General features: G+C 38.8%; 3 protein-coding genes and 1 pseudogene across 7 annotated transcripts in view; 3 read left to right on the top strand and 1 right to left on the bottom strand.

Moving 5' to 3' along the window:
- Window positions 1-22,603, bottom strand: part of LOC133991715 (core histone macro-H2A.2) — a 73,860-nt gene extending 51,257 nt beyond the window's left edge. Inside the window, exon 1 of the mRNA XM_062430226.1 lies at window positions 22,599-22,603. The gene's annotated coding sequence lies outside the window, so the exon portion shown is untranslated. The remainder of the gene's footprint in view (window positions 1-22,598) is intronic.
- Window positions 22,604-98,097: 75,494 nt separating this feature from the next.
- LOC133992254 (general transcription factor II-I repeat domain-containing protein 2-like) lies at window positions 98,098-99,239 on the top strand (annotated as a pseudogene).
- A 12,074-nt stretch (window positions 99,240-111,313) lies between these two features.
- col13a1 (collagen, type XIII, alpha 1) lies at window positions 111,314-241,375 on the top strand. 5 transcript variants are annotated; one of them, XM_062429866.1, is made up of 37 exons: window positions 111,314-112,030; window positions 122,251-122,320; window positions 176,004-176,047; window positions 193,003-193,053; window positions 195,148-195,183; window positions 195,862-195,888; window positions 196,181-196,207; window positions 198,146-198,172; window positions 198,284-198,310; window positions 199,563-199,589; window positions 201,968-202,009; window positions 205,803-205,883; window positions 207,181-207,222; window positions 207,333-207,350; window positions 207,976-208,002; window positions 208,444-208,488; window positions 211,942-211,968; window positions 220,848-220,934; window positions 221,065-221,091; window positions 221,732-221,767; window positions 221,872-221,928; window positions 222,023-222,046; window positions 222,134-222,187; window positions 222,590-222,634; window positions 222,855-222,989; window positions 224,284-224,355; window positions 224,538-224,579; window positions 224,703-224,753; window positions 225,467-225,493; window positions 225,599-225,685; window positions 228,086-228,121; window positions 230,372-230,425; window positions 230,517-230,570; window positions 231,725-231,760; window positions 235,830-235,916; window positions 238,758-238,796; window positions 238,918-241,375. In XM_062429866.1, the coding sequence occupies exons 1-37, from the start codon at window positions 111,731-111,733 to the stop codon at window positions 238,918-238,920; spliced, it is 1,971 nt and encodes a 656-aa protein (XP_062285850.1). In that variant the 5' UTR covers window positions 111,314-111,730; the 3' UTR covers window positions 238,921-241,375. The 5 variants fall into 5 exon arrangements, with proteins under 5 accessions (XP_062285850.1, XP_062285848.1, XP_062285847.1 ...); XM_062429864.1 differs by having other exon boundaries at window positions 205,800-205,883; XM_062429863.1 differs by lacking the exon at window positions 201,968-202,009 and adding an exon at window positions 200,743-200,814.
- Window positions 241,376-249,640: 8,265 nt separating this feature from the next.
- LOC133991454 (cGMP-dependent protein kinase 2) lies at window positions 249,641-286,336 on the top strand. The gene is made up of 20 exons (XM_062429862.1): window positions 249,641-249,746; window positions 250,037-250,265; window positions 253,269-253,634; window positions 256,338-256,504; window positions 257,409-257,522; window positions 261,449-261,554; window positions 263,785-263,848; window positions 263,967-264,044; window positions 265,413-265,507; window positions 266,599-266,667; window positions 267,363-267,461; window positions 267,709-267,856; window positions 269,805-269,941; window positions 270,756-270,845; window positions 280,504-280,645; window positions 281,858-282,021; window positions 283,695-283,817; window positions 284,234-284,296; window positions 284,461-284,527; window positions 286,221-286,336. Exons 2-20 carry the CDS (start codon window positions 250,144-250,146, stop codon window positions 286,314-286,316), a joined length of 2,310 nt encoding a protein of 769 aa, XP_062285846.1. The 5' UTR covers window positions 249,641-249,746; window positions 250,037-250,143; the 3' UTR covers window positions 286,317-286,336.
- The last annotated feature ends 2,022 nt before the right edge of the window (window positions 286,337-288,358 follow it).

Below are 288,358 nucleotides of genomic sequence, written 5' to 3'. Positions count from 1 at the left end.
GCAAATCTGCAGTAGAACTTAAAGGATTAGCTGTCAACTGTTTAAATGTATTGTCAACTATTTTAATAATCAATTATTTTGAATCATTTTCTAGGAAGAAAAAGTCAAATTTTTTCTGAATCCAGTTTCTTAAATATGAATATCTTTGGGTTGTGGACATCAACACATGTCACAGTCTTCTGACATTTTATGGAATAAACAACAGTAGATTCATTGAGAAAATATCAACAGATTAATTGATAATGAAAATAATCATTAGTTTCATCCCCACTTTGTAGCAGTAAAGTATTTATACCAGGCTTTAAGAGTCTTACAATTATGCTTTCTTTCTATTTCCTCACACCAATAATTCTCCATTTCTTTAAACCAATAAATCAAACACTGAATATCAGCTTTCAAAACGTATATTTGGCGAAGAAAACAAAACATTTGAAGTCACTGTGCTTTTTGACATTTGTGAGAAAATTGTCAATGAGAGAGTGATCATCAAGATAGGATTATTATTTAAGACAACTGGCAGAAAACTTAAAATAAGACCACTTTGACATCAGCCTTCATCATACAGCAGCAGAACAATAAAACAATGACTGTATGTCATAAAATGTGTTTCCCAAAGCTCAAACAGTTCTGTACATGTGGTTTAAATAATGACTGGACTGTAATATGATTGCACTGCTAATTGAGTGCACATGAACATAAGCAGTATACACATGTACTGAAATGATTATCGAAGTAGGCTGAACATCTGTAATCCAAACACCTAATATCCTAATTTACAGTGATATTAACTATTATTGAAATAAAAATACGTTTTATTGAAGCTGCCGAGAGAGCACATCTAAAAAGACAACAACCATTCATTAGTTGTAGATAAAGACACGTGCCTTTACATAAGCTGCAAACACACACACACACACACACACACACACACACACACACACACACACACACACACACACACACACACACACACACACACTCATGCCTGCTCTCTCATTGCCTCAAGTGGAAATTTACAGGGATTAAAACCAGATGCAGTATTTATCCAACAGCAGGTGGCTGCAAAGTTAGTACACATCTGACACATTAATCACACACTCCGCAATCTCCTCTGATTCGACACATTTGGTTAATAGTCTAGCGTACGGTGGCTGAGTTTCTCCTCTTCTCATGCGTTCGCCTATTTCAGGGCGCATGTTTATGAGTGTGTCAGGATGATGGACAGTCACCCCAACAACATCACATAACAGTGTTGGGTTTCAAAGGCTCTGCCTGGCATGCGAGCCTCTTATGTGAGCGTTCCTTTGAAGCCCATATCTGGTGTACTGGATATCAAAACAATACCAGGTAAATATAGAGGCTGTGCAGCAGGTATTAGAGACCCCATCCTGAGTCAGAACGTTTTTTTTTAAGCTGAAGAAACATCTTGAATATTTCTATCTAGCTTTCAAAAAGCCAATCAAATGATGTGTTGAATTTGAATTCACTTATCTTTTCCGTGCTTCAGAGCATAAGAGGTGAAAGAAGTAGCTATGATTACAGGACATGCTAAAACGCTTCAATTTGAATCCTATGCTGGTGAATTAAATGATACTAGTGCAGTGCCAACATCCCGACCTGCAAAAAGTCATTGGTGTGATTGGTCTAATTGGTCTAATAAGCAGCAACACAGAGCTATCAGGATGCTCTGCTCTCACACACGCTGCATTGATAGTCACACACACACACGCCCAGTCACTCTCTACAGCGCACTCTTGAGATTGTGTCTCATTTGCGGGCGTCAAGGAGCCGCTATCAATACGCGGGAGACTCACGGGACTTCCGGGAGAGTTGGGATTTCTGCGTGTGTTTTCACTACAAAGTAGCCTGGGCTATTCCAAGTGTTTTGAGTTTCATCCATTTCTTGAGGGTCTGAAGTGTATTTCACATTTTAGCTGCCAAAGCTCTGCTGCCTTATAGCCTCTCTAACTCTGGTCCTGTGCTGTGCTCAGTGTGCTGTGTGAGAGGGGGAGTGGCCAGCGGCTAGAGAGCCAACAGCAAATGTGTGCTTCTTTTACCCATATATTTATCTATATCTTTTACATTTCTTATCCAAACAACGTCAAACTTGGCATTGCACTTACTCGTGCCCGTAGCAAGACACCTGTCACGTTTGAAATCAATCGGATGAACGGTTCGAGAGATATGTGAATAACAGACAGACACAGACGTTCCTGTCATTTATAGATAGATTGAGAGTAACTGTAGTTAAAAAAGGATGCACTCAAAAAACACTTTTCAATAGCTATATTACACACACACACACACACACACACACACACACACACACACACACACACACACACACACACACACACACCTATATGAGCAGAAGCAATGTGGATGTTATGATTACAAGTCTTTATTATTTATGAGGCTTGATCAGGACAATAAACTTGAATGAACTGGATACCTGGGACAACTGGAGGGTGATGAGATAATAGGAAACCAAAGCAAACACAACCATCATCAGTAAGGGGTAGAGGTGATTAGGAAACAACATAACAAACAGCAGGTGTGTCAGCTGAATGTCTCACTGCTGGGACATCAAACTTCATGAAGAAGCTTTTGGTATTAGTAAATGTAGATGCAATAAACTTTATGTAGAAAATGTTTCTCTCTTCTTCTCACACAGCTGTTGATTGAACAACATAGAGCTAGTTTATCATTAGCTGATTTGTCTGGCTCTCACTTTGGAGCACAGGATATTTAGTAATACTGTATTATTGTTTGCTGTGAATGCACAGGAGAAGATAGAAGACAGCATTGGACAATGAAAACCATCTCCATTCAAAGTACTCTGGGTTGTTTAAAAAAACAAAAAAAACACTTTATTTGTAATTTTCCAATTATCATATAAAACAATCATATTTTCTGTTTCACAAATAGCCATAGAAAAACAATCCCAACAAAAAAACAAAGACAAACCAAACCCAAAATCAACCTGACAAACTTGTCACAGACAACGGACAGTAAAATAAAAACAAAAAACACAAAAAACAAGTGAACCTTACATTCCTTATCACAGGACTTTCCAAGGGCAGGTGTAAACGTTCAAAGGTTCCAGTTCCAGACCACGTAAATTGTTCACATAAGTTGTTAGAGGGTCCCAGGTTTTGTAGAATCTGTTGATGGAACCGTTGAGGGTACATCTGATCTTTTCCAGCTTAACGTTCTGCATAACGTTCCTAATCCAGTGGTGGTGAGATGGAGGAGTAACAGCCTTCCATTTAAATAAAATGAAGCGTCTAACTAATAAGGAGGAAAAGGCAATGACCCTCTGTAAATGAACAGGGGGAACAGATCCTGTTGGATCAGAAAAACAATCAAAAACAGCAACCAAGGGAGAAGGTGGGATGTTATAAGCATAAGCATTAGAGATGACTTCAAAAAAGGATGAACAGAAAGGAACAAGTTTTGGACAAGATCAGATAAGAGGTAGTCAGGGTCTGTTTACATCTGTCGCATAATGGATCTACGTTCGGAAATATTCTTGCTAATTTAGCTTTTGAGAAGTGTAACCTATGTAACACTTTAAACTGTATTAAAGCATGTCTGGAACATATGGAATAAGAGTGGACTCAAGTAAGAGCCATATCCCATTCCTCATCGGACAGCTGGACCACCAAGTCATTTTTCCACTGTTCTCGAATATGTGAAATAGAGAGGTTGCAGCTATCCATGATATGGGAATAAATAAATAATATTCTACTCTTATTCAGCATATTGAGCCTTAATAGGGAATCCAAACAGGAAAAAGAGGGAAGAGTAGGAAAATTAGCCACCTTTTTACAAGTAAAATATCTAATTTGCAAGTATCGCAAAAAATGATTATTGGTCAGACCGAATTTTCTGGATAGTTGTTCAAAGCTAGCAAAAGTATCATTGACATACAGGTCCTCAATACTAGGAATGCCCTTGTCATACCACATTTTGAAGCCATTGTCCAATAAAGATGGTTGAAAAAGATGATTATGTATTATTGGTGAGTGAATAAAAAGATTCAATATTCTAAGGATTTCAGGGATAGATGTGATAGGGTTAGTGACATATAGTAATAAATCATCTGCATAAAGCGAGACAGTGTGAGTTAAGCCACCACGTGAAATACCTTGTATATTATTATTGTATCTAAGAGCTATGGCAAGTGGCTCTATAGCTAAAACGAAAAGCAAAGGACTCACTGGATCCCCTTGTTTCGTCCCTCTGTGAAGAAAAAAGTACTCAGATGAGATATTGTTGGTATAAAGTGAAGCAGTTGGATCAGTGTAAATGAGCTTGATAAATTGAATGATGTTAGGGCCAAAACCAAACCTGCCAAGTGTATGAAAAAGATAATCCCACTCGACCCGATCAAACACCTTTTCGGCATCAAGCGATATTACTGCTTCTGGGGATGGAGTTTTAGATTCAGTATAGATGATATTAAACAATTGTCTCAGGTTAAAATATGATTGTCTGCCCTGGATAAACCCAGTCTGCTCCTCCGAAATGGTATGGGGAAGAATTGTTTCAAACCGGACTGCAATGGCCTTTGAGAACACTTTACCGTCACAGTTTGTCAAGCTGATTGGTCTGTAAAATGAGCAATCTTGAGGGTCCTTATTCTTCTTTAATAACAGTGTAATAGATGCGTGGCAGAGCTTATTCGGAAAAATGTTATTTTCCAGTGCTTCTGCATAAACAGATTCAGAATTCAGAGAAGAAGAGGGGCAAGTTTATCTTTGAATTTTTTTTATAAAAATCAGTTGGAAACCCATCCTGGCTAGGGGTTTTTCCACTCTGAAGGGACATTATTGCATTGTTAATTTCCTCCAGCATCATGGTTTGTTCCAATCATTCTTTAGAGTCAGAGTCAATTGTAGGAATGTTCAGATTTTTTTTTTAAAGCGTCAAATTGGTTGTGATCTGGTGTTGAATCTGAATAATATAATTTAGAATAAACTCTTTAAAGCAGTCGTTAATAGCCTGATGATCCTATGTTGAGGAGCCATCAGGTAGCATAATTTGCAAAATAATACAGGCCCCATATACCTATGGGCTGCTGAAGGGCTGCCCATAGGTTCAGAGATGAACTGAGGGGCTGCCCTTTAGACACACACACACACACACACACACACACACACACACACACACACACACACACACACACACACACACACATCGCATTCGTCAAACGGGGTGTTTAATTATTGAAAAATTGTTTTATTTTGAAATGCTTTATTAAAAAAATCGACCGGATTCTCTCGTTGTTGCTTTGTTTGACTTCCTGTCCGGCTTGACACAATCGGCCACGGCACGCAGAGAAAATAAACCAGATGCCGAGACTATCGCACGCGCCGACAGCGGGGGCAGAGTGCCACAGCACTTCCTATGTGAACAACACCATTGGTTAACATGGGCGCCGAAACGCAAATGGCTCTGCTCCCGGGCGCTTCGCAGCTAAACGCGGCGCTTCCGCGTCAGGTCTCAACCTGGCCTAATACTCACCGGGGCATGATCAGAAATAATAATTGGGTCATATTTACAATCTGTAATAACACTCAAATAGGGGTCAACCAAAAAAAAATCTATTCTGGAAAATGACGTGTACATTAGAGTAATACGAATACTCCCTTTTGGTGGGATGTGTAAATCTCCATGGGTCTATAAGTTTATGTATATCTATGAACGACTGGATTGTTTGCACAGATTTAGAGGGTGTTGGTACAGACTGAGAAGAGCGATCCCAGATAGGATCCATCACCAGGTTGTAATCCCCAGACATAATCAAGTGATGACTTTTCAGATTAGGGATGGAGTTTAGCATCTTTTTAAAAAAAAAATCATCATCAAAGTTTTGGGTAAATATTGACCAATACTAAGCGGAGTTGAAACAGCTCTCCCACTACCATCATGTATCTGCCATTTGGGTCCAAGATAGTGTCTGATACAATGAAAGGAATCTTTTTATGAATGAGTATAGCTACTCCTCTACCTTTACAGTTAAATTTTGAATGGAACATTTGCCCTACCCATTCTTTATGAATTTTAGACTGGTCTCGATTTTGAAGGTGGGTTTCCTGTAGGAAAGCAATACCAACCCCAAGATGTTGTAAGTGAGAGAGAACATCAAAACTACTACATATAACACATAAACAAGTCTTAAGAAGGCTATCCCCCCCCTGAAAACGTCAAACTACTGCAAACCTGCATTTGCATGCTTCCCGCAATGTTGGATATCTTTTTCAATCATTGATGAACCTCTCCCAACAGTGTATTAAATGACCTGTGACATCATTTCACATTATTGAAACCATGATACCCATAGGAAGAAAATATGACAGAATAACCATATCTAATGATATCGCCGTCTCTTTTAAGTGATTATTGACATCATTGACCCGATCATTAACGTTACCTCAATCACCATTTTCTGTAGCGTGTAAAGCGGGGCGTCCGTCATCAACAGTAACATTGTTATTAACGTAGGTCAGCGCCTCCGCAGGGTCGGTGAACTTCATGCGTTTCCCGTTGTGTGTGAACTGCAGAGTGGCTGGGTAGTAGAGGCCCAACTGGATCTTTGCGGCGTGAAGCTTCTTTTTTCGAGTTGCCCCGTGTTGTGGCTCTCCCACTCTGTTCTTTGGCCGGTTTGGGAGGTATTTATCCACTCATAAGGTATTAAAGTCACTTAGTGTGTGTTTCCAACGAAGTTTGAACAGTTACGAGGTCCATAATTTATACATTTGATAGATTTCTGCGGGAGCTGTGGAAGACACGTCTACTCACTAGTCATGCTCAAGCGCGCCCCTACTCTGGGTTTTTTTGCTGCCCAATATCAACAGTCTTGTCTATAGTCAGAAGTGGAAAATAACATAGTACATTTCATTTACTGAAGTACTATACTGAAGTATAGTAAGAGCTAGAGTATAGTAAGCAGGAGCAATGTGGATGTTACGATTACAAGTTTTTATTATTTATGAGGCTTGTTCAAGACAATGCACAAACCCGGTTCTGCTTGCGGTTTCTTCATATAAAAGGGAGTTTTTCCTTGCTGTTGTCACCAAGTGCTGCTCATGTGGGAATGTTGGGTCTCTTTAAATTACATTAAAGAGTACGGTCTACACCTGCTCTATGTGAGAAGTGCTTTGTGTGATTTGGGGCTATATAAATAAAGATGAATAAATAGATTGATTAATTACAATTCAGAGGTACGTATACTTTACTCCAAGCTTACATGGTAATGCATCTTTGTTACTACAGTATATACAGTATATATGTGTGATTCTGAAATGGGACGTTCTGCATAATGACTACTTTTACTTCTACTATTTTGAGTGTATTCAGATGTTAATATGCACAGTAACAGTCAAAGTTTCATTTCAAGACATCTTCCTATTCCCTTGAATAAGAATATATGACCTTTGACTGGTGTACAGTATGTTCTTTTACATAAGTCAAATTTTAAATGCAGTGCAATGCCTCATAGTTATTTTTACCCAATCCTGTGGCTCTATCTTGGAGATTGACCCTGTACCAACATATAGTGTAATACCTTTAATATATTGGTTAATATTATGTTTACGTAGGCCATAATCAAGTTATCGTGAGCTGGTGAGGGAAGTTAAACGTAAAAAAAAAAAAAAGTTAAAGTCGAGCAGCAGCCTGATGCAAACACACCGTCCACCCCTCAGCTGAGACTGGACTCTAGTCCTTGACCAGGAGGGAAGGAAGGGAACACACAGCCCCTCCACTCAGCCAATCCAGGATCAGCTGTGTCACGTCTCTCCTCTCTGGGCTCTGAAGCATAAAGAAAGAGCCCAGAGTACTACAGCAGGTCCAGTTGGATCATTCTGTCTCCAGAAAATAGATGTCTGTGGAAAACCTGACATTTCTTCCATAAACATTGACACTTTTACGTACTTGCAGCTACAGACTTGCTTTAGTGAGGTCAGTGCATTCACAACAGTAATGTTTTGTCAGAGAATCTGATAACATACCACTGTATCCCAACAATAGTTCAACCACAACACAGCACCCACATAGTCCTGGATATTAACAAAATGCTTGGCACAAGTACAGATCAAAACACAAAAAGGGCTGCCTTGAAGTGTGTTTCCGCCTGGTTCCCTCTAAGCCCCCTGTCCTCAGCCTGATCATGTTCCCCTCTCTCCATGGCTGTGATCAAGTGCCAGTAGGTATTGCGGTTTTGCAGAACGTGGCATGACACATCATATGCTGCCATCCGTATGCCTAAGCCCCGGCCTTAGAAACGTTCAACCTTTGGTGCTGCTCTAAAAACAGTCTTGCCACCTCACTGCGGTACTTCTGGTTGCTATGGGGCCTTAGTAGTTTTTGATTTATGGATACAGCTGTGTGCTGGTGATAAAGACACCTGTCCCGTCCTCCATCAGCACTTCCTTCCCAAACTGAAGAACCCTTGTGCTAACCTGGGCTGGAATGTCACCTTTGCAACCTCGGGGTCAAGAGAGCGCTGTTCTATCGACAGTCCCCTGAAGTCTGCACTCACTTCCTCTGCTCTGTGACAAGGTTGACCAGATCAGAGTCACAACTTTACTGAGGAGCAGCAACTGACAAGATCAGATAAAACTTTAATGATTTCGATGAGACAAAAAGCAAAGCAAAGCAGAGAGTAAACAGTATATGCTGGTGATATAAAGAACCATTCCACCACTATGTAATAAAGTTAAACATGTGATTATCAATATTTTCTAAAATCAATAGAACAAATGAATATGTGTGATGATAAAGTAACTCGCAGTGACAAACCCACAGAGAATTATCATCAATTCTTCAGTTGTCATTAGCTCTGCAGAGCTTTTGACACGATTTCAGGTCAACAACTGTGTTGTTTTAGCAAAGTGCCACAGCTCTCATCATCCCAGTTTGATTGTTTAACCCACTGGATAACAGCCCATATATAATCCATGGATAACTCAAAGGAAACATGTTGTATTCGTTCTTTTTTTTTTTTTTCTTTTTTTTTAAATTTCAGCAGTGGGATGTGGAAAAGCTGACATTTTTCCATAAACTTCTGCAACAGTGTTTATGTCGTATCCCAAAAGGTCCCAAAACATACATAAATGTAAAAAGAAAAGGAAAAAGAAATTCTGTATGATTTGAAACAGCAAACACACACCACACAGAGCTTTGCAATCAGTAAATGAACAATTAGCACACATTAATTACTTACTTAAGACTTGTGTCATCTGATAGAGGTCACATGACCTATATGTGGAGCTTTCTGGTGGGTCTTTCCTTAAAGAAGAGAATAAGACAGTATAATCTGTGCAGATGATAAATCTTTTCCGACAATGTGTCCTCTTGTAATACCACATGACACAGCAGTGTCCTGTCGCTCTTTCTGGCTGGAGCTTTTGGTGATACTCCAAGTACATTTTTATAAATATATATCACCATATTTAAAACCACTTGAAATCTGAAACGTGAACCTGAATATGCTGGTCTAAAAAGGAAGTTGCCTCAGTCAATATAGATGAAAGCCAGCATGTACAGTCTTTTTTTAAGATGATACATCTGATATACCAATGAGCAGAATGTGTTTGTAGATTGATTATGACAGTTTTAATTTAAATTCACAGAAGCTTAGTTTAGATCTATAACAAAGTTCACAATTTTTCAAGTTTGTCTGAAATGACAGTATGAAGCCAAAATGAACATTGAAACAGCTTTTTTCTTTTTTCCATAATCATTCCTCCTGTTCATCCTGGCTATTAGCAGATTCCTTCATAATGCACTTACGATGTAAATTATGGGGAACAAAATCAACAGTCCTCATTCATACATAAATGTAGTTTATCTGAATCCTAATGAAGCTTCAGCTGTCCAAATGAGTCAAATCTTCTATATTTCAATGTTACAGTGTTTTTAGTGGCAGAGTCCCTCTTTTTGTTACTATACTTCCACCACAGCTCAACAGGAAACACTAAGAGGGAATTTGATGCTAAAAAGACTGTAAATGTGTCAGATATCACTTGATATGACTAACTCAGGCTGTTGAAGCTGAATAGAAGCTTCACATCTTTTAAATGACTGTGTGGACACACTGTGGATTTTGTCCTCCATCACTTCTATTGAAATCACATTTGAAGGAGAAACAAAGTTCTCTACACCTCCTAAAAATAAGGATTCCTCATCATATTTTACAGACTTAAGAAAACATCTTTTTATATTATAGATTATTGGAACAGAAACAAATCTAAACAAATTTCTAAATAATAGTTATTTTGATCAACTAAGCACAGTGAGCTGAAGCGTTCCATTAAGACATTAGTAATGCTACTGGCTTCTCTTTAAGAATACTAGTGCATTTTTTCTATCAGTTGATCTCAATTGGTGGATCACCTTGTGTGGTTCTTATTTATGGTTTAGTCACATTAGGTTCCCTTTCAGGTTGTTGGTAGTTAAGAGTTTATTTTTAGTACATCCTGCATTTTATTATTTTGTGTAATTATCCTATTATGGTTGTTATTATTGCTTTTTCCTTTCTTTTTCTGTGTTAGTAGTTGTAGTTTTTCCTGGTTGTTGTGCATTTCATTTGGTCAGCTGTGTGTGTGTGTTTGTGGGGTGTGTATTTGCATTTTAAGTAGCGTTTATACTGACTACCATTTTTTTTTTTTTTAATTGTTGAATTAAATAAGTGTTTTTATTGTTGAAATCATATATACGTGAGTTTTTGGAGCCTGCGCTACCTTTCTTTTTTTGGATCCCAAAGTGGTTTCCTGTCCTTGTTGTGAAATTCCCTGAGGTGGCGTAGTTAACATTATTAAAAACTCTACCCGCTCTTGTCACACATGCAAAGGAATAGAAAGGTAGGTACAAAAATTACGAATTTTTTGAAATATTTGCATTGGCTGTAAAGAAAATATTACTGATTGTCTGGCACGCTCAAATTATTATGAAATATGGAGACAGTCTACCCAAGAGAACAACAGCACGTTCAACTGAAAAAGCCCTCTAGTGGCCATTCTAGGTATAAGAAGATATCAGGGGATTTCATTTTTTTAAAAATATTTATTTTTGGGCTTTTTTGCCTTTATTTTGCTCTCTCCTGGTTCCAGTCTTACCTCTCCAACCGTAAACAATACATCACTCTGCAAGGCTCCTACTCCACCACTGCAACAGTTAACCATGGTGTCCCCCAGGGATCTGTCCTTGGCCCCCTCCTCTTTACCATCTACTTGCTCCCCCTCGGTCAGATCATCTGCAACCATGGACTCAGTTTCCACTGTTACGCAGACGACACCCAACTGTACGTCAGCACCAAGCCCTCCTCACAATTCCCACCAATACAACTCAACAACTGTCTGCACGATATCAAATCCTGGATGACCAACAACCTTCTGAAACTCAACACCAACAAGACAGAGCTCATGGTGGTGGCCCCAGCACCACTGCTCAGGAAGGTTGGAGACCTCACCCTGGTCATCGACGGCTGTCCCACCTCCCCATCTCCCAAAGTGCGGAACCTGGGCGTCATCCTGGACCCCACACTCTCATTCAGTTTCCACATCCAGAGCATCTCCAATTCTGCCTTCTTTCACCTCCTTAACATTTCAAGACTCCGGCCGTCACTCACCGACTCAGTCACCGAAACACTCATTCATGCATTTGTCACCTCCCGTCTGGACTACTGCAATGGTGTCCTGTCTGGGCTGCCCAACAAAGCCCTAGACAGATTGCAGTATGTCCAGAACTCAGCTGCCAGGGTGTTAACCCACACCAAGCCCTGGCAGCACATCACCCCCATCCTCAAGAAACTCCACTGGCTGCCAATCAAACAACGCATCAGCTACAAAATCCTCCTCCTCACCTACAAATCACTTCACTCACTGGCACCAAAGTACATCACTGACCTCCTCCACCCGTACACCCAGTCACGGTCCCTGCGCTCCACCAGCAAGGACTTACTCTCCACTCCCCGCACCAGACTCAAGACCTTTGGTGACAGGGCTTTCTGTGCAATTGCCCCTACCCTTTGGAACACCCTGCCCCCTCCTATCCGTTCCACTACTTCTCTGTCACAGTTCCAAAAGCACCTCAAAACACACCTCTTCTCTCTTGCCTACCCTCCCTAAACCCCCACCCTGCCCCTACCCCCCTACTCCCACTCTTGTAAAGCGACCTTGGGTATCTTGAAAGGCGCTATATAAATCGAAGTTATTATTATTATTATTATTATTTATTTGACAGTGGGTGGCATAGAGGCTGACAGGAAACAGGGAGAGAAGGAAGGGAATGACCTGCAGCAGAAGCCAAAGCCTTTTGCCAGAATCAAACCAGGGACACTGCCTTTATACAGCATGCGCCTTAATTCCCCAACCCTAACCCTACCAAGGTGCTCCATCAGGGGACATTTTTAATAGAGCAATTAAGACAAAGCATCAGGCTTTAACGCAAGAGATCACTGTCCACTTCCTGTTTCCAACTGCAAGTCAACCATATTTTTCAGCAGTGGTATTTAATCGTTTTGGAAGGCACAGGCAAATTATGTTATCCTGATAGGGGTCAGATCATTTGGAGGACTTCATGGAAATATGAAAGTGACTCATTTCTCTCATCAGATCAGATTTGAAGACTGAGCATCTTGAACAATAGTTCTAATAAATCTTGTACCTTGAGTTGTGAACTTAACTATTCAAAAGAAAGACTTGTCGTCATACCTAATGCCTCCTAATGGGTTTAACTGTAGTCTTGTAATTGCCACTTTGACCTGTCAATCTGGATCTCATTTAACTTTATTTGCCTCAATTTGTGTGTTCCTCCTTGCTCTGAAATTACTCCACCAGACACATGGGCTTTGGAAATCCTGCGTGCAACTAAGAAAACAGCTCAGTGGTCACAGATGTTAAAGGGGTTGTGGATGAATGCTTGCAGATGACTAATTTGAGCCACTGTTTTCAAGGGAACTGGAGAAAAGAATTGTATTTTTTTGCACTCACCTCAGATTTTTGTCATCCTGCTCAACCGACCTCAGTAGCAGCTTCCGCCATCAGCATCCGACACCCTAAACAACCTTTGCAATAAATCATATTATGTCGCTCAGGAGGAGCAAGGAAAGCATGAAATGTCAAAATGCAAAAAACAAGCTGACCCGGAACAGAGAAAATACCTTGTTATATCCTCATTTTCTCTCTTTCCTGTTGGCTGTCTTTTTTCCTGTTGCCTTCCTTGCCTCCCAATAGCCCAAAACATCTCAACCACAAAAGTGACCCACTGCAGATCTCCAACCCGTCTGCCATCCCCCAGCACTGTAATTATGTCTTGCTAACGTTTCAAGGGATGTGCACCCTTGAAAGCTTTTTTTTTTTCTTTTTGAAATGAAATGTGATCTGTGTTGTGGCACTCCTCTTTAAAATCCAGATGAAAGTCAAAAGCCAAGAAAGGGCTTCTTGTCAGCGGAGATGCAGAGCCAGGGTTAAACTCAGAGACAGGCTATCTGAACTATTAGAGCCATGGTGGGCTCCAGTCTCAATGATGTTGCTGATTTAAAAAAAGAGTTGGACATTTTCCTATGCATTCGTATTTTAACAACAAACGTTTCTTGGAGAGCATTTTGACATTAGCGAAGAGTTAAGTTAGGAGCTGAAGATGAAAAAAAGCTAAACTATGTATTGCCACAGTCTAAAATGTTGTCATAGCAGATTTGCATTCTAAGAATTGGAATTTCCAGGCTGGGGCACAGTCTCAGGAAGGGTGGCACATATAAAGAACATGAAAAAGGTAAAAAATAAAAATAAAAAAAGGTTAAAAAAAATACAGATCTAGACTCTAAATAATAATACATGATAGAGTGTCAATGCTAAAACTGTTTATTTCCATGTCACAGTAATTTCACAGTATGACATAGTGTTCAAAAGTTGTGGAAAAAAATATAGTAACAATCTTCAATCCTGCCTGATATTAGTGCTTACAGTGTATCTTAAGTCCTGAATGGGTGATGTAAATACATATTTATATTACACTAAAAGATTAAACAGTTTTGTACAGACATTGTACAAACCCTCAATCTTGTCTTACATCAGTGTCTAGAACGTCTCCTATTTTAATCCAACTGGATTGTCATTAATGTTTGCTGAGGCTTTCCTTGTTAATCTTAAAAGAATGACGAGGTTAAATACCCTGCTGTTGGCACAGTGTGGAGCCTCTTCTTTGTCACTGCTACTACACCTTTGGGCCGACTCCTGTTGGTCCACATCTTCATGATCTGACTGGTCACCAGGTGCAGTGTCTGGAAAGTACATAGACATTTTAAACCAAATACTTTTATGACCCAGTATAAACATTTTCTGTATCCCTGGATATTAAAGAAAAATGGCTGCCAACAGACATTAACAGTACAGTTTTCTCTCTTAGTATAGGGTGACTGGACAAATATATCAGTCCTCCTGTAGGTACTATATTATTCCCCTAGTAGGTGTCTACTGCCAATTGCCCTGAAGATATAATTCATATGTTTCAGTTCATCAAACCACTATCTTGACACAGTTGTTGCATTTGGTTAGCACACATTACATTTACTGTATACAGTTAAACAAAATGAAGAAAAACACAAGAGGCTTCCCGCCAGTCAGACAGCCACACCTCCAGTATTAGCCACGAGCTAACGGTGAATTAGCTAACAAAGCTACGCTGTAACCTGTATGGCAACTTGCTCCACAAACATTTCAACCAGCCGACATCATCACAGAACATTAGTTAGTGTTGTTAGGAGTTTATTTCCACATACTATATGGCAAATAAAACACATTTTACGTTTAAAAGGGAAAGTATTTTAGCAGAGCTTAGCTCAGATCTACTTGCTATGAATCCAGAGACTGTAGCATACACAGGCGTCCCCTCAGATGTCGCGTTCAAGTGCACAGAAGAAAATCAGAAATCCCTGCGATAACTAATACATCACAATATAATTATAAAATAAGACAATAACTTAAATTAAAATTTAATTCAGTGTACCTTGAGTAATGACAGTGAGGCAGCAAATATCAAATCACAGTAAAATGTTCATTTTGGATAAGAAAACAATTCTACTAGTATAAAATGAATATCAACCAAGTACATTGAACAGTGGTGGGGGGGCACCTGGGGTGGCCAATCAGATTCCAGGGGGGGCAGGTGCCACTCCCAGCCACCACGCTGACTCCGCCCCTGGACATGGGCAGCTGCCAGGGTCAGCACGGGGCAGCTTATTTTCACGTCACATCTTTTTCTGTCGCTTATTTGCACGTCACATCTTGTTTGAGTTGGCGCACTCGTTCTAATTTGTTAACTAGCAGGGTTCGCCCATGCTAGAACTGCCACTGCATTTATCTCTGCAGAATAACAAGTGTATCAGCTGCTGGCTAGCTATCCTGATTGTAGCACAATGAGAGATTCAGTGGGCAGAACAGGGGGAACTTTCTTTTTTAACATGAAGTTTTATTGCTTCAAACACCGTATGAGCCAGTCTGCAGCCTTAGATCCTCAGGTGGCTGTTCCAAAGTTGAGGCTGAACTCTAAAGGCGACTTTGCCATTAGGGCCCCTCGGCTTTGGAATGACCTGCCTGAGGAAATAAGACTCACAGAATAGGTAACTTCTTTTAACTCATTTTAACTCATTTTCTACATAAAGTCAGAATGCCTTTATAATAGTAAGAATAATAATAAATACTTTTTTTTTGGATATGGACAATGCACATTGATGATATTTAAACATCTCTGTAAACATGCCGGATTATAGCAAAGATGCTAATTTGCATCCGTAGTCCCTAGTAAATAAAAAAAAAAGAATGCAAATAAATAGATAAAATACAAATAGAAGAGACAACACACACAGCACAATACAATACACAATCAAAAGGATACCAGATCCAGACATGATATAACAATGTAATAAGAAGTAATGTTCAGTCATGTTAGTCTCAGGTCTAGTTAGTGGTCACACTTTTGATTAGAATTAAGCCAATTGTTTTAGTTTTCCTTTAAAAGAAGAGTATGTGGGGCATTCCCTTATTGTGGAGGGAAGACTATTCCAGATGCCCCCCCCCCCCCCCCCCCCCCCCCCCCACAACAGACAACACGTTCCTCCCATACGTAGTGCACCTGTGGGGAATCTCAGTCTCCTCTATCACACTCTACTTTTGCCTTGTTGTTGGTGGTATCACTGCTTTCTTTGTTGTATGTACTGCCTCTGCTTTGTCTGTCAAAGCACTCTGTTTTTAAAAGATGCTATATAAAAAAATGTATTATTATTATAGTAATTTGAATTGTACAATATGCAGGGTTTTTTTTTGTATAATTGATTTCTGAGCAAGCATGACTGAGGATGTCCAGCAAGTGAGAGGCACAACGACAGTCACTGCTGCTGAGTGTGGAGGGGGTCGAGGAGATTCTCTATGGATGCTTAAGCAAAAGATATATGGGCCCCCTACTAATACTATAAAGTTGACTAGAAGCCCCCCCCCCAAAAAAAAACAACGTATTGACTTGACTGAATTAGACGATAAACTTGCATAGGAAGACGAAATTAACATGGACTAAAGGAAATGTTTTGAACTTAATTGTAACACTACCTGGGTATTAACAGAAACTGAGGAGTGGACAATTTAATTTTTTATGTATATAATTTGTATACACTTCAAGGTCAAATTTCACCCATTTTTACATTTGACAGCTGTAAAAAAAACAAAAAAAACCACCTATACACATTTCTTTTTTAGGTGGACATTTCCTAATGTGACCCTGAATGTACAAAACAAAATGCACAAAATCACATTTTGTATATCCAAATTTGCCCTGTGTTTATTTAAAGAAAAAATCACCATGTTCTCCTAGACCATAATATTTGATTATCAATTTAATTTTTTCCCATAGGATAAGACTATCTAACAGCTTCATTAAGGATTAATTAAACATTTATCAATGACTGATGGGGAATTAATGAATGTGAATTAATGTAGAGACTAATTATGAGTCAGAATATGAACAGTATGTAAGGGTTAAGTTGGTTGTTTTATTTTTTGAGGTTTTTTTTTTCCCCATTTAACCAATATAAAGAAAACGTGAAAAGTTTTTTTAAATGTACTTTTAATACATTTATTCTACCAATTTCTATAGTGATTTGGTGCTATATAAATAAAGATTGATTGATTGAATTTCCACAAAGTAGTATTGTCTTACTTATTATCCTCCTTACAGGCCTAGACTTAAGACTTAAAGATATTTCACTATATTTAGTGTACAATTCATGACAATATTAGCAACTACGCCAACCTTCTATTAACTCCAATGCTAACCAGACCACAGCAGACAGACCATTTCAGTATCGGTCCCGTCGGAGAACGGAGGATTTCCTTATTGTCCATTCCCATGTTAAGATATTATTTTAATGATATCCTCAACATTTCTCAACACAAAAACACAAGAGTCTCCTTAATAATTCAACAATGTGATTAATGTTATGGCCATCAGTTTGAATTATTTCTTCTTTCCTCTGAGGAATACAGTTTTTTTCCACCTCCGTTTGGCCATTGCTATAGAAATGAAGACAGTTGGCTTTGCATTACCTGTTACGAAACTGTAATTACAGACTTCATTCCAAACTTATTAAGATTCTTCTACACACACACACACACACACACACACACACACACACACACACACACACACACACACACACACACACACACACACACACACACACACACACACACACACGTGTTGGAATACTTTATTGGATGAGGCTCAATACTGATTCAACAATAAACAAATACTAACACATCAAATCAGCTTTTTAAAACACACAAATGTTAAACTCAGCTTTTTTAAAATCAATTATTGCCACAACATTCAAACATTTGAAAGTTTTTAACCATTGAAGCACTGAAATAACTTTATGAAACCGTTTTTAAAACACTGACAGTGCAATTTAACAGACATATTGATTCTGTAATGCAGGGTTTTTTTCCCACTGTGTGTGTGGGTGTGTGTTAACGCATGTGTCGTGCGTTTACTAATGGATGCACATCTGTCTAATAGCACATACCGCCAAAATCACACATTGGCCCATGGCTACTAGACGCAAAGGATATCAGTTGTCCAGCTGCTTTCGTATGTTGACTGTCTGGCACGCTTAGAGGTCAGCCAGCGGTCTGCTGCAGGAGTGGGATCGAAGTCCTCAACAAAAAGCCCCTATAGGCTCATCTTCATCAGGACTTCAGTCGTGGAGACCCCAAGATGAATTCTTAATGTGGCTCTGGACAGAGAAGCCTTGCTTACATTGGGCTACTAAAATGGAGAGCACCAGCATAACTGCACCAACTTCAGTATGTTCTAGTAAAATATGACACTTTTCAGTTTTATTTAAACTCTTCCCATTAACCCTCCTATGTGGAACCTTCACATATGAATTAATGTCTTAAGCCCTCGCCAAACAAGTTCACACAATGCCATTTAAACCTGTCACCTGTCACTGCCAGATAGATCTCTCTGTATTTCACAGTATACAGAGTTATTTTCTGGTGTCGGGTTTGATTCCTGTGCTAGCTGGATAAATGCATACTGCACATGCTCTCTGGGCAAATCATGCTCACTGGAGACTTTTGCTGGCCAGGCCTGCTAACTTCCGGTTACCCCTCTTACTTAGGGGGATAAAATATTTTAATCATGCAGCTCTTCTAGACTTTTCCAAATGTTATTAGATCAAATTCTGATCATTCTGTGGGGGATGTGTGACTCTCAAAACAAATTATCCACCGTTTTACAGCTGCAACAGTAGGTACAGTGCAGCCTGTGATATAAGCATGTGTCGACAATGTTTTTGTAATTACTCTCACTGCCAGAAGGGGGAGACATAAGTCCCACACTCCACCTTTAAGCAAAATCCTTGATCAAATAATTGTATATTAAGTCGCATTTTGTGTGCTTTTCGGAGATGTGGCTGGAGAGCTGCATACCAGACAGTATCACCATTGGATAGTCAGAGTTGGGTTTCTATGTGATGTTATGTCTCTTAAGTGTGGATGTAGCTGCTGTAAACAAAGCAATTTCTTGTGAAGGATCAAGGTCGACCACCTACCTACCTACCTACCTACCTACCTACCTACCTACCTACCTACCTACCTACCTACTTACCTACCTACCTACCTACCTACCTACCTACCTACCTACCTACCTACCAACCAACTACCTACCTACCTACCTACCTACCTACCTACCTACCTACCTACCTACCTACCTACCTATCTACCTACCTACCTACCTACCTACCTACCTACCTACCTACCTACCTACCTACCTACCTACTTACCTACCTACCTACCTACCTACCTACCTACCTACCTACCTACCTACCTACATGAAAATAAAAATAATATTAGTAAATTACAATAAGAATGTTTAGTATGCAGTATTCACTCAATAACCAAGCCTCTTCTGGTTATGTTAGGGCACTGCATGCTCAGAAGCTCTTTTGATCCTCCGACTCTGGTGACCTCTCAGAGCACACAGCCTATAAACAAGAAATTACAAACAGCTTAACTGGCTGCCATCACGTCATTAGCTGAGGACCTTCAGTTTTGGGGTACAACTTTATTTTGAAACACAATATGTGCAATTAAGATACAAATGTACCTCTTAAATCTTGTTTCATTAGCAACACATGAGGATTCACAGCCTTATATTTAAACATGATTTCTTCTCTGTGTAACTGAGAATTGTGTGCAAATGAACAAAAGCAAGAACAATAAAACGGGGGGTCTGGGGGTCCTACCTCAGAGCCAAAATTGCAATTTAGTCCCATTTCCTGCATTTCTACATACACTTGGGAATATGGTAACCGATACAAAATCTGGGAAATAATTATGTCATTAAGCTCAATTCTGCCAGTGTTGTACTAAAGGGCTGAACGGCGCTGCTCAGTAATTAGGGCACAGATGAACCACTGAATGGGTCAGCAGACAGGAGCGGGTCACTAGAGCAGGTCACTAGAAAACCAAATCTGCCACAATTGCCTTCTGAATTTATGGCAGCGCTATTGTATTAGATATCAATGAGTGTATGTAACTTTTATTTCATCAGACAATCATTGAGGTCGAGATCTCTTTTACAACACCTGAGTACAGTAGATGAGAAACACATCATAGACAAATTTAAAAATGTCAGTAATTAAAATATAATTCATCCAACATGGTAACTTTAATAATACAGTTAATATTTCAGTTGTGAGAATATGTTAATGTTTAACCCTTACATACTGTTCAGGTCAAATTTAACAGCTGTAAAAAACCCAAAATACACAAATATGTTATACTTTTGTATAGGTGCTACACATTTTAGTCCATTGATGCCTTTCTGGGTCATATTTGATCTGTATCCATTGACATGTGTTTTAGGTAAATGAATAGTTGATAGTTTTAATAAGATAGTAGTTATGAGGATTTCTTTTTATGATGTAGCAGTGAAGACTGATGGCTCTAATGGTTCTACAATAAACCCCACACTTCCATAAAGTTCTTGTTATTTTCACTTTACATAAAATACATTTACATCATTATTGCTATGTTATATTTTCATGTCTTAGGTAAAATAGGACATGATATTGTGTGATAGGAGATGTTTAGTGGTGTAAAAGCTAAAAAATACACTCTCTCTGCTCTCTGAAACATGAATCAAGGTTTAATCACATTTATTGATCAGTCAGATCCACTATTGATGCTTTCTAAACACATCTGTGGTTCAAACAGAGGTATAGACACTTTTTATGAGGGGATTCTTAGACCGGGTCAAAACTGAGCCAGAACATACTGGGAGGGTGCAGAATAAGAACAGTATATAAGGGTTAAGACGTTTAAAATGGATCATCCTGAGTTCCGTACATCTAGTGTCTTTTAGTTTTTAATGGTGAAAATAGTTGTACTAACACTGATACACTGTTTTAGGATGATGGTGGGATGCTGTTGCTTATTTTATAGTCCAAGGAAAATATTTATAACTGTGGGGAGTTTACCACCCTAATAACGTTCATACAGTCCCTAAGGACCATGAGGTAATACAGATATATGTCAGCTCTCACAGAAGTTTATTCTTCTAAAAATGAAAAAAAACATTTTTAGACTGCTCTATAGACTTTAATATACCTTTAACTGTAAACTGTGTAGGTGAGGACATCTCTTTGGAAGTGTTTGCAGCAGTTTTCAACAGTTACATACCGCAAGCAAGTCCAACCCTATCATTATCAAAGTAGTATGGAATGGTTGAGCGTGGCATTTGGTTTTAAAGCTACTGTAGCAGTGAGGTCAGTAAGGGAAGCACAGAAGGACAAACCAGGCCTTTGCTCCAAATGAAAAAAAGCAGCAGACATTTAGCTGGAGGACTGTAAAATAAGCCCAGAGGAGCAGGCAGGGACATCGACTGGCCCCCTCCTCGCAAGATATGGGCCATGACGACAGACAGAATGTAGAAGCTCCACCCAAAGCACTTTGAAGACTCTACGTGTCTGACATACTGCACATTAAAGACAAGCCCTTGAAGAGGGTGTGAATAACTGGTCAAATGAAGAGATGAGAAAAGCAGACCTCAACTGTCCACTTGTAGATCTTATCCAGTAAAGTGACTCAACCTGCTTTAGTAAAAAACTCTTCAGTAAACTTGGGGACATTTTTAGTTCGGGTACATACTAATCCACAGTTGCATGCCAGTAAGTGATACAGGGAGGTTATGTGATGCCTTGGCACCAGTGTTATACAAATACTGTATAATGTATGAGTGACAAGATACACAAACAGTAAATGTACAAAACCTCTAATGCTGTTGTTGTTTTTGTTCCAAATATGAGTCTCAGGATGTGATTTCTCATTTCATTGAGATTCATAGTTTTGATATATAAGAATACAACAGCAGGTATAGGTAAGAAACATGATTTTAAATAAAAATGACTAAATGTTTAAAGTGTTTATGACATGCAATCTTTGGGTTCAGGATTCAGATTCTACAGCTATGCTAGGGGCTTGGTGAGTCTGATTTTAGGCCACCTTCAGAATATGGCTTGAGAGTGTGGCTTGAATGTAGAAGACCCTTAAAGTGCAATGACACCACTCGCCACTGGATGCTCCAACTGACCTCCGTTCAAAGAGCCTCAACTTGTCTTTAGAAATATTAAGTCATATTTGGTCAATGAGTCATTATGGTCTCAATTCAGGCCCTCTAATAAGTGTGCTGTTGGTCATTTTGTAGATTAGATGTCTGCTGTGTGGGCGTTGATTGACAGCTGTGATTGACAGTTGGCTCACCTGCAGCTCTCTCCAACTTTGGGTATATTATTATTAATATAACTTAATTTATTTGTGTAAGTTTAAAGTTACATGATAATGATACCTGCCCTGGTAGAACAATTTAGCTAAAGTTGGCGTTCCTGGTAAGCTAGCGTTAGCTACAGTCCAAGGTAGCGGGGTGTCCAGAGTGTTATCTATGAGCAGTGTTATGGAACGTTACTTTTAAAAGTAACTAATTACATTACAAAGGTATTGCCATTAAAAAGTAACTAGTTACATTACAGTATTACTTTCTGAGAAAAGTAACTAGTTAGAGTACTTTTGGGTGAAAACCCCTTTGTGATTCCTCATGTAGTTTTAGTCCAGACCTCCTTTAAATATAATGACTGTACCATCATCACACAGCCAAGTCTGACCCATAATCTGTAAATCTTTACACTAATAGCAGGAATGACAGACACAATGTCCCATTTACAGTCTTTATTGTACAGCCTTACATAAAAACTGTAAAAGTGGCTTCTCAAACATATGCCCACAAACACACAAATACAAATACATTCATGTGAGTCAGTGTGGAGGCGCAGCAGGAGTGCCAGTGCAGGGTTATCTGGCAAAAAAAACAGCAACCAGGCTCATATTTAGCCAAAACACAACATGCCGTCATCACACAATGTGCCGTTTTTGCTCCAGTGCTCTCTGTGAGGAGTAAAGTACAGAGGATACAGCAGACACTCATTTATCAAACAAGAAAGTCCAATCAGTTAACTGCCACATCCTGCATATCTGCCATTCCTTGTAAATTGAAAACACTGAATCATGTTTGTTCTACGTCCCAATCTAATTCTGCTTTTAATTTTATTGATTTGTTTTTAACAGCTATGAATATGCATATCATATTATAACATGTAGCCTATAATATAATAACATGTCGACTTCTAACACTCTAGAAGGGCCACATGAATAATTAAGTATAACCGCACCTGTCAGAAGACAACATGCATCACAACTCATCATTTCCCCAATGGTTTAAACTATTCACCCACATGCTTCACACATTCAATAAAGGTCAATGTGCAAATATGCTACGTGCAAACTGCTAATAAAGTGCAACTATCACAATGAAAGTGCCATGTGCCATTATTAAAGTGCCTAATTATGTAGTTTGTTTAAAAGTGACATTAATACACAGACCCAGTTGTGCCATATTTACAAGGCCAAAGCCATCAGTCACTAGTAACGAAGAGCTCTTCGTTACAATATCTCTGTGCATTTGCTTTAGTGAACATTTGAATGCAGGACTACAGTGATATTGCAACTTTAAACCTTAAAAGATCTGTACTTCTTTCAATACCTCTTTAGGCATTCAGCATCTTGCTTCACCCACTCTTATCTCTCTCCGTTTTCATGAATACTTTCATGGGGAAAAGTGGGGCATTGGTACAAACATTGAAAAAGTAAGTTGATGAGTTAGGAAAATATTACCAGTTTGGCCTCTGCTAATGGACTCAAGGGGTCCAGCAAAAAAGGCGGGTTACCTTGTTTTTTTTCCATCTGGAATGAATGGCCAGTCTAGTGATGGCTATTTATGTCAGTCCCATAATGACAATGATAAAAGACCTTTGAGGGTAAGAACACAGGAACAACATCTTATATCTATAAACATCATTTGTATCTGTGGAGGACCCCAGATGCCTACATACACCTGTTCCTGCATGGAGAGTAAAATTATGTTTTTATTACCATAAAATCACCTAAGTGTAGACTGCAAATGACCTTAACTGTTACTAAAATTAACCATAATTCCTAATGATAAGCAAAATGTGGCATGTCTGTTATTACTAAGAAATATAAACATTTGTTATACATAAAACAATATAAGAGAATATTTTGCTTAACCGTTACATACTGTTCATATTCTGACTCATAATTAGTCTCTACACCAATTCACATTTCTTTTCCTTTCTCCCTCCCTCCTACCTTCCTTCCTGCCTTCTTTCCTCTGTCCTTCTTTCCTTCCTCCCTCCTTCCCTCCTTCCTCCCTTCCTTCTTTCCTCCCTCCCTCCTTCTTTCTTTCATTCCTCCCCCCTCCCTTCCTCCCTTCCTTCATTCCCTCCTTCCTCCCTTCTTTCCTTCCTTCCTCCCTTCCTCTTTTCCTTTCTCCCTCCCTCCGTCCTTCTTTCTTCCCTCCCTCCTACCTTCCTTCCTTATTTTCCATCCTCCCTTCCTTCTTTCCTTTCCTCCCTCCCTTCCTTCCCTCCTTTCCTTCCTTCTTCCTCCCTTCCTTCCTTCTTCTTCCCTTCTTCCTTCCTTCTTCCTCCTTTCCTTCCTTCTTCCTCCCTTCTTCCTCCCTTCCTTCCTTGACTCGAGGACAACAGGAGGGTTGATGCTGATTTTTGATATTTTTTTTCATCAACAGGTAAAATTTGTACATTTACAAAAATGTGTATCAGCTGCGATTAAAAACATTTTATTTTCATTTTTGTATACCGTGGGTCACATTAGGAAAAGTCCCTCTAAAGACATGTGTAGTATATGGTGTTTTTACAGCTCTCAAATGTAAAAATGGGCCAAATTTAACCACGAACAATATGTAAGGGTTAAACATTTCAATAGCAACTGAAGGTACTGTGGAATGGTAAATAGTAAATGGACTGTACTTATATAGCGCTTTTCTAGTCGTTATGAACACTCAAAGTGCTTTTACATTACGTCACATTCACCCATTCACACACATTCATACACTGATGACAGGAGCTACCACACAGGGTGCCAACCTGCTCATCAGGAGGAAACTAACCATTCATACACCGTTGGGGCAGCCATCAGGAGCAATTTGGGGTTAAGTATCTTGCCCAAGGGCACATAGACCTGTGGACTGGAGGAGCCGGGAATCAAACCACTGATCATCCAATTAGTGGAGGACCCGCTCTACCTCCCCATGGGAATGAATCATTATCAATTTAGTTGCAATGGCCTGATGTAATTATGGGAAAACAAACAAACAGGCTGTAGTCAATGAAAATAAATACAACCATACACCAAAATGAGAACAGTTCCTGCATAGGAGCACCTGCAGCATAGCATGAAATAAACATCCAGTTCTATATCAGATGAAAAATGCTTTAAAGAAGGTCAAGTGAAATTAGTGCTAATCATGCAAAACACCATTATAATATACTTGTTGGGAATTGAACATGGTTAGTTCTGCTCAAAGCACTAATAAAACGTATTTGGAAAACTCAACAGAAACGTGTGTTTCCAGAAATAAAGTCAAAAAGTACAGTTTTATTGCAACTACTTTCTCTTAGTGAAATAGTGGAAAGATGTGTGTGGATTATTATTCTGACAGATGTTGCTATTGGTAAACACATACAGTGTAATGTAGCTCTTTTATTGCATTTTTTCCTGGTCAGCTCCTCACTTTGGAATTCACTGCCAGATGACAAAATGTAATGTTTACGTAGTTCAGTACATGCTCTACTTGTAGGTTGTGCTTACATTATTTCTTTTACACTGAATATGTCAAATGTTGAATCCCCAAATACTCATAGTGATATTTTAAGTTTTTTATTTGTATTTAATGAGTGTTGCTTTGTTAGGGACAACAAAGCACAACTACACATTCTGGACTCGCTCCAGTTCCTGGTTCTGTATGAGCTTCCAATCAAACCATAGTTTAATGCATCCATCTGTGGATAAAATACTTTCCATTGAATTTGAGTTAAAACTGTCATCAGATGGCTGCAAAATTCAACTTCTTCCTAAGTAGATTTTACAACACTTTTACGACAGACACCCATCTGTTTTTTGTAATATTACTCTGATGATGCAAAAAAAAAATGTTGCTATTAACTTTCCCCCAAAGTAAAAACAAACTCAAAAGGAAATATGGGCAATTTAACTATGCTCTCCCTCTGACAACATCAGGACCAAAAAACCCCCCCAGTGCCCAAACCCTTCTGAGATTTATTCTCCCGCTGTCAGTTTTATGCTGGGAGGCATTTATGTGGTTTTTGACTAATAGATTTAAACAATTTAGGTACTTTTTTTTAACAGTCCTGAATAATGAAACTTCATTACTTGGGCAGTGGTTTGGGGGTAAAGAGGCTTGTAGGTAAAAGGGGGGCTGTGTATCACAAGTGGTTTAGCAGATTTCCTTTAATCACTTCACAGACAGTCTGAGACAGAAACATGGATGTTTGGCCAGATGTTGTGTGTGTTAGCCTCCAGGACTGGGAATACAAGCAATATGTTACCTTTATCATCATACACATTTGATGGAATTCTTATAAAATCATTGCATTTTATGCTAAAAGCATAAAGTAGCAATGTTTCAACTGTAGTCTGAAACATTTTCAGTTTATAAACCATAAACAAGTTCACATTACAGTCTTATGTAGTCCCACAGTGAAAAAACAATAAACATTAATAACTGGAGCATTAGCAAGTATAACCTTCATAACATATGTCACCACATAAACAACTATTTGCTTCATTTTAACTAGTGATATATGTGTTTTTTCTCTGTTTTTCTCACAGCAGACATCTTGACATGTCAAAGTAGGAAAAGCTCCCTCCTGATGAGCAGGTTGGCACCCTGTGTGGTAACCCATGTCATCAGTATATGAATGTGTGTGAATGTGACATGTAGTGTAAAAGAGCTTTGAGTGGTCAAAAATACTAGAAAAGTGTTATATAAGTACAGTCCATTTACCATTTACCATGAATCCCATTTACCTGGTGTAGTGCATTGATGGTTCACCATAAAGGCTTCCTTGAACACATGAATTGAATAATAACCTTATGATCCATTTGGCAAATAATTCGTCACTCATAAAAATTAACTTAACTCATTTACATAAGTATTATAATAAATTATAAATATAAATTGTGTGGCTGTATAGATTTTGGATTCAGAAGCACACTGGGCTTCATCACTGTGAAATCTGGAACCACCAGGACTCTTCCTAGAACTGTCTGTCACCCAACCCACAGGACAAGAAGGACCTAAAGGGAGGTCAGGGAGATAGACATGGATGTAAAGTCCACTATCAGAGAGCTTTATTAGTCCTCTGCAGAGATTGGGTGGACCTGCTGCACAGAACCACCAACTCAAAAGCACTTCAGACTTTTGGTAGCTGACAGAGCCACTATTGAACATGCATATGACTACACACCTGGGGCCACAGACAGACTGCTGTACAGGTTATCTTATTGTAAAACTTTGTTTAGGTTGTCGATTTCACCGATTGTGCAATTAAGATTACACGCCTCACATTTTTCATCTCCTCCTTATCATATCACTTTTGAAAAACTTGCATATGATGGTCTACAGTATAATGGTGTGCTCATTCTTCTTTTATAAAAGACCAGTTTTGGTGTGGGGAAATGATACATGCATGCTTTTTTTGTGCTTATGCAACATTTACACATTTGTTTAAACAGGCTCTTAGAGACTGGTGGTCCCACTTGATGAAAGTAAAACAATAGCTAAGTGTGGAAGTGTAATGAACACTGATTGCAGTCTCTGAAGGTGCATAGTTCAGCTTCAGGCTTTTAAAGGAAACGAAATACAGCCTATAGACTTCTTACTCATCTGGTCTTTCCAAACCCAGGACCCAGATCCTGTCCATCAGAATGCAGCCGGGGTGTAAAAGTTAATAGTTAGGTACACTTTTAAAGTAACAGATTTGCTTGACTTTATGTACATTTAAATAACTGAACAATGCATATCTGTAGAAAGGGTTTATTTTACTTTACCATATAGTTATGAATTCAGTTTGAACTCAATTTAACTTTGAACTTACTGTACCTATATTTTCCAAACTGAACACAATAAATATTTTCTTCATAATTATGGACAAATATAAAACAAGTATGCTAAAAGTAATATTGATGGTAAAAACATGTCTGACACAGAACCGTTTAACATTGTCCCTGTGCAATAAAACCATGAGAACGTCATGCCTCTGTGCCCTGAATCTGATACCCAAAACAGATACTGAGACTGAGATACAGTAAATCATGACCTCAAGCTCCTCGACATGTTATGTAAAGACAAACAGATGAACTTTGTGAGTTCTCCATTCTGTCTGTCTGTCTCTCTCTCTCTCTCTCTTTCTCTCTCTCTCTCTCTCTCTTACCATACCGGGGAGTTCATTACTACGTATATATGACAAATTGGAATTATAGGCAAAAACTCCAGATGTGGTCGCGTCTTTTGGTGTCTTGAAATAGAAACATTATTGTGCTTCAACAGGAAGGATTGGAAGTTGATTGGAATGACTTTGCTTCAGGGGGAAATGACTTAGTTAGTTAGTGACCTCCTTCATAGTGGAATGTTAAGTGTATTGAACATTAGTTTCAATTAGTTTGCTTATTATTTTTTAATTTTTCCGCTATGAAATTGAACACAAGCAAATGTTTGTAGGAACATGGTGTTCAGAGGTAGCAGTTTAGTTTTTAATTAAAAAAAACCCTGAAATAAACAGTTTTTGTTAAAATGGTTCCACCTCTGTGACAAAAGATAGAACCCTGTACCTTGTTTAGAACAGTGGGCATATTGCTCCCACAGTGTGGGTGGGCCTAAAGTCCTTCTTTAGGTCTGGGCTCAGCTCAAACATAATATTGCCCAGAGCCTGGGAACCATCTATCATAGTCCACATAGCACACCATGGGGTGGACTTGTGTTTGTGTTGAATGTCCAGATTCAGGACAAGTGTTTCCTGATTTTCTCTGTGAAGCTACACATGACACAGCTTGTAGTTTCCTCTATAGACAGTGTAAATAGTAGTACATGTGAGGTGCAAGGATGCATGGTCAGTTTCTTCTTGTTGTTGTCATGAAGTAGCAGATTGGCAGATTGCCCTCGCTCCTGAGTAACAGCTTATTCTCCAGCATTGTTCAGTAAGAGTCGTACAGTTCAGTTCAGAGCTTTATTGTCCCTCGAGGGGAAATTTGGTTTTTAATGAAAGTAAAAAAAAACAACTAACACAATAATAATAAACAAACAGTGACATAGTACATCATCACAGCATATAGCACGACTAAACTTGATAAGAAACAATCACGATCAGAGTTAAAAGTAGAAGTATCAAAACAGTATAAAAGACTAAACTGTCATCCATTAAAGTTGACATGCAGTAGCTCGACTGTTTCACTCACACTTCTGTTCATGAAGTCGTTCTGATGTATTTGATGTACTCTTTGTACCTGTACTGATCCTCTCACATGAGCAGGTATTTTTTGGTACAGAGTGACGACATCCAGGCTGTAATTTGATGAGTGTGATATGTGTAGGTGAGCACTAAAAGTAGCCCGGTGTATCATTTAAAATACCAAAAGCCTAAAAGAAAGTGAACCAGCTGGGGAGGCTGATATCAGGGTGCCATTGTTGAGTCCACTCTGAGTGTGTGAATCTGTACAAAACTGTGGGTGACGTTTGATATTAAAAAAAAAAAACATGTGATAGAGACCAATTTCACATGTTACTTCAGTTTCAAATTTAAAAGTCTCTTTGTGTACAAATGGAAAACTTATCTGGACCTTCCTGGTGGGTCGGTGGATGGTTCATACTCAGCATGTTGATACCAGAAGACAGTTTGTAGTTTATAGGAATTGTTCTCTGACATAAATCACTACTGTAAACACAGCTGTGAATTTTTATTTCTTTGAATGGAATTTATGATTTACAAATGATAAACGTATACATATTATCAGCATTTGAACATTGAAGTTCTTTCGTGACATTGGGAACTGAAGGTGCTATTACTAGCTTTTACTGGAGCTTTCTCATGTTATGGTTCCATCCCAGTCTGGCTCTGTGTCCCTCCAACAGTCCACCAGTTGCCATCAGGTTTTTTTTCCCTATTTAAGACTAGAATGAGTGGGAAGAAGGACAGATAACAGAGGTTGCAGCTTATATTTAAGGATCACTTGTCAGTGCTTGCCACATTGACTCTCATAGGAGCTATGCACCAAAGTGAACTGAAACACTAGTTATGTTATGTTTAGTTATCTTAAAAATACAAAAACTACTGTTTAATAAACATATTCTACCCTCCAAATTGTGCTATTATAGCTGCATCTCATCTTTTTATCCTATGTCATCTTTTTTAGTTGCGTGTGCGTCATTTTTTATCTGGTTGTCATGTTTTTGTTTTTTAAAATTTGTTTTTAAAGCACAAATATATAATGACAATAAAGCTTTCTATTCTATTCTGTTTTACTGTTGTGTATTAAATTCATGGAGAAGTAAGTAAATAAGTAAAGCTTCCAGTCGTATAACAAATCAGTGCTGATATCCAGTCATTTAAATCTTCTGCACATAGCGTCAGAATGACACTACCAGCCTAGATATCTGTTTCTTCCACTTTACTCAGCCTCCTCTCTGCAAACGTAGAATTCCGTGTGTGTGTGTGTCTTCTCTGATGTCTTGGCCCGGCGTAATATGACAGAGCAGGGTTGCACTGCTAAAGCCATCAACCTGTGCAGGTCTGAGCCCGATAAATCACCTCATAATAACACACGTCAGCAGGTAAGTGGAGGCAGCTACTGTAAATCTCTGTCCAGCCACTGTCCACAGACTTGCCCGACCACCCCCTGCTTTGACACTGTGAGAAAATTTTCAGGGGCTCCCACACAATTTCCTCCCGTCTCGAGAGCGGGGCAATTTATTGAGGTGCTCTGTTAAATGTCACTTCAATTTGGATTCTTCACATCCTCATACTGAGCTTCATTACATTGCACAGTCCATAAAAGTATATGACTGAATGCACATCATCAACCTGTTTATTGCCATAAAAAATTCAAAGACTGGATCATGTTTCAACATCAGCATTTATCATCACTGTCAAATGAATGGTGTTACCATATTAACCATAATACAGAGACCACATAACTCTCACAGCAGTGCTATATGTGTTTCTTAAAATTAAGATCACAGTTTCAGTAAAAAACACTTTTCCAGTGACACCAATAATGTGACTTAATGCTCCCCTTCTCCTGGACAAGCATACTGGAGGGGATTTATTTTTATTTTTATTGTTACTATTCACAATTTCAAGAAAAACTAACTATACAACTCATCTCAGAATCGAAGTAAATTTCAGCACCATGGTTACTTAATTCATCTAAATTCTGTTAACATCAAAATAATAATTCTGTGATTCTTGGGTGTTTCTTGCCAAAATTAGACATCTTGAGATAAGTTACATTTTTATATATTACAGTACCTTCGAATTTATATCAAATAACCACATATTTTCTAACTCACTTCTGGTCATTCAACCAGGACAGTTTCGTGCCAATCTGAGCTGCAACAGAGCTCGGACTGTGAGTCATGTAACATTTTCAATGGGAAAAGATGAAGAGGGCTTTCACCTCTGGAACCAGGGGTGCCAGAAATAGTAGCTCTCACATCTCAACACTTTACCTTCATCCCCATCGCTTTCTTCTTTGAGAATCATGTTTCAAGACTTCCTACGCACCACAAGCACATCTTTTTGACAATGATACAATGAAACATTTGTACCTCATTTACACCTGGTGTTAACATGATCTGTATCTGGAGATGTTATCTGGATGACAAGAAATATACTTGTTAATACGAGTGTAAATGCACTCAGAATGCATGGTGATTGCATCTCAGCAGGTGCAATTGCAAACCACATTCATAACAAAAAGAGATGATTTAGAATAGAATGAACTCAGTTTACTTGACCTAGGGTGTGCTAAGTTTGCTGTCACGTCCGCAAGCTCCAACCCAACTAATTTGTGTATCGTGATCTGATCACACAGTGGAAATGAGAATACAGTTTAATACCAGGTGTAAATGTGAGGACCCACAGGTCGGATGTCATCATTCAGATAGACATCACATTAATACACAGTGTAAATAGGGTCAAACACTAATGAAGTCGTGTTGTGTCTCAGAACAGTAAGTAGATGACCCATAGTGACAGGCACAAGTCTTGAATCTTGAGTCTTGAATAGTGACAGGCACAAGTCCAGATTCCAGATGCTCACTTTGTTCTCAAAAAATATTGTAGGAGCAGCATCATGGTAGATGTTGTGTAATCTGCACTACATTTAACCAAAGCCCCCAGCGCAAGAGTTAACCTCAGATTATACTCAACGCATTTATGTAGTCAGAAAGGTCTTGGATAGTTCATTTTGGACAACTGAAAATTTCCTTTGGTTGAATGTTCACAGCGTCTGCCAACTCCAGTGCCAATCTTTGATAGACTGTTCATAAGTCTTTACAAGTTTGAGTCATATCTTTAATGTAGCTGCAAATCAAGCTCAGTCACCCATCTCTAGTTTCAGTGTCACTTGAGGGAACATTTATGGTACTTCCACCACTGCTTACACTGTTCCACTGTAAACTTGACAGCAGCCAATGCTGACATTGCCGTCCCCAAGTCTGCTGCTAGCAGCACTACAAAAACAGTACTGGGGTGACACTATACATTATATAAATGTTATTTGGTCTAAGTCTATGACAATGTTCATATCAACAGTTGCTATATATCCATATGGTGAAGCACACCACTTTCTGTCAAATCACAGGTGTGCAAATATAAGATTATGAGATTTTAAGTGTAATGTCAATGGGTGGGATAGAGCCCATGTCAGTGGGGGTCATGAGCCCTGTTGATGAGGCCGGCTGCAGATCGGAAGAAACTGTTCCTGTGGTTGAAAATGAATTATAAAAAACATACAAACATTTTTTGGGATAGGGACAGTTGAGAGGTGACAGGATATTATGGGAGAGAGAGACAGGGACATGCAACAAGGGGCTGCTGCTGGATCCAAACCTCGGACATTACAGTTTTGTGACATGCATCTTAACCAGTGGCGAAACCATGCCATGAGGTTTTAGTCCTGATAGACCTCAGCCTCTTGCCAGAGGGGAGCATTTCAATAAGTTTGTGTCCGGGGTGGAAGTGGTCGGCCATAATCTTTCCCGCTTGCTTCAGTGATCTGGAGGCGTCCAGATCCTGGAGGGACGGCAGGTTGCAGCCTATCATCTTCTCAGCAGATCAGATGGTTAACGGAGGAGGTGAAGATGGACTGATGGTGGTGTAGACGTGCACCATCATTCACTTTGGCAGGTTGAACTTCTTCAACTGCTGAGGGAAGTACTTCCTCTGCTGCTTGGTGAGGCTACTCCCACTTGAGGTCCTGGGTAATGATGGTTCCCAGGAAGTAGAAGGACTCCACAGCGTCGACTGGCGAGTCATACATGGTGATGGGGGTGGGTGAGGCTGCATTCCTTCTGAAATCCACAACCATCTCCAGTGTTTGTAGAGTGTTAGAAGTTGTTTTGTCCTGTGAGTTGGATCGGGTGTAGCCGAAGTCACTAGGTGGTGAGGGCTCGCTGTCTTTGCCTTTAATAACAATGTAGCTGGCTATGTTTACCCACTTTATAGTTAGAACTAAACTATATAGCCTATTAATTCCTGAACACTACAAATCATTGGGTTAAAATTCAAATGTGACCCAGTTTGGGTCAATACAGCATCAACACAACACTGGGTTATTACTACTCAGAAAACCACTCAAGACAAAGGATTTTTTTGTGTTATTTACCCAAACTAAAGCTTGTTATATTCTATAGTCTGTTATAGAATATTTAATAACGTGTACATTTTTAATGTCATATGCACATTGTTTTGTACAAGTGAGAATACATTTGTGACAGTTTTTAGCTAACGCTTGGTGTGTGTAACACTGGGTTAAAATAATAGGTTGCTGCAGGGTTTACCCAATGTTGTGTTGGTGCTATATCGACCTAAACTGGGTACAATTTGAACCCAGTAATTTGTATTGTGTCCAAATTCCAAAAAATCTTCTGCTTATGCTTTATTATATAAAACATCCACCCCTGCATTGGTTCTGTTGATTTGCTGCTCTGTAGCCATTTTAATTATATGTATTTAATGTTGCTGCACACTATCCAGTTATGAGTACCATGCTACACTGCAACCACTACAACCTAAAATAGCTAGAACCATTATTACACAGGCCTCATCGTTTTTATCCTAATACCCTAAATACATCACTTCCTGTGTGTGGTGGTCTACTGACACTAGTTCCACAGCAGCTGGAGGTTTGCTTCATGCTTAGCTGCATGCACAATGCAAACATTGAGAATGCAGTTTAATGCCAGAACCTATGAAAACATTTCAGTAATTCATATATATGAACAGGTGATATTCAATACACAAGATGCAGAATTAACTGGAGCAAGAGACTGCTATACAAAAAAATATAGATTTAACTGACATGGAATAAAAGACTTGTCTCCATTCAACTAGGTGGCAGCAAAGCAGATTCAACAGAAGGCCTATAAGCAGGTCATAATAAGGGAGGGATGGACTACATTGCACAATTAATACATAATACAATAATGAAAGTACAAACAAAGAAAATGATCAGTGTTCAGCAAGATTGCACTATCAGGGAGGTGAGTGTGGAGTTATGCATAAAAAGAGGAAACTGTCCCAATATATGTAGGCAAATAATGAATAAAGCACCACTACACACAAACCAATTTGAACCAAATCAAAACTGTTCTACAACACTCACATCTACCCATTCACACAAAGCTAAGGTGACTCAAGCCACATAATAAAGCACACATGCAAGACGGCTAAAAGAGAAAATGGCCCATTCAAATGATTCATTAAAGACACACTTAAACTTAAAAGTGGTTGGCTCCTCTACCAGTGTCTTTGTTTAAAAACTAAAGAGACTGGAACACAATCCCCTTCCCCAGCTGGAGACATGCAGGTGACTAGAATCTATATTAATAAAGAACCATTTTAATATTGTATGGAGGGGACTCAAACCTGTTTAACAACATCTCTGTTATGCTCGAACATGCCTTAATTCTTGGCAGTCACTCTAAGTTTTAGTCCTTCACCAAACCACCAACGAATCTCACAAATAACAATTATTTAACAATATTTAATTTAATACTATGAGCTAAAATACATGTTTAGTCATTTTAATCATTGTTAAAATCATGCTTTTAAAAAAAAAAGGGAATCCACCAAACCAAACACCAAACTAAGTCTGGCCTCAGCTGCTGTCTCAGGTGTGTCCATGGCTGGATCTACCATGTGGGCAATCTGGGCACGTGGCCAGGGGCTCTCTGGTGTGTGATTTTTTTGTTTGTTTGTTTTGTTTTGTTTTTTTTGTTTTTTTTTGTCAGACTCTACAGAAATATGACACAAGGTTTGACCCATTCTCTTGATGTTGATAATTATTATACAATATGGAGTTACACTGACAACAGTGTTATCCAATCAGGATAAATTAAAAGTTCTTTGGTGGACATGAGCTTCAGCACCCAGGGGCCCATAAGGGTACTAATGCAGCCTTGGGTGTGTCTCAGTATAAGAAGAAAGGCCCAGGTGAGCTTCCCGTCCCTTTTTTATAAACTCTGCCTCTTGCCTGGGTCTTAGTGCTAGACTTCCTGTTAAGTTCCCTTCCACATATAATTTATGATGTCATCCACAAATGGCCTCTTGCTTCCAGTGAAGCAGGATGAGGAACCAGAGTGAAAGCCCTGTAATATTTTAGCCCTCCACTGTGGAGGGATGATAGATGAGTCAGACAGCCGTCTTGGATCTTCTGACTGAGGCTGGCTTCCAGGCCTGGGTCACCCAGAGTGCTTCCCCCCAAAGGGCCAGCTGTACCTTCCCCTGGTCTGGCCTTCTATTTAAGACCATGAAGGCTGGAAGTCTGAGAAAGACAGTGCAGCTCAGCATGCATATTTCTTCATATGTCTTTTCATTCAACAACGTTACAGTACCAATGCCTTTTGGCCTATCCATGTCATGTAAAGCTGATAATGGTCACTGTCTCTATTTTCATAAAGACTGCTAAATAATTGCATATTGAGTATACACTGACAATCTTTTAATCAAGTTTTCTACTGTCTTACTCACGTCCAAACACCACTTTGCCTCATGTATGTTTTTTTACATGTAAAACAGTAAATGCTACACATTGCAAATACATTGAACTTTTCTGCAGTCCTCCACATTTTCTTCGCCAAATGTTTTGGGCTATCTTGTCATAATCAGGGTGGCACCTGAGGTAACATCGAGAAAATCAATTTTTTTCAAGCCATCAATCAGTAACATGAATCAGTTCTTTATCCAAACCAGAATTTCAAGGCACAATCTATTTACACAATTTTATTTTTTTTAAAAACATGTACAAAGTTCATCTGAACATTCAAGTCAATTCATCCATTTAAAAACGTGACATATGGATTTACATTGAAGCTTAACCTGGCTTAACATAGCTGGAGGAACATGTTTTGAGTATGGGGCAGTGTACTCTCCACTGGAGGATATTGACAATATATAAAATATTACAAAACACCATCAGAAACGCTGTGTCGGAGATTATATACAAAAACAATTCTGATTCATTTTTGAAAAGATTTAAATCAAATTATATACAAATCACAACAAAAAATGAATGTGCAAGGAAAACAAAGAAAAACATGAAAGGGCTTGTTGATGATCTCTAAATATAATTTAAAAAACACACTGTTAAAAATATGACATATGACTACGATATAACATCAATGGTTTCTCTTCTCACTTTGCTGCTATGACGCATACTCCAAGACATCCAGAACACCTCTGATCACAACAGATTTGAATCAAGTTACTCCTTAATTTAGAGCTGGACAAGCTGTTAAGTATACTTACAATCTTTAGAATATAGAATATCTGATGATAGAAAATAAACATTTAGGACATCCCTCAGCTCACTGAAGTCTGATATTATATCGGTCAGGACAGAAATAACAGAGACTAATGTGTGTGATGTTGAGGAGTAATGTCTGCACAGGTGATGCATTGATGTTATTCACTTTGATGGCAATTTCAATAAGGAGGGAGCAATTGGAAGTGTATAACAATATTTATTGATTAGACTTCACTGGCTTCATTGAGTGTAAGTCCATTTGAAGACAGGAAATAGGACTGGACCCTGCTGGAGTCTAGACCAGTGCTAACCAAACTTGTTGCCACCCAACATCTAATATAACATAATCTGACCTTTTGAGATATTTCAATTGAACATTTGAAACATAAAGAAATAATGAATGAAAAAAATGGAAATTAATGTTTTTGTCAAAAATAATAATAATAATAAGAAGTCAAAAGATTGATGCAAAAGAATAATGAAAAGAAACAGTGAACCCCATGTTGCTGTTGTAGCAATACATAGAATGTCGGGATGTGTAGCTATGAATTCTAACAGCAGTGTATGCATGGAGTCTTCACTTTGTAAAATGGATGATGGGAAATTAATGACAAAGTGGAGTAATTGATCTTCGGCATCTGAACAGTGCACGGGCCGTTTCATTGCTCTATGTCAGCACTCAGTAGAAAATGTGCTTCTTCAAAAACTGCTGTTGCTGTTTTGTACAAATCACAAGATTTATTTTTTTTGGTTTTATTATTGCTCTTCCACAATGTTGGGGAGCTTGCAAGAGCCAGAGTAAAAAAAAAGTAATCGAAACAGCAGAAGGCCCGATTTCCTGACAATAAGCCCCCAAGTGTGGCTCAAGTTTAAAAAAAAACACTGGTTCCTACACTACCCATAATGCAACTTGACATTATCAGGTTTATTTTCTCAGACTTTAGAAAGCTCACAGAAGACACAATAAAACTGTTTTTACAGGCTGAAGAGTAGACTGATCTTAACGAGTAAAACTGGTGGAGGATTCCTTTAATTTCCATTCCTTATTTATTGACATGACTTCATGTTATATAGCCTATCTATGTTTGTAGAATACCTCCCGAACAGCAGAGTAGGTCCCACACAATAGCTGCTGTCATTTGTTCTGAGTCTACCCAGAACAACAAAGTTCTCACAGCACTTCCTCATAAAAACACAACAGCTTTTATATCAAATATTCAGATGTCCTATAAAAGAAACCTGTGTCCAACTCCAACATCTGGTGTGCATGTGTGGGATGAAAGCTGCTTTATGTTTCAGGTGGCAGATGTGTTAACGCACACTGTAAACAATGTAACATTAGAGACGGCTGCAGGTGTAAAATGCTGCTGCAGTGAAACAGCACTGCACGGAAGGCTTTTATGATCTACTCAACTCCACACGTTGGAAAGTCACACACATACTTTTAGATGAGGCTTTCATTGGTTGTTTTCACACACAACGGCCATTTGTTTAATGTTTGTATGCGACTGAAAATTAAGCCACATGCCCATATGGTAAACAGTATGTGTTTAAGTACATAAACTGTGATAATGTATAAGTTTTATAAGCTGAAATGATTAAAACAGGCTGTGTGGACATAAATGTAAGGATATTACTGAGTCTGAGAGAACCTTCTGAATGCAGAAAAATAGCTCAGAAACCAGCAACACCTAATGTTTGAATCTATTTATTGTTATTAATGAAAATTAAAAAAAATGAATATTAAAATTAAATCTCTGTAATGTATCATAATGGGAGGATCGCTATTATTACCTGTTACAAATGGTGTAATAATAAGATGGGGAAACATTCTTAGAATTACAATACAACATACAATAATCTTGATAATGTTATGTTTATTTTATTTATACAAGGACAGTCCTCAATAAAACATTAATAATGATAATGATGTGCTTCACTAGGATTATTAGATAATGAAATCATAATTACATGAAATCATTATGACATAGATTCCTTTATCTTGTTATTACGAGATACTTACAGATTAATTAGCTACAAGATAACTAATTATCTGTAATTATGAAATGCTGAGTTTGACTTACTGTAAGTCATAACTGTGAGAAAATTCATGCTTTAAAAAAATCAATGCACAAATTAGTGATTAAGATTATTACTTTTACTTTTTACTTTTACTATTACTTACTTAGTTACTCAAATCGCTACATTCACTGTGAAAATGCTTTGACACAGGAAGTAACGTGTCCATTATTTGTACAGATAGAATAAGCAATGAAAATAGAATATAAGCAGTTAAAACATCAAAACATCACAGCAGTGTTTGTAGCCAATGGGAAGTGTTTTGGATCAGGATGTTTACATGGATTCATGTAAAGTGCATTCTGTACAAAAGACAGGTGTCAAAAATGAAATAAACAATAAATATCTAGAATTTGAATGAATTTGAATTGTGTGAAGGTTATCCATATTTAATATGTTTAAGATTTAAACTGTAAACACCAAGGTTCAAAACCAGCTTAAAAGATGAGAGGATATGTAGCACAGCACATACTGTAGTGCATTGTCTCAGTGAGCTGAGAAATACCCCAACATGCCTTCATTGTTTCAGTCTGAAATAAACTTAACCACAGACTGAATTATATCCTGGCCCATGTCCAACAATAACATTAGCTATTTTTAGCATTCATGACAGACACAGAAAAACAAAAGAGAAGCAGGCATCTATCATATGAGTACTGCTTTTAATTGCTTTTGATGAAAAACTTACATATAAGATGCTCTTGCATGGTTTTTCATAACAACATATAACATTACATTACACTGAGGATCTGGCTGCCAGGGCAGTGATGATGTCATGATGCAGAAGGGGTGATTTTAATGTATTAAAGCTTAACAGAGGTAAGTGTAAGTCTGACACCAGTGCCAGAAGATTCTTTAATGATAAGATTCTAACTATTAGACCCAAAATTCATCACCTCCAACCCTCAGCAGGCATAAATGTATCTATAAACACAGGAATCTTAGAAACAGCTGTAAAACCCAAAAATATATTTTAAAGCTGTTTTTCTCCAATCATTCTTCCTGAACTAACTTTAATTATTTCTTCATCTACACCATCAACCTGTCAACCTGTCTCTCATCAACCCCATTCCAACTAGGCTACTTAAGGAAGTCTTTCCCCTCCCCCCCCTTTCTTCTCACCTTCAAAGCCTTTAATGGTCAGGCTCCATCACATCTTAAATAGCTCATAGTACCCTCTCTTGCTCCTTTCTCTCTCAACCCAACTGTTCAGGCAGGTGGTCGTCCACCTAGAGCCCGGTTCTGCCTGAGGTTAATTCCTATTAAAGGGGAGTTTTTCCTTGCTGCTGTCACCAAGTGCTGCTCATGTTGGAATGTTGGGTCTCTTTAAATTAAATTAAAGAGTACAGTCTAGACCTGCTCTATGTGTAAAGTGAATTGAGATAACTTTTATTGTGATTTGGCGCTATGTAAATAAAAACTGAATTGAATTGAACTGAATTGCATTGAACTGAATTGCATTGCATATCAGGAAAAACATTTCAGTGTAGAAACACCAAGAAAGCTGTTGGGCTGGATGAATGCAATGCTTTTCTTTCTTCTTTCTTTCTTTTTTTTTTTTCTCTCGCAATTTTGCAACTGAACTGGAACCCAGTGTGTCAGGGTTGCATAAACACACTCACTGTCCCTCTGTCGTGGAAAAAACCTCACACATAAAACCATGACCCAAAATTCCATGTCCAGAAAAACAGGCCAACAGAGACCAATAGACCAATAGCCCTGACCTCAGTGATTACATCATCTCTAGAAAAAAAGTTTGCTTTAATATCTTGTCAGTACAACAAAAGACAAACTCTGTCCATACCAATGTGCTTTTAAGTAGGATTGTACTGAAAATGTTCTTACCACCCTGGTTGATATCATTTCCAAACATTTAGAAAAATCCAACACATTATGAAAGAGTCCCTGTTTCTAGATGTTTTACTCAACAAAATAAAAGCAGACATTTTGGTGTTTTAATTCTGCAAGAGCCCTCACAAGTTGGGCCCCCCCCCCCCGGAGTTGTGGGGGGCTCCAACATACCAACAATTGCCATACTTCACCAATTTACATTCTAAAGTACTCTGATGATACAGCTCTAATATATCTGGGACTGTCAGTAACTGAGGCGGTCCTGGGTTGAACACAGGACAATGAACAATGGGGAATACAACGGTACATGCAGTATGTTATTTAATAATATTTATGTTGTTTTTTAAGGAGAGGGGATACAAGGGAATGTGCAATATATTAATTATTTACTTATATTTGCAATTTGAACTGGACCTTTCTGCATGTGTCATGATTTTTTTTTTTTTTTTTTTAATTTCTGCTTGAACTGTGATGGCGTTGCGATGTTGCTGCTGTGGATGATATGGATTGTTTGTTTGTCATGTGTTTTTTTTAATGTCTCCGTGTTGTACAACAAACTGCCTCTTGGAGGACATTAAAGTTTAAACTCTTGAGATTATCATGAAGAAAATGTAAGAAATTGTATTTGGGTCACCATCCCACTCTCTTAATGTTCCTATTGTTTTCCATCATGAAAAGATCAAACAGTTATTTTAAATACTTGGGTTTAATGATAGACCATCTGTGATCCTGGAAAGAGCACAATGAATTAATCCTCAAAAAGACAACACAATGAATTTATTTGTTCCACTGCCTTAGGTCTTTTGGGATGAGTACACACATTCTCACAAAAATGCTCAAATGAAAATCTGCTCAAAGGATTCTATCTGAATCCTGGGTAAATATATGTTAAAGAGCCTTAAATATTGTCTTCTGTGATTTTAATGTTATGTTATATGTGTCTCTATTTCTTCATTTTCATTTTTGTTTTTGTTATGTTGCAAATGAATCTGCTGTGATGCCAAAGTAGAATCATCAATCATCACCATCATCATCATCATCATCATCATCATCATCAAGAAATGTTCATTTAGCTAAACGTGCTGATATTTGTTTGTTTGAATCCTGACCGCTCCTCTCAGCAAAGCACCATATATAGTATTTTACACATTTTTGAAAACATCTCATTGGTTAATGCTCTGAATACATTCTTCACTCTGTGAGCCTTTCAAGAGGTATGCCTCAGGTTTTCCTTTCTGTCCATAACTTTTGACATCTCCACACATGCAAGCTGTTTTCACTTTCACTACAAAGTTTTTTTTGTAGTACCCTGACATCCAGCTTTCAAGCTGTGATGTCTGTTGTAGCCTGCAGTGGAAAGCTTTTTATCCAGGGCATTCCAAAGCTCTCACTGTTGAGTTATTCTGCATTTATCTTCACAGAAATACCTACAGAAAAGATGTGATCATGAATGAGGAAGTGTTTGTGAAAAATACCGTTGTAGTGGCTAAGAGGTCTGTTTCTATTATATTCCCAATAGCACAAGCATCAGCTTACAATAGAGTTGCTGCTTTGAGAGCTGTGTTGGTCCACTGCGGCGGCGCACAGCTGATACACATCATAACAACACGGCAAGAGTGCGGGTGTTTACCTCAAAGTCACTGATTGGCTGCCTCTTGCTTATTTTAATAGAGCTGGTTCTCATCAAACACAGTGTTCTCTGTGAGTCAGCGCCAGTAACTAAACCCACAATTAGCCAGCAGTCCACTAACATGGGCTGCATGAGGAAAAGATTAGTCTAGAGTGTATTTAAAAACAGGTGCATGTTCAAATGGGCGTCACATAGACGCAACTACCACTTATGTAAGTGTGAGCCCTGCAGTGATGTAGATACTGCATTTTCTTAGGGAGTCATTATAATGCCTGTCCTGTGACCCACAAGCATATGTTGTGCTGCATCTAATGAAGGGTTGTAATGTATTAATCTACACATTATTTTTTATTGTTATCATTTTTTCTGAAAACAAGATTAACCCTCCTGTTGTCCTCGAGTCAAGGAAAGAAGGGAGGAAAGATGGAAGGATGAAATGAAATATGGAAAGATGGAAGGATGGAAGGAAGGAAGGAAGGATGGAAGGAAAGATGGAAGGATGGAAGGAAGGAAGGATGGAAGGAAGGAAGGATTGAAGGAAGGAAGGAAGGAATGATGGAATGGAAGAAGAAAGAAGGAAAGGAGGGAGGAAGAAGGAAGGAAGAAAAGATGGAAGGAAGGAAAGAAAGAAGGAAGGAAGGAAGGAAGGAAGGAAGGAAGGAAGGAAGGAAAGAAAGATGGAAGGAAGGATGGAAAGATGGAAGGAAGGGAGGAAGGAAAGATGGAAGGGAGGCAGAAGGAAGGAAGGAGGGAGGAAGGAAGGAAGGGAAGGAAGGAAGGAGGGAGGAAGGAAGGGAAGGAAGGAAGGAGGGAGGAAGGAAGGGAGGAAAGAAGGAACAGTCAAAACAGACGGGGTCAATTTGACCCGGGAGGACGACACAAGTGTTAAAGACAAATGGTCATTCCAGGTTTTGTAAGATGTTACGTACATGAGTCAAAACGTCTCAGCAGGACTCACTTCACTATTATATGAAACAGACAAAAGCAGCAAATCTGAGAGGTGGAACAGAACATTTCATGTATTTATATAATGTATATATATATAATTTCATAACATAAAACATTGATAGTTCATGAAAATTGTTGATTCATTTTGGATTAAGTGTCTCTGCACTAAACTTACTTTTTTTCATTAATGTCAGTTAAATCCTTTTACCAGGATTTACAGGTGTTGCTTTTAACTTGAAAATCATGCCACTTGTGAGTTTACTTTGAAAGGGTTCATAAGCAAACACTTTTATCTTTAAAGCTGTACTCATCAAAGTTTTGATAACAGTGGATCAAATACTATACAACTGTACCGTTTTGGTTGAGTCTCACGGCTCTCATCAGCCTTGTTTCCAGAAGCAGCAGTTAGCTGTTTAAGTGGAACAGCTCCGATGAATCTACTGTAAACTACCTGCCAATACTAAACAGCAGACTGACACAGTTAGCGACTAGCTGGTGAACATAGTGGAGCATCTAGCAGCTAAAGAGACACATGTTTTTCTAAAGAGGTGTAGCAGACCAAACCAGAGCTAAAAGGAGAGCGTAATATGTAATGTGTGGAAATTACATTCATCAGTAGAACACAAACACAACTGCAAATGAACAGTAAAGTTGCTCAGATGTGTAAATAAGCAATTGTTCTGTTACACATAACCATAGACTGTATATAAGAAACATAACATTTCTGTGTTGTGTTTACTGCTGTCTCTGCTGCCCCTAAGTGGCCGAAAAGACAATCAAATGCTACTTCACTGTAAGTTATAGTGAATCAGACCTTTGGACTGAATCAGTTTTTTTTTTACAACCTGGGATATTTTCAACATTTTGGTGTAACCGGCGGTGGCTGACGTTTCGTTTGCGTTGTCAAAGATACAGCAGATGCAGAAACTCAAGCAGGATTTCTTTGGAGGTGAGTCAGGTGACCTCCATTTATTCTGATGACAGAAAATCAACAACAAAATCCTCTGGTCAATCATGAGCAAACACACGAGCCCCTCTCCCATGGAGTACAGCGACAAAAGGTGAGAGGCAGGAAACTTAACTCATAAGGGGGGGGGGGGGGGGGGCCCACAGAAATAAACATTGGGGTACAAAGATAAGCACTCACATGTTCCACTTGACTGAAGGATCAGCAAGTCAGGCATACAACCATTTTGTGTAATTATATCATAACTACTATATACAATAATATTTAACTCATACAATATATTCTATTACTACATAATTAACTCTGTTACATTGGCCATGATGACAAACCAACTTAATTGCTGAGATTTGGAAACGAGAGTCAGATGATCAGACAGGATTCACATTATCTAAACTATACGTAAACATACCGAAAGTGAGAACAATTGAATTGTTGGTAATAATCCCTCATTGGACAGGAAAACTGTGTGCGCTCAACTATGGCAAGTACAATAGGTTACATTTAAACAAAGTACTTGGTCTGTAAACTGTGATGGTTATTTTTTAGTATTGAGCAATAATTTTAGTGTTCACTTTTGTTTTTTCTATTCTAAATATGTTTGGCTAACATGGGGGACTGTTTCCAACTTAAATATATCTGATGTGATATATTTTTAATTTGAAGAATGCAATGCTATCATTACAGCTTAGATTGATGGTCACCACTATAAAAAAATAAGACTCAAGTTGTAATAAACTGTAATTATCTTGTCACCATGGTGAGGATGATGTCTTTCCTACCTTCTGACATGTGCTCTCAGTCAAATGGAAAAAAACAGCCACCACTGCTTTGACTTTTGACTTTGTCATGAGCCAATCGTGGTAGCGAGGGGAGGTCAAGGAGGGTCGAGGTTCAGCAATGTTGTTAGGGTCACAGCCCGACTCAACAAAGACCGTTAAGCATCAGACCTCTGCTGTTGTCACAGGAACAACTGCCATGATGGATGTGTCCACACCAAGAACAACTGAACAGAAGGGTCAAGGTAGAGCAGCACTGTGCCTGGTAAACTACTAGACTATCCTGGGATCTTGTGTTGTGAAGTTAGAGGTGCATGTTCAGGATAAGCAAGGCTGTCAACATCCAAACAACTGTGAAAAGTGTCACCATGTCTCTTTCCTACTGAGAGGCCTTTGAGCTAAATTAAAAGGAGAGGTCAGCACTGCCTCTTCATAACACAGTGTGTCTTTGACTGAAGTACAGGCTGCAGGAGTACTAAAGAATGCAATGACCATGTGTAAATCTTAACATCCAAAAAAAAATTTGGCCAATCGGTATGAAAATTCGGAGGAATGTAAAAGCTTATTCAAATGGCTGCAATCATATAATATTCTATAAATGTCCATCAGTCATTCAATAAAGACACTCATGCTTTTACAAATATACTGTTTTAAATAGTTAGAATATACAATAGTAGAGGTTAAGGTTCCAAATGTATAATCTTCTATCTCTTCTTCTTCCCTGTATCTTTAGCATTCCCTCACAATTTACCTTGACCTTGACCTTGCCTTACAAATATTTTTGGAATTCCCTTTGACACAATATTAATACCATTATGTTCTCTAAAGTATTAGAACGAATTCTATTGGACAGGCTTCAAGAATACATGATAACCACTGAAAATCAATTAGGTTTTTTAAAATAAACACGGCACAGATATGTGTATATATAATAATAATAATAATAATAATAATAATAATAATAATAATAAATCAAACTTATATAGCGCTTTATGCGGTGCTCAAAGACGCTTTACAATTTCCCTATTTCCCTATTTAAAGCTATGAAACTAATGTTTATAAGTTATAAAAGGTTAAAAAACAAACAAAAGAAGACAAAAACAAAGGTTAAAACATGACGAGTCCAGTGGGAGCTAGGAGTTGAAGGCTAGTATGAAAAGGTGTGTTTTTAGTGCAGATTTGAAAGAGGAGAGGGTTGGGGAGATTTTGATGTGAGGGGGGAGTGAATTCCATAGGGTGGGGGCAGCAACAGAGAAGGCCCGATCACCCCAGGTCCGGCGCTTAGTCCGGGGGACTTGTAGCAGGTTGGCAGAGACGGACCTGAGGGATCGGAAGGGGGCGTGGTGATGAAGGAGGTCAGCAAGGTAGGGGGGTGCTAAGTTGTTGAGGGCCTTGTAGGTGGTGAGGAGGATTTTAAAGTTGATTCTGTGTTTGATTGGAAGCCAGTGAAGTTCACGGAGGACAGTGCACTAAAGGAAGTTGTAAGTAAGTATAGAAGACATAATACCTCAATATTGATGTGTTTTCTTGACGCATCCAAAGCATTTGATCGAATCAATCATAGTAAACTGTTCAATAAACTAAAAGAGCGCAGGGTCCCCCCATATCTAATCAGGATCTTATATTTTTGGTATTCACATATCTGCGCCCATTTTTAGTGACCAATGGGGTTCGACAAGGTAGAATCCTGTCACCCATGTTATTCAATATGTACATGGAGGATCTTTAAAAACAGCTAAAAGAGTGCAGGACTGGCTGTATAGTGGGAAGTAATCCTATAAATCATTTGGTGTATGCTGATGATTTAGTCATCATATCTCTTTACAGTGCTGGATTACAACAATTGATCAGAATCTGCTCAAATGATGGTGTGCAGTGTGACATCAAAGCAGAGGAAAATATTTGGGACACATAATCAGGGATGATCTGTGTGATGATGATGATGATGTGCAGCGTAAATGTTACAAAATGTATGCGGGTCAATGACGTATAAGGATTTTCAACAACTCAATTTTAGAATAAAAAAACAAGCATATCTAATGCAGTAGTTCAAACATTCAGAATGTTGTGTACCTGAAAATTCATATTACAATTTGAAAGTGATTTTAGTGGGTTTGTCAAGATTAATTGGCACTGGCCTGAAAAAAAAGTCATTTGGTGCGACCATGATTCATCTTGAAATATCTTATCTAAATAAAAGATCATCATTTACAAACATTTAAAAAAAATTCAAATACTTTGTTTCCAAACACTTTATATTACTGAAAACTTGTAAAAAAAGATGTGAAGCGTGTTAAGTAAATTGATTTATTTCAAGATGAATCATGGTCGCACCACATGACTTTTTTTAAAGGCCAGTGCCAATTAATCTTGACAAACCCACTAAAATCACTTAATTTCAAATGTATAATATGGATCTTCAGTTACACAACATTCTGAATGTTTGAACTACTGCATTAGATATGCTTGTTTTTATTATTCTACAATTGAATTGTTGCAAATCCTTATACGTCATTGACCCATGCACAAGCAAATATGCTGGCATGCAAGTTTCACATGTGTATGGATGATGTATAGACAGCTCTTTATAAAGCATATTGTACTCCACTCTATACAGCCCATCTTTGGTGCAATAACAGCAAAGCAAAAAATGAAGAAGCTTCAGGTTGCATACAATGATGCATTTAGATTTAGGCTTAAACTTCCAAGATGGACGAGCGCTAGACACATGTTTGTTTTTAACAATGTCCCTACCTTTCATGTTAAGGAAGTTAATGTACAGATTCAGATGTATGGGCAAAAATCATATACATTTGCGTTGTGAGTTAGCTGTGCTATGCCGGCTAACATTAGCTTACAACAAAGGCTAACGTAACCATCTCAATACTGTGGAGCAGCACAAATACGTTGTATCTGCCATGTTTGGATGCCAATGAAGCCTCGTTGAGCCAGGAGCAACAGCTGTACAAACGCATAGTCTGTCATCGTTGTTGTTGCTTCTTCTTCTTCTTTGTGTTATTGTATATAAGTCTTTATGGGAAAGCAGCGACGTAACTGACTTATATGGTGACGTAATGACGTGGCTCCCTAAACACCTCGAACCGTGGAAAAGCAAATTGGTTCTCAGCTGGTTCGCTGTTGAAGCAACTGTGAACCAGCACCAGCACCAGCACCAGCCCAGCACCAGCACTGGAACTGCTTTGGTGGAAAAGGGGTGAAATAAACTTGTTAAAGAACAAAAAGGTATGTGGTGGAAGGTTAAGGACATTAGGTTAATTAGGATACAACTTTACATTTTAACTCATGAAGGTAACTTTTGCTAAATTCACTGGGTTCACTAGGGCACCAACTTCCCCCACTGTAATCGTTTTTTTTACTGAAGTCCGACAAGACACAAATTAGGTCTTTTGTTTGGGTTTTTGTTTTCAGATAGAATGAGAGTCAGGCCATACAGTAGTTAGATAGTTAGTTTTACAACCTTTGTGTAACACAAAGGTATCACAGTTTTCCCCAGGTCCACCAAAGGGAAAGCACTAAGCAATTATGTAATTGCTGTAATGTATCAATGTCGATAATTTTCTTACACAGTTTTAGCAGCCCCTATCACATTTTCCTTCACTGATGTGAAGTTAGTATTACATATGTGGCTCTAGTGGAGCAGGTCATATCTATTTACATGTCTGTCTGTCCTGGAAGAGGGATCCGTCCTCTGTTGCACCTTCCAAGGTTTCTTCCATTTATTTTCAGTTTTTTTGGGGGAGTTTTTCCTCATCTAAATTGAGGGTCTGAGGGTGGAGGATTTTGTAATCATATACAAGTTGTAAAGCCCCCCTGAGGCAAATTTGTGATACTGGGCCATACAAATCAAATACACTTGACCTTAATATGTTGGGAGATTTCAGGGAGTTTTGCCTTAAAGGGGACATATTACCCTTTTTGTGGTTTTCTGATATGTATTTACTGTCATTATATCAGATGTTAAACATGGTCAAAATTCTGGAAAATTAGGTTGATGTATGTAGAAATGCTCCAAAATCAAATACTGCAAGTCAAAAGCTTCAACCTGCTCTAATAATAAATGCTTTATTTGCAACAGTTTTTTTTTTAACCTGGCTAACATTGGTTGTTGTTTGTCCATGTGCATTCATTTCATTGTAGAGTCTTGCTGTTGTCCAGCTGATTACTGCTGTTAGGGTCACCACATTAGAAAACACTCCTATGTGTTGTTCGGGAGTCACATGACTAGTAGTTGTTATGCTGCTGGACACAGAGACCAAGGTTTCTTCCTCTCTGTTGATCTCTTAATGAGGCTTATTATGAGTTATTTGTTTGCATTGATCTTTAATTTGGACAAAATGAGACTTCGATTGTTCACCCAGGTGTGGAGGAAAAGTTCATTTTTCCCAGGCTGGATGTATGCAAGGCAGATTTAGGGATAAGTGTGACAATTTCCGCCACCTTTATCTATAAAATGCACAGGAAGTCCTTTCTCAAGGAGGGACTGAGCGTACCTCAGGAATCACCCCCACCTCTCCTGTCTTTTATGGCGGCATCCAGGCTCTTCAGATTAAGTTCCCTGCTCCTGAGCAGCTGTCTCTCTTTTGTTCAGGTGGATTGTTTTTCAGGGGCTGTGGTATGTGTGTGACTGTCTTCCCTCCTCTCAGGTCCTGATGGACTTTGCAGGTTGGGGAATCAGGGGGAGATAATAACTGGTGGGAGACAGAGAAGAAAGTAAAGGAAGGACAGTGGCCCTGATGCTGTAACTGGGAATCTTATCAAGTTTCTCTTGAGAAGGTTTAATGGACATGTCTGCCTTTTTTTGTGTTTCCTTTCCTCCAGTTTCTCTTTTACTTCTCATGAAACAATTCATTACTTGAACTACAGCTCTTTGTTTGTCTGTAGCCAGTTATCTCTGTCACTCTATTTCTTTGTTTCACATCAGTATCCATGTCGGAGGAAATTCACAAAAACAATGCTGTTGTCACACTAAATACATATTGTTGCTTATGCTATCATACTCTATTATCATTTACATTAGCTATTGTCTATGTTGTTAATGGCTGTAATTGGTCTATTTAAGGTACTCATTTTGTAATGACATATCCATCAACACCTATAGACAGAATCAGACACAGGGAATGTAATGAGAGTCGTGTATAATATTACTCAACACCAATTATTACTCTTGTACATAATGTCATGATTTTGTTATTATATGTATATTTTTACTACTATTGTTTTTTATTGCTTTTGTACTTATTATTTATTGTTCTTTATTCTTTTTTATTGATGCTCTTCTATTTTACTGTCCACTTTGCTGCTGCAATAATGCAAATTTCCCAATTGTGGGACTAATAAAGGAATATTGTATCTTATTTTGTCTTATCTTATGTTATCTTATCTTATGTTATCTGACCTCCGTGTCTGAGACCATGGTACTCTGCTGGGAAATGGCAGATTGCTCACTTCATAGTGACGTACTTTCCACAAGGAGTTCAGGAATCTATGGGTTTTGTTCACATTGGTGTTCTGCCATGTCATAGTGAAAAGGGAGCTGACCCTTATGAGGTCCAGCATCAAGCAATTGAAATGTTTTTTCTTCACAGGGTGGTTGGGCTATTTTTGAGCTGCTGTAGCAATGAATTTTCCCCACTGCTCTTTCCCCAAGAGCATTTCTTCAGAAATTAGTGCTACACATCCACAATATGCAATTCAGCACATGACCAGTTGGGGCAGTATCACAAATAAGGTCAGCATCATTCCCCAGTCACAACAACAATGGTGGAAAGTTTCAAACAGAAACTCATAATTTGTCTGCCGTCACCATGATTTCAACATCGACAATAGCCTACTGTAACTTCTTCATGAGTCACCATGGTTTCTGTTTATATTGACAAAAATGGAAACTCAAGGAAGAATTAAATTATTTCAAATCCCTGCAACACTCCATTAATTCAACAGGTTTGGGGTTCATTTGTTAGTTGTCTAAGTGGTGGTTCGATGGAAGGTTGACATCAGTTTGGTCTCTGCATTCAGTGGACAGACTAGTCCAGTAGGCTACATGCTAGCTTCATTCAGTCACGAGTAACGAGTAACTACAGTAACTAATGAGTAATGTAACTAATTCCCAATTGGCAAAATAATGTTTCTACTTTTTTTACAAAGTAATACAAAATTAATAAGTTACTACATTTTTCAACCTGCCCAAAACTGGTGATAATAGTATCTAACTAGTGTTGTCTTAACAGAGAGTTTAAGTATTCTGCATCCTATAGCAAATTGTAATAAACCTTAATGTCATGCATATGCAGTACAGTATATGCAGTATATAGTCTGGAACGAACATGGTAGCTAACACACAAAATCTACATCAGCTTTGGAAACTGTTTGTGGAAATATGTCTGTAGTTTACTTCTTTGAATGGTCAGAGACTGCGTTGCTATAAGCCTGACAGTCACACAATAAGAGCAGCATTGGAGTCAATGATGTAAGATTTTGGTAGCTACTGTATGTGCCTACCCATATCAATATCTGTACAATACTGTGTATCAAAAGCTTAGTGTGTCCTCTAAAGTGTGTTTAGTTTTGAAACTGTCTGACCCTTACATGACCCTCTTTGTTCCGGTCTTTAGTTATACTGTGTTTATACTGAGTTATGGTCTTCGCTGTATCCTGTTACTATTCTGGAACAATGCAGTTTGTCCATAGGGATGAGTTTCATCTTACTACTAGGGATGGACACTGTGATTGTGTGTGTGTCTGTGTGCGGCTAGGGGTTGGGGGGGGTGAAGGTACAGGTGGTGGGCGGTGGGTATGGTTTGTATTATCTCTACCGGAGGAAGTGGATCTCTGTGTTGGATCCCAGGATGCATAAAGCTGTCAAAACCCAATTGATGGTGATGAATAACCCTACGTGATGAGCGAGTGCAATGACTTGACTCACCGCCGCTATCTGCCCACCCCCCAGTATGTACTGTAGCAGAGGGGTGGAATGGACCAGGATGTATGGGGAACAAATGGTCACTGGGGCAGGTTGAAAATTCAAAATTTACACTAAACACAATTCATATTAAAATCTGATGAGAATGGGATTTGTTGATATTGATGGATGCGCAGTTCTGATTTGAATGATACACATCTTTTCCTCCAGCTCGAGCCTAGACTCTATCCACATGACCCAACACTTGAGTACTGAGCAGTGTAATGAACACTGCAGCCGCTCTGTCTGATCTGACTCTTGTCGGACAGTCAGTGAGGTGTTTGGACAGTATCTCAAATGACATGACAGGTGATTCAGCTGTGCATCTGTCATGGATGGATTAACATAACCACAGGTCCTGCACCTTTACCTATACATAGTGGATTTTGGACACCATGAAAAGATATCACATTGGGCCACCACTACCACACACACCAACCATTCACAATTACTGTAACCACACTTCTACCTGTGAAGGTTTGAAACTCTATTGTAGTCCAATACTAACTGAACAATATCTACTGTCATTGAGCTGTGATCATATAACACTGTGTAGACATTAATTCAACATTCTGCATACAGTGGCATTCACTAAATGATGCAAGAATGATACTAAACATTAACCTGTTTTAATATGGACAAAAGTTGGCAAACAGGTTCATTTCCACCACTCATAGACTAAATAAATGTGTGACATATTGTGGGCCTTTCATTTCTTTCTTGTCGGTCTTTTCTTTGCTTTCATTTTAAGAACCATGGGTGTATTTTGTGAAGCTGTTGGGACATTATGCTCATGCTGCACTTCTCTTCAGTTGACTGAACCATTTCATGTAAATAGAGGGGAGGTTGTTTTGGCAATACAGAGGCTTTGTATGGTTAATCTTTGCCAGGAACAAGAAAAATAAAGTGTTACTTTACTGAGCACATTCTAAGTAAAATATCCTATGAATGTCTATTAATGATTATTAAAAATAATGAACTAATGTTCTAATATTTTTAGGACCCCTGTCAGTAATTGGCCCTCTGAATCATCCTAACTTTTCACCCCTTTACTACACCCCTGCCTATACACACATAAACAAACACTGTGCCTACCCCCAATAGCACAGAGCCATGTCACTTATACATGTAACCTACACACAGTGTAATGCATCTATGCTTATATGCATACCCTGCACAACACGCAATACGTATGTTTAAAGGTATCACACTTTCATAAGTTGTTGGACTGACTTTATAAAAGACTGATTTAAAAAAAGAAAGAATGGCCCAGACTGAAGAAGCTGAAGCTGATATTTCCTGACTGTTAGTCCCTAGTATGGATCAAGCTCCAAAAACACTGGATCCTACATTTCCTGTGATGTTACTTTGTGCGTTTAGATCTGAAGTGTATAAAGTCTTTAGAGACTTTAGAGTCTCCAAATCAGAGATATCAGATGAACAAGTGTTTTCTATGTCAGTGAATCTGTCTCTAGCCTATTTCATTTTTAATTTGAGTTTTTTAAGTCGGTTTTTCCATGTTGAAATCACAGTTAGCATTACTTCATATCTGCTCACCAACTAATAGTCCACTACATTATTGTTACTCATTACTATTAATGTATCATATGTAATTAACCAGATACAGCATGTCTTTCTGCTCCTCTCTCCTTCTTTCTCTCCCTAGATTCTCTTCGTTGTTTCTAAAGTGAGAGGGGTTCCATGAAAAGATGCCAGTCAGGTAAATGTGGAGGTGATGGCAGGGGATATTGAGATTACCTGTTTACTTGTCCTTTCTGTCCTTTCCAACATGGTAAAATAAAGATTGAATGAGACTGAGCAGCTCTGCGGTGTTTAAAATGTACCTACGTCTCCACTTATCTTCACATATTCCATAACTGTCTTCTGAGTGTATCACCAGGATGAGATCAAAATGCAAACCTCTCCAAATCCTTCAGCGTCGTATGTCTCTATTATACAAAAGTTTATCTGCGACTTCTGGGAGGCATCAAGGTACTTGTGGCTTGTTTACTTCACTTTGAGCCTCTTTCCGTCTTTAATGGCGCAGGGCTCATTACAACCATATGCTCTTTGACTGCCAAATGCTTCAAAAAAACTCTTTGTTGTGTCTTGTTTCATAGTGCACCTATTATCCGTTCAAACAGCCAGTCATTGACGGCGGTCCGCTTGCTTTGTCCTGCTCTCAGGAAAGGTCAAAGATGACACAGGAGAGTGTATAGGCAGAGCTTGTATGGTGGATGGAAGAAAGGGAGATTTGGTGAATGAAAGCTTTTTCCCTCTCCTGTCCTCCCTCCCCCCCCCCCCCCCCCCCCCCCCCCCCAGTCCTTTCTCTTCTGCAGCCCCTGCATTTAAACCCTTGAGGAGACCAGTCTCTGACCTCTTTAAATCTAGCTTCCTGTTCCTGCACTTTAGGTTTTGTTCTTAGTTGTACCGGACAGTGGAGAAACAAATATACTATACACACACACATGAACGCACGCACACACACACACACACACACGCACACACTGCAGTACTCAGAGCATTTGGTATTCTGATTTTTTTCTGATAAATGCCAGATGATGAATAAGGCAGGGGCCCCCACTGACCGATGGCCTGACTGACTGACTGACTGATAGACTGATAGACCTGCTCACTGTGCCACATTTAGCAGGGGACAGGAAGTAGGTTGTTCTGCCAGAATAGCATGGGGGGTCAGGGAGTTGGAGGGTTCTCTATAGAATAATTTCCTGATTTCCTGGCAAGAAAACTTCACTTCCCACATCATGGGAGCTTCAGTGTCCCTGACCAATCACGTACAGTCCTGCATCTGATGGTCCTCAGAAGTGTTGTTGAAAAGTTAGAGGAGAAGCAGAAGTTGAAGGTCAATGTAAGGTTAAGTTAAGTAACTGAAATGTTGGGAAAGAAAAGTTTGGTAAAACATTTAATTCTAGTCGGGTAAATGCTTCTGAAACTATCATTATTTGATGTTATAACTCATTGTATTATCATTAAATCAGATTCATAATAAGTAATAAATACAACAATTTGTGGTGTTATTTTAACCCTTACATACTGTTCATATTCTACACCCTCACAGTTTGTTCAATTTTACCCCGGTCTAAGAATCCCCACGTAAAAAGTGTTTATACCACATTTTGAACAGATGTGTTTAGAAAGCATCAATAGTTGATCTGACTGATCAATACATGTGTGATTAAACCTGTGTGAGAGTGTATTTTTTTAGCTTTTACACCATTCATTTTTTGGAGAAAAAACATCTCCTATCACACAATATCATGTCCTATTTTACCTAAGACATGAAAATATAACATAGCAATAATGATGTAAATGTATTTTATGTAAAGTGAAAAGGGTTAAAAGTAGAACTCCCAAATCCTCACTCTTAATGTTTTAACTCTGCTACTAACTGTGTTAAGATTCAAAACAAGCAAAACAAACTGAATTAAAGGGGCATTTACAGTAGTAATCTGTGACCTTAGATCATTCTATTTTTGGTGACTAGTCACACTGCATCCACATAAATAAAACCTAAATAAATAATTTTCACTTTGTGCAGAGTCACTAAATTCTTGTTCATGCTGCTTCTTTAAACTGTAGCCAGACTTCTACTTTACACATGCTGTCTGTGTACTCTCTTGAGGTCTCAGTTTAAAAGCATAAAATGATGCATGTCTGATTTTCTCCATGAGTGATGGCTATAATGCAGCCGCCTGTGTCAGTGATGATCATTTGAACCATGACCATGACCGGGAAGCAATTTGTTAGGCTTAAAAAGCCATGAAGAAAACGGGAGGCCCTCAGGTCAACAGCACACATATTTCCACTTAGTTCTGTCTGTGAGGTGAAAAGTCTCCCTGTCTCTGTTTCACTGTAGACTCAGATGCTGTCTTTAGCTCCACCGATGAACTGAACACACTTTATGAACAGGTACACAAGGTTACAAGTTCGTGAACCTTGAATAGACCCTAACCCTAACCCTAACCCTAACCCTAACCCTAACCCTAACCCAAGTTAAATGTTACCCCCAATAAAACTCATCACTGAAGCATTTGTCGTGGTCGGCTCTGCACAGTATTACAGAAAATTGTTAAAAATGTAAAATAACACAAATAACGGTTAAGTGTCCCAGCAACACTAACTGAGACATGATTTTTACTGGTTCACATGATTTCTATGGTAAGTGAGAAATCAAATATTATAGATTCAGTAGGCAAGGCAAGGCAGCTTTATCTATATAGCGCAATTCATACACAGGGGCAACTCAAGTAATTTAGATAAAAACAAAATATTAAACAGTAAAAATTGGGAACATTAAAGTACAGAGTAAATAGAAAGAGAGAAAGAAAACAAAACGATTTGTTTGGTAGTTTGAAAGTAAATGAAACAAAACAAACACTCATTTTCAATTCTGAGCTGTAATCTTGTGTTCCTACGTGAACAGTTCTCTTGTTATCTACAAGTATAATAAACATTTTTGAGTAGCAAATCCAATAATCAAGTCATTTCATACCTACCATTCTACTGCTCTCCTTTTAACATAGGCCGGTTTTATTTAATGTGACTTAAACTGACAGAATTTACCATAGACTGTGAAGATGGACGACATGAGAGCTCCCCAAAAGTGAAGCCGAAAAGTATAAAGTATCTCAATCGCCCCTCTGTGGCATTAACCTCACCCCGTCCATGTTAGCAGATAGGACATGGGCCAAACTAAAAAATCAAAGTGCATGTCAAATAAGTTCTTCAGATATGGTTTCTGTCATTTTAGGTTGTTCTTATCAATCAATCAATCAATCAATCAATCAATCAATCAATCAATCAATCAATCAATCAATCAATCAATCAATCAATCAATCAATCAATCAATCAACCAATCAATCACTCAGTCAGTCAATCAATCAATCAATCAATCAACCAATCTTTATTTATATAGCACTAAATTACAACTAAAGTCATTTCAAGGCACTTTACACATAGAGCAGGTCTAGACTGTACTCTTCCAACATGAGCAGCACTTGGTGACAGCAGCAAGGAAAAACTCCCCTTTAACAGGAAGTAACCTCAGGCAGAACCAGACTCTAGGTAGGCAACCATCTGCCTTGACTGGTTGGGTTGAGAGAGAAAGAGAGAGAAGAGGAAAGGGAGAGAAGGAGAAGAAGGAGAAAGGATAAATAAAGAGGAGAGGGAGGGAGGAGAGAGAGGCACGCTGGTATATATTCAAATGCTCATTTTTTGGATACATTTTTTAAATAGTTATTTAATATAAAAAAATAAAAAAAAAGGTGGTGAGACATTATGATTGACAGCTGTGATTGAGTGCAGCGGTTTCTGAATGAAGACGCTAAACGTATGTTTTCAGCTGTAGCTGCTAGATGCAGCTACTACTAGCCTGGTTTTGGCTGGTTTACCTCCATCACAGTTCCCTGTGATTACTCAGCTCTCTGCTGTGGGACAGCTGTCAGTCAAGTTGAGGGGGCGCGTCCCATGGACTGTTATTTGCTACAAGAGTCTGCTTGGTAAAGGCAGGATGGCACAAGCAGGATGGCAGCTCCTATGAGAGTTATATTTTGGCCTGGGGTAAAAAGTGGAGACGTGTTGTCCATACAATTTATAGATTTACTCAAAGCAGACTCAGGAAGCTATTATTCAGGTTTGAAAGGATATTTTAACATGCTGGAGGACGGTTGAGACTAATGATTAACAGGTAAGTCGCTGGACCAGCAGAGGGGATTAAAGTTTAGAGATTTTGATCTTTGTCAATGATTTGCATGAAACATCTTCATCAACGTTTCATCACAAAGAACATTTCCATTTTTCCCTTTATTACACAGTTTATATCCTTAAATTCAGCCACGTGTCTCAAAGCGTTTGGGTGGCTGTTTCATACCATCAGCCATCAGACAGGGAAGACTCATACTAAAATAAAAAAATATGTCTCAAAAAACAGTATGTGAGCATGTTTCCAACACAGACCTGTTTTTTTCTCTCTGCCACTATTACAGACTCATCACTCAGTGCTGTAGAAGGCTACATATTTCAGACAAAACTAATATTTTTGAAACCAAAACAGCTAAACCATGAGTACGCCTGGACGCCTACAAGCTGCAGGAGATCATCTCAGAGCCACTTCACTGCCCTGACAAAGACTATGACTGGAAGGTCTAGGTGGACATGAGCTGAGCAGCCCACTAAATACTTCAAACAAGTTTTACAACACTTCACAGAGGAGACATTGTAAATTTAACAGTGATTACAAAGTGCTCTATAGCAGAGAATGTGAAATAATATTTGAAGAGTCAGTTCCAGATTTTTGGCTGTCGAGCAGTAGTTTTACTACACCCTTGATGGTCAACAATAGGACCTGATTTACGCTTTCCCCTGGATATGCTGAAGGTGTGCAATACATTAAAGGCTTTTTATTTACTGTAAAACAAGCACCATACAAGTGCTTTTTTTAAAAAATGTTGTTTTAGATTTTCTTAGCCTTGGGGAATACATTCCTCCCTTTATTTGTATTTATTTCCTCCAGTAATGCATACATACATAACAATGATAATTGTCTTCCTATTGCTTACTATTGCTTTAGAGTGGTTATGCTAAAACTTACAACTCACAGAGTCGGGCAGTGAGATGTGGATGAAAGCTCTGGAAAAAGCTAGTAAGTAAGTAATAGTAAGTAATGATCTTGAATGAATGATTGGTGCTTCAGTTCATTCAAGGACGTTCTCTAATTTCTCCATGAAACTTTCACTTTCTTGACAAGCAAAAAGAAAAATTATCTCAAAACCTCTTAGGTATGTCAAAGTGGATGGTTGGCTGCACAAAGCAGTAGACACTTACAGTTCACATCCCAGGTCCTACCGCTGACATTTGTTTCTTTTGACAATGACCAAGATCTTTCCATAACTTTATACAGGTAGTTTTTTGTTGCCTAATCTTCACTAAATATCAGCCAAAGTGATCAAAACCAATCATGAAATACATTTTTGTTATGTCAAATGGATGGTGACACATGACCAAACTTGGGTCATGTGATGATAACAGAGTCACCTCAATAACAGGTGCACCAGCTCCATTCACTGATGAAAACTGCAAGATGCAAGTGAAAGCTCTTCCGTATTGGCCCAAACATAAGACAGTTCTGATTGTTGATCTGCCTGAAATAGTGGTCCTAGAGAAAAAAAAAATGTCAGGACATCACCCAATACAATATTTATCCTCTGGGGACCATGAATTTCACAGCAGATTTCATGGAAAAGTGGTGGTGAAGAGGAAATACTCATCAGATAATGTCTCTGGATATAAGGTCAGTCAATGAGAATCATCCTCTCAGGAAACAAAAAATGAATTTCAGGAGACAGGTTGACATCTGTAGGCTTCACAGAGAGGACAAAAGACAATAACAGATGTATATTGAATGTGATACATACAACTCTTTGTAGAGCCATGTACTGTGTGAATTCCTACAGTGCTACATCGACTCATTATAATGCACCATCAAACATCCCAACTGTTGGCCAAGACATTCTCAGAGGAACCAGACCGGTTTCAGACCATTTGAAAGCAGGAACTTGGAAGTATTGGTACAGCTCTCACCCACTTGGACAAAACAAACCAAAAGCCAGACACACCAGGGACACATCTGGGGTTTAAGCCTCTCCAGTCATCTCACCTGTCTTTGTCTTAGCCTCAGAAATTCAGAAAGTGAGAAAAGTCATGTCTTAGTGAAATAAAACACCTGTCTGATGTCTGATGGTCCAGGTTGTTACAATGTATAGCAGCATCACAAGTAGAAGGACTTTCAGTTGGCCTCAAAGAAAATCTGGCAAACTGTCAAAAGACCCAACTGGGGACACTGTTGGGCAGTGGAAGGAACACTTTGAGGATCTCCTAAACCTAACACTATGGAGGAGGTAGAGTTGGATGACTCTGGGGAAGTCTCAACCATATCCCTGGCAGAGGTCTCTAAGGTAGTCAAAAAGCTCCTCGTTGGCAAGGCACCGAGTATGGATGAGATGCTGAAGGCTCTGGACATTGTTGGGCTGTCATGGCTGGCATGCCTCCTCAGTGTCGAGAAGATTTTCAAAAAAGAGGGCCAGGCGATGTGCTCCAACTATTGGGGTATGCCTTGCAGGGATACTTAAGGGGTCATGGTAGTTCACACATCCACTCTACATGTTCTTTGTGGACTTGGAGTAGACTTATGACCGTGTCCTTCGGGGCACCTTGGGGGCCATGCTGCAGGAGTATGGGGTACCGGTGCTGTTGCTGTTAGCCATTCGGCCCTTATACAACCACTGTGAGAGCTGTGTTCGTATTCTCGGCAGTAAGTCAGACTCATTCTCAGTGGGTGTTGTGCTCCCCCAGGGCTGTCCTTTCTCAATTATTCTGTCTGTGATTTTCATGGACAGAATCTCAAGGCACAGCTGGGGGGAGGAGAGTGTCCAACTTGGGGACCTCAGGATTGTTTCTCTGCTTTTTGCAGATGTTGTGGTCGTGTTGGCTTCAACACACCATGGCCTCCCACACTGGAACAGTTTGCAGCCGAATGCGAAGCTGCTGGGATGAGAGTCAGCACCTCCACATCTGAGCCCATAGTGCTCTGCCATAAAAAGGTGGGCTGCACCCTTTGGGTTGGGAGTGAGTTGCTTCCCCAAGTAAAGTGGAGTGGAGTGACCATAAACTGCAACTCTGTGCTTCAAACCAGCATAAATGAATGTAATCTTTAGATTGATGCAGACAGTCTATCACTACTAGAATTATTGAGAAACCATATAGCATCTAAAGAAAACACAATTAATGTTGATTGTGAAAATTAAGTTTTGATTTTGGAAAGTGTAATAAATAGTTTGACAACGTTTATTTTTACTGAAGGTCCACCAAATAGCTTTTTCTTGAGTTTTCAGGAGCTGGGGTCATGTCAAAACTATTTTTTCATCAGTGTGGTGCCTACAAATGTATGATTGCAAATGTTAGGTTGTAATTGCTATTTTATGCATTATTTTCAGTGAAAAAGGCAAATTTTTAAAAAAAATAATGGGTTTAAGCTTTATTTTGTAAAGTGTGCTTCTTCTGCTCAGTCACAAATGAAAGTCTCCACTAAAGTGAACACTGTAGGCTGTGTTCTGTATTAAATAGGTCAGTAAGTTGTGAGTTAATTTATCACAACTTATTCCTAAGAACACTTTGAGCCATTCTTATGTGGTTTTACACCAAATTTAAGATAGAGAATTGTCTGATAGAAACTTTTAGTGTTAGCAGCTTTTAGCTTGGTCATCCACCAATCGTAAAATTGGCAGTTTGACTCCCATGTCGATGTGCCCTTGGGCAAGATACTTAACCCCAAATTGTTCCCATTGCTGTGCCAACGGTGTATGAATATGTGTGAATGATTATTTTCCACCTGATGAGCAGGTTGGCACCCTGTATGGTAGCTCCTGTCTTCAGTGTATGAATGTGTGTGAATGAGTGAATGGGATATGTAACGTAAAAGTGCTTTGAGTAGTCGAAAAGAATAGAAAAGGGCTATATAAGTAGAGTCCATTTACCATTTAGAATTCAAATAAAGCAAAATAGAGTTTTGCTAGCTCCTGTAAGAAAACATTGATACAAAAAGACAGCCTTAATGTTTGTGTTTCTAAATGTTAGTACTGTAGCTCCGGGACATCTGCCTTAAAACAACAGTTTAGCCAAGAGTTTAGTGTAAAGATTAATGAAATGAATACTTTGATGAATTCCAGGCACGTCCAACTGGGAGGAGACCTCGGGGTAGACCCAGAAAACGCTGGAGGGATTATGTATCCCTTCTGGCCTGGGAACGCCTCAGAATCCCCCAGGAGAAGCTGACGAACGTTGCTGGGAAGAAGGATGTCTGGGTCACATTGCATAGCCTGATGCCACCGCGACCCGGCCCTGGATAAGCGGCAGATAATGGACAGATGGAAATGAATACTGTAGATTTAAAAAATATATATACTGTACTAGTCCAGTGCCAGTGCAAAATCTGTTTTTGCGTCTGTTTTTACTATATTGTTGGTTTGATGTGTTTGAATGCATTGAAGTTCATGTTCTGTTTGCCACTTTTTGTCTGTAGCTGGTTGTGCTTTGCATGTGTGAGATTCTGAAACGTCCTTAAATTCGGGACCATTAGGCCTATCACTTGTTTCAATTTGAGATCTCGCAGCTGGAATTGTTGTTTGTTTATTCAAAGTCTAAAGACAGTCCAAAGTAGCCTGGGCTATTTGAAGTGTTTTCAGTTTCATCCATTTTTTTGAGGGTCTGAAGTGTATTTCACATTGTAGCTGCCAAAGCTCCGCTGCCTTATATCCTCTGGTCCTGTGCTGTGCTCAGTGTGCTGTGTGAGAGGGGGAGTGGCCAGCGGCTAGAGAGCCAACAGCAAATGTGTGCTTCTTTTACCCATATATTTATCTATATCTTTTACATTTCTTATCCAAACAACGTCAAACTTGGCACTGCATTTACTCGTGTCTGTAGCAAGACACCTGTCACGTTTGAAATCAATCGGATGAACGGTTCGAGAGATATGCGAATAACAGACAAACAGACAACCGGACAAACAGACAGACAGACAGATGTTCCTGTCATTTATAGATAGATATTTTGGGCTTTTTTGCCTTTATTTAGACAGTATATGGCACAGAGGCCGACAGGAAACAGGGCGATGGAGGGGAATGACCTGTAGTGAAGGTCCTTTGCCAGATTCAAACCAGGGACGCTGCGATTATGTGGCATGTGCACTAACCACTCGACCACCAGGGCACAAAACTGTAGATTTTGAGGGAGTGAGCTTCATGGTATTTAAATATTAATAATAAATCACTTACTCAGGTCAATGCACTATGTCAGTGTTTTCTACACAGGTACTTGGGTTATTTTTGTAATGTTAAATGACCAAGATTGTTGATAATGTATGTATGTATTATTTGTATTTAGTGGAAGTGTTCATGTAGGCAGTAAAACAGAAAAGGCAAAACAAAACAAGCTTAAAAACAGTGTTAAAGTTACTGATAAAGAATATCTTAGAAGCTTGTTACAACAGCAGTAAAAGAATGAGCGTTTTAAGTACAAAAAGATTTCACAGCAGCATTTGGAATTTTAACAATGACTGATAAATAACGTATATGTATGTACATGTATGTATATTGTAGCATTAACTAGCATTAACATTAGCATTTTTTATTGTGAATTGGTGATTTTTAGAATCTGTTATGAAAATGATTGTGAATGAGAAATATAGGCCTATGGTTTAAGTTTAAAAGAGAAAAGGTCTGCTGAAACAACACAACTACTGTCTCTGCTTCTCCTGTATAAAACAGGACCCATCATCTGTTCACAGGTAACTCATGCCTGAGGCCTATAAGATTAAACTATTTTCTGTTACATAATGCAGTTTTTTTTTACAGAACCTTCAGCTGTATACTTGTTGATGATTAAACATGGACGTCTATTAGCTCTGCTTTATTTCAAATGTTTCTGCCTATTTCCAATTCTGCCTATTTCCAATTTGTCAGGTTATATTCTACTCCTGGCACTCACTGCTTACCATCACTACAAGCTAGTATTTCACTCTGTATGACGTTGTCTGCCAAGTTTAGTCTGCTGCTAGATGCTAATTCCTGTTGGTCATTATTTGAGAAACAGTGTCAGGTTAAGGCCTCCAAAGTTGGAGGTCCCATCACCACACAGATACAGTAATATATACACATACAGTAAATATAAATTTTTCAACTTCATATGCCTGTATGATATCAAATTAACATAAAAATTATTTTGGTATTTGGCCTGATTTTTGTTTGTTTCACTGTATCTGTGTGCTGATGACTTGTAATAGCCTGCTGTTCTAATGCTAAGGTCAAAGGTGATTGTGTTCCAGATTGTAGAGGACCTTTGCGGGCCATGGTCATGTTGAACTCCTCTACTTTGATATTGAACTTCATCAAAAGCAAAGCCACCAATGATTAGTCAGGAAGTAGACAAGAACACAAGAGAATTACCTAAGTAGGAACACAGGCCTATAGAGTCATTAGAGAGTGCATCAAGGCCTAATGCTTTCCCCATGTGCTTAAAACGGTTAGATACATGAAAAACAAATTGGGAGTTTACCTTGAAATAATGCAGTGAGCTATCATCACCACAAACCTTTCCCCCCATGAACAGATTTCCATCCATTAACAAGTCTACTAAATACTGTATGTATCCACGTCAATAACTAAAGAGCTGGATGAAAGCTATAGCTCCAAAGCAGGTAGAAGGTGGCTGATTACACTTAAACGATCTCATAATCGTATTGATAGTGATCTAAGAATGATTAAAGGTATCCTGTGTACATCTGTTTCTCCCTTGATTTAGGTAACTATCTCACATGTTGATCCATTACCTCTGGCCAATTATTCTAAATATATATCAGCTACTTTTAGCTATTTCGACTTCACTGTCAGTTTTATAACTAGGTTTTATGCACTCTCAGTGGAGGAGTTAAAACTGACTCCGTCGACAAGTGTGTCCAAATTCTTGTCATGAGAGACCACAGAGAGACCTCTGGGTGCACCTGTGGCCACTGAGCTCTTGCTCACAGAAATAAGAGCAAATATTTCCCAAAATATTCCTTTAAGATGACAATCAAAATGAATTTCCCATACTGGCAGAATGTAGGTTTTTAAATGGGGATACGCTGAAAGGAATTATATGACTTCATAGGAGACAATTAACATCAAGCAATAACAGTACAAATAGGTACTGGTCTTTATACCCCTCATGACTTTTAACTTACTTCAGGATTCAGGGTGTGTGAGGATGACAGAATGGAGCCACATTTACTGAAAGCTGTCAGGAATAAATATGTATTTTTTGTTTGAAAGGAAATGCTATAGCTCACAGCTGCTGACTCCACCTCTGGACGGTTGATAGTGGACTTAAATAGAACGTGGTCTGACCTTGAGTGAAAAGTGCTTATGGTATCTATATCGGCAGGATATCCACATTATCAACACAATCACTGAGGAAATCCAATGTTTGTCCACTGCTTTTGTAATACCAAGGATTATATTGTCTACCAGTGCGTCACGTGCAATTTTTCATGGATTCTTCTCCGGCACTGAGTTATCAGCCTCAGTCCACTGTCGTGATATTGTGACAATTTGGAGACACAAGGTGTTCTGTGACCACAAAAGGCGGCAGCCGGCGGCCTGTTTGAGGACAATAAGAAGATTACTTTGCATGGTCAGTTCAAGGACGGCACGGGAGGCGTTGGTCAGCTCTCAGGCTGGATGTATACACTGAACACAAATACAGTGTCATTTTTTATAGCTTTTGGGCTTTTTTTCACCATGATGAAGGCTATGTGTGTGTGTGCCAACATTATGTAACTGATACAAAGTGGTTATTTTTCATATGTTATCATTGTCAGATGTAAAGAGGAACCCTAGAATCCAAACAGAAGCATATATATATGAATGAGAACCGCAACAAAGAGTAGGTGCACAAAGTACTTAATATACACATATATTGGTATGCACTACATACTGTAAATATCTGAACATATGATCATTTTTAACCATTGTGCCATCCAAGATCAGAGATGTGGGACTGTGCAGCTGGATCTTGGACTTCATGAGGCCAGGTTGTGCAAACAGGCTCCACCACCTCCTCTGCATTGACCCTGGACACTAGAGCTGCTCAGGGATGTGTACTCAACCTCCTTCTAATCCCTTTTCACATATGATTGTGTGGCCATGCTCTACTCAAACACTATCATTAAGTTTACTAAGGATACCACTGTCATTGGCTTGATCCCAGTAAAGGAAAACATGGCCTACAGAAAGGATAGAGCCTTGACCTCATGGTGACATTTTGACTCACCAAAGCAGGATAAGCACTGGTAGAATTAATAACAGTAATAATGACTGCATTCCCATAAAGGTGAGCCAGCTCCAGGGCTCTGGTATTGTACATGCTTGACATTATTTGAGTGATTTGACAGTTTGACATTATTTTCTCTTCTAAATGAATCTGAATAATCTGTCGGTTTAATTTCCAACCTCTCTTAATATCTGACTGCTTGCATTTCTTGACCTGTTGGACTTCTTTTTAATGAGGGCACTGAATACTCCCAGATCTCAGTTATTAACTTAAGAGCAATGTAATTATTACTGATCAGTGTCGGGGAACGTTACTTTTAAAAGTAACTAATTGCATTACTAAAATTATTGCCATTAAAAAGTAACTAGTTACATTACAGCATTACCTTGTGAGAACAGTAACTTGTTGGAGTACTTTAGTGTTCCTTTGTTATTCCTCATGTAGTTTTAGTCCAGACCTCCTTTAAATACAATGACTGTACCATCATCACACAGCCAAGTCTGATCCATCATCTGTAAATCTTTACACTAATAGCAGGAATGACAGACACAATGTCCCATTTACAGCTCTTTATTGGACTAAAGTAGCTTCTCAAACATATGCCCACATACAGTACAAGTTATAAACTACATACAGGCTTTTAAACACATCCCTACATCACTGCAACAGGGCAACAGGCTCTTGTTTGTAACTGTAATGTTCTTGTCCTTATTTCCTCCCACAAATTCAAAATAATGCACATTTTTCCACAAAGTGAAAGCTGTCCCTTCTGAGCTGCCGTACATGTGCACAGTGATATAACTGTAGCATGTAGCCAGGTGCCTGCCTGCCAAAAAAGTAGTAATGGTGCAAATTCGTGGCATATTTTCTTTTCTTGTGGTAAAAAGGTAGCTACAGGAATAGTTGGTTAAAAAATAACAGATTGCCTTTTGGAAAATATAACTAAACCACTGAGTTAGACTACTTGTTAGATCAAAAAAGTAATTCAGCTATTCAAACGTATTACAAGGTAACACGTTACCCCCCAATACTGTTGCTGATAAAACCACAAAAAGTTTTAAAACTATAGAAAAAGTACGAAGAGAAGATTGTATGAAAGCTTTTAAATTCATGTGTATTACTATATATTGGCCCTTGGTTATGATAAAACAAAGCTTTTTTCCCCATCAAATCAGTCAACAATGAAACAGCTAAATGCTACTGCACAGCTGTTAATGGTTTTCACGTTGTGTGCTTTGGCTCGGTCCACCAGTGTCCCGCTGTATTGTCTTCGAGTTCCACTGACCCATGTTGGTGGTACTGTATTATCATTTTACTGGCTCATTAGGCCATCACATGTCACTCCTCCTCAGAGTTGCTGCCATTATAAACAACACGGTGGCAGTAGATCAAGCTAGACTCACACTGAGATGAATTTATGTGGAAGAAATGGTTCCCTGTATACCTGTCCACAGCAGAGGACACGGTCTGTTTCCCAGGACTGCTGCAGGGAAGAGGCCAGGAGAGAAATGTTCTCACTAAAACAAACCATTCACACCAATCAAAGCGCTATTACTATTCAATTTGAAAGGTCACTGAAAGACAGTGGAAAAAAGAATAGCGAACTTTGTATTGCACGGTATTCATCGCTTGATTTTGGATGACATTGGGCTAATAACTTTACCTTTAAAAGAGCCTTGTTTGTGTGAGATGCACTTAAGCTGTCATTCACATAGACAAATTAATTGAGCTGCCTCAGACAAAATTGCCACCCACAAACTCCTGCAATGGTCATTAATGGAACGAACAGCACCTGAGTCAACAGAGTGACTGCAGGCTGTAATGAGAGGCTTTCAGAGTGTCCACTTAGCTCTAGCATGGATGCAATTACTTGCCATTGACATTCATTTAATACACCAGTGTACAGACTCAAGAGGACCTGAGCATTTCTGCTGGTTAGTCCCCTCAGGCCACTGGAGCCAGTCCTAAGACCACATCACTTCTTAAATCCTTTTTCCTACTGCAGGAGGAGAGCTTCAAAAAAAACATCTGAAACCTGAGTTGAAATAACACCAGCAGCAGGTTTTCTGTTATATTTATATTTGTATTTGATACATATTGTGTAAACCTTGAGTGTCAACAGTGTATTTCTTTAACCCTTTCTTAACCCTATTGTTCATTTTCTACACACTCGCAGTATGTTTTGGATCAATTTTGACCCGGTCTAAGAATCTCCTCATAAAAAGTGTCTCTACCAAATGTTGAACCACAGATGTGTTTAGAAAGCATCAATAGTGGATCTGACTGATCAATAAATGTGATTAAACCTTGATTCATGTTTCAGAGAGCAGAGAGAGTGTATTTTTTAGCTTTTACACCACTAAACATCTCCTATCACACAATATCATGTCCTATTTTACCTCAGACATGAAAATATAACATAGCAATAATGATTGAAATGTATTTTATTGGAACTTAAAATGATAAAAACTTTAAGTGAATCTGGATCATTAAAAGAAATCCTCATAATTACTATCTTATTCAAAATAATAACTTTGACCCAGAACAGCCTCAATGGAGAAAAATGTGTAGCATCTATACAAAAGTATAACATTTTTAAATATTTTCGGGCCACTTTCAGAGTAAAAGACATTTGGGGTGTTTTTACAAGCTGTCAAATATCAAAACGGGTCAAATTTGACCCACACAGTATGTAAGGGTTAATACTAAGATCTGTTTGGCATTAGGAATAAAGTTTGGGGACTTTAGATTAATGACAGTGGCACATAGCAACAGATGAAAAACAGAGTGGCTCATTGTTATGTCCCTGATCTAGAAGAGCCCTTGTCATCACAGGTTGGGACTCTTCCCACTCACAAGAATGGCCTGTCATCCACAAGAGTTGTGATTGACAGAATTATCTACTACCTTGGGTCATATCCCCTGTCCCCCTGCGTGTTCTGTTTGGTGGACGTGGAGCATGAAGTTTGGGCGTCATTTTCTAATCCGAGTGTCTTTGTCTACAAATCATTTTCAACATCCTTGTTCCTTATAGTTATCCATTTTCCAACATGTTCATGGAAGTACAGCATAAAATATCCATCCAGATAATTCAAAGAATAAAGTTCAAGGAAACACCGAGGTTATCATAGCTGGAGCACTGTTACATTCTTAATCAGTTCTTCCCACCATAAATAGAAAAAACCAAGAAACCAAGAAATGCTGCTGTGCAAAGAGGAAGGTTGACAAATGATCAATCATTCTTCCTGTTGTTGGCTGCACACACTTTTAATAATGAAATATAATAAAGACTATAATTCTAAGCCCTAAATGTCAGATGTTGGTGAAATACATTTTTATTGGCTAAATACATTTTGTATAAATATTGACACTTACTGTACATCCTGGGTGTTTGGATGTCTTCAAGAAGTGATGCTTTGCTTCATAAATGTTTCTAAAGTTTCAGTTCATGATGAATAACTCAGATTATATAAGTGAGATGACTGATGATGTTCAACAAATCATATTAATCATTATTAAAGTGTTAGGTTAGGACATAGGTGTCATCATATCACCTCATTAACCCTGTATCGCCAAGTGAATCATACTTGGATGGGTGAGTTTTAGAGACCTCTACATCAGGGGTATCAAACATACGGCCCGTGGGCCACAACCGGACAGCCAAGGGGTCTAATCCGGCCAACTTTATAAGTTTACGAAGACATACATTTTGTGGTCATAATTAATATATTGAACACTGTGCAGAATGTTGACAATCAGCAGCTTCTGTGCAAAATAATCTGAAAAAAACTGAGACATAATATTGTTGAAATTCCACTGATTTCTCTAAAGACATCTCAGACTGTTCATCTATTTGTAAATAGATGATTTATTATAGTAATGTTATCATTCATAGGTTAATATACAATGTTTTTACTGGTCCGACCCACTTACGATCAAATTGAGCTGTTTGTGGCCCTTGAACTAAAATGTGTTTAACACCCCTGCTCTACATCATCAGTGTGATCATTTCCCCCCCCCCCTGAAAAACCTGATGTATAAAATCAGATACATGTAGTGCACATATAAATCAATGCAATGTTGAATGAACTTATTTTATGGTATATTTTTGTGTTGAGAATGTGTGCATCAAATGAGATACAGCAGGTATAGAAGGTCATTTATCTGTAAATCTGTCAATTGTCATTTTATTGCATTTCATGCATTATGTATCATCAACATGCTTAGAAATGTTGTAGGTGGTGATATGAGCTTTATACAAGACCTATAATATCTTAAAAAAATGTTGTATTCAATATTTATGTCAAAAAACATGCCATGACAAATACATTGCAAAAAATTACCAATGTATCAAATATGATACAAAACAAAACTCATACATGTAAAGTGTTGTCAGAAGATCCAATAAACTCCAGTTTCAAAGTAATAGAATTTTCAAAAATGTAAACGCAACACTTTTGTTTTTGCTCCCATTTTTCATGAGCTGAACTCAAAGATCTAAAACATTGTCTGGTGTGACCAACATTTGCCTAACCCTAACCCTACTAACCCAACTCCTTCGCATAGAGCTGATCAGGTTGTTGATTGTGGCCTGACCACTCCTCTTCAATGGCTGTGCGAAGTTGCTGGATATTGTTAACTGGCCACAATCAACAACCTGATCAACTCTATGCGAAGGAGATGGGTTAGTAGGGTTAGGCAAATGGTGGTCACACCAGATACTGACTGGTTTTGAGAGAAATAGGTCTTTTGTGTATATAGACAATGTTTTAGATATTTGAGTTCAGCTCGTGAAAAATGGGAGCAAAAACAAAAGTGTTGCGTTTAAATTTTTTTTCAGTGTATTTGATGGTTCAGACTTTACAGACTGAAGGAACTTTGGTCATGTGATAAGCGGCTGTTGTATTTTAGGGGAAATGGTTACCCCTGTTAAGTAAAGGGGTCAAAGGGGTTTACAGGTTATTAGTGAGTGGAAGGCTGGAGAAGGAGGACATGAACATCTGATGCCAAAGACCATCCTTGACCAGACTATAACAAAAACATACAGAAAACATATTTGTGCAGCTGAGGCTCAGTGTCAGAACTTTGGCCGTAGAGATGTATGGACAATTAAAAAAAAATCTGATAATGAGATCAGAGGAAAAGTCCAAAGATCACCAAAGTTATTACAATTCATCCTGAGGGTGACATGAATGTGTGCACCAAATGTCAACCAATCTAGTAGTTGAGATTCTCAAAGTATCCATGGGATTCATCCTCTGGTCACCATGGATGTCTGTATAAAGTTTCATGGTAGGCCATCTAACATTCGTAGAGCAATAACTGAAAGATACAGTCATTAAAATAAGCTGAACTGAAATAATTGGTAACAGTATCTATCTTCGTCCATTTAGGAAAAACTAAGTCAATATGTCACAATATTCACTGTAGTCTTGCCCATTGGCTTTAATTCAAAGCATAATTTCATTTAATCAGTGGTTTGAAAGAAAGTGCTATTGCAATTTCACACTTACTCAGACTATTGACAATTCCAATTTAAGAAATACTACATATCCTTAATAGAAAGCTTCCATCTGCAGATCATCATTCTTTTTGATGATGTAAAACTCCATAATGAGACTGTCTTCTCTGGAATGGCGAGCTGGAGTAATGAGTCATCATTTAACAATAGATCACCATAGAGAAAGGGATATAAGAACTAAAGATCAACCACTCTCACAGTATCACTTCTTATAATCTTGAAAAAGTTGATAATACGATTAATTTGAAAGTTATTGCACATTACATTCTGTTTATTCTTCTTCAAATTCATCTTAAATTTGTTAAAGTGTGCATTGAAAATTGCATGTAGTATATTCATTTAAAAATGTGTTAGATGGCACTTTATTTTACTGCTTTGATTTCAGCCTGACAATAGAGATTGGCTTGATGTCAGGAATGTTTGTGATCATGATGAAGTCCATTGTCCTGTCAGCAGTATGAAGAAACTGTGAGCATGTAATATTGTTTTCTTTCATTCTTCCGGCAGAAACGCGGTGTAGGAACATCTGCAGTGACCGTAACGATGAGCTGACAGATGGAGATTAAGAAATGCTACGGCTGATTATGAGCTCAGACCTTACAGCGTGTTAGCTCCCAATGGTGGAACACAGAGGGAGGCAGTCTCTGATACAGCACATACCTGCACCAGCGACCACTGAGGGAGAAAATATGGGCCAAACCATAAAACGACCCAGCAGGTTGGGTTTCGCAGTAAACCTACACCACAGCTCCATCTTTTAGCCTGCAGCACTAAATATAAACATGGACAGCTGAGGAGGGCAGGACCCAACACTTCCTGGGGTTAAACTTGTGATTTATGCCAAAGAAACACCAGCAAAGCCTTTAATTGGGGGGGTCGTTGCTGGTGTTAGGACTTTATAGAGCACCTGTTCCCACACAAACTTTATTAACACACAGATACAGCTTTGCTATTTATGGGACATTACTCTTTCTTATCTTAACAATATAAATTAGCAGTGATATAACATGTTTTATATTTACTGGTTAGGTAACATGAAAGTGACACAACGAAAAACACGCAGTAGTTGATAATGTAATAGTAAAGTTAACAGTGAGTAATGTTGTGCTTTGAATGCAAATGCTGTGAGAACCTCAGAATTCCCAGGCTGAAAGTGACTCATCACTCAGTCACAGAGTTACACAAACAATCAAACAAGCTAAACTGTGAGCGATGTATCACCTGAATGGGGTTCATTATAGATCTAAAGTCCAGCTGTTCCCTCAAATGCATCTGTCAGTTGATCTGTTGTGCCTGTCTTGTATAAATAAGCACAAGCTGTAGTCTTCCAGGAATCATGTCATGACCCCAGCTGTCACTCTCACCACTGATGGTTGTAAAACTTAAAAACAAAGTGATTCTGAGCGTAAAGTGTTGAACAGAATATGAAAAGCTCAAACTGCACTGCTGGTTTTAAACAAATTTAAGAAAATCAAATATATTTGATACATTTGTAATATGCTAAGATCGTCTTAACCCTTTCATACATGAATTATGAAAACCTCATCTAATTAGGTTCAAGGTTCAAGGTGTCTTTATTATCCCTAAGGGGTAATCTGGTTTACAGCCAGCAGTCATACATGAACAACACAACAAATAAATAATTACAACAAAAATCAATACAATTTAAATCTTAAGAGTCATTTAAAAGGCTGATAGCAGCAGGAATGAATGACTTCTTGAACCTATTCGTTTTGCATCGGGGATGATGGCCTTTGAACTTTGAATTACATTACATTACATTATAATAACATAAATCAACTGATTTACAACCAAAAAAGTTACTGCACATTAAGTTGTAGTTTATGGGATGACGCACCGATGTCCACTGCAGTGGCTGAAGTGCAACTATGCCATCAAAATCCATGAATCCATGCATGTAAGAAAACAGCTTTTGAATAGCTGTCCACTGTAGTGACCACTATGCGTGAAAGGGTTAACTAATTTATAGGGTTTTTAGACAATTGAGAATATGCAGGTTTAATTTAAAACAATGGTCACTGATTCACTTCACAAAAATGGGAATTTCTGGGATTTTTTTATCCTCTGTTTTACTTAAAACATACTGCACAGTGAGTCCAAACAGAGGTATGTACCATACTGGGCATTCTGTTTACCATTCCACATCCATTGTATTGGGTTGGAGGAAGAAATCTGAGACACCGATATCTCATAAAACTGCCTGCATGACTAGATTCTAACTGTTTTAATATTAATATTTATAATTTGGGTGAACTGACTCTTGAACAAAGAACTTGAACCAGTATATATAAACATGATCCTGGGAGTCCAGTGTAGTTCTTCAAGGTGGTGATGGAGGAAATGTGCGATCTGAAGTGATGGTGCGGATGGTGAAAGTGAGGCGGAGGCATTAGGCTGGTATTTCACTGATCCCTGCCAGGCTAAACTGTTACTGTGGGCGTCTGATTAGCCTTTCAATTGCAGCGATTACAGGAGTTGCTTTCATGTTTCCTCAGCTGACAGTTAGCTGCAGGCTATCATTTAGACCTGTGTATGTTTTAATAGCTAAAGTATTTACTGGCATAAGATGGCTGGGAGAGTCAGTGACTTGGCTGAGCTCAGGGAAGAAAAATGTTAATGAACTGCTCGGATGTATTCTGTTCATTAACATTAGATGAGAGCTTAGAATGACTTCAATAGCTCTGACAGAATCTTCCTGATTTTTTTTTTTTTTTTTTTGCATTCAGCGTTCCACATCAGCTAGACACAACAGCAGCTTCTGGAGCCTAAAGACAGACAAGGAGGAGTGAAGTTCAAAGCCAGCTAAGAACTAATGTCACCACTCTGCACAGATACAAAGGGCAGGGAAGTGACAAAGGGATGCAACAAAACTACAAATCTCCTTTCATGTGTTTAAAAAAAAAACCTTTCTAGGGTCCAGGAGTCATTAAAGGCTCAGACATGTTCTTTAAGAAAAGCTTTCCAAAAGGTGAGTATGTCTGAACATGTAATCAGGACAGATGATGGGAGTATGTTGAGGCTAGAATCATGCACATAGAGTTTGAACATTTACCCTCTGAGTTTTATTCTTGATGGAAGGAGATAGATCCTTCCTGTTGCCATGCGTGGACATGATGCCACAACTAGTATTCAGCATGGGCTGTAAACTGAACCTAACCATGCTGACGGCGGTTTGCAACTGAGAGCCAGCTGGAGGCAGAGAGAACACGTGTTACCCCCTGCTGGGCTAGCTTAAACACCTGTTGCTGGGCAGGTTTACTGGACTCACTGATCCTGCCACAGGGATGGCTTTCCATTTATCCAACAAATTTAACTCTGTACACTACAATTAGTCTTTAAGATTTTGGAGTGTAACTTCATCAGTAAACAGTCTGTGGAAGTGTTCTCCATAGGGCACACTGAAAGGAGTGGCTCCTGGCTCCATCTATTTCAATACACACCAGTATACAGTCACACCAGGTTGTTGAAGCATTTATATGATCCCTGATCAGTTCTATCATGATCTGTACAGGTGAGGGAGCAAATGAGCGTGTGAAGATGATGTGACTTTTGTCTCGTTTTTTCATCCAGCCATGAATTAATAGCAAGCTGCATTATCACCACTGTCTGGACTGGAGTGGCACCAAACTGCGTTGGTGCATGTATACTGGGAAACTAAAAGGAACTGTAATCAGATTTGTAATGTTGCCAATGCAAATACATATATATGGCTGTAGTGTGAATGAAAGTGTATTAAGCCTTATATAGCTTACTGTTCATATTCTGCACCCTCACAGTAAGTTCTGAGTCAATTTTGATCCGGTCTAAGAATCCCTGCATAAAAAGTGTTTCTACCAAATGTTGAACCACATATGTGTTTAGAAAGCATCAATAGTGGATCTGACTGATCAATAAATGTGATTAAACCTGGATTCATGTTTCAGAGAGCAGAGAGAGTGTATTTTTTTAGCTTTTACACCACTAAACATCTCCTATCACACAATATCATGTCCTATTTTACCTAAGACATGAAAATATAACATAGCAATAATGATGGAAATGTATTTTATGTAAAGGTTAAATGAGCAGAACTTTATGGAAGTGTGGGGTTTATTGTATAACCATTAGAGCCATCAGTCTTCACTGCTACATCATAAAAAGAAATCCTCATAACTACTATCTTATTAAAACTATCAACTATTCATTTACCTAAAACACATGTCAATAGATACGGATCAAATATGACCCAGAACAGCCTCAATGGACAAAAAATTGTAGCACCTATACAAAAGTATAACATTTTTGTGCATTTTGGGCCACTTTAGGAAAAGTCATCAAATGTCAGGGTAAAAGACATTTTATCAAAATTGGTCAAATTTGAGTGCATCAGTACATATCTAAACATATCCAAAAATAAGACAGTCAGTCAATGTTGTAAAATAAGGACAACAATAATGTCTACCCTCAAAGCCCTACCTTAAATACCCAATCAGCCAATAGCAGGCCTCAAGAGGTGATTTGTCAGGGTTGCATCACATTTAGACTACCCATTACTCATTCATAGCATAATGAACTGACTTGCATTTTTTACCAACTTACAATACACTTGTTATATATTTCCAAAATATGGAAAGTGTGTAGGTGGTGCCTTTGCTGGTGATGTATTCTAAGAACATGAGCAATATTGTGTCATAATCAAAATTTTGACTTACGAACATCATGCTTCACCTTTGCTATCAACCCAAACCAGACCAGTCCACTAACACTGACAAATCCACAACAATCTATGAATTCAGGAAACATTTTTTCTTGGCAAACAACAGTCAAGTCGCCAGGTTTGTACCATCCTGTCTGAGAAATTGCACTATTCAGCGACTGGATAAATAGTTCCAGCATGTAATGCCCAATTACATTATTGTTTGTGCACAGGATCATGAGGAAATGTTTAAATGTTATGTCTGGGGAGTTTTACTATAATGACCAGACTATAATGGCATCTACACTGGAAAAACAAACAAAACAAAACAACTGAATGGTAAGAAGACAGATCACATTAACTTTTATTATCATCTCTTAAAATGTGTATAATATCGAACATACATCACACTGTCACAGACTGTTCATGTGAGACCTGTCCTGTGCTTGAGAAAGCAGATATAATCCTTTTCGAGTAGTCGCCGCCTCACATGAGCTGTATCAGCAGATGAAGGAGTAGAGATAGGGAGGAGGGAGGGGCTGATGAGATGGAGAGCACCCACAGGACCATCTTCTTCAGAAGGATACTTTGGCGGGGGATCCCAGGGAGGCAGCTGTCACACTGCTGGGAGCAGGAGCAGACAGTTTCCTGCATGAACTTCACAGGTTCCTGACTGATGACTGAGGTGGAACATTGATTGCTATGCTCGAAAACTCCATCAGACCCGCTGCCTGGCAGTTCTGTTTCCTCTTTTTCTCATGTTACAGAGAATATCTTTTCTACCAAAGACATCTCAACATCACAGGACTTAGTGTAAGATAAAACTAGTGTGAGGTCTGACATAAGAGTTTAGCAACATTGCCATTCGACAAAAGTCAGGGGAGGAGCCGAACACTCCAAATATGAAAACCTCTTTAGAGGTGAAGAGCCTGACCTGGAACATGAGTTAAAAAAGGACCAAACAATGCAGTTTTACTTAGCTTCCACCACAGGAACCTTTCCAGGAACCCATGAACCATTGAATGATCTCGGGAACTCTACCTGTACTTCAACCAGCAGAGTCAGGGTCTAAACTTGTACCTCTGCCAATGTTCCTGGTACAAAAAAAAAAGTTAACAAAAACACCCCAAAACAATAGGCTTCACCAGTAAGCCCATTTCAAAAATTACTGTTACCATCGAAAATCACATTTCAATCAGGAGAGACCAGAGGTGAAGTAAAATAATGTTTATTATGCAGATGATATTAATGATTAGGTATTGTCATGGTCTTTGGCGCTTGGACTCTGCAGGTAGAATTTTTGAATCGAAGGACGTAAGTCCTGAGCATCAGCATGATAGATCCCCCCATGGAGTCCAGACACTGGTGGTGGTGCTGATGACTTCGTTCAATCAATCTCGGGCCAAATCACAACAAGCCATCTTAAGGCTGAAACTGATCGGGCTGATGAGGTTGAAGTGTTGCATTGAGGAATCTGAAGACTGTTGAAGGTGTGTCACCGTGCTATTGGTTAGACTTGACCAGGTGATGTGAACAGCTGATGTGTCAACTGATGCTCCAGAAATAACAGCAAGGAAAATATGAGCTTTGACAGAGATCAGTATGAGCTATGAGAAGGATCAGGATGACTAAAGAATGAGAAATAAAACTATGACGTGAGCATACAAAAAGATGGTCTTCCTGTCTGAACTTTCGCTAAGCTTCATTAGTATGACTTACATGTTTGTCAGCAAACTATAAAGGAATAATTTAAGTGACATACCACACTATCATAATCTGAAACTAATTAAAAGTGTGCTTACACGTGTCAGCAGACTATAGTAGTAATGTACTACAGGATTTTAGGTTAGAGGAGATGAAAGGTTCCAGGCTTTGGCTGGAGAGGTCGGTACTGGGTTAGAGGGGCTCAAAGTTGGTCCTGAGGCTGTGGCTTGAGCAGTTGGTTTTGGGTTAGGGGTTAGGAGGATGGGGGAACATTGGCGTCCAAGTTGTCCAACAGCTCTTTACTGACTGCCATGTTTGTCTGTCTGGCTTCTTAAAAACTTGTTCAGAACTTTGTTTTGACACCTTCGCATTCTTAATTAAATATCTAGGTCTAACGCCAGCTAGCTTGACGTGATCTGTTACTGATTATCAATTGTATAGCATAAAGGCAGAGATGATGCCACTCCATGCTCATTTCAACTTTGAACTTTCATTACAAGTGATATGAAGTCTCTCTGTCTATTAGCAACTACAATTGCCATGGACAAAGACACATTAGGTTTTCATGGAGTGCTGATGTGTTACTACAATACAAATATAACCTTGTTATAACATTACTTTACTTTAGGTACGCATAACAATGTTGAGCATACATAGCCTTCAGATGAAACTAGCTGTTGGCCAACACAATACAAAAATATGAAAGCAGCAAAGCCATTGTTAAAGGCCTACTGGCGTGACATGCTGTAAACCAATCAGAGTGTCATCTCCCATTCTCTTTAAAAGCAAGGAGCACTGTCACTTTGGCGGATTGCTATTATAACTGCATTTGTCAAGCAATGTCTTTCAAGAATAAAACACAAGTTACATTTGCTGAAAAGAAAGTTGGCTGATGAGCTGCTAACCCAACATTTAATTCATAAAAATGAAGAATATGGAGTTATAACCAATCAGTGTGATGAGTGTAGAGGTGTGTGTGGTTATACTGCAGCAGTCTGGTGTAATTCGGCTGATTTAATGAACAGTGAACGACAGTTTGTAATGGCACTGCGCTCTGTGCAGCATCTCAGAGGCTGCAGACTTATCAACACATCAGTCCTACAGTATAAACAGCTGTGGATAATAGACTCTGTAACTCACATTCATTAACAGATCAATACAGATGTTTTAACCACAGATGTTCAGATGCTTTTCTTGATGATAAAATCACTAAGTGGCAGCGGAGCGTCTTTCCTCCAGAAGCAGACGTGGTTCTGAGACCCAGTCTCCTCCCGTCAGGTCACCGTGCACACATCTGCACACCACACAGACATTGAGGCCCTTTGTTTTTATTTGTTTATCTTTTAGTTCTCTTTAGAATCATTTTGTTCACTCATGGAGTAAGAGGTAAACTCAGCATGAGCTTGAAAGTATGGAAACCTGATCAATGACATCTCTAGCATATGTGTTCAAATTTTAATTATGTTATAACCCCTGATACAGTTGTTAGGACTGTCCTTAGCAGCACTCTCCAAGGTGCTGCCTTCAAAATAGCAACGCGCCACCAATGCGCCTGCAAGTGCATTTGCTATTTAGACAACGCGGGCGCAGGAGGAGAAAACTGCATCGGTCTGAAACTAACAAAGATACATGCGTTCCCGCCATCCGCTGTGCGCCAAGTGCAAGATAGATGGGGCCCAATGTGTGCAGTGTTGGGGAACGTTATTTTTAAAAGTAACTAATTACATTACTAAATTAATGCCATTAAAAAGTAACTATTTACATTACAGCAAAGTAACTGGTTAGAGTACTTTAGTGGTACGTTGTGATTCCTCATGTAGTTTTAGTCCAGACCTCCTTTAAATATAATGACTGTACCATCATCACACAGCCAAGTCTGACCCATAATCTGTAAATCTTTACATTAATAGCAGGAATGACAGACACAATGTCCCATTTACAGCTCTTCATTGTACAGCCTTACATAAAAACTGTAAAAGTGCAATATATATATATATAATATATAATAGTCACTTTCAAGTTAAAGTGATATGCTTTCTAAACACATACCACATACCTTTCTAAAAACATGCTTCTTCAAGTTTGAAGTAGAGTTCCTCACAGTTGACAGACTCTTGTTACCCAGGCACAACTTCCATGTTATTTTAGTTTTCTTTCCCTTATTTATTCCTACAAATTCAAAATAATATGAATGTTTCCATGAAGTGAATGCTGGCTCTTCTGCCATCTTCCTTACCAAGGTGCCGACACACAAACACAGTGATACAACCGTAGCATGTAGCCAGGTGCCTGCCTGCCAAAAAAAGTAGTGAGTAGTGGTAAAAAATTAATAAATAACGGATTACGTTTTTGAAAATGCAACTAAACAACTGAGTACTTAAATTGCGGTCCTAAATCGTTACATCAAAAAAGTAACATGTTACCCCCAACACTGGTTATATAAATGTATACTTGATAGGTTTTTTTTATTAGGTGATTGACAACAGGAGGGTGTGCCAGTGTGTATGTTGGACTGACAGCAGCTGGCTCTTAGAGTACCAGACCAGGAATGAGGGAATGAGACACAGAGCACTGTGCTGTAGCTACAAGTATGGGCAGCGTGTTGTTAACGGTGATATCAAGGAGTAAGAACCAAACCAGCATCTAACAGGACCAAAGTGACATTTCCAGGTACATTTTCATGCTGTTTAATGTGCTGCAGCTGTCTGACTCAGTGTTAAAGTCCTCTCTGCATACAATAGAACACAGACGTTACTGCTTTATGTAAGATGTGCTAGGCTGTATACGCAGCCAGATTTCCATCTACGTACACAGAACGGTATTCAATCAAATTAAAACAAAAGTAGGCAGCCAAAAACTTGGTTCAACAACAATAACATAGACAAAAACTACATTATTAATACTGCTATTGAAAAGAATGATGTTCTGATTTCAGACAGAAAGGAGTCTAAATTAGTATCAAATGTTGATCGATGAAGACTTGACTAAACTCCATTACACTCATTACACATATTTCCAAATATAGCCTTCTCCAGTCATTACTTATGCACACCTTTTAGACTCTCCATAAACAATAACAGCTTGTCAAAACTCTAATTGTATGGGCTGGGTTTTGTTTTACTGCTATTAGTCCTCCATCACTCAATAAATCACAAATCCTGGATTAGAATCCAAACCAGAAAGGAACTTCAGTCAGGGACTGAAAAGGGACTTGCTCAGGAACTCTGCTGAAAACAAATTCCCCCCAAAGGTCTCTTAGTTAAAGTTAAACTGTCCTTTCAAATATCTATAAATATCCTGCTAAATGTTCAGGCCATAGATCTGACACCAGAGCCTCCAGGTTTTACTTATTGGTTAATTTATAGTGTTGCAACCAAAGTGTATGTTATTTGGCAACTGTCTTCTCTCTGGGCAAATAAAGGAAAATCCTAAACCGGTTTAAATCAGTTGCAGGGCAATAAAAATACATCATCTGGATCATATCACATCCAAGTTATGTCTTGCAGCTCCAGTTAAATGTGATGTTTTGGTGTCAAATCCTCAGAATGAGACGTGTTCTAAAGAAACAAAAAAAGTAACTTACCACACATTCCACCACCACTGGTGTAGTTTTGAATGTGCCTTTGGATAATTTTGGATGAATAGCGTGTTCTCTTTATATTTAAATGAACAATGTCTGAATATTCAGAGATACCTACATTGCAGGTGACTTGCATCTCACGCCAGAGCTGAGTCTGAGTCCAGACTACTGGGAGGAAAAACAGAATGAAACAGACTCCACTGGGAGGTATCCATGTCATCTCTGCTGGACTACTGAGCAGCATATTTAGCGAGTCAGAGGAGATGAGGGGTTTCGCCTGGTTTCATTTATCTCCCACAGTGAGGGATTTGCCCTCCCTGCTCCCCTTGAGCAGCCAGCAGGCAGCTGGTACAGAGGGCAGTGGTGTAGGGTGCGGCTGCCCAATTTCTCTGGCGTCATCTCAAGAAGGCAAAATGTTCTGCTGCTCTCACATTCCCGGGACGCTTTAACAGGCTCTCGCTCAAAAGCGGTAAAATCCAGGCTGACATGGAAGCAATATACTCTGCTACAGTACTGACAATGTCACTTGAAGGTACAGGTGGAGATGAGTTTGCAAAAGGGAACAGGTGTGCTTCTAATGCCCTGAATATCAGTCAGGTGCTCTTCCTCAAAAAAAAATTCAATGTGATGTTTCCCCCAAAGGTTATTCAGGAAAAAGATCAGCATACTCCTTTTAAATAACGTATGTTGTAGGTCTTTACTGACGGTTTCTGGACATTGTTATTTTAGATCCAGCCAGTCCATTGAAAAATCTTGACAAATATTAGACGGAATGACATGAAATTAATGGTGCTCAGCTCAATCCTAACTGCTTCTGTCATTCTCTCACTTAATTTGTGGCGCCACCATGATTGATATTTTTAGTTTTCAATGAAATGTATCTAACTATCGGATGGATTTCCATTCCTGTTGCCCAGACGATAAATTGTAATGTTGTTGATTGCTTTACTTTTCATCTAGCACCATCATCATGTCAAATGTGAAATTTGTTCAGTACTTTTGTTTATCACTAAATATCTACTTATTGCCACATGCAGTACAGGGGGGAGTTATTACTGTCTTCAGAGAGTTGGTGTTAACTGTGCACACACTCACTCTTCACTCACTTTCTCTCTCTGTCTCTTCAAATCTTCAAGCTTGTGAGGCTTATCTCAGACTTTCAGCTATTTCGAAATAAAAATGTCCTGACAGCTCTGATGGAGCTCAGAGTTCATCTATAAGTTCTGCTTCATTACAAACAATCCCAGCATATAAACCTGAATGTGGTTGTAACAGCTGACCCGTGTAGATGTGCAGCAGAACACTGAACATGAATTACTTTCAGATCCTGACTGATCCATTGTTAATGAAGTTACTGCTGCTGCAGAAATGCACACAGCCTCTTTCTAAGTTTGGAGACACACTTATCATTTCAGCTGCTGAATGATGCTGCAGCCAGCTGTGACACTCAGCCAGCTGTGACCAACAAACAGACCATCAGTACTGATGTTTCTCCAAAGTCCCTGATACATTCAGTGACATCTGAAGAACATTATTGTAAGAGTCAGACATTAATCTAACATGTTTCAGACCTGCCTGAGTCACATTATTAGCTGTATTCTGACATTTGACATTTTAGTAGATTGTGTTATACAGTACATGTGACCCACTCAAGTAAAAGATGCAAAATAAATGAAAGTTGGTTTGTGATTGTGGAGAGCTCAGTGTGTGTGCATCTCTGTTCATTAAAGACTTGCAATTTGAGGTTTTGTGCTCTGCAACTTTCATTAGTTTCCAGTCTGTGTGCTGAAATGTGGAGAAAAGCCTGAAACACTTGAAACAGCTGCAAAACTTTATTAGCGTGTTTACACCGTTGTATCATTAGTACAAAATCTTTTGAGGACAGGACCTTAAAACGGGGCAGTGGGTACAAATGCTGCGTAATTCAGTGTTATTAGTGGACACAATCCATTCTTTTTGGATTTGGCCCTTCATGTTTGATCTTATTCTTATTGTTAGCCTTGTGGATCTTCTTTTTTTCTGGCAGGTGCACAGGAATGGGCTTATTGTTTTCATGCTGATTTTGGATTGCATGGTCCGTGTCCATTTAGAAGCCACCTTTTTCCTTAGAAAGGTGTATATATCTATTTTGATATGAAAAGGTAGATACATTCTCTGCAATATCTACAATACTGTCATGGTTGTAAACAAAATACTGCAGAATTTCATTTTTGTTAAATTGTTGCCATGACTGTGTGGTATTGGCTGTGTTGTCATGTTCAAAGTTTTGGTAGTTATTTTGGTTTAAGTGTGTGGACAAAGGATTACAGCCCACACAGTCTTTTTTATGATTTTTATAGTTATGGCATGATGACATCTTCTTTACTATGAAAAGCACAGTGTCCTGTGTGATCAGGCTCAACACACACCCTGTATGCTCTATATTTAATCACTATGTGGCTTTAGAAGCATGGATCATTTCCATCAAATGAGCTTTTTTCAGTTCAGTTCAGCAATGTTTCAACAGCCATTCACAGGACACTGTTGAATTGATGTGACTTTCTCTAGAGCTTTCTCGACCATTGCCATAATAATAATAATAATAATAATACATTTTATTTAGATGGCGCATTTCACGTCACCCAAGGTCACCTTACGAAGAATAAAACAACATCAAGAAATATAAAAAATAAAAAACATCAAACATTAATTAAAACCAGACATCAACCTTAAAACAAGTGTGGTGCACAGTGTCAGAGTGAGTATGCCAGTTTGAACAGGTGTGTTTTGAGTTTGGATTTGAATGTTGTGATGGAGTCTGACTGTCTTATGTGTGTGTGTGTGTGTGTGTGTGTGTGTGAGGGGGGGGGGGGGGGGGGGGGGGAGTTCCATAGTTTGGGTGCCGAGCAGCTGAAGGCTCGGGCACCCATGGTGCTGAGGCGTGATGTGGGGATGGTTAGTAGACCAGCAGAGGTTGAGCGGAGGGTGCGGGAGGGGCTGTAGTCCGCAGAGGTAAGAAGGGGCTAGGTGGTGGAGCGCTTTGTATGTGAGGAGGAGGTTTTTGTAGTGGATGCGGATTGTACTCGGAGCCAGTGAAGTTGTGTGAGAATAGGGGTGATGTGGTCAGATGATTTGGTGCGGGTGGTGATCCGGGCGCCGGAGTTTTGAATAATTTGCAGTCTGTTGATGAGTTTGGCGGGGAGTCCGTTGAGGAGGGCATTGCAGTAGTCAAGGCGGGAAGTGACAAATGAATGAACCAGGATTTCGGTGCTGGATTGGGACAGTGATGGGTGGAGTCTGGAGATGTTTCTGAGGTGGAAGAAGGCAGTCCGGGTGATGTTTTGAATATGAGGTGCAAATGAGAGGGTGCTGTCCAGAGTGACACCAAGGCTCTTGACTTGGGGGGAGAAGGGTACAGGGAATCCGTCGATGATGATGATGGTTGTGGCTGTGGTGTGTTGTGATTTTGTGAGGGTTGCTTTGGACCCGATAAGCAGGGCCTCGGTTTTGTTGCCGTTGAGCTTGAGGAAGTTCCTGCTCATCCAGCTCTGGATGTCTTCAAGGCAGGTAATGAGGAGGTGGGAGGGATGGCAGTGGTGGGTTTGGAGGAAATGTAAACCTGAGTGTCATCGGTGTAGTAGTGAAAATGGACCCCATGATGACGGAGGATTGTGCCCAGGGGGAGGAGGTAGATGATGAAGAGGAGTGGACCCAAGACTGACCCCTGGGGGACACCCAGTGAAACACCCAAACACCCAGACTTATGGTCCCTTATTTGCACGAATTGTTGGCGGTCAGTGAGGTATGAAGTAAAACAGCAAAGTGCAGCACCAGTGATCCCGATGCCAGCCAGGCGGTCCAGGAGTAGTGTGTGGGAGATGGTGTCAAATGCTGCACTGAGGTCGAGGAGGATGAGAATGGTGAGTAGTCCAGAGTCAGCTGCTCAGAGGAGGTCGTTAGTGATTTTGACCAGGGCTGTTTCAGTGCTGTGCTTTGGACGGAAACGGGATTGAAAGGGTTCATGGAGGTTTTTTGTGTCAAGGTGGGACTGTAGTTGTGTGGCAACCACCCTTTCAAGTGTTTTGGAGATGTAGGGAAGGTTGGAGATGGGCCGGTAAAGGTTAAGGTCTGTTGGGTCAGTACTGGGTTTTTTCAGGAAGGGTGTGATAGCAGCCGCTTTGAGAGTGGAGGGTACAGTGCCAGTGGTGAAGGAGTTGATTATGTTGGTGATCAAGGGAGAAATGGATGGCAGACATGCTTTGACGAGGGAGGTGGGAAGAGGATCAAGCTGACAGGTGGTGGCTTTGGCTTTGCGGATGAGTTCAGAGATAGTGTGTTCTGAAACTGGGGTGAAGTTGGAGAGGGAGCAGATGGGAGGTTGGCCGGTGGTGATCATCCAGGTTGGATCGTTGGAGGAGGTGCAGGATGAGGCCAGTTGTTGGTGAATGGTGTTCATTTTAGAGTTGAAGAAGTCCAGGAAGGCAGTGCACTGATCGGTGGAAGTGTCTGGTGGGAAGGTTCTAGGAGTCTGAAGTAGGTGGCTGACTGTTGAGAAGAGGACTCTGTTGTTACCTGTGCCAGTGTTGATGAGGTTGAAGTAGTATGAGGATTTGGCAGTGTTAAGGGCGTTCTTGTAGTGATGTAGGTGGTCCGAGTACATTTGGTTGTGTACAGTGAGTCCAGTCTTTTTGTACAGTCGCTCCAGTCGGCGGCTTGTGGCTTTGAGCTGGCGTAGGTCAGGGGTAAACTAAGGAGCAGTGTGAGTGAATGATACTGAGCGGGATTTCAGGGGAGCCAGGGTCATGAAGGAAGAGGAGAGACAGTTATTGTAGTGAGTCACCAGGTCAGCAGGGGAGGATGCTGGGGGAGGGCTGGGGTAGGAGCTGATCAGGGTGGAGAGATCTGTGGTGTTGATATGTTTGATGTTTCTGAAGGAGATGGTCCGTTGTACTTTGACTTTGTGTAGTTGGGTGTGAATGTCAAAAAGTACAGCTTTGTGGTCAGAGATGGGGAAATCAGTGATATCAAGATTGGTGGGAGTGATGTCAGTGCAGCAGATTAAGTCCAGTATGTGGCCTTTGTTATGGGTTGGGAGGTTGACATGTTGTGTGATACGGAGACAGTCCAGGAGTGATATGAAGTCATTGGCAAGGATACTGTTACTATACTTCCACCACAGCTCAACAGGAAACACTAAGATAAATTTGATGCTAAAAAGACTGTAAATGTGTCAGATATCACTTGATATGACTAACTCTAACTTGGTGCATCTGTAGGGACATTCTACCTTTAAATAATAAATAGATATAAATGATTAATTAAAAAAAAACATTACTGTAAAAATAGACTAGTTTTGCTTGTTTAAGATAAAACCTTATTTGACAAGAATGCCCCATGCAAGATCTACAGGGATCAGTGAATTGTGTTTAAGGAACAGTTGCAAGGAAAACAAACAATGACTTGCATTCCCATGCAGAACATCTTTGTCTGTTTCAAGGCCATCTTGACCATCCACAAACCAAGTATGTGTGGTTGCTCAGGATTATCTTAGCTGTGCTGGTTCAGGCCCTTGTCTGGAGCAGGCCAAACCCCAGTTTCTAAATCAGTCCACTGACTAGGGTCTGAGCATGTAGTCTTCAGCCAGCGGGCATGACCAAACAAAAGTGGTTGCAAACCCCAGTGAGCAGGACCTGGTGCTGAAGCAGCACTTTTCATCATGACTCCAAAAATAAACTTCCATCCAATGAGCTCACTCACCGTTGTGGTTGACCTAATTAAACCGTGCAATTGTGGATTATTTAGAAATCCAACTCCTGCTTTGCAGGGAGACCAGAAATATCATCTGCAGTAACTTCTCATTAATGACAGTAATAGATATATGATAGGTGGGTGGGGATGTTTCCAATTTATTTCCCTTAGTGGGTTTGTTACATAAATCTTAATTATCCATGCTAGATTAAAGCTTGGACTGTCACTAGTGCCTGAACACATCATAGAGAATGAGACTGGATTACAGGATATTAATATTCCTCCAAACAATAATGGAGAATATGTGACGTGAATATATCTATGTGTATGTATGTACCTACAAACCTGGCCTGCGCTTGACAAGAATGATGATACTGGAAGATTCTACATTCAACTTTTTCTTTTGATCCAGAGCATTTACATTTATATTGTAATTCTTGCCTTCTGCAATGTTTGCGCATGGTCACTATGGTATGGTTTCAGTCAAGGAAACACAGTGTTTATAGAATCTATAATTAAAGCAATAGTTTGACACTCTTAGAAGTGATATTATAGGGGGTTGTGAGACAGGCTACCTTTTCATTGCCTTGTCTTGCTTACATGGTTACATATACTGAATAGTGGATATTCTTGCTGTATTATTGTACTGCTTGTTTTTGTTTTTTCTTGAGGATGCTTACTTTGTTACTATTGTCTTCATGTGTAATGTGGGGCAGAGCAGGTGATCCTAAATGCAGACACACATAGGCCATTTCCATGCTCATGTGCTGGCTTGGCTTGACTCAGTGTGATTTGGCACGTCAGCCCAGCATAGCATCTCCATTACAACAAGGCTACCTTCTTGAAGGTGTGTATTTTAACTGATGATGTGCTTGTTTTAAGTTCAAATGCAGCTGACTGTATACATAATAGCTGTGACTATTAGTCAAAGTTGTAGCTGCAAAATGCTGGATAAACTCATTGCATTTCCTATAAATTATTCACAATAAAATACTTTCTTTGTTTGTCATTGGAACGTTTTTAATATGAAGCAGCAAAAGTACTGAGAGATGAGCCCCAGACTTGAGTTGAGTTGAGACATGAGTTGAGTCTTGCAACACACACTCGTCATAGGTTATTGACTGGAGTTGTTTCGGGTTCGCTTTGTCTTGACTCTAAATGGTCTATATCAGGTGTGGCACAGCTGCTCGAAACTAAAGGACTTATTTTACTTGCCTTACCTTACCTTATCTTGAAATCATGTGTGGAATCAACCAATATGGATGTAATGTAAGTTTGGTAAAGCATTATATTGGCCTTTGTAATGACCAGTAATGGTAGAACATCTATGAACCCAAGTAGGAGCCATGGATCTAATCTAATCTATAATCTAGAGAAATTATACTGTTGTACTATATGCAACGATAAAATGTGTAATTCACTGATACACTGAGCACAAAATAAGGCGCCTGGCTAGTAGGGATGAAAGGCGATGGCATCCGATTAGTGCCCTAGATATCGCCACCTCAGCAGGGGCCACACCGAACAATGCGATTTCAGGAGCAAGGCTTATCTCTTTGTTGCAGATATATGAGAATGTGTCACAAATTGAGGACCAAAACTGTACCAACTTAGGGCATGCCCAAAACATGTGATAGAGGGTGGCCGGAGCCTGGGAGCATCGGGAGCAAGTCGGATCCACCTCTGGATATATCCTGGCCAGTTTACTTTTAGACAAATGGAGTCTGTGGAGCACTTTGAACTGGAGCAAACCATGTCTGATACAAATTGAACTTGAGTGTACTCTCCTAATTGCACTTTCCCAGGAATCATCTGAAACTTCAAATCCCAGTTCCTCCTCCCACGCTGCCCTAATATTATTAAGTGAAGGAGAGGCTATCATTTGAATTCTCTCATAAAGTCTGCTCACTCCCCCTCTTTGGTCCGGATCTCCACCCAAACACTCATCCATCCAGTCATTTGGTGGGAGTGATGGAAAGGAAGGAAAGTGCTTACGAAAAAAGCCACGCACCTGCAGATATCTTAATGACTGTGATCTGGGAATATTTTACTCGCCTACAAGCTGCTCAAAAGAAATGAACAAACCGTCCTTGAAAAGATCCTTCACCCGTTTCAGACCATTCCTGAACCATAACTTAAAGGCTGTGTCCATGAGTGAGGGTGGGAAGAGTACATTAGCCGAGATTGGGAGAGAGGACATAGCTTTTCTATGTTTGAAGTGAGTCCTAAATTGAGACCATATTCGTAGTGAGCCACTCACAACAACTGATCAGACTCTTCAATATAGCTCCAAATGGTTCTGTTAGAATTTCAGCTGATTCAGTTTTTAGATTTGCTCATCAAGGGATGCAACACTATGATGTACAAGGAATTTGATACAGAATTATTATTTTCATGATTAGTTATTACCTTTATTTAATCATGTAGTCTCATTGACATCAAAATCTGCTTCTAAAGAGAGACTTGAGTAGCAGAAGAAATAAGAAAGAGAGAGATAAGACACACAAACAGCATCAGAAACAATAACACACATCTCTAAAAGGTCCAAAATGTAACGTTTAAATTCACCTAAGGGGATGAGATGTTCAACTTTCAAATTCCTTTGCAATTCATTCCACTTATATGATGCAAAGTAATGGGAGGCAGTCTCTTTGTGTTCAGTTGGCCTATTTATGGTGGAGCATCAACAGTTAGCCAGTTGTGCCAGACATTTCAGTTTTAATATGGAATAAGCAGCATGAGAAGATAAGATATTTCCACTATCAAGCACAGACATCATGGTTGATTTCCTGTCCTCATGCTGTGTCCACAGTCAGTATTGCAGGTCTAATGACTGTCTTATGTTTTTCCATGAACATCCATAAAAAATAAAACAGCTATAAAACTAACAAGGTGCAACCACTGATCATGTTTCACCTTTGTTTTTAGTCAATTATCGAAAGTGTAGGTTAACCAACAGCAAACACCGGCAGACTGTCTGTTCCTCTTTTTGTTTTCAGGACTGCTTGGGATGTTAGGAATGAAAAAAAGGGAAAGAAAATGCTGTGAAACACTTTCTGTTTGCAGACGACGCACTGGGCAGATATGGATTTGGTGTAAGCTGCCCTGGTCTGGCAGCTGTCTCTATCTGCAGGATGTGGAGCTGAAAGGGGCAAGTGTCCAGCTCACTGAGAGGCTAAATGACCTGACCAAAAGTGCAGATGAGAGCCTGTAATTTTTTTTGATGAGCATGTCAGCAATACTTTAATATATGAAAAGAAAGTAACATTAAGGGTGGAGCGTGCAACTAATTATAGAAGAGTGAGAAAACCACACAAACCACCAGAGGACTGGGGTGAGGACCACTAAGGCCCAGTATGTTACATGGATCAGGCTCACTTTGTGTCGTTGGAAACAGTTTAGGGTGTCTATGTGTTTTTCCACTTTAGAGGAGGCTGAGAGCGAGTAAGGAGCAAACAGAATTATAGCTCAAGCAGCAGAATGGCGACCACACGCCAATCTAGCAATTTAGTCATGAAGGGAAGATGAATTCTAAATTTCAGCATGTTAAAAATTCATTGTGAGGGATGTAAGGGAATTCAGCAGGAGTTCAACATTTTTGGAACCACTCATTCACTTTCTTTCTGATTGAGATGTTCTGCTACAGACTGGGAGAGTTGTTCAAACAGCTAGCCTTGTTCTGTACACAAAAATGACACACCAACCATCTCTAAAGCTCACTTATTAACACATAGTATTGCTTTGCTAAATGTAAAATAATAATTTGTAGTTTTAGGGGGGAGTTACATGTTGGAACTATACATGTATTTTGACCAGAATAGTATAATACTTCTTATGTCACCATCATCTTATGAAAAGGGTTTCCGCAATTAAGTCTACATCGGATTTGTTGGGACTGAACCGCTCTCTAAACTGGATTCCATCCATCCATCCATTTTCTGCAGTTTATCCATGTCCAGGTTGAGGTGGCATTAGGTTGAACAATGGAACCCAAACATCCTTCTCCCCAGCAACACCCATCAGCTCCTCCTCGAGGATCTCAAGGCGTTCCCAGGCCAGGAGAGATATGTAATCCCTCCAGCATATTCTGGGTCTACCCCGGAGTCTCCTCCCAGTCGGATGTGTGTGCAAAAGTGGATTCCAGAAAAAGAAATAACAGCATAATAATTATCAGTAAATAAGAAAAAGCAAGATGATTTATCAATAGTCCTATTGGAGACACAATGGGACACAAAGGTCTCAGACTGTGTGTGTATGTGTGTAAATGACTGTGTGGTCTTTTAAAATTTTATTTGGAAATGTGCACCACCACAATTATAATGTTTGTATGTATGTATGAATATTGTCAGTAACAAAATCTAGTTAACATTTCAGTTGATATTATGCTTACATGGCGCAAGTCCTTCAATACATTTGCCAAAAGTCAAAAGTTAAAGTCAGAGTCAACTTTAATATCCCAAAGATGGAAATTCAGGTGGTGAAAGTGCAGATACAGACATTAAAAACAAAGAAATAGATACACATATGTCCATCAAGTCTTTGTTTTGAACTGTTTTCCATTTAAACGTCTAATTGCTGAGTGGACAAACGACTTGCTAAACCTGCTGGTTTTTATTTTCCTTTGGAGCATCCTTCCCCTGCCCCGGTGGCTTTGTTGGAGTCTATTGTGTAAAGGATGAGTAAGGTCACTTAGGATGCACTCAGTCTTGCTCAAAATAAGATATGATGATGATGATGTTGTGTTTTATCACAAACTAACTGACATACTCCATTAACCCATGCTGCTAATATGGCTAAAACAGAAAAAAAGAGAGAAAAAACAGTGGAGAAGGTGAAGAACCAGTTAAGTTATGGCGTCTAAGCCTGGAAAACAAGCCCTGAGAGAGGAACCTCATTAGAGTCCATGCAGGGCTGTGTGCCTCTTTGAACAAGTGTAGTCTGTGCCTGCTCTACTGTGTAATAACACAGCACACACAGAGAGAGGTTGTAATTTTGATATTTAAAAGCCACAGCTGCTTGATATTGTGGTTACAGAGAAGAAGATCAAAACCCACTTGAAGTTTGCTGGAAGGTTCCTTGTGTTCTCCGAGCCCTTGAACTGTTCATCTCATTTGGTTTTTACTGAAGCTGATTACAGACAAATTAATGAGAAAGAGACTGATGCTCTTTGTGGCCTGTTCAGCACTTGTTTAATTTAAAGACAAGCATGCTTGCTGCCTCTTATATTTCTTTTCATGTCTGCTGCTGGGAATACTAAACAAAGTTTTGTTGTTTCTTATTATAATTGGGTTTTTTTTTTAATTGTATGTTTTTATGCTTCCAATTCTTACACTTAAATTAGCTGATATTTTGTTTTTATGTAAAAAAATAAAATATAACAAAATATATGGAAATGCTTATATGTAGTTTTATAACTTGTACGTGGGCATATGTTTGCCCCTATGTATGAAACGCGCTATATAAATAAATCTGCCTTGCCTTATGTGCTATGACAATAAAGTATCTATCTATCTATCTATCTATCTATCTATCTATCTATCTATCTATCTATCTATCTATCTATCTATCTATCTATCTATCTATCTATCTATCTATCTATCTATCTACTGTATCTATCTAAAATATAATTTTTTATATTAATATATAACTACTATATATAACTGTGTATAAGTCAAATTTGTGCAACCAGCAGTGGGTCAAATTAAAGTTTTAGGAGACTTTAATGCCATTTGCACATGCATTGGAATTCTTGTGTGATGAACTGTCCGTGTCTGGCATTAGAAAAATATATAGTAAAAAGCAAAGCTGAAGAGTTCTATTAGATGTGGGCGCCTTTTCTGCAATTTATAAATAACTTGACTGTAAGAGTTTAACATGCATGAACTGATGAAGCCCCTTGGATAAGAGGCGAAGCGTCTTCACAGATATATAACAAGTCCAGTTGCTTTCATTTCAATTGCCCAGAGATGTTAACAAGACAACAAGATCTGCCACTGATGCTCTCAGAAGGTAATGCTGTAATGTAACTAGTAACTTTTTAATGGCGATAATTTAGTAATGTAATTAGTTACTTTTAAAAGTAACGTTCCCCGACACTGCAGACAGGATAGGTGCCAACTCAAAAATACAACTTTTTGAATAATTTACTGTGCTGCAGTCATGGTGGTCCAATCAGAGACAAATGATGTGTTGACTCCCTTTCATTTTTCATGTCCTTTAATGGACACTGAGCCTGGCATGGACACATGTGTCCACTTTAAGAGGACAGGGCTCAGCAGGTGATTAGTGGTGTTTTGCCTCCAGGCCTCTGAATATCCTTCTGACCCTTCCCTTATTTCTAAAAGCTCAAGACAGATTGCAGCAGTTGTGCTTTTGCTGCAGCTAAACAACCTCGGCCAGTCAGTCAGTGCCAATGTGACAGCGTCATCTACACCTCCAGTCTTCACGCTGAGTCCAAAAGGAGAAAAGAGAACATTGTAAAGAGCTCATAGAATTATTTATAACACATCTAATTTTGTAAACACTTTTGAGACTTTTTCTAACTACTGTTTTTACTACTGCTGGTGGTATCTGCTTTGAGAAAACAGTGGCTGCTACTGGTCTCACTGCAGCCCACACACACATTATTTAGGTTATTACAACTTGTTCTCAGCCCGTTTTCATCCCAGGTGGTGAAATATTGATGCTTTGTCACACCCTTCTGGTGTCTCATGCAGACACACAACAAAGCACCCTTTGGCGTCTATATAGCGACACACTGGGCTTTCAACCAAATCCAATGTAGAACTATCTGTGGCAATATTACACACTCAGAGCAACTAGTGTGGTCTGGTTAGATTCAGGCACAAAAACCTCTCGGTTAGGTTTAGGGAAAGCTTGTGGTTTGGGTTAAAATGATCACTTGAAACGTTATCATGGCAATAGTAAACACCTCAACAAAAAACTGTCCTGAATCGTGGTTGGAAATGTGACACTTGCGGTTGGAAGTGGAAGGGGAACATCAGCCTCCTGCAGGAAAGTCCACTTTTTTCTAACTATCTAGCCATCCACCCAACCTCCTAAGAGGGAAAATGTCCCTTTATAAAGACATAATTGGTCTCATGACATCTAATAATGAAGTGAATGGGTTTACATTGGAGTGAGTTAAAAGCCCATTGCGTCTCCCATAAAAAATCCTTTTTTCCCCCTTTACTGCACCTGAAAATGTATTGCAATGCAAAATGAACGTTTGGTTTACAAATGAATTGATCTTTTATATAACAACTTTTAGATTTTTTCAGTGTTGTTTTCTTCTGAAACTAACAGTAACCTGCTCCTGGACAGGACTCAGCTTTTATTAGGGAGGTGTACACACACAGGCGCACACACACACACACACACACACGCACACAAAAATGCATTTTGACTAAACTTTAAGTTTCCCCTACCATACCTATTAGTCATTCTCCCCTTATCATATAGAGTCAAACAGTGAATGATGAGACACAGTTTAATCAGATTTCAAAAATAGCTGCATTGTGTAAAATTTGCAAAGTGAACCTCTTGACCAAAAGTGGGTCCACTGCAAACCTACATAGACATTCAAGAATTGATCAGTTTTGCTGTGTTTTGAAACAGGCAACAGACCAACCTTTAAGCGTTACAAGGGAGTGGAGCATTGCAGATTAAGTTTCTGACTGTCTTTCTGACAATGTTGTAAAAGCCTTCCATGCCCACACCCTGAACCTAATTGTACATGGCAGCATTTGTGCCATTAAATCTATAGTGGGCAAAGTAAAGGCAATAGTTGAATAGCTGCCTCTGAGAAACTGAGGGTCACTCAAAACCGGTTGGGGTTGCCAGAGTTGCATCTCAAGAAGGACTGCCCAACCTAGTGGAATTCAACTTATTACATGCTGACAAGGACATTGGAAAACCGAGATGCAGTAACCAGAACCCTGGCCTTAACAAATCCAAAGCTAGTCACCCTATCTCCAGACGAGTGGGAGGAAAAGCAGGCCTGCAACGCGCAGAGGCCCTTTGAAGAGGTCAACATTGACATTAATGGTGAAGGGTATTTTGTGTTTTTTTATTATTATTAAATTATTATAATACTGTGGTTTTGAAGGCGTAATTTTCACTTGCACTGTCATGTCAACACTAAGCCATAACCCTGTCAATCAACCTGTAGGCTACTGCTTGTCTGTCTTGACCTATGCAAATACTATGGGAACTTGACTTCAGATGACCTTCAAAGGCTATAGCTTACTGGTTCCTAGCTAAGATGTGATATCTGTGTTACTGTAATCAAAAGGAACTACCTAAAACTTCTGCATTGCTATTTTTCAAATTAATGCTTATGAATATGCTTATTGTATAACTATTACTACTTGTAATTACTCTTTGTATCAGTTATGTGACTGCTGTAAAGGTGATTCTTCTGGCAAGAGGTCTGAGAAAGTTAACTGCAAACCTCCAACGAGCTGCTTTGAAATTCCTTTAAAATCAACTCAATTGTAGGAAAGGATGCCACTGGGTCAGTCACATATACCAAAAGGTCATCTGCGTACAGTGACACACAATGGTTTTTTTGTCCCACCTAGTTGTATTCCCTGTAAAAATTGAGATGTTTTCAATGCAATGGATAGTGCTTCTATTGCTATAACAAAGAGTAATCATTACAGTTTTTCATAATTTGTTTAGTCTCTTGACTTTATATTTGTTTTCCACTAAAGTTAGGTTATTTGTTTTATTGTGGATGTTCTTGTTGATATTGTTCTTATTTGCATGCAAAGTACTTTGTATATTTGCTAAACTTATTAGAGTAAAGTTCTCACTGAGGAAACACCATCACCTTACACTCGTGATTATTTCTCCCTGTTTTAAGGGGCGAAACACAGAAATGTTATCAACAGTTAGTCATTGACCTTTGGCATTTTTAATATTTGTTTTCATTACCAGGTGTTTTATTAGAGTGCATTGATATATCTGAATGTCACCATGCATCCAAACACTTTTCACTCATACCAGTTGTTCCACTAACAGTTTAGTTTAGTAGCTTTATTGTCATTATATTGAGGGTCAGACAACAATATAATGAAATTTAGACAGCACTGTATTTTCACTGAGAGAAATGCTATACATCCTTAGGTAATTAAGATTATCAATATCTACTGTTGATTAAAATGTTTTTCCTTTTTTATTTATTTTTTGTGGTTTCTTTGTCTAGCCTACATACTTAGACCTACGCCATTGATGTCAGGAGAGAGTGCATCATCAAAGCCCTGTGTGTGTACCTGAACGAAGAGCCCGAGAATCTTGTTAAAGAATACATGGTATGTAATTTAGTTTTTATTCTCTAGTCCTTATTCTGACATCTGTAAACAAACCAGTTATTTACTTAGAAAAAGACAAAGTAATTATAGAATCTTTCACCACGGAAATTAAATAAATGATAGCAGTAATGTTTATATGACTTAAAATGGGAGTCGTATAACATATCTCTATATACATTCTCTAGCCCCCCCCCCCTTTTTATTTTTTCTCCTGTGAAGGACACAGATGGTGAAAGCAGTGAAGCTGCAGTGATGGAGAGAATGTGTGAAATCTTTGCCATTCGCAAAGAAGGTGCAGAGCCAGATGATGAACCAGAAGATGTAGGTGTCATTCTGGAGGGTGTGAAAGTTCTGGATGAGTTGGGAAATATACCACTTGCTGTGGTCATGTTGTTCGCACTTGTATACGCTCTGAACCTCAGCTACCCTCCAGAGCTGAGATACACCTTTGAAGCTTTGCAGAAGATCATCATGGAGCTTGATAGAAACAGACTCTCAAAAAAAAATCAAGCACTGAAAACTCTACTTGCACGTTATAGTCATCGTCATCGTCAATAGTGACCTAGGGGGTTACTCTTACTGGAAGGCAGTTGAAGCCATTTGATGAGTAGTTTGCTTTTTAAAAAATGGCATGCTGTTTTTATGTCTTTTACTACTTCCAACTGTTGCTATTTTGGGGTTAGAAAATAGAATGTTGTGAAATATCTCTTTAAAAAAGTTGAGGAAAAAAATGTGTGAAAAGTGTTTTGAAAAAGTTTTTTGACACTTGAAATATAAGGATGTACAATACTGTATTTTCAGTTTGTCATCAAAATTGTATCTTTGCACTCAGTTGCCAGGACCACGTTCTGCACATAACTTCGTAACCAGCTTTGATTTGTATTTTGGTAATCAGAGAGCTCTAAATTTAGATACCTAATGTTTAATTGTTAAATGGTTTACACTTGAAATCTGTCAACATGTATAGGAATGTATGTTGCAGACTTATTTTTCAAAAGCCACTTTAGCTTTTGTGGCTACATAGTCAGAATAGATTAACATATGTGTTTTAATTCCTGACTATATAAACACTGTGTCAAAAATGACTTTTCTTAATAATAATTATGTAAATTTTCTTATGATTAAAAGGCTAATATCTTAGCCCTAAGCATATGTGTCAAACGCAAGGCCCGCGAGCCAAATGTGGCCAGCCACGTCATTTTATGTAGGCCGGGAGAATTTGAAAGGTCTGATTGTATTAAAAATTAATAAGTCAAAAGCATGCATTGACCATAAACTACATTTCCCACAATTCATGCTGATCATGTTACCCGCGAAGTGACGGCATCCTGCCACTAGATTGCAGTGTATCCACATCAATGCGATTTTCAACAAGTGGAATTGAGAAATAATAATGATCCCAAAATGTCCAGGAAGAGAAAAGTTGATGCAGATGGAAGGCTGTTTCAAGAAAGATGGGAAGGCGAATACATGTTTGTGCTTCAAGGAGAAAAACTGGTGTGTCTTTTGTGTTATGAGGAGGGAGTGTCGGTTATCAAAGAGTACAATCTACGTCGGCATTTTGTCACCAAACACGGAGCTAAGTATGCCAAAGTTGGCCTTCCAGAAAAACAACAAATTGTTCAAGAATTAAAAGGCAAACTACGATTGGAGCAGAATGTGTTCACGAAAACCACAACCAAAAACACTGTGGCAGTGAAAGCTAGCTTTATTGTGGCTGAAGAAATCGCCCAAACTTCAAATGCTTTTGCAGATGGTGCCTTTTTGAAGCAGTGCATGCTAAAGGTCTGTGTGCAGGTGTGTCCCGACCAGATACAGACTTTTAAAAATGTCAGTTTATCAAGAAAAACCATTGCGGACCGAGTTATGGAACTAGCAGGAAACCTGGCAACACAGCTGGCCGAAGAGACAGGCAGCTACATAGCTTTTTCATTAGCTGTTGATGAAAGCACAGACAACAAGGATACAGCGCAGCTATCCATTTTTATTAGAGGCGTTAAGTCGGACCTCTCTGTCACCGAGGAGCTGTTGAATCTAGCTGCCATGCATGGGACCACAACGGGACGGGACATTTTTAATGTAGTGGAGAAGTCCATAAATAAAAATGCATTGCCCTGGGAAAAGTTGGCGTGATTAACTACAGACGGTGCACCTGCAATGTTTGGAGGAAAAGCGGGCTTGGTTGGACTAATGAAGGAGAAAATGGAAAAAAGTAACTGTCACACGCCTCTGATAACGTATCATTGCATTATCCATCAAGAAGCTTTGTGTGGGAAGGTGCTGGGCATGGATATTATCGTGACCACGGTAATGAAAACAGTGAACTTCATTCGGGCGCGTGGCCTGAATCACCGTCAGTTCCAGCTGTTTTTGCAGGAGATGGGCTTGGAGCATGGAGACGTACCGTATCAATCAATCTTTATTTGTATAGCGCCAAATCACAACAAAGTCATCTCAAGAGACTTTACACATAGAGCAGGTTCTAAACCGTACACTTCAGGTTTTATTATTAAAGGCCCAACATTCCCACATGAGCAAGCACTTAGCGACAGTAGCAAGAAAAAACTCTCTTTAAAAGTGAAGAAACCTCAGACAGAACCAGGCTCAAAGTGGGAGAACATCTGCCTCGACCGGTTGGGGTAGAGAGGAGAGAGAGGAAGAATAGGAGAGAGAGAGAAGCACACTGAAAATCAACATTGAAGCTAGAAGGTCCGGGACTGGAATCTGTCACCCGGACGTCTACAGGCCCAGATTACCTGTGAGACGAGAAAGCACAGACAACTCCGGGGATTATTATTGAATGCATTAATAGTACATGAATGTTATTGGATATAGATGGATGGATAGAGAGAGAGAGAGAGGAGGAGAGAGGAGCTCAGTGCATCATGGAGGTAGGAGTCCCCCGGCAGTCTAAGCCTATAGCAGCATAAACTAGGAGCTGGCTAACTATAAGCTTTATCAAAAAGGAAAGTTTTAAGCCTACTCTTAAATGTAGAGAGGGTGTCTGCCCTCCGGACCGAATCTGGGAGATGGTTCCACAGGAGAGGAGCCTGATAACTGAAGGCTCTGCCTCCCATTCTACTTTTAGAGATACTAGGTACCACAAGTAGGCCTGCGTTCTGGGAGCGCAGTGTTCTGGTAGGTACATAAGGTACTATAAGTTCTTTAAGATATGATGGAGCCTGACCATTAAGAGCTTTAAAAGTGAGGAGAAGGATCTTAAATTCAATTCTACATTTTACAGGAAGCCAATGTAAGCCAATGAGTAATGTGATCTCTCTTTCTAGTTTTTGTCCGAACGCGTGCAGCTGCATTCTGGACCAGTTGGAGAGTCTTTAGAGACTTGTTAGGGCAGCCTGATAATAATGAATTACAATAATCCAGCCTTGAAGTAACAAATGCATGGATTAGTTTTTCAGCATCATTTTGAGACAGGATGTGTCTGATTTTTAAAATGTTACGCAGATGAAAATAGGCAGTCCTTGAAATGTGTTTTATATGGGATTTAAAGGACAGATCCTGGTCAAATATAACTCCTAGGTTCCTTACAGTAGTACTGGAGGCCAAAGTAATGCCATCCAGAGTAGTTATATCATTGGATAATGTGTTTCTGAGGTGTTTAGGGCCAAGCACAATAACTTCAGTTTGTTCTGAGTTTAATAACAGGAAGTTACAGGTCATCCAGGTCTTTATATCCTTAATACATGTTTGTAGTTTAGTTAACTGGTTGATTACATTAGGCTTTATTGATAGATATAATTGAGTATCGTCTGCATAACAATGAACATTTATTGAGTGTTTCCGAATAATGTTTCCTAAAGGAAGCATATATAAGGAGAATAGTATTGGTCCAAGCACTGAACCCTGAGGAACACTGTGTCTAACTTTTGTTTGCATAGAGGATTTATCATTAACATTTACAAACTGAAATCTATCTGACAGATAGGATTTAAACCAGTTTAATGCTGTTCCTTTAATACCAATTAAATGTTCAAGTCTCTTTAACAGGATTTGATGATCAATAGTATCGAAGGCAGCACTAAGATCTAACAAGACGAGGACAGAGAGGAGTCCATTTAAGTTAAGTTAAGAGGTCATTTGTAACTTTTACCAGTGCAGTTTCTGTACTATGATGAGCTCTAAATCCAGACTGAAAATCCTCAAATAAGCTGTTATTATTTAGAAAGTTGCACAGCTGATTAGCAACTGCTTTCTCGAGGATCTTAGAGAGAAAGGGGAGGTTCGATATGGGCCTATAGTTGGCTAGAACCTCTGAATCAAGAGTAGGCTTCTTAAGAAGTGGTTTAATGACAGCTACTTTAAAAGACTGTGGTACATATCCTGTCACTAATGACAGATTGATCATATCTAATAAGGAAGTGCTAACAGAGGGAAAGACTTCCTCAAGCAGCCTAGTTGGAATCGGGTCTAAGAGACAGGTTGATGGTTTAGAGGAAGTGATCATTGAGGTTAGTTCTATAAGGTCGACTGGAGAGAAACAGTCTAGATAAATATCAGGTTTAACAGCAGTTTCTAAGTTTCCTATGTTAAAGGATGAATCAGTGCTTATTGAGGGCAGGAGGTGATTAATTGTGTCCCTAATAGTTAAGATTTTATCATTAAAGAAACTCAAGAAGTCATCACTACTGAGAGTTAAAGGAATACATGGATCAGTAGTGTTATGACTCTTTGTCAGTTTAGCCAAAGTACTGAAAAGAAACCTTGGACTATTTTTATTCTCCTCTATTAGAGATGAGTAGTAGGCAGCTCTGGTGTTACAGAGGGCCTTCTTATATGTTTTAAAACTGTCTTGCCGGGTTAGGTGAGATTCTTCTGATTTAGTGGAACGCCATATTCTTTATGCATCATAGATTGCATTAACAAAATTGCCTCATAAACTCTGCACTTATTAGATTTTGAATACATTTAAAATGAGCGATGTTACATTTGACCATTCCTGATTTTAAATGACAACAACCTACCAACCTTCATAGTTCACATTCAATATGCAATACGAAAAGGTGAGTGGCTTTCACTGCAAGGGATTGTATGTTCAGTGATGTACTTTGAGACTTCATGTTTTGAAGTAGGAAGTCCTACCAAATATTGTATTTAATGATTAGGTATTATCCTAATATAGGTGCTGTACATAATATGGTAGGAATTCATTATAGCAGCTTTCAGTTTGCAAATGGTCTCTTTATCAACTAAATTCTCAGTTCAATCAACGTTTCAGTTCAGTGAGTGTGACCATGCAGTCAGAGCGCTGGTCAAGCACTGAGCGATATGCTTAATGGATCTTTTCAATTAATCTTTTTGATGAACGGATCCTAATTATTCAGTTCACTCAAAAAAAACAAAAACATGATGTAACAGTAAATAATATGGTAGTCCTCATAAATGAAAATCCACTCACCTGAAGAGGCAGAGAGAACTTTTCCTGTAGATGCTTGGAAAGGATCCAGGTTACATGAGAATATTCCTTAGAATCTGTGCTGACATGCTCAAGTCAATGATGTTGGACATGAGACTTTAAGCCTCGCACCTTAAGCCTTGCACTATCCAGACTGGGGCTGGAGCTTGTCACAGTTTTCACTAACAGATGTGTTTGGAGCCTGTGCAATCCTGTGAGAAGCCAATCTATGAAACCACTCTCCTGCATTGTCCTTTGCCTCGATGGTGGATTTGAATAGTAGGGTGCTATTCTCAGCGAAATCACCTGGTCTTCTGGTATGAGCAAGCATGCAAGCATACAAGCTTAATGGCCATAGGTGTCACTAATAAGAAGGAATTTATGATTTCGAAATACAGAACCTTTAACTACTTTCTGTTTCATGTGCCATTGCAACAATCAGAAAACAATAGACTGGGGGATAAAAACAGAGTAACCAGAAAAACAATGGGCTTGAACATTTGAGACAGATATCAGAAAAGATGCTTCACTCCCTTCTTTTACCTTGTAAATTCTCATGTTCAGCTGTTGTAATATTTGGCTTGTAGCATGTGCCTTACTCGTGTGTACCCTCTTGAAGTCAGTTGTTTTTATTGGTAAAAATACAGTAGTGTGACAGTATAGTGCTATTGTCAAAACATACTGTACCTCTGAGAAAAGAAGTGAAAAGAGTAGGCCTATTTCCACATGAACAGCACAGCGTTTTTATTCAAAACAGATGCCCCATAGAACAAAGTGTAATTTATTAGCTTTTGTGACAGATAATGAATTACATTTGAATGCAACAGGCAAATATTTTCTCCAAGCTCACACACAAGTCTTGTTTACATTGAATAAATATAGACCATATCATTTTTTTAAGACCATGAGACGTTTATGATTTGTGTATACGTATGTTCTAAGGCTCTTCTACATGTGCTTGCCGGTAAGAACAAATTCAGGTTAGAACATTTAGATGAATCCCACATTTTTACAAAAAATATTTGTACACACGTTTTATAGTGACTGCTGTGCTATTGGTGTGTGAATGTGTGCATGAATGATTAGAAACTCCTGATGATCAGGTACCTTGTGTGCATGTAAGCAACATCAGGATATGAGTAACTGATGTTTGAGTTAACGTTTCATTTAAGTTCACTTTCAACTTCACTAAAGACTTTAAGATCCTCTTACTAACTTGCTTTGGAGTTTTCTACCATGTCACAGTATCTTCATCAGCAAGTAGTTTGCTCAATTGGAGCTACAGATGACATCTAGCCTTTCCTCCAGGACAACTGACAGTGTTGGGGAGTTACTAGTTCCATGTAACAACATTATGTAATTTAATTACAAAATAAATGTAAGTGTAATCTGTTCCAGTTACTGAGAAAAAACGTGTCATTAAATTACAGTTACTGATGAAAATGTTGATGATTATAAAGGAGGTTTCATCTGAAGTCACACCTTTAAGATTTTACTCAGGAGGGTTTTTTCCTCATGTTTTAATATTCAACATGAATACATATATTTCTGTTTTTAATTCTTTGAAATTAATATATATATTTTTTTATTTTGTAAATAAATCATGACGTGGACTTAAATGGTCACAGTACCAATTAAGCCCATCCCAGACTTTTGACTTTTTCAATAAAATATTTATTTTATATTTTTTAAATCTACATGAACTAATGAATACATTTTCAAATGAGAGATAAATGTTGCTTTATAAGAAATGATCTCTCTTATAAATCATGTCAGTATCCATGAAAAACAGCTGGACTTAGATGTTGGTGTTTAATGGGAACACTTACCCTAACAGCTGGAAACATTGGTTAGAAAAAATTATCACATGTAATAAATTACATTACATTTCCAAAATAACCTTCACAACCCTGACAACTGAGCATGCCACATTTGCTGATGAAAACCATGTGATACAGTTGAAGGCTTCAGGACAAGCAAATAAGTAGAGATTGTTTTGTCAGCCATTGTTTCCAAGATCTAGAATGAACTGTCAACTCCAGTTGTTAAACAACATGGATGAAAAGTCCAAGAGATGCTCATAATCATAGAAGTGTATGGAAGGCTGCTGTAGCCTAATATAGCCTAATCACACAGTTAAACAGAGCGGTTTGTTTCCTAAAATACAGAAATAAGCAATATGACATGATTTACATAATACCACATTCAGCTAACTGATATCATAAATGTAATCAGCCCAGACTGTATAATCAGACTTTGAAGATGATGACTGTTTCTCCCCATTGTTGTGTTGATCTGGAACAGAACTACCAGTAAAATGAACTGCTGTATCATTTCACTTTCTGTACTTTCTCCGGTTGCCATGGTCACACGGCGAGTTTCACTGGCAAGTCGGAAAAATAGTCCAACTATAATTTATCGAGTCTGACGGCAACGGCAGCTGGGCACGTTCACAAGAGAGGCCTCTCCTCGCTGCTGACGTGTTTAAATGGAAAACAATAGAGGTGGTGCTATTAATCTCAGTTTTAGACAAACTATGGTCCCCGCTTTTGTGCAGAAATATCCCAACAAGCGTTGAATGGAAAGCCATAACATTTCATACAGACATTCATGTCAGTCTCCTTGTGACATGTAGAATTTTCAAAGTCATTGTATAATTTTTTGTGATGAATTAGTCATTGATTTTTTTTTCATGTAACAGCCAAACACAAGAGGAAGAACAGTAACAATATAACGAGAGAAGCCACATTCGCCCATTGACACACAAATTCACAAAATCTGCTCATCAGGAGGATCTAATCGTGAACACACAAATTCACAATTTGGGATTCAGTATCTTGCCGAGCAGACTTCAACATGTGGAATGGTGGAGCTGGGATTCCAACCACCGATCTCCTGGTTAGTAGACTCTGTTATACTACGACGCTCTACCTCCTGGGCAACAGATACTATATTGACAACTCTGGAATAGGCCCTTGAATGCAGTCAGACTGAAACATCTATCCGCATCAATTTGCATGAAAACAAGTGGTAGACTCATTGTTGAGTCATTTTACTACTACAATCTTTATAACAGCTGTTATAACAGAAGGATGAGTCATTTTTAATTTGAAAGAATCCCATGACCTTTCATTTTGAGGATAATTTTCAAAGTGTGTTTTTCAGCCCGGAGAATCACAAAGCCAGCTGGCCACACCGAGCCATGTTGTAATTACAAGGGCTCGCAGCACATGGCATCATTACGCAGGGATTCAGGCTCATCAAGCCGTTGTCATAAACCTCTGCGCCTGCAGAGCTTTATGACATCCTAAGATGTGGTTGACAGTCGGAGGGACATCTTTTGGTCTTGACTACAATTACAGTGCAAAGACACAAGACAGGAAATTATTTTGTGAATTCTTTTTATGAAGCCTTATTTTTTGACCTGAGACCGTAATGCCAAACCACCCATGTGCTTTTTTTTTATACATGTAATTAAATGAACCATTGCAAGAGGTCCAATGTCTGTTGAATTATTCTATGTTAAGCTGCAGCAGAACAGCACACTGCAGCATTATTAAAGGTCTTGCACCCTTCAATTTCAGGGATTAACCCACATGGTGTTATGAGGAAGCCACCACATAAAAAACGGAAAGGTTATAAAATTTTAATTCTGCTTTTTAATGGTCAGTGGATCAAACCCTTATGTGAAGAGGGCCCTGCAGACCTCAACACATGCTCAAACTATCAACTAGCTGTAAATTCTCCACAGCAATGGACACTTTAAAACAGTGACCTCTTCTGTTTTGCATCAGGAATGGAAAGGATGATGGATCTCTGTAACATGAAGCATTTTAGGAATCTGTCCAAATTACAGTAGTGTTAAATAGGTGAACTGAATGTGTTGAGCCTATTGAGTCCAAGAATTGACTACTGTATGTTTTATTAAGGATGATGTCATCCATTATCATAGAGTATAGTAGTGAGTCAATATGACCACCTCCATATAAAATAATAAAATCCAGGACTCCATGCTTTTTCTTGGAAAGACAACAGGAGTGAAAATAGTGTTTTCCCAGCAAATTCAGGCTGCTCGAAATGAATAAAAGCACTGACAGTGGAATTTATTTCAGAAAAGCCAGACAAAAACCTGTTTTCTTCATATTTGTCCGGTTTTGTTCCTACTGTAAAAAAACAGGGCTTTGCGGAGCTTCTCACAAGAAAAGAGCCTTTCTACTTCCATAGTTGTTTAAAAAAAAAAAAAAAAGCCTTCTCTCATTAATTTCTAGTCAAAATCAACGAAAGCTGCAATAATTGAATGTATTCAACAATAGTCAGGCAAAAATCAATTTCATTATATATACATATAAATATGTATATGTGTGTATATATATGTATATATATGTATGTGTGTGTATATCTATCTATCTATCTATCTATCTATCTATCTATCTATCTATCTATCTATCTATCTATCTATCTATCTATCTATCTATCTATCTATCTATCTATCTATCTATCTATCTATCTATATATGAAAAGATATCACATTGGGCCCCACCACCACACACAGGTCACACCAATACTTCACATTACTGTAACCACACCTCTACCTGTGAAGGCTTTACATCTCTTGTAGTCCAATACTAACTGTACAATATTTACTGACATTGAGCTGTGAAAATAGGAGACAGGACTGAACCATTTCATGTAAATAAAGGGGGGTTTAAAGGCAATACAGAGGCTTTGGATGGTTGATTTTTGCCAGAAACAAGACAAATAAAGTGTTCGTCTGATGAGTACATTGTAAAACATTGTATTAATGTCTTTTAATGATTTTAAGTTTATTTGAAATAAAACAGAGAAAAAACACCCCTCGTGTTTTTTAGGGCCCCTGTCAATCATTGGCCCCTTAGAATCCACCCTAATTTTTCACCCCCTTACAGCGCCCCTGCAGGTGATAGATGCTTGTCAGTCATTAGATGCATATACATGTACACAAAAATATCTTTCTATAAAACAGTTAAAGCAAGGATGTAGATGTCTATTGGTAAACTAGCCTCACAGCAAATGAACTGATAAAAAGCCTAAATGAGTGCAGCTGGACTATCTGCAGCACTGCTAGTGGTGGATCCAGAGGTGCTTCACACCTTCAGGACATGCTAGAGCATCTGTCATCAGCTTCCCTACAGCTGCCACTATTAATTCATCAAGTTTCTGTATCAACTGTATGCATGTGTAATCATGAAAACAGCACCAACTCTCCAATACAGCATTAGGTCTGCAGTTATAAATGTTACGCTAACACTTTATTTGACCTACCCCTATTTTATATTCATAAGAAGTATATGAAAATGTAATGCATGTTCATAACACACTATAAAGCAGACATGATAAGTGTATATTAATGCATTTGTTAACAAGTGTAACTCATAAATGGAAGCTGCCGTATAAACATAACAAATCATAAAAGTGAGTTTCATTTGTGTTTAATGGAGTGCTAGTTGGCACACTGCTACCTGCACTGACACTGAATGTTGACACTGGACATTCATTATGAGCCGCAGGTTCATCCAATATGTGTGTAACTCCTGTAGGGATCAGGGGTTGATCTAGGAGTTGACGAGATTCGAGGCTAAGCCCAGAGCAGGGCCGAAGTGCAGAATTTTACTGCATTATATGACTACTACAAGGCATTGGATCAAAAGGATAACAAAAAAGTATTGCATACATTTTTAGTTGACATTTTACTCAGTAACACTGTCTCAACTGAAATGTTTTCAGAAGTTTCATTCTTAATCACAATTGTTGTAAACTCACTCAGATTCAGTCAGCAGGTGGTTGAAGTCACTGTTTAAAAAAAAAAAAAGAAGTGACTTCAACAGATTAAAAAAAAAGATGATCTGGGGCCCTTGAGAAAACATTCAGCCATGGTATGAACACTGGACCAGTTCAGTAACACAGTTGGAAGTTGTATATTTGTTCAGGACCATGTCTGATCATTTTCACAACTAATACTGACAGTATTTAACACTGAGACCCAAAGAGAGACTAAAAGAAACATCTTGGGAGAATAGATTGAGGTGAAAGGCTTCCACAATAAACATCAAAGTGCATCAGATTTAATGAGTAGATCGCTGTACTGATATGATGTGTAATGCTATCTGCTGCATATATACAACACAAGCACACACACACACACACACATACACACACACACACACACACAAACACACACACACACACACACACACACACACACACACGCACACACACACAGCTCAGTCACAGTTAGTTAGAGAGTCAGTCACAGAGGTACTAACAGAGTCCAGTCTAGCAGGCTGCGTTCAGCCTCTGCTTTAATGGGCCGAGGACGAGGACTTCAAAGGCCAGCCGAGCTGACCTGAACACTGTTATTTATTTGACTGTGGGTGAAAAAGCAGCAGCAAACTAATCAGAGTGGGAGGACTGTTTGTCTTCACCTCCTGACCAGCCTGTAGCCTCTGAGGACCAGCAACCAGGAAGAGAAGGAATTCATCTCCACACTGAAGACAGCAGCACAGACGGAGCAGCTCCTTCCAGCAGCTGTTCCAATAAATTTCAAAATCAGTGATGGAGCGCTCTGGTGTGAATGTAGCAGACCATTTTCAGAGCCGTGCTCTTCCTTGGATTCATTTGGGAAGATCTGAACGAAGCAATCATACTCGGGTGCGAACTAAAACAACTGCACACCTGGATTTAGCTATAAACTACTTTTATCACTTTGTTATCATGTAATCTTAGATCCACTTTGCTAATTTACTGGCCACAGGGGACTCATATGTTCTAACTTCATGGTTGGTATTTCATCTGAGTGTCAATGTTATGTGAAAATGTAACTTTTATTACCTTCTTATCAGCTGTAAAAGTAATGGCCCAACAGTTAATTTATGAGTGGTGCTTTATGTAGGACTGACCTCCATGGTTCAATAAATTCACATGTATCTTGACATTCAACATGTTTGTTTCAAGTTTCTGGAAAGTTTCAATTCAAGCATTACTGATCTCATTTTTTAAAATCTCAATTAAGTATGATACGTGCAAATATCCTGATCAGTTTGTATGGGTGTAATGGGAAAAGATAACACCTCTGATTTATAAGCCACACTGCTATGTGTTCAATTCAGTAGAAATATTAATGAACAGTATATATACAGTATAATGTCATAAATGGAGATAGGTGAAAGTCCTCCTTAACTGGTGTGAATCTTGACCCAGTAGATCTTCATATCTGCTCTCTGAATGGGAGAAGCAGAGGTTTATGTTGGCAGCGTGCAGGCTACATTCCTTCATATGTATTTTATACAGTGTCTGAGATAAGCAGGTCATAAAAGTTAAACCTGGTAAACACAGTGCAACATGGAGTTCAAAAGTGACTGTTAATGATCAGGGCTCGGGCTAGATGTAGTGGAGATAAAGCAGCTGGACTCACCTCAGACACACTCAACAAAACAAAACAGTATTTAAGGCTGATATACAGCATGCAAGCTGGTCATTAGATTGAAATTGTTAAATTGTTGACAGTAGTCACGGTATTCAGAGTGGCTTTAAATGTCAGATCATGAATGTTTGAACGTCTCTAAAAGGGCAAGTGCAAATGTTTTTAGTAGCAAATGTTATTTTATTGCCTAGGAGGAAAAGGAGGAAAAGAAGGAAGGAAGGAAGGAAAGGGGTAAGGAGGAAAAGAGGAAGGGAGGAAGGAGAGAAGGAAGGAAAGAAAGGAGTAAGGAGGGAGGGAGGAAAAGAGGAAAGGAGGAAGGAGAGAAGGAAGGAAGGAGGAAGAAAGGAAGGAAGGAAGGAAGGAAGGAAGGAAGGAAGGAAGGTAAGGAGGGAGGGAGGAAAAGGAGAAGGAAGGAAGGAGGAAGGAAGGAAGGAAGGAAGGAAGGAATGAAGGAAGGAAGGATGGGGAGAATGAAGGAAAAATTAAAGAAAGAGTGAGGAAAGAAGGAAAGAAGGAACAATCAAAATAGATGGGGTCAATTTGCCCGGGAGGACGAGAGGAGGGTTAAATGAAGGTCAAGATGTAAATGTAAATTCCACTGATCTAAAACATAAAGAACATTTTACCTAATCATTGGGTAAAATAAGCACTACACAGATAAAGTCAATGTTGTATAATATCTTCTCCTACTCTGAGACAACAGAGTAGCTGTGAGATGTATAATGTAGAACTGAAAGCTTTTGTTAGAAAACGTAACATAAAACATAAAATAACAGACCAACTCAATATGGTGAGGCCTATAAATCTGATAACTTTACTGGGGCCCAAGAGCTCTGTCCATGGCCGGATCTACCTTACAGGCAATCTGGGCAAGTGCCCATCTGCCCTTGAGTAGAAAGGGGCCCTCAATGATGGGAGAAAAAGTGTGTGGGTTTTTTTGTTTGTTTTGTTTTTTGGTCAGGCTCTACAGAAATACAACACAAGGTTTGAGCCATTCTCTTCATGTTGATCATTATTATCACTGTCAGAAACCTGACGTGTCCAGAACTAAATATGTGAGTTACAATGATTCCAGTGCCCAGGGGCCCCTAGGATACTGATGCAGCTTTGGCCCCATCGACCCCAAAACTCTCAAATTCACAATGGAGTTTATTGGCTTGGTCATTTGTTCAATTTCCAATTGCAATAATTGCAGGTGTGATGTGGAAACGTGAAACCTTCATTGCACATACACTGAGAATGGACATACAGTGAAGTAGGAGACAATGTGTGTCGTTAAACTCTTTTTAAAACAAGCCTGCAGAGAATCTTATACCTCCAGGTTTCCATATTTACTTTAAAACACTGCTTTTTACTTACTTTACATTATCATTATAATGTGAAAGACAACCTGTTCCAGTTCCTAGCACAAAATAGTCTTTAAAAAGTGCATATGTTGGTGTTAGCACAGGTAACAACACTGGCTCTAGTCTGGTGGAAATTATGTGCTCCATGAATTTTTGCACTCAAGTTTAGTGAATCCAGCAGATCTGGACTGAGGAAGGCAGAGTGCTGTGTTGTTTTGGTCCAGAGCTGAGCAGTACTGTCAGCAGGCCTTTACTATACCGGCGTTGTGACTGTGCGTCCTGGCTTTGCGCACCCTAAAAATATCTCTCGCCAAGTGCGCGGATCAAAGGGGGCAGCATCACCGCCACGAATCCCGCCCTGGCATTTAACCTAAAGCCACTCAGAGGAGGAGCATGCAGTGTGAGCAAAGGGCCCGCGGCATCCAGTGCTGTGCAGAGGAGAGAGGGGCTGGCTCGGGTTTCAGAGACGCACGCTGACGGCTGACTTGTGGGGATCGCTCAGAAGAGAAGCAGCTAATGGGACAAGCAGAGCGGGACACAGAGAAGTAAGAGAGTGAAGCGGGAACATCACTGACTGACTCATGACAAACTGCAGAATGTCTAGATTTCTAACTTTGATATAGTTGCTCATCTTGAGGGCAGTAAAGTAGTTTGGAGACAGTCTGAAGAAGAAAAGGGACATCTGCAAAACTGTCCCCCCTTACAGAGAGAGAGCGACAACCTCTCACAAGCTCCCAAAGTTGCAGGTCGCCAGGATTTCTCTTCACCTGATGAATATAGGAATCTCTGAGTGGATAAAACCAGAATTAGATATCTAAAATGGAAGAGGAGCAGAAGTGGGGTGTCGCTGGGAGACCGAGTGAGAACGAGCAACAGCACCCTTCAAAAAAGACGCAGTGGAGAAATTGGAGAGATTTGTCTGGCGTAACGATTTGCATGGCATTATCTCTACTGTGCCTTGGAGTTTGCATTGTGGTTTTTGTCCGGACGTCGGAATTGCAGTCCAGGATAGTAAGTCTGGAGCAGCTGCACCGGGACGCACAGATCTCCGCGCGGATGTTGACTCTGGAGCAGGTGGAGCCCGTTATCTTGGGCCGACTGGACCAGATCCTGGAAGAGGTGAGCGCTTACAATCACTCCTATATAAACTATTCCTGATGGGTATGATGATGGGGAATGTGTTTCAATTATCCTGCTAGAACTTATTTGGTTTATTAAAGGAGAGCAAAGCTTTGGCTCTGTCATCACTGAACTATAAATTGTCTGGAATTTCTTCAGTTTAGAAGAAAACTTATTATATTAGTAACCCACTGCTGCCAAAGTGACGTTTTCATTCCACAAGTGTTCTGTTCACCATGAAACAACAAATCCCTTCAAATACCCTCACTTCATCATTCATATACCCCGGGAAACACGTTTATTATGGTATCCATTTACATTGTGCATTCATTAATTAATGATCAGTCTAAGGTGTTTGAGATATTTTCAGGTGCAAACTTTTAATTTAAGATTTTTCTTATTCAGTATTCAGGCGTTTAATTAAGGTGATGGATTCTAATACGTCAAAGAGTTTAAAGGGATAATTGCATGGTTTGAGTTTTTTTTTTGAAGAGTAAAAACGACTCACCAACTCAGCCAACTCTGAATGTTTCCCTTCGTGTTACAGGTATAAATTATAGGATGACTTTTATGTTTAAAAAAAAAAAAAAAGTAACTCATTAAAAAGTCATTAAACTGATCAGACAGCATCCATTTATTACAATCTTATAATTATCGCTGTCAAATCTCATTAAAAGTCTTAATAACATCATTATTAATGAATATATGAATGTCTCTTCTTTGCTGTTTTAGTCATTTATTTTGAGCTTGGAACTGACTCCCAGCCATAATTAAGGCTGGGAGTCAGTTCCATAGTGGTTTTGTTGTTTGCAGTTCCAGTTCATACCACTTTCAGTTTTTGGTCTTCATTCAATAAGAAGTTAAAAATAAAGCACATGTAATTAATAAAGAAAAAGTACCTGAAATAAACCTCAAAGTACCTGTTAAAGTTTAATTAGTTGTCTCCTTTGGTTTTATGGGGAATGACCTGTTAGTCAAATCTCTTCAATAAATATGATATAAGTGGAAAAAGTCATCAGTAGTACAGCTGATGCGCCGACAGAAAAAAAAGTCGGTTGTATAGGTCAGACTTTTTTGTCAAATCACTGATTAGGCAAGATAGACGCATCATCTGTGACTCTGTGGTGAGATGTGAGGAGTTAGTATCCCAGCCTTTCACATCTGTTACTCCTAAAGACGCCCTCTGTGCTGCCCTTTCATTGACCACTTCCACAGCTACACTAACAAGCTCTTCCAAAGTGATTGAAGTCCTGCAGGACCCTGTTTTCTCTTCCTCCATTTGCTTCGGCCTAACTAAAGCAACCCCCCCACCCCCCCAATCCCAACCCCTTTCACCAGAGCCAGTGTAATGCATTTACCAGGGGAGGAAAGGAGCACAGGACGCCTACTGGGGACGGAGGTGTTGCGCTCTCCATATGTTAGTCTGAATCTAAATTTGACTAAAGAAAATATTCAGAGAAGAAGCTGATAGCTTGAAGAGCTGAATAATGATTCACCACACTGACTGAATGATAATATTTAGATAGTTTTCAGTTGTGTTAAATAGTCTCAGTGGTTCATAAACCTCTTTGCACATTATAATGTCTCCTTCCCATCACAGGTCATTTTCACACATACACAGATACAAAAATGCAGCAATCCAATCACAAATGACACACCTGGTGCCTCATTATAGTTATATTGTAGAGAATCGGACAGGGGAACTTGATTTTACACATCAAAGTCTGTTTTCCAAAAAGTTGTATAAAGACTTTAGTGTCTCCAGAGGGAGCTGTGTAAAATGTTATGAACAGCCTGAAGTGATGTCAATGCAGTCAGTATCGGTTGGCGCTGGAGAATCATTCTGAAAAATGAAAAAAAAAGAAGAAGTGAGGGTGTGGAGTTAGAAAGAAGTAAGGTTATCAGATCTCTGTAGTGCGTTCCTTATCTCTGCTGCAGGCTACATTAGTCGCTACTTGCATATCACAACCGAATCGCTAACCAACCATCGGCGGTTGACTCATGTCATGCCAGGTTTTGACAAGAAGGAAGAATCTGTGAGACGATAAAAGATGATATCTCTGTTTCTGCTGCAGTGCAAACTGTCTATCACGAGACTGATAATATAGTATGAGTGCCATGCTGAATTGGTGGAGTGCCATTTTAATGTACTTTCACATATTTAAGTGGAGGAAAAAAATTCTTATTGGTTTCCTTCAGGTTGATACTGAAAATGTAACCTTTCTTAGCCCTTACATACTGTTCATATTCTGACTCATAATTATCTCTCCATTGATTATTAATAAATGTTTGATTAATCCTTAATGAAGCTGTAGGAGAGTGAACAGAGTGTTTATCTATGGAAAAATGACATTCACAACCACTATATTATGGTCCTGGAGAACATTTGATAGGATATAATGATTTTTTGGGGATTTTTTTAAAATAAGCACAGGTCAAATATGTACATTTGCATATATAACAATGTGTATCAGTTGCACAAAAAAATAAAAAAAATATGATCATTTTTGTTCATGTTTTTACAGCTCTCAAATGTAAAAATGGGTCAAATTTGACCCTGAACAGTATGTGAGGGTTAATTTAACATCTAAGCCTTTTGAATTGCAGATAGGCCTGTATATAAATGACACTGACTATTATAGTTAAATTAATGAGGAACATATAAAGTGTATAAATATAACTTTATGTCTGTGTATGTTTTGGGATGTAGCCGAAACTTGAGTCTTTATATTTGAGGGTATATGTAGACATGAGCTGTGAGCAGTTCAACCATTTGTACAGGTGAAACTATTCAGTATATTAGTGAGTGAGAATTTCAAAATAAAACTGCTTAAAAATAGGAATAATAATGACTTAGTCCCAACCCACAGGTTATAAAGTGCTGCTCCTTAGGGTTCAATGAATCAACTCATCAGTGTTAAATTCTCTGAGTGTAAAGATCAACACTAAATGTACCAGTGTTTCCATCACACTCTGGATTGGCCAACCACAGTCATGTCAGCTATGAGTGGAGTCAGCCATTATAAATACCTGTCAGTGAAACAACAGCAGTGAACAGTGAAAAGCAAGTACAGTCAGATAAACACATCAGACAGTGAGTGTATTTGAGCAAGATAACATAGTGGGGTTAGTGAAGCCAAAAGAAACATTTATATCCCATTATAACCTATTGAAGATGCCACAGAGTCCAGCTTCAGTGCCTGGCTGTGGAGCTCCTCTGAGGGGCCCAGTGAGGAAGATCCCTCCATCTTTATCTCCAAACAAACCTGGGGCAATGCAGCCTGCCTCTTTGTTTAGCTCTGCATGTATATATAGCCATTATTAATGGGATACAACTGCAGATGTGGCCTTTTGTAGAGAGAGAGAGAGAGAGAGAGAGAGAGAGAGAGAGAGAGAGAGAGAGAGAGAGAGAGAGAGAGAGAGAGAGAGAGACGTCTGTGGTACTTTCACCCAACACTGTCCAGAATCCATCTCCCTGTCTCCTTCAATGATGGCCAGTTTCCTCTGTTATGGAAAATGTGCCCATTTCCAGCAGCACAGACGGGGCCTTTATTATTATTTCAATTACATTTTTATCATGGCAAAATCTTTTAGTACGTATGTTGAGTAATGTTTCTAGTGATTTTGCTTTGCATACTCAATCCAGACAGCCATTAGTTTCCATTCATTTCCACATGGTATACAAGTCTATTCTCTTGAAAGGAAGGGTGTGGGTGATATTTCATTATTTTTCACGTCATCACCACGAACACACACTGTAGTTTATTTTGACTTAAACCCACACACACTGTCCTGCTGCCAGACATACATACTCACTGAATACCAAATGTGGATTCATCTGCCACTGAAAATATCCTCCTATTTGAGTAATGTTTGGAATAAAAGAAAAAGTACAGTAAGCAACTGTTTCAGGAATTTACTCTGCCTTCAAACCTTATGAAACGATATACTTTTTAATTGTATTTAAATGTGTGTGTTTTATATAGTACTGAGAAACACATTTGTAGTTTGGGTATTTTCATGAAATGAGTTGACAATATGAAACATAAAAGAAAGCTTATTATATTAGTGTTGCTTTAATGGATGTTTTAAATAAATGAGATACATGCTGTGAATTAGTAAGTTTTACTAAATGATCCCAACTGGGTGCATCTGCAACACGTTCCTGCTCTAACTGGCCACCAGTGCTGATCGCTTCCACTCTATCAATACTTGTGATGCCACCAGACGAGCTGCAGAACATTTCAAAAAAAATCTCCGATCTGATAAACTTACCAGTGTATTTTTGATGGACACCATGTCAAAGCTGTGTTAAGCAGATAGTCAGACACAGAAACAGCATAGAGCATCCGATCAGTTTTCAAAAATAAAACACTCCGGTCAGACTTCCAATTAAATATCAGAAATAAACACAATTACAAAAGACAAGAAAAAACAACAACGTTGAAACCTACTTACCATAGTAGAAGGACACAAAATACATACACATAATATTTGCAGTAGCACAAAAAAGTGTCTGGCTTGACTGCAGTCAAAATGCTCTGCTTCTGAAACACACACAGTATGGGGTATGATGCATCCCGTTAGGAGGATAGAACAAAATCATGTTGCAGCCAGGACATGACGCAGCTGCGCCTGGTGGGACCTGGTGTTAGAGGTGTTGGGAGGAGTATTTTTAAATATTGGACAGAGACAGACTAGCTCTTTCCCCCCTGCTTCTAGTCTTGATGCTGAACTGAGATCACCATGTCATAACTCTAGAAATAAATGAATTTCCCAAAATGTTGAAGTATATCATTTCAATTATTTTCTATAAATATATATATATATATATATATATATATATATAGAGGGAGAGACATCATATATATACATAATTCTGAAAGACCATTGTCTACCACCACTCTTTAAAATACAGTAACTGATGTCATTGCTAAACAATATTCTCAGGTCACAGCCCCTTAAACTACAAGGCTAAATTCTCAACAGGTGTCCAAGTTAAGAATAAGCCCAGTGAGGTTGTTATATTTAGTCATCCCAAATAACTGCCATACTCTTAAAAACACCCCTGAAAACACCCTGACCCCCGACCTCCCCCTGACTCTGCTGTTATCTGGCCCTAAACATGGCCCCCTTTTAACATTCACAATTAACCACAAAGTGCTCTCTGCAGACCTGGCATAAACCTGGTGCACACAACGAGTGCAGAGACCCGATGAGAGCTGCAGGCCACATTCTGAGGTGTAGAAAAGTGAAAAATTACAGTCTCTCCTGCGTTGGTTTCCTCACTTAGCTCCCCACAGACCTGTCACCCAATTCACCGTGTTGTGTGTGTAGGTATGACTGCAGCTCAGCCCTGTGTAGCCCTCACAAACACAAATACATGCATATATATTTCTATGATTTGTGTGTGTGTGTGTGTGTGTGTGTGTGTGTGTATCTGGGATTATTAATGACCCACGTGCTAATCAGACAGCCTAATGCAAACAGCACACTCAAGCAGAAGTGCTAGAGGCACCTCTGCACTTCGTCAGAGCACGGTTAGCGATGGCGGCACACACAAACATAAACACACACTAAGAGTCGCTACTTTCACCCACCTGAACGACACATTACAGTTGAGCTTGAGTTTACACAGGCTACGCCGACGGTTGTAGATATAGTAAAGATATACAGCAGCAGATAGACGTGAGTTCTCCCGATGAAAACACTAGATCGCTGTCGAGAAGAAAAGAAAAGAATCAATGAGACGTTTAACGACGCGGTATTAAATGCTTTAGGACTTTGTGACTGATGACACCCAAGTGCTAATAGTGTGCCTGCTAGATACATTCAGAGAATTCACACTACTGCCAGAGGCCTCAATATCTTAGCATAGCATGAAGTTCTGACATCACATTCATGCTTGCCACTGTTCCACTACATTTGTTCACTGTGCAATCTCTTATTTAGTGTTTCTTTCATTAATCTTCTGAGATCTATAAAAAACAATCGTTACTAAATAATAAGATTTGAACATTTTGATAAAGGTTAAATAACTATTACTATTACAACTGTTTCCATCTTTTCCATGATCGCCACATTTCCTCCTCATGTCATCTGTCCAACTTGTTAGCTGTAATCTATGCTGTGTAAAAACACACATTCACTTCAGCCCTATCTGACACCATTCATCTGGCATCTATGGAGGCCTGTGGCTGTCAATATTGAAATGACATGATCTAATAACAATAACACAGTAAAAATGATGCTAATAAAAAAAAAACGGTATCATCTATTAATGGTTGCATACTGAAAAAATGTAATTTACTTTTAAACATATTTTTAGTGTTCTCCTAAACTTAATATTTTCATATTGTTAATGGTACTGAATGTACAATGGAATTCAGTTTAAAAAAAGAACTTAAATGATGTGCTGATTTTAGTTTTTTCTAGTGAAAATGACATGGAAATCAGTTATATATATATATATATATATATATATATATAAATGATGTCATGTAACACGTAATCTAACGTTGGCAAGAACTTGACTAATGCTATCTTGCTCGCTAATTATCTTGAGATCATATGATATTTATTAAAATCGAATGTACACTAAAAATAAGGAAGCTTTAAGCTTTGTGTGAAACTGATATAAAATATATATGAATATTAAAGAATAGTTCTCGGCTCCATGCAAAGTAGAATAATCCCATGGACACATGGGCATGGACAGCTGCAGACACCATGGAAGCAAAGTAGTTCTGTTTACAACTTTCTGAATGATGCTTTCAACACATGTCCAGTATAAGTACAAGTGGTCCTTGTAGTGTAAGCGGCCACACGGACTACAAAAAATGTGTTCAAAAAAAAAAGTTCATGTCCTCACAGAGTCCATGAGGACACCTCCTAATGGCCAAATTTAGGTCATGTGGTCTCTATCGGACCCTTGTGTAGTCTACTCATAACACCATGACAAGAAGTGTACTGGACAGCAGATTATTGTTAATCAGACTACAGGATATTAAAAAGGTTTTGTCATCACTTTAAAATAGAATGTTAAAACCACATCAAAAACTCTGGCATCAGGTTACCATTTTTAAGAGGGGGAGGCAAAGAGGCACGCACATACACAGCCCCCCCCACCCCCCCACCCCCATTAGACTGAGCGCTTCAGCTGCTCTACATGTATGCATCACAAGTAGGCTGTGGGATATCACGGGTATGACCTTGCTAACACACACAACGTCCCTATTAGGATGCAGAGCTGTGAGCTACAGAGAGAAGTAATATCATTGGCTGAGTTAAGACTCACCTGTTACTGATCTATACTTACATATAGGTTTAAGTGTTTGGAAACAGGGCAAAAAATAATAAATGAATCATATTCTGTGATGGTCAGCATGGACACATTCAAGAATATATATATATTATATTTGTATTACCTCACAATGCAATATACAAGAATTTGAGGAACTACACACAGTTGGAATAAAAGCTTTAAAATGGAAAATATCAATATATATTGCATTGTGGAACAGTCATCACCACATTTAAGACTTGGAACCTTGCTTAAAACTTACTACTCAGATTAATAACCTCGGTCCAATCCAAACAGACATCACACACAGTGTTCTGGAAGCAATTAGCTTTTCCAGTAATTGCAGGATGTCCAATAATGTGCTCATATGCTCCTCACTCCCTCTTGCTTTAGATATCACCTTATAATCTTCATGTTGAATCTTAGTGCCACAATTCAGAATACATCTCTCTATAAAATTAGACATACAATCTTACAACTCAAACCATTTGAGAAACATGCAATGCCAAAAAACCTGTCAATAAAGGCGGCAAAAGGGTTAAACATTTTTCTAACTTTGCGTATTTGCAAGCATTTCTCAGTATATATTCATTTAGTCAGGATTCCACCAGAGTACGTACAAATCAATTAACCAATCAGTACCCTTTATTTGTGCCCCAAGGCCCAATTGCTTGATCATAAGTCCAACTGTATCCAGAGTTCCGTCTTTGCTCTGATTACATAAATGCTTCTTCTTTGGCTCTGCTCATTGAAGTTTATCTCAATTTAGTAGATTATTGTTGCCTACAGAGCAAAATCAAGGGTATAATTTGCTATCACAGTCATTAGACAGAGGAGAATGTATATGTGAAGACATGAGTAAAAGGCTAATGACAGTCTTTGAAGTGCCGTCATTACATTTCTGTCCCTCTGGCAGACTCTTCTACTATGTCAGTTGTGACCTTTGATGTGGTTAGAGGTGCAGGCTCTTTTTGTTGTAACCGACTGCTGCAGTTTAAACAGGATCTCCACTCAACATTATCTCCATTATCTTGGAAGAATGCGTCTTTCAGTAATGTTCAGGCTGGACGATAGAGAGCTCTGGACTGCAAAGCTCTCTGCGTCACTCTCGCTAAAGACTTCTCCAGTTGCGAGCGGGGTCTGCCAGTATCAACCAAATAAATTCCCGGAAGTATTCATGAATAATAGAAAGTGGGTTAAGGGAAATTTGTGTCTGAGAGAGCAGTCGTACAATTGATTCCGCATGAGACTTCTGAATGACGAGAGTACTTACCTTTGGAATCCTTATTTTGAGCCAGTCGTAGATTTTTAAGAGTGTTTTTTTTATAGCTAAATCCATTCTAAAGGAATAAAATACTCACGGAAGGCTTGTAAGACCCACATTTTTTTTGTTATTCCTACAGTTTTATCAACAGTTGGTTTTAGGGACCTGCAACCTTTTTAGAAGTGTGGAATTGTGTTCAGGCAATCCCATAATCATGCCCATTGTATTCGTGATTTACCAGGATTTGAAGCTTGTCCACACATGTCATTATTTGTGTGTTTTCATGAGTTCCCCCAGTGGGATCAAGCAGTGAAACTTACTCATCCACAGCATGTAGCCTCATCTCATTTGTTTAAACCATACATTAAAGCAACACTTGCAACACTGATGGTTAAAGAGAGTTTATATTCCAACAAATGGCTCGACTGAATCCTGAAATATTTTGGTGGTCTGATGAGCAAAAAAGTGGAATGTCTATTTCATTTTGATGTATTTAAGCTACAAGTTTTGTGGCAAAAGCCTGGAAAAGAAGTCAAGATCAATTCATCAAGTTCAATTAATACTTTATCTTCTTTTTTTTAAAAGTTATTTTATTTTATTTTATCTTTACACTTTTTGTGTCTCTATTGCTTATTTATGCTGGCATAAACCTGCTATGATCTGATTATGAAGGAAGCTTCTGTCACGTTATTTAATTATTTAAATTCTTTTTAGGAGGGATTATTTTCAAGTGAACGTCATTATCCCCATTTGTCTGAGTCATCATGCTCTGTCCCTCTTAATGACAGCGAGCATATTGTCCAGTCATCGAGTGTCATGTTACAGAATAAACCCTTTCACCTTTAGTCATCGTCAGATGACACTTTGTATGAACAACTTTTGTATGAATCACGCAAGAATAACGGCCAAGTGTAATGTTTCACATTTTTTTCTTAATGACCCGCTGTTCGGGTTCCTGGCTGTCATCCTGCAACCTGGGATTACAGGTGCGCTGAGGTAACAGGCAGTACCCAGAACGCTGCAGCAGTGTTCAGAATGACAGTGCCTTCATAACATCCCCTTCAGCACCTGTTGCAGGCCTCTAAACAGCCTGTGCTGGCATTCCTCTGCTAGTAACCACCACCAGTGGGACTGACTGCTATGCTGTGGAGAATGCACTTGGATGGTTTTGTATTCTGGTCAGGGTCAAATCACGCGCAGGCTTTTGTAGATCTAATGAGGTGAACTGTCACACTTTTTAATACCTAAAGAAAGACTAATAATGTGCCCTGTGTTGAAGAATAACAGACAAGACTTTCTGTTTGAACTTTTCTAAAAATAAGTTTAAAATACTGTCGGGGATTAAGGTGGTTGGGCACTTTCAAACCATGAATGTGAATATGAATTGAAGAATTCAAAGACATTGTTGACCAGCTTATATGGAAACCTCAGAGAGTGAATATCAGCATTATCCACCCCACGATATTAAGTCTTTAAAAGTTGAAAATTCCAATGTCAATCACATCTACAGTAAGACATCTGATAGCTCCAATGTCAAAGGCCTCAATGGATACATTTCAAAATGTGTGGTTTTTGACGTATTGGGTGTAGAAGGATGTTAAAATGTCAGTAAGTTAACAGCTGACACGATGTTCTTGTTCTTCTCTCACACAGAAGCTTGCAGCGCGACTACCGAAGACGCGGGAGGCGAGGGAAGTTCCCCACACCTGCCTGTGTCCCCCAGGTATGTTTCTCAACCCTCAATCCATCTCCACATGTTTCTCACTTTTCACTGACTCACTGATGACACTTCACACACATATGATACATGAGACCTGAGACTTCCTTTACTGGTCATCTAATGAGAAGTTGTTTCTTTATCATATTCAAGCATGTTTGGGCTGAGCAGGTGGTGGGTCTGTGATAATGACGTCTTCATCCATCAAAAACCTGCCTACAGCTGTGTTGCACTGTTGAGTTTGGATGTGTTTCCATGTGATGGGTTTCATTCTTTTCTTTACTGATGTAATGCTGATAACTGTTTCTGTTCCTCATTCTTTGTCAATCAGTGGAAACAGCTGCAGTAGAATTAGTGGGTGATGAGGTATTTACAGCAGGTTATCAACACATTGCCTTTTTATGATATTGCTGGAGTGTAATGACAATTTTATGAGTGAAAGCTAGCTGGGTGTGGTGACAGGTTATCACTGGGTGTGTGATGCTTTTGCTTGTTTGACCACGTAGAGAAAAAAAAAACTGATACAACAAATACAATGTCACAGAAAGGGGAGGGCTTTAATGGTTATGTTTAATTAACAATCAATAATATACAAAGATATTAACAATTATGAGAATGAGAGATTGTTTTACTGCTGTACAACTATGTGTTGTATTTTATAGCGTACATGCCCACAGGTGCCCTTGCCCTGCATTTGTGCCCTTCGGCTTGCTCAAACATGATGACAAGCAGAGGTGTATTTCCAGCTCAGCTGGCAGTGAGGGCCATTTTGTGTCATATTAGGTCATGATGCAAGCTTGTGTGAAGAGGTGGCATCATCGAGGCAATCCTAGATAAGCAGCCTCATCACTCTGTGTTCGTGGCCTGTGGCAGTGCACCACCTACCTCTGAAGGCCTGAGGGTTTTTTTTCAAAGCACTAAAATTCAATTGCCCCAGGAATCCCAGGTGACCTATGCTCAATAATTGCATCAGACTTGCATATCAAAGCTAAAGCAGTTGAATTGCTGAAACTGTCAGAGTAACTCCATCACTGTCTGAAGCCACCTGTTTCCCTGCTGCAGCCCCCAGGTGGTGGTCATTAAGTCATCAGAAGGGGTGTGTCTATGTGTGTGTGTCATCTGTTGCACTTATGCTGTGTTCACTTCATATGGGATGGATGGTTTAGATTGGAAAGATTCCCGTGCTTATGACTTGTATAATAGAGAGTCCATTATTAAAACAGAATACTGGATTTATGTCCCCCTTTTTTTGCAGTGTCAGCAAGACAGTACACTTATTAGGCTACTAGTTTTATAGAGTCTTCAGTCTAATGGTCCACATTGGAAACATACTAACAGGTGTTTCTGTCCACTTTCAAACTTGTGTATCTACATCTGTAATTGATGGTAAAATTTGAAAATAAAACATTATATATAAAGGTGCATCGTCTATTTTAACATTGGTAGAATGCCGAACTGCTTTGCTCAACATAAAAATCCACCCTACACAAATTGCAAAAAGTATAGTTTCCTAACTTTTGCTTTGCTTTTTTTGTTAAATTGTATGGTGTTCATTACAGTAATTGTGGACAAATAACACACAGTGGGTAGCAGCAGGGTAGCAGTCAGGCTATCTAAACTATAAAGCTACATTAAAGGTGCAGTGTGTAGGATTTAATGGCATCCAGAGGTGAGATTGCACAGTGCAATAAACTGAATCCTTCCCACTCCAAGCATGTAGGATAACCTACGGTGGCCATGAAACTCATGAAAAATAGTGAAAGGCCCTCTCTAGAGCCGGGTTTTTGGTTTGTCTGCTCTAGGCTACTGTAGAAACATGGTGGAAGACAACACCCTTTATATTCATGGCAGGAGAGGGGGGGTGAAAACATGGGACCAACCTGGGAACAAAAAAAAAAAAGAGATGACAGGTCTGATCTGTCTGCCTCCCATCCTCACACAGCCCTGTGAGAACAGGGGGAGGTGCCCGTCACCACACATTAGTGCTAATTGATCTTGTCAATAGGATATTAGTGTTTTAACATAAGCGGTAAGTGTCTGTGGGACGGCCCGTGAACGCCTGTTTTGATGGCAGTCTGCTCGCAACATCAGAGGAGATTCTCCAGTCGCTACAGGTGTGGAAGCCTTTCAACTCACAGTCTTCCAGATGGTCTGAACCTTTTACAGCTTCTTGAGATTTTTCCGTGTCCCCCGACTGGTGTAAGAGGTATAATAGAGTCTGGGAGAAAAGACACTTTTGTGTTGCCAAGTAAGTAGTCAGCCAAAAGTGACAGACCACATAAAAGCACTATTGTCTACTTTATTTTCATTTCTCTGTGGTGTTTTAACAGGAAAGGTCATGTCTGTCAGGCTTTCACAGATGTAATCTTACACCATTCACAATGGTAGCACAATGATAGTGTTATGTGTGAATTGGGAGGTATTTCCACATCATCAGTAAATAAATTATAGCAATTGACACCTCAAGACACTGATAGACCAACATAACCGCTCAAGCCCCAGAATACCTGACACAAGAATGTAACTTAATACAAAATACTCTTTAATATTTCTATTATCAGATATTTCACTTTTCCAGTTAAATGTTTAGTTAGGCTAAAGTTAGTTTAGTTAGTTAGTTTATTTTTTATTTCCCCATATGAAGGTCTAAATGCGGTTTCTAAGCCTAGAAATACTGCATTGAGCCTAAAAGAGTACCCACCAGTACCCACAAATGCTTCAAGCCCAAGTGTGACTCTGGTAATTTGCATCCTTTGACCAACCAGGCAATAAAAACCCTTTGACATATTGAGCTGAATTTTAATTATTATTCACAAACTTTTGGATTGATGCCGTACAAGTCCAGCATTGTCCCTGTGTATCAGTTTAAAAATAATCACTTATATTCTAATATTCCCATACCGCAACTCATCTCTGGCTGTTAATTGTAGCTGTTGTCAGTTCGGCAGGCTCTGTTGTGCTGCAGTGAATTGTGGGAGATGTCGTGCCCACCTGGCGCCTGCCAGTCAGAACTGACCGCACACTCTGTTCACATGGCTGCCATGCTTTTGATTATTTACAGTGCCAGGTGACTAAGAGGGTAGAACTATGATGCCTTAATGGAGACTATAGACAACAGACTACAGACTGAAGTTTATGTTGTTAAATCAATGTGATATTAATTAAATATAAGACATCCTATAATATAAATGGATTTATGGAAAATGGACTTTGCATTTTAATGACTCAACCTTTCTTCTATAGAGAATATATCATCTCTGTGTAATTAACAGAACATAGCTATTGTAAACATGGGTCCGTTGCATGTCAGAGTGTCGTGGATGTGTGTGTTTCAGTTGAAGGACAGTCGGTATTATTCTGAGCTTGACATGTTGGTGACCAGCCTGTGAAAAATGAACTTTGTAAGTACTAAATGTAGAGCAGCAGAATGTGAGACACTCTCAGGTGCCACACAGTCTGTTGTCTTTCAAATGTTTATCATGACCACGAAACTGAGCAAGGGGCCTAAAAATATGTATAACATACATGCTGCCCTAAGTGGAGTGAAATGAATCACCAGACACATTGCTTATGGCTGAGAGGGCCTCATATCAACAGTCTGGGTATGTTGTGTATGTGCAATCACCACATTGCCCTATTAGGGTTCGGGCTTTTAACGAACAATGAAAATGGAGCAAAGCCTATGAGCCAATTCAAGCAGACAACTGGAGTGCAGTATGCAGAGAGTGCACTCTGCATGTTTCAATTTCTGCATCATATATTAACACACCTGCTGCAACAAAATGTTCTGTCCTGTTCAAGCTCTTTTGGTTCAAGCATCCCCACAGGCATCACTACTGCTGCTCTCTTAGAGTGCATTGGAGTATATTTAAAATATGATTGCAAATCCACACTTCCTGTTTTCTCACAAAGCTCTGGTTTTGGCATCTTTGAATATCAAAACTAGTAACTGTGTCCACAAGAAGCAATTACAGCCATAAGTGGTGGGGGCAGTGCATCTGGGTGTGAAGTAAGGTCAGCAGCATACACTGAATGAACCACGGCAACAATGATGAAGAGTTTTCAAGAGAAAGTAATACAGCTAGTCAATAGTTACCTGAATCTACTACATAATAATCCATAGCGTATTCCCCTACATTTACATATAGACTTGACAAAAGCAAACAAACTTCAATTTACACTGTGTTAAATTGGATGTTTACAGGTGTATAATTTCCAAATAATTTGTAAGACATTTCCTTATATTTCTATTTTTTTTTTTTTACATCTTTTTACATCATTTGATACTAATTGTAATATAATAATTGTATTATTTATAATAAGAAATTTAAAGTGTAAGTCATAGTCTTATTTACATGCCACTGAACTATAATATGAAAGTTAATTGCTTTAACACTCACATACTGTTCAGTGTCAAATTTGACCCAATTTTACATTTGAGAGCTGTTAAAACACCACATACACATTTCTTCTGTGTGGACTTTTCCTAATGTGACCCACAGTTTACAAAAACTGAAATAAAATGCATATTTTTTTAAATTTTTTTTTATGCACATTTTTGTGCATGCAAATGTACAAGTTTGACCTGTGTTTATTTAAAAAAAATTAAAAAATCAGCATTCAAACATGTTCAAATGTTCTCCTGGACCATAAAATAGTGATTGTGAATGTCTTTTTTCCATAAGTAAATTAGTAATTATGAGTCGAACAATATGAAAAGTATGTAAGGGATAAGATATATTAAGATATGCATTTGTATTTGTATTAATAATATCAATGGACTGAAACATGTCTGAATGTGACTTTTGCATGGTATATTATAAAATCCTCCCATACACCTGTCTCACCCATGCCCTACAGCGTGGCCTGGTTGACTGGACCATTAAAACTATGTTCTCTATGTGTCACCTCTCACTCAGTATCACATGCTGGCCTGCCATACTGCCAAGAATAAAGATTCTTCCCTGAGGATAAGCGTATTCCACAGAGCCTTTGTTTTCATTGGCAGCCAAAGCATGATTTGTCAGATTTGTTGGTTATAATGACCCACATAACTTTAGGTCTCAACGAGTTCAAAATAACATTTTGGGATGAATTTGGTAGTCCTCGTACTTTTGCTTCCTGTGGGGCCTGGTGACACTTCTCTCTTCAGGGCTAAATCATTTACAGCATGGTTTTTGTTGACCTGTATTGGTGACCAGTAAATGCAATGTGTAGTCAGTTATAATACGACATTGTACTCCCAACAAGAACAAACCCCAAAAAACAGTGGTTTCCAAATGCAAACCACAGTAACACAGGGAGAGAATCACATGCAGGACTGATATTGACCAATCACTTATATTCTTGTTTGTTTACGAATGAAAGTTGATTTTTGTTAACAAAATAATCTGGGCTCAAATGTCCACTTAGTAGCTTTCAGAACTTAAAGAAGAAAAGCTCAGAAAGGTAAGTGTACCTTTGGGCTTTGAATATGTTGTTACATAGAGAGAGAGAGAGCTACGTTTTTATGGCAATATTACAGATTCCACTGTGTCATTGTTTATTCTATTTAATGTTTATTTGCATAGAGACTAGGGTTGGGTATCGTTTAAAAAATGATGATACCAGCACCAATCCAACTACCCTTAAAGTGATACCGATACCAATTGAGTAGGCATACCCATTGATACCTATCATGTGAATAAGAGCTTTATATTTCATAAAATGCCACCACTCCTCCACATCTAAGTGATTTGATTTGTACACAAATGCATGTAGAAAGTCTTCAAATTATTAACACTACAAAATGTCATTGATTGGCTGTTAGCTAGTCCATACAAATAATCATATTTTCTAGCTCTGGGTGCAAGAAGAATCAATCGCAGGTATCGTTTGACAGTAGACATTTCGATACAACTTGGTATCGATTTATTTTTGGTCGATACCTTAAATCTAGTGTCGAGTATCAAGTGGTCATATTTACCTTCACTTGTACATTCTAGATTATGTACTACAGAGCAGCTTGAAAGATCAAACAGCAGCTAATCTTTTACATTTTTTCTAGCAGAATGGAGAACCTATGTGTACTGAATTTTGTGCAACAGGACGGCAAAGACTTGTTTAGAAATATATTGGCATCCTAAGACCTGTTTCTGTAGCTGACAGAGGAAGTGTACCTCCTGGTCACATAAACAGAGCCTGGGCATTGTTGTGATTCAGGAAAGAGGATACATGTGTATACATTACTCAGTGATTTATTGTGTGTGAAAATACATGCATTGCATCTTTATTTAGCATATTGTACCATACCACACAAATAGAGAGAAAGCCAAATGATGAGAACACAAGTACAAGTTAGCAGTTCATCAGGTCAAGCTATAGAAGAGAAGAACTTGGCAAGAATGTGATTGCAGTCTTGGATTCAAGCCCAAAGGCTAAGAACTGACTTGATTCCTCAAATTGTTGTCAGGGAGAGGCTGAGTGGCACCTCTTCTTAGATGAGAGGGAAGAGAAAGAGAAGAAAGAAAGGATTGTGAGACAGCAATACCCCTCCTCCCTCCCCTGTCCATGTCGCATTTCCGCCTCAGAAAAGAAGCCCTGACTCACAGGATTTAGTTTGCTTTGTACCTTAGCATCACAATGCCAAATGACTCCAAGCTATGGGGGAGGGTTTGGAGTATCGGTCTATATGAGGAGCCGCATTCAAGTCTGGAAATATGTGACCTTCTGAGGATAGCTAGCTAACAGTCACAGTTTAGGATTGATGATTGATTGATGTATTTTGTGTTGTTTGACAAGTATGCATTATGAAATGTAGGATTCTAGTGTTTTCCTAATTGCAGAGCTACTAAATTGGGTCATCATATTGCTACTAATAACTTTGTACTCACAACTTAAATGCTAAGATCTCAGGCAACACAGTTGCATCACTAAAATGCAGTCTGACTGATGATCTGACAGGTTGTACACAAACTTCCAGGTTAGAGCCCGACCGATATATCAGTCCGCCGTTATTATCAGCCAATATTGGCCTATCACAGATAAATCGGTATCGGTATCTGTGAATATGTCCGATATTTTTAAAAGTTGTATAGGCAGTATTTTATGTATATTTGATCCTTTTTCTTAATTCAAGTTTAATAGATATGTTTTTATAAAATGCATAGCTTTTAAGAATCAACAAATTCTCAGCAGCGTTTTTACTGTTTCATTGCACTGATGTCATTTTGCACAATAAAAGCTATTGTTAGAAAATATCATTCCTCGATAACATATGTTTGTCACAAGTGTTTTGATAACTACATTTGAGGGAACATTACAAAAACATGTGTGTTAATGTATATGTTCTGTACATATAACATTATCGGCCAATTTATCAATTTCAGATTTTTTCTCACTAATATCGGCATCGGACCTCTAAATCGGTCGGGCCTTACCTCAGGTTAGCTATTAGGGAGAGAAAATAATAAATAAAATAAATAAAATAATATCCAAACTGTTCATTGTAACCATCTATCACAGTTTATACACCAACTTTTTGGTTCAACCCTGTCACCCTTGATTTCACAAGATTCTGTGAACCTCAGAACCTCAATGACAATATTTTCTAACATGCAGTTAACCTTTTAATAACAATTACACCTGTCTAATCATGAGATACAGTAGCTGGCTTGTGTACCTTTGGTTTTTGGGGTTGGTTTTTTAGCAGGGTTTGGTATAGTTTGTTTACAAGGGTTGCAGTTAGTCAGCCCTCCTGTGCGGTGTTGCCTTTCACAGTCTGCAATGCTAATGCTAGCCTACAGGGAACACTGAACACTGCACGCTTTGGGCTAATGTTAACTACTTAAGCTAAATTATGCTAATGGGGCAGGTGTCATAATCAAGTTACATTAAACTTAGTGAAATATGCAACAATAGCCTGATTCAGTGTGAGTCCTGGAGTCGGGAAGAGCAGCAGGTAAACCAACTGTTAATCACAGCTGTCAATCAACGTCCATACAGCATACAGCAATATACTATAAGTCTTCAAATCTTATTAATGGAGTAATCAATTCCTAAATGACCACCAGCACACTTATTAGAGGGCCTGAATTTAAAGACAGAGACCAGAATGACTGAATCCAAAAAATTACTGACTTAGTATTTCTATAGGCCTTTTGAATGGGAGTCAGTTGGAGCACTTTGAGCACTGGATATTAATAGTTTCCATTCAAACCTGGACTAATGAAAATCTACTTCTGTTTGTTTTTCCTTGCATATTCTTATGATCATTACAACACTTCTATCTTGGTACAAGCTAGTCATTTCCGCTGTCGGTGTACCAATAATGTGACCCCATCAGCCGTACTGGCTTGGAACATGGCAGGACTGTGAGGTTGGATTTGTCCTGGGGGTAAAAACAGGGGGAGATGTGGGGTCAGCAGGAAAGAGGTAGGGAGGGTTGGGGTTTAAGGCCCTTTAAAGCCTGCCACCTCTGAGGGAGGAAGTGGGCTTTGACAGTTTACCTGGCTGGTATCCCAGGGAAAGCCATGAGTGGAGAACAGAGGCATGTAATCTTACCCCTTCACTCTGACCCCCACCCCCCCTGCACTCCACTCCCTGCCAACCGCACAGCTTGGCAGCCTGGCATGATTGGCATAGTTCAGCCCTCACCCCATTCAGACCTGTTACCCACCCACGCACACACAGACACACACAGCTTGCATTTGGTCATGTAGATGATATACAGCATGGCAGGACAGAATTCTACCCTTATGATCTATGTGGCATAAAGTGGGCATTGTTAATTGAGGTTATATTTCTATTTATTTAACCGAAATTGAGCTTGATGTGAAATAAATGTATCAGTTCTGTTTGTGCAGTTTGAATTCTGTCAGCGTAGATACTTAAGTGCCAAAAATAAAAGACTTTAAGCGCATAATTTAACATGAAAAAAGCCTAATTTAATATTTTGTGTCTCACTGGGTCGATCAACAGGACACATATTACTGACCTGTGGGTATTGAGTTTATTAAGTAGCTCCCAGCTCTGTAATACTGAGCTGACCAACACTGGAGGCTTCCTAGTCTAACATTTAAGGAAATCATTTTTCAAATAATGCTGATCACGAGAAATTGGAACTTGTTACTGTCATTATAGAAATGAATGTCATTAGTAGATTTTCTTGATCTTGATGTTTTGTTCAGTCTATTGTAAGACTGGAAAACTGTCTTTATTACAGTGACTCATTTTGTTCTTTTTGGCCATCTATGGTGCTGATTGGGCTGTTAGCTGAAGAGTTTTTTGTCAGTTATTCCAATTATTTTGTCTCACAATGACCCAACAGTAATGGAAATATACGCAACTTACACCCTGAATATTCAAAGCGACAGTCCTAAGTGGTGAATCATGTTTAACTGAAGAAATTCTGATTCAGGTACAGTTTGGGAGACCAAGAAATTCAAACAGATTGAGCAAACAGAATCAAGCTGATCTTTTTTTTTTATTCCGTCATGTTTCGTTAAAACAATTCTAAAAGTATCGTCACACCAGCAGAACAGGGTCTATTTGTAGCCATTTCATGATAATACCACAGGAGCTTAGCTGTGCTTGTGTCAGTGAGATGTAAATAGCACACTGGGTCGGACAGGAAGACAACCTGTGTAGACAGTGCTATGCAGGAACAATGTGACTTTTTTATTGCCACAAGATACGAACCCTTGTCCGAGAGGCTGCGGTGCCAAAAAGCCTGACAACACGGCAGTGCAAGTGGGGTTCAACTGGATCTTTGGACACTATGGGGCCTGATTTACTAAAGGTTTGCGTGTGTAGAAACGTGTGCAAACTTGACATCACCCGCAAAAAATGTGCAAGCTGATCTACTAATGCAGCGAGGTTTGCGTCTTTCAACTGTGCAAGATAATACATGCTGTACATTTAGTACGTTTACCATAATGAATATGTAATATGAGACGTTTCAACCCCAGTGTGTAAAATACAGGGAGGAGAAAATGTAAATATGTTATTTAGCACACACATTGTGATTTACCAAACCTGAAGGTATTATTTCTGACGCTAACTGCGTCTATAAATAAAACCTTTGAAGGGCAATATTTGTGGTTTTACTAACAGCATTGACTTTGTCACTAATATTCTCCATATGTGGGTTTCTCTGGTAATATTAGTTTTTGTTATAACTCAATATATTAGTTAACCTCTTCCACTAGAACCTGATCACATTTCATTTTGTGCTTGCAGCTTTCTGCTCGTCCAAACTCTCCATAAAGACACAAAACCCTCATTTAAATACTGCTGTCTCCACCCTGTTGCACCTGTTTTCATTAAGCAGTTATTCTTAGTAGATCACCTGCAAAACGCACGCAAACGAAACGCACAATCTATTGCACTGTGCACGCAATTTAGTACCCACTATTTGGGATCTTGGTAAATCAGGCCCTTGGAGTGCTGTGTGAGATGTAGAGTAGCAGCATGACCATATAAAACAGATTAGACCATATCTAATTTGTTAGGGTACATATCTGTGCACTGGTACATAACCAAATTCTGTGTTACACTCCTGGCCTGTGAGCTACAGTAGTTGCGTTATCCAATCACATACCTCCCCCTACATATACTCCCTCACATACATGACCACATTATGTCAGACTTCCCTGCGTCAAACACTGCCTGAATCTTTACATTGCATTTACAAGCAAGAGTGCAGCAGTATCATAAAATCATAAAACATACAACAGCACCCCAAAGCTGGCTACTAACTTAAGAAGGCAGAATGTGTGCTTACAGTGAAGTTATACAGCAACAGTAAGAATAGCAGCACAAGTACAAGCCAAACTCCTCCCAGTTGAAGGCGATTACTGAAACCATAAGATCTTTTATTTACATTAGGACATGATGCCTGACTCACAAACAGATGTCATTTTAAACTTAATGTAAACTTCATCCTCTTTGGTAACACGCTAAAATATTGAGGGCAGGGACTTGGAGAGTGGATCTTCTGTATATACAACATCAAGCGTCATGTACTTACATGTGAGATGCTGCATACTGTCCTTGCAATCATATATTTTGGGCTTCATACTGATGCCAACATGTCCGTGCAAACCCTTACAAGCATGGGCAGAAGATGATTTATGTCCCATGAACCATCAAGGCTACTGCTGTATTTATGCAAAGTCAGCAAAATGGGAAGAAGCAAGAAAGTTTCTATTATTTTAGCGTGAGTGTTCATGAATTATTCCAAGATGGTTATGCTCACCGCTAGCCTTGTTATAGCCCAATGTATGTGTAGATGTTGGACTTATTATGATGGATGACAGCAACTTTGCAAAAATGCTTTTTAAAGGTCTGCTGTTCATCTACCATTCGGCTGCTCATAATTACTACTATACAATATGATGTGAACGCAGCATACCCAGATGTAGTATTTAGGGGGGATTTTATTCATGATAGTGGACAGTATTGAAGTGACAGATTGGGGACGACACGCATCAAAGGTTTTTCTAGTTGGACTTAAATTATGGATGTCAATATTGCAGTGTCAGCATCTTAAAGTTCAGCACCAAATCCGTGAGCTTCATGAAGTATATCACTGCATATATATATATATATATATATATATATATATATATATATATATATATATATATATATATATATATATATATATATATATATATATATATGGGTCAATGACGTATAAGGATTTAGAACAACTCAATTGTAGAATAATAAAAAACAGCATATCTAATGCAGTAGTTCAAACATTCAGAATGTTGTGTACCTGAAGCTCCATATTATACATTTGAAATTAAGTGATTTTAGTGGGTTTTTCAAGATTAATTGGCACTGGCCTTTAAAAAGAGTCATGTGGTGCGACCACGATTCATCTTGAAATAAATTAATTTACTTAACACGCTTCACATCTTTCTTTTTTTTTTTACAAGTTTTCAGTAATATAAAGTGTTTGGAAACAAAGTATTTGAATTTTTTTTTAAATCTTTGTAAATGATGGTCTTTTATTTATATAAGACATTTCAAGATGAATCATGGTCGCACCAAATGACTTTTTTTTCAGGCCAGTGCCAATTAATCTTGAAAAAACCCCATTAAAATCACTTTCAAATGTATAATATGAATTTTCAGGTACACAACATTCTGAATGTTTGAACTACTGCATTAGATATGCTTGTTTTTATCATTTAAAATTGAGTTGTTGAAAATCCTTATACGTCATTGACCCATATACACACATAACACATAACAATGTCATCCTATTGTATCTGAGCTGATCAATATTAAATTGCATCTGACTTAGGATCACAGCATATTGCATCCTTAGAAATCTATCCAGATCTTGAGGACGAAGGTCATTCTTGATATTGTAATATTATGGTATGAGAATAATTTGACTTAACTCAAGGTCCACTTATTAGCTTTTTCTTTTAATTTTACTACTCACAAGAGCTATAGATAGACACTCTTAATCATTTTTAATATCTTCATATAAACTGATCCTGTCCATCCAGTTAATCCTGTATCTTTAACAGCATTCCTGCATAAATATTCTCTTTGCTGTACAAACGGTGGCAGCTAAAAAATAAACCCCAAGATGTCCTTGTAAAAAAAAAGAGGCATCCTCTAATCTGTGCAGCTGACATGGGGGGGCGGGAGGGTCCCAGGGTCGTGGAGCCGGTTATTTAAGGAGTCCCCCAAGTTCACCTTGACATGTGTGCTGACAGGAAGAGAGCACGGCAGATCCCCTTTCTTCGCTCGTGATAAGTTTACAGTGCAGCTGCCAGTGTGTGGCCATACTTGGAGGAATGTGGAAGCCAGAGGCAGTGAGAGGGAAGAGACAGGATACTGAAAGTCATACAGACAAAGGAGGAAGATGAGGAATGAGGGAAAGAAAAGAAGAGCGGAAAAGATAAAAAGTCTGATGATTATTTTTATTGGTCTGTGTTTGTGATCAGCAGGAACTGCAGTATTATCCCAATTCTAACACAGACCACAATAACCTATAATAGGTAGAGATAGCAGGGAGCTGTAGAGAGCTAGCAAATAAAAACAGAGCTCCAACAAAAAACATGTTTTGGTAAGAAATCATAATAAAACATTATAATATTCCTGTGTTGTAATATTATTTTTATGCTAGCATGGGACTATCAGCCACATCCAGCACCAGTTGGCTCAACTGGAAACCAAACACCCTGAACTGTTTATCATATACACTGAGTTACCAGTTTATTAAGGACACCAGTACGATGTAGTGCAATCCAATATAACTGCCCAACAAAAAAATGTTCAGCTTTTGTTTTATCTGCCTAAATGTACACTGATGATGTGGGCAAAATATTAGAAACACCTGTCAGTATAATACCGTCCATTATAACAACAGCACCACTAACTTCAGCCTAAAAAATGACCATGATGCAATAAACAGAATAAAAGTCAAGCTTCTTCTTTTATAAACACATTTTGATCATCTTATAATTGCATATACTGTAATACAAGCTTCATAAAGGCATGTGTATAGTCTTGTATTATATTAGTTTTCATAAGCTTGTATAGGTGTGCCTGTAAACTTGAAAAATGGTTACCCCTGGAAACCTTTTAGCCATTTTCTTTATAGTCAAGTATCTGTTCCCACACTGTCCAACAAACAGCTCCCACTTGTTAAATCTAGTCCAACATTATCCATCTGGGGTATGAGTGTAATTGTTATTAAAGTAAAATGTGCATTTGTAACCCTTCCAGTCTTGTTTCATTGTTTTGTCCATCATTTCTGTTTGATTCAGTCATTTACTCACCAGTTCAATTGCTCTTATCTCAGAATACAGTGACACCAGTAAACAACAGTAACCATCAGTTATCAGTTATCTACACTGTTTTTGGAAGTGAAACCAAAAATGAACATTTTTAAATCTATTAAAACTGAATGTGCAACCAAATTGAAAGAGTGCATAAAGTGTACCCATTGATGCTTGTGAGAACCTGGTGCCTACATCACGCAGAATACAACTTGACTTGTTTCTTTGAGCGATTAGCCTCCAGCAGAGATAAAGACTGGACTGCAGAGGTCTGGTAACCTCACTTATTTTCTAAGGCTGCATTCACACCATATTAAGCATTGCAGGAAAAATGCCCCTATTCATTTGAATGGGGATAGTGTGTTTAGGCTGTATGGGTGGGGACCGCAAAAAATGGGGTTTAGCAAAAAAACACAGCAGCAATCAAAACAAAACACAACCCAACCCAACTTTGCAGTGGTATTTCTAGATTTGGTGTGAATGCAGCATAACTTTACACCCAAACTTATAGTCTTCTAATTGGATTTTAACAGTTGTTGTAAGAAGACTGTGGAATAGTTGTATAGTTGACCCATTGATTCTGTGGGGAGCATGTCTATGTTCCCACAACCCTATGTACCCCCAGTTTAATAATAAAATAAATAATTTCACCTGCCTTTCAAGCATATTAATAAATGGGGGGCACGGGTTAAAGGGGGGCCAAAAAACATGTTATGTGCATTAGGGATTGGTCATACCTGTGCTGTGGTAATGTAGGCTTGAGGGAACATAGGGCCTAATATGGTGGGAAATCATTGAAGGAACATACTGTAAGGATGACCCTGATTTGGTGTTCCCAGATGTCAACAAATACAATGTTATCAGAATGGTCTTGATAGTATCAGAGTTGGGTCAAACACTCCACAATGTGCAATATCTTTTTCAAATTGAATTGGTGCCTGTCTGTGGTACAAAATGTGGGATATTTTTAGAGAAGTCACTATTTCTTATTGGATTTACACTATCAAAAGAGAAATAATTGTCAATATTATTACTGCATGTACATGACCCATGGCCCCCTTTGCATCCCCCCATCACCTGTACTGGCTTCAACTGACATATGCAGGGTTACATAGAACCTGTAGTAATATCCACACCAGCAAAGAGGCACGAACAGTTCACCCTTTAAACACCTGAATATGAAGGAACGTGAAAACATTTTGTTGTCTAAATACCATGTGCAGTGAGGATGAAGTGTCAGGGAGGTGAGACACAGTAGATGACTGAGGCGGACTCACCATCTGGTTTCCTCATAATAAATGTTGTAGTGAGAGCTTAGCCAGCTGATCTCCTCTCTCTCTCTCTCTCTCTCTCTCTCTCTCTCTCTCCCACTGTTCCAGCTCGAACACAACACACACCCTGCACACCACCAAGCTTGTTAGCATCTTGTTTGGAGAGTGTTCACAGCCAACTCTCAGAGAAATGTCGTTATGAGCTGTTTGCCCTCCTGCCCCCTGTCTCGTTGGGACTGAATTTGAAAAACGCAAATAGGGACGTGGTGTGTTTTCAGCTTTTTTTAAGGTGTTTAAGCACAATGTGAATCAGAAATTAGATATCCAAATAATGTTCCTGTCTTTTGCACTAAATTAATGTTTCCTTCCCTCAAAGAGCACCAGCAGCAGAGACACCAGCGAGTCAGATATTTTCCAGTGTAAGCCTCCACTGTATCTCATTTTTCCCATTGGCCCCAGTCAGTGCATGTTTGTGTGAATGGGATTTAGGAAATGCGCAGGCATTCAGCAAAGAGTCCACCGCAAACGAGCGGCCATTTCTGCTGTTTCGCATAAAAGCATGATAGTGAATACAGCAAGGTGAAATTAGATGTAATTGAATCTGACCTTCCCCCGGTGCACCCCACTCACACAAGCACAATTGCAGTCCTTATGGGAAAAAGAGGTTCCAAACGGAGTCTGGCTGTCTTGGCAAAGCGCTGAAGCCCCAGAGGGTTTTGAATTTACTGACGTGATTCTTCTGTGTTTGTTGTGTTTAAACGCGTGGGCCACGGCAGATCAGGGAGGCAGATTAGGATTATAGGAAAGGTTTCTGACACCAAAAAGGGTGTAGTAAGAGTTGCTAAAAGCAGTTAACATACTGTTTTTTTTAATAATGATTGAAGAAACGTGCTTATTTAAGCCTTTTTCCTGAACGTTAACTTACAACCTGAACAGCAGCCTCAAATTCATTCAGACTTTTTCCTTTTTTGTTGTCTGGCACAGACGATAATGTCCCCTCTCCTAATATTGCCTACAAGGCTCTGAACGGCTCAGTTGCTTTTATAAATAGGGAAACAGGAGCAAAGGACCAAATTGCTGGAAAAGTGGAGGTGTGAAGTGTGTAACTGCTGAGTTCTGAGAACACAGAGAGATTCCTACATCCATCCAACAAATGAACAAATGGACCAACCTGACTGATCAGACAGGTTGTAAACAAGTCAACAGTTTATCCAGATGATCTAAATCACTTATTTGGAGGTTCAAACTGAAAGTGAGACCACCTGAAACGTTACTACAGGAAAACTCTGCAAATGCTATCACAAGCGTCTCTGTGAACTTTGATGGATATTTACAACAGACGATTCGAGCAATCATTTTAAAGTTTATCAGGGGGTTCGTTTCTGACCCGTCTGACCATCTGACTGTTTTTGTCCTGACAGAAGTCTTTCTAGTGATGTTTTCCCAATACAGGTATACAGGTTTAATACAATATAACTTGGTAAAAACCGTCAGTAATAATAAACCCTATTCTTAACAATGCTACAAAGTGCTTTACAGAAGAAATACAACCAAACAAGGCAGATAAAGGTAAAGCAATGAGGAGCACAAAGCATAGAGATAAAGACAGAAGTAATAGTTCATGGTAAATAAAATAATAAAGTCATGAAAAATAAAACAAAACAAAAGTAAAACAGTTAAAGAATAAAATCAATTAAAAGTTGTAAATTCAAACATTTCCAAAAGCTTTCACACAGAAAAATAGTTTTGAGAAGAGTTTTAAAAAAAAAAGATTGTTTCATTTTGTTAAGATGTTCAAAAGTATGAAAATAAACCAGAAGGTTATTGTAAGGTTTTACATCAGGTTTTGTGATTCTTAGGTCCATATGTGATCAATTATCAATATCATGACCTTTTTCTAATGTCAACACGTAATAGTTTGTTTGGAGCATGGGATGCTGGTTTGGCTGAGAGCATCTTCATAAACATGGAGCTGAGGAGCTAACAGCGAAAAAAAACTAAAGTATGTGAATGTTTGCATTGGATGGAGATCACCGCACACACATGTATCCCTGCTTCATTTTCAAAGTCAGATGTTAGTCTCATGTACAGTTGAGTTGTTTTCCAGGTGGTCTTGAAATTCCCAACCAAACAAGTCTTACATACATCTCACATGCTTCAGTAACAGTGAGCTTTTCCACATAACGGCATCACGTAAGTTTTTAGGAGCAATTATCACAAATCTGCAACCACAGAGTGGAAAGTGAACCCATTCTAAACAAAATGTGTTTGTCGAAGTCACACTTTGTCAACGCATTGCTCACGTTCACACATTTCAGGCTTTTTTACGGTGTTAATTAGTCCCTGTGTGACTTACACACTTGTGATTTCACACTCCTACTACTGTAACAAAAGTCAGTACAAGCTCTGACATCATTTGTTAAATTCATTAACACTAAGTGAACAAGTTTGATTCGACAACACACACTCATACTGCCGCTTCCACTGAAACGGAGTATCATATTTAAAAGAGCTGGAGAGTGACTGCAGATGAGAATGGACGTTAAGGCACAAATACTAATAATGTTGTACCGATGGCATCACTATGACATCATCAGTGTCATTTTCACAATCGACAAAGCTTCTCTAGAACTGCAGAAGACATTCTACTAAGTCCCCTTGCAAATTGCAATATGTATAATTGGAGGAGTGGCCCTTTAAGATCTTCCAAACTCGGATTTATTACTTACAGAAGAACTGCTGAAAACATGCAAATTAGCCTCTCAAGTTCTGTGTAACTAAATTTGCTTGATAGATGGAAACATTAAGTGCATAGTGACTCTGGCACACACCCGCCATCCAAACACACTGCTGCTGTGTTACCACATAAGCTCTGTTAAGCTAATGTGAGTCATTAAGATACATTTATTAAATAATGGCTGTTTACAGGAAACACTGAGCCAAAATTGATACACTGTAAGTTGTCACGAGAGTCAGTTACCCGCAGCCTTGTGACTGAGACCCCCTGACACACACACACACACACACACACACACACACACACACACACACACACACACACACACACACACACACACACACACACACACACACACACACACACACACACACTCCCAGTTTGGCATACAGTGTGTGAGGCCTGTGTTGCTTTGCTCCAGACATCCTGTGGGTATCAGAGCGATTTAGGAAAACCCACAGGGAGCACACTCTTATGTTAACAGACCTGGGCTGCCTGCCAACAACAGCACGTTTCATAGGCATTTTTAGGGATGGAGTTGAGAAGCAGAAGTTATTTTTTTTTTCTCTCTTCAGCTGGCTGCATGAGGGCACTGGGAATGGTAGTTAAATTGTGGTAGCTCATTTACAAAAGGTCACGTATCACCTTCAGAGTTCAGTTGTAATTAAGAGCACTTGAAAGACTGGGCAAAGGGAAGGGAAGGGGACATACACACACACACACACACACACATACATTCACCTCTTCAACATATGGTGTTGAGCAACTGACCAATGAGGGAATAAACATTTTTAAGCACTCCCTATAAATGTCTGATAGGAAGTCCAAAGATATCTCAAAGTTTTTTTTTAACACATATTTAAATATCTAAAAGTCAGACTGTAAACTTTTTAAAGAACTCACACAATCTTTCTCACACTATTAACTGGCCCGCTATGAACAGTAATGGTGGCTAATGTTAGCTAACTTTATATGGGTACTGCTGTGTAGTTGACATTATTCAGCTAGTATACTGACTTTAATGACTCTCTTCTAATTGCACACTATGTTTGAAGCATTTAGCATTATCCTGTAACTGTTATTGACAAATGATATCAGTTTGCTTTATCTCCGTCACTTAGATGGTGGTTCCCTCATACAATACAGACTGGTTTTTCCAAGCAAATCTAATTGTATTGATACAGATTATGTACAATCAGTGAGATATATATATATATATATATATATATATATATATATAGATTATTGCATGTCTACAAGGTTAACATGAGGAAGGTTAATTTACCACTTTACTATAGGACACTACACTGTACATGATTTTGTCATTGACCCTCGACCCTTATGAATTCATAATTATCAGTAAAAGATATGACTGGAGTTAAAAGCTCAATAAAAATCCATCAAAATGTTCTTAAAAGATTCAGTGATAACGATGCTGGTGAACACCATGAGATGTGGTTGAAAGCACTGGAAAAACTATGTGAACTGAGTGACATAACATGATTTAGTAAAACTACAATTCCCAGTGTTTATGCTGAGTAAGAGTTACTTTGAATAAAGGTTTTAAAACTAAAAGACTTTTAGAGGCTGATATAAAGTTAATGACCCAGGTTTGAAATGGATGATGTAACACTTTCCTTTTTTTTAAAAAAGAGATCAATCATAGATTAATAACGTCATCTTCTTAATGTTTTTACTCACAAATGAGCGTTTACTTCATTTCCAGTTTCCATAAAATGTCTTAAAACTGCTCAGTTTGACTCTGTGAGGCATGCAGACAGTGTACTGTACAGTGTAAAGTCACTGACAGATGGTCCAATATAAATCACATGAATACTCAATGTTAATAAGGGGACGGGCCATCTGCTTTGGCTCACATCCTGATTGGCTACTAGACTGGGACGTTTAATAATATTACGTCCGCCTGTAAAACTGTGATTGTCTCTAGAAGCCGTAGTCCAGCACTGCCGTGTTTTTCTCTCTGTCCAGATGTAACATCCACACTGAGCCAAGGAGGAAAAGCTTTATTTGCCGCGGTGACAGTGATGGATGTTTCCCCTCTACATCGGACAGTAGAGCAGTTTTTTTTACAAGATGTTTCTTCTCCTGACACATATCACCAGCTGATGACATGAATATAATGCAAGGCTTATATATTGACTTTGTGTTGCTTATATTCCTCCTGCTCTTTGTTTATCGGCAGTTTTGTAGATTTCCTGCAGAGATGTTACTCAGCATTGTTGTAAGAGCATTGTTGGTTTGCTGAAAGACCAGTCCATATATTTAGCTTTCTAAAAAAAAAAGAGTTGAAGAATGTGGAAAGCTGAAACCTACAACCTGGACTACAGGAGAAGGAGCCGTGTCCAAACATGGCTCTAATGCTCGGCTTCTAAAGAACCATATTTTTCTGAATGGAGCTTTATGAGACAACAAGCTTCTGCCAGATAGGTCTGCTTTTCATAGAGAAGTTTCATCCAACACGGGAGATTGTCACTGCGACATGTTGAGACAGTACAGTCATCTCATATGAAAGCAAAAATCACTTTAAAACATCACTGCGTCATATCACGATTAACTACATAACATGCACCCAGTAGACTATTAGCAGTGTTGTGGAGCTGCCTTATTATAAGTAGCATTTTCAGTAGTTCTTTTATTGATCAAGTAGTGCAGTAGCATCCATACAGACGACAGTTTTCCAAGCATTACTGAAGCTCAGCGCTTTCTGCTGTGGTGTGAAATAAAACTGCCAAGGATCAGTGCATGAGGCGGACAAATTCCTTATGTGTAGCTGACTTAAGCACTTCTGTAATATGGTGACATCATGTACCAGGCTGATGCCCACCATGTCTCTGCTGCAGGGGAATACAGATGACATGCAGGCTTGAGTTCACTTGATAGAGAGGAATTCCAAAAGACAAACAAAAATAAAAACATAATCGAGGAAAAGGTGTATATTCCTTTGCTTTTGTAGTCTTCAACATTGACCAGCAGAGGGTCTCCACAAAACCAAAGTATGATGGTTAGTCAAGATTAAAGTAGAAATGTATGTAAGAATAACTACTAGTACTGAGTGGGCCTAATAAAAATACCACTTTTGAAACTACCAAACATATACCTGATTATATGCTTCATATTATTGATGTAGCAGACTGCTTTTACCATGTTGCTGTAGCTTAACTAGCTGTATTTTTCAATACAGTGAAGGTTCATTTAATGTAAAGCAACTGGTCGCCCAACACTGAACCAGTTAAACAGCCCATTACTACAGCGTTTCCACTTTTAGCCATGAGTTGTTGTTTTTGTACATAAGGGGTTTCTGTGGCCCTCCTCTGTGTGTTTGAATGCCAACCAGGGCTGTACCCAGGAAGTCATGAGTCCTCTCAAAGTTTTGTAAATGACTTGGATTTCTGTTCAGTTAACTGCCGACATTTAATTTGTCGGCACTGCCAGGAATAAATTCCATGTAGAGAGAAATACTGAATCCTTTGTGTATTCATTATTTATTGGAGAGCTTACTTTTATTTATTGTTTGCCCAAAACTGGCTTATATATATGAAATGTCTGAAAACCACATGACGATATCTTGTAAATTTATCACATGTGGAATTTCCACTGAACCACATGTGCCAGTATGTGTTTTTTTTTTTTTTGAATGTAGAAAGTCCCTTACATTACTGAAACTCTCCAAATCTCTATGAAAATACAGAGAACATAACCTCAGTGGTACCTAGAGTCCTGGTGCAACTTCAGTGCCATTTTTAAGCAACGCCAAAAATAAAAACAGTGAGTAAAACTTCATTTTAGTCTCAAATGTCATCTTATTTTTCTATGTGATTTTGTGTAGTGTTTGTGTTGAGTGCCCAGAGGTTTAGGTCCTGTTGTTTGGATACATCATGAAGAAGTCTTGTGTCTGATATATTATAGTCTCCTTCAAAGAACAAATTAACACACACAGATCAGTCAATGTGAATAAAACCTCTGCTCTCATGCCGCCTTTATACCAACAAGGACTTTTCCAGATGTGCTCAGTGTGAAAACTTTCAGCCATCGATGGGATACCTTTTGTGATGGACATACGGCACTGATTTGTCTAATCAGCCCTGACGCTCAGCTTATTCCATTTCCCCTCACGCTCAATGGACTTTTCATATGAGACCGTAACCCTCAGGCTTTGTGACGCACATGGCCTTTATGCAGCGATTTACTCTCAGATTGACTGGCAGACTTTTACAATAATAATGTTTAATTATTTCTCAAATGGAACTCACAGGGGCAAAAGTGACCGTATTTGACTGGTATGAGCGTTGGCTATTCATAGTCAATGTTTCTATCATTGTAACTGTCAAAGGAGGAGGGCTCATTTCCACAGATGGCTACACTTTCATGTACAAAATTAATGCAAATTGCACCATACAGTTTCAAAGGAGTTTAATTAAAGTTCTGTTTACTCTGGAGTATAACTAGTGTAAAAAACTGAAGTTATGCTGATTTGATCTTGATATATTTTCCAACAGAACATCAGTTTGTGAGTTGTGGGGGCTTAAAGCTCTTAAGGTGAATCTATTAACTTTCCCTAATAATCCAGTGTGAAATGTGGTTATTGCATACTGGATTCACTCAATATGAAAGGACTAGATGAGCTTCTTTATCTTGAAATGCCTGAGAGTGTGTTTGAAGGCAGAAATCTCTGTAGTTGTCTCTTTAATTGGCAGTTAAAATGTCCGCAGACAGGAAATGGTCGTATTCTTCTTCTTCTTCTTTAACTCCATTACAAATGTGATACATTTTTGCAAGTGTCATGGTCTGATTGAACCATGGATCTCCTATAAGCCTTCCCTCCCTCCTCATCTATACGCCATACCCCTCCTGTTCCCCATTACAGGTCTATACAAGGCCTCTCTCAGTACCCAGGATGTTTCCGGGGCTATTAGTGGAGGCTATTGATGGATCAGTAGCGGAGGGGCGGCCCAGAGTGGGAGGAGAGGATGAAAAGTGTTACATCAGATCAGAAAAATACACCAAAGAGAAGCCGCCTGGCCGCGGGTGGTGATCCATTACAGGCTCCAGAGACTCTGCAAGAGGTCATTTTGACCTCTGACCCTAAACCACCCACTCTCTCTGGCCCTAAAATTACCCATGATAATCTGGGAATGAGTATACCTGAGACAGTGTTCTGTCTCTGTCTGTGACATTTTTTAAGGCAAGATGTCCAAATAGAGACTTTTTCTGCAGCTATTTAAAGGTGCACCTTTAATACTGAAATATATTCACCTCAACTACAGAGAGAACCGAGCCTTTATTTCTCATGTTCCTAATTTTAAGTGAAATGAAATGAGAGAAAAACACATTTTGCTCACTTAATAACACTTTGTATACTGTTTAGTTTTCCAGTGTTAAATGACTGTCTCTTCTTGCATGTTTCACAATAAAAGCCTCCTAGTGACTGATATAATGTCTTCTGTATAAAGCAACAGAGGTGTTCAGTTTCATTAGCAGCTTAATTAGCAAAAGGTTTAATGATGAACTGTTAGGGTTGAATTGATTAAAATTCATCAGTGAAAAAAAACATTTTGCTGTTGTACTGATGGAAAGGGGCTGTGAACATGTACATCATGCTAAAGTACAGATAATTCCACCCCTCCCTTATATATATTTTTTGCTGAAGCATGCAATTAGTTGAATATCAGCTTTTATTTGAGGGTTTTCTGCATTTCCACTTCGGTCACAGTGATGCTGGCACTGAACAGTTGCATTTTCATATTTACTATCATAATTCTCATTATACTATCACTCTTATCTCAACTGTTTTTTGCTCCATTAACTTTGGAGGTTTCTCTTGGATAACAGATAGGAAGGAAACGCACTTGGACGTCCCTCACACTGTGAGTTTATGATGCTGTGAAAACAAACAGTGAGGATTAATGGCAAACGCGCCCTCTCTACTGACGTTCCAATACTGTCGGGTTCACTGAGCTGTTTTTAAGGATGTTTAGCTTTATTCCAGTTTTTTTTAAACAACTGATAAATGGGACCTATTGTGCACATCTTTTATGCCATCCATTCTGCAGGAACAATTGAATCCTCCCTCTTCAAATGAATCTTTGTTTTTGTATGAATTTGGACGTGGACCCAAAGTGCCTGAGATTCCTCTCAGTAGCCGAAGAATGTGCTGTGCTCCCACGTACCAGCTACTTCTTAGCTTGTTGTCTTGTAAAGACGTTAGCGCGTCAGGTCTCTGAGGTGAGCCAAAGAATGCAGCAAGAGCTGTATTGCTTTACCAGAGACGCTCAATTTTGAAATAGTCAGCGAGACGCTATAAGCCCACAGCGGTAGAGCTTGAGGATGACTGGGAGCATTTTATTGTGAAGAAGTGAGAAGTGAAAGAGGCTCTATCGAAGTGCTCGGGTTGCAGCGTTATGTGACACTCCAGTAACAGCACAGATTTGATCCAAGAATGGCTGGAGACAGAAAGTTCAGCCAGACTCTTACACAGCAAATAGTCTTGTCAATCTATCACTCATAGGCCCTGGTAAAGCCACCTCTGGTGTGGTCCTCCACACACCACTTCATCCATCTATCTCTGTGTGTTTCTGGTCACAAACGGTAATGCAACCAATCTGAAAATGTTAAGAACTTGGCTCTTCTACCACGTACGCCTGGGAACAAATGTCATAGGAGACTGAGGCTGCAGGCGGTTAAGCTTTTCTCCAGAACTGACACGAACCTCTCCCAAACTTTAACACACACTTATCAACTGCAGTTGCCGCAAAAGCCCCCCATCCAAGAATAGTTTAGTGTTTGCTCGGCAGTGTGTCAGTCAGACTATAGAGCTGTCAACAGACTGAATTCCTTCTCAGAGACCTGCCATCAAACCCACTTCAAAAGATGGACAAAATGCCTGCCAGACTTGGGTCAGCTTTTAAAAGGACCAGGTTGGGGAAGTCATGTAAACCAATCTGTGACATGCTGATGTTAATAATAACTTTGCAGTTTCAATAAAAATATCTTGCACCCAGGCGTAGTGTGCTATAAAACTGCCAAAGCGATGTTTTTCAGGAAGCAGAAATGCTCCAGATAAGGTCAGTCAGAGGATGATTCATTACAAACTATTTCTACACTCATTAGTTGCATATTGTGTTATTGTAGCAACTGACTTATAGTTCTCACAGAACTCATACAGAAAAAATGAAAGTGTTACCAAATCAGCTTTATAGAATAAAGCTTGGCAGTTTCAACATTGTCACTTTCAGCATTTATATTTTTATGAAAAACAAAAAAGGAAGTGCTTACTGGATCTGACATTTATGTGACACAAAACAGGCTTAGTGCCTAAGTGAGCAATCAATGTCCACAATAAATGGGAATGAATTACAAAAAAAGTCAACTCACACTGCTTCATCATGTGCAAAAGTTCAATTTTTTTTTTAATACAATGGTGGAGACTACATCTTATGAGTCTGTGCTCAAAAGACTTAAAGGGAACAAGGACAGTTCAGAGTACATGTGACTGAATAATATACAATATACACTACCGGTCAAGTTTTAGAACACCCCAATTTTTCCAGTTTTTTATTGAAAATCAAGCAGTTCAAGTCCAATGAATAGCTTGAAATAGTACAAAGGTAAGTGGTGAACTGCCAGAGCTGCCAAAAGGTAAGGTTACCCGAAAACTAAAAAATAATGTACATTTCAGAATTATACAAAATGGCCTTTTTCAGGGAACAAGAAATGGGTTAACAACTTAAAGCTGTTCTGCAGGTTGATCAAGCCTTGAAACTTGGTGCTACCAATTCCTACAGATGTCCCAACTCTTCTTGATTACTTACAACCCCCTCTGTCTGCATAAAAGTAGTGTTGGAACACACTGTGGTATCATACCCTTGTGAGCATTATTTGAACAGTATTGTTCTGCAGAAAGTAGTGTGTTGCTATAAAAATGGCAAGAAAAAGGCAATTAACAATAGAAGAGACACAGACCATCATAACACTTAAAAATGTAGGTCTTTCCTACAGAGAAATTGAAAAGAAAGTCAAGGTGTCAGTGAGTACAGTTTCCTTCAAAAAGCACTCATAAACTGTGGGAAGGACAGGACACAGGACAACAGCTTCAAGCACAGCTTCATAGTGGTCGTAGTAAGCAAGTCTCAGTTTCAACTGTGAAGAGAAGACTTCCAGTTGCAGGTTTGACAGGACAAATTGACGTCTATATGAGTCTAACTTCATATAGACGTCAGAATAAGAAGAAGAAGCTTGCCTGGGCCATAAAACACCACCAATGGACTACTGAAGACTGGAAGAAGCTGTTATGGACTGATGAATCAAAATTTAAAATATTCTGTTCATCACGCAGGAGTTTTGTTAGTAGGCGAAAGGATGGTTCCTCAGTGTGTGACATTAACTGTCAAACATGGAGGAGGAAGCATGATGGTCTGGGGCTGTTTTGCTGGATCCAGGGTCGGTGACTTATACAGAGTGAGAGGCACCCTGAACCAAAACGACTACCACAGCATTCTGCAGCGATGCCATGCAGTACCCTCTGGTATACACGTAGTTGGTCAGGGGTTCATCCTACAGCAAGATAATGACCCAAAACATACATCCACACTATGCCAGAACTACCTCAGGAAAAAAGAACAAGATGGTAAGCTTGAAAACATGGAGTGACCAGCACAGTCTCCAGACTTAAACCCCATCGAGCTGGTTGTGGATTGGGGTGTTCTAAAACTTTTGACTGGTAGTGTACATAAATTATTTATACTATTCAAGTGTGCAATGTTCCTGGTATTAAACAGTAAGGACAGACTCAGTCTTATTAGTGGCAGTGGGAGGTACTGGGAGCTGTGGTGTTGTACAGTCTGATGAAATGAAATAAAAAATCTGAAAAAAAGAACAAGAGAGGACAGTACCATTTTAATATGAACTAATGTCAATCATAATAACTTAAAGGTTTAAAAAAACAACTTACTGAACGTACAAAATTGGAATCATCATTATAACCACCATGTGTAGGTTTTGAATGATACAATGAATCCCCACCAATCCTTAAACTAGTTCCAGCAACCAAAACCTAGAAAGTACAATTAGTCTACTTACTGTTTGATTGATTTATGTGTTCACACATGTTGCATCATTTCCTTTTTGAAAAAGAAAAGTTCAATTCATTATTTTCTTCTATGCTAATTACTAAATCAGCACACTATGATATTAAATATTATACATACTGTATGCAGTGTAAACCTGACACAGTTAAATACAGCCATTTTCTTCCTGTTTGTCCAAATGTTTTTTTTTTTTTTTTTAAATAAGGTGACTGCTGCTCGCTCACTTAAGGTGAAGTGTTCTCTAGCTGAGTGTCTGTATAGTTAACAGACCTCTTATCTATACGGGTCAGAGGTCAAACCTGTTGCTGGCTCACCACCTGGCTGCCTCTCTGTGTATGTTTGTGTGTGAAGGCAGATGATGATGACACCGTGCCTCTGTGCACGATGACTTCCCCAGCTGTGAAATGAGAGAGCACTGTGCACTAGTAAAGGGGGGGGGGGGGGAGGAAAGGAGGAAGAGAAGGAGTGAAAAGAGGTGAGCCATGCCCTGCTGAAGGGTGTGGGGGGGAGGGGGGGCTAGGTAGGAGGGAGTGGGGGTTGGGGTGGACAATTGGTTTGCTCATCTAGCTGTGCACCATCCATTTGATGTCCCTAACATAAACAGGGTTATTTACATTGCAGGAGGAGGTAGTGACGAGGAGGAGGTGACGGACACTCTCTTTCTCTTCGCTGAAGGCCCCCCCCTCATGGGGTCGTCAGGCAAATGTGTGTTTTAGCTGTTTGGCAGTGTGTTTACTCAGGGAAAGTTGACAGCGCACCATGCAGGGTTCCAGCAGCAGCGTGCTTCACATTCACATGTCCACTCCAACCAGAGCCAGACTCTTAGCTTTTACCATGTTGCGAAAGGGCACTTCAGAATGTGGTTTAGTGACCCTGTCCAGATTTTCTCAGCTAGTAATTCAGAGGTGAGAAGCAGTGACTTTCTCACATGTCTCCAGAGTTTAGCCAGTTGCAATTGTGAGAGAAATGTATGATGTGTTGGTCTTATTTCAGATACTTTTCACAGGACATAATTCACACTGAATCCTTGTAATCTTAATTTTAGGGCATATGACATCAGCAACTTCAATAATGAAATGTTGGAATCAGCCTTCATGAACTCCTTCCAGTTGAACCTTACTTCAACTTGCCTAGTTGAAAGCATAGGAAGAAAAAGTTTAACTTTCTAATACCGGCGGATCCAAATGCACCTGGTCTACTCTGTCTTTTAGTCAGATCTTTGGAACCACCAATTGGAGCCTGACTTATGATCTCAAACTCAGCTCATATAATAGCATGAAACAGAATGAAAGTTTAAAGGCCTGAAGTGTACAACACGTGCCCTATAGAGGAAGTAAGTGTTGCAACCCATAAGCCAAAGGGTTGCCCCCAAAATAGCTTGGACGCTGGGAAAAAGGGCAGTGGCTTATCCTGACACATCGGCAGGTGGACTTACATAGAAAGCAATGGGTGCAAATGTTTAAGATGTAAATCATGTGCTGGGCTTCAAAGGTTTTACGATACACACTAAAAAATGTTAGATGGAGCAAACAATAAGACATTTTAAGCATTTTGGGTTAGAGTCTAACTAGAAGTGGGGCTAATCATACAGTACAAAGTGAAGGAACACAGGCGTCAGCTGGCAGTGACACCAGTGGAAATAACAGCATTTACCAGCTTCACTTTCACCTCCTTTCACAAGTCTGCATGACACCGACGTGTCAACCAGTATGATATGTCTCTGTATAGATGAGAAGTCTCCCCCCATACCCTTTTGGTGTTGTGGTGCCAGAACCTAGGGGCCCCTGTAGTCTTATGTAAAGACTGCGCAGAAGGAATAAATCTGGCATGCTGGGTCTCACATCACATCACAGCCACCAAAACCTGATATCATTATTTACTACTGGAGTATACCACCAGAGCGGAGTGCATGACTGTTTATACAAATAAAGATTGATTGATTGATTGATTGATTGTTTGTGTGCATGTGTGTGCGTCTGTGAGGTTGAGACAGGCTCTCAAACTGAGTGTGTGATGGGGGGACTGATCAGCAAAGTGTTCTAAACTTGTCAAGGCCTCCTTCATAGAATTCAAAGATTTAATCCCCCCTGTGTGTGTGTGTGTGTGTGTGTGTGTGTGTAGTGTGTAGTGTGTAGTGTGTAGTGTTGTGTTGTTCTTATTGTTTACCTTGTGTCAACATCAGCTCAGCAGGGAGGTGATGACTGAGACTAATCCAAAGAGGCTGGGCGCGAGAACACTACTGATGGTCCCTTTCCCATTGTAAAATACAGGCAGTAGTGCGTGCATGTGCATGTGCATGTGCATGTGTGTGTCTGTGTGGGGGGTGGGGGGTGGAGTTTGGCTGTCAGTGGGGCATGGAGGGCTCTTATGCAACAAAAATGACAGTATGTTTCATGAATGTCTGTATGAGATAACGCTACTGATGCTGCCTTTCCCATTGTAAACCACAGGCAACAGGCAGTAGTGTGTGTGTGTGTGTGTGTGTGTGTGTGTGTGTGTGTGTGTGTGTGTGTGTGTGTGTGTGTGTGTGTGTGTGTGTACGAGGGAGGAGGGGGGCTGTATGAGATAAAGCTCTGACCATTCTTTTCAAAATGATACACACATTTCTCCATTTGTATATATGTACCATGACCACAGAGATTTGCAGAACTAGACTAAATACACACTTGGTCTTAGTCAGTTCCTGAATGAAGCATCTAAGTTCATTCTTTGACCTTGGAAATAGATTGACAAAACAATCCAAACTAATGGTCTACTCACTAGCTTTTTGACCAGAGCTTTCAACCATATCTTGGTAGTGCTTTCTCAATTGTTATCGAGATGGATTTGTTGACATGCAGGTGCAGGAGCCAGCAGGAGAAACTCTACTGCACATATTCAATGGGCTGCATAATGTGGAAGCGAACCCAGATGTGAGAAACTTTTTCTGGTGTATGCGCCAGCCGAGCAATTTGTTTAGAACTGAATGGGAACCATTTTTGGTCCAGTATTCAGCTCTTATAATACATCCAAGGATGGAACCCAGTTCATTACTGCTGGCATCAATGTTATTTTAATCATCAGAGATCATTAGTATGATCTGGCCTAATGTCAGTTGTGCCCCTCACTCTGTGATACATTTTGACATTTCTCAGCAGTGTCGTGGCAGGTGTCTGCAGCTGTTTTTGAGGGCTACTGGGTAATTTGCTGCTTGTGGTAACGCTTGGAATGGCATGGGCTGTGGAGACCAAAGAAACACAACCACCTGTGTTTAGCAACACATTGATCCCATCTATGTGTGTGTGTGTGTGTGTATTTGTATGTGTGCACACGTGCATATGTGTGTGTGTCTGGTTGTCATAGGCCACTTTTAGGGACAAATTACAGAGTTCGGACAGTTTGATTGAGTAACGGCTTGTCCAATGGGGAAGAAGTTGATTTTTCGGTCAGCGGTTAAAGTTATGGTTAGGTGAGGGTTAGGGTAAATCTCCAGGAAATGAATGTAAGTCTATGCAATGTCTCCAAAAGTGACATAGGACAAGGTGTGTCTGTGTGTGTGTGTGTGTGTGTGTGTGTGTGTGTGTGTGTGTGTGTGTGTGTTTTGTTTGTTTGTGTTTGGGTCACTGTGACTTTGACATGTGGAAAGTACACACTGCTGGACCACAGCACAGACAACCTGGACCACCCAATATAGCCAGCAGTATTACGCAAAGGATTTCACAGTGCTGTTGGTTACACAGTTCTATGCCAACCTAAATCTGTTGCACATGGGGTCCAAACTGGAATTCGTATACAAAATACCTAATGGGGAATTAACAAACACACATACATTTCATAGGTCAAACTCATTTTTGATTGCGAAGTTAAAGAAGAAACATACACGCTTTGTATAAGTGTCCTCAGTGTACAAGAAGCATTCATTCATTCATTTATAATTTGGTTTTACAATAATAACTTTTGCATTAAATTGGAATCAGATCAGGTGGAGTTCAACCCTCTACAACAACTGGACAATCCACACTGAACAACAATTCCAAACAAACCTAAACAGACTGACACACCTTAGCAGTTAACTGATGAGATCATAGTCGTAGACATCTATGTGTCCCATGTTGATCGTTCATTAAAGAGTCCTACAATGCTGTCATCAAGCCTAAGCTTGGGAGGGCAGTCAGGGGATGATCCAGGTTCTCCATCCAACATGTCTTCACATCCTGAATACACATTCCACACGTAGTCTGTTTTCTAGATTGTCCGAATTCTGTCAGTCAAAAAGCGACTACCACCCTATATATGATGGATAGTGTATATGCTGGTTTATTGTCACAGATACAGTCACAATGACATGATCTGCACATTGTCACATACTGAATTACATTGTGCTATTTGTCCCCAATGGCTGACTCTTAATGATTTTGGTGACCCCTTGACCTTGCTTTAGCAAGATCATCATTTCCACATGTGCACAAAAATTCTAAATCTAAGGGGCAGATAAATTGAATAAGCACATTCATACTCTCCAGAGGATTGTCTTTCCATTTTGGACTTTCCATTAGCTTTCATGTAGACCCATCAACAAACGTACTGGCAAGACTGTGTGATTAGCAACATATTCAGTATGTGGCTGAATACAAATGATTTTACCACAATTATGAACTCACAGACTTCTAGGAAATGTTATGCCCATGAGAGCTGAGGCCTGTCAAACGTTGTGTCTCCAATAAAGTTATGAAATGTCTAGAAAATAGACTATACTTTTTCAGATTTGTTCATTGTAATCAACAGACATAGATGACAAAAGTTGGTTTTCACCCACAACAAAAAAATCTGCATTCACATCAATGGTAACAAGTGAGGTTTAAAGCTCTCAAAGCTATGTTCACTCTCTCAGCACCCTGGTGAACAATTCAGGGTATTCTTTCATTCAATGGGTTTGGTCTGCAAGTCTGGACGTGTATATTTTGGACTGTGTGGTGTGTTTGTTCTGTTCAACACTTTTGTAGCTTCTCTGGGGTTTCGTGTTGTTGCTGTATTAATGGTTTGTTACCAGAAGATGGTGATTAGTTTACCTCATAGTGTTTTCAGAGGTCCTATCAGAAGTAGAAGTCCTCCCTAACTGACCTGTGCCTCGTCAAAGCAGAGCTCAACTGTGCACTTCTAACCTCTGCTGCACCCCTGGAATCAGAGCTTTACGTCTCCTCATTTGTGGTGCCCCCAGTATTTGCTGTCACGGTTGACCCTCTTGTGCTCGTTCACGCGTGACGACATGGATATCCCAGATTATGAGGGCTGATGCCACTAAGGGGGTTTGGACAACCAGTGTGTTGCCGCAGTGGCTCAGTCTCGCTCCAACGAGCCAAAATGGATACCACAGCTCCCCTGCCTTCAACGCGGTGTCAGTGGTCTCACAAAGTGACTGGAGCTGTGTTTGTTCAGAGGTTCTACTCTGCTGATCTGAGACACAGGGACACACAAAAGCCCTCAGTTTTTGTTCTTCAGGTAACAATTGAATAGCAGATGGTTGATCTGGACTAACACGGGCAGCTCTGAGCAGAGGCCTAGCGCTCATGCCTCCAAACTTCCCCCATCCGGAAACCGTTGCAAATACATTTTTATTATCACCCCAAGGAGTCGGCAGCAATTTGGGATTTTTTTTTATGGGATTCTGTGGCAGCACTGAGGTTCATGTTTTCAAAGCTTTGAAGTCTTTAATTCTTGGAAATGCAGGGCTAGTGACCACCTCCAGGTCTTAATCACTTGTTCAGATACACATGGCCACACACACACTCAGACACAAGGATTTTAGATAAAAAACATCAACTAGTGTTGTTAAAGGCCTAGAGATATTTGTCTTGGAGTGCTCTTCTCTAATTGCTTATAATGATAAACATCATTATTGGAAGAAATTTGACATACGTTAATGATTGCAGCAACATATGCGATATCAAAGTAATACACGATTGCAGAAATAAAAATTCCCCAAAAATGTTCATGTTCAGGTTTGATTCTTTGTTGTCTGTAGTGGTTATTTTGTATTTTTTTCCTTTCTAAATTCTCTAATAATTAGGTACTAATATGGTAGTTTGAATTGTTCTCTCCAGAATGTTAAGCTTTTTCTTTTTTTTGAAGAAGAAGGCAGAGGTCATTGTAAAAAAGAGGCAGAAACTATGGCTGCAGTGTTCTGGACTTTGATCCTTATGGTTCGTGAGTGGCACTTGTCCAAAGCCTGGAGAAGGAAGGAAGGAAGGAAGGATGAAAGGAAGGAAGAAAGCAATGAAGAAAGGATGCTTTATTGAGTGCAAATTTGTTTTAAGCTTTAAAAGTGCAATGAGGAAGAGTAGGAGTATAAAGATGTGCAAGTTCACCATAACCAAAGTTGTAAAACAGAGTGGAGTTTGGTTGAGACAGAAACTATAAAGCTATGAAGAGACTTCTGAGAGTTCTATGTTGGAGTGAGGTGAGGTGCTGTAAAGACGTCTTGCTTTGGGGAGGAAAAGATTTCCTGGATTGTTCCTTGTGACAGTGAAGCTGAACCAGTCTGTTAGAGAAAGTCTAGTCCAATAGATGGTGGACAGAATGGTCAAGATGCATAATGGATAAAAGATAACAGTTTATTTCAGTGTCCTCCTCTCCACACCTTCAAATGAATCTGGTTTGCAGCCAGTTATGGAGCTGTCCTTAATCAGTTTATTAAGTCTGCTGGTGTTGTCGGCTCCAATGCTGGTCCTCCAGTAGACTACAGTGAAGTACGGTGTGCTCGCCCCAACAGACTGGTAGAACAGTTCCAGCATCTTTCTGCAAATGTTGAAGGACCTCAGCTTCCTATGAACATAGAGTCTACTTGTCCTCTTTTTATATACAGCTTTGCAGTTTGTCTTCCAGTTCAGTCTGTTGTTGATGTGGAGGCCCAAGTACTTGCAGTCCTCCACCACACCAACATCATCTCGAAGAATACACAGAGATTGCATAGTCATCCTCTCCCTTCTGAAGTTGATCACCATCTCCCTGGTTTTGGTCAAATTCAGAAACAGATATTATCTTCCAGACCACTCCACAAAATCATCCACCAGTGCTCTGTGCTCCTCCTCCCACCCATCACTTATACACCCGACCACTACAGAGAACTTCTGCAAGTTGCATAATCTGGAGTAGTGTTGAAAGTCTGAGGTTGGACAGAATGAAAAGGAAGGTTGAGAGCACAGTCCCACGTGGAGCTCCTTTACTCTCCATCATTTCAGACGGAGCACTGCCTAGTTGGACAAACTGTGGTCTTTCTGTCAGGTAGTTCTCATTGGCAGCAGTTTCTCCCTCAGTAACAGTGGCTAGATGGTGTTAAATGCACTGGAGAAATCAAAGATTGTGATTTTCACAGCGCAGCCAGTTACATCCAGATGTGAGTGAGTTTGCTGCAGCAGGTAGATGGTGGCATTGTCTACTCCCAAATGATGTTGGTAGGCAAACTGCAGAGGGTCCAGTCTGAGGTGGGTCAAGACCAGTTTCTCAACCACCTTTATCATATGAAATGTGAGGGCAATTTGGAACCAGGCAGGATATCTTCCAGAGCAACGATATCTTCTTCTGGTTTAGGCTCAGGGTGAAGAGGTGAATAGCAAAATAGCAGATAGCTGACTGGCACAGTTCCAAAGAAACAAAGCAGACACAGGGTAGTATGTTTTTCTATTGTCTGAACAGATCCCCCACATTCAATCACACACACACACACACACACACACACACACACACACACACACACACACACACACACACACACAAACACACACACACACACACACACACACACACACACACACACACAGTTTGTATAAGGCCGTGTAGTGAGAGCTGTGCGTCTGGGGGCGACATGGCTGATTTCTGGTGTGTAATGTGAAAGTCCACATCTGCCCTTTCTGAAATGGGATTGATGAAACATGACACGTGTTTCTTGTTTAGTGATCTCAGATAATACTTTTTGGAGTGTGTGTGTTTGTTTTTCAGTCTGGATTTGTTTGTGTGTGTCCTCACAGGTCACAGACTCCAGGAGGTTACTGTACTCCTTACACTGCAACCCTTTGTATGGGTGCCATGAGAAGTGATTTGGACAGCTGCTTAACAGATCAGTAGTTCTGCAGTTTCTGTGATCATGTGCATGTGGGTCAGTGGCCCAGCTTTGAACTCCTCTAAGGCCATCTTTTTAAATATTTGCAGAAACATTTCATGGAGACCCAAAAAACTCAAGCGGATTACTGTTTGTCAGTGTCAGGGGCACTGACAGCCCTCATAATTAATGTGGGAGGGGGACAAGAGCTATGTCCTTCATTGGCAAAATGCTGATTTTTGGCTCAGTGATTAAGCTTAGAGTTAGGTTAAGGTTAGGGTAAAGGTTAGGTACAGGCAAGTAGTGGTTATGGTTAGGGTTAGGATAAGACTCCAGGAAATGAATGTGAGTCTATGTAAATACCCCAAACAATACCCTGTGTGTGTGTATGTGTGTGTTTCTGTGTGTCTGTGTGTATGTGTGTGTGTGTGTGTGTGTGTGTGTGTGTGTGTGTATGTGTGTGTGTAGACTGATCTGATGGGCAGATGTGTAGGATGTCTGATATAGATCAAACAGCAGACCTATCTATGTGGATGTGCAAAAACCATCTGCAGACAGACGTCCAGGGTTGATGTTTATGTGACAGAAGGAGAATGGTACAAAAGGACAAAAGGGATTGATGAAGAAAGACAAAAACAGATAAAAGTAAAGTGAGATTACAACAAAAATCCCAATCAAAATGATATTAAGAGGGAGAGAAAAAAGAAATGTCATGTCAAATGTCTTTAAAAAAATATTTCCACTGTCCATTCCGATGTTCTTTTACTGAATCATACTAACTAGCCTTTATCATGTTTTTACTCCGCTTGAGATTATCTATGAACATTCATGGTCCCCAGTGGGTGTTTCCTGGTGATTTTGGTCATCCTCTGTAGTAAAACTGTCACTTGAATTACACATTATTCATAAATCTAATATAACTGGTCCACCTGAGAGTATATATCTGTGAGATTTCTATTTGGTAATCAGCTTTGTTCTTCACATGGCAGTAGATGGGTAGGATAAGTGGGAGTAAAGAAGGGGTCGTTGGTGGTGAGATGAAGGAATACGAGAATGTCTTGTCAGTCATAACTCTGCCAAGCTGGAGGTAAACTGCCAGGCCGGGGCTGTTTTCCTCATTTAGGACAGCTCCATATGAAACCTGATCCCATCGTGTGATTGAGCTTTTCATTTTGTTTGTCTTTGCAGAGGATGTGCCATCCCTCATCAGCCATTACTGTTTATTTTGATAGGCTGTTTGGGAAGGAGAGCGACACAATCTGCTGAGCACTGACATGAAGGTCTGCCATATGAATTACTATGCTCTTCTGTGTGGCTCACATCCTCATTTACTGTGTGCCTGCTGATGATACAGCTCTGACATGCTAAATAACAACAGGGAGATTGTATGTAGCCTAGAGGCACATTATGGTAATGATGTACAGGCCTAATTAATGATCAGTTTGTTTGTCATTTTAGTATCAGTTGATACATTTAAAATATCATAAATTGTTGAAAAGTCCACACAGCCCATAGATAGAAATTACTTGTTTTGTCCAAAGTCCCAAAGATGCTTAAATTTACTCAGATTTTGGAACCTGTAAATAATAAGCATTGTCGTGTTGTGCAGGAAAACAAACAAAAAATGTTTAATTAACAGAACAATCGACTAACTGACTGATTGACTGACTAACTGACTTTCAGCACTAGCACTGTCCATGCAGATGGCAGGTCATGTGAGACATTGTAAATTATGATTCTCCATAATGAAGACACCATCAATTTCATATCTAGCTTTCTCATTGAGGTTTATTGGAGCATTAGCTGTGTGAAAATATAATTTAAATAAAAGAGAAACCCAAAAAAATGAAACAATAGGAGAGAATGTGTCCTAGACATGGCTGGATTAACCTGCTTGGGGGCCCCAGGGCAAAACTGAGTTACTGGGCTCTTATTCACCTCCCGTTCTTCCCCCACTCTGCATTATTCCTGGCCTCAGGTTTGCTGTGTGGTAATTACATTAAACACACATGGATTTAGGAATGTGGTCCTTGTAGGCACACAATCAGCTGAAATAATAAACGGTCTCGGGATGGGGTGGTAAAGCCTGATCCACCATAAGACTTATATGATGTTGCTAGATACAGTGCTAAAGTAGTACATATTTTCATTTTTATTTCTAAACAAAGTTACAATAAACCAATTCCTACACAGTAATCCTGGGAGCCTCTCTGGTTTCTAGGCAATGGGGCAGATGCCCACTTTGCCCAGCTGGTGATCTAACCTTGGTTCAGATCACTAGTTCAGAAGCTGGAAGTGGTGGAAAATATATTGAGATAGTTTGCTGAAGTAGAATTAGCAATACCACAAAAAATATTAAAATTAAAATATTTCCTAAAATGTAAAAAGTACAATGTCTCATATTTTAAAGTTTTAGATATTGATCTGCAAAATAACTATTGTACAACCACACATCTGCCTCTGTCTCACTGTGTCAATAAGATGAATTCTTAATATGTTGCATTTCCTGCTCCGCCAAAACACTTTTTGACCATTTATTTTCGTGCTGCCATCAAATATAAATGTGGGTTTCACTTTTCACCTTAACATAAATACAGAGTTCCTGTGTGCTATTTTGAAGGGACTGTTTACACCCATCATGTCTCCATGTGTGCTTGATTCATTTGTTTTGAACAGAGCAGTCCAGCTGACTAATGTCTCTAATGACAGCTCCCATTCTGAGCCTGGCCTAATGACATTCAAGTGTCCTGCTAATGACAAACAACACACTTGGATATGATGGTGGAGACTGTTCCTTTTCGACTGATCGACTGGATATCAAAATGTCCTTTGTTGCATTTTGATCAGATTCCACCTGAGCAAGAAAATGTGTGTTGGTGTTGGTAACTACATGTTTTAAAAGGAAATTAAAAGTACTGAACCAGAAATGTCTCAGAAAATAATACTGTTCCACTCCACAACATTTAGGAACGTTTAAGTCGGTCCTCAAAATGAATGAATTTGACAGTGAAATTCCACTTCAACAGTCTGCTGTTTACAGAGAGTTAGAAGTTAAAAAGATTGTTTTTTGATACAGCCATGTCAGTTTTTGGTCAATTCAAGACAGCATTTACTTTGGATCCATGGTGTATTGATGTAGCTAGCCATATCTACAACTTGATATGTTTAATCATTACACGTCTATTCTTCAATCCTGATATATCAGATTGAAATATATGTGTGTTTCATCTGAGTGCTTTTAAATATCTCCCAGTCTAAATGCTTTTTCAGAGCCTTTTCCAACCTGCCAGGAATGCAGCACTCTGAAAAAAAAACAAAGAATGCAAACTATATTCTCCTGGCTTAAATCCAGATACTGTATATTGGCAACTACACTGGCCTTCAGAAACTCAGACCCCCTCTCAATGTAAGGGGTGAGAAGGAATCAGGAATCAGAGGGTTGGGTATAGGGTGATGGGGTGTGGGCTGCCTGGGTGTTATTTCAGAGAAGCTGAAATCCAAGCTTTGCTGCGTTCCCACCGTTAGACTGCGTGAGGGGTGCTTAGCTCGAATCTCAAGCTCCTCTTTCAGCTTTGTGAAGCCACAGACGCACTTCAAGGACTTTGGGGTACATTGATGGCCAAATATTCCCTAAACTGCATGGTGAATGATTGGAGAGGTGGACCTTTTCCTCTCACATTTCAAAGGATTTCATGATACTATCTAGAAATCGCATATATTTTTTAGTCTTATAGTGAAATTTTCTCTGATTTTCTTTCACTTCCGTCTTTCCAGTTTGTTTTCAACCCACTCTGATTAGAGCCAGACCCCTTTGGCCGCCTTTAACCTTTAAGACTTGTGATGTTTATGCTGGTGGTTCTGCTTTTGTTATTAGCCCAACAGGCGAGAGCTATTAGAGTGAGAGCCCCCGTTTTAACGCTAGGACTAGTGTGGAGTGTGAAGCTGGCCTAATGCCAAACTCCTACAGCACATATGGAAAAAACATTGACTTTCCTTCCATTTATTTCAGCAATCTCTCTTTCCCTCTCTCTCTCTCTGTCTGAGCTTCTGTTTTAATAGCTTGCATAGTGTAGTGTGCTACCATTTCTCTGCCTGGTAACTCAATTAAAGAATGAATCGCCTCTTAAAATCCTCACAGCACCTCATTCTTAAACTTGGCAGAGGACTGACTTATGAAGTCACACGGGGGACTGAGGTTCCAGCCCTGCTTGTCCTTAGGGAGATCTGAGGTCTGTGATATTTCACATTAGTGATGTGACAAAGCTAGACTAGAAGATGACAGAACAGTACACACACAGAGGGAACCCGAGAATTACAATCCAGTTTGTTTTGGTTGTTTTAAGACAAGCAGGGTGACAGGAAAGCAACTAATTGCCATGTGAAATCCATGCTGTGATTATATTTCTTGAAAAATGATGATGTGTGTCAGTGGCCCGAGCTGAATAACTGAAAAATGGACTCACAAGTTGAAAAATGTTGGCTCATAAAAAAATCTTGCAGCTTACAATATAGTTGCTCTAAATATGTTGGAGGTGTGTTAAAATCCACTCTGTAAGCTCAATAGAAGCAAACCTGCTCCATTTTCATGTGATAGACTCATAAGCCTGTATGAATATACTGAAAATACATATTTTTACAATGGGGACGGCTGTGGCTCAGGAGGTAGAACGGTCGTCAACAATACGGAAGATCAGTGGTTCGATTCCGGCTCCTCTAGTCCATATGTTGCAAGATACTTAACCCTGAATTGCTCCCGCTGGCTGTGTGAATGGGTGAATGTGACATGTAAAGTAAAAGTCAAAAATAAAAGCGCTATATAAGTACAGTCCATGTACAATACGTATTTCTATTGTTTTTTCCGTTAATTCTATTAGTTCTGATAACTAATGACACTTATGTCACCAAAGTAATTGCTGAGATCTCGCTCAGTATGATCGATCACATGGAAGCATATGGCAAAGAATGTGTGAGCCGCTGCAATAAATCATTACATTTAAATGTATTTAAAACTAAAGAAATAGATAATCCCCCATATTCATGAGGCAGGTACTGAAATCGTCCAAATCTACAAATACCCCCCCCCCCCATATTCACAATTTTTCAAGTTTGTGTTAAAACAGTCAGGTTTTTCCTTGCCTTGGATGTTTGTTTCACACATTACACTATTAGCCTGCTCAATTCTTGATTGGCCAATGATGTGTGCTTCTTCGACTTTTCCTTTTGTATTTTTTTTGTCGTGGCATTTTGTTTGCCCCCTTTCCATCGGCAGGCTTTATTTCTGTGTTGTTGTCATAACTTAAACTTTGAGCAGCACATTACAAAACTCCAAACATGCCTTTATCAACGAAGGAATTGAAGCCAGAATTCAAACTATTTTTAAAGACAAAGAAACCATTTTACATACTTTTATCTCATCATGCCTGGATTACTGTAACAGCCTTTTTACTTGCCTAAATAGAACAAATGTAGAGTGGCTACAGACTGTACAGAACTCAGCTGCCAGGCTTTTAACCAGAGTAAACAAGTTTGAACACATCATCCCGGTTTAAGCCTCTTTATACTGGCTTCTGATATGCTTTAGAATTGATTTCAAGATTCTTACAAGACACTAAATGGTCTGACTCCTCTTTATATATCAGACCGTTTATCCCTGTATGACCCTGCTCGCACTTCGTGATCATCAGGCAGGGACCATCTATCTGTTCCAGACTCTCGGCTGAAGACTAAGGGGGACAGGGCTTTTGAAATAAGAGCCCTGAGGGTCTGGAACACCCTGCCCCAGGAAATGAGGCGGGTTGACTCAGTGACTTCTTTCAAGCCTAAGCACAATTTTATCACACTGTTTTCCATGATTTTACTTGATTCTAGTTTTATTCTACTTTATGGGCTTCCATATTTTGTATTATTGGTCATGCTGGCTTTTTTATGTTGTTATTCATTTAGCCTTTTTATTCTTTTATAGCTGTGTGTTTTATGTGCCTCTATGTGAAGCAATTTGGAACGTTGATTTGATAAGTGCGATATAAAATAGATATCATTAGATTATTATAACCTGGCAACACTGTCTGAGGAGACATGAAGACTAAACTTTATATAAGCTTCAAAATTAACTTTTGAATGCATTTCTACATTAAATGACAAACTGTGGATTTTGTCTTCCATCACTTCCATTGAAAGCACATTTGAAGATGTTTTAATAGTCAAAATGAACAGGAGGAATGATTGAACACCTAACTGCTACACACCTGAAAAATGTTGATCCTATGCTTAGTATTAAAAAAGCTAGGTGAATGCCATCAGGTATGCATTTTAGATTGCTCATATGCAAAACAAATAGAAAGACCATGAAAACTGAAGGTACATGAGTTTACCATATGAATCGATAAATGCACTTTTAAAAAAAATAATATTTTTTGGCTATTTTATGTCTCTATTTAATGGTCCTCGGGAGAGAGATGACAGGAAACGAGGGAAAGTGGGGACGTTGCGGTTCATGGTCATAATCATTCAGTAGGAATGACTATAAGGACTGACTAATAGGACTATAAGACTAAAGTTGTAATAAACCAGAACTAATGTGTCATCATGAAAGCAGGCTGAAATCGAATATCTCTCTACCATGCGTTGATGTAAATTACTGGCTTCACCTCTTTCTTTTGATGGAGCTGTTTTTTGTAAGATTTCCTTCATAATCCATTTATCACCTTCTGAAAACAACAGCACTAGAAGAGGACTGTCTTAATGAATGACATGCACATACGCACATTCAACATCAAAAGGTGGAGGAAGGGCAAATGTGCAGCCTGCCCAATGCACATACTGTTGTCTTAACCCATGGACAAAACACTCTGTGGGTTTACCTTGCTGAAGTTGTTGTTTTAATCTTTGCTGAGATGCCATTTGTCAGGGCTAAGTAATGTGCTCATGGGTCACACAGAGGTGGGGTTTCCCCACCATGACGCCCACAGTCTGTTGTTTAAGTGTGGCTGACAGGAAGAGAGTGGCGCCTGGATGCTCACACTAGAACTGTCATGTGCTCGACCTATTATTAGAAACTGAATTCAATGGATGATGAAAATAATATTATCATGGACTCCAGTTAGATTGATAAGTTTCCAGGGCAAGGTTCCTGCACAGTGCAAATGTGGATATTTTAGGAACACTTGGCTTGTGTTTAATAAGTTTGGAAATTTGACAAAAAGTTTGCAAAAGTAAGGAAAAACAGGCTATTGTTGGATCACTGCCTTTTCACATTTCCAATATTTGTGAACGTTTTATGAGTCAGTAGGGAGAAGAGGACAGTCAGCATCAGTCATGCTAAATACTGTCAAATCTATAAATCAAGAAATTAAAGTTAGGAAAAAGTAGTGAATGGGAATGGGACACTGCAGGAAGCCTGCGAGGATTTGTGAATGAGTGTCTACGACTTGTTTGGTCTGCAGGAAAATGGAAGATTTTGATTTCTTATAGCCAAAAGTGAGATGAAAAGATAGATATCAATCTCATGTCAGTCTGTAAAGTACAGAGCTGGAGTCAGGATGTGTTTAGCCTGGCTTAGCATAAAGACTGGAAACAGCTAGCGTGGCTCCATCCAGTGTTCAAAAGTACACTTACCATCAGCTCTAAAGTTCACTCACACATTGGACCTCATACAATAAGCACTTGTACAGATTTGTTCTTTACTTGTAATGTTCCCCTCTTTTCTCTTCTTTTTTTCCTTTGGATTTAGTTTGTTTAGTTTGTATTTTTCATAAATGAAATTCACCTCGTGGTATAATTCACAGATGATCTGCTTGTCTTCACAGGGAGAAAAACCTGTTGAGTTTAATGTCTTAACCTGATTGAATTTGTTGTTTTAAAATGATTCTGAAATCACATGAAAAAAAGAAGTAAAATAACATTTGTAACATACATTTGACAATTTTTGTTTTGTTAAAAGATTTCATGATTTCATTTGTATTTTACCATGGCAACGTGTAGTTAGACCATATTCTACAAAAAAGTCATATTTCAATGTCTTTAAGCAACTCTTTGTACAAGGGAATATCCTCTGTTGCACTCAGTTTGCGGTTCAGGGTGAGCTATTATAACTTCATAGTTAGTGCACAAATTTGAACTTGGTATCATACTTTGCATCTCTCAGAAAGTAGGAAAATGAGTTTATATTTTTAATGTGAAAGCTGGATTATCCATTAAGAGATGGAGACATTACAAATAACGTAAACATTAATCCTCGTGGAAATGTAGGAGTAGTCAGTGAAGACATTTGACGTCATTTTCCTAATTATCTTCAGTGTATTTACAATTTGCTGGCCATGCTTCACAATGACTTGCCTGCTACAGCATCCGAATCAAATCCCCATTCCCTTTAGTGGATCTTCATTTGGCCTCTCCACCCATCAAGATTTTCACTTCAAATCCCACCTCAGACATCCACCCGCCCCACCCACAGCTTTAGGGGAACGGCTCCAAAACCCACAGGATACAATTTGAATCAATCTTGACGATTTTAAAAACCCTGGAGCAGACAAATTGCAACATCTATCACTTTTTTTTCCACACTCTCATCTGCCTCTCCCTGACTTCCCATAGTTTCCTTTAGCTGGTGACATCGCGCAAAGGAAGTTGCGAGTTGGATGACATATTGGTTTTCATGACAGAGGCCCGTGGACTTTTTGAAGGTTATTTAACAGCACAGGGGCCCTTCTTAGGTTACAGTGTGGGAGGTGGGCGCATCCTAGCCAAAGGCGTTGAGAAGAAGCCCTTCCTTTCTTCAAATCCTTCACATCTTCCTTTTGCCACTGTATGGATTTCCCCATACAGTTTTCTCTCACATAATCACTCTCTATTTAAGTACATCTCATTCTCTTTGTCACTTCTTCCTCTTTTTTTTCCACAACTATCCATTGACCGCTTTTTTTTCCTTCCTGACAGTGAGCTTTTGCTGGAAGTCAGCTAATCTGCTGTCTGTGACCTCTCTAAGCGGAAAGCCAAAACTCTTTTGTTCTCCTTCCACAGATTTTTTTGTGTCCTGCTAATTCCTGCCCTAAGGTCTAACAACAGTTCACCATGTACAAAAGCAAAAACCTGAATAAACCCTCAGTGCTCTTGAATGCAACCCCACCATTAAGTCAATGAAAGAGGAGCCTGGCCTACAGGCTCATTAAAAGCTCCGGCCTATTGCAAAAAGGCCCTGACTGTGCATTTCTAGTGGTTAGGTGAATTAGTGAGTCAGGGAAATGTAACCTTGTATCCTGGGGGGTGCTGATGTTTAGCCTAATTTCTTAATGATAGACTCGAGGCTTTATTAGCTTCCCAAGCTCTCAGTGGAGTGTTTGTCGCATGGGAACATGGAACTAATACAGTGAGTGGTAATGTAGAGGACATAGGTATATGTAGTAAATATAGTATGTCTTTCATCACTCAGCAGGGTTTTCCACAGAGCCTGCTCTTGTATATGGCACGTTGCTACTATTTACCAACAAAGAAGATTCAAACAGACTCAAGAGTTTTAATCGACTAAATATCATTAGATAATAGTCGACTAAGTCATTATCACTACTACATGAAATGAATCATGTCATGGAATAGTAGTAAGGTTTGTATTTGCAATACACACAGACACAGATTTCACTCATTATTTGAAACACAAACATATCTTTATTTACCTGACTGTGTGTCATAGTCTCTCCACACACTTTACAAAGTGTCTTGTTTTCCTTGACATCGAATATGAAAAGTGTCCATATGTCTGCTCTCCTCTTTCTCCTGGGCGCTGACATTTTGTCGCGTTGTCATGAGAACCACAGTGCATGGCTGCTATTTGCACCATCTTCTTGGGGGTTGATCAAATGTGTGGTTCAACTCCTTTACAGTGAAAGCGATTAGTTCTGATTGGATCTCTTCCAAAGTCGACCAGCCTCTTCCTAACTTGTCTCTACCTTCTGATTGGATCTCGTCTTTGGCAAACATTTTCATCTCTTTTTTATTTGTTGAAAAAAGCATCAGTACATGACGTCACAGTTTCTGTCCCCGTGCTTTAGTTTTTATATAGTTATCGTCTCGTTTTCAGCAGAAAAAAAACAACAAAATGAACACTGACTCACTCAACTCATTTGTAAACTGTAAAACTTCACAATTGAATTTTTGCCTTTGTTTAAAGCTTGAAGTCAAACACTTAGCAACTAAGTGAAATAAAAATAGTTCTCTAAGAAAGCCTCATAATAAGGGAGAACTGCTGGTTAAATATAACTTTATCTTCAGTCATTCATAAAGATGTTGATGTTGGCATTTTAATATTAGCAACATGAGAAAAACAGAAAGTTGGATTCATCTCGATGCTCATATTAAATGTTACTTAGCTTGAAGATTAACATGTTGGAAAGACTTTATAAAACAGAACTGTTTTTCTAACCTACCAAACTTAAGCTTTTGGGATTGGAATTGGCTTTTTTGCTTTTGGCTGACGACCAATAATGTGTTAATGCCACAGTAAAAGTCCTTTGGAGACAATCATGAGTTTTAATGTTGCTTTAAAATGTTCTGAGGGACAATAAACTGCTAAAGGAAGTGATGCACCTTGACTTCGGGGACCCACATCTCTCCAATTTTCAAACCTAAAAACTAAACGTATTCATCAAAAGGAGCCAGAAACATGCCTCACAGTAATGAACGCTGCCCTTGCCGTCTGCTGGATGTGTAAATATACAACTGTTTGCTCACTCGTTCAATGTAATAACTTTAAAGAGTGATGATATGTCAGATGTGTTTTCTGCTAGTGCTGCTGCCCCCAAGTGGCCCATTAATGCGGCTTTCAGCATGTGATTTAACTCAAAGTAAGTATAGTGAAAGGGTAAACAAAAGCTTGATTTATGCACCTCTACCTCAGTCCCACTCATTGCCATGGACTGCATTAGGAAGCGTGTCCTCCAGACTTGGAGTGGAGCTGTAGAAGTTTTTATTAATACATGCCTTTTCCTCCTGAGAGCAATTTCAGAGAATAATCATTGAGTCACGTTAATAGTGGCTTTTTTCTGGCAAAGATACAATGTCGTCTTTGTGGTGATCTGCTGTAAGAGCTGCTGTGTAATTATTTAATCCCAAGGCTTAGCAGCGTTGTTTTTTTTGGTCTGAGGCTTATTGGAAAATATTCCATTCTCCCCTACATGGCATTGACAGCAGAACAGCTACATTCATTTTTCCCATTCTTGGATTGACAAGAATGGCATGACATGAAACAGCCGAGGAAGATTTAATGAAATGGGATGCTGTGTGTATAATTCTGGGCAGGTCATTTGGCCTCCAATTGGTTTGATGCATTAGATATCCTGCAGAGGTTTCAATGGTACCTTTTAAATCTGTATATGGATATTTCACCAGAGCAAGCGGCATGCTGTTCCCAGCCCTGACGAAGAAAGGTGTCACTTCCCAAAGAGGCTGTACAGGCAAAATGATTCCTTGTATGAGACCTTTGGGCCATGAACCTTCCTTTTCGGTTTTAAATAAATGACATGTAGGAAATTCAACTGGATGTGCAGTTTTGTTCTACACTTCTATGCCAAAGCAATATCACCCTTACAGTTTCCAAGTGGCTTTTCAGGAGTATTAGAAAGCATCTTTTCATATTAGCGTCCTAACTTTTTCGTTTTCCGACATTTTCTCACAGCCTGACATCAAGTTAGCGTGGAGCCAAATATATCCCAGACAGCTTTAGAACTATGACTTCATGTTTTACTAGGCAACAAAGCTAAAGGTATTCTATGGGAATGGCTGACTCTTGTATATAGTTAATATAAAGAAGATGAGGATGAAGAATGAGAGCCTTTGTCCTGACCCTGTCTGCTAAGCTGTCTACTGCTCGGGACATTTCATCTTTTTAGTGGGCCTCTCTTTTCTCTGGGCTGGCTGGAATGAACAGGGGGAAAAGGTGTTTGATGACATGTTAGTTTGTCTAGATGAGATTTCTTTTTTTTGTGAAAGGCTCTGAACTCAATATCACTGCTGTTAGTGTTTATTAGTTCTCATGTGGAGGCTGGGACAGCAGAGGAGGACAGAGAAGCTCATGCCATTTCATCTTTTCATCATCTTACCTCACATGTGCTCCTCAAAACACTGTGGATGTGGATTCTTCATGTGGAAAGTGGAGGCCTTTATGTGTGACTGGGGATATTTGCAACAAATGAAATTTGAAAAATGATTTTTCCAGGTTTCAATAAGACGTTGGAGGAGTTTTCCCTCCCTATGACAGAGAGAAGTGCAAAAGTTCACCCCGTTTTATCCTTTGATAGATACACACCCTTTTGTAAATCCCCTTCACTGTTTGCACAACTGCAGCTGAAAATCCTTGAAGTGTGAAAGTGAATTTACATTGCATAGTGTTCTACTCTTCTGAAAAATCTGCAAATATGAACGGTTCAGGCTACAGAGCAGTAAGTGATTAATGCTTGGCTGGAAAGGTGATTGGACATGCTCCGCTGACAGTGCATACAGTATTTTCACTTTCCTGTCACCACATCTCTAAATGAAACCTTTGTCATTGAGTTTTGGAATAAAGTTCACTAAGATCTCAAACACACCTAAAACCACCTGTACAACTCATCAGGAAACTTGCAGTTCCAAGCTGTCTGATTAGGAAAGAGAAATCTCACTAAATCCAAATTAAATTAGTGTTACAGTTCAACATAATTTATAACTGAAAATGAGTTACTAAAGCCCAGCTTTATATAACATGGAGAGTCCTCTATGGTTCTGCACAAAGCTACAATATGTAGCAGCAAAGCTATTTCCTGTTTGCCAATCAGAGGTGACCATCCAAGCCTTGCACATTGTTTAAAACGTTAAACACAGAAACAGAATTTTTCTTCATTTGGTCATTGTTTGTAGAAGCAATTTTATAGTATGCAGGAATGATTTTATTTGTTAGATTACAGAAATATAAAGGCATCAGTATGCTTTAAATAAAATGCTTGTTGGACATTAACAGCATCTGAGACACCTTTACAGCCACACCATCCCAACATCAGACTTAAGGGGAGTGGGGACAATTTGTGTAACTTTCCAAATTAGAGGAATTAAAATATTTTAATTTCTTTCTCAAGCTACCTCATGTTTTGAGCGTGCATCTGAATTAGCACAGTTAATTGTCGTGAGACTACAGGGACAGGAGGTGTGTGCATCTGGTGATGGATCTGTGTAAAGGTACATTTACCTGAGGAAGATCCCTGGGCAGACCATTTGTCTGCTTTGTTTCTTTTAACCATGAAGGTGCTCTTCCCCTTCATTTACCCAAATAGTAGTAGTTATCTAAACTCACAAAAAACACTTCTCCTTCCCCCCTCCCCATCCCACATCACCAACATCTGAACACAATAGCCAGACAGACAGAAAGAGAAAAAAGTCATTTAAGAAAGGTTTCCAGGCATCAGAGGATTTCTGAATTGATCCCTGTATAGTGAATTGAATGTTCTTCTGAGATTTGTTCACCTAGATCTGCCTCCCATTTATTCTTGATCCTAACCCAGCCTCTGTGTACTCAACAAAAACTCAACCAGATTTGAACCATACTGTATCTTAACTGTAGGGGTAGCAGATTGAGGATTTATTTGTTCCAACTCTTTTCCTTTTGATGGGAACCATCAAAACAAGTGAAAATGGATAGTTTGAACATGTGAAAAAGTTCCACTCTCTCTTGCTGCTTCAGCCTCAATAATTAGTTTAACACTCCTTGCAGCAGACTTTAAGGACAACCTCCTTTGGGGCACAACATGCTCACTAGGCCTTCATGTTTCTCTTCCAAAACTGGCTTTGATATGTTTCTGGCTACATCTGTTGTCTCATGGCCTATATTTCCTCTTCCAGTGTAACCTAACATATTTCCTCAAATCTGTCTGTGGCGCTCACCAAACAGAAGCATGACAGCCGACACATTTGCACTGACCACTGCTGTGTGTTTACAAGAGCAACCAGAGAGGCAGGGAATCTGAGAGAGCAAGGGGAGGCTGTGGTGGGTTTTTTGGATCTGGATATTTTCAGAACTGAAATTCCACGGGTTATTCCTGGATCCAGATCCTGGGAGAGAGTGTCAAGATGGCTGCCCACCTGCCCACCACACTAGTTTACTCTTTGGAACACAAAAGGTCAAGTAAGCTGAGAATAAAGGGGACATGACTAGGGTTGTTTGTAAGGTTTTTTGAGTTATTGCCTATCCAGAGGTGAAAGCCATGATGTTGCAGCATTCAAGAAGAGCACTCGCACACTTAGGCCTGGCAACGCTGTTTGTTTTCTGTTCATTATTTGCTATTACAGCAAAGTGTTTGATTGTGTAATTGCTTTAAATAAATGCAAAAGCCAGTGTTGACTAACTGACTCTAACAGGAGCAGGAAAAGGGAGACGCCCATGATTTTGCATGTTGGCATGCAATATTAGATCTCCATTTCCGGCCATGTCTGACCGATGCCCTTACATAAGCAGAAACAACAGGTGTTAGCAATAGTTAGACAGCATTAAGCCCAGTAGACGAGAAGGCTTCGCATACATACAGCACATATCAGTGCAGTCAAGTAACTTCCCTTTTAGTGTGTGTGTGTTTATGAGTGTAAAGTTTGTTTCATGTTGTGTCCTACTGCTTGTTGCACGTAAAGCTGTTGTTTCAGCAGCCCCTCGTCAGGCGCCACTTCATGCGCTATATTTGAACTCTCTTCCCCCACACCTCCCAAAGTGCCTTTGGACCAAGGTGCTCCATAGTGTGTCCCCTGAGTGAGCAGCTCCAGCCAACAGGATGTGATGGCAGGCCCAGAATGCAAAAGGAATTTTGCCTCCATGTTTGCTTTCACCAGTCTTGCATGCAGAGAAGGATTAAACTTACCCTTTAGGGATTGAATCGCCACTACAGGAATGAATGGAACAGCCGCCCTGATATAAATGAGACTTCAAGATCAGAATCCTATTTCAAAGCATTAAGTTTACAAATGATGACATTTTGATGCTTATAATGTGTGCCAGTTTAGGCGGCCCTTGCTAGTTTAAAATTATACTCATTCAAGTGTCAGTGATGGACAGAACAGAAAGTGTGTTTTAGTAATAACAAGTCTCTCAGTTCAGTTTGTAATGACATGTATCAACCACTGGGGGCACAGCTGAAGGCACAGCCAAACAACATGTGGGCTGAGAGGATTCTTTGTGAGATATTGGTTTAATATAGATTAAAGGGATGGCTTTACTTTTGCATAGCTGTAGGAAGTGTCAAGGCATCATCCATATTTTCATACAGTCAGTGGTAGTATACTGTAATTCCAACCATTTTGAATTGCATTTTACAAACTCCTCTTAGAGATTTAATCCAACCAACTACAGATTTGGTCAGTGTCATCTAAGGACCTTTGCGATGAATTAGGAAGTTGTTGTAACTCCATCGTCAAATCTGTATTGCTATATTAAAGACCCACTGCCTAGTGACAGCAGGAAATAAGTGTTATTTTACAAAGTTACCTTTATTTACATGACATTTAAACTGTGTGGTCTAAATTTGATATGCAGCAACATAAGCTGTGTCCCAATTCAGGGGCTGCATTCTTCAAAGGACGTGGTCTTCCAGCGCTTGTCCTTCGTAGACCACGAAGGCGTGAGCCCGTTCATCGCTACTTGCAGCTTAAATTTGGATTTATATTTCATATTTATAGTTACTAGACCATCTTAGTGTGGGATTTTGGTTGGACATTTGTTTGCCCCCAGGTCTTTGTAATGAAAAAAAGTGTTTGCCCAGTCAGCCCAAGCTGAAGAAAATGACTTCTCAAGTTACTACAAGAATCTCAGAAGAAAAATAACAGGAAAAGAGAGAATAATGTCCAGGACCAAAGGGGGGAAATTGTCACCCTCACTGCATGGTGTGTTACTCATGGATATTTTGGCTCATGTCAAACCTGTCTTTGGGGCTGGGGAAGTGAACAAATGTTCTGCACTCCCTTTAGCCAGTTAGATCAAGTCATTCATGCTGAGCCTGTATCTTTCCCTCTGAAGAAATTGAATTTATGACATATCTTTTGACTTTGGGCAATGTTATTCTTGGAGTTATACTAAAACAGAGAGCCCCTGGTTGATTTTCATTTATACCAAGCAGTTACTTATTCAGAATGTCTATAAATCCCTTTTTTCCCCGTAAAGTGGCTCTTTCCTTTGTTCCAACTGCTTTCATTTTATAAGAGTGCAAAGTCAACAAATTGAGCTGACAGCAGGCTTCTAGGCTGGGATGGACTTGTCTGAGGAGCAGACAGACTAAACCTGCCACAAAGATAAAGCAGGGGATTCAATTTGACATTTCACAGAAGAGATTTGTCATTAGTGATTTTCCCCACCTTGCTGTGATTGACGTAACGACATGTTTAGTGACCCCTGTCTGGATTCAACAGTAATTGATTTTGTCAGATGACTCGCGGCTCTCTGGTTGTGCTCATGAAAAGGTCAAGGGAAGCATAGTGGGTTTTTCTGAAAGGTCTATTTTACGGGGCTGAGAATGAGTCATGGCTACGGGAGTTGTGAAGCCTGGTACAGTTCTGGTAGTGGTCAATTCATGTGACATTTGAGTCTCTCTTAAATAAGCAATCTAAATTACAGGTTCCACGGACAGTGACACCATTACTAGTTTTAGGACAAAACTACAAAGTTGACACGGGCTTAAATGGTGTCACAATACCAATTAAGCCCATCCCAGACTTTTGACTTCTTTCATAAAATATCTTTACTTTATATTCCATAATCTACATGAACTAATGAATACATTTTCAAATGAGAGATACATGTTGCTTTATAAGAAATGATCTCTCTAATAAATCATGTCAGTATCCATGAAAAACAGCTGGACTTAGATGTTGGTGTTTAATGGGAACACTTACCCTAACAACTGGAAACATTGGTTAGAACATTAGAAAAGTCAAGTAGTTACATTATCACATTTTAAACAGGGTAACTATTAATCTGTAACCTATTACATTTCTAAAGTAACCTTCCCAACCCTTGCCGTGAACCACTGATGAAGGCTCACAAAACATGCATTTATATATTAATTTTAGGATCACTACAAACGGAAGGAGGATGTATTGATTTAGACCATATTGAGACTGTAGCTTTCCACAGAAAAAGATTAAGATGAGAATGATTACACATGCATTAATGTTTAATAGGAGAATGAAATTAATGAAGATAACATTGTAGTATATTCAGGATTAATAAAGTATCTATCTATCTATCTATCTATCTATCTATCTATCTATCTATCTATCTATCTATCTATCTATCTATCTATCTATCTATCTATCTATCTATCTATCTATCTATCTATCTAGCTATCTATGTAGCTATCTATCTAGCTATCTATATCTATCTATCTATCTATCTATCTATCTATCTATCTATCTATCTATCTATCTATCTATCTATCTATCTATCTATCTATCTATCTATCTATCTATGTAGCTATCTAGCTATCTATGTAGCTAGCTATCTATCTATCTATCTATCCATCTATCTATCTATCTATCTATCTATCTATCTATCTATCTATCTATCTATCTATCTATCTATCTATCTATCTATCTATCTATCTATCTATCTATCTATCTATCTATCTATCTATCTATCTATCTATCTACAGTATCTATCTATCTATCTATCTACAGTATCTATCTATCTATCTATCTATCTATCTATCTATCTATCTATCTATCTATCTATCTATCTATCTATCTATCTATCTATCTATCTATCTATCTATCTATCTATCTTTCTATCTATCTACAAAGAATATCCAGTCATTACATCCCTATGCAGTGACTGACAATGGTTTATTATATTGATTTACATCATTTATATAAAGGCCAACATGATCAGCAGACGCACACCAGCTGATTTATCATTTTAACCTCATTCGTTCTGGGTGTTGGACTGCCTCAACAAAATAAGGTCTTGCTGCTTGGGCCAAGTGTCTTGCATTAATCTGGATTGGGCGTGGTGGAAATTCTTCAGGCAATATTCGTACTCCTCTGTTTGTTCCCGACTCAGGCTACAAATGATGATGTATATCTATCTGGCATCTTTCGCTTTCCTTATATCAATCCCAGGATTGATTGGTAGGCACACTATTTCCAATGCTGCCAGGGTAATGAAATGTTTTCAAGTTTCAAGGCTCAGTGTGGCAGTCCCCTGGGACCACACATGGAGCTTTTCAGATGCACAACGATCGAGATCCCTGAAACTGATACCGCGATTTATGCTTCGATGATTGAACATGGCATGTCTTTGAAAACAGGGACTAGTCTGCTGTGTTTGTGCCTTGTATGAGGAAAGAGATTATCCACATCAGTATGTTGCAACCTAGCTTTGAACTGTACATTTTGAAATTTAATTATACATTTCTGCATGAAGGCTATAGACACTGTTTCTATTTTAAGTTTACATTTCTTCACAGTTGTGTCTTGGAAAATAGGGCCTTTTAATGTTAGGGGCAGAATAGGAATCCACTGCTTATTTATTCCACCCAAGTAGGTTAATCTGACCCTGTTTATAAAATTCAACACTCTATGAAGCAGTCACAAGAAAGACGGTTGGGGTAATTGACTGTCTGTTTAAACATGGTTGTATACTGGACACAAATGACTGTATGTTATGTTGTCATAAACCATGAATCTAAATGTATTTTCTCTCTGTCTCTGTTTTTGTCTTGCAGGACCTCCAGTAAGTAGACAAGACATCTTATGTGACCTGCATGGGGTAAAGTAACTGGTTATTTTTGCATTTTGGTGTGAAGTAGGTCCACTTAAACTTACAGTATTTGGTGTCATTGTTTTGCCTTGTCTACATACATTTCATTGTTCTAAACTATGCTTCAAATTGCTTCAAAAATCCACACAGTTCTGAAGTCCATCCAGTTTTCAGAATTCACTGTTTTATTTTAGTTTTGAAGTACCTGGCCTGTGGTCATAGTCAATAAGTAGCGGTTAGCACTGTTTCCTCACAGTGAGAATATTCTAGGTTTGAATTGGCTAGCCAGCTGGGGTGTTGGGTTTCCTCCTAAACCGGTGATTCTTAATTGCCCGTAAGTGTAAATGTGACTGTGAATGGTTTTCTGTCTATATCTGTCACAGACTGGCAACCTGTCCAAGGTGTGCACTAGTGCTGGGATAGTCTTCAGCACAGGATAAGCAGTTCCACATCTCTGGTTAAATGCATGTGAACAGGTGAAATCAAGCCTTTGGTTGGAAGGAAAACCTCCTCATTCCTGTGCCTTGAAGCCACACAGTTTACAATGCTCCAAACATCTGTCTACTATGAGTTTTACGTTTGTGCAGCCATGTCAGTTTTAAAATCACCCCTGCCAAATATCCCTCCGTGGAAAATTTGAGGGATAGTTCTACAGAGGAGTTTTAAGGTACATGAGGTCAGACGGCGAGGCAGATTTTCCACTCTCTTACACTCACAGGATCTGAGCATTTTAAACTATGAGACATGGTCAGATTCTACAAGTCTCTTATGTCTTACTTAAACATGCAAAATACCTATAGCTTGGATAAGGCTCATTGGTTGGGGGGGGGGGGGGGTTCCAATGCTGAGGGACTATGCAGGTTGTAGTCTTGCATGATGATGTCTGACACAAACCACTCTGGCTGGATTTGTGTATGAAGCTCCCAGAAAGAATCACTTACTCAAGGAATAGCTTTGGTGTCAAACCTGGAAGTGGAACAGCCGAATCCATCCACATGTTATGCAAAATAGCAGGGAAGTAACAGGAAAGTACAATATAGGTGTGACTACTAGTGCTACTTGGTTACTAAGTTAACTCAGATAATTTCACAACTAAAAAAACAAATCAAATATCTTTTGTTGAGCCAGACAGAGCATGGTTGTACAAAAAATGCTTGGTGCAACACAGTTGATAATAATATATGGCACTGGTCCCTCAAAGTCAGCTCTGTTTGGAGTTGGTGACTGGAGTCTGTACTCTCTTTATGAAATAAACTATAGTCAAGGAAAATGTGTTATAGAGTAGTACGATGATGTTTTCACGAATACACTATCCATTTATTCTCTATTGCTACATATTTCCATTCAGGGCCACAGAGGCGGTTTCATATCTTAATCTGCACAGGGTAATGTGCAAGGAAAACTAATTGCCTGGTTGCTATAGTACATCACACGGCTAACACATTCACGGCTAACCTTTATCTCCATAAAAAAACCTACTCCAACTGTAAAGTGACATGATAGGTTTTTTTTTTTTAAAAGACTTGAAGCTGCTGTGCTGTTGTTCATATACAGTAATAGACCATGACCATTATAATCAGGGACTCGGCCCTGTTAGCCTTTGGACTTTGCTTTGGGCTTGTGTGCATGTAACACACTTTAAAATAATCATAAATGATGGGAAACACCCTCTTATTCTGATGAAGCTGAACAGGATACCAACAGGGGTCCCTCCAGAGACTGTCAGTCACAAACTCAAAATACAGTAGCAGAATTTACAACATCCATTTAAAACAATTATAATGTACACTGTACACCTAGCTTCACAAAAGGAGGTCTTCCTATTCACTGATGATTAATATCTAATGTTCTTTTTGGGGTTTTTTTTGGTGTTCAAGTTCAGTCCTAGGGTAACAAAAAAGTCAGCTTCTGGGTAAAACAACACCAGTAAGAATAGAACAACAGTAAATTAAACCTTTCTCCTATACATCCCAACTCAGTTCTTATTGAGCAGCGGTGTACCCTGGGGACCATACATCCCACGTACGATAGCCAAATATACCCCTCTCCCCCCCCTCTCTTTCCTCGACTTCCCATTCATTCAGCAGCACTTTACCAAATGGGAGCCACATGTTGTGAGGTTACTGTGTAATTCAAGTGAAGGGTTCCTTCCGGCAGTGGGTGACCTCTACCCCCGACAGACGGCCCCTGGAGAGCCAGTAGCGAACTGGCAGGCACCTATGTGCAGCATGTTCACACTCAGCACCTGGCCATGCACCTTCACGCACTGCCCTCTGACTGCCAGCCTGTGTTAGTAGAAATAGTGTTCATCTGGGTAGCTAAGCACAAACCACACTCACCTAGAATCCTCAAGACTGAAGTATAAGTAAATTACTATCACATGGGTGAGAGTAGTGTATGAAATTAGGCTGCAAAAAGGACCTACAAGATGTAAAATTAAAAGTAACCAACACATTTGCAGCTGTAATTCATTTTCAACTGTGTCCCTACTGGCTTCCATGTTGGGTCTAATATTGAGTTTTAAGGTGATTGCATATGAGCTAAAGCAAGTAAACAATGAAACGTACGCCAATATATACGCATATTTTAGTATCAAACAGCTTCTTATTATCTGGAAAAGTGGAAGTGTTTATCTTTGTAGCTGTGTAGTTCTTTTTTTTGCTTTCTCTCTATGAAGTTTAATTGACAGTGACGTTGCCAAGTTGTAGTTTGATTAACATCTGTCAATCGCGTTCTGTTACAGAACTGTAAAGTACATTCTGTGTTGTACTTTTCTAAATCTGAGGTGGTCTTGTAATGTCCTTCTAGTTTTAAAAAATGTGTTTGTTATCATGTGATGCATATGTCTCACATACTGTTCAGGGTCTAATTTGACCCATTTTTGTATTCGAGAGAAGAAAAAGACACCTTAAAAACAGAAATGTGATGATCTAATTTGACCCAGAATATACAAAAATGGAAATATTTCAACTTTCTAAAAATGTTTTTGTGCAGCTGATACGCATTTTTGTTGAGTTTTTGACTCTTATTTCTTCAAAAATACTGTTGAATAACTTTTAATTTCATTCATTGAAAGTGTTATGTTCTCCAGTGTTATGTAAAGTTGAATCACTCATTCATGAGAGCGGATAAACAGTCGCAGGTTAATTACGTCACGCGCTGGAATGCGGGAAACAAAACAGTCTCATATAATATACGTCACGCGCAGAATGTCTCCGGTAAAAAATAAATAAATATATATATATATTTGCGATCGGCTTTTCTGATCTGCACTTTGAGAGCACACCGATCAACCTGTTTAGGATCAATATCGGCCGATAACGATCTGCGGCCGATCGATCGGAGCATCCCTATTAATGACTGATGATATGATATTCATGAATGATGAAGTTTTTGTTTGAAGATGATGGGGTACTGTGTGTGTGTTTAAAGTACAGAGCAGATAGAAACAGGAAGTACCTGGGGTCACACTGCTTCTTTTTTTTTTTACAGAGAACTGTAGTGGGTTAATTGGCCATTTGTACGTGAGGAGCTTTCTCCTCAGCACACCTCTGAAGCTCAGCAGAAAGTAGTGGATTTAGCTATTTATTGGGGATGTTAAGCTTGTTATGATCATATGTGTGGAAGTGTATTATTCTGCATTAAAGGTTTCATTTGGAAGTTAATCATCAGATTCCAGCAGCAGTGCTCCACAAGCTGCAAGCCACAAGATGGATTTTCACTGGAGTATTCCTTTAAAATGACTTAGTAACATTTGTTCCATAAAGCTGGACAAATAATGCATAACACATAATGAATTCACATCGCAGCAGCATTTAATAGACAATTATAGTTTTAATAATCCAAGCCAGTAAGCAAAAGCTCAGATAAATGTTTGAAATTCCTTCCATCCAGAATTATTGATGTAAGAGGATTATTGATGTAAAAGACTTCCCTTTAGTCGCAGTCAGCCAGCAGTCGCCCACACACTCACACATACATACACACACACACACACACATGCACACATACATACACACTCTCTCTGGGAAGTGCTGCACTCTCACTGGACTCCTCATGGAAGAATATTGATGACATGCCAGAATTTAAGAGCAGGCAGTTATCATTCAATTGTCAGTGCTTCTGCAGCTTTTTGGAAGCTGTCAAGAGTTCCTGTTTTGACTTCCAACCAATTAGACTTCCATCCTTTTCTTAAGAGCCGCTCACACAAAAAGCACTGATTTGTGTTCCGCTCGCTCGGTGAAAACAAAACACACTTGACTTCTGACAACGTGCTCATTCTTGTGTTTGGAACTGGAATCACTAAAAGCCTTTGTATTATAGCGAATAGTGAATTGTTTTTGATGGAAGCCACTATCCTAATATGTTATGTCCACTTTAGGAAGGAATTCAACTAGGGTGAGGCTAATTAGGAATATAGTTTAGGGTTTATTATGCAGAGACATAGTAGAGCATGCACTCTCCCAAAACCTTTGCATGAGTCTTTGTGGTGAAATGACGAAACTTTGTTCTAAATATGTTGAGAAAACCCCTTGTGTTGTGTTAAAATATGATTTATTGAATGCCCGTCGACAAGAACTTAAAGAGGCATGTTATTGCATCAACAGCGTTCTTTCTGTGAGCTGTCATTGAGCCGAAAAGGCCAAAATACATTTTTTTTTCTATGAAATAGTCAGATCAGTTCTCTCTTATTCATCCTAGTCTGGCCTGGCTCAATGCGGCTTTCTTTCATGTTGTTTTCTTTATCTGTAAAATTTACTCTATCCTTTGTGTACCATCCTTCTCTCACCCCTTTCTCAGGGTCCTCCTGGACGAGCAGGCTTTCCGGTAACTGTCTTTTTAACTTGTGTCTTTGTGTGTCTCTGTATATCTGCATGTGTAGATACTGATCACTGCAGTATTGGTCTCTCTGCCTGCCCTCTACTGAGTAGTTGCATATTGTATAGTATAATTAGATACCTGCTGTTATGACATGATGGCCATATCATAACCATGTCTCCTACAAAATACATCTATTAATCACTAATTCAGTTTTCGCCAAATATTTTCATGGGAAAACAACTTCTGCCTGGAAGTGAGGCTATGCAACTTTTAAAACAATTTAAAGTTGAATTTATAATAATTATAATGAATAATAATTGATCTGGTGCACCCATTAGCTTTTGGTGGCTAATGTTAGCTTCTGTTAGCGAACTCCACATATTGCTGTAAAACTGATATTACTGAGTCAGTTCACTGACTTCAAATCCTCTCCACGTGTAGCAACTCTACTTGTTATGCTACTAGCTGCCCAAATCCTTTCAAAGTCATGTAGATTTTCCAGTAGCAAACCTTTTTTCCGCTAAGTAGCAACGTAGAGTTACCGTACACCACCTCACTATAATTTCAGTTAAAGAAAAAATCAGTGACGTGTATGCAAGTATTTCATACTTTGACAACTTCATTTGCTTTGCAGTGCAGGCTAATAACTTACCCCACAGTATAATGATTGCACTACAGCAACCTGGTGTTCTGACTTTTAAGGCACCAACCTTGAACTACAATGTCCCTGGTTTGATTCTAATTGGGACCTTTTGTGTGTCATTCCCCATTATTCTTTGACCTCATCTTTCTAATGTCATGATCTAATATAAATTTTACCATGCCCCAAAAAAGAGTTAGTTTGTTGTTATATTACGTAGAAGTGGATGTCTCATATGAAATATCTTCAGTGTAAGCTACTTTTTCTGAGTAGCATGTGTTGTGTTTCAGTTTCAAAGTGTTTCCTCGACATTACCTTTAACGCAACAGATTTTAAATATTCTGATGAAATAAAGAAAGCTATGAAAGAAAGCTGCTATGCCACAAACGGTAGGTCTACACTGTCTCGCCTTAAAGCGCAGGACACTGTAGCTGGACATGTGTTCTGGTTGTGCACACCCATGAATTTGGTTAAGTTGACTTGAGTCAGGTTAGGGACAGATGGTGGTGTTGGTTACATAGTGTTAAGGCCAAAGCATGTTCTTCACTGCTTCAAATAGCACTGACTATTCCCATATTTAACCAACATTACAATCTTTTTTCTGAACCTCAACCAAGTCCTTGAAGTTGTCTGAACACATAGAAATGCCAAGAGCACATAGTGTAAGGAAAGGGGTACAATTAAAGAAAACTTTTTGCAGGCACTTCCTCTTTATATAGTTAAACATGAAATCTGGGCTCAATGTATATGAATGTATTTCTTAAGGAGACAGTGTTGCATTGAACCTGACCACCCTCTGCACATCGCCATCCATCCAAGGTTCATTAGAGTTTGAATGTTTTCAGATGAATTTTCTCAAACATAAATTAAGTCAAACCATTAACTTATTATTACTTATAACTATATTATTTCTATGATCACTCCTCAGTTCAGAAACCTCAGAGATATCAGTATAAGCAGTGCTTGTAGCTTTAAAACCTTGACGCTATCGGTTCATGAGCTCCTAGCTGGACCATGCCATGGCCTCTTGCTTGTTGTGTTATAAACTCTACAGCCTGAAAGTAATGCTTATTTAATCTCTCTGAACAAAATCTGCTCTTGTATTTCACATTAACTCTTTTGCCTAACACCTTTTCTTTTCTTTCTGCTGACCCAGCGGTCTAAATGTATCAAACGCACATGGTTCCTATTGTGACAGCGGTCGGACATTTAGTATCTGACCTTTGTCTCATGTTGAGATTTGATTCTGACAAGCTCACTTGTGAAACAGACCCATAAAACAGTCTCAAGCAGAAACTGGCCTAAACTTTTGTTCCTGTGCTGGAGCTTTGCTGACAGTATGTGTCAAAGGAACGATGAGATCCCTTCCAGAATTTGTGATTGATTACACCCATCAAGCAGCGGGAAATGAAATCAAGAGCGGTCTATGAGTAAATGAGGACGGGAGGATGTGGTTATTGCAGAGAGGACCTGTAAAAATTGAAAGTCAGGGAGCGGTGTTTTCGTGTGGTTATTTTATAATGTGACATTATAGGTCTTCATAACCGAAGGAGGTAGACCCCACTGATATGATGGATAGATCAAAAACACATTGTTTCCTCCTCACTTTACACACACGCACGCACACACACTCATATGCACACACACACACACACACACACACACACACACACACACACACACACAGATATACACACTTTAACCCACTTTCTCAATTAAATGAGCGCCCCAGCTGTTCTACATGTATAAAGCTATGCATCAATTTACATTTCCACATGCAGGCAGGCCAAGCTCACAGTATGCAGCATTCATATAATTCTTACTAACCCATGGCTATTGACTGGCAACCATTATTAATGAAAGCTAACACGATCCCTTCATATATCTGCCTTCATGTGCTCCACTGCAAACTATATCACAACAAATGTGGTCTCATGGGTGTCTATTTCACAATAAGTACTTTTACTGGTGGGGAGTAGAGACTGGTGTTATTGCGGTCAGATGTGTGTTTGAGTGTGTGTGTGTGTGTGTGTGTGTGTGTGTGTGTGTGTGTGTGCGTGCGTGCGTGCGTGCGTGCGTGCGTGCGTGCGTGCGTGCGTGCGTGCGTGCGTGTGTGGTGGGCCTAGCCGAGGCTCATTAAAGAAGTAAATATGCCTCAGACACCTCAACATTGCTGCACTAAGGGCATGCATAAATCATTTTTACTGGAGTGTGTATGTATGTATGGGTCCCAGTGTGTGTGTGTGTGTGTGTGTGTATGTGCAGTGCATAAGTGTTTGTGTATGCTGTTGTGTGTCAGTCTACCTTATCTTTTGAGGGGGGAAAAAGTAATGGTTGAAATATTTTTGTACTATACAGGAGAAGGAATAGTGCAGCAGCGATCAGGTTTCTGTCTGTGGAATGCAGTGCAACACATGAACTGAATGAGGTTTTACGAAACACTCAATTCATCTTACAGCTATAAACCCAGCTTTAGTCAAGGTTGTATTTTGTGGCTGCAAGAAATAATCAATTTAGGCACTTTGTAAAGCCCCCAGCTCTGGATTAAAACCATTTTTGTTTGTGCCAGATTCTCCCCAAGGTTATGGTTTAAATCAGGACCTTGGACAGGGCTTCAAAGAGACCAGCTGTAGCCTGATAGTATTTAAAAGCTTTAAAAAATATGCCACATACTAATGATAGAGATACCACCACATCTAATCTAGCAAGACTAAAAACAGCTGAAATCAAGCCCAGACTCAGTCTAGATATAAACAGAAAAGAAAACTGATGTGGTGTTCTCAAATGTGCAAGCACACTGATGGTAATATTCCCACTCTGTGACATCTCCTGTCAGCCCTCAACTTTATTTTACTTATTGTAGAATAACTTTGCTTGGGGAAAAAGAGTGACAGTTCCCATTTTACTCAGATATCAACTGGACAATTTGCACATCCCCTTGACAGCCATGCGTCTTTGTGTTTAACTCTGTTCCTCTGGAAGTATTACTAATGAGCAATTATAGGCCCACATCAAATTTGACTGAAGAATGATGTGCAGTAAGGTACTAAGAAACTCTCTCTCAGGCAGCCACCATCCGACATAAAGTGCATATACCGAAATGTGAAAAGTATGTTCACAGTCTGTTCAGTCTGAACATTTTAGGGCTGTTTCCACTACAGGAACTTTGGGGTAATTTTACGTGGCCGTGACAATTGGCGTGTGCCTCCATAACAGGAACCGCCCCTGAAGGACGATCTCCCAGGACCCAGAACTTTTATAGTCGCAAAACAAGTCCCTGCCTCGAGGTATGTACTCGTGCAGCCCGAAAAATTGGGTGGGGCTTGAGGCTGACTCGATGCTGATTGGGTATACTCGTGTCGCCTCTGTGACGTCACGGTCAAAACTGTCACACAATGATTACGTGATGATCAAAACAGTTGCAGAATGATTACGTCACCTCCAGAGTCTGGTGGGTGCTATCAAGGTCCTACTCTGCAATGGAGACACATCGGCTGAGAGGAACGAGTGAGACCACAGTCCTGTAAAGTTCCCACCTCCTAAATTTTACCCGGAACTTCCTTATTGGAAACGAGACTTATGACTTACAGAGCTATGCCCTGACCCGCTACATTTGGTCTTATCCAATCAATCCTATCAAATCACCCATCTCTCCCACAACTCTTACATCCATGACCTCTTGCAGGAGCGAGTTTTCAGCGAGTTGTAATCACCAGAACATTGGCTGATCCTCAGACATTGGTACAGCTCCTGAGGACACAGGGAGGGCTTTAGAAATGAGCACCTTTTGACAGATTGCTATGTGCACGGTGGATACATAAAGTTACAGAGCAGTGTCTTACACCAGATATGTGTCACTGGGTATTTTGTCATGGCCATCAACCACTTGCTTCAAATGATGTAAGTAATACTTTTGTACATTTGATAGAGTTGATGCTTGCTTTGCAACATTATCTCAAACAACTCAAACCTGGCAGGAGTCTTGGGTTGGGCATGACTGCAGCAAAGTTGCTCTTTCTATCACAGTATGGTGGAATGTTTAGTCTCCACTCAACATTAGACATGGCATGGTTAACTAATTGAATCCCTTCTAACACAAAATATTTTATTCCTTAATTTGATACCATGGCATTTGGACTAGTACAAACTTTGTATATTCAATGCTAGTTTCTTCCATTTGGCTTCAATTCATTTTAACAGTGCTAACAGAACACTACTGGTGATAGACAAACATAGTAACTGCTGTTTTTATAATGTAACAGTAGAATTAGAAATAACGTTTTGTAATGACAAAGAGGCTAGAAGTCCAAATGTCAAGGTGTCCCTTAAGTCTTCAGTCTAACCTTCTCATTGACCCCTGTTCCTTCTGAATTTGAATTGGTCAATAGGGTGACAAAGGAAGTATGGGAATTCCTGGAAGAATGGTGAGTGTTTGTACATCAAAGTGAACTATTGTAGTGGTTACATTTACATGACCTTTGCCAATAACAAAGGCAACATTTCAGTCCTAAATAAAGTAGAAAATGTAAAGGAAAGGCTGCCATGCTTTATTACTGGAACCAAGTGTGTCATTGAATATTGTAAGTGCAGCATTTCATTTGTTGTCTATATATGATAGGTCAGCTTTAATTTAGCGTGGAACAGCTGACACATAACTTTAGTAATAAAACATTAATTGTTATTTGATAATTCCGGTATTACCATACAAATATGAAATGCAACTATGACCATTTTTATACATACTATATGTACAATAGTAGTTGAACCAGCCACTAAATAGGGTTTGTATCATCATAAATCACCTGACTTTTCTATAGCAGCCAACAGTGCCTTCATTGTCAAATATGAGCAGTTTTATATTAACAGAGAACTTGTGACATTTTTAGGCTCTATTGTAGGGCTGGGTATTGGCACTCAATACCTTTCAGGTATCAACCAAAATCAATCGATACCAAGTAGTATCCAAACTATTTGTATGGACTTGCTCACAGCCAATCAACCCAAGCGTTCTTTGATTTAATGCAACAGCAGCTACAACCCACCTATGGTGGCATTTTATGCAATTGAATGCTTCTTTTCACATGATGGGTATCGAATGAAGTACTCAACTGGTTTCAGTATAACTTCAAGGGTACTTGGATTGGTACTGGTTATTATAAGGATACCCAGCCTTACTCTATTGGGTGTCCTAACAAAATCAGAGTGTATTGTTACATTTAAAAACCTAGAAGGGTGACAGAGGTGAGGGTAAAGATGTAAGATAACAATGTAGAAAACATTCTCCATATAAACTCAATGCAAACAACAACAGCTAGAATGTGACCTAACTGATGTTCCTCTCACAGCTAGCAGATGTATATTTAGTCCATATTTATTCTCTGGTCTTGAGATGGTGAAGTTATTTTTGACAGCTTGTGCTTTATGTCATTTTCAGGCCACCCAGCCTGTAGTGTGTAGTGTTTAATGTAACCACACACTGTATCACCAAATCTCTTTTATTTTGCTATACCTTCCAGTCATTACTGTGCACTTAATTTATAGGGTTACCACACTTAACAAATGCTTAGTTTTGAACGTTTCTTTGGGATATGGCCATTTTTCAAAAATGTTCAACCTTGCCACATATGGATAATATTTAACACATGATATTTTTTTTCACTTATATAACACTGTGGTCTAAATAGCTTCCAGGTTTCTCACAAAGGAGAAGGATTTTAACAGCATAAAACAATTCAGAGTGTTCCATTATCAGACTTTTGAAGGCCTATAATGATTAACTGATTCCTATTATACCACTGATCTATTCATCTAACTTTACTTGTGATAGAACTGTGTTTCCCTCAAGCCTCCTCTCAAAGGAAGTGACATTTTTAACCCCTTACTCAACATTTTTAAATCACTGTATTATAGTTTTGAAAGAGTCCATCTGGATGGTGCACTTACTCCCCCTCAGGTTAAATGTTGCTCCTTTCCATCACACATAGTGATCCTTAAGGCCTCAGTTTGCTTCAAATAAACTAGTTCATATGATATAACGTCCACAACACATCTACCTATACTATTGTTTCCTACTGGCTGCCTCCACAATCTTTGCCCCAAAAATTATGCGCCCTCTGAAAAAAGTCATAAAAAGTTTTAAATCTCATGAAAACACTTGAAAATATTTACATTTTTGTATATTTTGGGCCACTTAAATATACATCAAATTTCAGGTTAAAACGATTTGGGGTGTTTTTACAGCTGTCACATGTCAAAACGAGTCAAATTTGACCCAAACAGTGTGTAAGGGTTAAACAAACAAAACAAAACAAAACAGTCTATCATCCATGTGTTGGACTTGGTTGTACATTCAGGAGGTAATGCAGGTAACTCTGTGAGTAATGACAAAACCCCTTTCAAAGTGGGTGTAAATGTTGGATTGTCTGTTTCAGTGTTAAAAAACTGACAGACTAATTGTCAGACCCCCAATTCCACCTTTGGAAAGGATGTTTCAGAGGCTGTTAGACAATCAGACAAACACTCTGTTCGAAGCATACTGAGGCCTTTAGCTTCCTCCTTACTGTAGCTCTTTCAGCACCTCCCCATCACCAGCCCTGAGGATGCTGCATGCCCCGAACCCTTTCCATGTCTCTAACACTGGTTCCTCTTTCTCTTGTGTCTCTCTCCTCCCTTGACACCCTTTTTGCATGTGACTGTATCTGCTGTGACTGATCCCAGGGCTTAAAAGGACATGGAGGGGAGAAGGTAAGTTTAGGAGCATGTGCCATTCAGCAGGATTGCATAAAAATGTAACAATTTATCACCCAAACTGCAACTTTGGTTGGGTGTTTATGGTGACTTTAGTCATCTGTGGTTTGCTTCAGTCGGATGAGCTGGAAAAAAAAAAAGAGAAATAAAAATAGGTTGTGACATTGCTAAGATGTGAGTTAGCGGGTGAACAGTGCACTGTATTGTGTGTACAGGTAGCATGTGATTTATATCAGGGACTGAGGTCTGTATTTTGAAAAAGCACGAGGGTCACATTCTGTAAATGGTTTCCCACCCTGGTTGGATTACCTGAACTCTTTACACTATGAAACACAATAGTAACAATTTGTCACATAAGCGTCTGAAAGTTCTAATTTAAGACTCCCCAAAGAAAGTGGAGAGACATTTATAGGGGCCACAGCAGAGTACATGAGGAGATTCTCAAAGAGAGCGTATAATGAATAGAGTTATACAATGAGATAAATAAATTTTGTTACTGGTGTGTTGCGCAACAGTTAAATCGTACTTCTCTGTCTTGTTGAAGTTAGCTTAAATATGAGCTGCCAGCTGGGAGAGAAAAGATTGATACTGGCCTCATGATGGAAATTACATGTAAGACAAGTTTTACTGTAGGCTCTGATATCTCCCACTTGGCTTTATGAATTGCTTAAGTGTGTCAATATAGACGGTAACCATGCAGTGAATCTGCCAATGTCAGCCACACAAGGACATTAAAATCATAATGATCATTTTTATTCACCTCAGTGCAACCACCTCTACCCAGTTTGTTGAAGGTTGATTTTAAGTTTGTATATGAACTCTATGTGGGAGTTAGATTAAGTGCAATGCATAGCTGCCAATGAGTAAAACTTAAAGATCCCCTCCAGACATAGAAAAGGCCTGCTTTGAAGAATAGTTTCTACCTGAAATGTTTTTTTCGACAATAAAGTTAAACTGCTTCATTAAAAATGCTTGAAATTACTCTTTCTCATTTTTGAAATATCCAGAATTTATGAAACTGCAACTATTTTTAATTTCAAAAGTTTAACTGCTAGACACAAGAAGTGTCCTAATACACTTCAAAAGTCCATTGTCAGTGTATGTACATTGGAGCCTTCAAATTTCCAAATCACACTTGTGTACAAGACCATTCAGACTGGTTCCAAATACTGTATGTACCAACTTTACTTTACTGCAATATGCCTCCATAGAAATAGACTTTTTGATCAATATTCCCTGTTTTGTTTATTCTTGTACATGCACACAAAGATTCACATGCTGGTGCACCCACACATGTGGCGCAATACACATTCCTATCAATGTCTTCACACTACTCCACTCATCTATTTATTTTCATCTGCACTAACAAATATATATCATGTTAACATTGAGTACATTGACTATGTTTGTAGCTTATTGTGACTAACACTAAGAGAATCATATCCAACTCTGCAGCTCGTTAAACTCTACAGTGCTTTGGTTTTCCAGCCAGCAGATTTATCAGCTTTGTTTCCAGCACTAACTCCTGCTCAGCATTAAACAGAACACAGAAACATTTATGGAGTAGCTGGTGAAGAAAGCAGAATGTCCAGCAGTGAAGAGCCAGATATTTTTTCTCAAGATTCATGTGTCGGCCAGAAACAGACTCCAATGGGTCGATGATGTTGCTCTGCTGGATATGTAAAGGAGCTACTGTTTGCTGACATGTTTACTATTACAAGACCTCGTATCCACCGTGTTCCGCTTCCCTCAGGTGAGCCACAAAAAGAACAAAACTACAACAAAACAAAAAAACAAGAAATCAATGAATTTAACAACACTCCAAAATGTGTGTGGTGGATTTGAATCATTTTCGAACCTGGCCCTCCACATTTGCAAAAGCAATCATAACACATTCTCTCCCCCCCCCCACCCCCCCACCCCCTCCATCAGCTGTATCAAAGCCAGAAACGGCAGATTTAGAGATCTGTTCTCATCAAATAGAACTTGATTTGTGATGTGTAGGGCCAAATGTGCACAGAAAGTAGAAACACACAGCACATTCTTGGCTGTCACTAGCACAATAACAAGTGTGGTTGTTTGCCAAGCATCTTTAATATGGCCAGTCAGCCAAAACAAAAGTAGTTTCAGCCTCCTGGTCCAGAAATAGTAACCTGACCACCAAGACGGTAAGCAGAGAACCAGACAATGTAGTTGTGGCTTTATGGACCCCTGCATCCAAAATAATCTATTAGCTTCCTTTTTATTTCTAGACAGGGAACATACTGTAATAGTGTGATCAGGATCTGTCCCATGTGTGGTTAGTTTCTTATAGTAGCTGCCAGAACAGAGACGATGAAGAAATACATAAATGACTCTATACACAGCAGACTTGGCTGAAGACTATCATTTAAAAAAGAAGCATCATCACTACGAAAGCAATAGTGAGGCAGGCACAAAAAGAAGAAGTGAAGACAACTTTTTCCAGAACGCTGCTCTCTTCAAACAAATGGCTCCGTTGGCTTTTGTGGGAGAGTGTTTGCGGCAAGCGACGGGCAAATTGAGCTGGACTGAGAGAAAAAACAGAAAGATATGATAGATTTGTTTTGCCAAGAAAAAAAAAGTACCACAGCAGATGGACACTGAACTCTTTATGGGCTTGAGAAAATTTCACTTTCAAGGAAATGAGATCTACATAGTTGTGTCTGCTTGCAATTCCACAGCAATTGGTTTTATGTGAGTTTTTTTGTTTTCTCTGAGTAGGTCCTGGTTTACTTGTGATTCTAACTTTAGACTGTTACCTTGACCCCTTTCAACCAAAGTAATCCAATCTCTTTATGAGTATATCTGTAGATCTTCACTTGTCTAATCTACTAAAGCTGTAGAAAACCAAGGAAGTAACTGAAAACTGCTTCTGATGACATACATACTATTTTTCCATCATTACATTTGCTTTTTGGCCCCCGATGTGATACATATGCCATCAAACCAAGAGTGAGAAAACAAATACTTGGCCTTCTAAATATTTAGAATCACCTTTGTGTTTGATGGATGACTGGGATCATCAAGTATGTCCTTGTGATTGGGTTTCCCTTCCTGAGAAGAGAGCTAATTAGGGAAAGTGCTGGAAACCAGAGTTGGGCCAGTCTAGCCACAGTGGTTTGTGGGATTGTGCAGGGGGAGTCAGTGGGGCTGTGCACTGTACAAACTAACCAGTTGGTGCCAGAGCCATAGCACAAATGAGGTCCACTGTTTGTACACCACCACTGCTGACCTTTAGAGTCACATTGTCGAGTTATGAAGAGTACACATCCTTGATGGCTGCGATGAAAGTGTTCATGTGAACACTTAAGGTGCTGTCACGAAATTTTGGGTTGAAATAAACAAATTTCAATATAATCACTGCCATCAGCAGATATGCCCCTGAACCACAGTTTTTCCATGTAAATCTTTTATACATTGAGCTCAATTTTGGAGAACTTTGACCCATGAACTTGTATCATTGATCATTCACAAACTGTCATAAGCATCCAAAACAAAGGGAGCTAGCCTATCAGCTTTGTCACACCATCTAGTTGTTATGACCTCTACTACTGGAGCAGACACTACCAGAAACAAGAGTCTATAAATACTATAGACTGTATATAAGAAATGGACGTAACATCTGTGACGTCACCCATTGGTTTGTGGACTGCTGCTCGGAGGCCAATAGTATCGGATCTGAGCAGCCCCATTTTGAACATTTCAGGTGCCGGGAAAAATAAAAACAGGGATTCTACTTATATGGGCATCAGGAGGAGCAAGAGGCGCCCTCCTGAACCTGTGAACCAATCAACCTGTCAATCACGACGTAGCCACGCCCTAATGCATACCCTGCTTTATCGTCAAATATAAAATCAGGGAGGCCAAAATTTCACAAATGAACATCATACTGCATTGAAGAAGGCTTTAAACTAGCGATTGAGACCATAAACACAATTTGAAAACGTTTACTGAGGTCATAAATCAAGTGAGAAGTTGGTGAATTCTCCATTGACTTGTACTGAGACGGAAGTCCTTTTGACACCAAAACGGTCGCCCCCTGGTGGCCTTTTGATAGAATGCAGTTTTAAGTTACTTCCGCGTTGGCATCATTTCAGAAAACCGGAACTCCCCGCCTGATAAATACATCTCTGGAATAACTTTTTTTTAAATGTGCACACTAACTATTTAGTAGTCTATATACTTGAAGTTGGCGGATTTGTGGAAGACAGACTAAAAATGAATGGTCAAAACTGATGCTAAACAGATGCTGACATTTAGTCCTTTACATAGGAAAAGCTACAAAAATGCTGGGTCTATTCACATTTCCCAAATGCACACATCTCTTAAACTCCATGTCCAGTTTGTAAGTCTGGATTTCTCTTGAAAAATAATTCTAGTAAAAATTTTCGAGATAACCCTGATTACATCACCGTTTAGTTTCTCAGCGTGGAAAGCTCGCTCTGCTGCCTCAGACGACATTATACAACTCCTCATGATGATAGACCGACTTTGATGTGTAATAGACCCCTGAAATATCTTGTTGGGTTAGTGACTGAGGAAGCTAACTGATAACTAGCTTTCTAACATCCACTTTCTAGCATGTTCCTGGATGGCTAGCTACAGTATTTAAATGCATCAGTGTGCTGAATTTCTCTAATAATGTCTATAGACATGGCTGGGAAAGTAAGTGGAATCCCTTCTCTATCTTACCTTTTAGTTATATGTTCTCCTTTTTCTTTCTATCTGTCCACAGGGAGCACCAGGTGAACCAGGCCTGTCTATCATTGGACCAAGAGGACCTCCTGTAAGTGCCTTCATCTCTCTCTACACCTACTAAATCTCTTATACTGAGTCACTGCTGCCTGCCTGAAGCCAATTTTTTTTTTATTAGCTACCATTTTAGCAGACTTCTGCTTAACACATCAGGCTCTAAGACACTAAGAGAGCTTACAGTTCTATTGATTAAATTGCACAATTGGAGAGATTTTCCAGGCTTGTGGCTCAGGTTGGTATTAGATTTGCTAAACCTTCTCTATTTAAAACGGGTTGAATGCACCACAAATGAGGAGAAAACATAAAGATATAATTACAGACTGTGTGGAAACAGCATCATTGTTCAGGAAGTGTGATTTGGCTATAAATCAGATCATTAGTCATGCTTGTTTTATCAGGAAGCAAAGTGAGAAACTCCATCCTGGTCCAACGCGGGTCACTGTGAGTTATCCAGACACCAGGTCTTAATAGTTCCCCTTGTTGTGACCCAGATTCTTGGGCCAAATGACCTTCATGTTTCTTTTTCTTCTCCTTTTTCAGAGAAGAGAACATACGTTCCATAATGCCTTAAAAAAACAAACTTTTTCCTATTTTTTTGCTCCACTTCAGATGGCAAGAGTCTAGCACACTTAAGTGGAAGAGTCATCTGTTTTTGTAATTGATGGTCATTACAATCTATACCTGTGTGTGCCCACTCTTCCTGGATGGTAATAGGCATTTCTAATGAATAACAGGTTGTGGAGGAAGGTCTGCACAGTAGGAGCCAAGTCCAGATCCTAGAGGGCCAGTCAGTCAGAAACACTTAGAGGGTAGTTTACCACAGTAGGTGAGATCAACATAAGAGACTCCAGTCGCAACCTTAGATGGAACAAGGGAGCTAATTCAACAGAGAGGTGAGGAGAACAAGAGGAAATGACAGCTTAGACGAGCAAAGTGCCTCCACTTCTTCGCCCACATTGTATTTTCATCGAGTTGGATGGATGAGTGTGGAGATATTTTTTCACTTCAAGAAAGGTTTTAAACTTAATAGCTTGACTATGGATTCCAAAAAAGTTATTTTATTTAGACATATAGTAACCGAATGACGATTTGTAGCATATACACAATGATCTATTCGATACACATACAACTATTTTCGAGGAAATCATACTTGTTTGCATATTTAAGAAGCAAAAAGAGTTTTCCATGCCAGTTTAAAGTCTCATAAAACCTGGGACCATGAAATGTGGACATAGTAATTTAAAAAATAATACAGTACTTAGTGGAACTCAAGGACCACTTACTAGATTTTTCCAGTGCTTTTCAACTTCATGCCATGGTCCTCATCAGCAGATGTATTTTTCAGTTTTTCTGAGCACTTTAAGCCTCTCTTTTCATTTTTGTTAAACATTTGAGCTTGAAAATTAAGTCTTGATTTTCATAAAAAAATAATAATTAAAATAAATCCTAAATCAGACTACATTATAGGCTTTTTACACAGCTTTCAATTGCATCTTTGGAGTTTGCTAACTCCCATCTGCCATCTGCTAAGAAAGACCATGAAATTGAAAGCCATGTGAAAAGATAGTATGTATCAAATTATAAAGTCTAAAACTATGAAGCCTTGTCCTGTTTTTTCACCCAAAACAGACCAAACATCCCTGGAGAGAGAAACATTTTAAAGCTCCATGTACCTACCTCTGGTCCCAGAAATAAAATCTGTTTCATTAGTCATTTTAATTTTCTTTCGACTTCTTTATTTTTCCTTCACTCCTTTTCCTGAGGATATAAAATGTCCTATGTCCTGTACTAGTCTTAGAAGCATTGTAAGAAAGCTCAAACAAACCTCCACCATGACTAATTGTAATTGACTTATAGTCACTGAGGTCATTAACCGTCATCCATCTCTATTCAATCAAAACTCTTTGCTCTTTTCTACTTTCAGTGTTGCATTTCAACTTCTAATTTCCTCCTGTGCAGAAAGGACACACACACACTTGCTCAATATCGAGCTGAGTCCGCAGTTTCACTCCTTATGTCAAAATCAATGACAATAATAAACAAATATCTCCGTCCAGTCGAGGGATTGGTCATGTCCGACTGTGGTGCAACGAACAATCTGATTGTTTTTCTGTTTTCTCTTTAGGGACAACCTGGAACAAGAGGGTTTCCAGGCTTTCCAGTAAGTCATGCTCATGCTGTTTATATAGTTAATGCAGGAAATAATTCTCAAGGCTTCAAATTTAGAAGTGAAACTGTAATAAGTAAGTGACAGTAACACTTAATAAAGTAAAATAAAATTCTGAGTTTATTAGAAAATCAGGAAAAAGCCTGCAAGCTTCCCTAAGAACAACTTGTCACCAGTTCCTGCTCTCACAGTCAATAATGATTACTATAAATAAACTAATAAAGTTACTTGAGGTCTAAATATCATGTTAATGAACAACAGTGTTCTGATAAATATATCTAAACATTGTGTTGCAAAGTTTGAGGTTGTTTCAGGTGTCCCTGGTTCCATATGTAAAAGTCACATTCATTTTTAACATATTGTGTGACTCGCAGTTTTAGCATTTCTACAGCTTGGATCAACATAAAAATATCCCAGTTAAATCATAACTCAATGTTAGTTATTTGATAGAAAGTCAAAGGTATGTGACTGTGTATATAAACTGCAGCAATAAACATCCAATCACAGGGCTTTAAATTATGACACAATCTTCACTGTTATGTATTTAGCCAATATTTGCACACAGGCACTTTTCTTTGTGATGGCGCTACCCAGTATTTTGCTGCAAAGATTTGTAATACAATTGATGATTTCTACATGTACTCAAACATCTCTTCTTTCGTTTTATCCTAGGGTCCAATTGGGTTGGATGGCAAGTCTGTGAGTTTAATCAAGTTCCTGTCAAAAAAGTGAAATAACTGTGTAATTGAGTGCTTTTCAGTGCAAAGATCCCAGCACCCTATGATGATAATGAGCATAATTAAGCTAAGAATGATTATGGTCATTATTGTAATAAAATCTCTATTAGTGTCATTACTGTTATTATAGGTTGAGGTTAAGCATACTATGGAAATCTGTAAGAAGTTTTTTCCAAGTGAATCAAGTGGAAGTATCTGTTTAGATTGATTCAGTTATTTTACCACCTGTACTGACTGTTTTAATGTTCACACAGGGACAGAACGGAGCTAAGGGAGACATGGTAAGCATTCCTTAAATTTGTCATAAACTGTGTTGAGCCATAATACAACTACCGCCGGTGCAACATTCATTTGTGGCCATAAAACCTTGGTTATACATTATGGGCATGTGAAATGAAATCTACAACAACAAGCCAAAGCAAATATGACATAATTTCATTGAACCTTGTTTTGCTGTTAAGGTCACTTTGACTTTCTGTTTATTTCGTACCCACAAAGTTATAAGAAAAACAGAGTAGGTGCCTGATTTATGCACCACAGTAATGGGCTAACAGTGAGGTCCATGCAGTAGGGAAAAGAAATAGACAGATGGGAGCTGTTAACCACACTCTGGCTTTCAGTCAGGGTTAGTAGGTAAAACTCTGACAAACTCAAACAGGCATTTTAGACTGTAGTAACTGAGGCTTGAGAACATTTAATGCCACAAGCATTTTCATCAACATGAACATTGAATATTCACAAATCATATGATTCTCTATTAGCCATGTACTGAATATGTAGCAGGTATTAAAGCAGGACTAGATTTTTGAAATGATCCATTTCAGTATTGTTAGTGACTAATGATCTGAATACGACTCTGGCCAGCACTCCACTGTTATGAAGCCAAAGAAAATATGTGGATTTCCAGTTTCCACTGACTATTTAACTGGTTCATATTAATCCTGTATGAGGAGAATGGCTTCAGGAAAAGATGCAATGAAAAAATAAATCCAGCCCAGTATCAAGAATAAAATCCATCACATCATGATTTATGTCCAGGAAGTAGAATGGCCCTTATGTAGCAAGGCAGGAATAATAATATACAGGTTGTGGATGGACATTTTATCATTTCATGCAGGACAAAAGAGTTAATGTATCATTCCATACCTTCAAGTGTAACAATACCCTAAACACAGGTCATTTGGCATAACCACTATTTTTCCCTAACGTTCACTATACTATAGCTGCCATGTTCAGATATTGTTAAAGCAAGAATAAAATAAAAAAGAAGGTGAGCACTGCAAAAAACAAAAAACAAAGAAAAAATACAATTTGGGCTTTTGTAGAATTATCCAATTTCAACATTCTTGTCTGTCAAAAGGATTGGACAAAGTCACTGTGACCACTGGTCATTTTTCTCACTAGTTTTCATGATCTTCTTGGATTTCCACCTTTAATACAGAATTTGAGGATAAAGGAACTCTGTTCCTTTTGAATGATGTTGTGGTCATGTCAGCATTGTCCAGCCTTGGCTGACTGTCTGGCTTTTATCACACTCAATGCTGATTTCAGTAGCTTCTCACATGTCTCTGTTTGAAAACCATTACTCTCAGTCAGACAGGGGGGAAGTCATGGTTGGTTGGTTTTTTGAAGCGCTTACTGTGTCCAGCTCCAGTGAATTCCATGCCAGTACAAATGGCAAAATTTCCAGGGGGCCAAGTGGGGTTGGATACTGTTGAAATAATATTGAAGATTAATGGCCCTGTAATGAGCCCCTGTTTCTTAGTCTCCTTCCAGATGAATGTCAGGGAGTATTGAAAAGGGCTTTGAGGGGTTGTATGGTAAATGTATAAAGATGCTATAGCCTTCACAAAGTGGCTTTGGAGCTGCTGAGCCTGTCGGGTCACCAGCATGGGGTGCACAAGATGTGTCCTACTGGGCCCTGTCCCTGAGTTCATTAATCAACCAGTCACTGCGCTCTGACAGCTACCTACTGGGCACACTCCAGGGCCTGATGGGAAGTCAAACTCAATGGCTTCATCCATGACAAGTAATTAGAAAAGACTTTAGAAGAGAGATAGAAGATATAAGATAATTAATCAGTTTGTTTGATACCTTAGTTATCTCTATTCAGTCATGCAAATTAGAGGACTTTATGTTCAGTCCAGTTGAAATCTTTCTTATGCTGCATGTCACTGACTAAACCCAATTCATGACTGTCTGTTGCTGTTGTCTTTCAGGGTCAGCGTGGTCCTAAAGGACACCCAGTAAGTGTCTAAAGTCTGACATCAGTCCTAAGATAATAGCATGCTAATCTTTTAAGATAACTGTTTAACTACTCAACGTATCTCATTCACCTTTGTTGTTGTTCCTTCCAGGGGGAACCAGGACCCAAAGGGGAGAAGGTGAGATATTGTTTGCAATATGTTTACATCTTGTTAATTGGTCAGTGTTTTTACAGTTTAGTAGCTAGCATTGATGGATAAAATATTCAGCATTTTGACTTACAGTGTTTTAGAATCTGCTCTAACATATTACAAAAAACAACCAAAAATAAACATATTTTCTCACTTAAATCTAATGGTATTTAGCCACGCAGATATCACTAGAGGTAACTGACTAATTAAGGAAAAGTGGCAAAACTGCTATGAAAAAAAAATCCCAGTACAAGTAAAAAATATAGCTTAATTTATATCTTTTCAATATTAAAAACCAAATGACTACTTTTGACAGGAAGGCGTTACTTGTAAATTCACAGATAATTATCACTAACTCGGCAGTTTCTCTTGGCTCTATGGAGCATTAGTCCATTTTACCTCATTGTTTTCATGGTTATGGCCCACAACTTTACTGTCTTGGTTCACTCTCACAGCTCTCGTCAATCTTTGAGATTTCCAAGATAGTATTTGCTAGACAATTTGCCGTATGAACTTTCTAAGGCAATAATATGTCAGTTTTGTGTTTGCAGCTTGTTTCTGCTGCCCCCAAGTGGTCAAAATCATATTATTGCCAGTAGTATACTTGGAAGGAAATGTACATAGTTATTTTCATCACTACCAGTTAAAGGAATGACTTTGCAATGAAACTGGTTTCTCACAGCAAAAGAGTTTGCTACATACTGAAAGGATGGTAGATGAATTGACCTCACCTTGCAGCACTTTACTTACTTACTTACTACTTATTTTTAGCATATTTTTATTTTAGATATTTTATATGGTCTATGGGTGAAGCAGCATAAATCACTATGAGGCTGGATACATTTTTATCCCATCCGGGTGATAAAAATAATTCAGCAAAGGCAGGGATATATAAACCAGAGAGGGGACCCCACCCCCCCAGCAAATTGCAACCTGGTTATACCCTTACTGCCTTGTAAACACCCACATCTTTCAAGCTCCACGTCCCCAGTTTGTTATGCTGGTTCCATTGTGAATTTGTAGTCTATAAGCCCAAACTTAAGTACCCCTGAGGACATCCCAATGAAATGATCTGGGTCACAAAAGGCTTTATACAAGTGTTTTTACAGGTTGGGTAGTTCCTCCTATGATTGGCAAGCTATTTGTTAGGTGTAAAATCAAGTTCCACTTTTGTCTCAAGCTCTCTAATTTGAGAAACTTCGTCTTTTTCAAGCGATTAAACTTTTTGTGTTCCCTCCAGGGTGTCTGCGGAGACTACACACATCGGGTAAGAAAACTTTATCTTGGAATTAATTGTTTCTCATTATTTTTATGTGAAAAGTTACCACTTCATTATAAATGTCTATGCCTAACATGCAGAAATGATGTGAATCCACTGCATTGTTGTCATATTATATTATAACTGAACCCATACTCTTCATCCTACAGCTGATAACATTATCTCTCGCACGCTCACATGTATAGTTGTTTAATGTCAGACTAGAAAAGTGAAGTTGGAAGAGGAGAAAGTACTGCAGAAGCCTGAGAGACAAATGACGGGCAACACATGAAGAGAGCTCTGCAGTTCTATGGTCCCACCATCTCTTGGGTTTGGCTTGTTGAGAGAAAACAAGGCAATTACCAGCAGCCTGCTGGAGCATGCAGACAGACGTGATAAGAGCCTGTGTGTGGGGGTGCCAAGAATAAGAGTCTCCTGTGTAAAGGGGGATTTTTCAGATAGCTAAGTCCATTTCCAGCATAATTCAACCTTTAGGTTATTAAACTGCTCCTGTTAAGACAATCAAAGTTTTGCTACATCGATTGAGCGCTGCTCAGAATAACAGCACGGTGCATGTTGAAATGGTTTTAAGACTTGCTATTGATAAGGCATCAGGCTGCGATACACATCTCTGGACAGTAAATGCTCTAGGCTAGATAAAGTTCAGTATGGGGAGTTCAGAGGAAGAAGGACCCAGATAGGATATCGGGTTTGATGTTTTAAGCTTGCAAGGGAACCCAGCCCCCAATCCCCCACCCCCTTAACAAGCTGTATGTCTGTTGAAATTGTTTTTCATACACTTTCTAGAGCCCCCAGCAGCATTCTGTATGGGAGGTCCATCCCCACAGTCTGCTCACACTCCAAGCTTCAGTCCTATAGTGAGACCCATGGGGGTTGGGGTATTGGTTGGAGGTGAAATGTTCAGTGTTGAGAGAGAAGTGCGAGAGTTTGCCTTTTAGGAGAAAGTCAGCAACATCAGCAAGTATTTCCTGTGTCTTTGGTTAAGTGTATTTCTGCAGCAGCCTCATGGTTCAACTTTAAGCATCTAAAAGTCAGAATTTACAAAAAAAAAACAACACGTGACACATTTTGTGTCATTGGATAATAGCTCGTTATCACCATTACCAGCACTGACTGAAATGACCACTTCCCTGGTGTGCAGGGCCTCTTTGTGCAGGATGTCCCTCTGAAAACCCTGGCTGCCTTACGCTCCAGTCAGGCTGTGATGTTGAAGGTTTGTGGGTGCCCCCAAAAACACCCCCATAGATAACTCTCAGTGGGGTTGTCACCAAGTCGTGCCGCAAAGAGAGCCAGTGCCGTAGAGCCAAGGCACGCCTCAATCATCTGCTCTCCACCAAAAAAAAAATCACTGAACAATGTGGTGAAATGTTGTCAGATCATTGGTTTTGCTTTTCAAAGACTTCCTAAGAGAACAAAATACGTCAAATCAAGTTTAAAGGGTTGTCAAGAAAGAATGTAATTATTATCTTCTTAAAATTGTTACTTGAGGGTAAATGTTATATCAAAGCCTAGGACTACAAATGTTAAAATGAAATCATTTAATTAACTTGAAATGTCACTTTCCATCTGTGTAAAAAAAAAAAAAAAAAAAAATCTTACTTGTTACTTTCATCACCACCAGCCATTGTAGCTCCTGAACTAAACTAAGGAAACAACCTGCTAAACATCAGCATGTTAGCACTATTATTGTGAAAATGTTAGCATGCTGATGTTGGCATTAAGCTGAGGTTTAGCCACAGAGCTGCTATTGTGGCTCTAGACTCTTTAGTTATTTATTTATCTGGTAGTCATACTAATAAAAAAATTTTTATGATAATTTGATCGTACATCACATTCATAGGAAATCAAATCAAATAATTATTTTCTTATTATGATTAAATGATTTCATTTTAATATTGGCCGCCATTTGTTTCTCTACATTTCAACCTCTGTGCTGATGTGGTGGACAGCTGTTAATGGTGAGGGACAAAGCAGCACACTTGCCTACTTTTACTACATATATTCCCCCACTTATATTTACCTATCACATGCTGTATATATTTCCACATTTTTGGACATTTAACTGATATACTTACTTAATGTGACTGATCAGAGAGTGAAAAGACGTGTGCTCAAAAATTGACTTAAAGAAATATGTGTTTTAAAGAGGAAGGAATACACAGCACTTCTTCTGGGTTTCAGGTGGGGGGGTGTTTGGTTGAAGGTTGGTGCAAAATAAGAATTGAGGAAATATGTACAGTATGTAAAAAGTAGGCAAGTTGCTGGTTCTATCTGGTGTCAGTGGGGAAAAATGTAGATATCAGCGGGATCATACCTTTACTGCCTTCTTCTAAACTTGTACCTGATGATGCTGGTCATCTCAACAGAAGCGGCGTATTGTACAACCCTGTGTTGGACAGATGGCCACAGTAAGTCTGGATGTGCACTGTAACTGTACTGTACTGCTGTACTCTCTTTGTGGCAAGACTGGCGCCCACCTGAACTCTGCTCCGCTGCAATCTAAGGGCCTGGTCTACTGTCAATGGGACCTTGATGCATACACACCCTCAGTAGTGGATGCCTAATAATTTGCAACCATTCAATACTGAAAATGTCTCAAGAAATTTGCAATTTTCACGTACTCAAAGAATTTAAGTATCATGGTACATCAATCGTCCCCTTTGCCACTCCAGGCCCATAGTTTGCTTTGCTGGTGCCTCTTTTGTCTTTCCTTTCTTCAACCTTGTTTCTTTTTTTCTCTCCTTTGCCTTCCCATTTCCTTGCTTTTCACTCTCATGTTGTATTTCTCCCCCCCCCCCCCCAATCTTCTGGTTCTACCCTGTTTCCTTTTTCTGGCCTCCTGGTGACCTTTGCCCTGTGAACCTTTTTGCACCACTGGCCACCTCTGCTTTGTGACTTCCCCCCCGGCAGATGTTGCCCATCACCGTGCGCAACATGCCCTCAATAAGCCCTCTAATCCTAAAACGCCTCAAGGTACAATCCTCTCTGCCCCCTACTTGCCCCTTCCTCTCTCTCCTTTGAATGCCCACTGCTTCTCGACCGTCGCCAAAACCTCCCCAGTGCTCCTCCGCCATCAAGCTGTAATTAACCAACTTTTGGCTGCTACTGCTTTTGAATGTTTAATCATATTCAAGGACAAAGGTCTTTTGTGTACATGATGTGTGACAAGGAATCAAATATAAATGCTTTTTTTTTCTTGTTTCAGACAAATGTAATTACTGTTCAAAACTTTCTTTAAAGGATATGAAGGCAGTTATATATTTTAGTATTAAATTGACATAGCCAATAGCTAGAAAATAACAAATATAAATACATGCACATTAGATTCTAATATTCATAGCCCACTGATAGGTCATGATGATATCATATGATATTATATATGAAATGCCAAACATTTACTGTAATAAAATCCTGCAACGCTTATACAGAAGTCAGAATTTATACTCGCATCTTCATACAGCCATGACCCTTACAAATTGTATTCACATGCATCTACAGTGATTCACTTTTAAGGACAACATTCAGGGTCAATGCAGAAAGTAGTGTGACATTCATAGCAAAGAAAAAAGTAAGAATCAACACATCAAAGTTCTTTTTTTCTTTTCATTGTTTAACCCTCACCATTTTCTGTAATCTTAAAGGGTTACCACAGTTATTTAGCAATCATTTTCACAAAGTTGCAGGATTCACAAGAGGCAAAATGTGTTAAACTGGTAATCTCTTATAACCAAGTGGTATTAGTTAGTTAACTGTGACCATACCTTAAAAGTTCTTTACTGAATATAATATGCATTCATTTAATAATTCTCTTTATCACACGTTTTGAATATAAATAATCTGAAAAAATATTAAATGAACTATGCAATCAACTTTACACCTAATTCATTGTTCTAATACACAGTCGAGCCTATAACCTGCTCTATGTGTAAAGTGCCTTGAGATGACTTTTGTTGTGATTTGGCGTTATATAAATAAAGATTGATTGACTGTAGGAAAGTGAGATGTGCCACACACTATCCAGCACTCTGACCTTGCTACCTAATGGATACACTACATCCTGTATTAGCACTAAACGTTTGCATTGAACCTTAATTGGAGAGAGAGATTTAAAGTTATGGCTTATACAATGTCAGCAGTTCCTTAAACATTAGACAAAGATGTGTGTGTAGGAGCTTCAGTGTGCTGCCACATAAGTCATTTGGCACTCTGGCACTGATTGGTCCCTTTCGCATCTGCTCCGTCTTGTTTATCCCAAGTGTGCAGTCTGCTTTCCCGGACACTTACTTTGCTTGGAGATCAGAGCTATGTGAAAAACACAGGTTGGACTAACATTAGAAATTCAGTTTGGCTCTCTATGATAAATACAATATCAACCATTCTGTGTTGTCCCTCTGGCATGATGGGATTTCCATCCTGATGAGGATACATTATTTTCATGAATGTGGTCAAATTGTGCTGAACCGCAAACTATTCCAGCAATTGGCAGCTGCAATCTACCCATATCACTGAGATGATCTTCTAGAGACATAAATCATATCTAGACACATTGTGTTCTACAGAGCAAGGGAAAATGATAAAAAAACATTTTTTTAAATGGATGTAATGTGAATGGAAATGGTCTCAATTATATCAGAATAGAAGCTATTGCCAGACTTGGCAGTGTTCTCTGGTCCAAAGCTACAGTACATGTGTGTTTTCTTACAGTAACACAATGATTACTGAGTGACTGAACAAAGGCCAGTGCTTTGTGTTAGGAACTCCTTTAAGTCGGACCACATGTGCAAATAAATCATGTACTGCACCAAAATGCATTAAATGTAATGCCATGCAAGTTGTCACCCTATGTAATAATGCATATGTCCAGATGGGGATATTTTCAGTATAAAATATTGACCTATTAATCAAGAAATTGATTTTATGAGCTGTAAAAGACGAGTAGCAGCAATTATTTTAGTGTAAACAAAGGAGACGCTGATTCAGGATGTTCAGCAGCCAGACAGATGTATTTCAGCCACTGAGGTATATTTATTGTCTTCATATCCTGTGCTCATTGTAAGCTTCCATTTGATTATGTTTAGTCTTGGATTTGATTTGACATAATTCCCAGGGCTCCAGCTGTCACTGGGCAGTCTTCGGAATAACTACACACAGATTAGCTGTCTGTTTTGAAGAAACAGCAGGAAGGATCACTGTGAAACCTATTTGTTTCAAATATAAACAACACTAACTTATACAGCCACACATTTTCTATGATTTCAGTTAAACCTCAGTTAAACCACAAGCCTCTGTTCTATGTGGTTTGTCAAATATTGTACAACCTACATTAGTGTCAATCAATTTCTAGTGCCTTGCTCTCCAAACAAACGTAGTCACTGAGAAGAAACACCATTATGACCATATCTGTGATCAAATATTCTAAACGCTATTCACTTAATAGCTTGACTTTAATGGCCCTCAGGTTCAGGTGTCATCATATGACCAAAGTAAACCAAAGTAGAGCAAAGTGATAACAGGTGGTCATATAGAGGTGGGAGATGGTAACCCGTGTCGTTACTCGAAGATGGTTTCTGGCATTGGATGTAAACATAAATGTAAATCTGTTTCTGAATATCCCCGGACTCCTGATCTTTGACTTTGACCCTCTCCCAGTCAATGCTGTATCCAATTTATGACTTTTTTTTCTGGTGCCCTTTCAGAGCACCTTGCCAGGTAAAACGGTAAAAGTCAATGTATAGTGACCAGGACTCAGTGGACCAAAGGTATCGCATAAATTCCAGTCAATGCTGTGATGGGTTGTGGTCTGTCTATTTATCTATTTATCTAGCTTACTCTCCAACCTTACCTTGCCTTCCTATCCAAGGCCATAGGTCAGATTACTCAGGGTACTTGCTGGGACCCTGCGTAATTGTTTAGGACCACATCACAAAACCTGAGCAAGTTCCATTCTCTGAGGGCCATGGAATACAATCAGAAAAAAAAGCTAATAAGCGAACCTTGAGTTTAGAATATTTTAACACAGGTCAAGAATGAACCTTCACATTCAAGCATTATAACCGCTTGCCTTACTCCCCAGCTAACCTTCTTCCCAGCAACCCCTGCTGCCGTATTTGCGGTGTAACTGTGAGGTTGTTGTGTTTGCATGGCCAGTGTAGGCGAGGCTTTCTCCAGCACAACAGGTTGTAACTCAAGGTCTCTCAGCAGGGCGAGCCTGGAGCGCAGGGACCGCCAGGACCTCCAGGACCCCCCGGAACCCCAGGCCTGAGTGGAGCCAGCGGCCCACCGGTGAGTGCCAGTATGAGACCGGCAGTGAGTGCCTGGAAAACGATGTGTCTGAAAATGAATCTGTGACAGTTCAACCATAAATGTCAATCTTACACTGGTAAATTAGCCACTTTGTTTACATTTCAGCCTTGGTACAAACAGAAGTGGTAAATAGAGATCATCTGTACAATCATACAAATGTCTTGAGTTATCCAATAAGTTGAATCCTAAGAAATTGTTAACAAGACAATCTTTCCTATATGATGTGTCCACTGTATTAGCACTTCATAAACTCCAACTGGTTCAAAGAGGTGAAAATATTTTAAGGATATTGAAAATATAAGCCTGGACTGGAAATGGGTGAAATCACGTTCACTTTGCTCAGGGACACCATTAAAACCTTGACATGCTGCTATACATGACTCAGCAGTCTATATCATATTGCAGTCTAAGGATGGGAAACTCCTTGGCCATTCACCAGTCAATGCTTTTGCAGCATCGAATGGTGAATGGCAAAGAGAATGGAGACAGATTAAAAACTGTTTTTTGTTTGGTATGCATTTTTAATCTCTCCTAGATATTTGGGATCAGCAGGACCTGATAAGTATAAAAACTAAGCATTGTCTTACATTTACAACTTTCCTTTGCATGAATGATTATAAAGTCCCAATGTCCTCAAATGAGTACTTCCTGATTAACAGTGTTGTAGCTTCTTGCTGTATATCAGTATATCAAACCACAATTGTTATTAAGCATAAATAAACAAGTTTCAACCATACATTTTGATAATGTTTTGTACCCGGTCACCTTTTATCTGACTTGGTCAAGATGCCTGCCATCTCGTTTTTACACTAATTGATGTATTGTGCTTTTTCTACCACTAGGTGGTACAAAAAAGTGTGTATGAACAAGGACAACAGGTCAAAAGAAATGAAGTATAAGGTCCAGCAAACCCAAAATGTAATGTCCCCATATGAGGACGCAGGGTCGCAGGAAGATACTGGACTTTAACAATGCATTCTGGTTGTTGTAGGATTCCTCCTTAAAAACAGTATGGACAATCTACAGTGTTCTCCACTCATAGAGCACCAATTTCAAAAAATAATTACACATTTCTACACATTTCGCTCTAAAATGTAATTTCTAGTCTGATGCAAGTTTACTTCACCGTTGTGCTAGTTTGACTGCATTACTTCAGTTGGTCTTTCACTCTTTTAAAAAATGAGATTGTTGCAAATCCAAATGGCATCATGGAACTGGAATTGTAGACAATTTTGTAGATTATATATATAAAGGATTTTTGCTCTTTTCATTACAGGGTAAGCCAGGAGAACCAGGCAAACCAGGAAAAGACCCAAGGGTGAGCTTTGGTTCAGACCCTCCACTTTTATTTTTCAAGAACCTTCTCATTAGTAAAAATGTTGTTGATTTGACATTAACCTTCCTGTGATTTCTACATTGTTTCTGCAGCTTTTACCAGGACTGAAGGTAAACAAAGTCCTCTTCTTGTACAAATAAAATCACAATTCTGAAAAAACATGATTAGCATCACTTTGGTCTCTCATGATGGTTCTAGTGTTATTACAAATGCACTCAGTCCCAAATAAAGCAGGCCACATGAAAACAGGTATCAAGTCAAGTTGTTTCAACTTGGTCTTTGTACAGCTGCTATGAAGTTCAGAACAACCCCACCTACAAAACAGCAACACTGCAGATCTCTGTATTTCCTTTGCATGGGACGAGTCAATCTCCACATGATGCAGTAATTGTCACGGATTATTCAAAAGGAGGAATGTAGATTGTGCAGTCAAAGAAACGCACACAGTCCAGTAAACGCCCCTCGATGTGGAAAACAAGCTGAACTCTCAGCAGGAAGTGGTGTTTCTATCACATTATTCCTCTAATGTGATGGACTTTTAGCATGAGTAGTAATAGCTGAGATTAAAAGCAGCATGATCAGAAAACCATCTGGGTAGAAAATATGACTTTGAAGCCCTCAAATCATGCCTCAGCCACCTGTGTCTGTACATGTCTCTGTATTACTGTATTTGTTACACTAGCTAGGTTTTAAAAGGACAAAAAAAAAAAAACACACTTTGTTTTATGTCTCCAGGGTGAACCAGGTGGTCCAGGACAAAAGGTGAGCTCCCCTCTCTTCATTTTCTAAAAAGAACATGTCAGTAGAGTATTAGTATTTACTGTACACCATTGAGAAAATTATGTTTTTTTCATTGTGGACATCCACCAATAACAATCTTTTTCCTCCTGTAATGGTCGAGAAAAATGACTTTTATATTGCATTGCTTGAAAGCACCTGCAGAGATCAGTGCAGGAGTAGAAATAAAGTAGTATTTCATCTCTGGTTGCTTCACTTTGGCTGAAAATCATACAGTTTTATTGTTTTCAGAAGTAAAACAGTTTACTTGACGTATGTGCAGTGAGCTGGTCATTTTTGAAAGAAAGTAGCAATATGACAGCCAGGATCAAGAGCTTTTAGAAGCCCTCAGGAGAAAATGTTTGCAACAAATGAAAACACTTGTACATGTCATCTATAAATATTTGTCCTTCTGTCTCTCCGAAGGGTGATCGAGGTGATGTCGGCCCAGCAGGTCCTGAAGGCCCTAAGGTATTCCACTTTCTACCCGTTTTATAGCTATTTCATATTAAACTGCGGGTGTACACATCTATGTGTCTCTGAAAAGATCTGTAGAAAAGTTTTAAATGAAACCTTTTAAGATAGGCTCAGATTTCTTAAAGGCCACCTTAACCCTTACATACTGTTCATATTCCGACCCGGTTAAAGTATTCCTTTATAATGAGTGCCTATTATAACAAATTCTTGTTTTCTTTTGGTTTGACACTGTTCATTTATAAAATACATTCTGAATCACACTATATTATATTCTCATGTTATCTTAAAGGAGAACAGCAATAATTATTTTTATTAATTTATCGAAAGTGAAGGATACAACATTTGAATGGTAGGTGTTATGATAACAATTAAAACCTTCTATGTGCAAAAATGTAAACCAGATGCATGAAAATGAATCGTTTTCAAATATTTCAAATTTTTGCACAGGCAAGGCTTAAAATGTTTTATTTATGGTGTTTGTATTTCTTTCAATTGTCAAAATGGGTCAAATTTGACCCGGACAGTATGTAACAACACTTACATACCACACTGGGATGGGTTATTGGTTCTTAAAAATATACCACCTCTTCATACTGACTGTGAAGTGACCCGATCCTAATGCAAATACTATGTAAGAAATAGAAGACTGAATCATCAGTCCAGGCAGATGATAAAATTAACATCACATGAACTTATGTGGACGCATGAAGTAGCCTGGTAATCACATTGAACTGGCATTTTGTTTCACATCATTCATGCAGCCTGGCATTTGTGTTCTTGTTAGCAGCGTTATTTTTTTTTTCGTTTTGGTTGCCCTTACCAGTGAGTAGCAAATGAATCATCCATCCCACCAACATCATTCTCAATTGACATGATAGCTGCAGGTGGGTTTACTTGGAGCAGAAAACAGTTTTTAACGATGATACAAGATCTCATGCGAGCTGGTTGAATATTTGTGGCTATTTTTATTTTTACGGCTGTGTCAGAAATCACTCCCTGTGGTTTATATTCACTGTCCCTCATTCAGTTTGAGTGTCTGAATTCTAAGTGTGAAATGTATGCTCTATATAATGCCCTCAAATATTACCACAATGGAAAAACAGATCTTGCCCATGTCAGTCATTGGACACTAAACCTGTCAGTGATGATGCTGTATGATTATTTATAAGTCTGAATTTACTGATCACTGTCTTCTACATAGACAGTAGGAACTGAGTGAATGAGGGAGTCATTTTAGACACTTACAAAGATCTAATATAGTCAATAGTCAATTTTGGAAGATACCCACTTAATTTGTGTAACTCAAACTGCTGAATCCTCATATTGGCTTCAAGTCAACTAATTTTACCTAGAACAAGGACCTCTTGACCCCCATCTTAATAATGTTGTCTGGCCCTTCCTATCAGATTCATTGTTTCATTCTATATTAAATGGTTAATATATCATATGAACCTTTGGGAGTTGTTTGGAACTGGTATTAAAATACTGAGAACCTGTCCTCACAAAATGATGTAGATAGCATCTGCTGCCACATTTATGGTTTTGACATTTATTCAATGGAAAGTGATTGCTTGGTTATTGCACAATACTCTGTTTAATAGTGAATAAACAGGGATGAACGCAGTATGCACACACGTACGCACACACTCTCTCACACACACACACACACACACACACACACACACACACACACACTGACATCCACACAAATGCACACTGCCAGCTTAAAGGATCTAAAGCTGGCTTTGAAGCTTTGTGGGGGGGCTATGCCCGCTACACTCTCCACGTGCTTGTCCTTCTCCACTTTCCATGGTATTATAGATGACAAACATAAATATGCCAGAAAATGTGAAAAGGGAGAGGGAAGAAATCAAAATTATAAACAAGACAAAAGCAGAAATAGGAAGGATATAACAGTAAAGATTCAGTTTTAAAAGAAGTGAGCAGGACATAAAATGAAATGTTGATAAGAGCAGAGTTTGCAGGCTGTGAAAACCAAAACAAGAGTTAAAAGAGACTTAAAACTGTAGTCCCATTGGTGACATCAGCACTGTAGTGCTCTGTGATTCAGTCACATAGCCTTCACTGCAAAAGCCTTTAGGGAAAAATCTAAACATAATGTTTTACCTAGTATCCAGGAGTGGGTTGTCCACTTTCTGTTAGAAATGATTAAATGTTTGGGATGAGACCAATGTTAAAGTCCAACTGAAATTACCTTTAGTTATCCCTGTTCATTTTCTAAAATAATGTCAATGTGTATAAATCTACTATTAAAAGGAAGTTAAAAAATAGAAAAATCAGAAATGCTCCTTTTCTTCTTGCTGTCTGCTTTTGATTGACAGCAGCAGGCAGGCTGTGACCAAGCAGGGCAACAAGAGACAAACAAACTTGTGCTGTAGCTACAGTACGTGTCATGGTCAGACAGTGTGTTGTTAGCAGTATTGAAAGGTATATATATATATATGCATAGCAGAAAAAAGTGCTTTTTACTTTCAGTTGAACTTTAAATCCTATATTACCACTAAATTACAGAATTGCTGATGTCAAAAAAGGGGCTAAGGAAACTGCAGAGCTGGTGACAATCCTCTGTGGTTTTGTTATTCCAAGAGCAACACCCTCACAGAATTATTTGATTCATTGTTAATATTTTTTTAAATGATCAGTGGACCTTTAAAGATACAACATGCAATTTGGTTACGATGCAAAAAGTGCCTTCAAACTTGATGAAACGTATGAAATGCATTACTTTCACATATGTTCATAACTCTTATTTATCCACTCTCACTAAACTACACTGTGCTGAAGCAAAACATCTCAGCCATCTGGGCAACATCGAGCAGTTTGGCTGCTTCTGTTACAACAGCAAAACCACTGTATATATCTATAACACGAATCTGCGAAAGTGATTTTTGCCTGAAGACAGATATAAAATCTCAGATTTAGGTTGAGCTGGAAAGGTCACAGTGAAACACAGCGTCCTTCTGCAGTTTATACTGATGCTTTTCTGAGGGTAAGGCCGCTGGAAGAATATTTTCATTGTGAGCTTCTGTTCACATTACTGCCTTGTAAACTTCAGCCATTCTTCCATCTCGTTTTGTTTCCCATGAAATCATCCCAGAAACCCATTTCTGTTTTAAGCCATGAGCTTTATGAGTGCATCAGGCTACTGAGCTGAAGGTTATTAGGAGGACAGAGGAGAGGCTTTGCCGGCATGGTTATCTGGCATCTTGGTGGGACTTTTTTTCCAGAGGCTGCAAAAAAAAGGATTAGATAACTTCTGAAATGAAATGCAAACTGCTCCTTGAGTTTGCATTCTCACTTTGAGAAGACTTGAACACAGTACTTACTGTTAATTATGGTAGATAGAGAACATCTTGTGCTCCATCTAGTGGACTGCTGTGATAGTTGTCAGTTCTTACATCTTAAGTGTTTGTCTTTGCTTCACAGGGATTCAAGGGAGATCTAGGAATCAAGGTAAGATCATTTAATTTATTTTTTTTAAGTTTAGGAACTGCTGTTGATGAAGGTTGCAGAACAGTCTCTGTGTTCTATTCAGGGCCATAGTCAGGGTTTTACAAATATGGGTGTTATCAATCTAAGTGTCCCCCTGCACCGTCCACACCAGCACAAACAATTTTGACCACACACCAATCTTTTTTTTTTTTTGACAATTAAAAAGAATCCCACAACAACATAATCACATAGAGTTTTCAGTTGCATTTATCTTGGTTGGGTGGAGTTTGCTCAGTTTACTTAATCTTATTTTATTTTTCTTTATTCTAGAGTGTCTGAACACACTGTATGATCATGTTAATCTTTGTGATGGGTATGAAAGGTAATCCCAAAAGTGTAAAGACCTTTGAGGATCGTGATCTTAGACATGATCATTTGGCAAAGGTCCACCTACTATTTTGTGAGGAGCTTTCTGCACATTGTCTAAAGTCTGTTTTGTCAAACTCCCATTTCGGAAGTCCTAATAAAACTTCCATGCTTCAATACCATAACTGTCAAGCTAACATGGTCAAGAAATCATAAAACAGCAACTGAAAACATAAAAGTACTGATACTTGCATATCAACAAATCCATCTCCATGATTACTGAGCAAACTCTGTTAATGATCTTGTTGAAAGCTCTGGAAAAAGATAGTTGACCTTAAGTTGAAATTGCTTTGTCAAACTTTGATGACCCTTAAAAAAGTCTGACTGCAGGTTATAGATGGTCAGCTACGCTTGAAGATATTCAGTCCTACTGATTTCAAGCCAAAGCTGCTCAGTATATGACCTCTGTATCCTCAGTAGTAGCTTAAGCCCTGGGTCTGGATGAGAAATCAGCTCTCTCCTGCTTCAGTCCAGGGACCAACATAATAGAAGGCCCCTGATATCATCTCTAAAGATTTAGATCTCCCTTCTGTCAGGTCCACGTCAAGAAGGAGCACTCCCTTTTCCCCTGAGCCTTTGCTTGCCTTTTGATTTTCCCCTGGTTGAAAGGGTGTGTCTGCTTTTACTGCCCCGCTGCTTCTCTGAGCTGCTGTTTCCATCAACTCTGTAGGGAGATGAAGGAAAGAGGGGTTTCCCAGGAGAGAGAGGAGAGACGGTAAAGTGAAAGTCAGGCATGGAGTTGTGTGTGTGTGGCATGTCGAGGTTTATTTATGCATGATGAGATCACAGACATGACTGCTGGAGTCTGGATGATTGAAACTTGGTTTAATTTATCTCTTAGTGGAAACGCATCGCTAACAATTGTATTTTATTAGAGGAGCACCTGTCTCTTTGAACACAAATAACATGAAATGTTTCATAGACCCTTATGAGAACATGGAGTTATATTATATTGGTTTGGTAGTATGAGTCAACATTAGGGTAATTAAATGTGGTTTTACATTTGGTTGTGCTGTTTCAGAGGCTCCACCTGGCAAGAATGAGCACTAAGTACTTGTATTTTGGAACTTTTTTGCCTTGACAGTTTATGGTGTCTGTGTGGGTCTGCTCTTGGTTGGTTTGGTTCCTATTTATCTAATAGAAACCTTTCTGTAGCAGTTGCGATGTCAATGGAGCGCCTCAATGGCTTTTTATTTTCTAAATGTTACCGGGCCCTCCAATTCACTGATCACACAAAGTCATTTTTTGTCAAATGTTTCATACCTGGGGAAACAGCCATTTACTGTTCTTCAATGAAGAGCAGACCTTATTGAATTCCTGAACAAATCAGAAATGTCTGATTTGGAGGTCTGGAACAAAGCTGAGCAGTCTGCCCATGGTCTCCACAACAGTGACAGTGTCCACGTATCTTTTGTGGACTTTAATTTGTTCTCCTTCTCTGATGGACTCCATCACCTCAGGAGTCCCAACTGACCTGCAACCACATCAGCTCTCCTGTTGCCTCGGTAGCATGGCAGTAGCAGCGGCAGCCCTGTGTGTGTGTGTGTTTTCCTCATTAAGCCCCACAGATGTACAAATGGGGGGAGAGGAAGAAGACGTCATAAGAGGAAAAAACTTCAAGGAAAGTGCATATTCGTTGGTATCCACAGGAAACAGTGATCTGGAAAGCCTTTTATTGTTTAATAATAAAGAGAAAGTGCTTTTGCAGAATAATCCTTCAATGTAAGGGCATGGTTGCCGAAGGAATTGATGCTTTCATTAACCCAGGGGAGATCTGTTCTATATATAATATCAAAGAGCTGGCTACTGCTGCCTTGTGCCAGAGACAAGTAAAGTGAGCCAGGTGGAGGTTTTTTTTGGTATAAGCACTAGTCATTAGTATCTACGTGGTGCCGACCACAGATGATGACATTTCTATAGACTCAACCACTTCAGTTCCAAAGCTCCCATCATGCAACAGTCTAGCCATGAAGGAAGCTGACACAACTACCACCTCAGGACCCAGTCCCGTCTGCCACAGCGGTGAAATACTCTTCTACTCCACTGATCTAATAAGCTCTGTCTTTGAAAGCGGCTTTGATTTGACTTTGTCTGTGGGAACTGAGAATGGCGACAGGGGATGACAAAGAGAAGGTGGATTTCATGCCAACAGTCACACTTCTTTGACTGAATGAAAATGCATCTCTGGGAAAGCAATGAGCTACAAAGATGAAACATTATACGCAGATGGGAAGAGAGCAATTAAGTTCTATTATTCTCAGGCACTCTGACAATTACATCGAGTTTTGTTTATCCATCTTAGAGCTTAGTCCAAGATACCAAGTATCAATGCTTAATTCAAATATTCATGTTACTTAGAGGATGACTCCCTGAACTATTTACCTTGTGTGAGCTTTCCTCTTGTCCCATTCTCTGGCCCAAATGTCAACTTTACACAAAAGATATTGCATAATCCAGAAAGTAGAATTTCATGGAATTTACTTAGCACATTCATGGTCCTAAGAGTATTTATCTGATTGAATGTGAGGGTATGAATTACAATTTAAGAATGATAAATATAAATTGTAATAAATTGGCACAAATTATCGAAAAAGAAACCCCTATACATGCCTGGCTCTTGACACACCATTTTTATACGGATGATTTAGAAGACATGAGCAAAAATGAATAAAGGCACTTTATTAATTTGTCAACGGATAGGTTAATGGTTGGCAGCAAAGACAGGAAGGCAGGTCATGAATTGACCATTTCCAATTTCACAAATAGATTTTAGACTAGTCTGTAGTGTTATGTCTTCACTTTGCTCTATTGTAAGTTAGACTCTGTCACAACATAAGTAATGGCTTATTGTAAGCTTAAAATGTGTTAGCCACCAAACCCCAAGGCTAACTCTGAACTAAGAGCTTAGTTCCATGCTAACAATCAGTAACACCTGCTGACTAGTGGCACCAAATAACAAAAAATAGGAAAACATGGCTCATAACTTGTGGTTGGTAACAATGTTGTGGATAGAGCAATGAGAAGGGAAAAAGCTTTCACTGACAAGTTAGGCAAAGCACTGAGCCTTGCAACATTAATAAATGCATTGTAATTGTTACATTCTTCCATAATCAGATCAAACGTTTTCTGTTGTGGTCAAGGGAGCTGAATGGTATTGCATGGTATGGCATTCAGCTAACTGTTTAAACTTAATGAGGTAACAATAAATGGGACAATAAGTCCAAACATATTTATTTAATCAGAACATTTTGTTCTAACATACCACAAGAGATAGATAAAAACCCTCCCTATGTCCCTCTCACTTCCCAAACAAAGAAGAGTTGAATCTCACTCAGTTTTCCCTCTTGGTTCCCTTGTAGTCAAGATAGTGGCAAAGCTAACAAAAACAGGGATTTTTTTTTTGCCTAACTTTAATGGATCATAACATATCTAGTATGGAAGTAATCTGCAGATGCTCCAGTTCAAGATAAGACCAAACTTTAAGTCATAATAAAGGCCAAAATGCGGCCTGCAACAGATTCTTTAGCCTAGCTGATTGCCAGAGATTACTTTTAGAGCTGTTGTTGATCACTTGCGACCCCTACAGGCTGGTTAAGAGGAGTGTGTAACATACATTATAAAATAGGTACGGACACACACACAACCACATAGACACATATGACAAAACACAAATATTACTATGGAGTGTTTGTCAAAGGGAATAGTGAATGAGTTAACTATCTTTTAAAACAGGTCTAAAAACAAGTTACAGATAAGCTAGCAAGCAGTGGCTTGAACAGCAAGAATACAACACTGGTGATCTGGCCAAGAACAATGACAAGGAGCAGGTGGAGCTGATGAGGGGATTCAGAGGAAGTATGCAGGATGGTGTGAAGGTCAGGTGATGCAGGATAACTAATAAACTGGGTTCTGGAAGGACAAAAGTTGTGACTGGCAGACAGGCAAAAAGACAAAAGATGCTAACAGGTTATGAATTGGTCTCTGTGACATTTACAGTCTTTTCTACAAGCTCTCTGGCTGAAATAGATTACATGTTGTACTTCACATCTGCACATTTTTGTCAAATCTATCTATCTATCCTATTTTGCCTGTTTCTTACAATAACTACATCATGTGTTCCTACATTCATTAGAAACTGTCAGTACTTAACTTAATAAGTAACAGTGCTGAGTGAGGGACTTGATGTGCTGGTAATCCATTCTGTGTACTGGCATAAGAAGCACTTCCTCTCATAGTATTAAAGCCCTTAAGACACTGTGGCTGACACAAATGTTCTTGTATGCTTGTAAGAAATCTGAACACGAAATCTTTGCCTGACCCCTACCAGTCGGTTACAGGTGCTTCTCAACAAGAGACCATGTGGGATTCATATATTTTACTATCAATATTTTCTGTAAAATAGATCAATTCTATAACATTTGGTGTCAGAGACACTTGTGGACTGATTAAGTGATCTTAATTTCGTAATAGCTTAGTATCAGTCTAAGACTAATCCTGTCCATCTGTTGCCAAGCATACTATTTCACTGTTTATGGTACACATGGAAATCATACTTGTACTTGTAAGTCACTTCGGAAACCCTGGCAGTGTGTACCTCAGTCTCCATGTCCTTTCTCTGAAATTGACTGTGACATGATGAGTTGGCTGCTGCACAAACAGAATGAAAACAAGTGATCCTGCAGTATCATTGGAGGATGATTACAGTTCCTTTAAATGCAAGAGTGACTGATTGGTTCCACCTTATCCCTCCTTGTCCTCTTCCTCTGAAGTGGAAAGCCTGTGGCTGCATGGCTTCAATGAAGGGATTAGTGTATTGATAAATCATGACATGGCATGCCAGTGTGACAGATCTATGCAGGGCTACACCCACTAGATGTCACACACTGAGAGAGATGTTAAAATAGAATCACAGCACAAGAAGGACAAACCTTTGAGGCGACCAAAGGAATGCTAAAAGCTGACTGGAGCAGCTATAGATGAAAGGGAGAATCAGTTTCCTGTTTGGGGCAGCTGGTTGTTGGGGAGCATCATTAATGAACCTCTTAGTGCAAATAGACCCATCAGCAATCAGGCCTTCCTGAGGGTAGCAGGGATATTGCAGATCCAGCAATGCTTTCATCTGTTCACAAACTCACATAGACTTTTGGATATGTCTGATATGGTCCCTTCCATCTCAACCTTCCATATGACATGTGAAGTACAGCCCTAATGAAACCATTAGGTTTCAATAATCTGAAAGTGTGGGATTGGAAAATAGCATCTGAAAAAATAAGAAAATAACAACAAATTTGAATTTTCATATTTTCTCAATAATTGTTGGGACACACTGTACTTCAGTGCTGTTCAAGAAAAGTTATCAGAAGGCAAAGGAGCCAGTACTAGCTAGTGTTGGGCAAAACATAAACACTTACTTTTGAATATTACTTACTGAAAGGTACTTACTTTACTTACTGACATTTGCCTACACTAGATGTTTCTTCACTTCTTTTACCCAGCCATCAACTCTGTCTAAGGTGCCTTAAAACAACTTGATAGATTAATGTTTAGCCTCAGTTATTGCATTAAGTCCCATCCTCTCATCAGTCAATTGCATGCTAAAAAAACAAAATAACAAATGTGATAAAAATAACTCTGCAACGCTAAGATGACTTCTGGGAGAATTATCTTTATGTAACCACAATGTTTTGGTACTGGGCCTTCATCTCAGTGATTTACAGCAATCATGAGTTAACCAGGTCAAAGCTGTATGATAATGTGGATAATCCATAACAAATAATGATCTATGGTGCGTAGTGCTTCCAGGAAACAGCCACAGCCTCGACCCTGACAAAATATCTCACTTTTCTCTCCCATTTTGGCATCTAGTGCTCTCTAGTGGCCTAAAGGGGACACAACATTTTCTCAGGAACCCGAAAAATCCCCCAAAATTTGAATGTTTGATACATGTAAATGAATCAGCAAAAGATTTGTCCTTTCCTGGCAGTAACTAGTAATGCTAGTATGTCGAGGGTAAAGTTTAGTCAACAGAATTCAGTTGAAGCATGCAAACTATTCACAGTTTTGTGTTTCTTAAATAAGTTTTTGTTAGGCACTATTTTGAAGAATGTTGTGGAACATGTTCCTTTTTGCATGCTGCATGCATCCTAACTTTTTTATTTTCTGTTTAAAACTATGAGAAATAATGTTAAGGCATCAAAACACCCACAGTGGACAGCACACATTCTGCTGGGACAAACAGTGTTGTAGGAACTCCCTATACCAACCAGCTATATCTGTGCTTGTGTGGTCACAGCTGCGACTGTAGATCATCTTTAAATCATCTACTCATTAATCTGAAGAAGAGAGCATGAACACAGATTAATTAAATGACTCAAGTGTGTTTTCATTTCTATTTTTAACAACCAATTTCAGTGGGCTCATCATGTTGTGGCTGGCACTAGATGCTAATCTTTCGCAGTTTCCCATTTCACTTTATATGTTTTGAATACTTGCTTTGTAGATGTGTATGCATATACTTTTCCATATCATAAATGTGCAGGAAAACAAACTGTACATCCTCTTTTCATGTTTTCTCCTTTTCTTTTCTTGCTTCACTTCCTCGCTCTTCTCTTCCTTCTCGTCAACTTTGACTGTTGTGCCATCTTGGCCATCGTAGGGAGAACCAGGTTTCACGGGCATTCCTGGGTTAAAGGTAAAAGTCACTGCTGAGAAGTGTATGCAACAGTTATTACTCTCTTAATCCCAGATTAAGCAGTTCACAACTGTTTTTCTTCCACTGCAAAAGGGCCAGGCTGGCACACCTGGTATCCCTGGCATCCCTGGAAAGAGGGGCTACAGGGTAGGCTTGGCATGAAATGAGCATCCCAATTGTCTGGTTGTGCTTCTGTCAGTCAGTCATTTTCGTCTAGTAACTGGGTGTCTGTAAAGTCAGATATTCATCATATCATTGTCTTTGTGACTGACCAAAGCTTCAAATAAGCTATAACATTGTCTCTCTAACTCTCTGAGCTATTAGCTTGTTCAGTTGGCATTTGTTAGAGTGCTCTGGTCTTTATAATGGATGATATAATTATCCAGCCTTAATTTATTGGGCTGTCTACCTCCTTGATGTTGTACTGTACAAGCATTATCATACCATTTGTCATTTCTAACAATATTCATACATGCATTCATTCTGGATCCAAGATGAATAAATTGCCAAAAAACAATTATTGGATTTGCTGTGATCTGTGGGAATGTAATGCAGACACTCAAGTCCACTTCCTTTCTCCAAAGCTCTCAACTGTATCTCACAAACTCCATCAGCAGATTGAGTTTATTCAGTTGTCATGGAGATGGCTCAGATATCATCATGTGTCTGTGGTGTCCAGTGATGTTGTGTACACAGAGAACAGCATCAGTAATAGAGGGCGGTAACGAGGTAACAGGGATCACTGGGAGCATTACATCAGTGAAACACCAAGAAGCCTAGACTAGAGACTGAATAAACACTAGAAACACACATAAACTATCTGATACCAAAACCACTATCATCGACCGGCTTCACCTCGGACATCAGAGACCTTCTTTAAATAGAAACAGTATTAATCATCCCCTTCCATATAATCATCATATTCAACTACCTGACCAAAATTCCATACTTAGGTCAGATGACGGCACCTAAGCGATCTCTGTGACAACTGGACAAACGTTATTTAGTGATAGACTATTAGTCATTAATGAAAGTTCCAACAATAGTTAGTAAGTGGACCTTGAGTTATATATTTTTTAAGTCAAACTACTTTTTCAAAGGTCAAAATGAATTCATGTTCTACTCACATTTTGTCTTCTGTTTGATGTAGATTTCTTGTTACCATGTAACAATGTCGTGTGAATCATTGTGTTTTGCAGATATATAGTACCAGTCAAAAGTTTGGACACACTTTTTCATTCTAAGAAAAGTGTGTCCAAACCTACTGGAACTGTAAATATAAGGCTCCTAGTGGACATGTTTTTAAAATGGGTTTTTGTTAACATCTGCACTGTCAAAGAAAAATGTAAGTTCAGTTTGACTTACATATTTTATCTATTCATCTAATTATTCAATATGTTTTGTTAGTAAATATTTAAAGGGTTAGGGTTAGGGTTAGGGTTAGGGTTAGGAAATTAATATATTTTTTAAGTAAATTCAGAGTTTTATTTTTATACTTTCAGAATGTACTAGAGTATTTCAGGTATTTTTATGATAAAACTTGAGAAAATGTAGTTATAAGGAATACTGACACAAAAATATCACTGTTCAGTATCCAGTAAAAAGTAACACTATTATTTTGGTCATACTGGCTATCAAATCAACTGGGTGGGTATTAATCAATTACTGCTGTTGCTCTTGTCTTATTAATAGTAATTTGTAGTAGTTATATTATATAATATGTCAGTCATTTTAAGTCAATTGTACTTCATACAGTTTAGAGTTTGTTGTGTATGTACTGCAGGGAGAGAAGGGAGAGCCCAGCATCACCGCCCAGGGAATTAAAGGAGAACCGGGATCACCAGGACTTCCGGGCCCATTGGGATCCAAGGTGAGGGGAAATAGTTTGGTTAATGAATCAATATCTACACGTACAGCAATGGCTCCATCATAGATTATTAAGTGAGACTTCCACAATTGCTTCTGCTCATGTAAGTCACTGTATGGTATTTCTCTTACAGGGTGATAAAGGTGACCAGGGATACAAGGTAAGATAGGAGAGTATTATGGAAGGACTTAATGAGAACATTTTAATAAGAAGTTGACTTCCCAAATACTAACACAAGGGGTACATCCTGAGTCTCTTATTTGATATTTCCTCACTCCTCAATCCTCGCTTGAACCAAAAGTTGTTCTAGTCCATCTAGTCTTTTATTTCTGCTCTGAGGAGCAAGGAGGGATCTCTTAGGAACTATGAATGAGGAGACACACACAAAAGCGGCATCCCCTAGTAGTCTTTTCTGGTCGACACACCCCTTTATTTATTGATTAGCTGCTGCAGCTGATCGGACTGATCTGACATATCACAACATCACTGCCGTTTCATACCGAAGTGGTGACAGTTTACAGATTGAACTCAAATATATCATTCCAAGGTTTTATATATTATTGGTTTTCTGATTCGCCATCTAGTAAGAAATGTAGATGTCTCATGTCTCTAAAAACAGATTTACTTGTTTCCTCTCTCCTCACTTGATGTCCTTGTGTCTCTCCATGCAACCATGGTGGGAATAAATAAGATGCATGCAAAAATACATAAGTGACGTAAATGTGGATGCAATTTAAGAGACCTGGGATGCACCCCAGTATTTACAGAGTGTAAGTGTAATACCTCCATTTTTCCTCTAGGGGGAATCAGGCCCTGAAGGCCCAGCTGGACCAAGAGTAAGTCATGACAACATGTTGACATATAGTACATAAAATGTCCAATTTATAATCGTTGTGTTATATGATAATGAGGTTTAAAAATTGTCTATTTTACCTTAAAGGGTCCTGCAGGCCCAACTGGGGAGCCAGGAAAGGCTGAAATCCTCAATAATGAAAATGTATGGCATTCTTATTTGGATACACTTCTTTTAGATGTAGAAAAACTAAAGAATACAATAAAAAATTACTTTAACATTTAATATTTCTCCACAGGATATTCGCAACATACCACTGATGGTAAGTACTGTCAATGTTTCATTATGATATGGACAAACACAATCATTTATTAAATCGTGTTACTGGTATGAACTCTTGTCCTTCTAGGGCCCGCCTGGATTACCTGGACCTTCAGGTGCCCCTGGGCTCACCGGTAGCAAGGTAGGAGACATTTAAGAAAGACATTTGACACACAGTTGAGTTGTGTTGTATTTTAGAGATGAGTCACTGTTCCAACATTCTGAATAAAACCCTGCAGTGTTTTTGTGTTCATGTTTTCTGTGTTCCATGGCCAGATAAGATTTGTTAGGTGCCCCTATTTGACCCTTCACCTCCCACCCTTTTCATATTGTGTCATGTACACTGTCTTTCCAAGTTCTACAGATTACACATTACACAATTGATATTGCACTTTTATTTTTGTGCAAATTCCAACACATTTCTAATTATTATATTGATTAGAAACCAACCTAGATACAGTAACCTGGGGCCCCTGATGGTCTGGGGTCCTGGGGAAATTGTCTGCTTTGCCCAGTTGGTAATTCAGCCTTGATGTTTCCTCAGGGTGAGGTTGGCCTACCAGGTGCTCCAGGACTGGATGGAGAGAAGGTAAGACTTTCTTATTGGCACCCCAGATTATTGGCATTTTATTCTTTCAGTTAATATTTATGTACTGTAATAGATCACATTGTGTGATGACATAATGATGGATCTCATTGTATGTTTTAATGCAAAAAGAAAATAAGTCTATACAGTTTCACATTTTTTTGTTATTGAGGTTACAGTAAGTGAAACAACCATAGCAAATTTTGAAATATCTTGTTTTCAGGGCCCCAGAGGGAAGCCTGGAGAGCCTGGTCCCGTAGGCCCAGCCGGTCGTGAAGGTCCCAGAGGGGAGGGTGGTGTCGTGGGCTTCCCAGGACCCAAGGGAGACAAGGGAGACATGGGCCCATCTGGATCACCTGTAAGTGACTGTGTTAACTACACACCACATCACATCACACCACTGCCTGGGGTTCCCTGACCAAAGTCTGAGTCCCACATCTGTCATTATCCAGAGGAAAAGCCTTGGTTTTTCCAGCTGCCCTCTTATTATCTAATTAGAGACTCGCTAGCTTGGAAGACACCCCAGAAATGACACTGAGTTTAACTTTTAACTTTAATTCTCTGTGGCAATTTTGGACCAAATGTGTCCCCGTAGAAAGGCCTGTTTTATTAGTAGCTTGTAGCATGGAGAGCCCTAAAGTACAAACGGTTGGTGCTGTATATCTGTAACATAATAACAATTTCATAAATATATATTTATTCTTAACTTTTGCTAATACATATTTTGTTTGTTGTGTTTGAATGAGGTGTGTGCATCTGTGACTACATTTCTTTAGAGTTAAGAAGAGGAATGTTGGGTCATTATAATTCAGGAAACAGGATTCACACAAAGCCACACTGCTGGGTGACAATGTGTATTTTGACTTCTATGTCAGCAATAATAAAAACTACCACACAGTACATTTATAAAGATGTTGAAACAGATCACATTAATCAAATGCTTTTGTTTTTACCTGAAACATCTGTATTGGAAAATTAATTAAATAGTCAGTCAAGGACCCATCCCATATGGTCCCATGATGCACTTGCACATTGCAGTGCCCAGGTAACATTTGCATACCACTTTATACTATACTATACTATACTATACCATACTATACCATACTTTACTATACTACACAAAGATGGATAGAGTGTTAGTCCACACACACTGAATCTTGCAAATTCCCAAAAGGTATAGGTGTTCATTGTTAAATATCTAAGAATCTCCAAATTCTGTGAGCTGATTACCTCTCATTTTTTAATTGAACAGTTCCTCAATGGTGTTTCTCTATTAGCCGTAGTATATGTTGGGCCACCAGCAGTTGCTGAAGAGGGCAAGGGCTAGGTGAAGGTGAACAGATGACTGGATGCTGTTGGACAAATCAGTTCCACAGTTTGGATATAATGAATTAAATCCAAACTTCCACACGAGTAAAACTCCAGAATGCTGAACTGCTCAGAACTATATGGTGAAATTGCTGTTCAACGACCTTAAAATGTAATATCAGGACATTTTTAGTTTTCCCACAGGCTTTGGTAATTTGATAAAAACAAACCTTACTCGCTTGTCTTTTCTGCTTTGATTTTAATTTGAAGATCAACTCATCAGTCCCTGAATTGAATCATTCTGCCATTATCGTGATGTCTATCTCCCCTTCCTTGTTCTGTAGGGTTTAGATGGCCCTACGGGTGAAAAGGGGGCTACAGGAGCCTCTGGCTCTATTGGATTACCAGGCACAATGGTACGCAATGGTGCCCCTCAGACTGCATCTTTCTGGATGCAGTGTCTGAATTGGCAAAGGGGGGTGGTGGAATACATTCTGTATTTACCCCAAGTGTGAAATGGTGTTGGTTTATCTTTCATTCATGTTGATTTATCATCAGATTTGTGTCTTCACATGTCTTTGCCACCAATTTCTTACAGGGTCCTAAAGGTGAGGCTGGAGACAGAGGGAGGTCAGAAATGGTAAGAGTTTGTGACTTAGTACTTCATTCTAAATCAGTGTTTAATATGTTATAATTTAGTATTATGAGCAGAGTATTTATTGAATGTAACGTGTGGCTTTGGTTTGTTTGTGTCTGTATTAAGATCTATGGTCCTTCCGGGCCCCCAGGACCTCCAGGACCAGTCGGCCCAGCGGTGAGTCAAAATACGCCCATTAACCCCTTCATCTAAAGGGTTGCTCTTTATTAATACATACATTGATGCAACCAAATGTACTCAGTAAGAATATTGATAACTGCCCCCAAGGTGACAGGGCTTGCATTTTAGGAGTAGCACACAAGTTTGCACACCACCTGAAGTTTTAAATGTAGGTGATATAAAGACTGGCAACAAAGAAAATGTCAAAAAAAAATGTTTTGGATATTAGTGCCGGTGTAATTTTCACTATGTAATTAATTTTTTTGGAGAATCATTAGAATTACCATCTTTACCTTTCAAAAGTTTAGTTTTTATTGGTAATCCAAGGGAGCTGAGAAGCCCCTGACATGTTCTTGTCGGACGTGTTCATTGATCAAAAATCCTAATTTTCCCCAGTTGAACTAAAAGTAATTCCAAATGCCTCAAAATGTGTTAAATTGTGAATAATGGCCAGGCTACGTCAAGTATAGTGTAATATACATTTTTAAATGATTTTCAACACCTCACAGTCATTTAAGCTGTTTAATATCGAAAAATTAGAAAGTCCAATTATTCATTTATTAGGCTTTACAGTCCCACTAACACAGATGGATAACACATAAAATAAAATGGAATATGGACTGCTGGTCTACAGTGGTGGGCAACAACTGAGAATCAGTGTAGATTGTGTCAATTGTCCAACTGTGGTTTTTTTTTTTTTTTTCATTTAGGGATCGCAAGGACTTTCAGGGCCTAAGGTGAGATATTATTTCCATAAAATAGCACTTTTAATAAATCTATCTCTGGTTATATATATAGTCTACTTCACATACATTGTGATCTTATCTTACCTTGTCTCTCAGGGGGAGCCAGGCATAGGCATCAGGGGCGAGAAGGGAGCGACAGGTCAGAAGGGTGACAAAGGAGACAGAGGCCATCTTGGACTCCCTGTAAGTACACAGAACTTTCACAAATCTCTCTCTTCCTTTCAGGTAGATTTAAAAGGAAGTTTTAAACTCAATCTTGATCATTGCATGGTTTAAATGGCTGCTTCAGTACTGAAATATTAGCAATACATCTGACATTAAAACCATATTGCTTTAATCCTGTTTAGAAATGTGTTACTGACTGATGTTTCATGGCTAAAAGAGTTACTCTTATATTGTCATAATCGTGTTGAAATGTTGCATGGGGTGGGTCAATTGTGTCAAATGAAGTAAATAACATTACAAATCTAGACATTAATTACTGTAGGTTTTCAATCAATGTTATTAAAATAACATTTGGGCTGTTTTATACTAGGATGCTTTTAAACTTGTCAAAATGGTGTCTATCACTTTGGGTTTCTGTCTTCTATCCTTTATTTACACCCTTATTTACAAATCATGTATGTACACAGTATACAGTCACTTTCAGGTCAAAACCTTGTATCCCAAAGAGTCTGGTGTTTCAAGAACCAAGCCTTTGCTTGCTATGACTACATATATATGAATTTATCTCTTGGACTTCGTAATCCTTTCAAAGTTAAAATGTAAAATTATAAGGTTTTCACATGATAGTGATATGTGTCACATCATAAATTGCACAGTAACTCCTCCTTTTATGTGAAACTATGGCTCATGTTGTGTGCTATATTGTATGTTTTTAATGCAATAACTTTCCATTAATGGGAAAGACTGAGTGAGTATACTCTAACCAGCTGGGTTATCACTGAATATCATTGAAGCAGAAGGATTTCTTCTTAGATCCATGGTGGTCTGAAACAGAAAAAACAAGCAAATAAATAACACACCTTATCAATATGCAGTATTTAGAATTAAAAAGCAGGCAAGTAACAATTTGACAACACATATGCACCACAAAGAAACATTCTGGAAATACATAAGAATTTCTTGGAAGACACTAAAACACGTTGACCATCCATAATGAAGTTGGGGAATGAGTTAACAATAGTTATTTTATTACATTCTGACAATATCTATCATTGGAGATAATTGTTGTTACTGGCATGTATGACTAGCAGTGTCTCTGGATATTTTTAAGTATATTTATTATTTTTCATTTTATTCCAATTTGACAGCACATAGTGTATTTTCATGTATTTGAGTAGATTTTTCTGGAGATTTTAACAGGATCTCACAATCAATTTGCTGATGAACACCAAGACTGAAAGCTTTACAAATAGCTTGTGAGTGAACCAAAGAAACAGAGCTCATTTTACCAATCTAACAAATGTCATATGCTGTTAGTCAGATACTAGTGATTAGTTAGAAGAAAATCCTAATCCCCCCATTAGAGATAAATCTGGTGATATTCTTTTGATATCAACACATCCCATGAAAGACCAAAACCAACAAGAAAGTATAAAACTGTTTATTTCCTTACATTTACATGAATGATAATAAAGTCCCAATGTCCTCAAATGAGTACTTCCTGATTAGCAGTGCCGTAGCTTGTTGATATCGCTACAGTTACTAATTTGTATAACATATCAAACTACAAATGTTATTAAGCATTAATTAAGGTTTATACCTGGTCCACTTTTTAGGGGATAGGCTGTTGATTGATTTGGCCAAGATGCCTGCCATTTGGTTTGTGTTTTTGTTACCACTAGGTGGCACAAAAAAGCGTTTATGAATGAGGACCCAAAATGTAATGTCCTCATATGAGGACGCAGGGTCGCAGGTTCACTGTTGTCCACAAATTCTTAAACCACATCAAGAGCATTCATTTCTGATGTGTTCCATCTTCAGTAGGAACTACTGGGTTTGGGGCTGAAAGGCACAAACAGGGTAGGAAAGTCAGAAAGTATTGAGAGACTGTTGGTTTTGGTCCTTTCACAAAATGTGTTCAATGAAGAAAATGATTGAATAATGTCATCCTAACAAAAAGACTGTCCGCTAAAATAATGGAAATGGGAAAAAGCCGTTCATTAGCGTTAATGCTTGAATAGTAACAAATCCTAAATTATACTGTTAAGTGCTTCCACCTTGCAGCTGGTACAGTATGCTTTTAATGCACTTCTATCTACATGAAAATGGGAAGAGCATACCAGTGAATGTACAGTAAAAAACATGAGCAACAATATGGGCATAGTCTTAATGTCATCATCCAACCATGACCAGCAGAGGAAGTTACTGACAATTACTGTCACTCACTTAAGCACCACCCCCACCTCCACCACTTCCATCACCCTTCATTTGTCATCTGAATGTGTTTTTGAAATCACTTGAGTCACAGCTTCACTCACCCCCCTCCCCCCACCTCCCCATCCTGATCCCACACCCCACCTTCCTCCCACCGCCCCTCCCCCCCATCTCTGCTCTCTAACTGTGTACAACGCTATACAGGGGGCTCATGGGTTAGACGGCAGACCGGGTCCAGTGGTGAGTGGCGCAAGTCCTGTTCCGGTCCCCCTTCTCCTGTTCCTCCTCCTCCTACTCCTTTTCCTTCTCCACCCCCCTGCTACAGCTTGATTGATGTCCGCTATGTGTGCTCGTCTGGTCTGCTTGCTTTCCTGCTTCCCATGCTTGTCCTGTCTTGTTTCTTTCCTACGGGAGCTCTGTGAGGAAGACTGTTCAGGGTTGGGTTCTGGGGATACACTCATATTCATTGATTATCTGCTGTGAACATTTTGGCTCGTAAAGGGATCACAACCCCTCCAGAAATCAATACATCAATTACTTTGTAAAGTCTACATCACAGACTAAGCATAAATACCCTTCTTTGCTTAGTTTGTGATGTAGTAACCACAGGGTTACCGGGTTTAAATATACATTTAAAGTCTCAACAAACAGACTTGTTTGTTCATGTTAACTATGCTCTGTTTGTTTGATAAATTAAGGATATATACATTTCTACAGCATTAATCCCATCAATACAATGACAATAATACCAACAGTTGAACCACTCTGCTGTTGTGAATTCGTCTTTTTATCAGAAATGTACTGATTAAATAACTCCAATCTCTTCTACTCTGCCATTAAAATCAGTGTCATGTTACTTGCAGTAAAACCATAGAATGTATATAAGAAATGGACGTAACATCCGTGACGTCACCCATTGGTTTGTGGACTGCTGCTCGGAAGCCAATAGTATCGGATCTGAGCAGCGCCATCTTGAAAATTTTAGGTGCATGCCGGGAAAAATAAAAACACAGATTCTACTTATATGGGCATCAGGAGGAGCATGAGGCGCCCTCCTGAACCTGTGAACCAATCAACCTGTCAATCAAGACGTAGGCACGCCCTGATGCATACCCTGCTTTATCGTCAAATATAAAATCAGGGAGGCCAAAATGTCCCAAATGAACATCATACTGCATTGAAGAAGGCTTTAAACTAGCAATTGAGACCATAAACACATTTTGAAAACGTTTACTGAGGTTAGAAAATCAAGTGAGAAGTTGGTGAATTCTCCATTGACTTGTAGACGGAAGTCATTTTGACACCAAAACTGTCGCCCCCTGGTGGCCTTTTGATAGAATGCAGTTTTAAGTTACTTCCTCGTTGGCATCATTTCAGAGGACCAGAACTCCCCGCCTGAGTAAAACTCAACACTTCTAACAGCTCAAGGATGGGTTTATGCCCTTTGAGGAAGTAAATGGCTTAAAATTTGAAATATGGGTTGTCGAATTTCAATCAATACTTCATTCCAGTCAGTTCTACTTTTCTATTTTCTCGATCTTTTTGACCTCTTTGACATTTGTTAATGTCCAACGTCTGTCGGACACATTGAGTTTTTTTGAAAGCACCATAACACTGGTTAAATAACTGCAAAGTTGAAGAGATTATTTCATTATTTTATGCAATGTATTTTTGTTAAAAAGATCAAGTCAAAGCAGCAAAGAGATGCTGTGGAAATGTATGTTATGTATGTATGTTACTGAATTCACCATTATAGTACATTTTTTGGATTTTAGGCTTTTGACCCACTACTTTTTGATAGAAATTTGTGTATTTCAAATTTGTAAACAAAACAAAACAAAACAAAATTCTCTCATTACTACCTGGGGCCGACAAAGTGTAATGTTGCTTAATGCAGCTTTGAATTTAAATGCTGTCTCGTATTCGAGACAATGACAGTGTAAATCCACAGTCCTTAATCCTGCCTCAACAGTCTCCTGCCTCATGATCCTGTACCAGCAGCAGGCTGCAAAGCTGCTCTTGCTACTGTAAGAACTATCCAAAAGGAGCATGCAGAGATGCCCATGCTGCATGTTGACATGTCCTACAGTTCATTTGGACAGTTATTCCATACAGCACTGTACCTGCTGGATATGCCTGAGATGCAAGGTCTTTCTCTCCAATCCTGACTGCTACTCAGAAAGAGAACTGCAGCTGATGACATTTTATTCGTTTTCCTTCCTTTTTAACAGTTTGGACAGTAGTTCAACAAGCTTGGTGTGTTAATGCCACAGCTGTGAGGACAGAAAATTACAGTGTAAACATTACCTGTCTTTCAAGATTAGTTACAATTTGGTATAAATGGCCCATGATGTTACATTTCATTACACTTATTCATGTCCTCCAGAAAGCTTGTTGATGTACTGATTTGAGGCATTTCATGATATTGTCTCTTGCAGTTTCCTGTTTGTATCTGATGACGGACACTTATTTTCCATTTTTGTTTTAAAGGGTCTAATAGGACCAGCAGGTGTTCCAGGGCCAGCAGGACCAAAGGGAGAAAGAGTGAGTATCTGTGTGTATACAGTATATGTACATACAAGTACTGTATAGTCTCAGAAGAATAAACACTTTGGATTTTATCTTGTCACTACAGGGTGAAAAAGGAGATGGAGGATTACCAGGACCAATCGGGCCTCAGGGCATCCCTGTAAGTCTGTCACTCAAATTTAATAAACATTAAACCACAACAAGGAAGTTACTTTTATCTCACTGAAAGCAACCTACTTATAACAAATAAAACACTTTAGCAAGGATGAGTTGAGTAGAAGCACAATGTTTGCAAAAATCTAGTGTCATTAAATAAACTTTATGTTAAAATCAAATAATAATGATCATTCGGATTTGTTTATATGTGCAAGTTGAACATTCCATTCACAATCTAGTTCATAAGAGGGTAAAAAAGAGGATATCTTCTTTATCATTTACGATTTACGATATAGTTTATTGTCCCCATCTGGAAATTTGTCTTGGACACAGTGCTGCATGCATGAATGCCTCCACAGTTAGAGCAGTCAACATATGAACAAAACAGCATCAGCTGTTTCAATCACAATAATAAATTACACATAACAAAATATTGCAGTCACCCCATGGTAAAAACACAAAAACACATTGCATATAACATATTGCATACACCCCATAATAAAACACCATGAGACCACTGCACAATTATTACAGCCTCAAGCAGAATTATTTAAAAGTTTGATTGAGATAGGCATAAATAATTTTTTAAAGTTTACAATGGGGGACTCTGTGTCGTCTGCCAGAGGGCAAGAGCTCATATTCTGTGTGGAGGATATGTGATGGGTCGGTCATTATCCTCTGAGCTTGCCTCAGAACAGACTGCTCATATACTGTATGGACTGGAGGGGCTGGTATTTATTTATCCCCATCACCTTCATGGTGGTGTGTATCAGACAAGCGTAGTTTTTAGTTTTACTGTGAGGTTGCCGTGGTTACCATGCTGACATCCTCATCATGTACAGTATCAAAATGTTGCAACTGAATCAATTTACATTTAGGGCCTCAAACAGAGACCTATTATTCAAAGACAATATAATCAAGTCAGTGCCTCAAATCCATCAAAGCTGGTTGATACAGAGTTCTAAATGAAGTGTCCAACATTTTGGGAAATTACACCAAAGATTTCCATTCATTTAATATTTTGGGTGACTCAATCAAATGAATTAACCCTCAACCAAACAGATCCCTATATGTGTTTATATGTATTTCATTCAAATATTACATTAAATGAAAATGCATTATGTTTTTACTTTCTTTCCCCCCCTTTTTTTATTGCAGGGTTTAGTAGGACCACAAGGACTCAAAGGGAATCGGGTAAGACAATACCTGTTATGTTTAGCAAGCTATGACAGTAGCAGAACCAGGGACATGATTCTTGCTAATGGGCACACTTTGTATACCAGTTGTGGATCACACACAGACCACTAATCTTTAGGAGTCATATTTCAACATAGGCTGCTAATTGCATCCACAGCATTATTTAACCTCTGCTATTATTGTTTTGTTTAAACCCTGTGGGGCCTTAAAAGGTCACCTGAGCAGAGTGGTGATGGCTTCAATGATGCACTCAAGTAGATGTGAATTAAAGAGCTGCATATCCATAAATCAAATGTTCTCTTTGATATCATGCATGAAAAGAAAGCCAGATGAGTCTGATAGTTTGCTTTGATTTTTTTTTTTTTTAATGATTCTGAATAATTCACGTCAAAAAGTCTTTAGCATTTCTGAGGCAAATGTAATTTTTTTGCAGTGGCTTTGTTGTGATCCTGATGGTCACTGATACACTTCAGAATACATTTGAACAGATCAGAGGAAATGAATAATTATCTTAATAATATTAAACCCATAATTTTGTTAATAAGTGACCTTGGGGACAGCTATCTCTGCCTCAACCATTTCCCTAGCCTTATCATCTTTGATGTGATTCCATAATGTAGATTCAGTTTATACTTAAGTTACAGCTTACTATTTGGTTTATTTTAGTTATTAAAGGAAGAGTTCAACATTTTGTAAAGTACTCTTATTTGCTTTCTTCCTGAGAGTGAGATAAGAGGGTAGATATCAATCTATCTGTGTGTTAAGTACAGAGCTGGAGTCAGGTAGCTTAACATAAATAATTGAAGCAGATGGAAACAGCTAGCCTTCTAACACCTTCTAACACATCTAAAGCTCAATCATTTCGTCCATGCACAATCGGAAATGTAAAAATGGTCGTGAGTTTAGGTCACTCCCCCTCTCCTACTGTGCTCCCATTTTCCTGTATTTTCCATGACCCTCAACCTTTATTATGAAGGACTGTCATATACATGGAGTTTTGTATTTGACATTACCCAAGTTACCCAATACATAAAGCAAAGCAGCTGAAAATATTGCTTCTCTACATGTTTATGCCTGGATTAATAAAGCACTTATTGGCTTTTTGATTGCACCTACAGTAATGAGTATGGTTGTCAACTTGGGTAAAATATTATCTTTCACTTCATCCACCCAGCCCACCCACACTACCCCTGCCCCTGTATTTCTTTTCTGCACCACTGTGCAACCTTGATATAAATGAAAAGGGCCCCATCTCCAGCCCTGTATCTGGTTCTCTTTATACATCCATGCTGTTAGTAGGCATATTTTTTTTACTTTGGACTGAGCCAGCTTAACTGTTTCTAACAATGTCACAGTCCTAATGCTAAGATAGGCTAACCATGTCCTTACTAACACAATGACACAAGATTGATATCAATCCTCTCAGCTCACTTTGTTCTTGAACTATTCTTTTTATTTGCAAAGAATGACAACAGAGCCCTGCAAAATGATACAGTATTGGGTAAAAATGTACTTCATGTCCAGGTTGCTGTATATTAGATAATCTGTTTGTAATGTCCACATACCCTTCCTCTAAGAGAATGTTTCCCTCCCATTAACATGTGACTCTTTTAATATTTTCACTCCCATCTTTTAAGTCTTCACATTTCATTAGCTCTCTCAACACGTTCTACTGAGCTCTATTGGAAAATGTGCGATATTTGAATGTATAGCTGCTACATTCACAAGAAAGTACTGCAGATAAACATACATGTTACAGCTCAGTGGAATGTGTTGAAGACAAAGCTATGGGATAGTGTTGGTGTTTTTACTCTTTGTCCTGTCTTCCTTTGTTTCCGCAGGTCTTCCTATCCCCTTTTCCTTCCCTCCACCTTGCTCTGTGGCCCGTGGCTCTTTTTATTGCCGGGGTTGCCCTCTCTCCCTCTCACAAACCTTGGCCTCCTGCTCCTCCTCCTCCTCCTGCATTCTAATGTAGTCCTGGGTTAATCTTCCTCCTCTTACACCTCCTCTTTGATCCTACTCCTACTTAACAGTACCTATTCCTTGCAAGCCCTCATGTAGTCCTTCCATGCCTGATCCCTTTCCCCATACCCCAAAGTGACAAGCAATTCTCTCCCATCACTGTCAAAATGTTGTCATATGCTACATGTGGACTCAAGCATACATTTTGCTTCTGAGATGATCATTTTAAGACACAGTTTAATGTATGCACAGTGAGTTTTTCAACATGCAACCAGTGACTTAACTTTTCTACAGTTCACTTACGTTATTCAACCCATTCTCATATCATAATATGTAATAGCTATGTTGTTCCACAGTGCAAAACACATTCCATTTCACAATATCAGCTCTATTATTTTCTATTGTCACGTGACTGTAGAGTTTCCGTCTGCTCAAATGAGAAAAATTGCTTTTATTCTCAGTGAAAAAATGCAATATTTTAAAATAGTTTCAACATTTAAATGGTTTTGTTCAACTTTTTTTCAGCAAGAAATGTGCATTTTATTTTCATAATCTTTGTTCAATGAATGTTTGTTTAGTTTGTCAGTTATTATGAAGATTTTTGCAGGCTTTCTGTCGTTACTATGGTGATTCCTATGGACAATGCAATTCCTGAAACCACATGTTGGTGGTGCAACCCAGAAAAGACAAGATTGTAAAATTTGAATTGCCCCTTTAAATGCTTACCAATATGTTAGTAAATAAAATGCACATTTCTTGCTAATAATGGTATGAAAATAATTTTAATGCCAAAACTATTTTAAAATATTGCATTTTCCACTGAGAGTAAAAGACAAGAAAATATCTTTTTTTTTAAACATTCGGGCATCTCACAATTTTAGAGCCATTATTGTGAAACAAATACGTTTTGCGCTGTGAACCTATTACACATTTTGATGTTAAACTGGGTTGCATATTTGTAGTCTTGTCATAACTTCAACACTGCTAAAAACCTCTTGCAGGGTTCCAGGTGGTACAACAACTTTCCAGAGAATTGTTCCATTTCTCTGTGAGCCTCTGTTACTAGCAGTACTAATAGCTGAGCTTTGCATTCAAGCTATCTGACACAGACTAAAATGTAACTTGAGTTGTACAGGTGATGTGAAGACAGCACTGGGAGAACATTGTATTCAGGAAGCATATTATTCTTTCTTTCATATTCCATAAACATAAAGTGTATTTTCTTACTCTTGATTCAGTCCAGCCTTGGTGAGAAGGGGTTCTAAGATCTTACTATGGTCCGGTTTCACATTAGTCTAAAGTTACTAAAGTTACTAAAGGTTTTTGCATTTGAAGTACATGAAGATTCAGTGCAGATCAGTGCAGAAGCATGTGTCATTGATACACATTGTCTTATTCATTATATCCACCAACCCTTTTGTTTGGTGTCTTTCCAACATCTATATGCTACTACCACTATGTTAAGATTATCTGCGGACGCTCATTTTTATCAAGCTGGTGATGGTCTAGTTCTAAGACTTCTGGGAAATGGGCTTTGTTAAATGCCTTTAAAAAGATACTTACTCTCATACTTATGGAACAGAACCCTGAAGTATCACTTAGGATCTTTATTAAATGTCCCCAAACCACAGTGTTTGGAGACATGTAGTACAACACTCTCCTAAAGGCTTGCACATAAACTTTTGACTTTTTTTCAATGAACCAGATTTTGTAATTTCATTTGTAATGATGATTCGACTGGAATAGTTTCAGTACATTGCTGAAATACTGCAACAACCAGTAATTGTTGATAGTCCTTGGTAAGAGGCTTGAAAGGGAACCTTCTCACCAATACACAGGCTTTTATCCCTCTTTCCTAACACCTACTACTTACCTTCCCCTTCCATTAAATTATCATGACAGAATTACATAGTATTATGAAAATAGCAAAAAGCACACCAAACCCAGTAGTGAATTAAAGTAACTTATTGCTCATATTGTCTAAATAACACATAACTTAGAGCCCCAGACAGATGAAATCGTTCAGAAACCAAACATTTGCTTCATGTGTGGCTTAATGAGGAGGACTAAAGTTTGTCTTTTTTTAATACGCTGTTGTTTGCAGGGAGAGAGGGGCAAGAAAGGCAACAGGGGGGCCAAAGGGGATAAGGGAGACCAAGGAGCACCTGGATTAGATGCCCCCTGTCCGTTGGTATGTCAGTATTCTGATGTGTAACCAAGAGCCAAAGGGAAGGAGCACTAGTTTAGAATGCAACATAATCCCACAGAGCTTCAGTTTCTGTAAAGCTTTTGTATTCTGTAGTCAACTTCCTTTTGGCTCTGGTATTCAGTGGTTCTAATCAACCTCAGGAAGAGTCTGGTCAAATGTCCACTGCAGTCAGAGATATACAGAGGGAATTTAGCAAAGCAGAATGACAAGGCTATGCTGTACAGATTAATATATAAATTAAGATCAGGTTAAAAATGACTTGCATGGACTTCAGACCAGAACTCTGTCTGAGGAACATTTCTTCCCCAGGAACGAGACGCACAGGAACCAGGCAGCTATTTCTGATCAGTTTCAATGACACAAAAGAATGTTCTCATGATTATTTCAGCTCTTCAACCCTGTCCTTCACATTAAACATTGTGGACAAACTGAAGAGAATCAAACTTAAATTCAACAAATACCCACACCCATGGTTTTAAGACCTAGACACACTGGACCCACATCTACAATCACATTTGAGACCTGTCCTGGGTTTCCACTGTGTATCCATCCATTTGGACATCCAGAAAACCTCTAAAGAAGGAGCCCATGAAGCATCCTCATCAAATACCAGATGCCAGATAATGACACAATCAACCTGATCCCAACACAATTTGTAACCCACTACAAATGGGTTTGGGTCCACATTCATCCTAAAGTATACGTTTCTGTCAAAGAAACATTTTCTCATTATATTCTAGACAGAAGACATTTTGTAAACTGATCTCAGTAAGCCCAGTTCCTGTAAGTCCCAGGTTGCCTGCATGTTTAGGTAACCTGCATCCAGCCACCCAATGGACAGCTGTGCAGATCCTCCTGCCGTCAAGCAGTGGAGGACAAACACTCCTCTGCTGTCAATGAGCTGCAAAACTGGTTTTTAAACGGTTGATTTCATAAACAGGGTTTCCGAGGCTTTAAGGGAGAGAAAGGTGAACCAGGCTTGCCAGGCCTGGACGGGCTGGATGCCCCTTGCCCTGTGGTATGGTGCTCTCTCTTTTCCTTCACTTTCCAAGCATGCCTTTAGCTACCCCTAACCACAGGCTGTCAAATGTTGCTCGGTAGATTCATTTAAACTAGATTCATAACTGCATGGAGGTTAAAATGTAATTACTGCTGTTAGTCACTGTTTTGACTCACCCAATAACACTGATAGATCTTTTCCCACTCACCACCTGTAGAATTTTAATGGAAAAACCACTTTCCAAGCATTTCATCATACTTACTTGTCACTACATTATAAACAAGTTCTATTATTAACATGCAGCTCTCTTATTGTGACTAATATGATCAATCATCTCAATCTTAAGCCTTTATACTCACAAACACTACGAACTTTGTTCAATAATCCTTGTTTCCCTTGTCCTCTATTGCATGGAGCACCGATTTTTCCATCTTCAAGGCATCAGAATACCACAGGTTGTGAAAATAACATTATGAAGAAAGCCAGAGTCATGGTATTCCCTGGGTAGCATCATTGCTGCACACTAGCTGCAACTTAAAGTCAACTTCATGTGTTTCCATTGCCATTGGTTCTGCTTTTATTTCCATTGGATCCACTTTGTAGACGAGGTCCCAGTTTGAGAGGTATAGTCTGGTGTTACTATTCAATCATTGTTGGTTAGATATGGTATTGGAAGGTACCTTGCTTATGATTCAGAAATCTGGAGAAAGAGATCAACAAGATAGATTCTAATTTCGGATTTTCATCTTCACAGGTAAGGCTACATGAGGCATCAACACATCTCGGTCAATTGAAGGGTGAAACCTTGACATAGTTACTGAAAAAATAAGGCCATGTTGAGGATGATCGGTACTAGCCTGTTAATGGGACCATCTCAACACTATAGACAGTTTCTTTTGAAGGTCCTTTCTTTACTACCACTGTGTTGGTTCATTGGTCTCTTTTTATAGTCTGTCTTTCCCAGAAACTCAAACTCAAATCCAACTCAGTGACACAATGTAAAATGATAGAGGCTGCTGATCGTTTCTGTTATGATCTGATGTGTATACTGTATTAATAAGATGATGAATTCTTGGTTTTAAATATGATACAGAGTCGCATAGTCGGGGATCCACTGGTTCTGGAAGTAATTTTTCTCACTGAAAACAATAGCTTTAATCATCCTTAACATAGAAACACAGTAGTCCCCTGGACAATTTGATAATCACCGAAACCATGCTTGTATTATATCTTTGAATACCCATGTTGCTATGGGAATGAAGCCAGTCAAGGGGACAAATTAGAGATGTAGAAAATTCCAAAAGTTTTGGTGTGGCAATTGAATAAAAGTAATCCTGCCATAGTTGTCAAATTCATCCAAAAATTATGCAGAATATTAAAGTGAATTGATTTACACTGAATCTTTTGTCAAGTTTCTACAAAGAATATTTTAGCATCTACTCACTGTTAGTGGAATAAAGGATTTTAAACTTGGTGATTGGATGCATCTAAGCAAAACGCATATTTTGGGTGGTAGTTATACATGACTCCTTAGTAAAGAACCCTCATTACCATTTGATCATGATGATTCGACTGTGAGTTGAATTTTATGCCCATCCAACTGCCAGTCATCAAACGTTGTCTATGAGAAAAGAAATGAGACTTCCAGAACCATCAATACTCAATGGAGAATACTAATTTCAACAGTTAGTAAAAAATAATCAGCAACTGCTTTTGTATGCATATTTATGCTATTCTGTATGTTTCTTCACACTTGCATGATGATCTTGTTCATCTCTGAAGCGCACAGAATTTTTCACTTCACATTGTTGTTGTTTTTCCAGGGAGACGATGGCTTACCTGTACCAGGATGTTGGAATAAAGTAAGTAGGAGAGTGTGATATTGTGTTGCTGTCTGCCTAACTCCGGCAGCTCACATTTTTTGCTAACTTCACCAAAAACATTGTTTGAACTAACATACGATATTTTGCTTTCTCCTTGCAGTGACGATAACTTTGGAATGGCTTGTGTGATTGTACATAGGATATTTATTTTTTTACTTTTTCTGTATTCTGTTATACATAGAAAAAAATTAAAAATCCTAAAAATATTTGGCAAATGTTTGTACAGATTGTTTATTTTAATACGTATGATAATGTTTATGTATTGGATTTTTATATATATGCATTATTTTAATATGATTGGATAAGGAAAAAATATAATGTGGCTACATATGCATGATATTTGTGCATAATGTGAAGTGGATCATGCTTATTAACTTATTGTACTGTGTTGTTTTGTTCTGTTGTAATAGACCATGCTGCACTGAGTTGTGGGGCTGGAAAGATTATGTGTTAGCATTTGGAAAGTCTTAGTTGAACTCTCCTCTTTGTGATAAAGTGTTAAAAACAAACATGGACAAGCACTGCATATATATTAGTTAATATTTTAGTAAATGTTCACACAGTGACAGAAAGCTGTTTAACGTCTGCACTTTGAATTTTTGGTCATGTGCTCATATTGTACTGATGAACATGCAAACCTCTAAGATCATATTTAGGGCTGTCACTGTGTTAGATAAGATAATTTCTGTCTCCTTAGCAGCAGCATAGGATGGAAATGTTGGTTGATAGTTGCCAGATTTAGATGAAGTTTGATATGGATCCCTTACAAACAGAGTTTATCAAATGCCCATAACATAATAAGTGCAGATTATTTATTTGATACTGATAATGTAATATCCTGCCTATATTGTAACACTATATTGATAACATTTATGTTTATATTGTAATAATATATTACATTTTGTGGTGGATATCCAAGGATATCCCACAAACATGGGTTTAAAATTGTTGTGGCAGAAGCCTGGGTTCAGTTTCTGGCAGATGGTGGGAAGCCAGTGAGGGATGTCAGAATTTTGGCACTAGGATTTCAAAGTAGTTAGGGTCCTTATGAAATGGCACATCAAGGGTCCAGAAGCATTAAAGGCTTAAATGATGATACCCATACTGCTCAAAACATTGTGCAAAAAGTTATACCCATACATTTTCAATACATTATGGACAGTTTATTAAATGATCAGTTTTTGGTTTTTATTTTATTTTATTTTATTTTATTTTATTCTTAATTTAATTCAATTATAATTTGCTACAGACCCCACAATGGCTATTTTGGCAACTTCTTTATTCCCTCAACAACACGTTCCTTGACACCTTGTTTGGAAAAAAAGGCCAAATTGCAAAACATTGAATTGAATTAATTGAATAATAATAATTTCCTTTGCTGCCAAAATCAGCTAAGTTGTCAACCTCAGGACAAACTTAAACTGTAAATGCTTCATGTTAATTTTTCCACCTGACGTCTTAATTTGGATGTAATTGCCATTGCAGCCACTGGGGTCTGCTAGTGGGTCTTTTAGTCTTGTAATATTACAGAAATGATACAAATTTGAGTGGTAGGTTTTTTTTAAAGGGGGTGCAGATGATAGCAATGTTTTTGAACAGACATTATAATCAAACCACTCAGTGGTGTGATAATCGGTTATAAAGGGGACAGCCTTAAATTCAGTCTTTTTAGTTTGGGTTTTCATAGTTTATGAGGAATCAGTTGTTCCAGACAATCACAGTTTGCTGTTAACATCTTCAAACCAAACACATGTCATGGAGGAGGGTCTCAACCAAGATCTCCTAACCATTTGAAGCTTTAAAGTTCAGGCATGAAAGATCCTGGAAACTAAATATTATGTTGTACAGCAGGAAAGTACCATTTCTATGTTTTAACTTCTTGTATATTCTTTCTGGTTTCAGTTCTTTGTAAATAGTTTTGCTAAATTTTACAGGAAGCTACTTCCTGCTTTATGACTGTCAGGCTCTGTGTATTAACTGTAGTGTTTGTAGAATAGTTGTCTTCTAATCTGAGGCAAAGTATACAACTCATAGTGTTGGATGGAAATATTGCTGCTCACCCTTAAGGCATGCTGCTGCAACCGTCACATTGCCTCATTGATTTATGAAGAGAAAAGTAACCTGCTTAGACAATGGAGATCTTATTTTTTATCAAGAACTACAGAACATTTTACCCACAAGCATCTTTTGTTAAGGAATGGCCATGCTCATTAAGCTAACCTCATTAACTCTACCAAGTGACCCAGCGTTGAAGAAATGTATGGACTGACTGGTGTAGAGCTTGATCCATTAAATGCTGCTGCTCTTTGACAAAGCTTTACGTTTTGCTCTGCCTGGATTTGACGTTGCCATGAGAGATTGTTTTTGGAACCTTGCCAGCAATAAAATATTCATCATATCCCGTTGCTGCACAGTACCTCATTAACTCATGCCATAATCTATTGCTGGCCTTGATTTAGCTGTCATATCAATCATACGTATGTCCAGATATGTTCTAATGTTCAAAATGTTGATTGTGTTCAAAATGACAATCATAAATAAACAGACATTTCTGAGCAGTTTGGTTTTGTTCTCAAAAAAATGTTCATGCTGACGTTTAAGGTTTCAGGCAGATGTAAATCTATGTTACCTGAAACTAAATTATGTTGTCTCTTAAATCCCACTTTTAATATGAGGAACACTATAGTCTCTACATCAGTGCACACGTTTAGGTCACATGATTCATGGACATCATGATTTATTTGCTAAATCAGTTATTGACACCAACTTTTCCACACCAGGCCAGATCTTTTCCAGAAATGTCTACATTACCAAACTTTCTAATGTAGCCCTAATTCTGTCTATTAAGGTTTAATCATTAACAGGGGTTTGGTTTGCTGCTTGTCTCTGGAGAATGCTAATCCACTTTGATTCATAGCTGACTGAATGCTTCACTGCATGCACTGAATGAGGTGAGTCTTTTTGTGCTGTTGTATGATGCCCAAGACAATATTTGCGATAAAAGAGCACATCACAAGGATCAAATATTCCATCTTTAAATCAAGCATCTAATGGAAAAAATCCCTCAAAATACACTTTTATACACAGCTGCTGTGATGTACAGTGCATTTCATGTTTGGTGGCAGTTTTTTTGTTTTTTGGGGGGATTTTCGGGGGGAAATGGTCAATATGTAGATGACATAACCTCACATTGAAATAATACTGTAAACCCAGCTCAGCAAAGAAATACTCACCAGATACAAACACATCAAGATGAAATATTAGCATTCAGGCACAGAAAGTTCTTCAGTATAATGCAAGGGAAACTCTTCAGGATGACAGACAGGCTGTTGTATGCAGCATAGGCCAGAAAATCTCATCATTCTAAAATCTATTGACTGTTAGAACTAAAGCTGATGACCTGAGTGATCTTATAGACTGGTGGCATAAAAGTAGACATACATTATACCTTACATTCCTGGCTCCCAAACTTTTAAATTAATAGTAACCCATTAAAATGGGAAAGACCAATTATCACAGCTTGCATATGTACAGCAAAGAATGATTTCCTCCTAAAGCTCTCTGAGTGTGTCATTTAACCCTTACATCCTGTTCATATTCTGACTCATTAGTCTCGTCACAAATTCACATTCATAAATCCCCCATCAGTCATTAATAAATGTTTGTTTAATCACATTCACAATCACTACTTTATGAAGATTTTATAGAATATATATAATATAGTTTTAATGCTGATTTTTTTTTTAAATAAAAAAATAAATAGAGTTCAAACTTACATTTGCATATATTAAAATGTGTATCAGCTGCACAAAAATGAACAAAAAGCATTTAAATTTAATTTTTGATTACTGTGGTCCACATTAGGAAAAGTCCAGCTAAATGAAATGTGTATAGGTTGTTTTTACAGCTCTCAAATGTAAAAATGGGTCAAATTTGACAATCAACAGTATGTGAGGGTTAAATAATTGTTCTTAAAAAATGAATTCCATGCCCAACAAGTCTCAAGTCTAAAATATTTATTCAAATTTGTCAACCATGTCTTATTTTTTCTCTATGCCAGTATTCGTTTCCTAACTCACTAAGGGGAGTTAAAGTAGGATACCTTAGCCTCAGCAAGAATTTAAAGTCTGTGTAAAATAAGAATAAATATGTGTTCTGAGTTTACCACAGAAAAGTGTGTTGTTAACCACCCTGCCAAATTTGAATGATTAAAAAAAATCGCCAAATATATGAAATTAGGCTTCAAAGTTGTGTAAAAGTCAGCCTCTTTTTCTGCTCCCAAACGCTCCCGCCGAGTCCGCTGAAACCCCGCCCCCTACCAAGTGTCACCTGTCAATCAAAGTCACCTCCTCTACCAGAAACATGGACGTTATGTCTGAGAGCTTTCTGCCGCTAGCTCGGCGGCTACTCGGCGGCTAGCTCAGCTAACTGGCTAACTGTAGACTGTAGTAGTAGTAGTGTTAGATATTAACAATAACTGGCCACTAGGCAGGTTAACCAATGAGGAGACAAAAGAGACAAAAGCAGAAACAGAACAAATATAATAAAGAGCAGGTTGCACATGGTCATACCATCTTTAACATGCCTGTTAAATATTCAGTATTTCAGTAAAAACCTACAATAGAAACAGACAACATGGCGGTGTCCAAAACTCTCCATAATCAATAGGTTACTTTATAATTAGCTGTAAATTAAATGTGAGGCAACTCTGAATCATCATCAATAGGCCTTAGATTACAATTTACAGACACGCTGTCTTACTGTTGGTATCAATACTGTTACATCTGTGCTTTGTCACAGTCTGCTGTATAAAAGACCTATGGGGGCAAAAGTCATTCTATTTATAATTATAAGGTTGAAACAGGTTGGAATGTATTGTTCAACCATCTGTCAGCAAATGGTAAATCAGGAAGTGACACAGAGGTAAAAAAAGAAATAAAAAAAATTATAGTTCTACATCATCAAAAAATAGAAAATGCACTGTGCATCAAACACTGATGACAGATAACCTTTATGCATTACAAACTTGCTTGTGTGACTGAAGTAATTAAGCTGTATTTACACATATGTTTAAAGGGTCAACATCCTTTCCAACTGGCTAAGAAGTAGGGCCACCACAGAACATCTCCATGAAGCCACAGACAGGAAACTTGAAGACGTATGGAGATGTCTTTGAGTTTGTACCCAAACCTGGAACTGCCATTCTGACATTTTTCCAGGAGGCTGGACACAGGGCCAGTAACATTGGAGGCTCCGGTAGCAGTGAGCAAAAAAGCTTCAATAAGACTGGAAAGTAGAGGCCAAGAAAGACCCTTTAGTTAGTCATTCGAGGCTCTCTGGACAGGACAACCATCACTGCCATGAGGTGATACTGTACCTACCAATGTGTTTCTTTGACTGCATACACTTTGATTTATTTGACTCCTAGTGAAAGCGAGGCATGGACACTTTATCATATACAATTTGTTGTGTTTGATGTGACATCAATACTGTAACTGTGATTAAGAATTCAGAGCAGCTCACACAGCAGATAGATGCCATGTGTTTCCATGAAAACCAAAATACAAAGGGAGACCCTCTTGATGATTCCTTCTTGATTTTATCTGACTCACTGCCTACTCAAAAACCCCTTTACCTGCAGCTATGACATTATGTTTGAATGATTGTGCTGTATAGGAAATGCTTTGAAACCACAATGACACATTATGCCTGGTCACATATGGTATAAAATGATATTATTTACTTTTTTTGTATTGTGGTGTTAAAGTACACAAAAATTCAATGCTGTAATTGTAAGTATTGTACAATATAAGACAAAAGATTGTATGTATAAAGGTATTCAGTCTTGTATATAGATGCATTGATGAAACATGATTTTACGAACAGAATAAGCATCAAACTTTTCAAAGGGCAGTATTGATACTTTGATATTGTACAGATTATTGGTAGTTGTTCCATGATATATTTACAGGTTTAAAAACTATTCTTTGGCCTCTTGTTCACAAAAACCTTTACTGGCATTACTGTTTTCACATTTGCACACACAATATATCCAATATATCTCTACCATACAATAAGATATATTGCATGTACATTCAGTATTTTCAGTTTTTGACTCACAAAATCAGCAGGTTTAAGTGTCCCTTAAAGTAACTGATTGGTTTGTCACTCTGAATATAGACCGCTTTTGAGTAAAAGTCTATAGTTTGATTGACTGATACTATACATGCAAATAATCTAAAGAAAGCAACACCCTTTATCAGTGTGATATTCAAAACCACTTTCCTGTTTCATTGAAAATCAAATGGACAGAAGCATTCCTTATGTCATATTGACAGCTGCCGTGTAAACAGACCTGGGTCAAATGGTGTTTCTTTTTTATTTATTTTTCTGTTTTTCCAGTGTTTGATTGTACTAGTTTGAGATTACAAGAAAAGTACTGTTTCGACTGGTGAAAGTGTGCAACAAAATAACAAAAAACAAAGAAAAAAATCTATATCATTTTAAAAATTCTAAATATTTGAATTTTCAATTTTTTTATTTAGATTTTTAGATTTCAATTTGGATATTTAAATTCTCGCAACATTTTTATGTGTGAATAAAAATAGCATGGAAATACCATGAGCTAAACAACAATTTAAAGAAAGAAATCTTTTAGTAACATGAAGCAGTAAGTACGGTGGCTTAGAGAGCTCAGAACACTGCAGCCCAAGAAAACTCAAGCAAAACATAAAACACAAGAAAATGAAGTGAGGATCTCCACCAATTTGACAATGTGTTTGTACTTATGTTTGTCTGTATACTTGTACTTGTGTTTAGTCTATGTACTTGTACTTGTGTTAGTCTGAGTACTTGTTTTATCTATTTAATTTTTTGTCTATTTTATATTATTTATTTTTACCTTTTTACTGCAGTGTGTTGAGCTCTCTTGGTCACCATACAAAAAATCTATGAAAAAATGTAGAAGTAGAGTTTGGATGTTAATTGTTTTGTTTAAAGTTGTCATTTCAATAAGAACTTTCCTGTCATGCAATGTAGCATTCACCATCATTTAAAGATACACTCCCTTTCTTTTTAGTTTGCTCTCAGCTCTTCTTTCAGCTCCCTGCTGATGTTTTGAAACTCAACACAGTTGAGCTTCAAAGCATGCTGAGGGCTGAGAGGAGATTGTTGGGGTTATAATACAATGAAGGAGTGCAACTTTAACTTACTATTTTTATCTCTGGACATTTCAATGCATTTTTACTATAACTGTCACATTTCTATTTTGCACAAATATGGAACTAACAGTTTTTTTTCTCTTTTATTAAGAAAGCAAATGGTTAATTTGCTTTATATACCTGGTTTGCTATGTCACAACTTATATATGTCTTGAACCTACAGTACATGTAGAAAGTTTGGACACACTCTCTCATTCAAATGAATGGGACGGTGTGTCCAAACTTTTGACTGGTATTGTATATAGTAGAAAAAGTGTACTCATGTAATACACTGCAAGCAATACAGCAATCACAACATTTTTTAGCATGAAATCAAGTTACAAAATACAGTTTTTATGTAAGTGCATAAGATTTGAACAAATAAACTGCAACTGGTTGTGAACTTCATCCATAGTTTATGCGGCTGAAGAAGCTGAATGCAAATACACATTATTTTATATGAAGAGTACACATTTATTTTGGGTTTTTGTATCAAATGCAAAGCTGTAATTGTGCAACATTTGTTCAGTGTGACATAATTGTTAATGACAGTCTATGCTATATGCATTTTTTACATTGCTTGATGATAATCTTTTCAAGGAAGCAATAATGCACCGATAAAATATGGTGTTCTGATGTAAAAAAAAAAAAAAAAAAAAAAAAAAAAAAAGTTTTGAATAATGGATGAAATTGAAGTGATTTGTTCGATAATCAGATTACATTTTCATTTCACTTCATTAATTCAGTCTGAATACAGTGACATCAGGTGGACATGTTCATCTGCCTGATGTGATATTCACTGGACCAGGATCCTGAGGTAGTGGTTGTCTGGAGTACTGAACTCTATGTTTTTCACAAAGATTGAACTGAAACCGGACTAGAATGTCATTATTTTCTTTTTAAGCTAAAACAATTTGACTACTCAATTGACAGAAGAGTAATTGCCAAATATCTCCATCTATCTAGATTATTCTTTCAGTCATTAAATTCATTTAAAGCAAATGAAATGACAAGCAGTGTATGGTTACAGCTTCTGAAATGGGAGAAGTTGCTTGTTTTCCTGTGTTATATCACCATATATTGAATATTGTTGGATTTGCTGGTTTCTTGGTGGGGAAAAACTAAACTTTAAAAAAAAAAAATCAGGAGTTGAATCAATGATGAAAATACCTGTGAGTTACAGTGCAACTTTTTTTTTTTATATATATTTGGACACCTTATAGTGCATTATTGTGAGACTGAGTGACACTCATTTTAATTTTATTTGTAGTCAGCTAGCTGGTTCAGTTTGTTTCTCCAGCAACATACATTCAGGTTTTAGTAATGTTGCCTTAGTTACCTGTTATATAATATACTTTGAGCATGGACATCTGCTAGCCAATCAGATTCTTGTGTTTGCTGTGGTATTGAACATAAGAAATTTGGAAGAATGTGACAATTGCATCACGCAGGTGAAACACACCAAGTGATGCTGTTTATGATACACAGTAAATATGTTCAGTGAGAATAATCCAAACTAAAGTTCTAAAGTTCTTTGACGCTCTGCTTTATATTTACACTGGCAGTTTCATCATCTTTTCTTCTATATATACATACATATATATATATATATGTATATTGTTTGTTTTTTGTTGTTTGTTTTTTTCCATTTGAAATTCTGTAATTGTCAGATTAATACAATATCTGAGAATGGATAAGAGGGCATTATACAGGATTTGCATGCTATTGTTTAACCTTTATGAAGCACTATTTACATTTGTTTTCATTTTTTTCCTGTATTGATAATGGAACATAAGATATTGTACATTATTTTCTGCGCAGTCAATACAAATCTAAGAGTTGAGTGACCTTTGTGCAGATTTCCGTGCTACCACAACATTGAATTGAGATGTATAAGTTTGTTTTCCAAGATTCAATGTGACTTCCATCCACAGTTGGGGTATTCACTGCAATCACGAGATTGACTGAGTACCTTTTAGTTTAGTGCTGTGTCAGAACAAAATGTTTATAAAAGGTGATGATATTGTTTTTGTTTTTCAATTTTTTTTCTTCATTTTTACTTTTTATAATCCAAACAATTGCAGCTGTCATCACTGATTGCCAAACAGATTTACTGTCAGTACAATCAACATTTTGAAGCGATTTGCCTCTGAGTCAGAATAAAGAAACCCACTTTCAATATTAGTTTGGAATATAAGTTTGCTTGTGTGTGTGTGTGTGTGTGTGTGTGTGTGTGTGTGTGTGTGTGTGTGTGTGTGTGTGTGTGTGTGTGTGTGTGTGTGTGTGTGTGTGTGTGTGTGTGTGTGTCTATAATTGTGTTGTAACTGTAGTGAAGTTACTTGTTACTTCTGGCATATTATCAGACAAGATCAGTGAGCAGCCTTGCCATTAAAACAGCAGCAGTTCCCCTCGATACAACTGCACACAGTTTCTCAGGTAGTTGGCAGGTTGGTTGCAGGACTTTAACAAAAGGAGTCAGGAAGGTAGTAGTAGTAGTATCTTTAGTTATCTATCTTGTTCAGTGCTCAGAGACTCATAATAACTCAATAAAATGTGTGTTGTTGACACTGAAAACCTGTAAGGCCTACTTTTTCCACACAGAAAATCCACAGGAATCGATAAGAGAATCGATAAAGAATCGGATCGATAAGCAGAATCAATAATGGCATTGATATCAATAAAATCTTATCAATTCCCATCCCTAGGTGGGAGTCATATTTAAATGGACCGCATTGTTGTGAGAATGGCTGTGATTGGTGTGTTACTTATCCAATCAGAGGCTGTCAGCTGATTACAGCTGGGGTGTATGACCTCCGTTTCCTGCATGAACTAACACAATGCTTAATTTCTCCAGTATCCTACAGTGATGGAATGTATTGGCTTTTTGTCCACAGTTTTTAGAGTTAGTTTGTATAATATAATATTTCTCCAGCCTGTCCCCAACATGTCATACAATAAGAAATCAGTGCACAAAATATCTTGGCTCAACCAATTAGAGGCAGTTTCTAATACATCTAAAACAGTGATACATGGAACCACTGGAGCTGAAAGGATAAGTTGATTCATTTGTTAGACAAATAGCAGACAATTTATTAACATCAATTAATTATTCTAGTCACTTTTGAAACAAAATCTGCTGGTATCAGCTTCTTGGATTTGGGAATTGTACAGTATGCTTTATGACACTGCAAATTGAATATATAGAGGTGTAAGGCTCACTTTCTGAAAAGTGGTGTACACTGACAGTATGCAACTGGATGGCCTGTACTTAGTGTTTCAGCCAGAATTAAACAAGTATTCTGTCCAGAGTGGTGGGTTTGTATTTACTGCTCAGAGTAAGACAGATAGTGAGAACATGATAGATAATATAGCTTTTGGATTCATAATTAAAACACAAATCATTATGAAAATTATTTTCTTAAGGTTTCAAATCTAAAATATCTCAAATATTGGTATTATAATATTTTACCCTAGTCTCTTTTAAAATGTCATACTCCATTAGACCACCAGGGGTAGCCAGACACTTCCACTTGATCAGCATACCCTCTTCTTGGTGACACACTTGGAAATGGTAAAAGATCCCTCCCAGCACAGATGAGTGTCATTGTGCTTGAGGACAGCAAACAGACAAGACACAGTTGAATTGTAGAGGCACTATGGAGCAGTAATGACAGAGTCAGTGTTTGGCAGCAGGTGGATTGTTATTCTGAATGCGTTTCTCAGCCACTAGGTAAAAATCAAGATTTTCTTTTTCTTTACAGGTGACAGTATAGATGTTGGGGTTGCATGAAACAAAAAAATGATAATAGTACAGTGTAGTAGTAATAGTACAGTGACAGTTGCAGGCTGTGCTGGAAGTTTCCAAGATATGGATAAAAACAAGCAATAATATGGCTTTTTAAAAAAGTCATGTGCACAGGGTAGTATGGGATTTTACGAAAGATGATTCAAGGCAGCATTATTTGGGACAGGTTTGTATCAAACACAAGATATTTGAAACACCTTTATTCACATTAACAGGTATAAGGAGATAAAGGAGATATCAGCGTAGGAAGAGCAGCTTGCCCACTTGTAGAGCATCCTCTTAAGACAGTCATCGCTGTGAGTTGAACCTGAGCACCATTCCTATGGTGGCCAGCCAATGCCTGGCCATGGGCAATGGTTCAATAAAAGCCCCGCGGGCTGAGGAGAACAGCTGCCCGGCCTCCATCCACACAGATTCACCCTGCCTGAACACAGACATCCTGAGGTAAGAGTCCTGTATTATTAATATCTATTGTAAGATAGGACCAGTGAATTCTGTATGTTGTACAGCATCAGTCTGGAATCATTAGGAATAAGAACTACTTGGTATTACAATAGATACTAATAACGATGTATAAGTAACAGTACTAAAAAGGCAACTAGATTTAATAATCAATGTAAGAATAGTAGGGTATTAATGTGTAAATGTGGAAAATGCAACAAATTGAACCCCCACACAGTTTGTGGTGGCTAATAAATGTTACAAATGATGTGAACATAATGAGTTCACATTCTCACAATGAAGAGTAATAAAATTGTCAAATAAAGTAATGATCTACTTATTATTAGTTACTTTCTTTGGTGGCTTGTTAACCTTCACTGCTGAAATGTGACAGCCCATATGTTTTGCTTGTGGCATTATAACCTGTCCTCACAAGAAAATGACAGCATAGGTCTAAATTCAGGCATGAAACAAATTTACACTTCTACATTTACACCATCTAGCCAATGATGACCTGGTGAAGTGACACAGTTCAGATGACATCAATATAAGGTGTCTTGGTAGGATGATTTTTGCCTTATGAGGATGGTGGATGTCTAGATAGATAGATGAGACCACTGTTCTCTTCCTGCTTCCAACCACAACTGTCATGTTTCTAACTGCGAGTCAAGACTTTTTTTTTTTGAAAACCATAATGCAGTAGTGTTTGCTGTTGTCATGACGATGATGGTTGTGTAACTATAAGTAAGTGTAAACCACATTTGAGGTGACCATTTTAACGCAAACCATGATCTTTCCCTAACCATGTAATTGTTGTACCTAAACCTAACCAGACCTTAACCACGGTGTTGTTATACCATAAAACATCATTATTTTATTAACAGTGATTTGTAACACTGGAAAGTGGCATATTATGGTGATATGGGTTGCTCTGGAGTGCATTACTACAGTTGCTTCATGATTTAAACGTAATTATAGATCGCTGAATTTTAGACCTATAACTGTTTAATTATGAGGATGTGTTGGTCATTTTGATCAGGCAAGGTTTAGTAGAGATTTTGCTTGTGACAGGAATTTCAAATAAGCTGTGATCAGCCTGGATAAACCATCCCCTTGTTGGGCTGTCATCAGGTCTTATGAAAACTGTACAAATAATATATAAAGTGTTATGGAAATGTTAAAAAGTCAGTCTTTAAATACATTTGAAGTAAAATAATCCTCCAGGCTAAATGACAAAATATGATGTTTATCATTACTCTTTAAGACAACATGCAAACCTTTCTGAGCTGGCGTCCTTGTCAGCAGAATAACATCATTTGTCTGTGCCTTCCAAAACAGGAAGAAATCATTGTTATGAAAGATTTCAACATTTTCAGATTTTCTACTGCTGTAGTTCAGGTTTGGTTAGGTTTACATTCAAAAATGTGTTAAAGGGTCGGCAAAAGATCATTGTTTGGGTTTCCTTGGTTAAGGTTAGGGAAAGACTTCTGTCATGGATTAGGGCTAGCAATTAAGCTGCTGTAAAATAGCTGTGTTAAGGGGAACCTTTATTATCGTGGTTAAAAGAGAACCTACTTGGTAAAGGTTAGGTTAGGTTAGGTTAGGTCAGGTTAGGTTAGGTTAGGTTAGGTTAGGTTAGGTCAGGTTAGGTTAAGTTAGGTCAGGTTAGGTTAGGTTAGGTTAGGTTAGGTTAGGTTAGGTTAGGTTAGGTCAGGTCAGGTTAGGTTAGGTTAGGTTAGGTTAGGTTAGGTTAGGTTAGGTTAGGTTAGGTTAAGTTAGGTCAGGTTAGGTTAGGTCAGGTTAGGTTAGGTTAGGGAATGATTGTGGTCACCATGGAACAAATGGTAGAAAATGGGAAACAAACCAGTGACATAGTTATATGTTTTGTTGGTAACACTTTACTTTGAGTTCCCCATGTAGCATTTACAAGTAGTATATAAAAGGTTGACACATTGTTTATGACACTATAATGCAATACACTTACTCACAACTTCATATTCAAACCATTGTCCTTTATTTGAAAGACAGTTCAGGGACCTTGGAGTTAGGGCTGGGCGATATGGACAAAATCAAGTATCACAATATATTTGACCAAATACCTCAATATCGATATTGCAAGGATAATGTAGAGATGACTCTTGATGCTCTACAAAATATTTAAACGATGAAATGTTTGATAAATAATCATCAGTAATGTTGATATAATGACAAAGTGGGTAAAAGGTAAATAACAGAACAGCTAGAGCAGTCTGGTAAGTTCAGAAAATTATACATTTTTACAGTAATGCAACATTTAAAAGCAGGAAAAGACAGCTCTGATATATCACGATATTATGATATCCTAAATCTACGACGATATCTAGTCTCATATCACGATATCGATATATATCGATATATTGCCCAGCCCTACTTTTTTACCTACGTTTTAAACCTCTGTTAAAGGCTCTGTTTATGTCTGTAAGACCAGTGGACCTAGATTAGCATTGATGAAGGCCGGACCACTAAGCGGTTCGTGACAGTCATACTGTATAAAACTGCCTATCAAACCAGTTTGGCCAGCCAATGTAGTTTAACAGATACAGTGTATATGATATAAGGCATTGAGTATCTGCTCTAAGAGTAGGATTTAAAGGCATCTTAAAGGTAATTTAGATTACGTCAAAAGAATGGTGTCAGATATCAGAGGACTAGATATTCGATGGCAACACATGATACCTGCTACAGGCCCTAATGATAGATCAAAACATCAATTTATAATGGACTTCTATAGGAATGCTCATCCACCTTTCAGCACATTTCACTATGTTTATTGATTAATACTTAAAACCAAGAATTTTGAGAGGGTTAGGGTTAGGGTGTTTTTACTGAAACATTCCCCATAACTTGATTGTCCAGCATCTATCTGACCATGCTTCACCATTTCTTATTAGATGTTAGACTGTACTTTCATGCAGTGAAAAGCGTGTTTGTATACAGTAATTTGGTTTTGTGATGCTGCCTTCTTAGGTTGCGGATCACCCACCTAGAGACAGAGCTGGCCCGCCGGGACCAAGAGTTTAAAGCCCAGGAGCTTCAGTTGCAGCATCTCCAAAGCGAACTGGAGGCCAAGATCTCCCAGATTGACAAGCTCCAGGATGCTATTGGCTACAACAACAGCTTGGGCCCATCGCCAAAGAGCCATTGCCGTCACAGCCACCGCCGCTACAGCGTCATTAACCAGTGTCCCAGCCGCTTCCACAGGGTCGCTGTAGAGGTCCACCGCAGGCTTAAAGCCAAAGAGGGCGTCTCTGCTGAACCCACCTCAGAGAACTTCTGCGGGGGGTTCAGAGCTCCACACATCTCCATCACAAAACCTATACGCAAAGACTCACAGTAAGTTAAAGAGACACTCTCTACATCTATTTTTGAGTATGAAAAGGTAGGTAGGTATAAAAGAGCATGGTGACTTACATTAGTTTATCCACTAATGCTTATAAAACCATTCCTGGAACATAATCCAGACACCTCCATTATACACCTCCTGATGGACATTAAGATAGGAACAAACATTTTTTTGTCTCTCCACATGGTCACTGTCAGATTGGATATTAAAATAGTTTCTTGCTTTGACCTGGCTGAGAGACATTGCAGACTACAATCATAGCTCATTGACCTCACTGTTCCTCCAGGCAGCACCAACAATGAATGTTTTGATATATAATCAGAGGACTCTTTCTTTTCCCCTCTCACTCAGCAGAGAGAGGGTGAATGTGCCCAACATACTTACAGCATAATGCAGAAAGTAATGTCTCACCAACAGGTGTGATTACCTGTAATAATTTTTGCTTGCAGCTTTCATTATTGACAATTGAGCTGCTTCCTTCTGTTGAGCACAAAAACCCAAGGGTCACATGTAAAAGTTGGCAAACTCTGCTAGAAAAGGCAAAAGAATGTGTTTTTGGTGGGTGGGATTTTGTGCGGCATCCCAAATGCTGCATCGTTCATCTTCCATTGTGACACAGTTTATAATAAAACAAGCTTGTTTCAGTTTCTGATCTCGACAATGGACAGCCTACCTCTGCAAACACATTTTCAGACTTTAAATATGAATCAATGGTTGCCTGCAAGTGACATTATAATATGCTTTAGAAAGGCATGCACATTTGAATAAGTAGGGTTTAAAACAGTAGTATGGTTCAGTGTGGAATGTTCAGGTGAGCAAAAGTTAGACTGGTTCCAAACCTCTGACTTACCACCACATCTATGATTTATTCAACAATTCTAATGAGGTCGATTAAAAAAATAAGAACTCAGAAATCAGCATATTTCTTTAATTGTCGTGATTCATTTTAACTGTTTCAAGGAACTGCTTCTGTGTTGACTAAAATATAATACTGAAAGGCTGGATATGTCACTCTGTACTGATTGGTTATGCAGAAACAAAATAACTTTCCTAAACAGATATTGGCTGCAACATGAGCACAAGTCAGTGAAAAGTAAAAAAGTAGGTGAAAATTGACCTGATTGATAGAAATGTTGCAGTTACTATATCAAATACTAAATTAAATTATTAAATTATCACCTAATTCTGTGTTAGATCTTTTTAGCCATCTTCATCCCAATTTACTACCACAGGCTTTACACATATTTTTTGGAAATGATGATCAAAATGCCTCATTTAAATGAAATCATACCTCATTTTTGAGTTAACATCTCTTGTCCTCCGGGGGCAAAATTGACTTGAGGACAACAGGAAGGATATAGATATGATCAAAGAGAAAGATGACTATCCTTATATCATATATGTATATATATATATATATATATATATATATATATATATATATATATATATCAGGGTTTCTCAAAGCACTTTACAGTTTAAGCCGCCTAAGCAACACACGCCTGCAGCCTTAACTAAAAAAAAAGGGGAAAGGGGAAAACCCTGCATATATATATATATATATATATATATATATATATATATATATATATATATATATATATATATATATCAGACCAAATGGGATATCATTGACAGGAGCATGCGATAGCTATAGCAAGCCTCTGTGATACCTCCCCACCCACAACAGTGTGCAGATCTGAAACACCGCATTAACATGACAGGATAATAGGAAGACATGCAGGTAAACAAAAGGCCACAGGATCTAGATGCAGGGCCTGGGTCATTATGGGCTTCAATTAGACAACCTATGCTGCCTCCCTTGCCCACTACTCTCAGGCCCATTCAGCAGCCTCCTTTTCATTGAATGTACTTGCACATCATCTGTGTGATGTGGTAATCAGGGACACACACAGACACATGCTCAGTGAAATCTGACGAATAAATTGATAACTGCAAAGATTAATGCAGTGGCTTGGAGCCAGAATCCACATTTGCAAGATTTAATTGGCCATGTCGGATAAAACAGAACAGTATTTATACAGTTAGACTACACATGTTATTGAAATGTTTAGAAAATATTAACAATTGTAGCATCCAATTCAAGATACCTCCTCTCCTGGATATTCCGATTTTTTTGAACAGGCAAACCTGAAGATACATGAGAATATTTCTTTAGCCTGTAGTTTTACATTAAACCATATTTTGTTTTAGGCAGTATGACAGCATCAAATGATCCTGGCTCAATACAACAGTGTTTAATGTTGCTCAAATTTTAAACATAGAATGTGCAGTAAGTTTTATGGACAAATAACACAAAGCTTTATTGTTCATATTTTCAAACATTTTCCTCATTCAAGAAAAAGGGCTTCAAGGATGAGGCCGAACTGATAAGTTTGGCAAAAGTATGTCTGATAACAAAGATATAAAGAGCAACACAGAAACACTAAGCTTACACAAAAGGTTATTGTAAAGTTTATAGTATCTTTACTATCTGGGACAATGTTATATTGGATATCATTACGTGAGTCCTAAACAGGAGGTTTTCTAACATAATCTCCCATCCAACAAAATACTGTATTTAACTTATATTAAGACTTGGACTTGAAAGTAATGTTACATGTGTTAGTTGTAGTCTGGTTAGTAAACTAAGCAGGCTTGCTTAATCTTTCTGCTTCTTCTTTCCACCCCAGAACCAAAAGGCTCATCAATGATGCCATCATGAACAATGACTTTCTGAAAAGACTGGAGCCACAACACATGAGGGAGATGGTGGACTGTATGTATGAGAAGGTTTACACCAAAGGACAGCTCGTCATACAGGAAGGGGAACCCGGAAACTACCTCTATGTACTGGCAGGTCAGTTCAGTAGAATATATAGAGCTCTGATTGGACTTGAATATCTGGGGGACATTACCTTGTATGACTTTGTACATTTTGGACAAACACCAGCGGTTGTTTAGTTTATAAAAGGTCATGGAGGTAATATTATAATTCAAAAACGTCCTTAAATTCATTACAGCATTCATCACCAGATTATTCACTGTGTCAACTATTTCATGATAACCTCAAGAAACCTGGTTCAATATTTTTGCCTTTTGACTGTTAGTGAAAGATATTTTACAGTCCATCTGACCTTGACGTGGAGGGATAGTAGCATAAAGAGTAAATGCTCATTGATAAATAAGATTTAATAATAATAATTTAGAAATTAAAACAGAGAGTTAAGAGAGTCTCTGGTTGGTAACAAAAGCAATGTTATGCAAAATTATAACAGCAACCAGTAATTGCATTACTATAGATTCAATAGATAGATCTATATGCTACCCTTAGCTCAGATTATGGAACATTACAAAATCTCCTATCATACCTATGCAGATGACACACAACTCTATATTTCAGTGTCATCACATGCTATACAACTCAAACTTGCCTTGCCTTGCCTTGCCTTGCCTTGCCTTACATTGCATTGAATGAAACAGAACCTGTGTTTTATATATACACAGAAAATATACTGGATTGGTTGCACAATAAAGGAGGAGATGAAGATTAGCTATAAACTAGTACAGTACAGTACATCAAATGGTAACATTTATGATTTAACACTGTCGATGGTCCCAATAAACAAATTACTACCATCTGAAAAAGATGCAGCGACAGAAAATATAAATATATGACTTTTTCTCCAAAACATACATGAATCCAACCAAAATATAGATAATAAAATGACGTCGGATAACATGTTGTTTTTCCTGCATTGCAGAGGGCTTGCTAGAGGTAATCCAGAACGGGAAGCTGCTGGGGGACATGCGTCCTGGCACAGCATTTGGAGAACTGGCCATACTGTACAACTGTAAGAGAACAGCCACTGTGAAAGGTGAGTGACAGCAGTGTTTAACAAAACAAAACAAAAACCATCTTGGGGTTCTTACTATGTCTCACCTTTGGGATTACATACATGAATTCACTCCCAGCTGCTAAACTGTGAATCATTATCTGTATTTACCAACCGTATCCATATCATCTGAAAGAGACCTGCTGACTGCGAGCATATGAGCGGATGACAACTCACTGGGGGAGATATTAAATATATTTTTAAACTACTCCTCCATATCTTACATAATGTATGGATGTGCTGTCATTTTCATTTTAACAAGCCATTTTTTTTGTATAGCTATACCATTAATTAATACACTGTAGGTTTTCAAAGGCTGAAACAGAGTAATCAGTGGAGCTTGGTGTGCCACTGGAATAATGAAGACTGTCATACTGTTTCATTATAATTTATATTAAAATATGTTCATTTGAAAGAGTCAAATGTATGAATACATTTTTATTTCATTTATGCATTAATACATTTGAATTCAAATAAAACATACAGATACTTTTCTAATATAAACTCTACATATAATAGATTAGATTACTTGCTCATGTTTAATAAAGATATATCAACTATTTAAAATGCAGTATTGGAACAATGACAGTGTCAGATCACACCATTGGTCATTCTAACAATGAAGTTACACTCAAGTAAGGGGAATCATTTATGGAGGATGCATTCCCTGTAATGAATGAAGTGTAATGTGATGATACAGTTTTTTTCCCCAACATTATATTTATTGAAATCTTTTCAAAATAAGTAAGCTTACATCACGTACATACAGTACACACCATATCAACATACAAACTGAACCAACATTACAAAGAACATCTTCTCAGACAAGTACAATTATAGATATGAAGGACAATTAGAGGTTTTTCCTTTCTCAATTCCAGCACACATTTAGCTATCATGTACATCCGTTTTCTTCACTCTCTACATCCTCTGTTAGATCTAAACTTTTTATAAATACAGTAAAAGATCCCCATATTTTTTCAAACAAACCTTGCCTCCCTTTTTGTGTTATTTTTTCAAGAGGCAAGGTCAAGAGCATTTGCCTGGCCCAAAAAGTAATATCTTTTGATGTAATCTTCTGTATTATTCTTTTAACCTCCCTCCAAAAAGCATTTACTTTGCGACATTGTCAAACACAATGAAAAAACGTACCTGGAATATTATTATCATATTTATTTAATTTTACTGGCGTAGTATACTGTATGTCCTTATTAACCATTTGTATTGTAGCAATCTTAATCTGGAGTTAATTGTTTGGGTGTGGGCCTTAGTACAGATTGATTCCCAATCTTTTAGTGAAATATCCAATTCCAGGTCTTGTAATCAGAGTTCTCGGATGAATTGGATAATAACAAATTATATTATTCCGAAATGGCACCTTTACTAAGGCTGTCTTTAGATGTCAATTTTTCCAAGTTTGATGTGAAGGGTTTAGTTAGGAGACCGTCTTGACTCTTTCTAATAAAGCTTCTGAGTTGAAGGAATTTTAAAAAGTATTTTTATCTATATCATACTTATGCCTTATTTCTTCAAATGACATCATATTGTCTGAATTAGGTGGGTACAAGTCTTGAATTTTTCCCAATCCTTTTGATGCCCATGTTCTGAATATAGCATCCGCTCTTCCTGGTGTGAAACACTGATTTCCCCAAATGGGACTAAATTGAGATAATACGTTAGGGTCTTTAATACATTTTTTCCACTTTAAACCACACCTTAATCATATTTTTAACAATAGGATTAGTAGTTTGTTTCATCAAATTTGGCAACGTGTCAATCAATCAATCAATCTTTATTTGTATAGCGCCAAATCACAACAAAGTTATCTCAAGGCACTTTACACATAGAGCAGGTTCTAAACCGTACTCTTCAGGTTTTCATTTTAAAGAGACCCAACATTCCCACATGAACAAGCACATGGCGACAGTGGCAAGAAAAAACTCCCTTTTAACAGGAAGAAACCTCAGACAGAACCAGGCTCAAAGTGGGCGGCCATCTGCCTCGACCAGTTGGGGTAGAGAGGAGAGAGAGTAAGAATAGGAGAGAGAGAGAAGCACATAGAAAATAAACATTGAAGCTAGAAGGTCCGGGACTGGAATCTGTCATCCGGACGTCTACAGGCCCAGATTGCCTGTGAGACGAGAAAGCACAGACAACTCCGGGGAAGAAGTTTGTTAATGGATATAGATAGATGGATAGAGAGAGAGAGGAGGAGAGAGGAGCTCAGTGCATCATGGAGGTGGGAGTCCCCCGGCAGTGTAAGCCTATAGCAGCATAAACTAGGAGCTGGTCCAGGACAAGCCTGGCCGGCCCTAACTATAAGCTTTATCAAAAAGGAAAGTTTTAAGCCTACTCTTAAACATAGAGAGGGTGTCTGCCCTCCGGACCGAATCTGGGAGATGGTTCCACAGGAGAGGAGCCTGATACCTGAAGGCTCTGCCTCCCATTCTACTTTTAGAGATACTAGGTACCACAAGTAGGCCTGCGTTCTGGGAGCGCAGTGTTCTGGTAGGTACATAAGGTACTATAAGCTCTTTAAGATATGATGGAGCCTGATCATTAAGAGCTTTAAAAGTAAGGAGAAGGATTTTAAATTCTATTCTTGATTTTACGGGGACAGAGAGAAGTCCATTGTCTGATGAAGTTAAGAGGTCATTTGTAACTTTTACCAGTGCAGTTTCTGTACTATGATGAGCTCTAAATCCAGACTGAAAATCCTCAAATAAGCTGTTATTATTTAGAAAGTTACACAGCTGATTGGCAATTGCTTTCTCGAGGATCTTAGAGAGAAAGGGGAGGTTAGATATGGGCCTATAGTTAGCTAAAACCTCTGAATCTAGAGTAGGCTTCTTAAGAAGTGGTTTAATGACAGCTACTTTAAAAGACTGTGGTACATATCCTGTCACTAAAGACAGATTGATCATATCTAATAAGGAAGTGCTAACGTGTCCGAGTATAAATACAAAGGTAGAGGCAAGCTTAAACCTTCTGATTCTGTTTCCTTCCACTGAGGACTGTTCTTTGTTGAGAAATAAAATGTAATGGATCTTAGTTGTACTGCCCAGTAATACCAGGTCATATTTGGCCATTTTAAGCCTCCATTACTATATGATAGGTGGAGCAAAGAGAAAATTAATAATAATTTATATAATTTGTTATAATTTGGTAGCCACACAGATAAGTATAATAATGAAATGGTGTAAGAATGCTACAAGTATGAATATTGTCACATGTAAGCAAATGTAAATCAATGTTGTGTATTCTGGCATGAAAGTTGTTTTAAAAAAAACTACTTTCCATTTTCTTACAAAGCTCATCAATGAACACACTCTATGACGTTAATTTAATGTATATATGGTTTTACACAGGGTTACATGCTGGATCTATTTTTGGACAAACAACACGTCCTGACTCTAGCTCCATACTTAACATATGAGATTGATAGTGATCTTTTGTGACTGTTAAAAAGAAGGTGAATAAGCACACAACTATTCATCTAACATCATTTGTGCACTGCACATAATTTGGCCGTAGCTCTCTGTAGCTCCAATCCAGTCATTTCATAGACAGTATATTATTTGCAAAGTCTGGAACAAATACATTGTGCAGAAGTTATGACAAACAGGATTTTCACTTAGGACTGAAAAACCTTTAAACCTTATATAAAAAGTATAATGTTTTAGTGATAAGTCACTAATATGATGAAAAAAATTACATTGTTCATTTTTATTTACATTATTTTTTCAAATCCCAAATGCCTTTAACAAAACAAACTACTTGTTATTGTAGTTCTTTTATGCAGTGTACATATAAATGACCCGGTTTATTCAGAGGGACTCTTAACTTTCCTCCACATGATGTCATTGTGATGGGTTTAATGAGTTGTTAATGCTTCCACTCTCATCCAGCTGTGTCCCAGTCTCACATCTGGGCCCTGGACCGCCAGACCTTCCAGACTATCATGATGCAAACCGCACAGGCCAGACATGAGGAGTACTTCAGCTTCCTGCGCAGGTACAAAGACATGAAACTAATGTTTTCAGCATGAAAGATGAAAGTATACACTAAAGAAAGTTGACATGTTTGTAAAGATGGTATTCTGCTTTCAAGTACAGTGTGGCATCCACTGGTCTGTCTATGGGTCCTTAAGAAGACCTAGCCCCAACAGGGCTCATGGGACAAAACGTTCTCAGTCCCCACAGGGGCCCATTCTGTGCCCCACTTTCCTGGGCCAAACCGGGCTCCAAGTGAGGCCTTAAAGGTGCAGTGTGTAAAATGTAGTGGCATCCAGCAGAACACACTTTATATTCGGTTTGTTGCAATCTGCAACCTCACTGTTAGATGCTACTAAATCCTGCACACTGCTACTTTAATGTACAAAAACATGCCCCATATGAGACATATTTTGGGTTATATACATGTTTACTCTTAGCTAGGTTCTTATCATTATTATTAATCATGTTTCCTTTTTTCTCAACCCTCCCAATCCATAGGGCTGGGTATTATTTAAAAATGATGATACCAGTACCAATCTAAGTACCCTTACAGTGATACTGATACCAACTGATTACTTGATTCAATACCCATTCTACATTTAGTACACTGTCTTTTATCTGGTGTAACAGGCGTGTAGTGTAGACACACTTTAGAGTGTTTAGGTAGCATCTCGGCTGCTGAACTGCTAAGTTTAACCAACTGAAATTTACAACGACTTCACCACCACAGATGGGTTGTAGCTGTTGTGGCAGTGGGCCAATCACATGTCACATTAAATCGAAGAACGGTTGAGTTGATTAGCTGTCAGCAAGTCCATACAATTAGTCATATTTTCTAGTTTTGCGTGCAAAAAGGATCAGTTGCAGGTATCGTTTGACAGGAGATATTTCCATACTACTTACCTACCTTAAAAGGTATTGAGTACCGATACCCACCCCTCCCAATGTAGAATATTGGTTATGATTTTCAATGACTGAATGGAAACTTCCCCCGAAAATGAATTATGGATATTCCATACAGCATCATGTTCATGACAACAGCAATATATTTAATTTGCTAAAATGTGTCATATTGTGTTATTCAAGATATTATGACATGGTGACATTTACATCATGACTAAATAATGCTTTAATTTTGGTGACAGTGAACGTTGCACCACTGCATCTACTCTAGGAGGAATTGGTTACTAAATAGGGAGTGACTCAAGTAGTCTGAAGGTGGTTGATTATAAAACAAACCAGAGTACTCGTGTGCAGTGTAAGATGATAAATACACAGTAACCATAAAAGAAGAAACATAAAAAACAATGTTCCCAATCACAAATAAAAGCAGCACAAGGAGAGGTGGAATTCACAAGAGTATGCTGAGAAAAAACATTTTTTTCAGTATTTTAATAGATCTACATAAATACCTGTACCCGGAAAAATACCCTGCAATATCATGGAATTACTTTAAGGCATAGACACCCATCCACTTATACAGTTTAACTCATTACAAATAAAGACTTTCAAAAGGACAGCTAATTGTTTTCTTCCTGTTTCTAAATGTCTGTTTCACTAGCAGCATCTACTGATACCTGCACTCTCTCATTATCAGTCCATCTTTCTCTATTCTGTTTACTGCCACACCTGATTCATTTATTACATGTGGTTAGTGATGTAAGACACGCTTTTAATGGTCAATGAATTAGCTAGCATCCTACTATATTGTATTATCAATGAGCAATACACTACAGTGATTCAGCAGTTATATCTGAGGAGTTCTTCTGCCCAATCTGAACCCAGCTGGTCATGACAAAATATATTTGGAGTCTGGTTCAGAACAGGCTTGGGCCTAAAATCATGTTTAGGTATGGTCATGTTAAGATATAATTCAGAAGGAAAACACATTTAATACAGATTAAAATCCCCACACTTAGACCATGTTTAGCCTGAAGACACTTTTGTAGTCCATGCTCACTTGTTCTGCTTGTAGCTAACATGTAACCCATACAGTATGGATGATTTGATTTGCAGTATGCTGCATTTAATGCTAGTTTCAGAATTTAAAAAAACTGTGAAGTCTTCACTTTTCAAAAAATAAGATATAACTATAGTTGCTTGTATTCGTTGTTCAGTATATTGTATCATATAGTTTTCTTACATTTTTAACCCATTTTGTTAAATGTGACAGCTTAGTACATTATTTGGCAGTTACACATTGTCAACTGCATTATATCTAATGTGTGTATGTATTATTTCTGTGTAAGTGTGTCTCTACTGCGAGAACTGCCCGAGGAGAAACTAGCCAAGATAGTTGACTGTCTTGAAGTTGTGAGTATTTTCTAATTCATTTCTTTTGAAATTCTGCACACTGTCAGTTTTTGAATACATTGCTTAAAAATTGCATCGGAGTGAACAAGCCAATGAAGCAACCATTTGTCTTTTTTAGGACTATTTTGAAAAAGGGGAGTACATTATCCGAGAAGGTGAAGAGGGGAACACTTTCTTTATCATCGCAAAAGGAGAGGTGAGATTTCTCTGGCAACCTTTGATATTTTTTCAATGAAAGCAAAAACTAAACTTTTTTAAATAATTTTTTTTAAACATTTCGAAACTTGTGAAAAAAAAAATGTGTTCAAGTTTTGGCAGTACTTATATGAGGGAAGCCAGTGAGGGATCATGGTGTACATGCTTCACTACTGACTTCTGGTGCAGGGTTACAGATAAGACAGAGGGGGAGGTAACATGACCTGCTACACCATTATTACCCTGTGTGAGATAATTTTTTGAGGGGAGAAATTAACTTTTTAGATTCAAAATATGTGGTTAATTTATAATGATGTCTCCATTAAAATTTGCTCCAACATTTATGGAGCTGTTAGTCAGGTTAGATTGATTATCATCTCAAGTGTCTGATCTCAGCAGCTCCTAAGTCATTTAGAACAGGCTCTGACAATTTAAAAATAAGAATTAATGTCCTTTAGGAGATAAACTTTAGTTGTTCTTTTACACTGAATTTGAAGACTTTTCCTAAAGTGGCCCAAAATGGACAAAAATGAAAATATTATCAAATGTTATACTTTTGTATAAGTGCTACACATTTTAGTCCATTGAGGCTGTTCTGGGTCATATTTGATCCGTATCCATTGACATGTGTTTTAGGTAAATGAATAGTTGATAGTTTTAATAAGATAGTAGTTATGAGGATTTCTTTTTATGATGTAGCAGTGAAGACTGATGGCTCTAATGGTTATACAATAAACCCCACACTTCCATAAAGTTCTGCTCATTTAACCTTTACATAAAATACATTTCCATCATTATTGCTATGTTATATGTTCATGTCTTAGGTAAAATAGGACATGATATTGTGTGATAGGAGATGTTTAGTGGTGTAAAAGCTAAAAAAAAATACACTCTCTCTGCTCTCTGAAACATGAATCAAGGTTTAATCACATTTATTGATCAGTCAGATCAACTATTGATGCTTTCTAAACACATCTGTGGTTCAGCATTTAGTAGAGACACTTTTTATGAGGAGATTCTTAGACCGGGTCAAAATTAACCAGAAACATACCGGGGGGGTGTGGATTATGAACAGTATGTAAGGGTTAATGTGAATTAATACATGTAAATGTAAATGAACGGACGCAGTGTGTTGTATGACATTACATTTTGTTTATACATTATAATGAGATCACATGTGTATCTGTTGACAACATCTTACTGTTGATGCAGTTGAAAGCTGAGGAAGGACATTTAAAATACATCAAAGTCTAACAAAACTTTCCACTGATTCTATCAATGTTCATGACTAAAACAATATAGCTAACAATAACAAATTGATATACATGAGCTGTGGTGCCGTGCTAATTCTAATGTTTGCTATCTGCAGGTGGTAGTCACTCAGAGCACAGAGGGCTGTGCTGAACCACAAGAAATCAAGACCCTGGGAGTTGGAGACTACTTTGGAGAGAAAGCTCTGATCAGGTACAAACAACATATTTACTGTATTTTGTATTTTTTTTCTTATGTGCTGTATATGTAGTTTCACAGAGTACATTAAAGGACAAGTTCACAATTTTTAAAGTCTGTCTTAAAACAACCAGGAGCCCAAAAGAACATTGAAATAGTTTTTTCTTGCTGTAATCATTCCTCCTGTTCATACAAAATGCAAAAAAATATTTAAAAGTTGATCTAAAGCTAATATGACGCTTCAGCCACCCAAATGAGTCAAATCAAGTCTTCTATGTTTCAGTGTTACAGTGTTTTTAGTGCCAACGTTTTTTTTGTTACTATACTTCTATACCACCACAGCTCAACAGGGAAACACTAAGAGGGAATGTGATGCTAAAAAGACTGTAAATTAGTCAGATATCTACTTGATATGACTAACTCAGACTGATGAAGACTCATATAAACTTCACATCTACTTTTAAATGACTGTGTGGACACACTGTGGATTTAGTCCTCCATCACTTCTATTGAAAGCACATTTAAAGGAGATCATTTATTATTCAGTATGAACAGGAGGAATGATTACAGAGAGGAAAAACCTCTTTAATGTTCATATGGACACCTGACTGCTGGTTTAAAACATACTTATAAATAAAAAATGGTGACCCTGTCCTTCAGGATCTCCTATATGGGGTGCTGAATTTCAGTTGCATTTTTATGGCTGATATATTTTGAATATTTAACTCACTCATCTCACATTTAGCTCATTTTTCTTTCATTTGAGACGGAAATTCATGTAAAAAAAAAAAAAAAAACATGTTATATATAATTGTTAAAAATGTTTACATGAAAAATAAATCTAAATCTAAATGTTAAATCTAAATCTATACTCCTAGCCAACAAATAATATCCATAAAGTTGTTTGACTCACAGAAGTCAACCTTTCTTTTAAGGTTGCAATAGAATATTTAACACACTCTCGATCTCTGTAGTTCTATTCATGAGACAAGAAAATATTCCCTCTTCAGGACATTCAGAACATAATGATGAAGGAAATGACTGTCTGTAATGTGTGTTAGTGTTGGTTTCATTCATTTGACTGAAGTGCACATGTATGTTTACAGTGAGGATGTTCGCTCAGCCAACATCATCTGCACTGAGAACGACACACACTGCCTGGTGGTGGACAGAGAGTGAGTAGCTGCATGATGCCGTTTTATTTTCTACAGCTGGACACAATAACTGACAACGTTATTCAAGGGATTCAAGTTGGTGCCAGCTTGTCTCTGTGTATTACTGGCCATTAGAGAAGAGCTATGATAGCCAATGATGACACGGATGAAATATTGGAGGGAATCAACAAAGGTGGGAAAACACAGGAAGTAAAGGAAACAAAAACACAAGGAGAACACATTTCAAAATAAAATAACAACTAAACTAATAGTCCAAACATAAATATTGAAAGTCCTGGTGGGTTATGGCATGGGGGTCCTTATGAGATCCTTTCAGTTCATAGAATGGAGAGGAGTGAGGAGTTTGGAACTCTCATTTATGCGATATTTGCCAGCATTCCTGGGAGGTTGAAGAAAAAGCAGGCCTGTTGTTTGAAGCTTGTGCTGTCTGCTGTAGGGATTTTATCCTACACTACTAATGTAAGATAACCACACAGCTGATGGGTGAGCCACTGATGGTGATGTATGAATGATGACGTTGATTAAATTCAGCTTACACAAACACAAGTCCATCCTCTGCCAGATGTATGATTCAGATATATAAAAAAGGTAGCTATGATACATCAGCATCTGCATGTGATAACCTGTATTTGCCAAACCTTCTAAACACACACAATGCTGAAATGAAAGCTGTCCATGTTGCCTCCTCTCTCCAGCAACTTCAACCAGATGGTTGGAACTTATGAGGAGCTCCAGGCTTACCTGAAGGAATACGTGGAGGAGCTCTCCAGGAGTGATGAGAGGAGGAACGCTCTGTGAGTGCAGAATGACATAATGACACCATCAACAGGGGACAATGGTGGTGACTTATTGCACGTGATCACACTGATTGTACATGCAGTATTATTGGAGATAAGCAGATAAATCAGTTTAGAGTCTAGTGAATAAATTCAAACACTAAACACATTCTTCAGTCTGGTTCACCCTGGTATGTCAATGGTTAACTACTGATGCCTAAATTCAGGATAAGGTTCAAATGTGATTGTCTTGCTCCTCCGTCAGGCCTCATTCACCTCAGATTGACTCAGTGGAGGCCCAGGAGCTGAGGAGGCTGAAGGAGAGGATTGCTCTCTTGCCCCATCACCAACCTTTCCAGGAGCTGGAGGTCATAGCCACACTGGGGATGGGAGGATTTGGACGAGTGGAGCTGGTGAGCTACAGTAACGTAACACCACAAATATCATGTGTCATTAGTCAGCCCCATGATTTACACTAGAAGTGATTTAGCTGGATTTTATTTACAGCTGATACTGTATGACTCAGAATAACGTACCATTTTGCAAATATCCTCGGCAGGGAAGTGAGATGGACTAAATATGACCTAGAAACAATTATACTTATTGTATAAGATCTCTCATCTAAGCTAAATAATGTCAGTTGCAGCATAATTTTAGCAGTGAAATAAAAGCCCTGCACTGATCAGTAATACCCAAACTGTAACACCTACACAAGCAGCCAAGTTAGAGACAGGAGAAGCTGTAAGATTGACTTCAAGAAGCATAAGGACAAACATTAGAACATGTGACATGTATTGATTTTGTATTTCAAGAGAGTCATTTGGAGATTTCAATAATCTCTCTTCCGTGCAGTCATAATTTTCTTCTAATGGCCTTTTTCTTCTAATTGCCTCTAGCGATTACTTTTATGTTAAGTCATTTCAACGTATAAACCTTTTAATTAGATTATTTCTATATATAGTGTGACTTTAGTAGTCAATTGTGTGGGATAGACACCTCTGGTATACAGAGTTTAGCACAGTGAGTTGGTTTGTTGCCAAATACGATAAAACTGATCACAGATCACCAAATCTTGTCTTTAAAGTGTTTCTCCATCATTAGATGGAAGTAACTAGAGCTGTATCATAATTCCAGACTACTTACTGATTGTATACATTATGCACTATATATATGGAGTTTATTCCCTATCTTAATTCAAGAGCATATTAAATGGATTTGAGAGCAGTATTTATTGATTTCATGCTCAGATTTTGTGATATTTTCTCTCAAAACTCTGCTCTCGCTGCTCTCGCTGCGAGGGACAAACAGGGACTGTCTGATTGGTCAATACTAGCCGGCCTTTCTATTGGTTTACAGCTTTGATCCACAAAAAAATACGAGAGCAGAGCAGAGATTCGCGAGCACAAGCTCCCTGAGCGCGAGAGGAAGAACTCGAGTGTGAGCGCAGGAAATCTGCGCGAGCAGCGTTCTAACCGAGTGTGAGGACACAGTGCGAGCATGCGCAGAGCAAATTTGAGCAGCGAGAGCAGAGTTCTGAGAGAAAATATCACAAAATCTGAGCATGAAATTAATAAATACTGCTAAATCCATTTAATATGCTCTTGAATTAAGATAGGGAATACACTCCATATATATACTAATCTTCATACTGTAGTATGCTGTTATTTTTTTTTTTTTTACAGTAAGTATACTCTCAAATCAACATACGTTACTGTTTGTCTGACAGGAAATGATGCAATATGTGTGCTGTGCAAGGACAATCAAATTAAAGGCAGTGACTTCAAAATGTCACCACCGGTTAAACTTAAGAGAATATTAAGTTTCATCACCGTCCACACAGTAATGCTTCACAGCTTGGAGCAGCTCCTCCATTTTCTTTGTCTATTGTATTACAGGACAACAGTGCACATCCACTACATGCATTAAACCTGCTTAGAATGTTGTATGTTGTACAGATTTGGGACACAGACCACAGGATGACCAGTATGTTTGGATTTTTGTCCTCCCCGTTATTATTATTGGTATGAGAATTGGTGACAATAGCAAAACTGGCACATATTCATGAAACTTTTTGAAGTTTTAAGGTTAATGATGTTGAATTATGTCATCTACTTCCTTCTGTCAATTAAAATAGATTCTTTTCAGATGATATATAGATTTAGGCGTTAATGAGAATCACTAAGCTCAACTGTGGTAGCTATCCAAAATTTAAATCAGTTGGTGAAAGTGGATGCCTTAATGTTTATCTGAAAACAGAACAGCAATAGAATAGTTGAATGCTTTTCCTCATAGTAGTTTAACTCCAACATTGATTACCAGTGGCTTTCTTTACTCAGTGAGATCCACTCTGCTGTTTCTCAGGTGAAGCTGAAGGATGAGGCTGTTACATTCGCTCTCAAGTGTATTAAGAAGAAACACATTGTGGACACCAGACAGCAGGAGCACATCTACTCTGAGAAGAACATCCTTCAGCAAATCAACTCGGCATTTATCATCAGGTGTGAACACACGCACACACACACACACACACATACAACATTACACATTCAGCATCAGGCATCTCACACAAAGCAAGGGCTTATTTCTAAAGCCATTACATAATAGTAATACTCTGGTGAAATCTTTTATTTGCCATAATGTCAGCCTGTGGAAGCATGTAGATGTTGAGCAGAGGAGAATAGGTCAGCCAGCAGAAAAAATCTCTAATGCTCCTTAAACAGAGAAGAAAATGAGAGCTGTTCTCAGCGGAGTCACCAAGGAACAAGCTGTAGAATGTAGCTGCCCTGAGATTTATCTGGACCATGACTTTAAAGAACAAAGGCCTTGAGCAAGCAGTCTGTTGACTGTCATTCAGAGAGAGAAGTTCAGCCAAAATGGGATGTTCTCTCGCACCTCCTCCTAGTGTACAACTCAATGTTTTACTTATCACTTCACATCACTCATTGGTTTCCTGGTTTTCGTTGGGTCTCAGGGTTTTTTATTTTTTTATTTTAAACACCAAATTCTTACATGTGAGAAGCTTTTAATGGACTGTAAAGTTGTTTACTGAAAGAGAGTTTGTTCAATTTAGAGTCTGCACAAAGTAGAGTTTCTCTAGTCATCTTTTTATGTGAATGACTGCGTAGCAACGCTTCACTTTATAAGTGGACAGAAAGGTGTAGGGCAATCAAAGTGCATCATAAGGATGAAGAAGAGGTGTGTACAGAATAATAACTATATCACAACATTAATATTTGGCTATTATAATAGTGATATTACTTTGTGTTCTGATGCAACACAAGAGTGTCCTGACTGTCAATGCATGTGTTTCAGATTGTTTCGAACATTTCGGGATGACAAGTGTGTCTACATGCTGCTGGAGGTGTGTCTTGGAGGAGAGCTGTGGACTGTGCTTCGGGACATGTGAGTGTAGGTTCTTTTGCTACATTAATAACAACTACACCAAAATGAAGTATGCACATGAACAGTTATTGGTCATTGTAGTGATGGAGTATGATCTCTTTGTACACTGTCTTTATGTGACTGCCAGGATGAACACATCCGCTTCATTTCTTTAACTCAGTCTGCTGGAGCTTTATTGGAGTCGTGCTACATTCAGGATGCAGAAGAGGAACGAGCACAGACACTAGTTCTTTACCTGTACGACACGAGTATAGGTACATCCAAACCTATCCTTTAAAGTCTCACTTTCATTACTTTGGCAGTCTCAAAAGGCAGCAAGGGTTAGTGAAGACTTCGTTGCCCACTAATCCTGTTTATAGAGCTAGGCAAACATCTGTCCACTTTATTCTCCTATAAAAGCCTAAAGATGGAAGTGAAGTGGCACTGATTGAAAGATGGCAGAGTTTGAGCTGTTACCTCTCCCCATTACATTCAGAACCAAAATGCAACATTCATTCTGTCCTAGAGACTAAAAGCTGGTATACAGAATGCATCTAGATAGACAGGATTCTTCAGTTCCTCAAAGCACAAACTACTATCTCAATAAACTCAAAAAAGTAAAGATAGCACACTACAGACACTGTCCATGTAGACACTGAGTCCCAATACAGACTGTACCAGTTCATACCAGGATTGCTACATTGCTGCTACATTGACTTAGGAAGATATTATTATTACAGCACTAAATAAGATCTGATAGCAGGTTCTTTTGACACATATTGTGCACAAAAGAAAGTGTGTTCTGCTGTTGTATTAGTACAATACAGGAGACAATTGAACTGGAAGAGTGCAGGGGGAGGCCAGGGTGCATGCCAATGGGAAAAAAAAGACGAACGGTTTTCTATAGGTCATTTGCACATCATGTCTTTTTTTTATACTGTCACTGTGTGGAAGAATGTCAAAAATCTCTAGGTGCGGCAGCAAACACTTCAGGGTGTCGGGTCAAGACAATAATTTAAATTATTCAGGTGAGAGTGTGGGGGAAAGAAAAGGATGCAGAGTCCATGTACAGATTTGACTGTTTATATAGTCATTGGGATACGTATCTCTGTGTGTGTGTGTGTGTGTGTGTGTGTGTGTGTGTGTGTGTGTGTGTGTGTGTGTGTGTGTGTGTGTGTGTGTGTGTGTCTGTGTGTGGTTCTGCAACAACAGAGAACAGCAATACAGATTGATTAATAGTTATAATCTGACAGAAACATCAATACAAGACATAATTACGCATATATAACAGCTAACATCAGACTGAAAGCTATTAACCTTAGCGTAAAAGATAAAATAAGAAACACTGAATAAATGCTCAATAACAGTCAACAGACTTAACTAGCTAGCATAACTCTCAATTAGCACAATCCAGCAGCTAGCTCTTAATGATGAAATATTTTGGATGTAAGAAACACCAATCAACCAATCCTTTTATTGCACTCATGGCGACAAATAAGCTATCACACAACATAACAAGCTTAAAGAACCTTGTAGCTTACTTATTCATGGACGCACACAACAAAAAAAGGTCAGTTTGACGTTGCTATGGTGAGAAACAGTGAGGTCCTGCCGTCGTCTCTCTGTCCCACTCGCCCTACAGGTGCAGGCACGAAGAGTGAGTTATGCATTCAAGTGCACAGAGCAGAGTCGGAAATCAGAGACTCAAGCGAACGGTGCATGGGAGCACAGCCTTTTTTACAGCCGCCCCCAAATTTGGTGTGCAAATTTTCGGGTAGAGCAGGCAGTCTGATGAGCTGTACCACCGGGCGAGTGTAGGTCCGGTCCTTTACTTGAACCACTGCTGTCCTAACTCGACCATTTGCCCCAGGTATGGTCTTCACCGTTCCCACTTGCCAGAGAGCCCTTGGCGTCTGCTGATCAACAATGAGAACTACTGTTCCGACAGTGATGTCAGTTTTCTCTGCATTCCATTTCTGCCATACTTGCAAGGTGGGCAGGAAGTGCTGTATAAAGTATCTCCAGAAATGGTCGGCTAGGACTTGGGTATGTCTCCACCTCTTGCGACCGAGCAGTTCTGATTCTGGGTAAACTACTTGAGGCAGAGAGGAGTCTGGCCGCCCCATCAACAAGGAGTTGGGTGTGACAGGATCTGGGTCTGCAATGTCGGTTGAAACATAGACCAAGGGTCTGGAGTTGGGGATGTTCTCTACCTCTGTCAAGGCGGTCCTCAATACCTCTTCTGGCACAGTCTGGGCTCCTACTGTGGTGCGAAGGGCTGCCTTCACAGATCGCACCTCTCTTTCCCAAGACCCACCAAAATGTGGAGCGTTAGGTGGATTGAAATGGAACCTGATCTGTTCCACTGCCAACTGGTCTTGAATGGCAGGCTCCAGGGCTTTGAATGCTTCGTGAAGTTCCCTACTTCCTCCTTTAAAGTTTGTGCCCTGATCAGACAAGAGCTCGAAGGGCTTTCCCCTACGAGCAATAAAACGTCGTAATGACATCAGAAATGAATCAGCATCCAGGTTAGTCAATAAGTCAAGGTAGACTGCCCGTGTGGTAAGACATTTGTACAGGATGCCCCACCTCTTCTCTGTTCTACGCCCGACCTTGACAAGCATAGGGCCGAAACAATCCATCCCAGTTGAGTAGAAGGCAGGTCGGAAGAACAAATCTGAAGGGGGCAAATCTGCCATTTTTGGAACCTCCGGCTGTCCTCTCCATTTCCTGCACTCAGAACAGTTATGTTGATGCCTCCTTACTGCTTCTCTGCTTCTCTGCCTCTCAATACCCAGTACCTTCTGCGCAGCTCTGCAAACACACGTTCAGCTCCAGGGTGATGTAATTGGTCATCACAGTGCTTGATCAAGGGCTTCGTGACTGGGTGAGAGGGGGCTAGAACAACTGGGTGCAGAGCTTCCGGGCTCAGGCTGTCACATCGACGGAGTCTACCTCCAACTCGTATCAGGTCAGAAGACTCATCGTACTCAGGAGCAATCTGCAGCTGGATGATCAGTGCTGTCAGCCGCCCCGTGCAGCACCTGCGTGGTGGCTTCCAGGAGTGCCTGATATGTGTTGAACTGTTGGATGTCAGGTATCGCCGGACTGGTTAAATCTGTTAGTAAGCCAAAGAACACTGTCTTCCTCAACTCCTCTACCTCTTCTCTGGGTTCTACCACGGGAGCCTTGGGCCACAGGTTGGCTGGCATCTGAAGAAAGGGTTGCCCTTGACTCCAGCGATTATTTCCAGTGAGCTGAGCAAGTGTTTTCCCCTTTGTGATGTCATCAGCTGGGTTGGCTGCTGAGTCGATATATCGCCAGGCTGCAGGATCAGACAGTTCTTGGATTTCTGCAACTCGGGTTCCCACAAATACTTTATACCTGCATGATTCTGACTGGAGCCAGGTAAGTACAGTGGTTGAGTCTGTCCAATACACCACCTCCTGAATGTCAAGAGTGAGCTCTCATTTCAAGACTGAAGCCAACTGTGCTCCAGTCAGGGCTCCGCACAGTTCCAGCCGAGGGATTGAGAGTTGCTTTTTTGGCGAGACTCTCGATCTTGCAGCCAAGAAAAATAATTGGACTTGTCCTTCATCTTCAACAGTGTGCAGGTATGCAACGGACCCATATGCACGCTCAGAGGCTTCACAGAACACATGGATGGTCCGCCTGCTCTTGCTACAATCCAAGCTGGGCTTAGTGTAGCATCTCTGCAGAGTTATCTGTGACAGCTGTGGAAGCTCACTTTCCCACAACTGCCAGGCTTGAAGCAGGTCTTCAGTCACCATGTGGATCATTAACCTTGTTATAGTGGAACTTCTACCTGCTGAGATCTCACAAGTAGGAGATGGGGGGGTTGACCTCAGGTATCTACACTGAAAGCCTGAGGTAAGAGCAGCAGGAGAATCTAGTGCAGCTATGGGAACCTAATGATGCAACAAGAATAATTAGTCACAGGGGTATTGCATACTACATATGATAATCCATACTCAGAAAGTCAAACTGAAATCTTGCTGCAATCTTCATTAAAGATTAGTTAAAACATGCAAAACCACACCTGCATTGTTTTGCATTTTGTGACTTTTAGTCAATTAAAATATTATTTTTCCAGTCATGAATTTCATCATTGTTCATCAAGTTTTCTTAAAAATAGTGTTAAAATCTTGTCTTGTCTCATTCTCATGACCCCAATATCACATATCGTCTCTTCTTGTGAGTTGAGTGTATCGTCACACCCCTAGTCTTTATTCATGAACTGACAAAGACTGACAAATCGACAAAGGATCCAACAAAGACTGAAAAGAAAACCAGGACTTAAATACTAACAGTAGTAATGAGGGACTGGTGAATGGTAAAAACACAAGTGCAGGCTGGGAGTGATTGGCTGGGAGGACACTGGAGACAGGGCAGTGCTGACAAGACTGATACAGGATAGGTGTGAAGGCTGGGGGAAAACATTGAGGGCAAGGCAGGGCTAATGAACATGAACAATGAAGGAGGGAACATGCAAGGAAAACGTTTGGTTATCAAACATAACCGCAGTTCTTAAAATATTATGAGCGAGGTGTCTCGCTATGGGATGCAGCCTCCTGCAGCCCTGATAGAAGCATTTATCTCAATCCGCCAATCTTGATTGGCCAGTGAAAGGTGTCATCCGCCGCGCCCAGTAGTCCCACCTAATATATATAGTGTGCGTGGATAACACTCCCTTAATTCAATAAGCAAACCTCTTCTCACCGCCCAAACAAGTACCGGCCAGTGGGGAGGGTCCCTGAGTTCCAATTAAGACTCCAGGACCGCGCTAGCCATGCACGACCCTGACACGTCCAGCATGTAGAACCGAACAAAAGTCAGAGGCGAGGACCAACTCGCTGCTGAACAAATGGCCTGAACAGACACTCCCCTAAATAAAGCCCAGGAAGCGGCCATCTCGCGGATAGAGTGCGCACGCTAACCCGCCGGCGGCTGCAGACCCCTGCTCGTGTACGCCAAAGCTATAGCCTCCACCACCCAGTGGACGAGGCGCTGCTTTGTGACTGGCTGTCCCTTTCGGGGTTCAGCCCAGGAGACAAAGAGCTGATCGCTCCTCCTGACGCTCCGTGTCGTGTCCATATAAGAGCGCACAGCTTGAACTTGACACAGCATGTGCGCTTGTCGCTCACCGGGAGAAGCGGTGAACGCTGCGAGCTCAATCGGGCACCGGGACCGGGTTGGGCTTCAGAACCATACGAGTATTCCCCGAGGTGAACTGAGCGCGCGCAAGGTGCGCATGGATGTAATTCACTCGCTTTGCAGAGGCGAGAGCCAGTAACAGCACTGTCTTAAGGGACAGGTGTTTGAGACTTACTCCCAGCAATGGCTCAAACGGGGGTCCTTTAAGCCCCTCCAGAACCACCGCTAAATCCCACGGAGGCATCAGTGGTCTGGAGACAGGGAGAAGCCTACGCGCGCCCCTCATAAACCGGCACACCAAAGGGTGTTGGCCCGCTGTTTTGTCCCCAAATCCTATATGGCAAGCCACTATAGCTGCCAGATAAACCTTAACCGTGGAAAAAGGCTTTTCCTTTATCAATCAGGTCCTATAAAAACGACAGCTGGAGGGAGCCCTGGCGTTTTGGATAGTGGGGGGCATCAGGGCCAGTGGGGGAAACGCATATAGCAGCTCGTGCGGCCAAGCATGCGCTAGTGTGTCTACGCCCAGGGGAGCGTTCAGAGTGCGCAGGGAGAAAAACAGCTCGCACGAGCGTTTTCTCTGGACGCGAACAGATCTATCCTGTCGCGGCTGTAGCACGACCATATCTGCTCCATGACCTGCGGGTGCAGCATCCATTCCCAGTATATCGGCGCACCCCCTGGACAGCAGGTTGGCACCTGTGTTCAGGGTCCCTGGGACGTGAGTCGCCCTCAGGGAGAAAAAGTGCACACTGCTCCAGAGGATCAGTTTGCGTGCCAGAGCGTACAACACACGAGAGCGCAAACTCCCTTGACGGTTTATATACGCTACCATCGTTGTGTTGTCTGTCCTCACCAGGACGTGGTGGCCCGAGAGGAATGGGAGGAAATGTTTCAAGGACAGAAACACAGCGGAGAGCTCGAGAAAGTTTATGTGAAGACGTTGGAGGGCCTGGCTCCAGCGTCGTCTCACAGACCTGCCCTCGTAAATGCCACCCCAGCTGGATAGGCTGGCATCCGTGGTGACCACTTTCCTGGACGAGACAGTGCCCATGGACACCCCCTGAGTCAAGAAAGACGGGGCCCGCCAGTGGCGTAGAGCCGACACGCAATCCGCTGTGACCGTTATCCCCCGTGCGCCATGACGCACTGGATCCAGTCTGAGTGAAGCGACCCAGCGCTGAAATTCCCGCATGTGAAGGCGGCCAAGACGGATCACGAGGAAATGCACAAGGCAAGCTTTGAAAATGTTCACTCTCTCCTCCCAGAGGCAAGCTGTGAATGGCACGGAGCGCAGGGATAATCCCAGAAAGGATATCTCCTGTGTCGGAGAGAGTTGGCTCTTCTCCGTATTTATCACAAAGCCCAAATCTATTAGGTGCGTCGTGACAATGTGCGTGTGAACCCTGGCTTCCTGTTCCAACTGCGCCAACAGGAGCCAGTCGTCCAAATACGTGGCCAGCCGTATGCCCCGGCGTCTGAGCGGGGCGACAGCGGCCTCTGTGCACCGTATGAAAACCCTCGGGCTGAGAGACAGACCGAATGGGAGATCACAGCATTTGTAGCACACCCCCTGAAAGGCGAATCTGAGATATTGTCTGTGAGGGGGGTAAATGGGAATGTGGAAATACGAGTCTTTCAGATCCATGGACGAAAACCAATCGTTCGGTCTTATCAGACGCAGCAGAGCTGCATGTGTCAGCATCCTGGATTTGTATTTCTGCAGAAATTTGTTCAGAGCCCACATGTCCAGAATAGGGTGGATTCCTCTTCCCCCCCTGTTTGGGAACGAGGAAATATCTGGAGTAAAAACCTGACAGACTCTGTTCGGGAGATACGACAGAAATCGCTCTTTTTTCTAACAGAGAGAGGACTTCCTCCTGTAAGACTCGAGCTGATTCTCTCTGTGCTTGTGACTGTATTACGCCGGAGAAAGGGGGATGGACAGCAGCGAATTGGAGCCTGAATCCCCGAGAAATCATGCGTAACACCCACGGTGAAGTTGCGGTTGCTTTCCAATTTTCCCGTTTGAGAGAAAGTGGAGAAGCATATTGCAGCCCCTGATCTATCACAGGAGGTCCCAACAGCGGTGCTGAATATTATGAAGAAGAACATTGAGTAAACCAAATTACTTAAAGACCAAGCAACCAATAGTGCAACACCAGAAAAAACAAACACAGAGTCCACAAACATGAGTCCACGACAGCACCTATCCAGAAAAGCTTGAAGTTATATAGTCTGATATTTTCAGCCCAACAAAAAGATGATTATATGAGTTCTGGTAAAATAAACAGAACAAATTAACAGGAGGACAGTGCAAGAAACAAAAAAGTACAATCATGTGAATAATAACAGCCAGCATCACTGGCACACTTTATAGTGTAGTTTTTACAGTCCCTCCCTCACTGTGTAGGCTATTTGATCACATCTGTTGTCTGCAAACATTACATTCTCTGTGCAGTCCTTTAGTAAATAAGGAAAAATGTCATTTTGAATGTAAAGTGCCTAAAAAGCGCTACAAATCTTTACACCTCTGTATTTGGGTCAATGACGTGACTCTTCTTTTTTTGTGTCCCTGTGGTTTAGTCAAATTTTAAAAGAACAAAAAAAAAACTACTTTTGAACATGTACAGGAGCTTTAAAATACCTAAAAATCCAATAATTCATTTAAATGAGAAAGGATACTCAAACATAACATCTGTAAAATATAATTATTCACTTTTTTGCTATTTCATTACTTAAATAAACAAAACTAAAACAATAACACTAAATAAATTAAATAGATTTTCTCCATTAGATGCTATCTTCTAAGAAGGAAAAAGTGGCTCATCACAGAGTATGTGTGAATGCTGCTGCATGAAACAGCTGGATGGGAAGAATGTCTTCACCTGGCCTCAACCACCTGACCTATTTATAATATAATAACATCATCATCTGAACCACCTGACTTCTTTATAATATAATAACATCATCTCTGAACCACCTGACCTCTTTATAATATAATAACATCATCTGAACCACCTGATCTCTTTAACATATAATAACATCATCTCTGAACCACCTGACCTCTTTATAATATAATAACATCATCTGAACCACCTGACCTCTTTATAATATAATAACATCATCTGAACCACCTGACCTCTTTATAATATAATAACATAATCTCTGAACCACCTGACCTCTTTATAATATAATATCATCATCTGAACCACCTGACCTCTTTATAATATAATAACATCATATCTGAACCACCTGACCTCTTTATAATATAATAACATCATCTGAATCACCTGACCTTTTTATAATATAATAACATCATCTCTGAACCACCTGACCTCTTTATAATATAATAACATCATCTCTGAACCACCTGACCCCTTTATAATATAATATCATCTCTGAACCACCTGACCTCTTTATAATATAATAACATCATATCTGAACCACCTGACCTCTTTATAATATAATAACATCATCTCTGAACCACCTGACCTCTTTATAATATAATAACATCATCTGAACCACCTGACCTCTTTATAATATAATAACATCATCTGAACCACCTGACCTCTTTATAGTATAATAACATCATCTCTGAATCACCTGACCTCTTTATAATATAATAACATCATCATCTGAACCACCTGACCTCTTTATAATATAATAACATCATCTGAACCACCTGACCTCTTTATAATATAATAACATCATCTGAACCACCTGACCTCTTTATAATATAATATCATCTCTGAACCACCTGACCTCTTTATAATATAATATCATATCTGAACCACCTGACCTCTTTATAATATAATAACATCATCTGAACCACCTGATCTCTTTATAATATACTATCATCATCTGAACCACCTGACCTATTTATAATATAATGACATCATCTGAGCCACCTGACTTCTTTATAATATAATAACATCATATCTGAGCCAGAACCTCTGAACTCATGATGGATGACTGGAAATGAAATACTGGCTACATCCATTGATGCAACCCAGTGTCCAACAGGTGTAATCAGTATTTTTACATAAAATCTAATTATGTACAGGAAAATAAACATTAACTAAAATGTGGAATAAATGTAATCCACTTTGGCAACGCAACAAAATGGTTCTTAACAAAGTTTACATCATTGGCCCCAACTTATTTAGAAAAAATGGTTGTTTTAATTATTTTCATAAATGCACTTTAATACACTGTAGGTGTTTCAGATATTGTATGTATCATTCTTTGTGGTTACACCATGGGACATTTTCAGGAGCATTCAGTCTTACTTTTGGTTTAAAAAAAATGTTGCAAATGTAATTTCAAAATGACATAAAACCAACAAAAACACAAAATATAGATATTAATAAACCTGATGCTGCTTTTAAAACTATTTTAAAGACATTTTTGGATTTCTCATCTTGCCAACCCTTATTTATCACTGACCCTTTTACAAGACATATTATGTAATTTATGTGTTGATGTTTTCCTCTCCTACCAGGAGTTATTTTGATGAACCAACAGCCAGATTCTGTACTGGTTGTGTCCTAGAGGCATTTGATTACCTCCACACCATGGGCATTGTCTACAGAGACCTGAAACCTGAAAACCTCCTCCTGGACTCTGAAGGTTATGTCAAAATGGTAAGCCACATATTACAATGTGTGCTAGAGTCATGACCTTTAAATAATAGTATGTATCAGGCAGAAGAGACACAGTGAAGGCTTCCATTTAACCAAATTGTATTGTTAATGACAAACAATTATTTTAACTCAAATTTGAATGTGTAAAAGGCAAAGTAATGCAAAATAATGGTTCAATTCGGAAACTGCACTACAGGAATAAGCAATGAACATACTAAAATAATTCACAAAGAACATTTATGCATTTCTGGACAGATAATTAATACAAGAAGGGGTGCAACAGAAAAACACTAAGTTATATATTACAAAAAATTAGAGGAATACCATTAGCATTAGCTGTAAATTGCTTCTCAGTGTAACCCACATGACCTCAACTTATTACTAATAATTAATAAAGTGGTTTTATGAAACAGTGTGTCACAGTTTAACTGTAAATGACTTGTTTTAACATTTCATAATCAGCATTATAACATAGGATCAAATGAAATTCTTTGGGAAGGCACAACTTAACCTAACAGACATATGACTGGGCCTTCACTGTACTCAGTAGCATTATTTCTGACTAAGACTGTCACCATGTCAAATGTTCACTACACAATTATTGTGCCAGAAGAATTCACGATAATAATATTATCACTATAATATCTATAGAAAATATGAATAATCTTTTAACTGTGTTCATTGCGTGTTTTGTCTCTTTTCTGGCAAGTTAATTACATTCCAAATACTTTTTTTTCTTAAGTGTAGGGAGGTGGAGAGAAAGTCTGTAACCATAACTGCTCGAAAGTGTACAAAATGAACAATTACACTTCTCAATCAATCTTTATTTATATAGCACCAAATCACAACATAAGTCATCTCAAGGCACTTTACACATAGAGCAGGTCTAGACTGTACTTTAAATAAAGAATATGTTAAACAGTAATATTAAAGGGTACAGTTGCCTTTTCTATCTACTTTACTGTAGATAGAAAAGGCAACCAGATGAACTGATGAACAACAGTGGGTATGTGTGTGTTTTGAGGGCAGCTTTGGGGCTGTGTGAGAACGGAAAGAAACAGGAATGATTTAGGTGACGCTGGATTATTGACATGATATGATCAAATGTGTATCATTAATATGATATCAATTTTTCATTGTCACAGTCATTGTCTATACCGCTATATGGGACACATTCTGACATGTATTCCTAATTCCACCACATTTCCTCAGGCAGACTTTGGCTTTGCTAAAAAGATTGGCCTTGGAAAGAAGACCTGGACATTCTGTGGGACCCCGGAGTACGTAGCCCCAGAAGTCATCATGAACAAAGGCCATGACTTTGGAGCTGATTGCTGGTCTTTGGGAATCCTCATATTTGAACTTCTCACCGGCAAGTAAGTCAGTAAGATGTGTTGAGAGACTAAGAAGAAGAAAAAGGAGTTGTCTGTTGCTGTGAGTGTGACCCATCATATCTCATTAGTTTAATCTGTATACAAACAGTATGTTGGTGGTTTGGTTGGGAAGTTAAGTGCTGAACTGTTTCTTGCTGAACAATGCTGGCTGCAGTGACTTTGTGCTTGTAGATTCCTTTTTAAGAGACACATACACATGAAGAGAATGTGTGGTATTCATCAATTTTGGATGGAATGTATAAATGAAAGTTAGAAGTTGTCCAAACCTGTCGCCCCTCACAGAAAACTGACTGTATCCAGAAACCCACACAATGCTGCACAGAAGTGATGCAAGAACTGTTGTTCATCAAGAAATAGTTCCAGCATGAAACTCCCTCTAAAAAAGTTTGTGGTTAATAGGGATGGGTAGCGTTAGCATTTTATTGATATTGCTACTGGTATCAATGCTCAGTTCAGTTCTTATTGATACTCCTATCGGTTCTTTTTAATCACTAACAAATTACTTTTCCAAATTGTATTTTTTTTTTTTTTAAGGATTATTTCAGAACAGGATTAAAATTGTTTTATATTTTAAATCTAACAATATATAACAGAAAAGTCACTACATAAACTCAATCATGTCTTGCTGGAAAGAAATCTAAAATACCAATAAAATAAAAAATATTCCTGACATCAAAATACTAGTGAAGTTTAGACAGAATGAAGATCACAGACATCAGTCACTGTCAGTCTGTCCTCTGTCCTCTGTCCTCTGTCCTCTGTCCTCTGTCCTCTGTCCTATGTCCTCTGTCCTCTGCTGCTGCTGCTGCTGTGTCTCACTGCCTGCAGGTACTGCTATTAGAGAGGAGAGGCTGGTTAGAAGAGCCAGATACAGACAGACAACTTTAGTTTCAGCTAGTTCATAATAATTCACACATTTAAAAAGATCGGCCTTGGTTGTGCTAGACGTACCAGCATTGGATGAGAGACTGTGGACAAAGCATATGAAAATATGACTTTTCATACTCAACTTTCATGTTCATGCTTGTTGAACAGGTGGTTAATGAAGTGGTTAATGGCTTTTTATTTGCAAATGTTTTATTGCACTTACAGCAACGTGCACGTGTGTGTGTGTGTGTGTGTGTGTGTGTGTGTGTGTGTGTGTGTGTGTGTGTGTGTGTGTGTGTGTGTGTGTGTGTGTGTGTGTGTGTGTGTGTGTGTGTGTGTGTGTGTGTGTGTGTGTGCGAAGGATCTGATCCCTGTACTCAGTCAAACACAGAGCACAGAGGAGAGGAAGAATTGAGGTTCTTACATTTTTAGAACCGGTTCTAAATCAGAACCATAGTGGTTAACATGTCTGTTGTGTACAGGTTAGACACAATTAGCAAATATGTATATCAGTGAGCTTCAGAGGTGTGTGGTTGTTGGGTGTTGGCCAGAGCCAGACTAACTGTCTTTATACTATGAGAAGTGTATTCTCCTTTAAGAATGACTTTGTTCCTATGGATGGTTTTTGCGTGAGGCCTTTTGTGTTTGTAATTTACATAATGATGAACGAACCAACGTTTGCATTGCACATTTTAAAGTCATTCAATATTACACTGTTTTTAAACACACCAGTCTTCATTTTTATCTTTGCAATAAGCATCAAAAACCAAACCCTGTTTTCTCCTCAGCCCCCCTTTTGCTGGCTCTGACCCCATAAAGATCTACACCATGGTCCTCCATGGCATTGAGAAAGTGGACTTCCCTAAGAGAATAGGCAAGCGTCCAGACGACCTCATCAGGAGACTTTGCAAGTATGATGAAGCACCAACCAGCATCAGATAATAGGGTAATAGGGTAACATAAAGTCAAATACAATAAAATACTACAGTATATACAATAAAAACAATCTCTAAATACTATAATGTGATGGCTGATGGTACAACATGAGAATAATGCTGCTCAGTGACATTTAAACAGAGATAATCAGGGATGTGCAGCACACCAGACAGCTTCATTTACAATAATGACCTGATGATTGTGTTGCAGTGATGTTACACCACAGCTCAGAATAACAGTCATATCGACTTTGGTAACACACTTCTGTGTTGTGCAGCAGTTATTAAGCCATGTGCTCAACTGATTCAATCATGTGTGTCCTGGTGAAGATTCCTGGCTGTTCCACAGCTCTGTTAAACCTGATATGTGTGGCCTTCCTTTTCCCTCTCAGACTGAACCCAGTGGAGAGGCTGGGAAACAAAAAGAATGGCATCATCGACATCAAGAAACACAAGTAGGTCCTCTCTACCAATCACATCAGCATCATTATAAAGTCAAACCAACAGAACATTATATCTAACGCGCGTGTGTGTGTGTGTGTGTGTGTGTGTGTGTGTGTGTGTGTGTGTGTGTGTGTGTGTGTGTGTGTGTGTGTGTGTGTGTGTGTGTTTATTGAAGGTGGTTCCAGGGCTTTAACTGGGAAGGTTTGAGGCATCACAAGCTCTCATCTCCACTGAAGAGAGAGGTGAGGTCAGCCTTTGTTTTCAGACAGTGAACAAGCACACAGACAGTGCCACACTGCATCTATAGTGAAAATGTTTCAATTTATCAGAATGATGTCATGTTTACACAGCATTTCTGAAGGAGTCCTTTTTTTGTGTGCAGTGTAATCAATATCATATGACATATTACATTTAAAGTAAGATCTCAAGAGATTCTTTACTTCAGATTGATTTCCATTCCACACTGTTGTCTTGTTGTTGATCATAATGAAAATCAACAGATAAATCTACATGAAATCTTTCAGATTTTGAAAAGTTTGAAAGGAACAGGAAACAAGTAGTGGCGTAGTCTATTAACAAGGAGGTGTCTGGAAGTAAAGATTTGGTGATGCACATTTTCTTTTGACCATCCTCCAAATCCAGCTCAGCATGCAGCATGTAATGAACCTGGTAACATGATGATGACATCACTGAAAAATCACTGCAATCACTGCAAAACTCATTTACTTAACATTTTGCACTTTGCGACTCCTTGCACAGAATTTTACAGAATCCTGTATTTAAAAGAGTATACACAACCTTGTAAAACAGTGATGAGATATTAAAGAATACCGTGTGTCTGAAGTGGACTGACAGCAGACATGCTTATAATGAATGTGTGCTACTTCATCTGGCTCATGAAGCAGAACAGCCTCTTCAGTGTGCTCAGACAGCAGCCAGTGACTGTGCAGGACACATTATATCATCATAAAAAAAAGACAACTGGACTCAATGTAGACAAAGACTGTAATAGATGAGACCACTGACCAAGATTGAGACAGAGTTCTAGATGTAGAAAAACTGTGTGGCTTACTACAGTCCTGCTATATCAGGTTATTGGCATGTCTTGAAAAGTGTTATAGAGTATTAAAAGTTACATTTTATTAACAAAAATCTTAAATATGTCCTCTTACCCGCTGTAGACAGTTGTGTTGGTTATAAAATGTTTTTGCATGTGGGATGTGAAACTGCTGTGACAGTGGATGTGATGCAGGAAGCGCTTTTTCCTACAGCAGCTTGGAAGTGTACATTTCAGCAAAAACTTGGCCAGATTGCCATGATTCAATAAATGATATCATCAAGAAATATTGTTCAATACTGCTGGGAAGAAACGTGATATAATGATAAATAATTGCAGTTTTCCATCATACTGTATAAATGCGACAGGTATTAAATTGAATTCTATGTGATATTACAAAAGGTCAAATATGATTTATATGCTTAACCCTTACATAATGTTCATATTCTGACTGAAGAAATAAGCATGTTTCCCCCTTTATTGTATACTGTGGGTCACATTAGCAAAAGTCAGGCTGACAGAAATGTGTATATAGTGTTTTTACAGCTTTCTCAAATGTAAAAAATCAGTCAACTTTGACCCTATTTAAGGGTTAAGGTTAAGATGCATGGCTGTGGCTGTGTTTGAAAATTAGGAAATCTCTTTGATCTAATATTTATCTTTCAGACTTAATACAAAAGTATTTATTCAAATGAAAAGAGCACTGTATTACGTACAGATTTCTATCCTCTCAGCTGTTTACATGGACTGTATACATGTCATTATGCAAATTGAAGTAGCCTTCATTAATTATAAGGATGTGCATGAAAAGAAGGACTCCAGCTTTTATAAATGATCACATGCTGACAAAAGTGGAATGATTTCATTTGCATGTGCAGCTGAAGGGGCCGATGGATCACAGTCACTTTGACATCTTTCCTCCGGACACAGAGGAGCCTCCTGATGAGCTGTCTGGCTGGGATAAGGACTTCTGAAGACACACTCTCACACACTGTCTGTGCAACAAAATGAAGCAGCAGCGAGTTAGCGAGCTAACTCCTGAAACTTCGGCTGACTTTAAATTTAGCACGTCACCATGGTGACTGAGCCTGCTGCAAGGAGACTTACGTTCAGGCTTCCACATTCAAATACTTTTTTATTGAATAATCAGTACTGTGAAAACTTAATGTGTGTGTTCATACTACTGTATACCCTCTCCATGTTTACCTTTGCTGCTTCAACCTCTGCAGTGATCAGCACTTCCATCACACACTGTCTGTACTGGACCTGCTTTGTGCTCATCAGCAATACAGCACATAGTCTATGACAGTGTCCATGTAACAACATTTTTCACAGTTTTTTAAACCAGCCTTGCACATGTTATGGAATGTTGTCACAAGTTATAAAACTACAAAATGTGTTGTTGATTTATATAATAATGTCAAGGTCTTTGTCATTTTAAATAAAGGAATGTGTCACGTATTCTATGAATGACACTTGGTTTCTATTGAAATATAAGAAAAGGCATAATATATTAAAGTCACCCTGATGGAACCTTCAGCTGGGCCAGTAGAAACTTCAGGACATCCACAAAATAGTTTTTAAATAATAAAGAAACAGAACTTCAAAAGTATGGTGGCTGGGAGATTCCAGCAAAACAACATTACAAAGTGTGAAACACTTTTACAAAGCTTGAGACAAATGTACATATCATATATTACATACATTTTTACATATGATAAAGCAAAATGACATGCGCAAAACACTTTTACCAAGGACAAAACACATTTACATTTTAGAAAACAAATTTATAAATGACACAATCTTTAGAGAAAGGGAATGTACCAAACACCGGAAGTGTCGTAGTGAGTATTGACAGTCCTCTAGTATGTTTCCTCAGCTGCTACATAAACCATAGACATATATACGTATGTCTATATACGTATATGAGTCCACCTCTGCTTGAGACTAACTATGACTTTCACTTTATTACCTGATAAGTTTCATATTATAATGTGATTAGATGTTCAGCTCTGATGCTTCTTTTTCTTTTCTGGCGTGACAGAAATATGTTTCCGTAGATCAGGAGCAGCAACAGTAGGTTAATGTTACTTGCAGGTGGGAGCTTCTCGCAGGGTTTTGAAGTATAGCGTTAATACAGAAAAAGAAAAGAAATTACTCAGAAAAACAAAATTCAGGAAAACAGAGCCTCTTTTTTTTTTTTTTAGGGGAATGCAATATGCTTCCGTAAGAAGTATAGTATACATATATATGTAAATTTGTCTCAAGCTTTGTAAAAGTGTTTCACAATTTGTAATGTTGTTTTGCACTTCCTGGCCACCATACATTTGAAGTTTCTTTATTATTGTTACTTCCCAGCTACTGTACAAAAGTACAAAACACGCTAATTCAGGCAGTGTTCAATGCAATCAAAGATTGATTGTGTATTAAGCATTTCACCAGTAAACCGAGGCTAGTACACGGAGCGGACACTGAATCACAAACACGCTCTTATATATCCAATCAATTCATTTTCCAAAACGCATTGCTTTCACAAATTTGGGGATTTTCCACAATTATTTTCATATCTCTCTCTCAGGCATGACCTCATTAATGACCTTCAATGTTGCAATGTATTGGCAGTGCTCCAATTATGAGTCATTTGAGTTACCATTAATTCTGACTCTGATTTATAGTTAAAAAAGAAAAAGAATAAATAAATAGTACATGGTGTTTAATGATCTTTTCACCTTAACCTGATTCATCACAGTCATCTTTTTAAACCTTAATCATATGATTACTATGATACTTTTTGCTGATTCATGTCTGTTATAAGTTTTAGTTTTAATCATTGTGACCATTTGACATTTCTGCCTTAAGCTGACTGATTGATTTATTGCCTTAAAATATAATATTGTAGACAGTATCATAACAATACTGATCAGTGCCACAATTTATTAAAAAAATAATCCAACAATTTCATCAGCCAGGAGTTTTAAATATATATTATATATACAGAAGCTTATCTACAAGAATA

The sequence above is a fragment of the Scomber scombrus genome, chromosome 12 (assembly GCF_963691925.1).
Source record: "Scomber scombrus chromosome 12, fScoSco1.1, whole genome shotgun sequence".
Lineage (NCBI taxonomy): Eukaryota > Metazoa > Chordata > Actinopteri > Scombriformes > Scombridae > Scomber > Scomber scombrus.
The sequence above is the reverse complement of the archived record's forward strand: the minus strand, read 5'-3'. Positions and strand labels throughout refer to the sequence as shown.

Coding starts and splice junctions, on each gene's coding strand:
- col13a1 (XM_062429863.1), top strand. CDS start 111,731: ATGGAAGAGGAGCAGAAGTGGGGTGTCGCTGGGAGACCGAGTGAGAAC. Junction 176,048..193,002: donor TCTTATGTGACCTGCATGGG/GTAAAGTAACTG, acceptor ATCTGTCCACAG/GGAGCACCAGGTGAACCAGG. Junction 224,356..224,537: donor TTGGATTACCAGGCACAATG/GTACGCAATGGT, acceptor AATTTCTTACAG/GGTCCTAAAGGTGAGGCTGG.
- LOC133991454 (XM_062429862.1), top strand. CDS start 250,144: ATGGTGGCCAGCCAATGCCTGGCCATGGGCAATGGTTCAATAAAAGCC. Junction 261,555..263,784: donor TACTTCAGCTTCCTGCGCAG/GTACAAAGACAT, acceptor TTTCTGTGTAAG/TGTGTCTCTACTGCGAGAAC. Junction 283,818..284,233: donor CTCATCAGGAGACTTTGCAA/GTATGATGAAGC, acceptor TTTCCCTCTCAG/ACTGAACCCAGTGGAGAGGC.